At 42.5% G+C, this 288358-nt stretch overlaps 1 protein-coding gene and 1 long non-coding RNA gene across 6 annotated transcripts; one reads left to right on the plus strand and one right to left on the minus strand.

Moving 5' to 3' along the window:
• Positions 1 to 73635: 73635 nt before the first annotated feature.
• On the minus strand, positions 73636 to 188923 carry LOC142749093 (uncharacterized). Its single transcript, XR_012882371.1, has 4 exons — positions 188751 to 188923; positions 172220 to 172409; positions 112303 to 112414; positions 73636 to 73901 (listed from the first exon to the last, which is right to left on the minus strand). It is a non-coding gene; the product is annotated as an uncharacterized LOC142749093 (long non-coding RNA).
• Positions 172386 to 192207, plus strand: LOC142749092 (deoxyguanosine kinase, mitochondrial-like). Of its 5 annotated transcripts, XM_075856674.1 has the most exons (3): positions 172386 to 172417; positions 172617 to 172701; positions 190362 to 192207. In XM_075856674.1, the coding sequence occupies exon 3, from the start codon at positions 190362 to 190364 to the stop codon at positions 191241 to 191243; it is 882 nt and encodes a 293-aa protein (XP_075712789.1). In that variant the 5' UTR covers positions 172386 to 172417; positions 172617 to 172701; the 3' UTR covers positions 191244 to 192207. The 5 variants fall into 5 exon arrangements, with proteins under 5 accessions (XP_075712789.1, XP_075712791.1, XP_075712787.1 ...); XM_075856676.1 differs by lacking the exons at positions 172386 to 172417; positions 172617 to 172701 and adding an exon at positions 188786 to 188842; XM_075856672.1 differs by lacking the exons at positions 172386 to 172417; positions 172617 to 172701 and adding an exon at positions 188813 to 189021.
• The last annotated feature ends 96151 nt before the right edge of the window (positions 192208 to 288358 follow it).

Raw genomic sequence — 288358 nt, forward strand, 5'->3', positions numbered from 1 at the left:
TATTACTGGTTATATTGGTGTATGTATAGTGGTAGCATACACTTTCCTTGGCTCAAAAAAAGCTAGTGTAGGTCTGACCTTGACTGAATTATTAGGTGTTTCTATGCTCCACTTTAATTTTCCTATTTGTGTTGATGGTGTGGTTTACATATTTGAGCAGGGCTGGCTCCAGGTTTACGTGGGCCCTTGGGCGACACAGAATTAGTAGGCCCCTTTACGGGGGACCGAACGGCGGCAGTAAAATGGCAGGAAACTTTACTTTGTGCCCCTATATAGGCGTTAGGCCCTGTTTATGCCCCCATATAGAAGTTAGACCCCCGTTTGTACCCCCATAAAATTAGTGCCCTCTGTAGATAGTGCCACACAGTCCCCTTCACAGGCAGTGCCACAGAGCACCTGTCCCAGGTAATGCCCCATAGCCCCCTCCCTGTAGATAGCGCCTTTAGGGTTCCCTCCAGAAGTGGAATACCCAGCCAGAGCATTGCCGATGCTTTGGCTGGGGATTCCGCTTCAGGAGAAGACCCTGACGTCACTGTCCATATATGGACAGCATTGTCAGGAGCAACCCCAGAGCCATAGTCCTGGGCAGAGCACTACTAGCACTCTGCCTGGGACCAGGGGCAAGACTACAGCTTGGGCCCCCTACCCCTCCCCCTCCCCAACACCACCAGACCCCTGCGCATGCCTATGCCCAGCTGCCTTGCCCGACAGACCCCATGAATGCCCCACAATATAATGCCCCCATAGCTGCAGCCCACAGTATAATGCGCCCAATAGCTGACCACCACAGTATAAAGCCCCCTATAGCTGCCTACCACACAGTATAATGCCCACTATAACTGCCCCCACACAGTATAATGCTCCCCATAGTTACCCCCACACAGGATAATGCCCCCATAGCTGACCACGATAGTATAATGCCCCCATAGCTGCCCTCACAGTATAATGCCCCCCATAGCTGCCCCCACAGTATAATGCCCCCCATAGCTGCCCCCACAGTATAATGCCCCCCATAGCTGCCTCCCACAAAGTATAATGCCCCCTATAACTGCCCCCACACAGTATAATGCCCCCCATAGCTGCCTCCCACAAAGTATAATGCCCCCTATAACTGCCCCCACACAGTATAATGCCCCCTTAGCTGCCCACCACAGTATAATTCCCCCATAGCTGCCCCCACAGTATAATGCCCCTCATAGTTGCCCCCACAGTATAATGCCCCCATAGCTGCCCCATACAGTATAATGCCCCCATAGCTGCCCCATACTGTATAATGCTCCCCATAGCTGCCCCATACACTATAATGGCCTCTCAGCAGCTACAACATGAACCGTCCCATACCCAGTATAATGCCCCATATGTATTTACCTAATAGAAAAATAATAACATAATTACTTACCTATCCCCAGTCCCACAACGGGTGGAGGAGATCCTTTTCCTTCTCTGCACTGTGCTGTGAGTGACTCGGCGTAGACAGGCGCGATGATGTCACTACATCGCGCCTGCCTGCACTGAGCCACTCGTGGCACAGTGAATGCTGGAGCATTGAACCCAACTGAACATGCGTCCTGAGGAAGCAGATTCAGTTGGAAACGGGACCAGCGCGGTCAGCGCTGTGTGCCAATGGGGGCCCTGAGGGCCCCCCAGGCTTAGGGGCTCGGTCGCAGTTGCGACCCCTATAGCTATGCCACTGCCTGACAACACTGTCCATATAGTGATGCCAGGGTCTTTCCCGCTTCTAGCGCTCTGCCTGGGACTCCTCTCCTCCTGACATCACTCTCCATATATGGAGAGTGATGTCAGGGGCTTCCCCAGAGAAGGAGTCCCAGAACAGAGCCACTATCACTCTGCCTGGGACTCCTCTCCTCCTTACATCACTGTCCATATTTGCGGACGCCAGCCCTGTATTTGAGAGTGGCCCAAGAGTGACCAAGAGAGCAAAAGTCTGCCCCTTCGCCATGGAATTCAATCCTGGATCAGCCCCTGCTTCTTGCTAAATTATAGTCAATAGGACACAGTGCAAACTGAAGGGACTAACAAAGGGGTGGGATCCAGCCGGTTCTCCCAGGTTCCCATGAACCGGTTGTTAAAATTACAGCCTGTTTGCGGAATTGGGGAGAAGCAGGATCCAGAACTGGTCCCCTGCACCCAATTGTACCCATGTCCTGAGGACACGGGAACAATGGCTAGGTGAGTATGTCACGTTTATTTTTTTTAGTGGACAGTTTAATTGACACTATCTACAGAGGGCAATGTGAGTGGCACTATCTCCAGAAAGATCTGTGGCACTCTCCCGGGAGCACTACCTCCAGAGGGCACTATCTCCTGGGGCCACAGTGTTCAGGGTGCTTTATTTCACAGTGTGTGACATGATTGTATTTAAGGGCACAGTGTATGGTGCTATTATATTTAGGGGCACAGTATATGGTACTATTATATTCAGCAGCACAGTGTGTGGTGGTATATATTCAGGGGCACAGTGTATGGTGCTATTATATTCAGGGGCGTAGTGTTTGGCACCATGAGTTTTTTGTTTTAGTTTGAAGGTGCGGATGTATTGGAAAAAAGCGAGGAGAAGAAGACATCTGAGGGTAAAACTCTGCCGAGATGGGTCATAGTTGGGAGAAGTAGTCATGGAGGTCTGGACCAGATGGAGAAGAAAAGAGAAAAAGAACGGCTTGAATCTAGGAAGACGTCGCCTGTGAGTCACTGGATGTAAATGTTTATTCTCCATCTCACTGTTAAGTACTGTATTCATTGTAGGATGTGCAGTAAGATGATGGGTGGTATTATTCTTTTCTGTGAAACAGCAACTCCCAGCATATCCTTACTATTGTTCAGGCCATACTGGGGGCTTGGTTCTAGTGCTGTAAATATGTACTGAGCTTTGTTCTGGTACTGTATATATGTACTGAGCTTGGTTCTGTGCTATATATATCTAATGAACTTGTTCTGGTATTGCATATATGTACTGAGCTTGGTTCCGATGCTGTATATATGTACTGAGCTTGGTTCCGGTGCTGTACATATGTACTGAGCTTGAATCTGATACTGTATTTGCACACTAAACTTTTGTATTTAGGGGTTGTGGCTAATAGCCGGGAGATTGTTCTCCACTCTTCTCACAGTGCACAGCCTAACTAAATGGTCTGATCACGCTTAGGGTACTGAATGTGCTCATATAGGTTTATATGTAATGGGTTAGTTTAATATAATGAGTGTGGGTAGGTAGGTAGGTATATATACTTACTCTGGACAGGGAGCCATACAATCTTGGAAAGTTTCTAGGATATTACTGATATATACAAAAATATTTCTTTAGATTGTACATTAATATATAGTGTATTTGGAATATTGTAATCGTCTTATTTGATTATTAGAGTCGTAATAATTCTCTGTGGTGCGACACACCTCCCCCGGGCACCTATATCCCTGTCTACAAATTAGAGAACCTGTTAAAAATTTGAACCCCACCTCTGGACTAAACACATGCTTTCTAGGACTGTACGTATCTTGCCCCTATCGAGCTCATAATGCCAAGCCAGCATTAGTAATATGAGAGCAACATATATGGGTAAATGGAGGGATAACCGCAGCATTCCAATTGAAGAAAAAAATGGTGTACTTGTTTATTCACCAAGCATGAACTTGCAATGTTTTAACCCTTATAGGTGTCTTATGCAAGCATAAATACATTGACTCAGTACACAATATACTGTATATAGCAATTATCATGTGACATCATATCCTGTTAGCCAATTATCATACAAAATATCTAATAATTTTTAACAATAAGTTTTATACATATATAGTATTCATTATAAAAGGGATAGTCAGGAATGCAGTGTCAGAAGTGTTATAATAGCACATACCAATCGCTCAGCACCCATCACTCTGTCCGTAAGAAGATGGTAACTATGGAGATGGCGTCCCTAGTTCCTCTACTGCGCATATCCAGATACTGCCTTTACCATAGTATTGGTGTGGTATACACTACGTTGGACATTCTATTGCGCAGCTAGAGTTGCCTTAGGGCCAGTTCACACAGAGTTTTTTGACACGTTTTTTTGACACGGAAACTGCATCACAAAACACGCCAAAAAACGGAAGAAAATGCCTCCCATTGATTTCAATGGGAGGCGGAGGTTTTTTTTCCACGAGCGGAAAAACCGTCTCACGGGAAAAAGAAGGGACATGCCCTATCTTCAGGCATTTTCGCCACTGGCCTCCCATTGACATCAATGGGAGGGAGAGAAAGCGTATTTCGCAGCGTTTTATTCCCGCGGTGCTCAATGGCCGTGGGCGAAAAATGCAGCGAAAATCGGCGTGCAGGCAGAGGAAAATCAGCCTCAAAATTCCAAACGCAGATTTTCCTCCTGCAAAAAACTCAGTGTAAACCCAGCCTTAGCAACCTCGGATGCCAAGAGGGAATTGACTACTCATGAACCGAATCCTCTGCGCACGCATCAGTATTGAAATCGGGAGTCATCCGTGATTATACATTATTCCACTATCTTGATATCCTAGCTTGTTAAATAGTGTCTATTATAATCAGGGTCAACTAGCAAATACATCCACAATATAATACGAACAAAACAAAGGCGTTTTTACATTGCATTCAGAGTCAATCAGCAGCTCCATCTGCAATATAGCGTGGGGGAAACAGACATTTTTATATTACTCTCCACATAATGGGGTCTAGTTATGTGGACTTTTAATCTAATTTCTATAATGGGGTTATACCCAAGATTTCTTTCAGAGGGAAAGGAATTACAGATTGCATTCAACCTTAGTTGTATCATAAAAGATATCGCTATTAGGCTTAGTCTTTAGTGATAGTATAATTTTGCAATGTGTCCAATACACCATGCATAGACTTTCGAGCCATTTAGAAGTACAAAGATCCGTACCAAGCAACCACTTATCAATTTAGAATTGACTAATTCACCTATCCAAATCGATCCCACATATAATGGAGCCATTTGTCAGGAGTAAGTCACGTTTACCACTACACAAACATCCAATCACACACACACACACACACACACACGACCATTGACTGTGCAAACACCATTTTCACATTAACCAACCTGATCGTCTCTAGGTCAACACTGTACCGCAGACATAACCAAAACATCATGAATGTTTTTTTTTTAAAAAAGTATAATAAAGGTGAAACTTCAATTCGTCTTCCAGTGATCAAATGTGCTGTCATTTTCTACTGCATTCATGGTTCTCCTTTAGTGAAATTATAAACATCTGCAAAAATATATCAAATAACAAAACATTAGTTAAAATCACAACCATATTTGGGGCTAGGTCATATGTACGAGACACAAATTATTTCATCAATAAGCTGGGAGAAATTGAGGCCATGGATGATTGCCTTCTGGTTTAGTTTGAAAGTCATTGTACACCAGCATTGGACATGAAAAAGAATTTACAAGCAGTGGCATAATTGGTGCGGCATTGGACCCTTGGCATTGAATAAAGGGAACTTATTGTTGCGCACTTGAAGATTGTATTACAATGTAATTACTTTCTTTTCAGGATGATTTTTATATTCAGAGTAGGGGTACCGCTATGGGGTCCAATGTTGCACCAACTTATGCTAATATCTTTATGGCATGATGTCACATAATGGCCATATATATTGTTAACTGAGTCAATGTATTTATGCATGAGAAAGACCCTATAAGTGTTGAAATGTTTCAAGTTCATGCTTGGTGAATAAACAAGTACACAATTTTCTTCTTTAATTTGTGTGCTGCATTTATATTTTTTCTTTGCTTTGGATAAGTTCCCTTGGATCTGGGATCATTTTTGCTGCGTGCACCACTGTTTGCTGGTAGTGCTATAACTTAAAGGGAGGGATATCCGCAGTGTATTCTTGGAAAGCTGCCTGCATGGCATAATGGGGCAGCCCGCTCAAGTTCATGTGAGCTTTTTTCTAATCTATAAAATGGCAGCTGGCCCTCACTAACAGTTGCTATTTTACCACGATTTATGCGCCACAAACTCTAAAAGCTTTGGAATTTTGCAAACTCTTAACTTTTGGGAAACCTGAACCAAATTCGATTCATGTAAAATTGATTCCCTCATCTCTATCCATAATCTTTAAGCAGATAGACAAAGCAAAAATAGTAGTGTGCCCAAGGAGTCTTGGGGGTTAGGTTCTTTCTCACTGCGACAAAGCGACGTTCCAGGATTGAGAATTTGCTACCAAAATAGGAGGTCCGATCCTGAGCAGAAATTGACCAAATATGCACCAATATTATTAAAATCACCTGCCTTGTATTATGTAAGTTCCCCTCATGCCACCAAGACAGATCTAACCCATTGAGGCAGATATCCACAAAACCTTTGAAGGTGGACTGCAGTATTTGGCACAAAGACGTTAGCAGCAGTTCTTTTGGGTCCTGTAAGTTGAGAAGCGGGACCTCCATTGATCAAACTTATTTTTCCAGCACAATCCACTGATGCTCAATCGGATTGAGATTTAGCAAATTTGTAGTCCAAGTCAATACCGTGAACTCTGTCATTTTACGTAAATTATTCCTGAAAAATATTTGCAGTGCGGCGGGGTGCATTATCCTGCTGAAAGCGACCACTGCCATTAGGGAATACCATTGCCATGAAGGGATGTATTTAGGCTACAACAAGTTTTATGTAAGAAGTATATATCAAAGTAACATCCACATGAATGCCCGGACCCATGTTTTAACTCCGAGAACATTGCCCAGAGCATCACACAGTCTCCTACAGCTTGCCTTTCCCTCTATAATGCATCCTTATGCGATCTCCACCTAAGGTACGGATCACATACGCACCCGGCCGCATGATGTAATAGTAAATGTAAATCATCAGACCACCTGTTTTCATTGCTTTACAATTCAATTCTGATGCTCATGTGCTTATTGTAGTCGCTTTCGGTGGGGGACGAGGATCAGCATGGGCACTCTGACCAGTTTGTGGCTACGCTTCAATCTGCAATGTATTCTGCTCTGACACCTTTTTATCATATTCACGTTTAATATGGCTCCTCCCCTTTGTGCAGCCCTATTTTTCTTCCTCTATATGTGTATGATGGATATGGCGTAGGATCCTCGACATCTGACATTTTTGTCACCATTCTTCATGGGACTATTCTCATTTTAAATACTGGTTTAGGATTGGTATAATGGATCTTAATTTTATGCTGATACTTCGGTTTGGATGACTCTCACTATGATCACTGTATTTTATGTTTTTTTCTACTATTGTGATTATTTATGTGTTTTTGTCACTGTGTGTTCACTTATCACTGCATGTTCTCTTATTTGTGTTTCAGTCCATATTGGTAAACATATTTGTTCATTATTATTATGCACTATTATTTGATTGTACTGTTTAGTACCATATTATGCATTATTGTAAATATATGTTTTTACATACTTTTGTACACATTACATATGAATTGGACATGATGTATAATATTATGCTGTATTACATGTCCCTGTTCACACACTAATTGTTCTTCCTTTTTTTTTATTTTTTTATTTTGGATTGAATTTTAATATTTTATTCTACCAGCATGGGGACTTTTATTTTACTTATTGTCATCAGATCTGTATTAGTATATCCTGAATGTATAATAATGACCGTATATAATGTTATACGCTGTGTATTCGGATATCGGTGGATGAAAACAATTTTTTCATTAGCGGTCACATGAATTCTGACATGTTCGGATCTTATATTGATCGTGACATTCATTCTATGTTTTCCTCTCTTTTTTTTTGTACTTTATGTGCATGTGCTGCATCCTTACCGCCCTCCCATTCACCCCTCCCTCCACCCTTGTGGTGGGACGGGCATCTAGTGATGGCAGCCATCTTGCCTGCGTTCCAATGCATTCATGGGCTAATATGCACATTTTGACAATGTGCTTATGATCAGTATTTCCCAGGTGGCTGACTGTGCTCCCACTCGCCCGCCCCTCCCTTTGTGAGGGACGGGCCAGTGTGGTTGCAGTTAGATGCACCTGGGTTTTGTTCTGTGAACAAACTCACAGGTCTACACCCTCTTGTTTCAATGCGATGATACTTGGGAGGTATCTACCAATGGGATTATATCATGTAGGACTTTAAAGGTAAATTGCTGTTTGTTACCAGCTGTATGTTTTAGCCGTTCATTGGTAGGTTGTGCTTATATATCCACATATCTGTGCTCTTTGGTATAGCTCCCGGAAGAAGCTACGTGCGAAACACATGTTGGGGTTGTTCCCCCCCAAAGTTCTGGTCTGTATGCCTCTTTAATTGTACCTTCCTGCTGTCTGTTTTTTTTTTATATTACTTTGGATGGTTTCTATCCATATTCATCGTATTACTTATGTACCAGTCTTTTCATGCACTATTTGCACTTTACTATAGAGGCTGTGGGACCCGACATATGTGGGGATCCTTTATCTATGGGTAATGCTGCTGCCAATGTACTTATTTTTACCGATTTTGTAAATAAAGTATTGTCTATTTTTCACTAATAATGGTTCATGTGTGATTTCTTATATAGGTGTTCATATTCGTATATCACACAGTTCATTTGAGTTGCTATATGCATGTATTAGCCCAACTATCTTAGTAGGTGTTACACCTTTTTATCATAGCCAGCATTAACTTTTTCAGCAATTTGTGCTACAGTAGCTCTGTGGTGGAACCGGAACACACGGGCTAGCTTTCGCTCCTCACGTTCATCAATGAGCCTTGAGCACCCATGACTCTGTCGCCAGTTCACCTGTTGTCCTTCCTTGGACCACCTTTGCTGGTACTAACCATTGTATACCGAGAACACGCCACAAGACCTGCAGTATTGTAGGTGCTCTGACCAAGTCACATAGCCATCACATTTTGACCCTTGGGTGTATGTGTATGCTCATTTATGTGTGCTCGCATGCTACGCTGCTTCCGTAATTGCCATTCACTAGTATAGGAGTTACGAAAACGGTGTAGCTCAGCTTGCATAACACAGTGCACCAACACTGTTGCTCAGTGGTCCAAAGTCCTGTTTTCAGATGAAAGCTAATTTTGCATTTCATTTGGAAATCAAGGTCCCAGAGTCTGGAGGAAGAGTGGAGAGGCATCAATGCACATTGCTTGTGGTCCAGTGTGAAGTTCCCACAGTCAGTGATGGTTTGGGGAGCCATGTCAGCTGCTGGTGTTGGTCCACTGTGTTATATCAAGTCCAGAGTCAGTGCAGCCATCTAACAGGAAATTTTAGAGCACTTCATGCTTCCATCTGCTGACAAGCTTCATGGAGATGCTGATTTTATTTTCCAGCCGGACTTGCCATCTGCCCACACTGCCAAAAGTACCAACACCTTGTTTAATAACCACATATCACTGTGCTTGATTGGCCAGCAAACTCGCCTGACCTAAACCCCACAGAGAATCTATAGGGTATTGTCAAGAGGAAGATATGAGACACCAGACCCAACAATGCAGACGAGCTGAAGGCCGCTATCAAGGCAACCTGGGCTTCCATAACACCTCAGCAGTGCCGCAAGCTGATCCGCCTCCATGCCACGCCACATTGATGCAGTAATTCATGCAAAAGGAGCCCCGACCAAGTACTGAGTGCATATACTGTACATACTTTTCAGTAGGCCTATATTTCGGTATTACAATTCATATTTGAAATTGCTCTTATATAATATTCTAGTTTTCTGAGACACTAAATTTTGGGTTTTCATTAACTGTTAGCCATACTCATCAACATTAGAAGAAAAATGCTGGAAATCCCTCTGTGTAATAAATCTATATAATATATGAGTTTTCACTTTTTGAATTCAATTACTGAAATAGAATATCATTAAAAAGTTAATTTAATTCATTGAGAAGGACTAACACACACAACACGCACACACACGCGCACACGCACGCACACGCACGCCAGGATCATGCTCAGTACATAAATACAGCACCAGCACAAATACAGCTCAGTACAGAGATCATTTGCAAATTCAGTGTAGCTCCGCCGTATAGGTTTGTAAAGCGAAAAACTACAGCTCCCAGCATGGGCCGAACAATGGTAAGTATATGCTGGGAGTTGCTGTTTCACACAAAAAAAAAAATCATACCACCCATCATCTCGCTGCAGATCATACATGGACTACAGTACTGATAAGAGGCAGAATAAACATTTACATTGAGTGACTCACAGGTGATGTCTTCTCAGACTGGAGTCGTTCTTTTTCTTTTCCATCCGGTCCAGACCTCATGATGACTTCTCCTGACCATGGCCCATTGCTGCAGTTTACCACCCAGATGTCTTCAGCTTTTCACTTTTCAAACATTTCCGCACCTATAATGAAGACAAAATTCTCATGGTGCCACACACTACGCCCCTAAATATAAAAGCACCATACACTGTGGCACACACACACACACACACACTCACAGCCCCCTGTAGACCGAGCCACTTACACTGGTAACTAAAAAATAAAAAAAAATAAAAAATAAAAAAGAATACTTTACATACTCATCTGATCCTGTTCCCATGCCGTCCTCTAGCAACGCAGGCCTGGTCTCTTATGGCCAAGTCTGCTGGAGCTGAACGATGCAGGCGGTGCGATGACGTCATTGCACTGCTTGCGTCGTTGAAAGGCGCTGAAGGGTAGGGCAAGGAACATCCGTGCCCTGTCATTCAGTGCCTTTCAATAACGCAAGCATGTCATTACGCCGTTTGCGTCATTGAAAGGCGCTGAACAGCAGGTCCTGTCAATGACGAAAGCGACACGATGATGTATTTGTGCCACTTGCGTCATTGAAAGGCGCTGAATGGCAGGGCAAGGAATAAAACAATTATAGTAAAGAAGGGGCTGGTGGCAGTTGGTTTCAGTGGTGCAGCCGCCCCTTTAGAGAGTCAGCCGGCCGCTGCCTGAGGCGAGACGCTCACCTCAACTCATTTTATTGAAAAACTGTAAAAAAAATAAAATAATATATTATCTCAAAAGTGCTAAGTTTAGCATTATCACGTTTTTTTTGTCTGAGTAAGACAATCACATTCTAAAAGGACAAAACATTTTCTATAAAATGAAAAATTCATCTTAATTTTCCCACAAATTCTGCTCTGTGATTTAGGAATGACTCTGCAGAAAGAAACAAAAAAAAAAAAAGGAATGTCACATCACATTACATACACAGTCGAGTGGGTGCAGAGTACTGTCTCGACTGAGTGGCTAGATTCCTTACCTGCTCAAAAAAAAAAAAAAAAGGAAATGGACATTGTAATATAATAGCTACTTAATAAATGCTTTCACTGAAAAAAAACAATAGTGTCTCCCAATTATTTGAACTGGGGTTACCATATACTAAAACATAACCTTTAATATTTCTTTTAAAAATAAGGAATCCAGCCGAAACATATAATAAAGTACATATAAATATACGCAAAGCATGCATGTGATTAGGTATAGGTAGCAAAAAACATGGGTGATTGAACTGACATTTGTCAGTAAAACTGCTAGACGCCTTGGTTCCCAAATTTATTGATTTTAATCGCAAATTTACAAGATATAATCTCCTGTTGGAGAGCACTTAATAAGTGGTTTTGATTATTCCCTAACAAAGCCCTACTCGTTTCTTCACTATTTTTAATGTATACTGCAGTAAGTCTTCAGGGGTTTAGCATTATTTTGTTAGATAGTGACAATGCAAAAACACAGTCAGATGCATGTTGTGCATGAGGATAATCGCAAGCCGCTGTATGAAGCATTCCCGCTATAACAGGAATAAGCCCCCACCCCTCACGAAGTCACAGTTCGAAACCAGCCAATCAGCAATAGGGACGGCTGAAAATCTGTACACCCAGCCCAGCTGACTGGGGGCTCAGCGGTCAGCAGCCAATCGGTTGTCTGACCTCACATGAATGTCATCACCCTCCCTAAATCAGGGAAGTACCAGACGCCATAACAAGCCTCCCTTCCTTTTAAAATAAATTTCAAAGGTTATGTTTTAGTATATTGTAAGCTGGTTGGAGAGGAGAATCAAGGAGCGCACATCCACAATATTAATCAATGAACATGAACAGGAGGTGCTTAGTTAACATTTTAATCAAATTGTAGAAGCCCACTTGCCACTTCACGGCGACCTCCGATAAGTAGGTCCCTACTCTATTGGTTGCAGCACCGCACGGAGGCGCCCGCCACTACAAGACCGCACCCGCAGGGGGAGCAACCCAGAGGCCCAGCAGCACCCATGCTACTGTAACAGCTGCCGCGCCATTCCCCGCCGTCCCCACGGCCTCTGCTCCGGTTCCGGCATCCTCCATTACCAGCTGCTCATTCCGAGCTCCACTTACCCGATCCGGACGCTCTGTTGGCCCTGGACGGCGTCAGGTAAGTGCATCCCTTACCTCCCTCCGCGGCCGTCATCCTCGATGTGTGGCTGCAGTCACTAGAGGGCGCGCGCACTGACTCGTCCTGTCTTAAAGGGCCAGCGCGCGCCTTAATTCCTAAGACTTCCTATTTAAGGTTCCTCTTACCTTGCATTCATACTTGTTCAACCAAGTTCCCCGTGAGTTTCCCTGTGACCTGGTTCCCTGTTTCCGTCCCTTCTGCCTTTTGTCTGGATTTCCCATTACTGACCTCTGCCTGAACTTGACTATCCTTGTCTGCCGCCTGCCTTGACCTATTGCTATCCATACCCGTTACGACGCCGGCCGCCTCCCTTGACCTATTACTGCCATACCCATTACGACGTCTGCTGCCTGTCCTGACATCTGCCTATCCATCCGACTGCCTCTACCCGCTGTGCCTAGCGTTGCCTGGGTTCCAAGCACCATCTCCCAGACGACACCAAGGATCCACGAACAAACCGGTGAGGACTGTTATAGCTACCAGGCCAAGCCTATATTGTAACCCCATTAAATGGCATTTTTATAAAAATTTAAGCTATAAAATCATCTGTCTTGTAAAACACATTTTATAAAACACATTATATAATGCTGACTTATATTTATATAAAAAGGATAAACATTAAAAAAAATAACATTTATTCAAAAATATGGTAAAGTGTGTGAGATCTCAAAAAACTTAAAGGGAAGAATCTGATGCTAAAGAATATTAAATATGAAAGTATACCAATCAAATGTTTTCTTTCCTCTGACCTGAAAGGGGTATTCAAATCATAAGAACTCTTTTTAGAAATTAAGCCAGTCTAGTATTCAGTTGTTATCAATGCGGGAAGCTGCTCCCTGCCATTACAGGGGAAATATAGTATTAAATTCTGGCCTTTCACATGAATGCCATCCGTATAATGCATGGACAGGCTGGTTACACCAGAGCGGGAGTGGTTGATACTTAGCGGCTCTCAACTCTGGCTCATAGGGCAGGGGGCCACTACCTCTATTTTGTTAATATACCTTAATATGGCATATGTAAAGGAGTTGTCTTAGGCCTCATGCACGCGACCGTAGTTTTCATCCGCAATTACAGGTCTGTAATTACGGATGAAATTGCGGATCCATTCATTTCTATTGGCCACAAACACCTTTCTGTATATTTACGGATATGTGTCCATGCCATAGAAATTATTTTCGCTCACAGAAGTCTACGGGCGCTTTCACAATTGCGGACAGCTATGAATGTGTAGCCGTCGGATCCGTATTTGCAGACAGTAAAAACCTTACGGTCATGTACATGAGGCTTTAGTAAGACAACCCGTTTGAAGAGGCTCTGTCACCGCATTATAAGTGCCCTATCTCCTACATAAGGAGATCGGCACTATAATGTAGGTGACAGATCGTTTTTTTAAATAAAAAGAACTGCTATTTTCACCACTCTATTAGCGATTTTAGATTTATGCTAATGAGTTGCTTAATATCCAAGTGGGCATATTTTTACTTTAGACCAAGTGGGCGTTGTACAGGGGAGTGTATGACGCTGACCAATCAGCGTCATGCACTCCTCTCCATTCATTTACTCAGCGCATAGGGATCCTGTTAGATCCTTATGTGCTGTCTTATACTAACACATTAACAATACCACGGAATGTCTAGTCACAATCTCTGCACTTCGTTACTCTGTCTGTGGTAGTTACAGCAGAGGAAGCGTGATCTCGTTGTAACCTGTCATTTACAGCGAGATCTCGCAAGATCACGCTTCCTCTGCTGTAACTACCACAGACAGAGTAACGAAGTGCAGACATTGTGAATAGACATCCCGTGGAATGTCTATTCACTGTCTAAACACTTCAGTATTGTTAATGTCCACTTGATCTAAAGTAAAAATACGCCCACTTGGGAATTAGCAACTCATTAGCATAAATCTAAAATCGCTAATAAAGTGGTAAAAATAGATCGTTTTTTTTAAATAAAATGCACTGCTGTCACCTACATTATAGCGCCCATCTCCTTATGTAGGAGATAGGGCACTTATAATGTGGTGACAGAGCCTCTTTAATTAGTTACTGTACATCTTTTCCTGGCTGGGTGTAGACGGGTACTCAACCTTCCCAAAGTTCCTAAATTGTAAATCAGCCTAATTCTGTACATCACTGCTCCATTATTACTGCATAATATAGGCACATTTGCTATTGTGGACTGTATGATAAATTGTGGACAGCCCGTTTGAGAGCTGTAATATTAATTGCCAACCCGCTTTATTTGATTTAAGGAGCACATGCTTTTTCAGTAGCGATCTTCCATCCTTTTCCTTTTTTATAATAGCTTTTGTTGACATATAATTTAAACCCATGGAAAAAACGAAACAAAAGGAACTAAACTATAAAAAAGTAAAAAAAATAAAATTTGAACAGAAAACCATGAGCACGAATCCTACATAATCTAAATCAAGTTATTTGAAGAGCATTGATTCTGGCACAGATGACCTTCACATGAAAGAGTGAATTATTGCAGTAAAACAAACAGGATCTGCAGGAAACATTGCTCCCTGTTCTGTTCTACACATACATACACTTGCATATGTAAAAGGAAACAAGCCAAAAGATAATAGGAAATCTAGTTAAGCTTTCATCAGGAAGCAACTTGTTTTACTTCCTTTTCCCTGTTATTCTGAAAGTCATCATTAATATTTGGCCATTTAGCACTTGCAAGAGGATTTGTTTTCACAGCATATATTGTTACATTTTTACAAGTTTGCAGTTCCATATGTTCAAATCTTAAAAATAATTTTACAGTTTATGTACAGATTATAATCTATATTAACACTCAATATACAAATAAAGGGAAAAAAATCAGATATAGAAAATAAACAATTTATCCTTATTTATGACTTGGTGATAGATTTCGTCAATGTAATACGACAATCTCCAAAATTTGCTGCTGATAGCAAGTTGTCTCAACATGCAGTTACAGAAATATCACATGCAACTCTATGTGACATTTGTTGTGTCACTGTTTAGCCTCACTCTTTGATAAAGTTCTGGAAGCCAGAACTGCTACTTCATGCATTTGGTGAACAGCGGCCACCAGGGGAGGAAATAAGTGAGACCTGTTCACCAGAAAACCACTGGAGGATAAAGCAGGAACAGAAAGTCCTATGTATGTCTGTGCAGGGTCGGCCTTAGGATAGATGGCGCCCTGTGCGAAATGATCTTTGACCCCCATCATAAAAAAAAAAAATGCCCCATAAAAAAATTATAATGCCCCTTTAGTGCCCCCATAGAGTATAATAATAATATTTCATATTATAATATATTACAACCCCTTCAAGGACACAGTATTTTGTCCTCTAATTGTGCCCATAGTATTATGCCCCCTGTAGTACCCCTACACATTATGTCCGCTTACTGGCCCCCACACAGTATAGTGACCCCTGTAGATTTTGCCATACAGCCTCCTTGTAGACAGCGCCATAATCCCCCACCTCCTCCTTGTAGATCGTGCCATACAGTTCCCCACCTCCCCCTTGTAGACAGAGCCATACAGTCCCCCACCTCCCCCTTGTAGACAGTGCCCCCAAACAAAAACAAACATTTTACTCACCTATTCCCATGACGAACTGAGCTGCTCCACGATGGGATCTTGTAGCCTGGTACAGAGTTTTCCAACCTTTTCGGACTCGAGGCAGCACTGGAAAAATAAAATGTCCTCACGGCACCCCTACCAAAAATTATTTTGAGAAAGACAGAAAACAGCTAAAAAAAAAAAGGACTACACTCGTAGGGTATGTTTACACAACGTTTTTTGTAAGGCAAAAAAAATCTGCCTCAAAATTCCTTCAGGAAGTGACAGCGTTGTTTGACCTTTTTTTTGTGTTTTTTTCTTAAGCCGTTGAAATGATTGCAAAAGACGCAGGCAAAAAAGCACCAAACTAGCTCCGCAGGTATTTTCTGCCTCCTATGAATTTCAATTGTAGGTCAGAGGCGAAAACCAGTTGAAGACCATCAGCCCCCCACTCACAGTAAAATGACGATCAGCCCGCCACACAGTAAAATGACCATCAGCCCCAACTCACAGTAAAATGACCATTAGCCCACCACTCACAGATTCCCCCTGTAGGTAGCACCACACAGCCCCTTGTCGGTAGCGCCACACAGCCCCCTTGTAGGTAGTGCCAGACAGCCCCCTTGTAGGTAGCGCCAGACAGCCCCGTTGTAGGTAGCGTCACACAGCCCCCTTGTAGATAGCGCCACACAGCCCCCTGGTTTGGAGCGCCACACAGCCCCCTGGTAGGGAGTGCCACATAGACCCCTGGTAGGGAGCGCCACACAGACCCCTGGTAGGGAGCGACACACAGACCCCTGGTTGGTAGTGCCACACAGTCCGCTGGTTGGTAGTGTCACACAGCCCCAGGTTGGTAGTGCCACACAGCCCCCTGGTTGGTAGTGCCACACAGCCCACAGCCCCCTGGTTGGTAGTGCCACACAGCCCTCAGATCACAGCCGCCTGGTAGGTAGTGCCACACAGCCCACAGCCCCCTGGTAGGTAGTGCCACACAGCCCACAGCCCCCTGGTAGGTAGTGCCACACAGCCTGTCAGCCCACAGCCCCCTTGTAGATAGCAACCCCCCTTCCTGTAGATAGCACCACTGTAGCTCCCCGTATGAGCGTAATCCCCGTGTGGCCGGGGATTCCACTCCTGGAGCGCTCCTTGATGTCTCTGTCAATATATGGACAGTGACATCAGGGGAAACTCCTGCAGCTGCAGCGGAATCTCCATCCACAGCGTTGCCGACACTGTGACCCGGGATTCCACTCCAGGAGAAGCTCCTGTCGTCTGTGTCCATTTATGGACAATTCATAGAGCTAGAAGAACGACCCCAACAGTTGGCGGGAATGGAAACATACTATATACAAAAATTGCCTACGGCAAATAAACCCTTTTTCCCAACTGTTAATGATGGTAGAAATAAAAACACTTTATTGTGCTTCATAGAGCAAAGGACTAACCACATAGATATTGTTAAAATCAGTATATATCTCCTCCGATGGAAATAGTGAAGGACTGTGCCACTTGATAAATTGAGTATAGGATGTCAATGGGCCGGCGGCTGCAGAACGCCAAGGCCAACTAACAATACATATAGGAACTACCAATGGAGGTACACATAAGTTTAAAATTGGAAGTGTCAGAGGCAGCGTCCTCAGGGGTTCAGGGGCTAATGATAGTGCGCAGAAAAAATTCCCGTATAGATATCATATCCGGTATACACTGCAGTTGCAAGATCAGCCAATCAGCAGCCTGTCTGATAGAACAGGCCTCCCAGTCATCGGAGTGGCACTTGAGTAGGCCAATCCGATTGCTGTACCTGGGGCCAATCGAAAAGTACCGCTGCCGGCCAATAGTATCTCGAGAGGAGGAACAAGCCTCTCTCTGTCTGTGACAGACATGACAATGAACCAATAGGGTAACAGATAGCCTCCCGTGGAAAGGGAAGTATCTGTAACTGTATCAAATAGGACATATCTGGACCGTAGTAACATGCCCAACATTATGAAAGACCCATCAAAAGGAAATATTCAATATTAGAGTAAACACTACGACCAACCCCAATGGCTCAAATAATTGAACCGATTGCTGATGTGCCAACCACAAAAAAGATACCAAACGGCATCTCTGCAGTGCCAGATCTCAGTATGTAAATGTATGCTAAGAAAAAAGGGAAACATCGTGCCATAAAAATGACACATGAAAACCAGATGGTTAGAATATTTAAGGTGAACTGTATTAATAAGCATAAACATAAAGGAAATATCTCAGTGGGGCAATCCAGCACCTATCAAGACACTGATAGGTGCGCGCTATCTTTAGTCCCTGAATAGAGATGAGCGAACCGGGACAACCGAAACCGGTTTCGGTCCGAACATCGGGAAAAGTTCAGTTCGCAGCGAATCCGAACTTCACCGGGTTCGGCCGAACACGTTTTGACCGAACCCGGTCAAAAATATTATACAAATCGGCAGCCACTTGTCTATCAATCACTGATACAGAAAAGAGGCTGCTGATTAAAAATAAAATAAAAAGCATTTCATACATACCCGGTCATTGTCTTGGTGACGAGTCCCTCTTCTTCCTCCAGTCCGACCTTCTATCCTGACGCGGCAGCCTGTGATTGGCTGCAGAGGCCGCTGCAGCCTGTGATTGGCTGTAGAGGCCGCGGCAGCCTGTGGTTGGCTGCAGCGGTCACATGGGCTGTAACGTCATCCAGGAATGTCGGGCCGGATGTCGAGAGGGACGCGTCACCAAGGCAACGGCCGGGAGACCGGACTGGAGGAAGCAGAAAGTTCTTGGTAAGTATGAACGTCTTTTTTTTTTACAGGTTACTCTATATTCTGATCGGAATTCACTGTCCAGGGTGCTGAAACAGTTACTGCCGATCAGTTTAATTTTTCAGCACCCTGGACAGTGACTATTTACTGACGTCGCCTAGCAACGACACCAAGCTATGTAATATAGTTCAGTCTATGGAAGATGTTCATGAATTGCAGGCAGATTTAAACAAACTAAGTGTTTGGGCGTCCACTTGGCAGATGAAGTTTAATGTAGATAAATGTAAAGTTATGCATCTGGGTACCAACAACCTGCATGCATCATATGTCCTAGGGGGAGCTACACTGGCGGATTCACTTGTTGAGAAGGATCTGGGTGTTCTTGTAAATCATAAACTCAATAACAGCATGCAGTGTCAATCAGCTGCTTCAAAGGCCAGCAGGATATTGTCGTGTATTAAAAGAGGCATGGACTCACGGGACACGGATGTAATATTGCCACTTTACAAAGCATTAGTGAGGCCTCATCTAGAATATGCAGTTCAGTTCTGGGCTCCAGTTCATAGAAAGGATGCCCTGGAGTTGGAAAAAATACAAATAAGAGCAACAAAGCTAATTAGGGGCATGGAGAATTTAAGTTATGAGGAAAGATTGAAAGAATTAAACCTATTTAGCCTTGAAAAAAGACAACTAAGAGGGGACATGATTAACTTATATAAATATATTAATGGCACATACAAAAAATATGGTGAAATCCTGTTCCTTGTAAAACCCCCTCAAAAAACAAGGGGGCACTCCCTCCGTCTGGAGAAAAAAAGGTTCAAGCTGCAGAGGCGACAAGGCTTCTTTACCGTGAGAACTGTGAATCTATGGAATAGCCTACCGCAGGAGCTGGTCACAGCAGGGACAGTAGATGGCTTTAAAAAAGGGTTAGATAATTTCCTAGAACAAAAAAATATTAGCTCTTATGTGTAGAAAGTTTTCCTTCCCTTTTCCCGTCCCTTGGTTGTGTGTGTGTGTGTGTGTGTGTGTGTGTGTGTGTGTATGTGTGTATATGTGTACACGCCTCCTGTGTGTGTGTGTGTATACATGCCTTTTGTGTGTGTATACATGTCTCGTGTGTGTATATGTGTGTGTGTGTGTGTGTGTGTGTGTGTGTATATATATATATATATATATATATATATATATATATATATATATATATATATTTATATATATATACAGTGAAGGAAATAAGTATTTGATCCCTTGCTGACTTTGTAAGTTTGCCCACTGTCAAAGACATGAACAGTCTAGGATTTTTAGGCTAGGTTAATTTTACCAGTGAGAGATAGATTATATAAAAGAAAAACAGAAAATCACATTGGCAAAACTATATATATTTATTTGCATTGTGCACAGAGAAATAAGTATTTGATCCCTTTGGTAAACAAGACTTAATACTTGGTGGCAAAACCCTTGTTGGCAAGCAGAGCAGTCAGACGTTTTTTGTAGTTGATGATGAGGTTTGCACACATGTTAGATGGAATTTTGGCCCACTCCTCTTTGCAGATCATCTGTAAATTATTAAGATTTTGAGGCTGTCGCTTGGCAACTCGGATCTTCAGCTCCCTCCATAAGTTTTCGATGGGATTATGGTCTGGAGACTGGCTAGGCCACGCCATGACCTTAATGTGCTTCTTTTTGAGCCACTCCTTTGTTGCCTTGGCTGTATGTTTCGGGTCATTGTCATGCTGGAAGACCCAGCCACGAGCCAATTTTAATGGGGAGGGAAGGAGGTTGTCACTCAGGATTTGACGGTACATGGCTCCATCCATTCTCCCATTGATGCGGTGAAGTAGTCATGTGCCCTTAGCAGAGAAACACCCCCAAATCATAATGTTTCCACCTCCATGCTTGACAGTGGGGACGGTGTTCTTTGGGTCATAGGCAGCATTTCTCTTCCTCCAAACACGGCGAGTTGAGTTAATGCCAAAGAGCTCAATTTTAGTCTCATCTGACCACAGCACCTTCTCCCAATCACTCTCAGAATCATCCAGATGTTCATTTGCAAACTTCAGACGGGCCTGTACATGTGCCTTCTTGAGCAGGGGGACCTTGCGGGCACTGCAGGATTTTAATCCATTACGGCGTAATGTGTTACCAATGGTTTTCTTGGTGACTGTGGTCCCAGCTGCATTAAGATCATTAACAAGTTCCCCCCGTGTAGTTTTCGGCTGAGCTCTCACCTTCCTCAGGATCAAGGATACCCCACGTGGTGAGATTTTGCATGGAGCCCCAGTTGTCTCCTTCTCACCCAGCGTCTTACTTATGGTTTTGTAGCCCATTCCAGCCTTGTGCAGGTCTATGATCTTGTCCCTGACATCTTTAGAAAGCTCTTTGGTCTTGCCCATGTTGTAGAGGTTAGAGTCAGACTGATTAATTGAGTCTGTGGACAGGAGTCTTTTATACAGGTGACCATTTAAGACAACTGTCTTTAATGCAGGCACCAAGTTGATTTGGAGCGTGTAACTGGTCTGGAGGAGGCAGAACTCTTAATGGTTGGTAGGGGATCAAATACTTATTTCTCTGTGCACAATGCAAATAAATATATATAATTTTGACTATGTGATTTTCTGTTTTTTTTTTTTTTTATATAATCTATCTTTCACTGGTAAAATTAACCTAGCCTAAAAATTCTAGACTGTTCATGTCTTTGACAGTGGGCAAACTTACAAAATCAGCAAGGGATCAAATACTTATTTCCTTCACTGTATATATATATAAATATATATATATATATATATATATATATATATATATATATATATATATACACACACACACACACACACACACATATACACACACGAGACATGTATACACACACAAAAGGCATGTATACACACACACACACAGGAGGCGTGTACACATACACACACACACACACACACACACACACACACACACACACACACACACACACACACACACACACACACACACACACACACACACACAGGAGGCATGTATACATATACACTACAGTTCAAAAGTTTGGGGTCACCCAGACAATTTTGTGTTTTCCATGAAGACTCACACTTATATTTATCAAATGAGTTGCAAAATGACTAGAAAATATAGTCAAGACATTGACAAGAGTAGAAATAATGATTTTTATTTGAAATAATAATTTTCTCCTTCAAACTTTGCTTTCGTCAAAGAATGCTCCATTTGCAGCAATTACAGCATTGCAGACCTTTGGCATCCTAGCTGTTAATTTGCTGAGGTAATCGGGAGAAATTTCACCCCATGCTTCCAGAAGGCCCTCCCACAAGTTGGATTGGCTTTATGGGCACTTCTTGCGTATCATACGGTCAAGCTGCTCCCACAACAGCTCTATGGGGTTGAGATCTGGTGACTGCACTGGCCACTCCATTACAGATAGAATACCAGCTGCCTGCTTCTTCCCTAAATAGTTCTTGCATCATTTGGAGGTGTGCTTTGGGTCATTGTCCTGTTGTAGGATGAAATTGGCTCCAATCAAGCGCTGTCCACAGGGTATGGCATGGCGTTGCAAAATGGAGTGATAGCCTTCCTTATTCAAAATCCCTTTTACCTTGTACAAATCTCCCACTTTACCAGCACCAAAGCTACCCCAGACCATCACATTACCTCCACCATGCTTGACACGCTTTTTTCCAATCTTCCTTTGTCCAATGTCTGTGTGCTTTTGCCCATATTAATCTTTTCCTTTTAGTAGCCAGTCTCAGATATGGCTTTTTCTTTGCCACTCTGCCCTTAAGGCCAGCATCCCGGAGTCGCCTTTGCACTGTAAACATTGACACTGGCATTTTGCGGGTACTATTTAATGAAGCTGCCAGTTGAGGACCTGTGAGGTGTCTATTTCTCAAACTAGAGACTCTAATGTACTTGTCTTGTTGCTCAGTTGTGCAGCGGGGCCTCCCACTTCTCTTTCTACTCTGGTTAGAACCTGTGTGTGCTGTCCTATGAAGGGAGTAGTACACACCGTTGTAGGAAATCTTCAGTTTCTTGGCAATTTATCGCATGGAATAGCCTTCATTTCTAAGAACAAGAATAGACTGTCGAGTTTCACATTAAAGCTCTCTTTTTCTAGCCATTCTAACAGTTTAATCGAACTCACAAATGTAATGCTCCGGATTCTCAACTAGCTCAAAGGAAGGTCAGTTTTATAGCTCCTCTAAACAGCAAAACTGTTTACAGCGGTGCTAACATAATTGCACAAGGGTTTTCAAGTGTTTTCTAATCATCCATTAGCCTTCTAACACAGTTAGCAAACACAATGTATCATTAAAACACTGGAGTGATGGTTGCTGGAAATGGGCCTCTATACACCTATGTAGATATTGCATTAAAAACCAGACATTTGCAGCTAGAATAGTAATTTAGCACATTAACAATGTATAGAGTGTATTTCTGATTAATTTAATGTTATCTTCATTGAAAAAAACGGTGCTTTTCTTTAAAAAATAAGGACATTTCTAAGTGACCCTAAACTTTTGAACGGTAGTGTATACACACACACCCACACACAGGAGGCATGTATACATATATACACACACACACACACACACACACACACACACATACACACACACACACACACACACACACACACACACACACATACACATACATATACATATATATACACAGTATAGATAATGTAGTAGATGTTACCTGCAGTCCTATGTAACACCACAGATAACACACCGGGATAGCTCTCTGAGTACAGATAATGTTATAGTGTTACCTGTAGTTGTAATGATGGGGGTAGGGAAACGGACAAGTGAGCCCTAATCTACCCGCCACTCTGTCCCTGCCTACTTGCAACGACCCGCCCTAGGCGACGGGGTACAACTGGGCGGCGGTCCCTACGCTCAGTAAGTGCACGAGACAAACAGACAAGGGTACACAAAGCTAAGGGAAATGGGGCAGTTGCCCACAGCAACACCGTGAGCAACAAGAGTGGTTAACGAGCCGAGTCAAACTAGGAGTGCACGAGGTACCAAACGCAGAGCAGGAGAGTAGTCAGTAAGCCAGGGTCAGTATGGAGCAGGATCAAATAGTTAGAAGCTGTAGCTGGGCCAGGAAACCACACGAGAAGAATCACAAGCAAAGGAGGAACAGGAAAGGCAGGTATAAATAGACAGAGGGCGGGAGCTAGCTCCGTCTGGCCAGGCTGCGATAGACTCTCCCACTCCTAAGCCTGCCATCCTGAGTGGTGGAAGATGGAGTCAGTCTCAGAGACATAGACTCAGGTGCAGAATGATTACCTATGGGCGTATACACAGAAGTTGTGCCTGGCAGATACTTTACAGTACCCCCCCTTTTATGAGGGGCCACCGGCCCAATAAACCGGGGAGCAAACTTCTTGGACGGGACCTTAAGGCGCAAGTTCCTAGACGATAACCACACCAGATCCCCGACCATAAACAAGGGGTTAGCAGAACGTCTTCTATCAGCCTGAGTTTTTTGTACGCTCTGGGACGCCTCTAGGTTCTTCTGAACCTGGGCCCAGACTGTGCACAGTTCCCGATGAACGACCTCTACCTCGGGATTGTTGGAACTACCAGGTGAAACGGGGGAGAACCGTGGATTAAACCCAAAATTACAGAAAAAGCGGGAGACCCCTGACGAGTTACTGACCCGGTTATTAAGGGAAAATTCGGCCAGGGGAATGAATGAGACCCAATCATATTGACAGTCAGAGATAAAACACCTTAAATATTTTTCTAGAGATTGATTAGTCCTCTCAGTTTGGCCATTAGTTTCAGGATGGAAGGCAGAGGAGAAGGACAGATCAATCTCCATCTTTTTACAGAAGGCTCTCCTAAGCAATGAAACAAATTGTACCCCTCTGTCCGAAACAATATTGACAGGGACCCCATGGAGATGCAGGATGTGTTTGACAAACAAGGTAGCTAACGTCTTGGCATTGGCTAGTTTCTTGAGGGGCACAAAGTGGCACATCTTACTGAAGCGGTCTACTACAACCCACACCACCGACTTGCCTTGAGATGGAGGCAAATCGGTGATAAAATCCATGGAGATATGGGTCCAAGGTCTCTGGGGAATGGGCAAAGAACGTAGTAAGCCCGCTGGTCGGGACCTGGGAGTCTTGGACCTAGCAAAAACCTCACAAGCGGCGACGTAGGCCTTAACGTCTTTAGGCAACCCAGGCCACCAATAGTTTCTGGCAATGAGGTGTTTGGTACCCAGGACGCCTGGATGACCAGATAGTGCGGAGTCATGATTTTCCCTAAGTACCCTTAGCCGGAATTGCAGGGGAACAAACAGCTTGTCCTCAGGAAGGTTCCCGGGAGCTGAACCTTGATCAGCCGCAATTTCAAAGACTAAATCAGAATCAATAGAAGAAATGATTATATCAGGAGGCAAAATACAAGCAGGATCTTCCTCCGACGGAGGGCTGGCCATGAAGCTACGTGACAGTGCATCGGCCTTAATATTTTTAGACCCAGCCCGATAGGTAACCAAAAAGTTGAATCTGGTAAAAAATAACGCCCATCGAGCTTGTCTCGGGTTTAGCCTCCGGGCAGATTCTAGGAAAACCAGATTCTTGTGGTCGGTAAGGACCGTTACCTGGTGCCTAGCCCCCTCCAGGAAGTGGCGCCACTCTTCAAATGCCCATTTAATGGCTAAGAGTTCGTGGTTGCCAATATCATAGTTACTCTCAGTGGGCGAAAACTTCCTGGAGAAGTAGGCACAGGGACGGAGATGGGTGAGGGACCTGGTACCCTGGGACAAGACAGCCCCCACTCCCACCTCGGATGCGTCAACTTCCACAATAAATGGCTCCATTTGGTTGGGCTAAACCAGCACCGGGGCTGAGATAAAGCACTTCTTAAGGACCTCAAAAGCCTGGACAGCCTCAGGAGGCCAGTGGAGGAGATCAGCACCTTTGCGAGTGAGGTCCGTAAGAGGCTTAGCGATGACAGAGAAGTTAGCAATAAATCTCCTGTAATAATTAGCGAACCCCAAGAAACACTGTAACGCCTTCAGGGAGGCAGGTGGGACCCATTCCGCCACAGCCTTGACCTTGGCGAGGTCCATGCGGAATTCATGAGGAGTGAGGATTTGACCCAAGAATGGTATCTCCTTTACCCCAAACACACATTTTTCGGTTTTCGCAAACAGTTTTTTCTCCCGAAGGACCTGGAGCACCTTCCTGACATGTTCAATGTGGGAGGACAAGTCCTTGGAAAACACAAGTATGTCATCAAGGTACACTACAAGAAATACCCCCAGGTAATCTCTTAAAATCTCATTTATGAAATTCTGGAAGACCGCAGGAGCATTACACAACCCAAAGGGGATGACGAGGTATTCGAAATGACCTTCGGGCGTGTTAAACGCAGTCTTCCACTCATCCCCCTCTTTGATGCGGATAAGGTTATACGCCCCTCGTAGATCAAACTTAGAGAACCATTGGGCCCCCTGAACCTGATTAAAGAGATCAGGAATCAAAGGAAGGGGATACTGGTTCCTTACAGTGACCTTATTCAGGTTACGGTAGTCAATGCATGGCCTAAGACCACCATCCTTCTTCCCTACGAAGAAGAAGCCAGCACCTACCGGAGAAGTAGAGGGACGAATGTAACCCTTGGCCAGGCATTCCTGGATATACTCTCTCATGGCTTCACGTTCGGGACAAGAAAGATTAAATATCCTACTCTTAGGGAGCTTAGCTCCTGGTACCAATTCGATAGCGCAATCGTATTCTCTATGAGGAGGTAACACTTCGGAGGCCTCCCTAGAGAAAACATCAGCGAAGTCCTGAACAAACTCAGGTAGCGTGTTCACCTCCTCAGGGGGAGAAATATAATTAACAGAAAAACATGACGTCAAGCATTCATTACCCCATTTGGTAAGCTCCCCAGTATTCCAGTCAAACGTGGGATTATGCAACTGCAACCAGGGAAGGCCTAAAACCAAATCGGACGATAATCCCTGCATCAACAGTACAGAGCATTGCTCCAAATGCATGGAGCCAACAAGGAGTTCAAAAACAGGGGTATGCTGTGTAAAATAACCATTAGCAAGAGGAGTGGAGTCGATACCCACTACTGGGACAGGTTTAGGCAAATCAATCAAAGGCATAGCTAGAGACATAGCAAATTCCACAGACATGATATTAGCAGAAGACCCTGAATCCACGAAGGCACTGCCGGTAGCAGACCTACCACCAAAAGAGACCTGAAAGGGAAGCAATATTTTATTACGTTTCATATTTACGGGAAATACCTGTGCGCCCAAGTGACCTCCCCGATGATCACTTAGGCGCAGACGTTTTCCGGCTGCTTATTCTTACGCCTAGGACAGGTGTTCACTTGATGCTTGTCATCCCCACAATAGAAGCAGAGACTATTCTTCCTGCGGAACTCTCTACGTTGTCGGGGGGACACGGAGGCCCCGAGTTGCATAGGTACCTCCGAGTCTTCCGTGGAAGAGGGAAGCAACGGGACCTCGGGAGGCATCATGGGGGAGTCAGAGGGGAAAACACAAAAACGTTCAAGTTGTCGTTCCCTGAGACGTCGGTCAAGTCGTACCGCTAAAGCCATAACCTGGTCTAGGGAGTCAGAAGAGGGATAGCTAACTAGCAGGTCTTTCAGGGCGTTCAACAGACCCAACCTAAACTGGCACCTTAAGGCAGGGTCATTCCACCGAGAAGCTACGCACCACTTCCTAAAGTCAGAACAATACTCCTCAACAGGTCTCTTACCCTGACGTAAGGTCACCAGCTGACTCTCGGCAAAGGCAGTCCTGTCCGTCTCGTCATAAATGAGTCCGAGAGCAGAAAAGAAATGATCAACGGAGGAAAGTTCAGGGGCGTCAGGAGCCAAGGAGAAGGCCCACTCTTGGGGCCCTTCCTGGAGCCGGGACATAATTATACCCACCCGCTGGCTCTCAGAACCTGAGGAGTGAGGCTTTAAGCGAAAGTAGAGCCTACAACTCTCCCAAAAGGAGAGAAAAGTCCTCCGGTCCCCTGAGAACCGGTCAGGCAACTTGAGGTGGGGTTCAAGAGGTGAGGTGAGGGGCACTACCTTGGTAGCGTCAGGCTGGTTGACCCTCTGAGCCAGGGCCTGGACCTGTAGGGAAAGACCCTGCATTTGCTGGGCCAGGGTCTCAAGGGGGTCCATAGTAGTGTCAGGGACCAGGGTAGACTAGGTATATGGGCTTGTGATTATGTAATGATGGGGGTAGGGAAACGGACAAGTGAGCCCTAATCTACCCGCCACTCTGTCCCTGCCTACTTGCAACGACCCGCCCTAGGCGACGGGGTACAACTGGGCGGCGGTCCCTACGCTCAGTAAGTGCACGAGACAAACAGACAAGGGTACACAAAGCTAAGGGAAATGGGGCAGTTGCCCACTGCAACACCGTGAGCAACAAGAGTGGTGAACGAGCCGAGTCAAACTAGGTGTGCACGAGGTACCAAACGCAGAGCAGGAGAGTAGTCAGTAAGCCACGGTCAGTATAGAGCAGGATCAAATAGTTAGACGCTGTAGCTGAGCCAGGAAACCACACGAGAAGATTCACAAGCAAAGGAGGAAGAGGAAAGGCAGGTATAAATAGACAGAGGGCGGGAGCTAGCTCCGTCTTGCCAGGTTGCGATAGGCTCTCCCACTCCTAAGCCTGCCATCCTGAGTGGTGGAAGATGGAGTCAGTCTCAGAGACATAGACTCAGGTGCAGACTGATTACCTATGGGCGTATACACAGAAGTTGTGCCTGGCAGATCCTTTACAGTAGTCCTATGTAACTCCACAAATAACACACAGTGATAACCACACACACATACATACAAACAGACAGACAGACACACACATAGAAATATATACACATACACAGAGACATATATACACGTATAGACACACACATACTGGAACATATACACACAGACATGTGTACAGAGAAAGGAACTTACCATCTCTCCTTGCTGCACAGGTTTCTTGCAGGACGGGCTGTGGGTGGAGCTTCCTCCTCTGCTCTGCCACTGCTTCCTAAGTGTGTAAAATATGGAGCAGAGAATATAGAGTTCAAACGGCCTGCACAGTGGCGCCCCCTACATGCAGGAAGGCTGCAGCGCCCTGTGCACTCGCACATCTCGCATACCCCTAAGGACGGCCCTGGGTACATCCTTATTATTCATGATCCTGACATTAAATCTGATGCTGATCCTGACCTCAGCTCCATTATTGGATTTGCTTATGTCTTCCTCCTTGGCTTTGTCGCCTGGTACCTGTTATCTTTCCCCTGGTTCTGACACTCAGTCTGTTCTCTGATAATGTTTTCTGTTTCATTCACTTGTCATATCCTGATTACTTTGCTGGTGATAACTATTGGCTCGGTTCCTGACTACACTACAGTTCCTTCAGTACACTTGCTGCCAATCGGTGACTATTCTGGAGATCGTGACCTGTGAATCCGAAGTTTAAATCAGATGAAACGTAGGGGGTTCCATGGCTCGATGTATAGATCTCAGTTGGTCCCAGTTTTCCAATAAATAGTGCATACAGCATCCAGATACATACTACCTTCAGTGCCGCACCTGCCATAAGGCGAGGTGAGCCGACAGCCTCAGGTGGCGCCACCTAGCCAAAAATGACGAGCAGCATTTTCAGCCAGGGACGGACTGGACCGGGGGGAGGGGGCATGCAGACTTAGAAGACGTGCCACATGATGGGAACTTGTGTAACACTCCTCCTCCTCCTCCTCTCTGATGCTATACGCAGCACGCACCACCAAAGAGGAGCAGGTCTGCAGGAGAAGCAGTCGAGTGAAGAGGAGAATTGACGAGATGCACAAGGTACGTTCCTGCCTTAACTTGGTCGGCCAAAGCTGCTGGGCCCGGGACACGGGAGTATACTGCAAGCGGGGGTCTGGGCATTTTACTGACAGCAAAGGGCTCTATAGGGCTGGAATAATCCAGCCCATAGAGCCCTCACATCACTATAATGGAAGGATAGGGGGGGGGGGGGGGTCTGAGCATCTGACTTACTGCAGAGGGCTCTATAGGGGGGGGATTCTGCTCCCACCTTTAGAGCAGTCAGTCAGATGCTCAGATCCCCCTAACCTTGCAGTATAGTAACTAGTCAGGGCTCTATGGGGGGATAATTCCCCCCTATAGAGCCCTCTGCTGTCAGTAAAATGCTCAAAACCCCCCTTGCAGTATACTCGGGCCCCCCTTTTAAATTAGTGGGGGCAGGAAGCGGAGTGCAGTACAGCTCCCCCACAGCACTCCCCCACAGCAGTCAGAGACAGTACCCACCTTGCAGTATAATCCCTCCATAGCACTCTCAGTAGTTATTACACTTTTTAACTTTTTGAGATACATCTGCTTTGTATCCTGCATACAGAGCAGCTGTATATAGCGCTGAATCCTGTATGCGTCAGGTCAGCTGGTCCTGCAGGATCGAGCTGTTACCGATCACATCTAAGTTCATAACTTAGATGTTATCGATAATAGGCGACCTAATGGATTCAGGTATCAGCGCTATAAACAGCTGCTTTGTATACAGGATACAAAGCAGCTGTATCTCAAAAAGTAACAATAATTTTCAATAAAAAGTCATTAAAACTTGCACCAATCACATTGATAGATATGTGTGTGTGTGTGTGTGTGTGTATATATATATATATATATATATATATATATATATATATAACACGTCTTTAAAGGTGTACATAGCCTTTAAACTGTAGCTAAACCTTTATCATGTCATACTAACATGTCAGAAGTTTTCATCGGTGGGGGACCGAGCACTGAGACCCCCACCGATCTCTAAAACAAAGCAGCAGAAGTGTTCGGGTGAGTGCTGTGCCACTTCATTTATGATCGACTTTCAGCTGAGTGGGTGGTGTATGGACTCATAGACTTTCTATTGAGCCTGTACATTGCTCCAAGGAAAGCCAAACAGAATCGAAGCGGCACACCGCTCACCCGAGCATTTCTGCTGCTTCGTTTCAGCGACTAGTGGGGGGGTCTCAGTGTTCGGACCCCACTGATCAAAACTTCTGACATGTCAAAAGTTTTTTAAAAAGTTGTTACACTTTAAAGAGAACCTTTCACCTCCCCATACAGGTGCAGCATGTAATAGGCAGGGCTGCACAAACTCTGGGGCACTTTACATTTTTTTTCTAGCCTCCTTCCTTATTTAGATATCGGTGCCGTAATATTTGGCGTCCCATAAGTAAATAACCCCCTGAACATTCAATGGGGCGGTAATTGGCAAGGGGGCGTGTAACATCGCCGTGATACTGTCCAATCAGCTACTGACAGCGTCACAGCAAGATCTAGAGAGAGGAGAGTGTGTGCGCGCAGCTCCGCCACCACTACGGAACAGAAGAGGAGAAGAAGAGTGTGAACTCTTCTGTTCCATGTTATCGGAGCTGTGTGCGCGCACACTCTCACTCTTCAGCTCTCGGCAGTTAAAGAGGCTCTGTCACCAGATTATAAAATCCTATTGAATGTGATCGGCGCTGCAATGTAGATAACAGCAAAGTTGTTGTTTTTTTTTTTTTAAAACGATCATTTTTGCCCAAGTTATGAGCAATTTTAGATTTATGCAAATTAGCTTTTCAATGGACAACTGGGCGTGTTTTCTCGTTTTACCAACTGGGCGTGGATTAATTAGCCTTAAAATTTCTTTTTTTCCAGTGCTTTCTTTGTGGTGTTTTTTGCCCACATTTTTTTAAAGCCGTTGAAGCTAATTAAAACACTGCAGGCAAAAAAGCACTCCAAACGAGCGCTGCAGGTTTTTTCTGCCTCCTATTAATTTCAATGGGAGGTCAGAGGCGGAAACCACTCAAAGACCAAAGAGCCCCACTCACAGTAAAATGACCATCAGCCCCCTCACAATAAAATGACCATCAGCCCCCCCTCCCAGTAAAATGACCTTCAGCCTCTCTCACAGTAAAATGACCATCACCACCCCCAGTAAGGTGACCATCAGCTCCCTACTCACAGTAAAATGACCATCAGCCCCCCCAGTAAAGAGACCATAAGCCCCCCCAGTAAAGTGACCATCAGCCTCAGTCCCCCCCCCAGTAAAATGACCATCAGCCCTTCACTCACAGTAAAATTACCATCAGGGCCCCCCCCCCCACTAGTAAGGTGACCATCACAGACAGAAAGTGTGCTTACTCCTGGAGAAGGAATAAATAAGGAGGTGTAAAAGGAGAGAACTACAACACATGTCCACATAAAAACTACCATTCAAACAACAACCCAATAAATGAAAACAGTCAGGATGTACCGGGAGCAAACGAAAGGCAGCCTCAGTATCTGTTTTCGCAAGCAACACACCCTGGCCTGCAACTCGCACCAATTGAACTGTCACGTCAAAAGAAGTGTAGGAAACCATCGTATCCTCCCTGGGAATCCCATCATTGACTGATGCCCCATGAGGAAAAGATAAATGATGAATGACACGAAAACACTCTAGCTCATTTTTAGGCACCAAGCCAAGGGGAGAGACCCTAAGATTGCTATACGGGGGCACCTCAAATGGACCCGCCATTTGTCCCAAATCAAGTTCTTTTTGTATCTTTCGTCGCGCCACGTCCACATTCTCCCTGACCAACTTAAAAATGTCGGACAACAAGAATGTGGACTAGTATTCAATAAGTATAGGAAAACCATAACTAAAACCGTCAGTGATTAACCCTGCTTCCTGCCTCCTGGGGTATTGGTCTAGCCACGACCCCATCTCATGGACGCGCTCACCGGTGTTCTCTGCTGAGCCGGAAGGAGGTGCCTTGAAGGGCTGCTTGCCTCTCCGGAAGCATCTAACCGCCGAGTGAGTGCCCCCGCATATGGAGCATTCATGTCTAAATTTGCAGGTAGCAAGGAACCTGCAATGACCCTCGTTATACAGCCAACAGGCTCCAGTGGCCCGTGCTCCCGCAGCTCCAGGAGCGACTCCCGAGGCAGTGGCCGCTTGTGGAAAGGGCCAACTGGGCTTCCCCGTCTGAGCTAAAATCAGTTGTAGCCATACATCCATTGCCTTTGACACCCAACTAAAATCAGGCGTCAAAGCCAACCTACGACAAAATTCTTAGTCATAGCGCCTCCAGGCTGCACCACCGCGCAGCCTGTGCTCACTAAATATTGTGTCAAAATACACAAATAGTTCCGCACCCTTCTCTGGGAAGAGTTGACATATAACGTGCGCCAGGGTAGAATAACCCTGAAGCCAGCTATTAAAAGTTTTTGCTAGCTTGACTTTCTTATCTGAACCTTTTTCAAATGTGCGCTCCTTATCGACCGTCACTTGTTCGACAGACACCAAGGACCAAATATCCACAAAATCGTTCTTCCATATTTTCTCTTTGGTATCCGACGACAAGTGAGTCCCAAGGGGAGCCACACCACAAACGGAGGCTTAGCCCCCCCTGGCGGAACAGAGGCAGCAGACGCTCCCTCATTCGCGTTCAAACCAGCCACCACGGCTTTCAATACAGAAATTAAATCATTACTGGACAAAATATTTTTGTTGAGCCATGCGGTATGGCTTGTCGACTCACCCGGAGCAGAGGTTGTCGTGTCCACAGGGGCCATTCCCTCAGCTGACATCGTTGCTGGAACCGGAACTTGGCTTGAACCTGGGATACAGGCCGTAGAAACCGTCCGGGACAGCACAACCTGATCAGTGGACGGATGCTGTGCCACTGGCCGCCGACTGTGTTTCTGCCTCCTTCCAACATTCTTGGATGACTTCCGCGGGGATCGTGAAGAAGATGACGACAAGGAAGGAGAGGAGGGTACATCATTGGATGATGAGGATGAGGGCGCCCAATGTCTGCATCTGCCATGATGGCGATGCTTCTTTCCACGACGCTTCCTCCCTCTCTTCGCTGGCGCCTGCACTGGACCTGTGGAAGAAAAAAGGGACAGGGCAGAGGACATGCAACCATCATCAGCATCCTCCCTGGAGCCAATATTCGGCGACAGATCTCCGCTCGGACCGACACCCTGGGGAAGGGACCAGAGGGCGATAGCAGATGACCGCTCAGCTCCGCGGGACCGTGGGCGAGCACCTACACAATTATCTCCTTGATCCTGGCATACCACCGGCCTCTGTACCTGCTCACCTCTCACATGGGCTTTAGGACCCAGCGGTGTAGTGCGGCACCTACCCCGTCTATTTTTTCGCTCCCCAGCCACTCCGGCGCTGGGCATTGAAGAGGAAGGAGCTGCCTCCGACGTCCCTGCCAGCTCCAATTCCCTGATGCAGGCCGCATAGTAAGCGACCATCGCCTCCAGATAAGGAGCCACTACAGCCCCTGTCTGCTCCCGTCCATTCGTACCCGTCCATTCATGCTTCTAATTGTACCTGTGTCCTATAGACACAGGTACAATTATAGTGCAGGAGGAGGTGTCGCTGGTTCCCCCCTCTAAGTTGCGCCCGGGGCACATGCCCCACCTGCACCCCCCTAGCTACGCCCCTGTGGGTACGAACAACCTGCATGCATCCTATGTCCTAGGGGGAGCTACACTGGGGGAGTCACTTGTTGAGAAGGATCTGGGTGTACTTGTAAATCATAAACTAAATAACAGCATGCAATGTCAATCAGCTGCTTCAAAGGCCAGCAAGATATTGTTGTGTATTAAAAGAGGCATGGACTCATGGGACAAGGATGTAATATTACCACTTTACAAAGCATTAGTGAGGCCTCATCTAGAATATGCAGTTCAGTTCTGGGCTCCAGTTCATAGAAAGGATGCCCTGGAGTTAGAAAAAATACAAAGAAGAGCAACGAAGCTAATAAGGGGCATGGAGAATCTAAGTTATGAGGAAAGATTAAAAGAACTAAACCTATTTAGTCTTGAATAAAGACGACTAAGGGGAGACATGATTAACTTATATAAATATATGAATGGTACATACAAAAAATATGGTGAAATCCTGTTCCATGTAAAACCCCCTCAAAAAACAAGGGGCAGTCTCTCCGTCTGGAAAAAGAAAGGTTCAACCTGCAGATGCGACAAGCCTACTTTACTGTGAGAATGGTGAATTTATGGAATAGTCTACCGCAAGAGCTGGTCACAGCAGGGACAGTAGATGGCTTTAAAAAAGGCTTAGATAATTTCCTAGTACAAAAAAATATTAGCTCCTATGTGTAGAAATGTTTTACTTCTCCTTTCCCATCCCTTGGTTGAACTTGATGGACATGTGTCTTTTTTCAACCGTACAAACTATGTAACATACCAATTGATGTTTGTATTATGGGCAATTTGTTAGATTTATACATATAAATAGATATGAACAGACATTTTTGCAACTTGAGTTTGAATTGTAGAAACGCTTTTTGCAAAGAGGCTATCCAAAATGGAATTGGATAATGCACTGTATATAAAGCCTATCAATTAGGCCGCACGGACTTACTGCGCAAAAATTGATCGTCACACACAAAAAAGATAGGTTTACTTTTTTTTTCCAGTTTAGTCAACTAGAATCGGTGATCAATAAAAATTGGCACATTATCAATAGAGACCCAGACAGGGCCGGTTTTAGACAAAGTGTGGCCCTAGACAAAGTTAAAAGTGGGGCCCCAATGCTGAATTACTGTATCAATAATGCAATCAATTCAGAAGGAGGTGTGCAGAAAACTGTATCGCTGTTTTCTAGCGCGTCCAGGAGTGTTGCAAGCCCCAAAGCATTTGTCCTCCCTCTCACAACCACATAGTGACTGAATAATACCCCCATACTGTTAATGAATAATACCACCACACCATAACCACATAGTGACTGAATAATACCTCCATACTGTATCTTAAAAATACCTCGACACGATAACCACATAGTGACTGAATAATACCCCCATGCTGTTACTGAATAATATCGCCGCACTATAACCACATAGTGACTTAATAATACCCCCATACTGTTACTGAATAATACCGCCACACCATAACCACATAGTGACTGAATAATACCCACATACTGTTACTGAATTATACCGCCACACCATAACCACATAGTGACTGAATAATACCCCCATACTGTTACTGAATAAAAACCACTATGCAAAGACCAATATTACCACCATGTAGTGACCATATAGTGTTAGATGCCAGTTATATCCAAGAGCTCTGCAGACCATATAATATTACCACCATATAGTGACCATATAGTGGTAGATGCCAGTTCTACACAGGAGCTCTGCAGACTATATAAGTGATTACAGCATATTTATATCCAGTCACTCACAGGTGATGTTTTTTCTGATAAATGTCATCCCTTTTTTCTCCATCCGGCCCAGACCACTGTGACGACTTATTCCAGACACAACTCGTCTCTGCAGAATATGACATACAGACATGTTGGTTTCTTGCTTCTTCAGCACCCTCCACACCTATCCTCTAAACAAACTCGTAATCCACAGTGCCTCAGATGGTAATAATGATCCCTCAGTGTTCGACACACTGAAAGTGCCCCATCAGTAACCGTGCCTCTTTGTGCCCCCACATTAATAATGCCCCCTCTGTAGCTCCTATAGATAGTGCCACAGCATTCGCTGTAGATAGAAGCACATACAGCCCCCAAGTAGATAGCGCCACACACAGCCTACCCTTGTAGATAGTGCCACACACAGCTTTCCCCTTGTAGAAAGCACCACACACACAGCTCCTCCCTTGTAGATAGAGCCACAAACTGCCCCCCTTGTAGATAGCGCCACACACACACAGTCCCCCATTGTAGATTGCGCCACACAGCCCCCCTTGTAGATAGTGCCACACATCCCCCCTTGTAGATAGCGCCCCACACATCCCCCCTTGTAGATAGTGCCCTCTTGTAGATGAAAGACGCAGATACAATTGAATGTGGCAGTCGCTAGCACCAGGGCAACCCTTCCGGGGCTAGCAACACCACCGGGCATGAGGGGATCCGTGCCGCCCGGCCCATAAATGTTATGGGCCGGGGTGGCGCAAGCACCCTCATGCCTCGGGCCACATAACAGCCGCTATGGCTGCAATAGTGGGCAGGGGGCCCTGAGTGGATGGGGCACTGGGCAATTGCCCAGTTTACCCTCTAATGCCGGCCCTGGACCCAGACTTGAAAGAAGTAGCAGTTCAAAAGAAACTGGTGTGTTTCAGGCATAGTACCACTGTGACGACTTATTCCAGACAGAATTGCAGAATTTGACATACAGACATGTTGGCCCAAACAATCAGTGTCGGACAGAGCCGCACCGTCCATGAGGCGAGAGGAGCTTCTTGCCTCAGGCGGTGGCCTGCTGCCTCTCTAAGGAGGTGGCGGCGCCACTGAAACCAGCCGCCGCCACCTCCTCCTGCACTAATTGTAACTGCGTTTAGTATGGTGCTATTATAATCGGGGACACAATGTATGGTGCTATTATAATCAGGGACACAGTATATGGTGCTATTATAATCAGGGACACAGTGTATGGTTCCATTATAATTAGAGGCGCAGTGTATGGAACTATTATATTTAGGTGCAGAAATGTTTGAATAGTGAGTAGCTGAAGACATCTAAGCGGCGAACTGCAGAAATGGTCTGTGGCCGGGAGAAGTCATCATAGAGGCCTGTACCAGATGGAGAAGAAAAGAGAAAAAGAATAACTAGAATCTGAGATCGTCACCGGTGAGTCACTTAATATAAAAGTTTATTCTGACTCTAATCAGTGCTGTAGTCACTGTATGATCTGCAGCAAATTGATGGGTGGTATGATTTTTTTTTTTTTTTGTGAAACAGCAACTTCCAGCATATCCTTACCATTGTTCAGTCTATACTGGGAGCTGTAGTTTTACGCCGTACAAACCTATACGACATAGGTTGCTGTAAGTTGAGCTGTATTTGTGCTGGTGCTGTATTTATGTACTGAGCTTGGGTCTGGAGCTGCATATATGTACTGAGCTTGGTTCTGGTACTGTATATACGCACTGATTTTGGTTCTGGTGTTGTATTTATGTGCTAAGCTTGGTTCTGGCATTGTATTTATATGCTAAGCTTGGTTCTGGTGCTGTATATACATACTGAGCTTGGTTTTGGTGTTGTAAATACGTTCTGAGCTTGTTTCAGGTTGTAACGTCTATGGCCGGGGTCCGTCATTCAGACTTACCCTCTGACGGCCCCGGCCACGGACATCTGTCTTCGCGGCGTCAGCTCCCTCCAGGGAGATGCCGGCACTCACTTCCGGGTCCTCTGACTGTTTCCCGCAGAGCGCGCGCGCCCGAGCGTGCACGGCCTTAAAGGGCGAGTACGCGTCCAGCTGTCACCCATCAATAATTAGCACAAATGACTGCTGGAGTATAAAAAGGGGCTCTGCCCACTTGTTCATAGCCTGAGCGTTGTTGTATACCTAAGTTTGTCGTGCAAATGGTCTCCCAGTGAGAAAGTCAAGTCGTGCCTCCGCTACTGTCTACATTGCCTCAGGTACCCGTTCTGAACTATAGACATTGTTTTGTACCTTGTTGGCCAGCTGCTACCCCGCTATGCAGTACGGCCCAGTGGGTCCACACCCCGCGCCGTGACACTGGTGTTGTATTTATGTGCTGAGCTTGGTTCTGTGCTGTATTTGTGTACTGAGCTTGGTTCTGGTGTTGTATATATGTACATATGTACTGAGCTTGGTTCTGGTATTGTATTTATGTTCTGAGCTTTGTTTTGGTGCTGTATATATGTACTGAGCTTGGTTCTGGTGCTGTATATTATCACGGTTCTCACCGGTTTGTTTGTGGATCCTCTGTGTCATCTGGGAGATGGGGCTTGTAACCCATGGCAACGCTTGGCACAGCAGGTTTAGAGGCAGTCAGATGAATAGGCCAGAAGTCAGGACAGGCAGCAGACGTCGTTACAGGTATGGATAGCAATAGGTCAAGGCAGGCGGCAGGCAAGGATAGTACAAGTTCAGGCAGAGGTCACAACGGGAAATCCAGACAAAGGCATAAGGCAATGTAAAAGGGAAAACTGCGGTACAGGGAAGCTCACAGCGATATCTTGGATGAATAAGCAAAGATGCGAGGGAGGCGGGTCTCTAAATAGGAAGTCTTAGGATTTTGACACACGCCGGTCGTATTAGAAGGGAAGAGTCAGCGCGTGCGCCCTCTAGTGGCTGCAGCCGCACATAGTGGATGATGGCCGTGGAGGGAGGTAAGAAATGCAGTTACCTGACGATGCCTAGAGCCTGCAGAGCGTCCAGATCAGGTGAGTGGAGCTCGGGACGAGCATCAGGGAATGGAGGGTGCAGGAACCGGAGCAGAGGCCATGGAAGCAGCGGGGAACGGTGCAACAGCTGCTACAGTACCCCCCTTTACGCCCCCTCTTTTTTGGCTTGCTTGGGAACCTTTGTTCAAAGTCCTTGATGAGAGCTGGGGTGTTGACATTCTCCACGGGCTCCCATGATCTCTCCTCAGGACCATAATCCTTCCAGTCCACCAGGTACCACAATTTCTCCCGTGTTCTTTTGACATCAAGGATCTCTTTAATCTCAAACTCAGCATCAGCCGCAGGAGCAAGATGGACAGGAACTTTTTGGGAAAATCGGTTGAATATTGTAGGTTTCAGCAGAGAAATGTGGAAGGAATTCGAGATTTTCAGAGACTGGGGAAGGCGAATTCTGAAAGTTACTGGATTAATCTGTTCTGTTATCTCATAAGGACCCAGAAAATGAGGAGCGAGTTTATAACAAGGGGTCTTCAGTCGTATGTACCGGATGGACAGCCAGACTTTATCCCCAGGAAAGAGCTGCGGCGGTATCCTGCGTTTTTTATCCGCGTTTCTCTTGAACCTGGCTACGGCTTTGTGGATGGAGTCCTTGGCCTCCTGCCATATATGTACAAAGTCACAGTGGACCATGTTAGCAGCTGGAACCTCAGAAGGTATAGAAACTGGTAGAGGTATTCCTGGGTGCTGGCCATACACCAAGTAGAAAGGAGAAGAGCGGGTAGATTCCCCCGTATGGTTGTTGTAGGCAAATTCGGCCCATGGAAGTAGACTTGCCCAGTCGTCTTGTCGTGGAGACACAAAATTCCTGAGGAAACTTTCAAGTATTTGATTTATCCGCTCTACTTGACCATTGGATTGAGGATGGTAAGCGGAAGAGAAGTCAAGTTGGACCTCCAGCAGTTTGCACAAGGCTCTCCAGAACTTGGATGTGAACTGTACTCCTCTGTCAGAAACAACATGTTTAGGAAGACCATGAAGGCGAAAGATGTGCTTGATAAACAGCGTTGCCAGTCGGGAAGATGACGGAAAGCCTGAAAGGGGTACAAAATGCGCCATTTTGGAAAAGCGATCCACGACTACCCAGATCACGGTACACCCAACAGAACTTTGCAGAACCATAATAAAGTCCATGGCAATGTGTGACCAGGGAGAGTCAGGCACGGGTAGAGGATGCAAAAGACCTGCAGGTCTTAAATGGGAGGCTTTATTCTGAAAGCAGGTGGAGCAGGCTGAAACAAAGTCTTTAGTAGCTTGGAACATGGAAGGCCACCAGTACTGACGGCTAATCAAATTGAGAGTCTTTTTGATGCCAGGGTGCCCAGAAACCAGGGAGGCATGACCCCAGCGAAGAACACAATCCCTTTGTTTAGGGGGTACGTAGGTCTTCCTTTGGGGAATATGTACCACTTCAGCCGGGGCAGCGATCATAATGCGTTCTGGATCTATAATGAACTGGGGACTGGGCTCTTGATCTGTGGGGTCAAAAGAGCGAGATAAGGTGTCAGCCTTGGTATTCTTTCCAGCGGGTCTGTAGTGAAGATGGAAATCAAATCTGGAGAAGAATAATGCCCACCGTGCTTGGCGAGGATTTAGGCATTGAGAAGATTGCAGGTAAAGGAGGTTTTTATGATCTATGTAGATGATGATTGGATGCCGTGCACACTCTAGCAAACGTCTCCACTCCTCCAGGGCCAATTTAATAGCCAAAAGTTCTTTATCTCCAATACCATAATTTTTCTCCGCAGGTGTAAATGATTTGGAGAAAAATCCACAAGCCACATGTTTCCCTCTACAACTCTTTTGTGAAAGAATAGCTCCGACTCCCACAGATGAAGCATCGACCTCCAGAACAAAGGGTTGGGTTGAATCCGGTCTATGTAGGACTGAAGCAGAAGAGAAGGCAATTTTAAGAGCTTGGAATGCGACTACGGCCTCCGTGGTCCAGTCTTTGGGGTTAACCCCCTTTTTGGTCAGTGCAGAAATAGGAGCTGTCATAGAGGAGAAGTGAGGAATAAACTGGCGGTAATAATTTGCGAATCCCAGCAGGCGTTGGACAGCTTTGAGTCTTTGCGGACGAGGCCAGTTGAGAATTGAGGACAGCTTGGCTGGATCCATTTGAAGTCCCTGGTCAGAAATGACATACCCCAGGAAAGGCAGGTTGTTTTTCTCGAAGAGGCATTTCTCCAGTTTAGCAAACAGAGAGTTCTGTCGCAGATGCAGTTGCACAGTAAGCCGCGACAACTCTCCCGGCTAATGCACAGATACGATGCCAGGAGCAAGCTCAGTACATATATACAGCACCTGAACCAAGCTCAGTACATATATACAGCACCAGAACAAAGCTCAGTACATATATACAGCACCAGTACAAATACAGCTCAGTACATAAGAGATCATTTTCAAATTTAGTTTAACCCCTGCCATATAAGTTTGTACGGCATAAAACTACAACTCCGAGTATAGCCAGAACAATTGTAAGGATAAGCTGGGAGTTGCTGTTTCACAAAAAAGAACGATACACACATCATCTCACTGCAGATCATACAGTGACTACAGTACTGAGCAGTCACAGGGAGAATAAACATTTACATTTAGTGACTCACCGGTGACGACTTCTCAGATTCTAGTCATTCTCATTACTTTTCCATCTGGTCCAGAACTCTATGATGCCTCCTGGCCATGACCATTTCTGCGGAAATGGGTAAATTTGCTGCTTAGATGTCTTCGGAAGCTCAGTTTTCAACATTTCTGCGAGTATAAACGAAGAGCAAATTCTTAAGGTACCAAACTCTATGCCCCCAAATATAATAGTATCATACACTGTGTCCCCGAATATAATAGCGCTACACACTGTGCCCCTGAATATAATAGTAACATACACTGTGCCCCTGAATAAAATTGTGTCAAGCACTGTAAAGTAATACACCACACACAGTGCCCCCTGTAGATAGTGCCCCTCATAGAGCCCTCTGTAGATAGTGCTCTGAGTATAGCCTTCTTTAGATAGTGCTCCCAGTAGAGCCCTCTGTAGGTAGTAGCGTTCCCTGTAGATAGTGCCCCCTGTAGCGTTCCCTGCAGACAGGGCCCCCTGTAGCGTTCCCTGTAGATAGTGCCACCTGTGTTGGGCTCTATCTCCAGGGAACGCCACAGGGGGCTCTATCTCCAGGGAACGCCACAGGGGGCTCTATATCCAGGGAACGCCACAGGGGGCTCTATCTCCAGGAAACGCCACAGGGGACCCTATCTACAGGGGAGCCCTATGTGGCGTTACCCTGTAGATAGGGCCTCCTGTGGTGTTCCCAGTAGATAAGGGCCCCCTGAGGTGTTCCCTGTAGATAAGGGCCCCTATATAGTCCCCTGTAGTTAGTTCCCTATATAGTCTTCTGTTGTTCTCTTTCCCTGCATAGTCCCCTATGTAGTGCCCTATAGTGCCCACAGTAGAAGGGAAAAAAAACACATTTTCTTACCTGTCACGTTGCCGCACCATCCTCCAGCGACATCAATCCTCCTCCATCCGAACGATGCAGCGGCGCGATGACGTCATCGCCATCGCACCAACTGCATCATCACTAAAGCGCCGAATGGCAAGGCATCATGTGCCTCGCCAGGGCAGCGCTAGTCAACTCAATTGTATCCACGTACTAGGGACATGGATACAATTGAGTGCAGGGGACATGACCGGTTCCGGCTTCCCGCTTCACCCAGTTCTGCGAACTAGCTGTCATTTTAACAACCGGTTCGGGAGAACCGGGGCAAACCGGCCGGATCCCACCCCCGTGTGTAAGTGTTATGTGAGGTATGTGTTTAGCATTTGTTTTATGTGTGCGGTATGTGTCTAGTGTAAGTAGTGTGTGCGGTATGTGTCAAGTATGTGGTACGTGTCTAACGTGTGAATGGTATGTGTCTAGTATGTGAGCGGTGTGTGCAGCATCTGTGCTAGGTGTGAGTAGTGCGTGTTCAACATGTGTCCTTGGTGTGGGAAGACAACGTGCGGCATATGTCTTGGGTTTGAGTGGCAAGAGTGGAGGATATATCCTAGGTGTGAGTGGTGTGCGTGCGAATGTGTCCTAGGTCTGAGTGGTGCATGTGCGGCATATGTCCTAGGTTTGAGTGGGGGATGTGTTCTAGGCATAAGTAGTGTGCGTGCACACGTGTCATTAGGTGTGCGTGCACATGAGTCATAAGTGTAAGTGGAGTGCGTGTACATGAGTCATAAGTATGAGTGGGGGTGGATACGCATGTGTCCTAGGTGTGAGTGGTGTGCGTGCGCATGTGTCCTAGGTGTGATTGGTGTTCGTGTGCATGTGTCATAAGTGTGAGTGGCATGAATGCAGCATGTGTCCAGCTTGGGGGTTGCATCTGTGCATCATTTGTCCAGCATGTGACTTAGATACAGGGCCCCAGCAGACAGTAGTCTTATACAGTATAAAATGACTCTCTGCTGGGGTCCTTTATCTAAGCCTGCCTTGTGGTAAGCTTAGATACATGGTCCAACAGTCAGTATCACACACGGGCCCTGTATCTAAGCCCATGTGTGATGCTGTCCTTTGGACCCTGTATCTAAGCCTATTCCAAGGCAGGCTTAGATACAGGACCCCAGCAGGCAGTAATGATGTTACACTTACCCAGCTCTTCAGTGCAGCGGATGTCCTTACACTATCCAGCGTCGTGACACCATGCATGGCGCACAGCCTTGTGACGTCATGATGCGAGAAGACGTCAGGACTTCCGCTGTGCTCGGGAAGTAGGGTAAGTATAGTGGTATCTCTATAGTAACAGGGGCCCCAGTTACTATAGTAAATTCCTATAGACGCAGTGCGGCGGCCGCGCCCCGGTCAGGATTGCAAACCGATGCCCGGTCAAAGTTGCGACCGCTGCCCGGTCAAAATTGCGACCTCTGTAGCGGCAGTCGCCCAAGGATCTGGGTCACCGGGCCAAAGATCCGGGGCTTGGTCCCCGGAGGTCCAGTACTGACGACGTCCCTGTGTGAAAGGTATGCAGTCTTTCTGCTTTTATATCTAGTGCTCAATGTCAATTCCCTTTATTTTGTGGAAATTGCACCCATTGTACTGTGAGGGGATGTATCTGAAGTAAAATAAACAAGGGGAATGAAATGAAAGCATACCTCACAACTTTCAAGTATTGCAAAGACAACTCCTGTAGCAGAATTTTTTTTATAATGCCGCCACAGAGTATAATATCTCATTTGGTACGCTACACAGTATAATGCCCGTATAGTATCTCCCCACAAACAGTATAATGCCCCTATAATATCGCCCCACACACAGAATAATGCCCCTATAGTATCTCCCCACACACAGTATAATGCCCCCACAGTGCCTCCCCAAACAATATAATTCCTCCATAGTGCCTGCCCACAGTATAATGCCCCTATAGTGCCCCCATACACAGTATATTGCCCCATAATATCATATATCCCCCCCACATACATTTTAATGCCCCCACAGTGCCTCCCCGAACAGTATAATGCCCCGATAGTGCCTGCCACAGTATAATGCCAGATAGTGCCCCCTACACAGTATGTCGCATATTGCCCTTCACCCAGTATAATGCTCCCATAGTGGCCCAGCACACAGTAGCATGCCCCCCATTGTTCCTCCCTACACACAGAAAAATGCCCCCAAAATGTCTCCCCACAGTATACTGCCCACATGTGGCCATTATTTTATTGCAGCTTGATCTATCTGCCATGAATATGCATGAAGTGTTTCAACTGCAATAAATCACATGTATAATAAGGGTTGAGGAATTATCTTGTCAAACAATATAACATAATTGCACAAAAAGATACTAATATGCCATATAGCTTTAGTGGTATATAAAGTCACTTTTTCTGTACTCTTGTATATGATGTACATTTCTAATCTAATCTAAATATTGGCATTTTAAAACATCCTTAGAAGAAATGTGCTCCAAAAGGCTAAAAGCGAGATGGGTGCCTCTTTCTAGCATACACCCCGTGCTGTGCTTCTTCAAATGATAGAAAACCGATTCAAGACTGAGTCTTTAAGCTCAATAAAAATACATACTTTATTTCATACTCTTTAAAATAACAATACATAAAAAATGAATCCCACTGATGACAATAGGACCACCACAACAGGGATATCATATGCAAATGTTATGCAGATCTATTAGATGTAATGCACATGACATAGAAAATGCTAAAGTGCAGGATATACAGGCAGTATGATTTAGAGAAGAAAGGCTAAATTGCCAGTGACCAGCAAGTTGGTATACATTCAATAATTGTATTCTAAGTAATACAAGTACCCATGCATTAGTACTGAAATACCTAAAATATTGCCACATAAAAAGTGACAACTGCACCAGACCCAACAATGCAGACGAGCTGAAGACAGCTATCAAAGCAACCTGGGCTTCCATAACACCTCAGCAGTGCCACAGGCTGATCGCCTCCATGCCACGCCGCATTGATGTTGATGCAGTAATTCATGCAAAAGGAGCCCCGACCAAGTATTGAGGGCATATACTGTATATAGTTTTCAGTAGGCCAACATTTGGGTATTAAAAATCATTTTTGAAATTGGGCTTATATAATATTCTAATTTTCTGACACTAAATTTGGGGTTTTCGTTAACTGTTAGCCATAATAAACAACATTAAAAGAAAATAATGCTGGAAATAGATCACTCTGTGTGTAATGAATCTATATAATATATGAGTTTCACTTTTTGAATTGAATTACTGAAATAAATAAACTTTTTGATGATATTCTAATCCATTGAGAAGGACTAGTATAGTTATTCTGTGTGTGTGTGTGTGTGTGTGTGTGTGTGTGTGTGTGTGTATATATATATATATATATATATATAGGGTTATACAACGACATGTAGTATGTCCTCCACCTATGTAAGGTTGCACAGTTCCTGTATAGGCAGCACAACAGAAATAGATAGTGGGTGGATCTGTCTTTATAGGCCAGATAGCCAATTGCACATAACAAGTCCCAGTTTTATGTAAATTAAGTTTAGTCATTGTATAATGAAAAATATGCAATTCTCTCATTTACATTTTTTTCAGTAACAGACAATTTTTAAGATGTCTGCTTGCTGTCAGTGTATGAAGAAGGAGTTCGGGACTCCATGCAGCACGTGCAATAGCACTGGCTGGAGAACATTATTATAGATGCTCTTTAAATCTGGGTAGCAGAATCACTTGAAGATTTATTTGTTAAAACAATACTATGCATAACAAAATCTTTTATTTGTATTTCTTAGCTCATACCCGCAAACAGTGGCAGGTATGCACATAGGGCACGAGGTATCTAGACCAAATATTTTCACCATCATTATAATTTTAATCATCATGTAAAGATTGATGAAAGAAGTTGCACTAGTCATGTAAGTGCAAGGGGTGATCCTGTCTTCATTTTTAAAGGACCCCCCACTGGTATTCTATATTTAGTCACACTGGGGATAAATCATAGTGATTTATTTTGGTGATTGTGTTTCCCGCAAGTACCAAGTGGCCCTTCTCTGACCTTTACTGCTAACTCAGCACAAAGCAGCAGCCCATTTGTCTCCATATTAATCGATCTTCCTAATTTCTCTGCCTCAGTGACCTCAATCCCAACACGTGCATTATTTCAAGTTGATATTTTTAGTGCAAAAATAATGTCAGGAAATATTATTGTAGGGGGTCATTATTGGAGCTATGTCATTTTTCATCCTAGTGAAAAATGCCGCAATGTAAAATATTAAATATATTACATAGTGATACATTTATATTATTGATAATAAATGGAAAAATATTTCTAAAATATAAGAGCTTTTTATTTTCATTATATATTTGTGTTTAGTCCAGTGAATACTTGTCATAGGTTATGTAGTTGCTTCAATACAATTTTGGCTATTTTATTTTATAATTGATATACACTATGTGTAAGGCTCTGCCACAATGCAGATGTGAACATTCACTCATAACAGAAGCTACAACGCAGTGCCAGATGCAAAATATCATGCCACATGACAGATACCAGCGGTGCCCGAGGGATCCCATTGACTTTACAATGGGGTGCGTCGGTTTTCGCTGAGGGGTATTTTTCACTTTGACCGTAAAAATAGAACTGCATGCAGCGCTATTTATCCTGTCACATTTGACAGGATCTCTCGACAGAGGATCCAAACACCTAATTATGTAACATAACAATTGACTGCTACCAGAGATCTTGAAGATCATAAATAATTGTTACACAAGGTATATTACAAAGTTGTAGAACATTATTATACAATAAAACTTCTATGAGACGACCACCCAAAATTGCATTAAAAAATGGTCTTGTAGAAGAGTGATCCTCTGAAGGAAGTTGGTCAGTATTCATAGTATATGATGGAAGTGAAAATATGGTCTAGACCAGGGGTCTCAAGCACGCGGCCCGCGGGCCGCATGCGGCCCCTGGGGCTGTCATCTGCAGCCCGCGGGACACAGAGCCGCTAGTATCGGCTCTGCTCCGAGACTCTGGAATTCCCTGACATCGCTGTCCACATATGATCAGCGATGTCTGGGGCTTCCCCAGAGCCGGAGTCCCGAGCAGAGCGCTAGTATCGGCTCTGCTCCTGGACTCTGTGGAATTCCCTGACATCGCTGTCCACATATGAACAGCGATGTCTGGGGCTTCCCCAGAGTCGGAGTCCCGAGCAGAGCGCTGGTGTCGGCTCTGCTCCGGGACTCTGTGGAATTCCCTGACATCGCATGCTCATATATGGACAGTGTGTCAGGGTCTTGCCCAGAGCGGAGCAGAGCGCTGGTGTCGGCTCTGCTCCTGGACTCTGTGGAATTCCCTGACATCGCTGTCCACATATGAACAGCGATGTCTGGGGCTTCCCCAGAGCCGGAGTCCCGAGCAGAGCGCTGGTGTCGGCTCTGCTCCGGGACCCTGTGGAATTCCCTGACATCGCTGCCCATATATGGACAGTGTGTCAGGGTCTTCCCCAGAGCGGAGTCCCGGGCAGAGCGCTATTATCGGCTCTGCTCCGGGACTCTGGGGAAGCCTCTGACATCGCTGTCCATACATCGACAATGATGTCAGGGGCTTCCCCAGAGCAGGAGTCCCAGTGATGTCAGGAGCACAGCTGGAGTCCCAGGAAGAGCCTACTAGCGCTCTGCCTGGGACTCCAGCTCTGGGCAAGCCCCTGACATCACTGGGGCAGCCTCTACAGAGGGCACTGGGGCAGCCTCTACAGAGGGCACTGGGGCAGCCTCTACAGAGGGCACTGGGGCAGCCTGTACAGAGGGCACTTTGGCAGCCTCTACAGAGGGCACTTTGGCAGCCTCTACAGAGCGCACTTTGGCAGCCTCTACAGAGGGCATTGTGGCAGCCTCTACAGAGGGCACTGTGGCAGCCTCTACAGAGGGCACTGTGGCGTTATCTACAAGTGGGTGTGTCACAGTATCTGAAGAGGACACTGGCATTATCTAGGGGTGTGTTGCATTATCTACAGAGGGCACTGTGGCCTTATCTACAGAGGGCACTGTGGCCTTATCTACAGAGGGCACTGTGGCCTTATCTACAGAGGGCACTGTGGCCTTATCTACAGAGGGCACTGTGGCCTTATCTACAGAGGGCACTGTGGCCTTATTTACAGAGGGCACTGTGGCCTTATCTACAGAGGGCACTGTGGCCTTATCTACAGAGGGCACTGTGGCCTTATCTAGGGGTGTGTTGCATTATCCACAGAGGGCACTGCGGCAGCATCCACAGAGGGCACTGCGGCACTATCTAAAAAGGGGCTGCCCAATCTTGACATGTGTGCTAACTGAGCCGCCGGACTGCATTTAGCGACACTTAAACTGGAAAGCTGGATTGTTGAAATAAGCACGTGGAGAAATATCTCAAATTTTAAACCTAGAGCTATTATTATAGTAATGTAGTATTATTATTCTAGTAATATAGTGTTATAGTAGTTCAAATAACTAATTGATTAACAATAATTTGGTATTGTATCAAATTTTTAAGTAATGCGGCCCGTCAACTTGCCATTTTTTCTATATGCGGCCCACTTACCCGGCCGAGTTTGAGACCCCTGGTCTAGACTAAGGGGTGGTCTTCTCACTGCTGTGGTCTTTTGGAGAGGATTTTCTGTACATTATATAATAATTAAAGGGGTTTTCCAACACTACTGCACACATTTTTAAATGGTCTGGCCGCATTACAAATGTTCCAAGTAAACCCTCCAAATACCTTTTACGTTTTTTTTTTGTTTTTTTACTTATGATCCCAGGTCTCCAAGAGCGCTTCCAGCATTTGTTTACATGCATTATTTCTGGTCTGTGGCTGCTTTAATAGGATTTGACCAACCCTTGTAACTGACATCACTCATGACGTGCTATACAATTCGGAGGCCAGAAGAAGGCCTTTTTAGAGTACATAGCGTAGCAGGAAGCTGCAGCACGTCTCTGTGTCTCTTACTTACTTTGCTCCCTCGTTCTACTCCCCTCCCCACACCATAGAATTCTATTGACAGTGTTCGTATCAATCTCACTCTGCTCCTGTTTCCTCATCCTGCTTCCCCTCCCCAAAGAGTTCTATCGGCAGCCGTGTCTGTGTCTCTCTTTCTGCTCCTACTCCCCCTCCCTCTTCAATAGACTTCTATGGGCTGCAGTATCTGTGTCTCTCTCTTCCTTCTCCTCTTCACCTTTCCATAGTCTACTATGGACAGCGTCTGTGCCTTTGCTCCCTCTTCCCCTCCCCAGACTTCTTTTGGTGGTGTCTGTGTCTCTCTAATCTTGCTCCCTCCTCCTGCTCTCCCCTCTAATTCCCATAGACTTCTATGGGCAGCTTATCTGTGACTTTCTCTGCTCCTGTTCTCTCCACCTCTCTCTATAAACTTCTATGGGCAGCGTGTCTGTGTCTCCTCTTTCTGCTCCTGCCTCCTTCCTTCTTCTCCCCCCTCCCCTCTCCATAGACTTCTAGTTGCAGACAGTGAACAGACAGCCCCACACTTTCTGTAGTCTGTCTCCTCTGCTCTGTAACAATGGTCGGATTTCGCTTGACAACAGGGAGTGAACAGCAGATTATAGGAAGGGAGACATCTAGTGGCAGTAAATTCACACAAAATTTGTATGGATTATATAACATCAAATTTTAACAATAAGTAAATTACGAAGTTGTTTTGTATCAGGTAAACTATTAGATTAGCATGAGCTGTTTGAAACTTAGTGTCCATTTATAAAGCAATTCATTTGAGTACCTATATGCTGAAATACTGTATATGGCAGATCAATGGAGTGGACCAGTTTATTTGCCAGTGTACATATTAAATTATGTTTTCCTGTGCTATGTTTTATGTAAGCAAATAATGTATATTACACAAAAATATTACCAGGTTTATTCAGTACACTAGTAAAAGCACCTTAAAACACTGACATGCAGCATATTACCTGGCAATTGTCCAATTTACAAGCAGCTGTATATGCTTCCTACAGTGAAACAATTCTAGGAAGTGTGAATTCTGCAACAGTACAAGTTCTATGCTAGAGAAAATAAACAGGACTGTCCTACACATTATGCAACTTTCTTGAACTTGACAAACTTATTTTTATTACGTTCATTATATCTATTTCATACCAACCTTTCTTAGCCCTTAGTATAGTGCATTTGCCACTCACTTGTAACTTTATAAACCGGTAGTGTATATATAATACACGTGGACTGATCCCTAACAACGCTGACTCGACTACACATGTAGAACAACTTAAATATATACAGATGTAGCAGAGTCTTTTCCCACAATTCGTCATACCTGTAATATAATCCTAATTGTCAACATTCTAAAAGCATTTTCAGGGACAACTCTCAACATACAGTAATAACTAAGCAACAACTTCACTATCACATACTGTACTTACCAACATTTGAATCCTAAATCGCAGGACACGTAAGCCCTGTTCCGTTCTGGTTTGTAATGGATATGTGGGATATCATATGTATTATATATACATAATGAAGCAGCACTCGTGTAATAAAGTGGTGGGTGCAAAGAAAATAGAGCTTGTATATATGATGCTTATCTCGAATTTCTGCAACTGATGTGAGTTTGATGAGCAGCTAATCCGCGTGTGGATATCTGATGGATTTCCCACGTGAAATCTGTGTCAATAAATGACGTCATGTTTTTCATGACAGATTTTAAATCCGGCAGGAAAATTTCCGACTTTTCTGCACAGTATATTTACGGGAAGGTGTCCGGGCCATAGAAACCTTCCGTAAAAATAGGACATGTCCTATTTTTTTTATTTTACGGACCATGCTCCCAAACTTTATAATGGGAGCACGGCCCGCAAATACAGTCAAGTGCATGGGTCCTAACAATGTAACATTTGCAATTACTCTTAACGTCAACCACAAAGCATGAATTTATTGTACATGTTTACAGGACATGTATAAATGAAGAATAAAAGACGAACACCTGTGCCCACCAGCCTGTACTGAAGGTATATATTGTTGGGTGGTTAAATCCCCTGACACTGACAGTGGCATCATCCCAACCCTGTAAACAATGGGTAGGGGACAATGCACTTGCAAAGAGACTAACTAGTCCTGCTTTCTGTCCTCATAAATAAACATCTTGGTATGCTTCCTATAGCTTTAGTAAACTGTCTCATCGCTCACTGGTCTCTATGCATAGAATGTAGATCATGTCATGCGTGTCTCCAGTTTTTAACGTGTTAATGAGATGTCATTATTTAATCTCACTGGGGACATAGCTGCAGGGTACGGCAGGTGTCGCTTCAGGAATGCTTCATAGATGTTGCCCTTTTCAGAATAATTCAGAGTTAGTGACGGTGGAAAGCAACACGTGCTGAGGGTGCATACAGCTGAAGACAACTTAGGCAGTCAAGGGGTGGTCGTCTTCATAGACTGGGTATATAAAGCAGCCTCTATAGATTTCCTTCTTTATCTTTTTGTTTAGTAACTAAAGCTTCTCAGCTGGTGAGATTGAATAGAATGTGGAGCTCTATTTAAACTGGTCCCGCCAGGGAGGCGTTCGAAGAGAAATCAGCCTAAATGCATGACACCAAAATCTATAGCTACTGGTACAAAGACATAAATGACTTAAAAGTTTTGTTGGACGTGTTCCCTTCATTGTTAAGCAAAGGTCTTGGGTCTTCATTTCTGTAACTACATTGTTTGTTACGCTTGATACTGAGTGTCTGAGAATCCCTTTAAAATGTAGAAAATCTTTTAATCACGTCTTAAATAATCTTACTTGCAACGTCTTTATTATTGTCACTGGAGAATATAATTGTATGACAACTGTCTAGGAAACAGAGGCCTTATTCTTATGCTATGATGTGAGGTTTATATATAAGTAAATGAATAAAAGCAGGGTATGATATTTTAGTAAAATTTCCCTTGTTAAAATCTTCTTGTTGATCTTGCATTTATACTATAAGCAATGTCAGTATGATATTGCTGCATTTCTAGGTGTTTTATCAAGGAATGCATATTGGTATCAGTGACTACTCATGCATATACTGCTTATATCTACAGTATAAGGGCATGATAGTAGAAATCAAGGCAGCACCCCCATTCTGGTGCATACTCCACATCCCATACATTTTAATAACGGAATATCACTTGTTTGCCTATTATTTCCCATGCCTTGTAGGAGAGTAGGGCAGCATGATGTTTTGGCTAGTTTCCTTCTACCTTTTTTGTAAGGCTTCGTTCATACCTGGATTTCTACACAATTACAATGTTTTTTTCACCATGGTCATATTTCTAAGCTGCATCAAAATGTATTCAACTACAAAAAGAGCCAAAGCCAAAATAATAAAGTGCCTTTGACGCTATACTCTACCTGCAAGGGCATATGAATGACAGATAGCGCAGCCCCTATGAAGACAAAGGGTACCAATCACAGATGTGTAAACCAGCATAGGGATCCCGTCGCCACATGCATTGCATCATTTAGGCTTTGTTCACATCTGCGTCGGGACTCCGTTCATGGGTTCCGTCGTTTGACCTTTCCGTCAGGGAAACCCATGGACGGAATCCAAACTGAAACAAACGGAAACCATAGGTTTCCGTTTGCATCACCATTCATTTCAATGGTGACGGATCCGGGGCAAATGGTTTCCGTTTGTCTCCGTTGTGCAAGGTTTCCATCGTTTTGACGGAATCAATACCGTAGTCGACTGAGCTATTCATTCCGTCAAAATGACTAAACCCTTACACAACGGTGACAAACGGAAATCATTTGCATCGGATCCGTCACCATTGAAATAAATATGGTTTCCGTTTGTTTCAGTTTGGATTCCGTCCATGGGTTCCCCTGACGGAAAGGTCCGACAACGGAGCCCATGAACGGAGTCCCGACGCAGATGTGAACGCAGCCTAAATGGTGCAATGCATGTGGCGAGGGGAGCCCTATGCAGGTTTACACATATGTGATGGGTACCCTTTGTCTTCATAGGGGCTGCGCTATCTGTCATACATATGCCCTTGCAGGTAGAGTATAGCATCAGGGGCGTTTTATTATTTTGGCTTTGGCTCTTTTGTAGTTGCTTACATTTTCATGCAGCTTAGAAATATGCCCATGGTGAAAAGACCAATGTAATGGTGTAGAAATCCTCTGATTTTCTAAAGAAAAAAAGAGAGAGAAATGAAATGATTGCAAGATGGATCATTCGCAGTGTATGTCTTAATTTTGTTCTAAAGCACCAGGATTGACTTTTACGCCCATAAGCCATGAGAATCACTGACACGCTCTGACATTGTCTCGACTAAACACATTATACAGTATAAGTGCTCCTGTTGATCTCTAAAACAATAAAGCAATTGACTGTTAAATGACCAATTACCACATCATAACTGTCAAGTACGGAAATATGTTGGTGACCAGAACGTTTATATATTGTTCTTAAAAATAAAACTTGCAAAATTGAGGAAAAACGCATGCTGTATATACCTTTAAGAAATATACAAAGATCATTTAAGCAATAGGGTCATGCTTTGTTACAAATATAAGGCCGATACCCAATCTAAAATCCTATTCAGCAGCACTTAGTACCATCAGCTTCGGGTGGTTAATAATTTTCTAGCAATAAAAAGAATTGCAAGCAATTAAGTAAAACTATCAACCTTGGGTTAGCCAGAAAAGATCTGATAACATTGTTTAGGCAAGGAATTTATTATGTATCTCTACTTGCGGCCTTTGTCGGCACAAATCAAACTAATACAAAGAAGATTTTTTTTATTCATTGACCTGTTAGTGTGCAGTTCTTTGGCGCATGACACTTGGCACATGTCTGTGCTGTCACATTTACTATATTAAGAGAGTATTTAGACTTCAGACTCCAGCGATCATTCTACAATATCAAGGAAAAGCAGTTACAACTAGTAACCCCTTCACAGTAAAACACGGCACAATGACACAGAGTTACTAAGGGTATGTGCACACGAAAAGTGGCTTTTACGTCTGAAAAGACAGACTGTTTTCAGGAGAAAACAGCTGCGTCGTTTTAGACGTAAAAGCTCCTCCTCGCATTTTGCGAGGCGTCTTTGACGCTCGTAAATCTTGAGCTGCTCTTCATTGACTTCAATGAAGAACGGCTCAAATTACGTTGCAAAGAAGTGTCCTGCACTTCTTTGCCGAGGCAGTCATTTTACGCGTCGTCGTTTGACAGCTGTCAAACGACGACGCTTAAATGACAGGTCGTCTGCACAGTACGTCGGCAAACCCATTCAAATGAATGGGCAGATGTTTGCCGACGTATTGTAGCCCTATTTTCAGACGTAAAACGAGGCATAATACGCCTCGTTTACGTCTGAAATTAGGTCGTGTGAACCCAGCCTAAGGATTAAAAGAGCATTTTCATTTAATTACTATGTTGCATTTACCCTTATAAACTCTGTAATATAAAAGTGCGAGCCCAGTACAATGTTTTGTTAGGTGTCCTCCTTCATTATACGCCATCCGATGGAGCATGCCATGATCTATTTTCTATTCAATTCCTTCAGGATCAGACTAAAAAAAAAACCCGACATATGCCTCTGTTTAAAATCAGGTACAATAGGGCTCGTAAACCGCTATGGGTGACGTTTTATGACTCCGTACCACTCAGATTGCACCGGGCCGTAAGAGAGTCATTTGCATGACCACTTAAGGTTTACAGTAAATATACATAAACGTTGAGTCGCTTTGCATACACTTTGTTTACTAGCTTTGTACACATTTTATGAATTCTGTTTTTATTGCGGTAACATCAGGTTACAGCATGTGACAAGACTTTTGTTAAATATCTTTACAAGGCAAGAAGAGCAAAAAAGCAAGTTTCAGGTGACAAGAGAAATGTGGCAATTAGTTACCCAACTAGTGTTATACCATTATAGAAAGAGTGAAAGTCGCATAACATACATTTTCATATGAAGCCCTGGAGTGGATTGTATCACCAAATGGTGGTAAAGGCATGGTAAGAAATAGTCCATGGGAAAGGGAACACAGCAGGAAATAAAGATAATGGGGCATCAACTCTGCCAAGTGGGTCACAGAGGTGTGAAGTATTGTAACAAGAGGTTGGGGCCACAAAGTGGTAGGGAATATGATAGTGTACGACGTCCCAAAGTCATGTTCTAGGAATGTATGAGGATTACCTGGTGTAACGCTTTGCACAAATATTCAATGTTTGGGGGAAAAGTCAGGTCCACTTTTTTATATAGAGGGAGTTTGATTTGGCCACAATCAGGAAATGGGCAGAGGACCCTATATGTTGTTGCTTCCAGCATCTTCAAGAAGTCCAGGAGTTGCTCTGGAGTTTGTAAAATGAATTCCCAGCTATCAGAGATGTAAAAAAAGAGAAATCCCATCTATATGGGCAGATTGCTCAGCTGCTGTGGAACATTTGCAAATCATAGAGTGAGAAATAAGGAAAGACTGAGCTCTCACCAGGTGCACCATTACATGTAGGAAGTATCTGAGTCATTGCAAGTTTACATTGAGTTGGTAGAAGGTCGGATTTTGCAATGGTCCCAGGGAGGCTGTAAGCCTTCAACTTGAGTACTCTAGTTTTATTATTATTATCAACAAGCTAATGGACCAGGAATAGTATGTGCAAGTTAGTGAGCTATAGTCTGTATGATATCTCGCTCTATGGTCCATTGGTTCCTCTTTTCCCTTATTCTATTTTTAAATTTTCATTCTACTCGGCTCTTAGCTTCCTTATCTTGCCTTTAAAGTCAAGGTCTAATCAAGTAGCTTTACTTTCTAAGTCTGCTTCGAACATGCCCAGCAGCCTAGACATCAGGCAGTCCTCTACTACTGACATTGTTTACAAGCCCATATCATTGTCTGAATCCAGGGAGGTTGTTAGGGGTTTAACATCAGGTATCTTTCTAGAATTTCAGGGTTATTGGTTCCAGAGTCACAGGCAGCAGGGAAAGATGACAGAGTGGACTCAGAGCTGGATGGTGAAGAAGGATAATAGGTCCTCCATTGATCAGCAGGTCCAGCAGTTGGAGGGCTTGGTGAACAAGCGCAACCAACTCATTTTCCCATCCTTCAATGCAACGCCATCCCTCTGCAACATTTGGGGACTCAAAAACTGGCTTTTTCTTTGATGTATATGCAGAGACAATGGTGGTTGTGGAAGGCTGAATATTGGAGGAGGCAGTGAGAGCTTGGTTCATTGATCAGGAGGCTGAAGAGAGAAGTGGCGATAACTGAAGGAAGCAGGCCTTGCCACCATCATCGCAGTCGCAGATTTGCCACTTGTATTTGTACAATAGTTTTGGTGCTGGGAATGGCAGAGCCAACCTGTAAACATGTAAATGTATATCTTTAGGATTGTACAGCCATGCTACCCTCTTTATACAGAATTCTAACTGTTTAACTGTCATTTACAATGTACTGTTTAATGGAATCAGGAAATGGGCATATTTCTGAAATCAGCTTTAAAAATAAATTGAGAAGAAAACATTATGTAAGTCAAAAGTAGCGGAGCACCTTACACGTTATGATTATTACATTGGCTTCAATGAGAACGCCAGTTGTAGTATTGCAATAACAAGGAAAGCCACAGGTTGGAGACCACTGATCTAATGTATACATGAGAAATTCATTTGCTTGACATTGTAATACATTCAAAAAGTGCATTTCTCCTAAATTAAAAATACTTGGAAATGTTAGTCTCAGAGTTATCCTCTTGAGTTATCTTGGTCTTGTACATGGTTAACATAAGCTTGGTGATGACGACGATTGGAAACCCTTAGGGTATGTTCACATGCAGTGTTTTCAGGCGTATTTCGGGGCGTTTCGAAAAACGCCTGAAAAAACTAAAGCTGAACGCCTACAAACATCTACCTATTGAAATCAATGGGAAAAACAACATTTAGATCATATGGGGCGTCTTTTTACGCCTCTGTTTTAAAAAATGGAGCGTAAAACGACGCTCCGTAAAAAGAAGTGCATGTCACTTCTTGAGGCGTTTTTTGGAGCTGATTTTCCATTGAACACTATGAAAAATGCCTCAAAAAACGCCTCAAAAGAAGCCTGAAAAGAAGCCTGAAAAGAAGCTCCAAATTTAAAGAAGCTTTGTTCTCAGGGTATGTTCACACGGCCTATTTTCGGCCGTTTTTCAGGCCGTAAACGCCCAAAGAACGGCCGAAAAATCGGAAGCAGAGCGCCTCCAAACATCTGCCCATTGATTTCAATGGGAAAAACGGCGTTCTGTTCCAACGGGCCGTTTATTTACGCGGACGTTTTGGAAAACGGCTGCATAAAAAAACGCCTACGAAAAAGAAGTGCATGTCACTTCTTGAGCTATTTTTGGGGCCATTTTTCATTGACTCTATATAAAAACAGCTCCAAAAACGGTCGTGAAAAACATGAGTGGCTTAAAAAAACAACTGAAAATCAGGAGCTGTCTTCCCTTCAAAACAGCTCCGTATTTTCAGACGTTTTTGAGTTTGTGTGTGAACATACCCTCAGCTTTAAAAACGCTTAAAAATCAGAGGCTGTTTTCTGTGAAAACAGCTCCGTATTTTCAGCCGTTTTTGACTCAGCATGTGAACATACCCTGGGGGTATGTTCACACGCTTAGCAAAAAACATCTGAAGATACGGAGCTGTTTTCAAGGGAAAACAGCTCCTGATTTTCAGATGTATTTTAAGCCACTCGCGATTTTCGCAGCGTTTTTTACGGCCGTTTTTGGAGCTGTTTTCAATAGAGTCTATGAAAAACAGCTCCAAAAACGTCCCAAGACGTGTCCTGCACTTCTTTTTCGCACACGTCGGAAAAGAACGCCGTTTTTCCCATTGAAATCAAATTGAAAGCAGATGTTTGGAGGTGTTCTGCTTCAGACTTTTTGGCCGTTTTTCGGCCATTTACGGCCCGAAAAACGGCTGAAAACACTCCCTGTGAACATACCCTTACACTGTTTATTGGCTAACTCAAAAAAAGATACAGTACTGTGGTTGGGAACACACACAAGAGACTAGTGAGGTATAGGTAATGGTGACAGCCCTGGATCTACATTTTTCATTATCCATACATATTTAAATGGTTCTCATAAAAATGGTTCATAGGAATGTCATATATTTTATTCTAAAAATGTGTTCAGATGCCATCAATGTAAAGTAGAGAAACCTTTCTATATTTGGAAAATGCTTTCCTCTAACTAGATCCGATCCTGTTTTTGGCAAATATATGGGCTATACACACAGATTAATGGCCAGGGGAATGAAGCCTTAGAAACTTTCAGAGGTTCCAGTCTGACAGGTTTACAAGCCTTGCCTACAATATGCCCACATCGCAATGCCTGTATCATTCAGTAATAAATCAATAACACGTTTACTCAAAATAAGATCTACAGGGCAGTGTTGGCTCTTGACCCAAATACGGTATACATTGGTTTATTTATTAGATCATGTATTTCATGTACATGGCACAAGTGTACAAGTAGCCAATTCAATTGCAGTTTATGTGCTTAAATAACTACATTATATAACTAAGTATCAAAAACGAAAATGATATGTTCTTCTGCCCTAAAGGATGCTGAGGTCTAAGCAGCATCTATGTATTGTATACTCTTAAATGTTTTTGAGTCTTAGAATGTGTTTTAGATTTTTTTTGTGACTTAAATAACAACCCTTACTATACACCACACCAGGTAATTTTTTTATTTTTGGTATTATGGCAAACTAACCGCTATTTCAAAGCCTTAACACTTGGGGGCAGCAAAGTACATTATTTACTTGAAAACATTCCCAACTAGAAATTATAAAGCATTGTGGAAGATTTACTAGTGGAGTCTTAAATTCAGACCGCTCAGAATTAGACTAGATGTGCCAATTTTTTTTTACAGTGGCTTATACTGAATGATAAATGTGGTCCATGTCAAGTCGAAGTCTTGAGTGAAGTATACAGATATCATTGTCTACTCTGAGTGCCTCCGATTTCACACAGAGGCATATTGAGGATTTTTCTCAGAGTTTTGAATCTGGCATGTGTTACATAATGTGCGGTCTATGAGAAATAGACCGCACTTGAATGGCGTCTGTGTGCTATCCGATTTTTTTACAGACCTATTGACTTGAATGGGGTTTGTCTTGTGCGAGAACCTAGGAACAGTTTAATTTTTTGCCCACAATGTACTTACTGGACCAGATTTATTATTTCTGTCTCAGGGCCTACTCAGACAGGCATTTATTGCGTTCCTGTTCCGTCCGAGTGTAGAACAGACAGCACACGGACTGAATACTGACCCATTAAATTCAATGGGCCGAACTAAATGTCTGATTTTCCGTAGGTCCATACAGAGTAAATCGCAGCATGCACTACATTAGTTAAATGCTCGCGCAAGACAAACCCCATTCAAGTCAATAGGTCTATAAAAAAAATCGGATAGTACACAGACGCCATCCAAGTGCGGTCTATTTCTCAAGAATGTGTTCCTAGGAGACACTGAAAAGAAAGCAGGAATGAGTGTGAAAAACGGATGAAAACTGGTGCCATACAGATGCAAAAAAAGGGAAACACTAGTTCACAATACTGATTACACTGGATGGAAAATCAGGTTTTCCAACTCTCGTCTGCATAAGGCCTTAAAGTTAGCCAACCTAAAACTAGACCAGGCAGGATATGCGCCAAATTTATCGCGGTGATGCATGCTGTATGATAAATTTGACGCATCTTGCTAGACATGTTAGCCACTCTTCACTTCCTTACACCACCTCTTGGTTGGCTTACTTTAGACCAATATTTTGCAGAATTTTTGGTGCACTTTGGCGCATTTTAAGTAACGTCCCATATTTCTAAGCCATGCCCCCTCTTCTAGAAACTTTTCAAAACTGCCTAGTGAGATGTAAAAGCGTCTGACACATAATAAATCTGGTGCAAGTTTAGCCAGAATTCTGGTGCATTTATCTTTCCCGCTACGTTGCCCTTAAAGGGTAACTAAATGTTCAACAAACTTCTGATATGTCATAGTGACATATCAGAAGTTTTGATAGATGGGGTCTGAGTACTGAGACCCCCACCAATCGCTAAAACATAGCAGCAGAAGCGCTCGTGTGGGCACTGAGCCACTTCATTTCTGTTCGGCTTTTTCCGGAAATCAATGTAGCGGCGTACGGACTCAATAGAAAGTCTATGAGCCCGTACACCGCTACATCGGCTTTCCAGAAAAAGCCGAACAGAAACAAAGCGGCTGAGCGCTCACACAAGCATTTCTGCCACTTCGTTTTAGCGATTGGTGGGGGTCTCTGTGCTCGGACCCCCATCAATCAAAACTTCTGATATGTCACTATGGCATGTCAGAAGTTTGTTGAACGTTTAGTTACCCTTTAATTCTCTATCATGTCCCTCCGCCTCTCCTCGCCCAGGCATTCCAATTCTTTGTTTCCCAATTTGATTAAAGTCAAATCACCTGCACCGCTGTATTTAGTAAATAAGGACGTCTGTTACAATAAATTGATCTATTTGTGTAAATAAACAGCAATTGTTAAAAAAGGAAACAACAATTTCCATTGCAGATTAGATAGTAGTCCACCTTGAGAGCTTAGGTGCACTGAAGACTGTCACCAGACCTGCCCCAAAGGCTTGAAGACCTCCTGCCTCTCATCTTGAGCCTGTATTGCACCTTCAGCGGACACACCTGATGCCAGTAATTGCTGACCTCACGTCAGCTCTTATCTTCTATTGTGATCCTCTCCATTGCTACTCTTATCTTCTATTGTGATCCTCTCCATTGCTCTTCATATATTTGACAACATTGGGAGTGTGGTGGTGGCTCTGCATGAAATAGTGATCTAGCATTGATCAATCAGAATGCATAACCCAACCAATCTTGGGGTCTTGCATATACCAAATGCAATAATTGCATCCAGGTTGTCTAATATTAGAACAATATGTCTGCTTTCTCTCCAGAAACAGCAGCACTTCCTTCCGTGGGTTGTGTCTAGTATTATAGTCTGGAGCTGCAATACCAGGCATAGCCTGTGGGGGAAAAAGCAGACCCTTTATTTCAATTGAGTTTATGTTCTCAATAGACATAATCACAAATACTAGCCTCATGCCTTCAAAACCTTATCATGTATCTTCTAATCATTAGGCCTTATTCACACGGCGTATTTCACGTCCGTGTTACGCGTGTTACAACAACGGACGTCACATTGACCTATGCAATTCAATGGGGCCATTCAGACATTCAGTGTTTTTCAAGCAACGTGTATCCGCTGTGTGAAACTCACTGCAAGTCCTATACTTGTGCGTTTTTTGCGCATCACGCACCCATTGAAGTCAATGGGTGCGTGACAATTATGGACTGCACACGGACGCAAATCCGTGTGCCATGCATTTTTCACGCAACCGTTGTTAAATAAATGATGGGGGAAAAAAAACACCTCTTTCAGTTTATTTTGCTGACGTAAAAAACGCATGACATACGAATGATATACACGCGTAAAAAACGCAGACACGCACTGTACACGGATGTCACATGGAACTGCAACGCAAGAAAAAGAGTGCAAAACGGAAACGTTTGTGTAAATAATGCCTAAGGGTCTATTCCCATGTTGCGGTCATATCATGGCAAAAAACGCAACATGTGACTAAGCACAAGAATTTAAAGGCTTTCTGATTAAAACCAAAATACTTTTATAAAAATGCAATACCCTTTAACCCCTTAAGGACGCGGCCAATTTCGGCCTTGAGAACAGATACATTTTTTTATATTTCCCTCTTTGCATCCCGACACTCATAACTTTTATTTTTTGTACGACGTAGTTGTATGAGACATTGTTTTTTTGCGGGACGAGTTGTACTTTATGTATGTACCATTTTTTGGTACAAATACATAATAGCTTCATTTATATACGTTTTTATTTTGCCGAAAATGCAGAAAAAAAGCAGTTTTATTAGTTGTTTTCTTTTTTTTTTTAAACCATATACCGATCATCAGAAATAATGATATACATTTGTTGTACAGGTTGATACGGTCATGGCGATACCAAATATGTCTATATTATTTCATGTTTTGGGACTTATATTTTAAAAAGTTTTTTATTAATTTAACTTTTTTTTTTTTAATACCATGGAGGGATTTTTCATTTTAAGTTTTGCATTTTTAACTGTAATGTAACTATATGCCAGTACATTAGCTTGTGTACTGATTGTACTGTACACAGGCAGTTGTTAGGGCATACCTAAGTATGCCCTAACAACAGGAAATATGGTCAGTCAGCCCTGGGGTCCTTCAATGGACCCTAGGCTGTCTGGTCATACAAGTTATGGGCTTTGATCGTGTCACAGGGATTTTCTGTGACGCGATCAAAGGGCAGTCCCCCCTCCTCTTTTTTACTTTGAATACCGCTATCAGCTTTGATCGCGGCATTCAAGGGGTTAACGGCTGAGCGAAGAAGTTCTCTTCTCTCCGCCGTTAGAGCGTGGCTGTGTATTACAGTTGTTAACCCGCTCCTGATCGCGCGCGGACACGGCTGTCACACAGGATGAGAACGCTCGTCCTAATGCGCAAAGTACCTGATGCTCAGGAAGACTATTCTCGTCCTGTCACCAGCATTTCACCTATTGAACTCTCCTCACCCCTCGCTGGCCGCTGCTGTCAAAAGTTCATTGCTGTTATCCCCTCTCCTAAACTCCTCATCTGACCATATATAACGGTCTGCAAACGTTTTGTGCCTTTTATGCTAATAATCCATCAGTCTCGTTAGTTCCTCTTCTTTTGTCAGCCCACTGCCGAAAACTGTCCCGCGCTGAATGCCAAAATCTTGTCTGAGATAGCGCGCCTGCGCCCATCATGTATGGTCCGACATACTTCCCTGCTTCGTCCGGACCCCAAATCTAGTTACTGCGCATGTGCTGCTATGGTGTCCCGTTGTGCGCATGTACCAGAACAGGACATCGATGCGCAAGCGCAAGATTTCGTGAGTGCTAGGGGGAGGCGAGGAGCTGTAAAGAGGCGGATAAAACTCCTAAAGGCTTGAGGAATGAAGATATGACTCTTTTCAAACCAAGATATGACTCTTATGCTCATTATCATACAGCACGGGAACACAAAAAAACTGAATATTAAGGGTACAGAGCCTACTTAGAAGATAATTATAGGTTACATTGAAATTATTTTTCACCCACTACCACCAGGTATTGCTGGTTTAGTAGGTGAAATACTGGTGACAGTTTCCCTTTAAGCTACGGTCTATTAACCCCTTCGCGCTCAGGTCAGTACTATTACGTCGCGCTAAGTACATCGTTCGCGCTCAGGTCAGTAATAGTACTGACCTGAGTAAACACGGCGCCATTTAATCCCGGCGCGTGTTTGAGCTGTGATACCTGCTGTTTCCGACAGCAGGCTATCACAGCTTAGTGTGCAGGGACCGATCGCGGTGGTCCCCGCCGATTAACCCCTTAGAAGCCGCGTTCAATAGCGATCGCGGCTTCTTAGGGGTTAAGCTGCCATCGCCGGCCTGCTACACGATAGCGGGCCGCGATGGCTACTATGGCAACCAGAATCCTAACAATGGACTCTGGCTACGCCATCGACGGAAGCCTAGTGGGTCCCGACAAAATCAGGACCCACTATGCTTGCTGTCAGCGAACAGCTGACAGCTCTAATACACTGCACTACGTATGTAGTGCAGTGTATTAGAAAAGCGATCAGAGCCTCCTGCCCTCATGTCCCCTAGTGGGACAAAGTAAAAAAAAGTGTGAAAAAGTAAAAAAAAGTTGTGTAAAAATAAGAAAATAAAAGATTTAAAAGTAATAAAAGTAAAAGTCCCCCTTTTTCCCTTATCAGTTCTTTATTATTAATAAAAATATATAAATAAACAAATAAACTATACATAATTGGTATCGCCGTGTCCGTAACGGCCTGAACTACAAAACAATGTCATTATTTATCCCGCGCGGTGAACGCCGTAAGAGAAAATAATAATAAACCGTACCACAATCACAATTGTTTGGTCACTTCACCTCCCAAAAAATGGAATAAAAAGAGATCAAAAAGTCGCATGTACCTAAAAATGGTACTGATGGAAACTACAGTTCGTTACGCAAAAAATAAGTCCTCACACGACTTTTCCTGATGGAAAAATAAAACAGTTCTGGCTCTTAGAATAAGGTAACACAAAAAATAAATTATATTTTACAAAATGTATTTTATTGTGCAAACGCCATAAGACATAAAATAAAACTATAAACATCTGGTATCGCCGTAATCGTATCGCCCCGCAGAATAAAGTGAATATGTCATTTGTAGCGCACGGTGAACGCTGTAAAAAAAATTGAATAAATTTTTTTTTAAAATTGCTGTTTTTTAGTCACCACGCCACCTAAAATTAGAATAAAAACTGATCAAAAAGTCGCATGCACCCCAAGAAAACTGCAATGGATTCCTCAAGGGGTCTAGTTTCCAAAAAGGGGTTACTTTTGGGGGGTTTCCACTGATTTAGCACCACAAGACCTCTTCAAACCGGACATGGTGCCTAATAAATTAAATTAAATTAATTAAATGTCACCTCTACTTTGCTCTAAATTCCTGTGAAACACCTAAAGGGTTAATAAACTTTTTAAATGCTGTTGTGAATACTTTGAGGGGTCTAGTTTCTGAAATGGGGTGTTTGATAAGGGTGCCTAATATATGGGCCCCTCAAAGCAACTTCAGAACTGAGCTGGAAACTAAAAAATAAAATAAAAATGAGGCAATACTTCGCTTCTTACATTATACTCATAATGAGCCATGCCCACCCCGAGATGACCCCAGTTTTGACCGTTTGTATAAACGGAGACCCCTATTAGACCGTTTCAGTGCCCGGTTTTCCCAGCATTCACCCCCGAGAAGTGTATTTCTATAGATGAATCCCTGGTACATTTGAAAGGGAGGCTTCAATTCCGCGAGTACCTGCCGGGTAAGAGGGCAAGGTATGGCGTGAAGATGTATAAGCTGTGCGAGAGTGCATCACGGTATACCTACAAATTTAGGATATATAAAGGGAAGGACACCAGTACTCAGCCCCCAGAATGCCCCCCCCCCTTACTGGGAGTTAATACAAAAATTGTGTGGGATTTGGTGCACCCACTGCTGGACCAGGGTCACCACCTCTACCTGGATAATTTTTATACCAGCGTCCCACTCTTCAACTGCCTCGCTTCCAGAAGTCCTGCGGCATGCGGCACTGCTAGAAGAAATCTGAGAGGCCTCCCTAAGACTCTGCTTGGGCAAACACTCAGAAGGGGGGAGAGCAGGGCACATTCTAGCAGCAACATATTGTGTGTCAAGTACAAGACCAGGGAGATGCCACACCAGTACCCATGTACCTGTACGAGGTACCAGTACAGGGACCCCCAAACTAGACTGCATCCTGGACTACAATAGGTACATGGGAGGGGTGGACTTGTCAGATCAAGTCCTGAAGCCTTACAGTACTTCTGGAAGCGGGGCCACAGGCATCGTACCAGGGCAACACTTTTTAGGAGAAGTTCCCCAAACTGGCAAGAAGGGAAAAAGTCAAAAGTGGTGCAGAGTCTGCTATAAGAGGGGGATAAGGAAGGACACAATATATCAATGTGACGCGTGTCCCGAAAAACCAGAGCTCTGTATGAAAGAGTGTTTTAAAATTTATCATCCATCCCTTTATTTTTAATTTACCCCAGTTTTACTCGCTCTGATCCACTTCGCACAGCTTACCCCTCCTCATCTTTCCCCTCTGAGCCCTGCTGTGTGCCCAGGCAGCTGATAACAGCCACATGTAGGGTATTGCCGTACCCGGGAGAGCCAACATTACAGTTTATGAGGTGTATATCTCCGGTGGCGCATGCTGGGCACAATATATCGGACACTGAATTGGCATATATGTATAGAAAATTGCAAATTTCACTCTGCACCAACTGCTGCACATTATCTTTTACACAATACCTGTGCGGTCAAAATGCTCACTACACCTCTAGATGAATGCCTTAAGGGGTGTAGATTTTAAAACAGGGTCACTTCTTTGGGGTTTCAACTGTACTGGTACCTTAGGGGCTTCTGCGTACAAGACTTAGCACCAGAAAAGCTCCAGTAGGCCAAATGGTGGTCCTTTCCTTCTGAGCCCTGCCGTGTGCCCAGACAGCTAATAACAGCCACATGTAGGGTATTGCCGTACCCGGGAGAACCCACATTACAATTTATGGGGTGTATGTCTCCGGTGGCACATGCTGGGCACAATATATCGGACACTGACATGGCATATATATAGAAAATTGCAAATCTCACTCTGCACCATCTGCTGTGCATTATCTTTTACACAATACCTGTGGGGTCAAAATGCTCACTACACCTCTAGATGAATTCCTTAAGGGGTGTCGTTTTTAAAACGGGGTCACTTCTCGGGGGTTTCAACTGTACTGATACCTCAGGGGCTTCTGCACACACGACTTAGCACCAGAAAATTCCCAGTAGGCCACATGGTGGTCCTTTCCTTCTGAGCCCTCCCATGGGCCCAAACGGCAGTTTATCACCACAAATAGGGTATTGCCACACTCAGGACAAATTGGGCAACAAAATGCGGTATTTTATTCCTTGTGAAAATAAGAAATTTTGAGCCAAAACTACCTCTTATTGGAAAAAATATATTTTTTTTTAATTCACAGCCCAATTCAAATAAATTCTGTGAAAAAACTGTGGGGTCTAAATGGTCACAACACCCATAAATAAATTCTTTGAGGGGTGTAGTTTCCAAAATGGGGTGACTTCTGGTGGGTTTCCATTGCTTTGATACCTTTGGGGCTCTGCAAATGCGACATGGCACCCGAAAACCAATCCAGCAAAATCTGGGCTCCAAAGAACACATAGCGCTCCTTTCCTTCTGAGGCCTCCCATGGGCCCAAACGGCAGTTTATCACCACAAATGGGGTATTGCCGCACTCAGGACAAATTGGGCAACAAATTGGGGTATTTTATTCCTTGTGAAAATAAGAAATTTTGAGCCAAAACTACCTCTTATTGGAAAAAATTAAATTTTTTTGAATTCACAGCCCAATTCAAATAAATTCTGTGAAAAAACTGTGGAGTCTAAATGGTCGCAACACCCATAAATTAATTCCTTGAGGGGTGTAGTTTCCAAAATGGGGTCACTTCTGGTGGGTTTCCATTGCTTTGATACCTTTGGGGCTCTGCAAATGCGACATGGCACCCGAAAACCAATCCAGCAAAATCTGGGCTCCAAAGAACACATAGCGCTCCTTTCCTTCTAATACCTCCCATGGGCCCAAACGGCAGTTTATGGCCACAAATAGGGTACTGCCGCACTCAGGACAAATTTGGCAACAAAATGGGGTATTTTATTCGTTGTGAAAATAAGACATTTTGAGCCAAAACTACATCTTATTGGAAAAAATTTTTTTTTTTTAAATTCACAGCCCAATTCAAATAAGTTCTGTGAAAAAACTGTGGGGTCTAAATGGTCACAACACCCATAAATAAATTCCTTGAGGGGTTTTGTTTCCAAAATGGGGTCACTTTTGGTGGGTTTCCATTGCTTTGATACCTCTGAGGCTCTGCAAATGCGACATGGCACCCGAAAACCAATCCAGCAAAATCTGGACTCCTAAGAACACATAGCGCTCCTTTCCTTCTGAGGCCTCCCATGGGCCCAAACAGCAGTTTATCACCACAAATGGGGTATTGCCGCACTCAGGACAAATTGGGCAACAAAATGGGGCATTTTGTTCCCTGTGAAAATAAGAAATTCTGATAAAAAATGACATCTTATTGGAAAAATTGTCATTCTTTTAATTTCACAGCCCAATTCAAATACGCGCTGTGAAAAAACTACGGGGTCAAAATGGTAACAATAACCATAAATTAATTCCTTGAGGGGTGCAGTTTCCAAAATGGGGTCAGTTTTGGGGGATTCCTACTGTTTTGGCACCTCAACACCTCTTCAAACGTGGCATGCCGCCTAAAATATATGCTAATAAAAAAGCACCACCAAAATGCACTAGGTGCTTCTTTGCTTCTGGGGCTTGTGTTTTAGTCCACGAGCGCACTAGAGCCACATGTGGGACATTTCTAAAAACTGAAGAATCTGGACAATACATATTTAGTAGTGTTTCTCTGGTAAAACCTTCTTTGTTACAGAAAAAAATAGAATAAAATTGAAATTCAGAAAGAAAAACAAAATTTGCAAATTTCACCTCCACTTTGCTTTAATTACTGTGAAATGCCTGAAGGGTTAAAAAACTTTCTAAATGCTGTTTTGAATACTTTGAGGGGTCTAGTTTTTTAAATGGGGTGCTTTATGGGGGTTTCTAATACATAAGCCCCTGAAAGCCACTTCAGAACTGAACAGGTACCTTAAAAAAAAGGCTTTTGAAATTTTCTTAAAAATATGAGAAATTGCTGTTTATGTTCTAAGCCTTGTAACGTCCAAGAAAAATAAAAAAATGTTCAAAAAACGATGCCAATCTAAAGTAGACATATGGGAAATGTGAACTAGTGACTATTTTGGGTGGTATAACCGTCTGTTTTTCAAGCAGATGCATTTAAATTCTGAAAAATGCAATTTTTTCTACATTTTCTCTAAATTTTGCAATTTTTCTCAAATAAAGACTGAATATATCGACCAAATTTTACCACGAACATGAAGCCCAAAGTGTCACGAGAAAACAATCTCGGAATCGCTTGGATAGGTTTAAGCATTCCAACGTTATTACCACATAAATTGAAATATGTCAGATTTGAAAAATGGGCTCTGAGCCTTAAGGCCCAAACTAGGCTGCGTCCTTAAGGGGTTAAATAAAGTAATTGTCAACAGAACAAGGTTAGGAAAAAAGGTAGGTAAAAATAAATTAATTAATAAAACAAAATCACTTTAGTGTTGTGAAAGGCTCTATTCACACAGACGTCATGGCTTCTGTTTATAACTGTTTATAACTGGCCTTAATGACAAGCTATTTTTTATGTTTTTCATCATCGCATTCCAAGAGCTATAACTTTTTATTTTTGCGTCGACATAGCTGTATAAGGTCTTGTTTTTTGCGAGACAAGTTGTGTTTTTTAATAGCACCATTTTGGGGTACATATAATTTATTGATTATCTTTTATTAACTTCTTTTTGGGGGGTAATAGAAAAAAGCAGCAATTTCGCCACTTTTTTTGAGTTCTTAATTTACGCCATAGCGGGTTGTTATGATTAGAACGATACCAAATTTATTTAGATTTTGTATGTTTTACTGCTTTTACACAGTAAAATCTTATTTGGTTTTGTGTCTCCATATTTGAAAAGCCATAACTTTTTCTGCCGATGCGGTTGTATGAGGGCTTTCTTTTTGCAGGATGACTTGTAGTTTTTATTGGTACCATTTTGGAGTAGATGTGATTTTTTTTATCACTTTTTATGACATTTTTTTTAAGGCAGGATTCACAGAAAAAAGCAATTTTTGCATTGTTTTTTATTTGATTTTTTACGGCGTTAATCCGAGCGGGATAAATAATGTAAGAACTTTATAGTTGGAGTCGTTATGGACACGGTGATATCAAATATGTGTAACTTATTTACTTTTTTTTTGTTTTATAATAATAAAGCTGTTTGTAATGGGAAAAAGTGGGTTTTACATTTTTTATTCACTTTTTTATTTATTAACTTTCTGAAACTTTTTTTTATTCATTTTTACCGGTCCCACTTGGGGATTTCACTATGGGATTGTCCGATTGCTATTATAATACACTGCAATACTTCTGTTTTGCAGTGTATTACTGCATGGCCTAGCAGACATTAACTGGGGCAGACCTGGGGCCCTTTATTAGGCCCCCCAGCTGCCATAGAAGACACCGACACCCTGCGATCACATGCAGGGTGTCGGTGGAGTGAGAGAGGGAGCTCCCTCCCTCTCTCCAAAACCACTCAGATGCGGTGGTCACTATTGAGCGCCGCATTTGAAGGGTTAAACGAGCTAAATCGATACGGATATTGATCTCGCCCATTCGAGCAGGGATGCTCCCAGCCCTCAGTTACCGAAGGTAGCTGAGAGCAGGGAGATTTAATGGCTCCCTATTTATTTATTCTGATGCAGCGCCGTAAAAAGGCTACTGCATCAAAATACAGTCCGTTAGTGGCCGCTGTAAAAACACTATGGGGAGGTCACTAACGGGTTAAGATCAAAGTTATTAATTAAATAACAAAATAATTAAATAAAATCTATAATTGATGCGGCTACGCGTTTCAACACTGGTCTAGTGTCTTCATTAGGCCATTACAAACAGGGAAATAAGCACACTCATATATACACTTTGCTTCCTTGTTGGAGTATATTCTTATGTGGAGCCACTGACTAGATGGGGCTATTTAAATACTTTTGGATTTTATTAAATTATTTTTTTATTCAATTAATAATAAATAACTTTGATCTTAAACCCTCTGGATATCAGCAGTGCTTTTCTGGAAACCCCCATTTTTCTTTGCTTCCTTGTTGGAGTATATTCTTGATTTTAAGCGGAGGTGATCCATCACCCACCGGTTGGGGATAGCAGCAGCTGACAACTTACTGTCCGAACGCACACACTTGTGTTGTACCCAGTATGTACAACCAGACAAGATGAGCGCTTATAATCTTTAAACGATCACGTATAAACCTGTTGGATTTATTGCACGATGTGGTGCCCTATGTTCCTCTTTTTTCTCCATTAGATGCTCCACATAAGAGACATCGCATCATAATGTTAATTTAAATCTATAACAATTGCTGCAGCAGTCAATGTATCTTCGTAGAATGCCAACCTACCATTCCACATACTCAGTCTGTAGATTGCCCTTCAGATACGTTTCCAACGGAGAGTTTTGATATGTCCAGGGTGGTCACAGTTTTACTGATACACATTCTCAGTGCAATGCTTTCCAATTTTATGAAGCAAAGAAACAACCTAACTGATGCATTTTAAATTCGATAGTCAAGTTTTGAAGGTCAGAGGTATACCAGTGTGCAAGACAGAAATAATTTTATTGTGTGCCCTATTTCATGGATCTGATGATGTCACCAAACAGTGTTTTGCTTAGCCTGATCAATTTAAAATTCAACCACAGTTGCGATATTCACATTATTTTGTAAAATTAGTCAACATCTTCTAAGGCCCCATGCACACGTCCGTAATTTTGAGCCGCAATTACAGACCGTAATTGCGGATCAAAATACTGACCCATTCATTTCTATGGCCAACGGACACCTTCCCGTATATTTACGGGAAGGTGTCCGGGCCGCAGAAAGCATCCGTAAAAAATAGGACATATCCTATTTTTTTATTTTACGGACCATGCTCCCATGCTTTATAATGGGAGCACAGCCTGCAAATGTGGATGACTGTCTGCGGCCGGCCGTGCCTGTAATTACGGACAGTGCAGTAAATAAAAAAAGCGGCACCGTTTCAGTTTTAGAGGGTGCAGAATCCTCGTCCGGACATATGACCAATGCCCCAAAGTACATAGCAAACTCCAAAATACAAGGCAGCACTCCAAATTTAGTGAAAAAATAGGATCACTTTAATCACCACAAGCGACGTCTCAGTCCTACTCCATGGGGCCTTTCTCATATATACTTTGATCCCATTGAGTTGTATTGAACTGTTGCTTGGGTGAATAAAACACACCACTTTATTTATTCACTACTTGGAGTGCTGCCTCTAATTTTTGTTTTTTATATCTATGGACTCGTAGCCTGAGTCTGGGAGGATTCTCTTTTGCAGCCGCTATCTGGAGCAGAGCTGCTTTCTTTTTGTATATATATATACAGGGTGGGCCATTTATATGGATACACCTAAATAAAATGGGAATGGTTGGTGATATTAACTTCCTGTTTGTGGCACATTAGTATATGGGAGGGGGGAAACTTTTCAAGCTGGGTGTTGACCATGGCGGCCATTTTGAAGTCGGCCATTTTGTATCCAACTTTAGTTTTTTCAATGGGAAGAGGGTCATGTGACACATCAAACTTATCGAGAATGTCACAAGAAAAACAATGGTGTGCTTGGTTTTAACGTTACTTTATTATTTCATGAGTTATTTACACGTTTCTGACCACTTATAAAATGTGTTCAAAGTGCTGCCCATTGTGTTGGATTGTCAATGCAACCCTCTTCTCCCACTCTTCACACACTGATAGCAACACCGCAGAAGAAATGCCTCCCGATCTGACCTCCTTAGACTTTTATCTTTGGGGTCATCTGAAGGCAATTGTCTATGCTGTGAAGATACGAGATGTGCAGCAACTGAAACTACGGATACTGGAAGCCTGTGCTAGCATTTCTTCTGTGGTGTTGCTATCAGTGTGTGAAGAGTGGGAGAAGAGGGTTGCATTGACAATCCAACACAATGGGCAGCACTTTGAACACATTTTATAAGTGGTCAGAAACTTGTAAATAACTCATGAAAGAATAAAGTAACGTTAAAACCAAGCACACCATTGTTTTTCTTGTGAAATTCTCGATAAGTTTGATGTGTCACATGACCCTCTTCCCATTGAAAAAACTAAAGTTGGATACAAAATGGCTGACTTCAAAATGGCCGCCATGGTCAACACCCAGCTTGAAAAGTTTCCCCCCTCCCATATAGTAATGTGCCACAAACAGGAAGTTAATATCACCAACCATTCCCATTTTATTTAGGTGTATCCATATAAATGGCCCACCCTGTATATATATATATATATATATATATATATATATATATATATATATATATACATATATAAAAAACATAGGATCAAGTAACGGCACCAGGACTTGAGCTTAAGAAAGGTTCTTTGACGGACCGAAACGTCGCTGCTCACTTGAGGTGAATAAATCCACCCTTTGAAGTCCTGCTGCCGTTACTTGATCCTATGGTTTTTGTATATTTCAAGTCGGGGAAGTGATTCATCCTCTGGGTAACGTGCACATGGCCTAATTTATAGCCACATGGAGTGCTGTGTTAATTTGCAATTGGACTATATATATATATATATATATATATATATATATATATATATATATATATATAAGCCCGTGCAACTTTTACGGTTTGTTATGATTCCAATCACAACTTTGTTTTGATTCCAAAATATCTTTTTTTTAATAATAAATAAATACTTGCTATTTTTTTATTTTTGAAGTCCCCTAAAAAATAAACAATAATGTGTTCATAAATATTTCCAGTTAAGAAATCTTTATTGTAGCCTCTGGCGTTTAGTCATAGCTTATAGCACACAAGTCAAAAGAAATAAAAAGTGGGCCAATATCTGTCTGCAGCACATGAACTGACACAACGTCCTGACAATTTATCATTATAATGTAATGCACTTCCAGTGATTTATAGAAAACACACTATCAGCAAGGGAAGGAAGATACAAATCCTCTTTGTTGTGGTTTGAAGGATTCAGGTCCCTTACATTGAATTTGATGAATATTCTTGGCATTTCATTTCATCATTGTATTTATCACAGGAAGAGCCTGGAAAAAATAAAAAATAAAAATAGAGCAAAACCACTAGTAGAAAGTGCATTAGTAAAATATAAAGGCTTCAAGTCACTTTGTATCAAGGAATCCTAGCACTAACCGTGACTATCACACAATCTGCATGGCTGCAGAAATGAAATGAGCATTACATTTTCTATGTAATAAACAGATTTAGGAGTATTTGAAAGGATACATAGACTAACATAAAAACATTCTTTCTTTTTTTTGTTGCTTATTGTCTGATGTATTCAGCAAGTAATGCAATATAGCCCGTCAGTCCACAGTTGTATAGAAGGCCAACTGCCGTCACTCAAATCAATATCAAGAATCAGCATGAGTGACTAAAATATAACACAACCATTACTAATATCTTCTAAAATAAATAGGCACATATGACAAACAACATATAAACAAATAATGTATAATCCTCGAGAATAACTACTCATGGAGGAGTCAAAGATCATTTCCAAAGCTCCCAGTCATATTAGTCAATACAATATGTAACTGGTACAATTAATGTTGCCCCAGCCGCAAAGCAATGTGTACAACTAATGAAAATTTGGAATGACTTTACCAGATGAGTTCCTACAATGTAAGCATCAGAGTAGAGGATGAGGCTCAGGTAGCTCCTACCGGTAATCCATAAACAGGGAAGGCTCGTATATGGTCCGTATTCAACCCTGTTTGATAGGAAGATACAGTCCCTAGTACCTATATCGTGCACACATGCGAAAAAGGTCGACCCTATCCAGAACCAGCCACTACACTAGTTACACCCTAAAGATATCCATACAGCGTATATTAAATCATAATTGATTATATCATGTTGCTTTATGTCTGACTAAGTTATTAACCAATTAAGCATATTTTTTCATGTTACTGAATTGTGTATGTTTTCTATGATACAAGGAAACAATATAATAACATATTCTCAACAAGAGAAAATAATAACCAGCAGAATATCATCTAGGCCTACAGACTGGGGATTTGGGACTATATGATTGTTCGTTCTTTACAGAAAATTGTATTGATTATGGATACCACTGATCATAATAGGGCTGTATCATAATAAAAACCTCTAAATATGTGTGCATCATTTGACAGATGATACAGTACGTTTTTGGTCCTGACCAAATGCCTGCTATAATTCCAGCAACATGCACTTAAGTGAGAGTATTTCGTTTTTATCTGGAGGATCCCATTAACGCACGTATTTATGGAGCTGTGCCCAGGCCATCAGCCATGGCAGTCGTCTGTAACTTACAGGTGACATACAGCAATAAATATAGAAACATCGAATTTCACGTCAGAAAAAAACCTACAGGTCCATCCAGTCTGCTCTTTTTGTGTGTATATTATTATACATACTGTATATATATCAATATATACATTTTTGGGGGAGATTATGTATTTTTATATATGCTAGTCCTTCTCAATGAATTAGAATATCATCAAAAAGTAAATTTCAGTAATTCAATTAAAAAATGTGTCAAGTAAATGCAACTACTGTCAACATAACAGAGATAAGGATATCTATAAGAAAAATGCCATAGGTGCGCGGCACTGGTAAAGCAGAACGGGCACCTTTTGCATAAGTCATTCCTGGGATTCCCAGCCCATGGATCCCCATGGTTGCTTTCTTTTGACGTGTCCTAATGACGTGATAAGATATATGAAAGTGGAGAGCTAATATAAGTGTGTATTTTCTTATGCATAGAGCAGGGATGCAGGTGGTGTAGTTATGCCACCAAGACTCAGTATTATAATTAGGACTGACCTCCAGTTGGAGGGGTTTGAAAGGTCTATGCAGTTCGTGGCTGAATCCGATCATTAGTCCCCACTGCATTTCAATAATTTCAGCTTTTATTTTCTTGTTAAAAGCAGGGAATAGACAAACGCAGAGGACAAATTGAGACTTAAAATCAGAACCCAGTCTAAGGCCTCATGCACACGACCGTGCTTTTGCAGCCGCAATTTATCTGCATTTTTGCTTATAAATTGCGGACCGCAAAACCAATGCGGTCGTGTGCATGAGGCCTTAGACTGTTATTTAGCCTGATACGCCAATGTTTGGCAATTTTAAAACTTTGAGAGCAAATTCTTCCTACTTTTCTGTCTGTGCCTCATTTAGGGCACGTTAAGACGTGGCGGGATTGCTGTGGAATTCCGCTGTGGACAGTCTGCAGTGGAGTTCTCCAGCGGCCATATTTTTAATTTCTTTCTATACATTTTTAGGAAAGTTAGTTCAGACGTTGCAGAAAATTACTTTGCGAAAATCAGGCTGCGGTGCAGAATTTTCCCTCCGCAGCGTGCTCATTCCATTGCAGAGAAGAAGCGGAATTTCACTGCAGATTTCAGCCTTTGCAATGCAAAAACTGAAACCTGTGGCAAGTCCACTGTGATATCTGCAACGTCTGAATTACCTGTCAAATATGCAAATGTTGGTGCAGTTTCATCGCGTAATTGCCCCAAATTTGCACCAACATTTTCAGCGGAAAAATTCTGCCACGTCTGACCGTGCCCTTACACTTGTATAACTACTTGTCTTGTAGTAAGCTATATAAATGGTTAATGAAAGCGTGATGATAAAGCCTTAGTACTGTATTCCTCTAGGGTAGATCAGTTACGTTGAACATAGTGAGTGTAGATAATAAAAGTATCCATTTGTTTTGCTTATTGTGTAATAAACTCTAGCTGGTGATCGGTGGCTTTTTCTTCCAAGATTTATGACAGGAAAAGGTCTGAAAGATAAGGTTCTTGTTAATTTTGAGTTATACATTGCTAGCTAAAGAATAAATTAACCCATTTGTGTGTATTACATTATGCAATTATTAGAAACAGAAATTAAAATGCAATGTAGAAAAATGACCGCTATATGATATAGTAAATGAATTGACAAATAATAGTAAAATATTACGTTTTTTTGTCAGGATTCACATGTATCCAGTCAGTGGTTTACAGATGCAGCGCTTTTACTAAAGCTTTTCATTCCCAAATCTCAAGTGACATCAGTTAGATTGTGGACACTTTTTAGGACTGTTTTTGAGAATGACCTTTTATCATGTATACAGCAAAAAACAATAAGGATACAAAACGGATGTGCACTTATAATTATACAGAGAACTAAGGACATTCGTAATTGTTTTATGAGCTTTAGTTTCAGTCATTGATTTAGTCCTAGATTTCAGTTATTGCTGGGCAGACTGTTATTTTATTACAGTGTTTTTCCTAAAGATTATTTCCAGAAAAATATTGAATTTATTATCAAAGACGATCTTTCTAGTTAATGTGTGTTACTTAAAGAGGCTCTGTCACCAGATTTTCCAACCCCTATCTGCTATTGCAGCAGATAGGCGCTGCAATGTAGATTACAGTAACGTTTTTATTTTTAAAAAACTAGCATTTTTGGCCACTCACAGGTCCTGCATCGTGTCGGACACATCGGCACCAGAGGCTTCAGTTGATTCTGCAGCAGCATCGGCGTTAGCAGGTAAGTCGATGTAGCTACTTACCTGCAAACGCTGATGCTGCTGCAGAATCAACTGTAGCCTCTGGTGCCGATGTGTCCTCGCTCGTCTGACACGATGCAGGACCTGTGAGTGACGTCACAGCGTGATCTGGCAGAAGCTGGGCGTTCTGAAGAGAAGTGGATGATACTTCTCATCAGAACGCCCAGCTAGTAAAAGTATTAAAAACGCCCCGATGTACGCACATAATACACGCCCACTTGGACTTTTACTTTTAAACACACCCACTTGGACTTTTGCAAGCCTCATTTGCATAACTACAAAAATGGTCATAACTTGGCCAAAAATGCTAGTTTTTTAAAAATAAATACGTTACTGTAATCTACATTGCAGCGCCTATCTGCTGCAATAGCAGATATGGGTTGCAAAATCTGGTGACAGAGCCTCTTTAAACTCATGCCGCAGCAGCAGCAGCCATGTTTCGGTTTTTAATTTTCTTTTCTTTTCCTCCCCACCTTCTAAAAGCCATAACTTGTTTATTTCTCCATGTATAAAGCCTTATGAGTGCTTGTTTGTTGCAGGACAAGTTGTAGTTTTTCATAATTTGTTGTACTATATTATGTACTATTAACCCCTTTAGGTGTCGCTTTATGTGGTACTAACTTTGGAATGCATTTACCTATCCAAGAGATTCTGAGATTGTTTTCTTGTGACATATTGTACTTTATGTTAGTGAAAAGATTTGGTCGATAAATTCAATATTTTTTTTGTGACAATACCAAAATTTTGAGAAAATTAGCAAAAATTAGCGCTTTTCTAAATTTAAAGAGGCTCTGTCACCAGATTTTGCAACCCCTATCTCCTATTGCAGCAGATCGGCGCTGCAATGTATATAAGAGTAACGTGTTTTTTTTTCAAAAACAAGCATTTTTGGCCGTAGTTATGACCATTTTTAGATTTATGCAAATGAGGCTTTCTTAAGTACAACTGGGCGTGTTTAAAGTTATGTACAAGTGGGCGTGTATTGTGTATGTACATCTGGGCGTTTTTACTTCTTTTACTAGCTGGGCGTTGTGAATAGAAGTGTATGATGCTGACGAATCAGCATCATCCACTTCTCTTCGTTAACACCCAGCTTCTGGCAGTGCACAGACACACAGCGTGTTCTCGAGAGATCACGCTGTGACGTCACTTCGTGCCCCAGGTCCTGCATCGTGTCGGACGAGCGAGGACACATCGGCACCAGGCGACAGAGGCTACAGTTGATTCTGCAGCAGCATCGGCGTTTGCAGGTAAGTCGATGTAGCCTTTGTCGCCTGGTGCCGATGTGCCCTCGCTCGTCCGACATGATGCAGGACCTGGGGCAGGAAGTGACGTCACAGCGTGATCTCTCGAGAACACGCTGTGTGTCTGTGCACTGCCAGAAGCTGGGTGTTAACGAAGAGAAGTGGATGATGCTGATTCGTCAGCATCATACACTTCTATTCACAACGCCCAGCTAGTAAAAGAAGTAAAAACGACCAGATGTACATACACAATAAACGCCCACTTGTACATAACTTTAAACACGCCCAGTTGTACTTAAGAAAGCCTCATTTGCATAAATATAAAAATGGTCATAACTTGGCCAAAAATGCTCGCTTTTGAAAAAAAACACGTTACTCTTATCTACATTGGAGCGCCGATCTGCTGCAATAGGAGATAGGGGTTTCAAAATCTGGTGACAGAGCCTCTTTAAATGTATCTGCTTGTAAAACAGATAGTAATACCACACAAAATTGTTATATTTAGTTTAGTTTAAATCTTTTAACATTTCCCATATGTCTACTTTATGTTTCCATCGTTTTTTGAACATCCTTTTATTTTTCTAGGATGTTACAAGGCTTAGGACTTTCCCAGCAATTTCTGTCATTTTTAAGAAAATTTCAAAAGGCTATTTTTTCATGGACCACTTCAGTTCTGAAGTGGCTATGAGGGCCTTATATAATAGAAAGTCCCCATAAATCACCCCATCTTAAAAACTGCACCCCTCAAAGTATTCAAAACAGCAATAAGAAAGTGTGTTAACCCTTTACACATTTCACAGGAATTAAAGCAACGTAGAGGTTTTTTTTTACAAAATTCATTTGCAAAAACGTTGTTTTCTGTAACACAGAAGGTTTTACCAGAGAAACGCAACTCATTATTTATGCCCAGATTCTGAAGTTTTTAGAAATATCCCACATGTGGCCCTAGGGTGCTAATGGACTCTAGCCTTAGAAGCAAAGTAGCACCACGTGGATTTTGGGGCCTCCTTTTTTTTGGAATTTATTTTAGGCACCATGTCAGGTTCGAAGAGGTCGTGTGGTGCCGAAACAGTGGAAACCCCCAAAAGTGACCCCATTTTGGAAACTACACCCCTCAAGGAATTTATCAAGGGGTATAGTTAGCATTTTTTGCAACATTTATTTGAAATAGTCTATGAAAATGAAAATCTAATCTTTACATTTTTGCAAGGAATAAAGGAGAAAAAGCACCCCAACATTTGTAAAGCAATTTCTCCTGATTACGGCAATACCCCATATGTGGTAATAAACTGCTGTTTGGACCAACGGCAGGGATCAGAATGGAAGGAGCGCCATTTGGATTTTGGAGTGCTGATTTTGCTGGAATAGTCTTTGGTGGCATGTCAGTTTTGCATGTCCTGGAGGGACCAAAACAGTGGAAACCCCCAAAAGTGACCTAATTTTGGAAACTACACCCCTCCAGAAAATGTTTCTAGAGGTATAGTTAGCATTTTGACCCCACAGGTTTTTTGCTGAATTTATTGGAATGAGTCTGTGAAGATGAAAATCTACATTTTTACTGAAAAATATAGAATTTTTAAATTTTTACAAGGAATAAAGGAGAAAAAGACCCCCAACATTTGTAAAGCAATTTCTCCCGATTATGCCAATACCCCATATGTGGTAATAAACTGCTGTTTGGACCCACGGCAGGGCTCAGAAGAGAAGGTGCACCATTTCGGCACAGATTTTTCTGGAATGGTTTCGGGTGCCATGTCGCATTTGCGTAGCTACTGAGGTACCAGTACAATGGAAACCCCCAAGAAGTGACCCTATTTGGAAACTGCACCCCTCAAAGAATTTATCTAGTGGTGTGATCACTTTTATGACCCCATAGTTTTTTTTGCTGAATTTAGTGGATGTTTGGCATGAAAAATAAAATGTTAAATTTTTCACAAATGCGTCATTTATTGGACAGATTTTTTTCAGGCACCGAGAATTTAAGTGAAGGAAAGCACCTCAATATTTATTGGGCTATTTCTTCTGAGTTCAGAAATACCAAAGTGGTCTAAATATGTTGTCCTGACACAAAGCAGTGTCTGGAAGTGAAGGAGCACCACAATGATATTGAGGCCTTATTTTTACTTGCGTGATTTTTGGCCACAAGCATAGGCCTAACAAAATTGTGCAGATCATACACATTTGTTAGAGTATTAGGTATTCATCTAGGAGTATAATGAGGGTTTTTAGTTTTTTATACTTTTTTTTAGCATGTCCAATTTAAAAAATGGGTAAAAGACCAGATTGATAAAGGGAGGGGTGGAGTTTTTAAAAGTATAACATTTTTAATCCAGGGGTGGAAGATGTGGAAGCAGTCCTTCATGCATAGTCCGACAAGTGGACAAGTGTCTCACTGACATGTCGTAACCTTTCGGATATACCTTTTTGTGCAGACACGGCACCTTTTTTGTGCGCTGACTTTTTTTTTGGTGTGGCAGGCACTTCGCTTGGAAAGTGCTGCCCAGAACAATTCAGCAAACACTACTTGAAGCAGCAGAAGTTTCCCCTATCTCGTCTCCAAGTATAAGGCTGGGTTCACACACACTATTTACGGACGTAATTCGGGCGTTTTAGCCCCGAATTACGTCCGAAAATGCGGCTCAAAAGCGTCGGCAAATATCTGCCCATTCACTTGAATGGGTCTTACGATGTTCTGTTCCGACGGTCATTTTTTTACGCGCCGCTGTCAAAAGGCGGCGCGTAAAAAAGACGCCCGCGTCAAAGAAGTGCCTGTCACTTCTTCAGACGTAAATGGAGCCGTTTTACATTGACACCATGGAAAACCAGCTCCAATTACGTCCGTAATGGACGCAGCAAAAGACGCCTGCATATGCCATTACGGCTGAAATTACGCTGCTGTTTTCTCCTGAAAACAGCACCGTAATTTAAGCCGTAACGGACGCTGACTTGTGAACATTCCCTAAGAATTTTAATAATTGTTTCTTTGTACTCCAAGTGGGTACCTTGGTGGCCAGCTTTCCTGTAAATTAAAAATAAATTGTATATTGCCATCTGGACAAGGTACACTGCCAATTTCTTGTACCAGATTTTACTTTTTCGCATGGCACTATACTGTTTTAACACCTCATCATTCAGGTCAAACCCCCCCCCCCCCCATGAATTTATTATATGCCTGAATGCACACAGGCTTCATTGTGGACACTTTGAATCCACGTGAGGGGACAGGGGTGCAACTGGCATCATGCATAGTTGACAGCATGCATACATATTTTTTGTCCCTGCATTTTATACACAGGACCCCATCCTGCAGCAATCCCCTGCTATCGCCAAATTGTAGCAATTGGCCGATGAGGGTCTTGGGAAGGTGCCGCTGTTTTTTTCGCACCGTCCCTCATGCCACTGTTTTTTTGTCTAGAAGACATTTGAACAGGGATACACTTGCTTACCAGTTGTCCAAGTACAAGTTGTACCCCTGATCAAACAGTGGGTGCAGGAGGTCCCACACTATCTTCCCAGTTGTGGTCAGGACAGGGGGACAGTTTGAGGGCTGTATTGTCCTGTCCTTACCCTCATAGATCCGGAAAGCGTGTGCGTATCCGGCCTCAGATTCACACAGCTTGTAGACCTTGATCCCATACCTGGCATGCTTATTGGGCAAATATTGGCGAAACTTCAGCCTGCCCTTGAAGTGCACTAGGGATTCGTCAATTGAAATTTGCTTTTCAGGGGTGTCGATTTCCGAAAAATTTTGGGAAAAAATATTAATGAGGAGCCTAGTTTTAAAAAGTCTATCGAAATTGGGGTCATCCTGAAGGAGCATTAGGAGTTGTCACTAAAAAGGGCTTCAATGCGGGCTCTGGTCATTGTGTTTCCATACAACGAACAATGATATAAAATATCTGTGGACCAGTAGAATCTCACTTCTGGCTTTAGTGAGACCCATGTTGAGGACTAACCCCCAATATTTCAGAATTTCTGCACAATAAGTCGGTAAGCCATGGATAGGGCTGGGCATTAAAGGAGTTGGGGTGTTCGGCAATAAATTGGTGGGCATAAATGTTGGTTTGGTCCACCATAAGCTGTATCAAATTGTCGGTAAAGAACAATTTGAAAAATCAAGTTACAGGCAACCCTTCCGTCTGCACATGAATTCCTGCCGCAGCAGTAAATTCTGGCATTTGGGGCGTGTAATTGGTTGGGAGTGACCAATCACTGCTGGCAGTACCAGGGTCAGGCAGAACGGCAGTTTCAGGGTCAGGTAGAACCTGGTCACTAACTCTCCTGCGACTACTAGGAGGTTCCTCACTGTCCCTGGAGGTGGACGAGAGAATGAACTCTGGTTCCTCACTGCTCGCTGAGTCTGTATCAGATACGATCATGGCATACGCCTATTCAGCTGTGTAACGTCTCACTGCCATTTTTTTAAATGCTTGTGTGTATATATATATATATATATATACACACACACATATATATATATATATATATATATATATATATATATCTATACACACATATATATATATATATATATATATATATATATATATATATAGCAGTGTGGCTACTAAAGGGCAGGATTTGGGTCCAGAATTATATATTTAAAAGGAATGTTACAACAGAAAGTGACCTTTCTCCTTATTTATTGGGCAAGAAACCTGGAATATGGTCTGTGTTGCTGGAGTGGAAGAGAATAGTAAATGTTCCACTCTGTCTGCAGGACAGTCCTGGGTTTGGGCTGCCTTAGGAGTCTCATTAACTGCCAGCTGTGAGGACTCCTTTAAAGGGAAGGTGTCATGAATTTTTTTTTTTTTTATCATATTGCTTTTAATATGATATTAACATAAATTTTATTTATTTGTGTTTTTGTGTTGTACTTTTTTCTCTTTCTTTTACTACTCTATGGGGGCTGCCATTTTTTTTCACCTCTGTATGTGTCGATTAACGACACATACAGAGATGGAATACGGTGCATACATCCCCATAGAGAATGCGAACGGGTACCGTTCCATTCACTATAGCGTACGCCGTCTGCCACACAGACCAAACGGAAGGTCTTCGGCAGAGCGACATCCGGCGCCATTTTCATGTGGACCGGAAGCCGCGGCCGGACAGTAAGACGAGTACTTCCGGTTTGCGGCTTCCGGCCATATGTTCAGACGCAAGGACTAGGAGCGGAGGCAGCAGGGGCGGCGACAGCGACAGTGGCGGAGGCGGCAGGAGCAGGTAAGTTATGTTTGTGTATGTGATGTGTGTGTATGTTCGTGTTATACTGTGTGATTACCACTGTATCTAATCCTCCTACACTGTGCATTCGCTCAAAAAATGGCGGCACACAGTGTAGGAGGTTTGAACATTCAACCCCCTCCTTTCTCCTGGCACTAGCCAGGATAAAAGAGGGGGGATTGTTTGAGGACACTAGAGCAAGTGTGTCTTCTCCAATTTTGCAGCATAAAGCAATGAGGTTGCTTTACCACATGCCAATGCTGCAATTTTGGGAATTGCTCCCTCTAGTGACCAGCACATGGAAATGTTATAAATTAGAATCGAATTTATAATATTTCCTGACTTGTGAAAAAATGAGAACAATGTGTAATCATTTATACACTAACTGTATAACTAAAAAAAATAAAAAAATTCTAGCGATACATTCCCTTTAAGAAAGGTGTGATCTAATCACACAATGCTCCCAGTCTGAGGCAGACAGGTATTGCCAGCCTGTGGGAGTCAACAGTTCTGGTAAGACACGTGTTTGTTGTGAGGTACTGGGTAGAAGACCTTTCACCCTGATAGATAGGGAAGCTGTATGTTTAGTTAGAGGCTGGTCGGCCTAGGGTTTATTTTTAACTGTTTGGTAAAACCGCTGTTCATGTATGAAGACAATAAAGCTGGTTGCAGCCAGTTTCAAACCGAATCCAACATGATAGAGGGAAAATTCTTAAGTGTGCCAACCATCTTACCCTGGAGATGGCGATCCTGTGAGCTAACCTACCCCAAGTTGTCACATGATAGATAGATAGATAGATAGATAGATAGATAGATAGATAGATAGATAGATAGATAGATAGATAGATAGATAGATAGATAGATAGATAGAGAGGAGAAGGCAGCAGCACTCACACAGTAATCATAGGTCGGGTGCCAAGCAAAAACGTCCCGATCCTTGGACGTAATGTCAGATATAGCAAAAGAACTTCGCAGCACTCCAAGTTGAAAAGATGGTGGTTTATTCAATCCAAATATAACAGCAACGTTTCAATCCTACAATAGGATCTTTCTCAAGCTTGCAACGTTTCAATCCTACAATAGGATCTTTCTCAAGCTTGGCTTGAGAAAGATCCTATTGTAGGATTGAAACGTTGCTGTTATATTTGGATTGAATAAACCACCATCTTTTCAACTTGGAGTGCTGCGAAGTTCTTTTGCTATATATATACATATATATAAAAAAATAGAGTATATACACACGTAGCTCAGTGAACTTAAAGAGGCTCTGTCACCAGATTTTGCAACCCCTATCTGCTATTGCAGCAGATCGGCGCTGCAATGTAGATTACAGTAACGTTTTTATTTTTAAAAAACTAGCATTTTTGGCCAAGTTATGACCATTTTTGTAGTTATGCAAATGAGGCTTGCAAAAGTCCAAGTGGGTGTGTTTAAAAGTAAAAGTCCAAGAGGGCGTGTATTATGTGTGTACATCGGGGCGTTTTTAATACTTTTACTAGCTGGGCGTTCTGATGAGAAGTTTCATCCACTTCTCTTCAGAACGCCCAGCTTCTGCCAGATCACACTGTGACGTCACTCACAGGTCCTGCATCGTGTCGGACACATCGGCACCAGAGGCTTCAGTTGATTCTGCAGCAGCATCGGCGTTAGCAGGTAAGTCGATGTAGCTACTTACCTGCAAACGCTGATGCTGCTGCAGAATCAACTGTAGCCTCTGGTGCCGATGTGTCCTCGCTCGTCTGACACGATGCAGGACCTGTGAGTGACGTCACAGCGTGATCTGGCAGAAGCTGGGCGTTCTGAAGAGAAGTGGATGATACTTCTCATCAGAACGCCCAGCTAGTAAAAGTATTAAAAACGCCCGGATGTACGCACATAATACACGCCCACTTGTACTTTTACTTTAAACATGCCCACTTGGACTTTTGCAAGCCTCATTTGCATAACTACAAAAATGGTCATAACTTGGCCAAAAATGCTCGTTTTTTAAAAATAAAAACGTTACTGTAATCTACATTGCAGCGCCTATCTGCTGCAATAGCAGATAGGGGTTGCAAAATATGGTGACAGAGCCTCTTTAACAAACAGTTGTAAAATGAAGATTTTTTTCACATAAAACACTAAATTACTAACGCTAACACTGACACACTATGTTTTTTTTATTTGTAAAACGTTTTCACGTAAAACACTAAACACTAACACTGACAAACACAAATGTTGTTTTTTTTTGTAACACAACACTTACTGACGCTGACTGACACGAATTGACACTTACTAACTGACAAGTGACGCGACTGGCAGTGACAGATTGATGCTGACTAACTGACAAGTGACACATCTGACAGTGATGGATTGACACCAACTGACAAGTGACGCGACTGACAGTGATGTATTGACGTTGACTGACAAGTGACATGACGAATTGACGTTGACTAACTGACAAGTGACGCGACTGACAGTGACGGATGGACGCTGACTAACTGACAAGTGACGTGACTGACCGTGATGGATTGACGTTGACTGACAAGTGACATGACGAATTGACGCTGACTAACTGACAAGTGACGCGACTGACAGTGACGGATGGACGCTGACTAACTGACAAGTGACGTGACTGACCGTGATGGATTGACATTGACGGATTGACGCTGACTAACTGACGCGACAAGTTGACGTAAACCAGCTAGACAACTACCTAACGACTAAATTAAATTATTATTTTTTGTGAATTATGACCAAAAATGTTTTATTTATTTTTAAATCTCCCTTATACACTGGAAGGTGGTGTGGTTAGGGGAACTGAAAATAGGGGTTTATTCTCTTTTTTTTAATCTGAGGGGCACACAACTCGACACAGGCTCTGATCTCTTAAACTTCTCTTTACCAACAAGGAGATCAGAGCCTGTGTGAGGTATTTTTCACCTGCCCTGGGTGAAAACGCACTGTGATTGGTGGGTCTGAACAGATCCACCAATCACAGCAATCGCCGGCAATGGACCGCTGCTATTGGTCCATTGCCGGTCACATGGGGCAGGGTAGGGGGGCCATAGTTACCATTCCCGGACTTAACTACCAGTCCCGGGAACGTTTTTTAAAACTTTTAATGCAGATTCAATGTAATCGGTGGATCTGTACAGACCCACTGATCACATTGATCACCGGCATTGGACCGCTATACTGGGTACATTGCTGGTGACTCAGGAGTATTAGCTGTCGGGGACAGCTGCTCTCCTGGTTCACACAGTCGCTCACAGTGTGCACCGGGAACGTCTCAGTAACTGTACATCCTCGTGCGGTAACTCACCTCCCGTGACGACGTACAGTTACTGAGTGGTGTGGCTAGGGGTTAAACTGGAAAAAAAAATCTTTGTGGAATGGGAAAAAACAACAGTGATTTTCAGAGGTTCTAAATGCATATTGTTTTCTTCATGTTTTACTACTTTAACAAGGGAAAAAACAAACAGTTTTGTGTCCCCATATTCTGAGAGCCATAACTTTTTTATTTTTCCATTGATGGAGCTTCATGAGGGTTGTTTTTGCAGGGCGAGATGCAGTTTTTTTTGTTACCATATTGGGGTTCATACGACTTTTTAATCGCTTTTTATTCCATTTTTTGTGGGAGATGAGGTGACAAAAAAATAACTATTTTTTAAAAATGATTATTGTGTTCACATTTTGGGTTAAATAATGTTATATTGTAATAGTTCTGCCTTTTACGATGTCGCAATACTAGTTATGGGGTTTTAAGAACTTTTAATATTAATTAAGTTTTTTTATATACATATTTTGTGATATACATGCTATGATTCACTCACTGAGCTAAAATCTTGAGGATGCCACTTATACACATCTATACAGCCTTCTCTATGGATGTTCAGCATATAATAGTAATATATGCATAAGTTCCATAAAAGCCATTGAATAGATGTGAGCGAGTGGAAACATCCTGCAACCATGTCATCGAGATCTCAGATTCATAGCGGCGTGTATTACAAAGTATCAGTACTTTCAGAGTGCAATAAAACACAGGATCCTTATACTGCTTCATTTTGTGCACTTGGCACTCCAGCATCACTGTTGTGGGGAGACTGGGGCATCACTATTAATGGGTCACGGGGGCAGCGCAATTATGGGGACACTGGGGCTATTATTGGAGCACTATTAATGGCTGGGGCAACTAAATTTTGAAGACACTGGGTCACTTTGTCTATTATATAGGCACTCTGGTATCACTATTAATGGGGCATTCTGGCTAAACATGGTAGCACTCTGGCTCTTTTGTAGATTTACTGTATCTAATAATAGCCCTCCGTCAGTATGAAAGACTTACGCCAGGGGAAGAAACCAGAAATGGATGCCAAACAAACAAGGATATAGCTTTCTCCTTTTCAAATCAAAAGAAGGTTAGGGTCTGAGTAGTTAAAGTAAACCCTGATATTTTATTTGGTAACTATGACTAAGGTGACTTTCGACATCCCCTTTCCCCCACGTTGGGGTTAAGTGGTAGTATAAAATCTTTACACTAGACTCTGCTAGATCCTAATTCGTCAGAAGAGCCTTTTAGAGGTATGTGAATAGATTAGGCTGGTAGACGCATTTACTTTCACCTACTTTAGCCTGTCAACCATTGCATGACCCTTTCATATTGGTTGTGTTCTCCTTTAAAATTGCATGACAAATAGTATCTCCTTAGCAGTGGAGACTGTAACTGAACTACACTGTGTGAACCTGGCCTTAAAGAGGCTCTGTCACCAGATTATAAGTGCCTCCAGCCAGGATGCGATGTCTATACACACTCCCGACACTTCGGTAAAGTTTCTGTGGGACTTACTCACACAGCACAGCGTGATCTCGCTAGTGTGAATAGACATCGCATCCTGGCTGGAGGTGATGTCTATTCACTCTGAAGACACTTCAGTAAAGTTAATGTGGGTATATGTGACAGCATAGCATGATCTCGCGAGATCACGCTGTGCAGTGAATATAGATGGACATGAATGGAGAGAAGCGTATGACACTGATTGGTGAGTGTCATAAACTTCTCTTAACAACGCCCACTTGGTCAAAAGTTAAAAAACACCTAGTTGGTCTTTAAGAAACTAATTAACATAAATCTAAAATTGTTCATAACTTGCTCAAAAATGATTGTTTTTCAAAATAAAAAACACTGCTGTGATCTACATTACAGTGCCAATCACATTATGTAGGATATAGGGCACTTATAATGTGGTGACAGAGCCTCTTTAAGTAGAGGAGTAACAACATGACCAATTAACTGCCACCTAAAACATAAAGAATGCACATAAAAAGTATAGTGGATTAGTCATGCATGATCTTTGTACATGTAAACTCATGTTTGGCCTACCGTATATGTCGGCGTATAAGACGACTGGGCGTATAAGACGACCCCCAACTTTTACCCTTAAAATATAGAATTTAAGATATACTCACCATTTCGTGCAGGAGCGCTTCACTATGGCCATCGGCGGCAGGACCCAGGACTCTCTGTCTCTTTGAACTCGCGCATGCGCAGATAGGCTGCTTCATCGCGCGAGATCTGAGAGGCAGGGAATGAGAGGAAAGGGCGGGCCCTTTTTACAGCGTACACATCATAAATGATGCAAAAACATTGTTGTCCGCACCATTACTGAATGTGTGTATTTTATGTATTGAGACTTATTTTAATGTTTATTGTAAAAAAGGTGAAGGTGTATTTTTTTTTACATTTAACAATACTTTGTTTTTACTTTATTTTTAAACTTTAATGTACTGACATATATCAGATATATGCCAGTACATTAACCTGTGGACGGATAATACACAGGCAGTTGTTAGGACATACTTGGGTATGTCCTAACAACATGAAATATGGTAAGACAGCCCTGGGGTCCGTCAATAGACCCTGGGCTGTCTGCCCATATATGGTATGGCCCTCGGTCGCGTCACAGGAATTCCCTGTGACGCGATCCAGGGGCATCCCCCCTTCTCACTTTCCCCTGAATGCTGCAGTCAGCTGTGATCGCAGCATTCAGGGGAAGAACGGCGGAGATGAGCGGTTTCTCTGATCTCCGCCGTTATAGAGCGGGGCTGCGGCTGTGTAATACAGCCATTGCCCCGCTCCTGACAGGAAGTGCGCGCGCGGTCAGCATGAGGAGGTGCGGCCGGCGCTGCACTAATGAGCGGCAGTTCAGGCACTGAAGACAGAACATGGGGGTGTTTTGAAGCGCGCCCGCCATGTTCTGTCTCCAGTGCCGCCGCTCATTAGTGCAGCGCTGGCTGCATTGCATCATCCTGACCCCGCGAACTTATGACTCAGGAGCGGGGCTGTGGCTGAATTACACAGCCGCAGCCGCGCTCCCATACATTCATGTGTATTATACTGAGCTGTGCGGCTGCAATGTGCATCCCTAATGTAGACAATATCCGACATATAAGACGACCCCACACTTTTGAATTTTTTTTAAGGGTGTAAAAAGTCGTCTTGTACGCCGATATATACGGTATGTTGTTCCTTCCACAGATACAATAATTGTTTTATTTCAATTTTCTATTTCGTAGTCCAAAATTATTAATGCTTTTTCTTATAATAACTTGCCATGCCTTTAAGCAAAAGGCTGCTGTGAAGTTTATTTAAAACGTAATATAAGACAATGGGGGTTAAAGTGACCATAGATACATCTCATTTCTCCCCCAGTGCATTGTGTGCGTTTGTGCAGCACAGGCCAAGCGATGTGATTATAATTGCTTACGGGAACAATATAAAGGGATGAGAATCCAGATCCATGCAATTGTTCATATAGGCATGCTGTTCACTTTGATTTACGTGATGGCTGGCATTTCCTTTCCACGTTTATGCAAGTTGCCACATTACATTTGTATACTGTTGATGTGAGTTCATTTGCGCAGCCATTAGCCGATCACCTATTGTATTCTTTTTCTTTTGTCTTAACACAAATGAAATGTTTAAACAATACTATAGTTTAATTGTTTAAAACTGCCTCAATAAATTATTTAGAAGCCCGAAAGGCTGTATACATGAACTCAGAATAATTATTTTTACCTTCTGTAACATTTTTTTTATCTTTTTTAGTTTTATCTTGTAGTTGTCAAGATAATTTGCAATGTCAACATATGGAAGCCTATGCCCATGTGTACTTCCCGAATGAAAAGATTAGATTTATAATAACCATAGTATTCATTTACAATGAGGCATATTCTGTCCATTCACTAGTTTGCTGGGCAGTGGTTGGACAGCAGATGCAAAACTCTTTCGAGGGGCAAACTGCAAGCCAGGCTTGGTAGCTGCCCGGCCAACCTGTAACAGAAAGGATGATAATGGATGACAGTGCAGCACATGGAGCATTCCCACTCATCACAAATGATGTCTGTTGTGCTAGTTAACCTTTTCCGAGGCTGTGTCAGCTCACATGGTGCACTAGTAAAGATCTAAATGAAGAGACTGACCCACAGAGCACACACAGCATCTTTGAACACCACATGATGTGGTTTTGATATAGCGAGTAGCGTATATTATAGGATAAACAGTAATGTGCATTGCTATTAACGGCTTTTTAAGTAAAGAAAATGGATCTCATGTCTGAAGGTATTGCTAGAGATTAATTGTGGGATGTTAGAACAATGGGGCAGTGATCTCAACCAAATTTGTAATAATAATGGCACTATTTAAAATACTAAGTAATAAATAATACATTTTAAACCCTTAATATGGAACCACCATATTCCACAGCACTTTAGAAACAGAAGAAGTTGGGTACCAAAAAAATTATGGTAATTGGAAAACAATTAAAAATCTAGTAACAATGAAATAAAAGGTGGAAGGGCCGTACATTTTTTAGGTTAAATTCTAAATTCTCATGCACACTGCAAAGCCATGTGCAGTAGGCTGTACTGCAACCACAGGCACTCCATGAGCCACCATATTGTACTCTGTGCAGAGCCAAATCTTGGGAGCAATGCTTCTAAGAGAGGATACCTCCGTAAGGGTGGATTCCCACGTGGCAGATTTTGTTGCAAACATTTTTTGTAGAAATCTATGCACCTACTGTAGAAACAACTCATTTTCAGAGGAAAAAAATTCTGCAACAAAATCTGCTGCATGTAAATCCACACTAAGGGTATGTTCACACGCAGTGTTTTCGCGTAATTTGGGCGTTCAATGGGAATTACGATGTTCTGTTCCCACGAGCCTTTATTTTACGCGTCGCTGTCAAAATACGGCGGGTAAAATGACGGCTTGTCTCAAGAAGTGCAGGACACTTCTTGGGACATTTTTGGAGGCGTTTTTCATTGACTCCATTGAAAAAAAGCTCCAAAAACGGCCGTGAAAAACGTGAGTTGCTACAAAAACGTCTGAAAATCAGGAGCTGTGTTCGCCTGAAAACAGCTCCGTATTTTCAGAAGTTTTTGCTCACTGCGTGTGAACATACCCTAATACGTCATCTGATGGAGCAGGTCTCGAAACTATTGCCTACAATTACTAAGACATGTACACCAAGTTTTGCAATGCTAAAATGTCACAAGTGATATCGTGCAACACTAAGGCTGGGTTCACACGACCTATTTTCAGGCGTAATGGAGGCGTTTTACGCCACGAATTACGCCTGAAAACATGGCTCCAATACGTCGGCAAACATCTGCCCATTCATTTCAATGGGTTTGCAGATGTACTGTGCCGACGACCTGTAATTTTACGCGTCGCTGTCAAAAGACGGCGTGTAAAATAATAGCCTCGTCAAAGAAGTGCAGGACACTTCTTGGGACGTAATTGGAGCCGTTTTTCATGTAATCCAATGAAGAACAGCTCCAAATTACGTCCGTAAAAGACGCCTCGCAAAACGCCAGTACATGCAATTACCTCTGAAATTACAGAGCTGTTTTCTGCTGAAAACAGCTCCGGAATTTCAGACGTAATTGCAGTTATCGTGTGCACATACCCTAACACTTACATTTGCAACTTCTTGTGTTTCTTAATAAATTGTTGTTTTGTTTATTTCGTTGTCCTATTTGAGTGGTGGTTGGATACGGTGATCATGTCAAATGATGTGACATAAATGGACAATGGACAACTGGGCGTGTTTTACTTTTTGACCAGGTGGACATTGTGGAGTGAAGTGCATGACGCTGACCAATCAGCGTCATACACTTCTCTCTATTCATTTACACAGCACATAGTGATCTAGCTAGATCACTATGTGCAGTCACTTACTCACATATTAATGTTAGTGAAGTGTCCTGACAGTGAATAGACATCACTACCAGCCAGGACGTGATGTCCATTAAGAATCCTGACACTTCGGTAGCGTTTGTGTGAGACTTAAAGTGGTTGTCCCAAGTTGTCTCAAATTTTTTTTTTTTAAACATTCTAAGCAGGAAATTAATTTTAAAACATTTGATGTTAAAAAAAAATTACAAATTAATTTCCTAAGTGCCTTTTTTTTACACTTGATAACTCAGCAAGTGCTGGTTATTTTTTCTAAAAAGGGGCGTGAGCGGCTTGATGTCAATCAAGCCGCTCTGCTCTGCTCTGCAGTGTGCGCGCTCCCGACGTTGCTAGATACTGTAGTTCTAGCAACATCGGGAGAATGTTCGTCTCAAGCGGGCATGGTAAGCCCGATTGAAACGAACTTACCGTGAATGTCATCAACCCTACACTACACTACACTACATTCACCCCGTTTCGGCAAACAACTTCTCCCCCCCCCAACCCTGTCACTACATGTAATGTTTGTATCCGCCGTACCGGTGCTGCATCAGCACCCGGCGAACAACTAAAAATATATAGAAAAAATAAACTCACCTAAGACGTTCTAACGGCGCTCTGAACGGTCCCGTCACTTGTCATCTTCCTTCTTCTTGGACCGCTCGCATTCATAGTAACAATGCGTTGTGGCGCTGATGACGTAATCATATCAGGCCCACGTGATTACGTCATCTGCGCCCACCGCTATGTTATTGTGAATGGGAGAAGAAAAGTGACGCGACCGTTCAGCTCTTCGTGGGAACGTCTTAGGTGAGTTTATTTTTGTATGTATGTTATCATGTATGTGTATATGTGCATGTATGTATGTATGTATGTATATATGTTTTCTTGTATGTATGTTGTCATGTTTGTATGTGTATATGTGCATGTATGTGTATATGTGCATGTATGTTTGTTTGTATGTTTGCATGTATGTATATATGTATGTATGTTTGCTTGTATGTATGTTTGCTTGTATTTATGTATGTTTGCTTGTATGTATGTATGTTTGCTTGTATGTATGTTGTCATGTTTGTATGTGTATATGTGCATGTATGTGTATATGTGCATGTATGTTTGCATGTATGTATGTTTTCATGTATGTATGCATGTATGTTTGCATTTATGTATGTTTGCATGTATGTATGTTTGCATGTATGTATGTTTGCATGTATGTATGTATGTTTGTATGTATGTATGTTTGCTTGTATGTATGTTTTCTTGTATGTATGTTGTCATGTTTGTATGTGTATATGTGCATGTGTGTATATGTGCATGTATGTTTGCATGTATGTATGTTTGCATGTATGTATGTATGTATGTTTGCTTGTATGTATGTTTGCTTGTATGTATGTATGTATGTATGTTTGCTTGTATGTATGTATGTTTGCTTGTATGTATGTTGTCATGTTTGTATGTGTATATGTGCATGTATGTGTATATGTGCATGTATGTTTGCATGTATGTATGTTTGCATGTTTTCATGTATGTATGTTTGCATGTATGTATGTTTGCTTGTATGTATGTTTGCTTGTATGTATGTTTGCTTGTATGTATGTTTGCATGTATGTATGTTTGCATGTATGTATGTTTTCATGTATGTATGTTTGCATGTATGTATGCATGTATGTTTGCATGTATGTATGTTTGCTTGTATGTATGTTTGCTTGTATGTATGTTTGCATGTATGTATGTTTGCATGTATGTTTGCATGTATGTATGTTTGCTTGTATGTATGTATGTATGTTTGCATGTATGTATGTTTGCATGCATGTTTGCTTGTATGTATGTTTGCTTGTATGTATGTATGTATGTATGTATGTTTGCTTGTATGTATGTATGTATGTTTGCTTGTATGTATGTATGTATGTTTGCTTGTATGTATGTTGTCATGTTTGTATGTGTATATGTGCATGTATGTTTGCATGTATGTATGTATGTTTGTATAAATGTCTGTATGGCCATGTATGATACGGTCTGCTGGCGCCCTGTATCTAAGCCAACTTTGCCGCAGGCTTCTATACATGGTATAACAGTCAGTATCACACATGAAAGTGAAACTAAGCCTACGACATGTTTTATTTCATTTTTTTAAAAATATTTTTGATTTTTTACAGGTTTGGTGTTTGGACTACGTCGGTTTCGAGGACTACTTAGATGACGCTTTTTTTTTCATCAATAAAATTGTTAATGAGGGTTGTGTTGGGGGTGCTTTATTTCAATAAAATATTTTATCTATATCTTTGTGTTTTATTTTCAAGTTTTATTACTATCACTTTAGTAATGGCCGCTGTCTGAGTGACCACATCCATTACTAAGGGGAGGCTTAGTGTTAGCCGGTACAGAGGCTAACACTAAACACCATTATTACCCCGGTACCCACCACCACCAGGGGTACCGGGAAGAGCTGGGTACGATCCAGTACCCGACCATCTGTTGTGATGGTCGGGCTCTGGGGCGGCCGCAGGCTGGTATTATGAGGCTGGGAAGGGCCAAAAACAGTGGACCTTCCCACCCTTGTAATGCTAGGCTGTTGCTGCTGCTGTGTTGTATCTGGCTGGTTATAAAAATGGGGGGACCCCACGTCATTTTTTTTTTTATTATTTATTTATTATTTTTATTAAAAAGACATGGGGTTCCACCCAATTTATCATAACCAGCCACAAACAACACAGTGTTATTAGCCTGGGAATGTACTAAACCAGTGGCCCCTCCCACCCGTGTAATGCCAGGCTGCTGCGGCCTTGTATATGGCTGGTTATTAAAAATGTGGGGGACCCAACGTCTATTGTTAAATGTAAAAAAAAAAAACGACGTGGGGGTCCCCCACATTTTTATAACCAGCCCGATACAACACAGCAGCAGCAGCCTAGCATTACAAGGGTGGGAAGGTCCACTGTTTTTGGCCCTTCCCAGCCTCATAATACCAGCCTACGGCCGCCCCAGTACCCGACCATCACAACAGATGGTCGGGTACTGGATCGTACCAAGCTCTTCCCGGCACCCCTGGTGGTGGTGGGTATCGGGGTAATAATGGGTGGTTAGTGCTAGCCTCTGCACCGGCTAACACTAAGTACCGCCTTTATAATGGACGCTGTCAATCAGCCAACTGCCATTATCTAGGCACTAATAAAGTTTGAAAAAAAACACAAAGACAATTTTTTTTTATTGAAATAAGAAATCCCCAACAAAACCCTCGTTAACCATTTTATTAAAATTTTCAAAAATCGTAGATCTACGCAGTAGTCCAACGAATCGAAGACGTAGTCCAATTGGTACATCAAAATCTGCAACAACATAAAAAAAAGTTATCAATGTGAACAATACCGATACTTATACTCACCTACACACACAAACAACCACACACAAACATATACACAAACACATATAAACACACACCCATATATTACACAAACACACACATAAACACATACACACAAACATATACACAAACATATACACAAACACACACATATACACACAAACACATGTACACAAACACCCATATATACACAAACACATATACACAAACACACACACATATACACAAACACAAACACATATACACAAACACACACATATACACAAACACACACATATACAAAAACACACAAACATACACACAAATATATACACAAACACACACACATAAACTCCAAAAAACACACATATACACACAAACCTATACACAAACACATGTACACAAACACACAAATATACATATACAAAAATACACAAACATATACACACAAACATATACACATATGCACAAACACACCCATATATACACACACACACACACACATAAACACAAACACATATACACACACACACACACACACACATACACACAAACATATACACAAACACACGTACACAAACACACCCAAATATACACAAACACACACAAACACATACACAAACACACCCATATATACACAAACACGCCCATATATACACAAACACACCCATATATACACAAACACACCCATATATACACAAACACACACATATACACACACAAACATATACACACAAACATATGTACACAAACACACCCATATATACACAAACACACCCATATATACACAAACACACACATATATACACAAACACACACTTATACAAAAACACACACAAACATACACACAAACCTATACACATATGCACAAACACACCCATATATACACAAACACACCCATATATACACAAACACACACATATACACACACAAACATATACACATATACACACAAACATATGTACACAAACACACCCATATATACACAAACACAAACCCACACATACAAAAACACACACTAACATATACACACAAACATATACACAAACACACCCATATATACACACACACACACACAAACACACACACATATACACAAAAATATACACAAACATATACACATACACACAAATACACCCATATATACACTCACACATAAACACACACACAAACACATATACACAAACACACCCATATATACACAGACACACACACACACACACACACAAACATATACACACTTACCTTTAGCGGAGCGCAGACTTCTCCTTGCGACGGGTGCCTTCCACTGCATCTTCTGCGCATGCGCCGAGATGCGCGTCCACGAGCAAATGACATCCTCTGCTCAGGGCGCAGAGGATGTTATTACGCATGCGCGGCCACCGCTAAAGGTAAATACCGGTGGCCGGGAACCTAGGCAACGAGCAAGATACAAAGAGGGACTGACCGCAACTTCAATCAACGATATCAAGAAAACGACATCGCTGGACGACGGACAGGTAATTAGAATTCTTCTTATTTTTACATGGGGGAGCTTTATAGCTCCATTTATCAACTTGGGACAACCCCTTTAATGACAGCAAGCGTAATCTCATTTTAAATGATAGTTTACAGCGTAATCTCGCGAGATTACACTTGCTGTGCTGTAAATCTCACACAAACGTTACCGAAGTGTCAGGATTCTGAATAGACATCACGTCCCGGCTGGTAGTGATGTCTATTCACTGTCAGGACACTTCAGTAACGTTGTCCTGTGGATATGACATAAATGTGTCAGATGGGAATACCCCTTTAAACAAGAGAAAAATATTTTGTTGAAATGCCAAGAAATAAAATAATGACTTTAACATATGATTTGCTAACTACAGTTAGGCCAGGATCACACACACAGGTTTGTGCAGTTTTTGTCAGGAGTGGAGACAGAAGAAATTAGATGAACTGGTCTTTTCTTTATACCTGTCTTTCCCTTTGGCTCAACTTTTGAATTTGGATAAAAAAAACTGCACCAAAAACTGCGAATTTGGCATTCTCCAGCTAAGCTACTGTATCATTCTCAACACTAGGCGGAGCAATGCCAATAGTAAAATTGTATTAAACTTTGTATTATAACAGTCATAATATTTTCTGTCAGGTGTAGTCATTGTTAAAGGGAATCTGTGATCAATATTGAACCCTTAAAACGGCTGACAGAGCAATATAGGAGAGGGGAAGGGCAATGTAAACATACATGTTGCATGACCATGAAATTGCTGCTTAATTCCCTGAATGCCGCAGTCGCAAGTGCCACTAAGGCGGGTATGCTACCAGCCCCACAGCCTCTGCCCTAAGTGACGACTCTAGCGGTCTCCTGAATGGCAGCTAGAGCCGTCAATCAAAGCAGAGAGTGGCATTTGTGACTGCGGCCAGGGGGGAATCAAACCTCAATTTCTCGGTCGTGCAATTTACATGACTGAGACAAAACGTATGTTAATAATGCCCTTTCCCTCCCCTATATCACATTTTAAGGCCTCAAAACTGCTGACAGGCTTACATAGTTACATAGTTGATAGGGTTGAAAAAAGACACAGGTTCATCAAAATCAGGGGTAGACAAAAAACCCTAGGACGCAGATGCCAATTGCCCCAAATTAGGGGGAAACTTCCTCCCCGACTCCAAATATGGCAATCAGAATAAATCCCAGGATTAATGACCCATATCTAGAACCTAGTACTCATGACTTGTAATATTATATATAATATATATATTTTCAAGAAAGGTGTCCAATAAATCAACCATCACAATATCCTGTGGCAGAGAGTTGCATAGTCTCGCTGCTCTCACAGTAAAGCATCTCAGTCTGTGATGGTGGTGAAACCTTTATTCCTCTAGATATAGAGGATGCCCCCTTGTTCTTGTTACAGGCCTAGGTGTAAAAATATCATTAGAAACATATCTGTACTGTCCAATTATATATATATTTTTTAATGAATTCTACTTTTATTAAATTCTTGACACATAGAAAAATGACATAAGAATAGAAGACCTTACAGCCAATGTGAGAACAAACTCACAATACAGTGAACATACAATAATCAACAACAAAAAAAGAAAACAAAAAGAAAGCAGAGAGTAAGCAAAATCAAGATCCCATATTGAAAATTTAAGTAACCTGTCATAAAATCAATATAAAAGAAAGTAAACACATCTTCTTAAATCTTATGGGAGAAATCCCCAACACATCAGCATAAGAACATGGAAATAATCTAACACAGAGACGTGCGAAGTATGGAACGGGACTTCGGTACAAGGTCCCCTTCCAAGTTACCTTAAAGGGAAGGTGTCACGCAAAAAATGTTTTTTTATATGTTATTGCTTTTAGTATGTCATTAAAATTAATTTTATTTATTTGTGTTTTTGTGTTGTACTTTTTTCTTTTTTCTTTCTGTTACTTCCATTTACATTTTATTTCCATTTACTGCAATTTTTTTTTTCATCTCTGTATGTGTCGATTAACGACACATACAGAGATGGAATACGGCACATACATCCCCATAAAGAATGCGAATGGGAGCCGTTCCATTCATTATAGCGTACGCCGTCTGTGTGGGAACGGCGCATGCGCCGCTCCCACACAGACCAAAAGGAAGGTCTTCGGCAGAGCGACATCCGGCCCCATTTTCATGTGGACCGGAAGCGGCGGCTGGACAGTAAGATGACTACTTCCGGTTGCGGCTTCCGGCCATATGTTCATACGCAAGGACTAGGAGCGGAGGGAGCGGAGGCCGCGGAGGCCGCGGCAGGAGCAGGTAAGTTATGTTTGTGTATGTATGTTCTTGTTATACTGTCTGATTACCACTGTATCTTATCCTGCTACACTGTGCATTCGCTCAAAAAATGGCGGCACACAGTGTAGGAGGTTTGAACATTCAACCCCCTCCTTTCTCCTGGCACTAGCCAGGATAAAGGAGGGGGGATTGTGTGAGGACACTAGAGCGAGTGTGTCTTCTCCAATTTTGCAGCATAAAGCAATGAGGTTGCTTTACCACATGCCAATGCTGCAATTTTGGGAATTGCTCCCTCTAGTGACCAGCACATGGAAATGCTATCAATTAGAATCTAATTTATAATATTTCGTGACTTGTGAAAAAAATAAAAAAAATTAGAACAATGTGTCATCATTTATATTCTAACTGTTTAACTAAAAAAAAAATAAAAAAAAAATTCTAGCGACACATTCCCTTTAACTAAACAAGGTTGTCCAATTATTATAATACAATGAAATTAGATCAAATAATAATAACAAAATTAAATGAAATGAAAATAAAATTATAAACAAATAATAAAGTACACATCTCAGGTGGTGAGGCGATATTCAGCAGAAGAAGTGTGCAGCGTCCCATAACTTATCCAAGAACTAAAAAATAGCTATTTATCCCTTGAATACTAGAAAATAGATACGGAGGTCCTTAGTAAATGATAATACCCTTAATATGAGATAAAAGTATTATTATGAAAAGGGGAAAATCAAGAAAAGAAAGAAAATGAAGAGTGATCCCACTGCACCTATTCATCCAGGTAGTTTATCCAAGGTTGCCATATCCGAAGAAAATTATCCCTTGTGAAGGTGTTCCAACCAACCAACTCCTCCAATCTATGGAGTTGATGCATTTTAGACCACCATAACTCTATCGTAGGTGGGTCCTCCCCCCTCCAATGCAAAGGAATCAGGAGTTTTGCAGTGGATATCATGAAAGTAATTAAATCTTTAGTCGAGGGCCAATTATATATTTGTACATTGTAATTAGATCGCCCCTAAGCCGTCTTTTTTCTAAACAAAATATCCCCAAGTTTGATAACCTTTCTTGGGCCTGTATTCCAACCATTCCCTTAATTACCTTGGTCACCCTTCTTTGCACCAGTTCTAGTTCAGTTATGTCCTTACAAAACTTTGGAGTATATCAAGTATTAAATATGATGATCAGTTGTGATTTGCTCACCGAATACAGCAATACTGGAGCACAACCTAATTGAGATGAGAAGGCCTATGTGATTAATGCACTAAGCAGATAATACAGTCGTTTTCAGGAGAGTGGGTGTACACCATTAGTCAGATCAGTAAGTCCTGATTGAGAACACATGGTTCAGGGAATCCCCTGCTACCAACTCCTGGGTTCTGTAACATGTGCAGGAGACAGTACAATTCATCAATTTCATGCTAATTACAGCTAAGCACTCGGTGGGTCCCTGTTGTTTGCTATACAATATCTTCTCTACCAAATTTATGCAAATCATACACATACTTTTTTGTGTTCTAACAACCATGTGAAGCAGGACCAGGAATATATTATGATTATTGAAACTCCATCAATACATGCTTTGTTTTTCTAGGAGGCTAATGTCTGCATGTTGTTGGCCTGAAGTGGAAATAGAAAGCCAAACGACCCATTTACATGAAGCGACAATAGTTTAGATCCAAACAATTACAAGCATTCCCAACAATAGTGATAGCCCTATGTAAATGTGCAAAACAAAAAATAAAAATATTCTCTCAACATTAATGAAATTGATCAATAAGACATAACATTTTGAACACTCTCCCATAGAAGTTTTTACTTTGTTAGTCATTGTACAGCAAAGTGTTTAGATGCTGGATGCAAATGATTATTTTCTAACACAGAATACAGACGTTCGGACATTACTATACTGAAGAATTTTTCTGTTTACATGTGGTGATCACCAAATTTTTACCCATTTCTGCACCTGATTGGAACCCCTCAGCCAGGGGCATAAGTAGGAAATACTGGGCCCCATAGCAAAATTTTGACTGGGCCCCCCTCCCCCTCAACCAACACCCCCCCACTCCCACGTCCACAGCCCTCCCGACAATGAACATTTATCTGTTCTGTGTGCAATGTAAAAATACAGCTAGGCCACCAGTGTACTCTTATTAAACTTTAGTTATAGGGTTACCAAAATTGTAACAAACAGTTAAGCACTGATATTTTAACATTTGTTATCACTTAATTATGTTATTTCATAGACATAAGGGGGGATTCACACGAACGTGTATTCGGTACGTGCGGGCCGCGTGGTTTTCACGCGCCACGCACAGACCAATACAAATCTATGGGGCAGTACACACAGTCCGTGCTTTTTGCGCAGCGTTTGTCAGCTGCGCAAAAAACGCGACATGTTCAATATCTCCGCGTATTTCGCGCATCACGCACCCATTGAAGTCAATGGGTGCGTGAAAACCACGCAGGTCGCACGGAAGCACTTCCGTGCGAACCGACTGAAACAGCGCACCAGCTGTCAAAAGGATGAATGTAAACAGAAAAGCACCACGTGCTTTTCTGTTTCCAAACATCCAAATGGAGTGTCTTTGAGATGAGCGAACCCGGACAACCGAAACGAACTTCACCGGGCTCGGCCGAACTAGTTTTGGCCGAACCCGGCAAAAACATTTCCGGTACGCGACGTCAGGAGATAGTCACTGTCCAGGGTGCTGAAAGAGTTAAACTGTTTCAGCACCATGGACAGTGACTTCGGATCTCAATATACATGAACCTGTAAAAAAAAAACGAAGTTCTGACTTACCGATAACTCCCGGCTTCTTCCTCCAGTCTGACCTCCCGGGATGACAATTCAGTCCAAGTGACAGCTCCAGCCAATCACAGGTCAAGCACAGGCTGCAGCGGTCACATGGACTGCCACGTCATCCAGGGAGGTGGGGCCCGATGTCAAGAGAGGCGCGTCACCAAGGACGCGTCACCAAGGCAACGGCCGGGAGGGAAGTTCTCGGTAAGTACAAACTTTTTCTTTTTTTTTAACAGGTTGCTGTATATTGTGTTCGGCATTCACTGTCGAGGGTGCTGAAAGAGTTACTGCCGATCAGTTAGCTCTTTCAGCACCCTGGACAGTGACGGGCGTCGACTAGCCTCATCTCTATGATGGCGGCTGCGCGAAAATCACGCAGCCGCGCATCATACACGGATGACACACGCAGCTGTCAAATGTTTTTTGCGCGCGCAAAACGCCACGTGGTTTGCGCACGCAAAAACGCAACGTTCGTCTGAATCTGCACTAATAGTTATAAAAAAAAAACTGACCTGAAATTTAAAGCATCGGGACACACACTTGCATATAGTGCCACACACAACCACCCTTGTACATAGTGCCACACACAACCCCCCTAGTAAATAGTGCGACACACAACCCCCTTGTACTGAGTGCCACATAGCCCTCCTTGTACATAGTGCCACATACCTCCCGTTGTACATAGTGCCCCAGAGCTACCCTTGTACATAGTGCCACACAGTCCTGGGAGCCCTCCCTTGTACATAGTGCCCTCCCAAACAGATAAAAGCAAGAAAAATAGGAGGGTTCCTCCAGCTCACCTTTGCAGATATGCTGAGTCATTCAAGCACGGATCCCCGTGTCGGCACACGTGTAAGCACAGAAAAAAAAAAAAAAAAGAATTGGATCCAGCGAAGAGTCTGTTAGGTTCTGTTAAAATATAGGAATCTTCTTCCAAGTTTTAATGAGGCAAAGGATAAAACATGTGCAATGAAATGTGAAAATTCCCAAACATGCCACCGCTCCATTTGCTGTTTATCCCTCTATTGCATGTTTGGGAATTTTCACATTTCATTGCACATGTTTTATCCTTTGCCTCATTAAAACTTGGAAGAAGATTCCTATATTTTAACAGAACCTAACAGACTCTACGCTGGATCCAATTCTTTTTTTTTTTTTTTCTGTGCAGATAAAAACAACTTATACTCACCTAGCCCCCGTTCCTGCGACGAACAGAGCTGCTCCACAGCAGCCTGACACCCTTGCGTAGGCCGGCGTGATGATCACATCATTATGCTGGCCTGCGCAGGGACCCTGTTCCTGCGCCTTATAGGTTGCATGCCTAAGTGGTCTGTAGCCTAGTAAATGGCAGAGCAGGGAGCTAGCTCCCTGCTCTTCAGTAGAATTCAATCATATCTGTGTCCCAAGGATGCAGATACAATTAAACGTGGCTCCAGATGTCCGGTGCTAGCAAGGTCGCCGGGAATGTGGGGGCCCGTGCTTTAGTCAGCATTTAGTACAAGCAGCCCTGATAACCTTACACTACATTACAATACTCTTGCTTATATAATCTTACCAAAGAGCATTCTGAACTTTAAAAGGATCTGACACTGACAGTAATCAATCATCTGCAGGGAAATAGTCTGGTCAGAGAGGATAGATTCAACACCACCAGATGCGTGTGAATGCTTTTGCCAAACAAAGTCGCATCCCGTTGGTCCTTCTCAGCACTGCTGAGAAGGCCCTCGACAGGGTTTCCTGGCGCTTTATCGAGGCTGTGATGGAGAGATTGGGCTTCCCAAGCATCTTCATTAGAGCGATTTTTACTCTCTACAAAGACCCGCATGCTAGACTCAAGATTAATGGCACACTTTTTCCGGTTTTTGAGAAAAGTCATGGAACCAGGTGGGGTTGCTCTCTCTCTCCTTCGCTCTTCATCAATCCCCTGACGTTAAAGGACTACAAGTCGGCTCCCAGATGCACTCTACTGCGGCGTTCATGGACGACCTCCTAGTTTTTGTCACAAACCCCTCTCAGGCTTTTCCTAAGCTGCTGGATATTTTTTAAGAATACGGGAGATTCTCCAAATTTAGGATAAATTGTGGAAAATCTGAGGTCTCAACGTTAGTGCCCCTTCAAGGATTGTAGCTACGCTGAAATCCTTGATTTCGTTCTCATAGCCCTCTGCTACAATTAAATATTTAGGAGTTCATATACCGTCAAATCCCAACGACCTATATTTCCACAACTACAAACCTTTACTACATAAAATAGCAGCCCAGTTGGCCGAATTACGTATCCCATTTGTATCATGGTTGGGGAGGAAAAATATTGTGAAAACATATATCTTACCTCAGATATTATATACCCTCTTAGCAGTACCCATGAAACTGCCTAGGTACAATTTTACCCAAATTAATTCTTTGCTCTCAAATTTTGTTTGTAATGGTAAGTGACCCCCGAACAGCCTTCCATCAACTTAGACAGCACAGGTCCTCCGGGGGTTGTGGTCTACCAGACATTTTGATTTACAATAAGGCAAATCATCTGGCCAGATGTCTTTCTTTGGTGTGTCGGAGAATCGATTCTCCTCACATACAGATGGAGAGACACCTATTAGATGATGAGGGTCTCATACATCTCTGGTCAGGCGTTAAACCTCGCCAACCACTGTGTAGTTTGACCTCCAGAGGAACTGTAGCAGTTTTCCAAGATTTTATTACATCATCACAAGCCCACAGGAGCACGTCCCCACTTATGCAACTTAGCCTACTTCCGGCCTATGTCAAACAACACCCTACACCTCTGCTGTTTCCCTGGAGCAGACTTTCAGACTTCAGTGACTTCACGCAAATCCTTACATTGGGTTCCTTGCTGTCCATGACTGGGACACATAATATACCTTTCGTACATGAAATGTCCTTCCAGCATATATGTAAGAATTTACAGAGAGGTCTCTGTCTCCCCACCGAAAGGTTAACTGGCTAGATACCTTATTGTTAGCTACTCAGCTTCCTAGGGGTTTGCTCTCCCCAATCTATCATCAACTAATTACAAAGACAAATTTGACTACCCCTTCCTTTATAGCAGCACGGGAGAGGGTACTAGGCACCCAGTTTACACCCACCGAGACTTCCCGAATTCTAGCCAACTCACATGGTTTCTCGAGATGTATTAAAATTCAGGAGAATTCTTATAAAACTTTGACAAGAGGGTATAAAACCCCATGTCAGCTTAAAATAATGGGTTACGCCCAAGATGATAACTGCTGAAGACGCAATACTGCACAGGGCTCGATGTCTCATATATTGTTCAATTGTGCTTTAATTAAACCGTTTAAAAATACGGTGCAACACCATATCAATCAGATATGTTCCACCTCTATCTCTCTGTCTCCCGAACTGATTTTGCTCTGGCTCCCTTCATCGGAATTGCACCCTTCAAAGCACAACCTTCCCACGTTTCTGATAACTGCTGCTAAACTCCTCATCCCTCTAAAATGGAGATCGTCAACTCCCCCATCTTTAGATCAGTGGTTTGAGAAGATACATCAGATTCCGCGTTTGGAGGAATTTTCTAGTTGGGAACAAAGTACACACACTAGGTACTCAAATTTGTGGAAACCGTGGTTTGACTTCAACATTACACAACAACCCTCAGTTGGAAATGCTTCACCCTCCGGACCTGTATGTCCCACCAGATACACCAGATATGGACCTCAATACAACTGAAGCTCCTACCTATTAGCTATATGCTACTTGTTCTCTGACCGGATTACTAGCTTTAAAGTTGGACCCGTGGTTCACAGATAGACTTGTTCCCATGTCGTCATGATTCTACATATTTGAATTAACTTCCCACTGTCACACTCTTGTCTCTTTCATTTTTGGAGATACCATGTCTTAAATATGGTTTCTAAATATTACACTGTATTCAGACACTGTATTCAGACACTCTGATTGTTATGTTATTCCTTTGTTCAACATCATTGTATTACTCTAGAAAATATTGGCCTGTGTGCCTATCAGTTTCTTCTGCATGTTCACATTTCTATGTTTCAATAAACATAAAATATTGAAGAAAAAAACAAAATGTCTGGCCAGACAGGGAGCCGAGCCGGCGGTGATGAGACAACATCTGATGAGACAACCTCTTTCAGTATCTCTCTTTACTGCTCATAGAAAAGAGCTAGTGTTGTCAGTAAAGTTTTAGAAAACGAAGGATTCTTTTTGTAACACAAGACAATTTAAAAAAATGGTCCTGTTAAATAATTGCTTTGATTTGATTGATTTAAGACATACACAGCGTACACATGTTTACCATAGATTTACAGATTTTCATGCAGATTCTGCATTATTTCACTGGATGTAACACAGTATCTGCATTCAAGCATAGAAATGCATTCTCCACGGCTATAAAATCATGAGATGACAAAAAACAATATATCACTGTAACGTAGCTCCAGGATAATAGCTTATCACACCAACATATACATTGGCAATGCACAAACAGTGTAGCAACCCTTTCATGTGGCAAAATGTACAGATTATGTGGAGGCTGCAACAAGCTCTCTAAACTGAGATTTCTCAACTACAGTATATTATTTTTTAAATAAGTTGCTTCTTATCTTGTCTATAACCAACAGTTGCCTTGTGTGGCATTCCTTGCCCATTGGCCTTGTTTTTAGTTCTTGTGTTGAATACGCATATAACAGTTATATGGTGTAGTCTGGGAAGGATTCTCAATCCTTTAAGGATTGGCATCAGCAAAGCATTGCTAGTCATATTTGTACTGGGGGACACACAAAGTGTCTATTGGTCTACTAATGCTGTGTTATCAATAAAAGCATGTTGCCAGAAATCATTGTTCTGTAATTGGATTGTTTTTGACAAAAAGACGATAAAATATACACCCTTCAGCCATAACATTAAAACCCCTAAACCAGCTCTAACCCGTTGAGGCATGGACTCCTTGGACTCCTCTGAAGGTGTCCTGTCCTATCTGGCACCAAGACATTAGCAGCAGATCCTTTAAGTCCTGAATGATTTGAGGTGTGGCCTCTATGGTTCTGACTTTCCAGCATTTCAACAGATGCTCGATCAGATTGAGATCTGGGGCATTTGGAGGTGAAGTCAACACCTTGAGCTTTTTGTTATGTTCCTCAAACCATTGCTAAACAATTTGTGCAGTGTGGCAGGGTGTATTATCCTGCTGTAAGAGGCCACCGCCATTAGGGAATACCGTTGTCTTGAAAGGATGTACTTGGTCTGCAACAATGTTTAGGTAGGTGGTATGTGTAAAAGTAACATCCACATGAATACCAGGACACATTGCCTCTGCCGGCTTCCCTTCTTCCCATAGTGCACCCTGTTGTCCACGTGGTTCATCAGACCAGGCCACCTTCTTCCATTGCTCGATAGTCCAGTTGTGATGCTCAGGTGCCTATTGTAGGCACTTTCGGTAGTGGAAAAGAGTCAGCATGGGCGCTCTGACGGATCTGCAGGTCCAAACGTAGCAAGATGCAATTCATTGTGTGTTCCAACACTTTTCTACTATAGCCAGCATTAACTTTTTCAGCAATATGTACTACAGAATCTCTTCTGTGGGATGGGATCAGACAGGCTAGCCGTCTCTTTGAGTCTTGGGTTCACCAGTTGTCCTTCCTTGGACCACTTTTGGTAGGTACTAACCACTGCATACTGGGAACACCCCACAAGACCTGCCGTTTTGGAAATGCTCTCCAAGTCATCTAGACACCACAATTTGGCTCTTGTCAAAGTTGCTCAGACTTTTATGCTTGTCTATTTTTCCTGCTTCTAACACATCAACTTCCAGAACTAACTATTCACTTGCTGAAAATAAATTTTACCCCTAAACAGGCGCCATTGTAACAGGATAATCAATGTTATTCACATCACCTGTCAGTATTGACAGTCACTGGATCATCAAAGGGAAAACAAAGTTCTAAGGCTTCGTTCACATATGTGTCAGGGCTCCATTCCGACGTTCCGTCGGAGCTTTCCATTGGAACGGAGCTCTACCTGACACAAACGGAAACCATAGGTTTCCGTTTCCATCACCATTGATTTCAATGGTGACGGATCTGGTGCCAATGGTTTCCATTTGTCTCCGTTGTGCAAGGGTTCCCTCGTTTTAATGGAATAAATAGCGCAGTTGACTATGCTATTAATTCCGTCAAAACGATGGAACCCTTGCACAATGGAGACAAACGGAAACCAGTGGCACCAGATCCGTCACCATTGAAATCAATGGTGATGGAAACCTATGGTTTACATTTGTGTCAGTCAGGGTCCCGTTCTGACAGAAAGCTCAGATGTAACGTTGGAACGGGACCCTGGTGCAGATGTGAACGAAACCTTAAATGTACTTAATCCTTCCTTTCATCCACATCCTCTACCCTCCATTGGTTGAACATACATATTTTTTTTACCTATACTATGTAACAGGCCACATCGAGTTTAAGTTTACTTCAGTTACATATTCAGACTTTTAATAGCCCAATGTGTCTATATAACACCATATCCAGGGGGTCTAACCTTGATATATTTAGAGAGTCTCATGATTGCTTGAAATCTCCCTAATCACATAAAACATTTACGCTAATTTCCGTTTATGTGAGTAGTATACGTCTATCATAGTCAGTTACTGTTTTTTCAATATTATTTCCTTAAATTATATGTCAACTTTGCTATTCTGATACAGTTACCCTGGCTCTGCAGTTTCTTGTGTGGTAACCATGCCACCATAGACTAGGGTTTCTGCACATTTCAAGCTTACAAATATTTATCTGTTATACACTCCTCAACACTGAAATTGCAACACTAAGAAGGGCAAGCCATCAGGTTATGCAAATAGAGAAAGCAACAGGTTTCGCTAAGATCTGTAAATTATCACATTTTCAAGCATCTAGCTCCAATCTGTGGCATATGAGGGGGGCATAAAAGCCAGATTAAAAGCAAAGTTTTTTAGCCACATGAAACCTCAAAAATCGGATCAAGTGGTGTGGGATGATTGTGCGATGCCTCCTGTTCGTCGATGTTCCAGTTATCGCCACTTGCCGCAAACTGAGAAGGACAGAATCATTGAACTGAGAGACCTTGGTTTATCATTCCGGCAGATCGCTACGCGCCTAGGCCAAGATGTCAGCACTGTTCAATGTTGCGTGTCCCGGAGGTTGGGAGAACAACAATTAACAGGACTGACAGCAAGAGGTGCGCGGAGGCGAACCTCTGCACGGACAGATTGTCTGATGGGAAGAATGGCGCATAGTGATCCATTCTGCACTGCAAGTGAAATTGGAAGGCACATCCCAAGCCTATAGCGGCAACCGGTGTGGACACAAACCATCAAAAGGCATTTGCATGACATTAGGTTAAGAGCCAGACATTCAGCTACAGGTGCTCAATTGACCACACGCTACTGCTCTCAAAGGTAATCCTGGTGCGCAGCAAGACGGCAATGGAGGCTGGAATGGAGGTCTTTCCTCTTCAGCAATGAGTCCTGCTTTGTTTGAGAAGCAATGAAAGCCGGAAATTAGTCTGGAGACCACATGGGCAACGCCATGAAGAGGCCTTTACAAGAGAACGTCACACCGGTCCTACTCCCAGGATTATAGTGCTGGGTGGCATAATGTACCTTAGCAAAACACCTCCAGTCTTCGTTTCAAGTACACTGATAGCTCGTCGTTACATTGATTTGGTCGTGGAACCAGTGGTACGGCCATTTATTCAGAGTCCCAGAAGCTGTTCTTCAACAGGACAATGTGTGGCTTGTGCTACTGTGAGCAGCCTGCGTGGCCTAAACCTGCTACCATGGCCTGTAGCATCCCCAGACTTGTCCCCATCGAGCACATCTGGGACGTCATTGGTAAGCAATTGCAAAGGGAGCTGCCAGCAGCCAATGTTGATGATTTGCTTGCCCAAGTGCATTCAGCGTGGCATAACATTCTTCAGACAGCCATTAATAACCTCATTGATAGCGTGCCAAGGCGTGTAAGTGTGTGTATTTCTGCTTGTGGCACTCATACTCGATACTGAATAAATCAAGATGTTTAGAATATTTTAATGTACTGACATATGGTTTGCACTAATCAGTATTTAGTGGAGCACCCAATTGTAGTGGATAAAGTCCAGCAATCCACTTAGAAATACATATATAGAGATTATATGCAATGGGGCTAGACACTTTATAAGTATATACAGTGTGTAGCCCCATTGCATATAAACTTTATATATGTTTGGAATATTTTGTTTCCATTTTTTTTTATAATTTACATGTTTATCGATCCTGTGATTTCCACAATTCCAAAACTTTTTCTTCTTGGTGTTGCAATTTCAATGTTGAGGAGCGTATATAGCACCAACATATTTGAAGCAGTACATAGAGAAAACTCATATCTACAACTGTCTGCATTGAGGCATTACATTGGAGTGCGAGAGGAAATGAGAACCAGTTGGAAAACCCACATGACCATGCGGAGGACATGGTGCCTTAACACGGATATTACCTACAATTCTGTACATACTAATAGAGCAGCTCCTATGGCTGTTATGGAGCCCACAGAAGGAGAGGGGGTTGAGGGCACTAGCACTGAACTCTCCTTCTTCACAATATTAGAAAACATTGAAGGTGAAAACAAGACATTGGGGGTTAGATCAACATTCTCTCCTACTTAGCATAAGAAGAAGTTGGTGGAACAGTGGCTTTCTAGAACCCAAATTATATAAACCAGCACATAGAAGCCAACTTATTGTAATCCTTTCTTTCAGGCCCGCTCTTCCATGGGTCCCCTGATAGGATTAAAACCAGTGTTTCTTTACTATATATATTATGTAATCAATATATATTGGGGAAAATATTCTAAAGTCTAATCTAACTTCAAAGTGTTTTGTAATTAATCTATATTAAATATGAAATTGTAGTCTTTAGCTCATTAGTGGCTCATCCACGTAGAGGATGAAAATAGCATCTAATAATTTTGATATAATCCAACTATGCAGACGTCACCTGTCTATCTCATCAGCCGGATGCAGCTGGAGTGAAGGAAGGGCCTGGGGTCAGGCAGTTTTCTGACTGGATCAAACTATGGATCACAATACAGATGCTAGAGTAGAACTTGAATGAGATTTGTCACATTGTTCTTCTAAGTAATTACTCAAATCTGATAAGTGATGCTGTTAATGTACCTGGCAGGCAGCAGACACTTATTAGTCAAGCAAAGCAGGAGTGCTTGTAAGTATTCTGCAAATATCACTATCCCCTGTAGAATCTAGAACATTACCTGGATGTATACCTCCTTGTCAGCAGCCATTTATCATACAGCACCTTGACAGAAATGTGCCTCGGGCCTTGTAGCAGACAGCACACTCCAGCCTGTGTTGAGAGCACTGTACCTGGAAAACATAAAAAGAATATAAAAAACAACAAAAAACAAACAAACAGTTGTTTTAGTGCACAGCATCTGTCATTAGACAATCACTGATAAGTAACAGCACTGTACATAGTAAGGTTAGGTCTTTGAAGTCCATATTGAATAAAAGACCCTCCCTTTTAACTGTATTCATGGTTCTTATCAAGGGGATTCTGTTTCTGGCTAGGTAACAAAGGAAGATACGTCAAAACATGAGACAACTTTCTACTTGACAATCCCTTTCAATCATCTTAACAATTCTGGAGGAAGTGTGCCCCACAGTATGAATGCAAACACTCATTCAAGACAAGCAAGACTAAAACCTAGCACCTATTTTCACTTTTTCCCCCAAGCAGCTCCTCCTGAGCAATATAATCCAAATGTGAGATTCTATGGAGGATATCGTTTTGGTAGAATGACTGGGGGATTAAATTACCCCAAGGTTTAGGACTGCCTGATAAGGAAGCAGCTTTGTGATAAAACCAACATTATCGCCTGGCGACCACCACTAATAAGAGGGGATCCTAACTGGAGTGGATGCAGAATCATAAGATGGCTATGTCCTGTTGTCAGGAAACGTGGGTATACATTTTCTGTAGAAGTCTGACCCTGCAAAAGTATTTTTTCACTAAAGGTCAAATCACTAACCTTGACATTTAAGTCCTTTGCACACAACCATCACACAACCATGTTCTTTACGGACCACAATATGGTGTAGTCCATATTGTTCCGTTTTCTGCTCTGTGTATATACATACAGTGAAGGAAATAAGTATTTGATCCCTTGCTGATTTTGTAAGTTTGCCCACTGTCAAAGACATGAACAGTCTGGAATTTTTAGGCTAGGTTAATTTTACCAGTGAGAGATAGATTATATATATATAAAAAAAATAAAAAGAAAATCACATTGTCAAAATTATATATATTTATTTGCATTGTGCACAGAGAAATAAGTATTTGATCCCCTACCAACCATTAAGAGTTCAGCCTCCTCCAGACCAGTTACACGCTCCAAATCAACTTGGTGCCTGCATTAAAGACAGCTGTCTTACATGGTCACCTGTATAAAAGACTCCTGTCCACAGACTCAATTAATCAGTCTGACTCTAACCTCTACAACATGGGCAAGACCAAAGAGCTTTCTAAGGATGTCAGGGACAAGATCATAGACCTGCACAAGGCTGGAATGGGCTACAAAACCATAAGTAAGACGCTGGGTGAGAAGGAGACAACTGTTGGTGCAATAGTAAGAAAATGGAAGACAAACAAAATGACTGTCAATCGACATCGATCTGGGGCTCCATGCAAAATCTCACCTCGTGGGGTATCCTTGATCCTAAGGAAGGTGAGAGCTCAGCCGAAAACTACACGGGGGGAACTTGTTAATGATCTCAAGGCAGCTGGGACCACAGTCACCAAGAAAACCATTGGTAACACATTACGCCGTAATGGATTAAAATCCTGCAGTGCCCGCAAGGTCCCCCTGCTCAAGAAGGCACATGTACAGGCCCGTCTGAAGTTTGCAAATGAACATCTGGATGATTCTGAGAGTGATTGGGAGAAGGTGCTGTGGTCAGATGAGACTAAAATTGAGCTCTTTGGCATTAACTCAACTCGCCGTGTTTGGAGGAAGAGAAATGCTGCCTATGACCCAAAGAACACCGTCCCCACTGTCAAGCATGGAGGTGGAAACATTATGTTTTGGGGGTGTTTCTCTGCTAAGGGCAAAGGACTACTTCACCGCATCAATGGGAGAATGGATGGAGCCATGTACCGTCAAATCCTGAGTGACAACCTCCTTCCCTCCACCAGGACATTAAAAATGGCTCGTGGCTGGGTCTTCCAGCACGACAATGACCCGAAACATACAGCCAAAGCAACAAAGGAGTGTCTCCAAAAGAAGCACATTAAGGTCATGGAGTGGCCTAGCCAGTCTCCAGACCTTAATCCCATCGAAAACTTATGGAGGGAGCTGAAGATCCGAGTTGCCAAGCGACAGCCTCGAAATCTTAATGATTTACAGATGATCTGCAAAGAGAAGTGTGCCAAAATTCCATCTAACATGTGTGGAAACCTCATCATCAACTACAAAAAACGTCTGACAGCTGTGATTGCCAACAAGGGTTTTGCCACCAAGTATTAAGTCCTGTTTGCCAAAGGGATCAAATACTTATTTCTCTGTGCACAATGCAAATAAATATATATAATTTTGACAATGTGATTTTATGTTTTTTTTTTTTATATAATCTATCTCTCACTGGTAAAATTAACCTAGCCTAAAAATTCTAGACTGTTCATGTCTTTGACAGTGGGCAAACTTATAAAATCAGCAAGGGATCAAATACTTATTTCCTTCACTGTGTATATATATATATATATATATATATACACAGTAAGTATATATATATATATATATATATGTATATAGCAGATATAAAAAGTATATATATATATATATATATATATATATATATACACAGTATATATATATATATATATATATATATAATACACTGTATACATACCTATAGCACCGTATTCCAAAATGTATGCACTGAAGCAATGCATCAACTAAATTTATACGATCCATTATACAGCATCTGATGAAGAATGCTGCCATTTTTTTATGTTAAGCACACAAGTGTGGGCTCTCTGGTGCACAAGTTTAAATACTATTGCATGAACACATCCTGGCACCATGTAAATATGGTAACTAATTTCTCTGAGTTGTATGGAACCGTAATACGCCACTCATAGTACTGTGCCTCAGTATGCCTCTAATAACATTCACCTCTGTACGGAGGCACCATAGGGCTGTGCAGAGAGTACTTATGGTTCTGTAGTACAGTACTGTAGGAACTCTGTGCGCTGTACATAATTTTTTTTGCTGTATGTTAAATAATAACATAATCATAACCAGATTTTTATTTAAAAAAAAGCTTATAAGATTAAGTAAGGCTGTGTTTACACTTGCATTTTGCCATTTCTGTCAGCGATTTTGGTATTTTTGACAGCAAGAATAGTCCAGTCTACAGTGATATTCTTGCTGTCAACAATACCGAAATCTTGATGGAAACCTGACGTACTTCATTGTAAGTCAACTGGATCCTTCAGGATTTGTTGGGATCCATTTGGAAATGGATTCGCCATAGCTGTCATAGCTCTAATATGAGTGAAGTGCCTTTCACACTGGCTGACAATCGGATATTGCCAAGGATATTGTTGATTGGTGCTCGTTTGCTCCTGTCACACGGTGCTACGGATGGGGACGAGTGGTCGTTACTCCGATCGCTCATCCCCATACATTATTATCATGCCGACAGCGATAATTTTACTTTTTTTAAACGATACGATCAGCAGATGGTCGAGCATTTGCTCATTCATCTGCTGATCGTTCCCCTGTTTACACAGGACAATTATCGGCAACGAGCGTTATATGAACGCTCGTCTGCATTACAATCGCCCAGTGTAAAACCCCCTTAAGGGTGGCTTTACACGGCCAGATTTCTTGGCCGGTAACGAGTGCCGATTGACGATATAGCATGTCGTTTAGCTCCATTTACCTGAAGCAATGGTCGGAATGTACGGGGACGAATAATCATTAATAGGATCAGTCGGCATCATAAATTTTGCATCATGTTGGCAGCACACCCCCTGTTTACACGGAGGGATGTATTGCTGACAAGTGATCATTTTTTGGGCCACATAAAAGATCTAATTAGCCGACAAACAAGTGTTTTCTTGTTTATTGGGTGTTTGCTGGCCTGTTTACACAGGGCAATAGTGAAAACAGAGCCTCCGAACAATTGACAAATGTTCAATCTGCATCATGATTTCCGTTTTTTTTGTTTGGTCATAGGAGAAGAAAAACAAATATAACAGAGGTGCCGGATCTGGCAAATGACGGACTCAAAGGAGCCCAAGGGAACATATTGGCTTTAATGGGTTTTTTCAGGTTTCCATCATTTTACCAAACAGAATAGAACAGACTGCTGTGCTATTTCGTTGGGATTTTTGACAGAATCTGCAATGCGGGTGTGAACACAGCTTTTGCTGCAGAGCAAAGAAACCTATTGAAAACAAATTGCAAGAGTGAACTTGGCTTTAACGCTATCACTTTCTTACACTATAATGCAGGTAATACTCTGGTCATAGGTTTACTCTTCTAAGTGTAATAAAGAGGCCTACACGTTGTCTTGTTATTATATTATTCTAAGGGTGCACGTGCCAGAGTACAGTTGTGAGGAATATATTAGGGTAATAAGCGTACAGGCAGTTTCAGCTTTTATTATGGGCTAATAAAGTTTCGATTTCAGTTGACAATTTACAACTTGAATTTCTGTTGTATATTCAGAGCTTTCAATCAGATTATTATGTGATTTTCAGTTTTTCCACAAATCACTGCCACTATCTAGATGAATAGTATTGTAAATTCTGAATATTTTATATCTAAAAAAACCTGTAAAATAATGATTCTGAAAAGGACAAAAATTAATTCACAATTGTCAATCCAGAATGTGGCAATTCAAGGCAAGTAAACACAGCACTTTAGACCATATGTCAAACTTCTGAAAACAGCATGGGCCTATTAATTCTTTTGTGTTGAGTGTAAGATGATGCTTGTTCCTGCTTATAGTTCATTCTCCTAGAAGAATACAAAAAGTGAAAACCAAGTGTGAAAAGCAACCTTGGCCTTAAAGAAATATTTCAGACATAAAATAGTCTAAGTTCACACTGCATTTATATTGTTTTGCTTTTGTTTGTTTTTTTTTACAAATTTACCATTAAAACAGGATGCAACAGTACACAAAAATGATACCGGCTCCTTTTTTCTCTCCTGTTGATAACAGGTTCCCGATGGATGCGGTTAATTTTATAATGGAAGTCAATGGCAAAAGGATATTCATCCTGTTGCATCCTATCTAATCTAATAAAAAATGGTACCTTTCAACAAGATGCAAAAACATGATGTGAACCTAGCCTAAAATGCACTAATAGCAATTGCCACATACAACATTTGTACAGAATAGATGATAATAGCCAGGTACAGCGCTCGGATATCCCCCACAAGCCCATAGAGAATGATTAGAGTGGAAGTGCCCACGTGTGTCATTCAAACGAGGACACGGGACCCTCATTCTCGTTTTATCTTAGAGTCCCAGTGCTCGAACCTCTGTGGCGATCATACATTTGTGACCTATCCTGTGGATCGGTGATAAATTATTTTTGTGGGACAGCTCTTTAATGGCGTTCTCCAAGACTATTAATGGTAAAATGACAGTATTAAATCTGCTCATAAATCCACGGGTGCATGCATCACATCCAGATCTAACGTTGCTCTGGAAATATGAATAGCCTTATGGACAAGACCTATATAAATAAGTAATGTCTTCCACTGAATTCATTGTCAGTGCTGACTGCATTGCATTTTAACTTGTAGAAATGTGAGTTTGAAGCTCTAGGCCCCAGTAAAAAAAGCTATATCTGGCCTGGCACCTATCTGTTGATGACTTTTTTTACAAGTTGTTGTGAGGCTTTTTGGTGTACATAATCTATATACCTAAGTATAAACATCGGTGACGACAACCTTCAGCAATATAGACCCCTGCTACAAGCTGTATTCCCCACAATCTTAGTGTGTGAGGTGTACTGTACCCCACTATACTTCCAGAAAGCATGGAAAGCAGTGGACAGCACCTGCCACTATGATGAAAGATACCTACAGGTCATTAGTTCCAGGCAAGTGACAAGGACAGTTGGCAAGGGCTCTAAGTCACAAGAGGGGAGTCACTTTGCGCCACTAATTTGGGCATTTTGACTTTGTCTTTGATAAATTAATCTAAAAGTACATTTACAGCTAGACCACTCCCAATATTCTCGCTTGATTTTCTTTTTTGGCGTGAGAAATCAAATGCTTCAAACGTTGGAGCAATTTTTGATGTAGCTTTTTAACCTGTAGGGTAAGTTCACACGTAGCATAAATATTGTGGATTTGATCAAATCTTATCCACACACTGCGTAAATGATGAGAGGAAAAGCCGCTGAGAAATTGACATGCGGTGCAGTTTTTTAATCCGTAGCATGTCAATTGCATTTGTGGAATCGCTGCTTTTGTATTGCGGGTTTTTCCCATTGAACTCAATGGGAGATAAAACCTGCCCCTCTCGCTGAAAAAAAAAGCAACTAAAAAAAAATACATCTTATTCTTACCCAGAATTCTGTGCTTCTTCGTCCAGGCTGCAGTGGTCACATGGGATAAAACGTCTCATCCCAGGAGGCCGGTCTGTAGGATGTCAGAGGGTAAGGCCCCATGAACACAACCGTAAAAAACCTCCGTTTTTGCGGACTGCAATTGCGGTCCGCAAAAACGGACCCATTCACTTTCATTGAACGCGGACACCTTTCCGTAGCACTACGCAAGGGTGTCCGTGCCGTGGAAATGTTCCGGGAATTATGGAACATGTCCGTTCTTTTGCATTTTGCGGGCCATGCTCCCATACTTTGTATGGGAGCACGGACCGAAAATGTGGCTGGCAGTCGGCGGCCGACCGTGCCCGCAATCGCGGGCCGTGATTGCGGGCACGGTCGTGTGCATGGGGCCTTAATATATGTTTTTTTGTTAAACGTGCAGCTTTCCGCAGCGGACATTCTGGCCGAAAGACTGAACCACAATTTGGTGAAGTTTTTCGACCATAAGTCCCTGCAGCTGCCAGGGCGGATACTCTGTGTATCTTTTATGCAGCGTATCCGCCCTGTGAGAACGTAGTCGTAAACTGAAGGTGTAATGATAAATCAGGGCCTATTGCCACCAGCACAGAATGAAGAATCAAGTGCTGAAAACTGAAATTCATTAGAATAATTTATACAAAGAAATAGAAGCTACTGTACATGCTGAATATATTGCTCCCCAGGCATAATTCGTTTGTTTGTTTTTCACCCTATGCAACTGCATTATGTCATAAATCTCTCACATCTTGAAAAACTAGGTGAATTACTATTTTTCCATCACAAACTACACTTAAAAGTGTATGAGGTAAGAAAGAAAGATTTTCTATAAACTTTTATCCATAGGCTGTTTCTGGTATTGCAGCTCTGTACACTTAAAGGGAATGTGTTGCCAGAAAAACATGTTTTTTTTTTTAATTAAACATTTAGTGTGTAGGTGATTAAACATTGTTCAAATTTTTTGTCAGGAAATATTATAAATTAGATTCTAATTTATAATATTTCCCATTGCTGGTCACTAGATGGAGCTATTCCCAAAATTGCAGCATTGCAAAATTGGGTAAAAAGCCCTCGCTCTAGTGAGCTCTCAGCATCCCCCCCTCCTTTATCCTGGCTAGTGCCGGGATAAACGAGGGGTTTGAACGGTCTATCCTCCTACACTGTGTGTCGCCATTTTTTGCGCTAACACACAGTGTAGTAGGTTTACATACAGTAGTAAACGCACACAAACACGAACATACATTGAAATCTCTTACCTGCACCTGCCGCCGCGGCTCCCTCCGGCCCGTCCGACACATACAGAAATGGAACAAAAAATGGCAGCCCCCATAGGGAAGAAAAAGTGTAAAAATAAGAAAAAGTAAAACACAAACACACAAATAAATATAAACGTTTTTAATAAAGCACTAACATCTTTAACATATGAAAAAAAAATTTGTGATGACACTGTTCCTTTAAATGAGCCCAAGAACAAGAGTGGCGCTATTGATAATGAAGCAGAGACACCAAAACTCAATCCTACAAGGGTGCAACACATACTCAGACATCCCATTCATCCACATTTCCACAGATGCATGTTATAAAATCAGATTCTCTCTCTCTCTCTCTCTCTATATATATATATATATATATATATATAGTACACAAGAAAATGGCGACAGCACACTGAACACCAATGCCACCTAAGCACTATAAATAAAAAATATGCATCACTGCTGAATCTACTTACAATAGTGAGGTTCTTAGCGCACATTTTGATCAAATTGTATGAGCCCACCTGCCACGACAAGGCATCCTCTATAAGGTGGGGCCCTACGCTGCACATACACCCAGAACTGAGACTTAGCATACATATGGGGATGGTAGGAACCAGCATTAAACTAATTAAAATCACACAGGGCGAAATGGGTGGAGTGCAAGATCAACAAATTTGATCAAAATGTGCACCATGAACCTCACTATTGTAAGTAGATTCAGCAGTAATGCATATTTATTTATTGATAGTGCTTAGGTGCCATTGGTGTTCGCAGAGTGCTGTCGCCATTTTCTTGTGTACTGTATGGTTTTGCAGTTGTATACAAGTTTTGTTTCATTTTGATGGAATATGCTGATCAAACTCTCTTGTCTCTTCTGAATAATACTGTGATTTATCATGTAATCATTTTGTAAACTCTCCACTACTGAAGACGACCACCAGATGGCAGTATTGATGCACATGAAGAAACCGTTTTCTTACTGCTTGTTGTGATGCCTTGACTTTTCGATGCCAAAGCAGCAGCTGATGATATATGTTCGCACAGTAGATTGTTGATGTACAATTTCAATTAGTTCTGTAGCAATGTACTTGAAATTCTGTCAACCGTAACTAGTATATAGATATGTAAATAGACAATTATAACTTTGTTGCCTTTACAGGTTAAATGTACCAAGCTTTTACTTACTAGTAGCTATTCTACAAGTATAAAAATATTTTTCTTTTGGAGAAATATGTATATTTTTGGTGTACCTTATACAATATATGAAACTTTATGAACAATGTCCTTCTCGTGCTCCAAAAATTGCCCAGTTTTGTAGTTAAAAATATAATCATTCTATATTATAAAGTAAAACAATTGATAATATAGTTTGTGTATCAATTCCTTATCATTTTCAAGATCTCTGCTTGTTTGTAGGGAATGGAAATATTCTTGTTTATGTCCAGAGGCTAAAGTCTTGACTTCTAAACATGTCCTTCTGTCACTTGTAAGTGTGGGTTTTCACGTCATGGAAAATGCGTCCCTTTCACGTCCCTGCAAAATGCGTTGTTTTTTTTTGCTGCGAATCATACCATCAGGCTGGATTCACACGTTAAAATCAAAATGGCAAAAAAAAACAAAAAACATTTTGATTATGACATATGATCCCAGCCTGATCACACAGATTGAATTTGCCATGGATAAATCCACAGAAAATCTGACCTAGATTTCTCAGGGAATTCCAGCTGAAATCATCTTTGATGTGGCGCATATTTTCAGATGGCCACTGTGAAAAAGAAGAGAGCAGAGGAAAAAATTATACTCACCTGGCGCTCCCGTAGCAAAGACTTCCTGCTCCTCCGGCTGGTCTGTGTTGAGCCTGCCTCCTGGGATGACGTCTCGTCCCATGTGACACTGCAGCGTGTGACTTCCGAGGGGGCAGGATCAATGTAGACCAGCCTGGGGAGCAGGCAAGCAACGCTATGGGAGTGACAGGGGAGGTGAGAATAGTTTTTTTTATTTTACAGTTGAAAAATTCAACATTTGCCATTTCTTGGTGGATTTTCCCTTCCCCATGGAATTCAATGGGGAAAATTCTCAACAAATGCGCAACCATTCCGCAGCATAAATAAGACGTGCTGCCATTTTCAAAAATCTGCATTGCATATTCATTTATTCATGGAAATTTTTTGCAGCATATTAAGTCTAATTTTCTTTGCTGTTAGGGGGGATTCACACGAGCGTGTATTCGGTCCGTGCGGGCCGCGTGGTTTTCACGCGGCACGCATGGACCAATACAAGTCTATGGGGCAGTACAGACAGTCCGTGCTTTTTGCGCAGCGTTTGTCTGCTGCGCAAAATGCGCGACAGGTTCAATAACTCTGCGTATTTCGCGCATCACGCACCCATTGAAGTCAATGGGTGCGTGAAAATCACGCGCACCACACGGAAGCACTTCCGTGGGACGAGCGTGATTCGCGCAACAGCAGTGAAAAGGATGAATGAAAACCGAAAAGCACCACGTGCTTTTCTGTTTCCGAACATCCAAACGGAGTGTCTTTGCGTACCGAACTTCACCGGGTTCGGCCAAACTCGTTTTGGCCGATCCCGGCAAAAAAATTATCGGTACGCGACGTCAGGAGATAGTCACTGTCCATGGTGCTGAAAGAGTTAAACTGTTTCAGCACCATGGACAGTGACTTGCGATCCCAAAATACATTAACCTGTAAAAAAAACCCGAAGTTCTAACTTACCGATTACTCCTGTCTCCTTCCTGCAGTCCGACCTCCCGGGATGACACTTCAGTTCAAGTGACAGCTCCAGCCAATCACAGGCCAAGCACAGGCTGCAGCCAATCACAGGCTGCAGCGGTCACTTGGACTGCTGCGTCATCCAGGGAGGTGGGGCCCGATGTCAAGAGAGGCGCGTCACCAAGGACGCGTCACCAAGGACGCGTCACCAAGGCAACGGCCGGGAAGTTCTCGGTAAGTAGGAACTTTATCTTTTTTTTGTACAGGTTTTTCGCTGTTGTGTTCGGCATTCACTGTCGAGGGTGCTGAAAGATTTAGCTCTTTCAGCACCTTGGACAGTGACGGGCGTTGACAAGCCTCATCTCTATGATGCCGGCTGCGCGAAAATCACGCAGCCGCGCATCAGACACGCATGACACACGCAGCTGTCAAATGGTTTTTGCGCTCGCAAAACGCTGCGTTGTTTGCGCGCGCAAAAACGCAACGTTCGTGTGAATCTCCCCTTAGGGTCAGTTCACACGTTGCGTAAATACTGCGGTTTTTCTGCAACGGAATTAGTTGCAGAAAATCTGCAGCAAATACAGTAGCAGTAAAGTGGATGAGATAAAACAAACGTCATTCACACGCTGAGTAAATACCGCTCAGAAATTGACCCGTGGTGCAGAATTTGATTCCTCAGCATGTCAATTGTATTTGAGTAAACACTGCTTATTTTTTGTGGGTTTTTCCCATTGAATTCAATGGGGACGTATAACCCACAACAAATAGCAGTTGTTGCTTTTTTTGCGGCGGGTTTGCAGCAATTCCGCCGCAAAAAACGCAACTCAGAAAAAAAACAATCTCATACTTACCCAGAAGTCTGTGTTGCTCCCACCAGTGCGGCTTCCTGGGATGACGTTTCATCCCATGTGACCACTGCAGCCAATCACAGGCTGTAGCGGCAATCACATGGGATGAAACATCATCCCAGGAGGCCGGCCTCGATGACCTCTGAGGACTGGCCTCCTGGGATGACGCTTCATACCATGTGACCACCACTGCAGCCAATTATAGGCTGCTACGATCTCCTGGGATGAAATGTCATCCCAGGAGGCTGGCCTTCTAGCAGGCCGGCTAAGTGCTGCAGTTTTCTGCAGCGGACATTCTGGGTGAAAAACTGCACCACAGTTTTCGCCCAAAATTCACTGTGGCGCACAGAGTGGATATGTTGCGTGCTTTTACGCAGCGTATCTGCTCCGTGTGAACTAAGCTTTACTGTAATATGCTGCAGATTTTCCATCCAAATTTGCATGTGAACACGTGGCAGAATTTGTTGCAGAAATATCTGCGACAGAAAAACAGTTCCATTCATCTGAATGAGATTGTTTCTGACGCAGGTATATCTATTTATCCAAATTCCATTCAGATGAATGGAACTTCTTTTCGGATGCAGAAATTTCTGCAATATAATCTTCGCGTGTGAATCCAACCAATGACAGCAAGCAGATATTCTGGAAATGGTGAAGAGATGGTACACAAAGGATCAAGTTTGCACAGGTTAAAAAGTTGCATCTAAACATTGCGCCCAAACTGCGCAAAAATTTGCTCCATTTGTCTTCTCACTCCCAAAAAGAAAAAAGGTGAGAAAAGTGTGTGTGGTCTAGCTGTAAATCCAATTTTAGACTGATTTATCAAAGCCTATCCATTTGTTAAAACATAATTTACTTACATTGTACTGTACTTAGTTGCAGAATGTTAGTGCAGATTCTGCAATCAAAAATCCACATCAAATATGCAATGTGTGAACCTGGCCTTAGAGAATCTGTTCTATCCACTATGTTCATTTCATATGGGAAGAGTGTTTTGTTCTTTGTATTGAGATTCATTTTTGTACATAACTGGAGCCAGTAGCAACCTGCTAATGCTATCAAGTACTCAGATGGCATGGTCAGGGTAGTGTGTACTTTACCAGTGGCAAATTAAGTAGACATGGGGCCCTGGGCTGTTCCCAAAACTTGGGTCCGGTGCTCCGCCACAGCCACCCTGCCACGCCGTGTCTAGTCAACACCAGCGTTCTGTGCTAGCATTGATAGCTGGATCTTACCATTCCCCATGTCATACTGACAGTCTCCAATCATTGCTGAAAATATTACACTGTATAGGGACACATTCTCCTGACAAGGTGAATGGTAACACCCAGTTGTTAATTAGTCCTGACCAATTATTGTGGAAAACAAGAATTTCTTACATTTATGTCAGGAAAGGTGCTCCTCTATAAATCCAGTGACTCACAGGTGGCGTTTTCTTTGATTTTAGACATGCTCTTTCCTTTCTTTCACCAAGGCACGGACCACTATGACTTGTCCCCTCACTTCTGCAGCCTATTCTAGGAACTGTAGAAACACAAATAAATACAGACAGCAGACTTCTAAATTCAGTCCCCAGACCAGACCCTAGAATAAATAAAGACCCCAGACCTCCTAAACTATTAGTCTACTGACCAGACCCCCCTAAACAAATACAGACCTCAAACCAGACTGCCTAGATTCCGACCCCCAGACAGACCCCCATAAACTAATGTAGACTACAGTCAAGACCCCCTAAACTAATACAGACCCCAGATCATACCTAGAAATGCAAACCACCAGACTAGACCTCCATAACTAATACTAACCCCAGACCAGCCCCCTAAAGTAATACAGACCCCAGACCAGAACCCTAATAAACTACAGACACAGATCAGACCCCATAAATACAGACCCCCAGACCAGACCTCCTAAACTAGTACAGACGCCAGGCCCCTAAACTAATCCAAACCCCAGCTAAAACGCCTTAATACAGACCCCAGACCTTAAACCCTAAACTAATACAGACCCCATACACTAACATAGCTGCTCTCCTGCTGTGGATCTTTGCTGCTCTGCCCTCTGGCTTCAGAACCTGCACATATTTGATCATGTGACCTTTTGTGTGCACGTCCTTTTGCAGGTCCTCCACAAAGCAGTTTTGGATCACGCCAAAACTGCAATGTGCTTGGGCAGCCATGGGCCCTCCGGGAGCCTCAGGTGGCCGCCCAAACCACCCTTATGTCAGTCCACCCCAATTATTAACGTACTGTAACAAGTCTTAAAAAAAAGAACAAAATTGTTGCCACATGACATATACTGTGTATATATATAATTTTATTTCCCTTGCTTAAATAGCGGCAACATATTGTGCAGCTCTGTACAGAGATTGTCATCATTTACAGCTCCTTTAGAGCTGGACAATATTTTCTATCTTTTCCCAGTTTCTGTTCTTAGTTAAACTTTGATGGGAGTCTCAGAATACACATTCATGTAAAGTAAAAGCAGATTCAGACTCCTCTACTCCTGCACACTAAACATTTAGTAAACGCACATGGCCATATTACAGCTCAGTTTTGTATGGAGCCGGAAAATGTTCGATTCTGTATGAATCTAACAGAAAATAAACGTGGAATGCTACATCGGACCCTATATGTACATTGGTATTCTTCGATGGAATCATGGCATGATACATTGGACTTCACATGTACGGAGGTATTCTACACTAGAAGAACCAGATGGAGCCTGTATTATGCAGACAGACAGCCTCTGTAGGCTGCTGCACAGGCTCCATCGATGTCTGGGCCTCCGTACAGGCTCCTCTGCACATGAGGCCTAAGCCTCATAAAAAATTACATTCTCTAAAACAGAAAATAGTACAAATGTGTATTAAAGAGTGAGAAGAGATGGCAATTGCATAATGAGAAAATAATGATGTCCTGACAATAGGAGTGCAGACAGCTCACACTTGCATCTTTCTGCAGTGCATCTCTGGCGTGTTGACTTTGTGTATCAGGTTTATACTCTTCCAAACACAACTGCGATCTGCTTTGCTGTTTGCAGAGCAATTCAAACTGTGAGTTTCCTGGTAACCGATATAATGTGCATACAACAAGGTACATATTTATTTACAGATGCTGATAGGTTTTATCAGCAGAAATGAACTCTGATGTTCTTTTTCTGTATAGCTTCACTGGTCACTTCCTTTGATGACTACAGGTATATTTCTTGTCAAAGCAACAAGTTTTAGTGACATTTGCATACATTTTATTCAGGAACACATAAAAAAAACGTATGAAATTGTTGTCTGACCACAGTACTGAAACCTAATGCACAATGGCCCATATTTATCAAACATAGTGTCATTTGACGCAATATCTATGTTAAAACCCGGCTATATTATTGACATATGTTGCGAAAAATTTATGACTGCATTTGCCCTCTTTGATAAATCTGTCACAGCATACATCACTGACATTAACCCCTTTAGGACGCAGCCTGTTTTGGCCTTGTGGCAGAGACGATTTTTTCAAATCTGACATGTGTCACTTTATGTGGTAATGGTAATATATAACCCCAGCACACACAGAGGTACGCAAAAGATCCAGATGCAAACAAATTTACGTTTTATTGCAACAAAAGATGGTAGAGTTGAGGTGGAAAGCGACTTGGTAAAGACGTTTCGGCCGAACCTCGGCCTTTGTCACGGTCGCTGACACACAGGGAATATCCGGCGGATATTCAGAGAATCTCTAGTGACTGGTATAGTGCCAAGGGACTGGCGCAGCGCAAATGTGGGGCCTATTTTCAAAAAGGGCTCTAGGTATTCCCCGGGTAATTATAGACCAGTAAGCTTAACATCCATCGTGGGGAAAATGTTTGAGGGGCTATTGAGGGACTATATACAGGATTATGTGACAATAAATAGCATTATAAGTGACAGCCAGCACGGTTTTACTAAGGACAGAAGTTGTCAAACTAACCTGATCTGTTTTTATGAAGAGGTAAGCAGAAGCCTAGACAGAGGGGCCGCTGTGGATTTAGTGTTTTTGGACTTTGCAAAGGCATTTGACACTGTCCCCCATAGGCGCTTAATGGGTAAATTAAGGACTATAGGTTTAGAAAATATAGTTTGTAATTGGATTGAGAATTGGCTCAAGGACCGTATCCAGAGAGTTGTGGTCAATGATTCCTACTCTGAATGGTCCCCGGTAATAAGTGGTGTACCCCAGGGTTCAGTGCTGGGACCACTATTATTCAACTTATTTATTAATGATATAGAAGATGGGATTAATAGCACTATCTCTATTTTTGCAGATGACACCAAGCTATGTAATATAGTTCAGTCTATGGAAGATGTTCATGAATTGCAGGCAGATTTAAACAAACTAAGTGTTTGGGCGTCCACTTGGCAGATGAAGTTTAATGTAGATAAATGTAAAGTTATGCATCTGGGTACCAACAACCTGCATGCATCATATGTCCTAGGGGGAGCTACACTGGCGGATTCACTTGTTGAGAAGGATCTGGGTGTTCTTGTAAATCATAAACTCAATAACAGCATGCAGTGTCAATCAGCTGCTTCAAAGGCCAGCAGGATATTGTCGTGTATTAAAAGAGGCACTGGCGTAGCTATAGGGGTCGCAGCGGCCCCCCCCCGCACCACATCAATAAAAAGTTACTATAGTAACTCGGGCCGCGGGCCCCTGTTACTATAGTAACATACTTTACTTACCTTCCTGGTTCCGGATCGCAGCGGAGGTCCTGACGTCAAGCGCTGTGCGCAGCGCATGACGTCACAGCGCTATGCCGCCGCGCACAGCATCGAGACTACAGAACTCCCGCCGCGGCCGAAGAGGAAGGTAAGGTTAGCCCTGACTGGCGGGGTCTGACTCCCGGGACCCGCCAATCAGCTGTTTTGAAGGGGCCGCAGCACTCGTACGAGAGCTGCTCCCCTTCATTCCGGTCACACTGTGAATCCGTGTCGGCGATTCATAGTGTGGGCGAGTAGTGAAATGAAGGGGAGGCAGCTCTCGTACGAGTGCTGCGGCCCCTTCAAAACAGCTGATTTGCGGGTCCCGGGCGACACATCAGCTATTGATGGCCTATCCTGTGGATAGGCCATCAATGTTTAGGGACTGCACAACCCCTAAGCCTACGATGTAGCAGGCTTAGGGGGCCCATGAGACAGGATCACAGATTGTGTGATCCTGTCTGCTGGGCCCTGTATCTAAGCCAATCACATGGTAGGATTAGATACATGGCCCATGCGTGATCCTGTCTGCTGGGCCCTGTATCTAAGCCTACCACACTGTAGGTTTAGATACAGGGCCCCAGCACACAGTAATCTTATACTGTATAAGATTACTGTCTGCTGGACCCTGTATCTAAGCCTACCTTGTGGTAGGCTTAGATACAGGGTCCCACAGACAGTATCACACATGGGCCCTGTATCTAAGCCTTAGGGTATGTGCACAGACACTAATTACGTCCGTAATTGACGGACGTATTTCGGCCGCAAGTACCGGACCGAACACAGTGCAGGGAGCCGGGCTCCTAGCATCATAGTTACGTACGACGCTAGGAGTCCCTGGCTCGCTGCAGGACAACTGTCCCATACTGTAAACATGTTTTCAGTACGGGACAGTTGTCCGGCAGCGAGGCAGGGACTCCTAGCGTCGTACATAAGTACGACGCTAGGAGCCCGGCTCCCTGCACTGTGTTTGGTCCAGTACTTGCGGCCGAAATACGTCCGTCAATTACGGACGTAATTAGTGTCTGTGCACATACCCTAACACATGTTACTAATCATTTTTTGTGTGTTTTCTTACAGGTTCGGTCGTTGGACTACGGCGGATTCCAGGACTACTTCGATGACAGCTTTTTTTTTTATTAATAAAATGGTTAATGAGGGTTGTGTTTTTTTTTTTATTTCAATAAAATATTTTTTCTATGTCTTTGTGGTTTTTTTTTAAACTATATTACTACCGCCTTAGTAATGGCCGCCGGCTGATTGACAGCATCCATTGCTAAGGCGGGGCTTAGTGTTAGCGGATGCAGAGGCTAACACTAACCCCCTTTATTACCCCGGTACCCACCGCCACCAGGGGTGCTGGGAAGAGCCGGGTACGATCCAGTACCTGACCATCTGTAGTGATGGTCGGCCACTGGGGTGGCCGCAGGCTGGTATTATCAGGAGGGGAAAGGCCAAAAACAGTGGCCCTTCCCATCCTGGTAATGCTGCCTGCTGCTGCTTTATTGTATCTGGCTGGTTATGAAAATGGGAGGGACCCCACGTCATTTAAAAAAAAAAAAAAAAAAAAATAATTGGAAGAACGATGTCGGGTCCCCCCCAATTTTCATAACCAGCCAGATACAACACAGCAGCAGCAGGCAGCATTACAAGGGTGGGAAGGGCCACTGTTTCTGGCCTTCCCCAGCCTAATACTACCAGCCTGCGGCCACCCCGGTACCTGCCCGTCACTACAGATGGTCGGGTACTGGTTTGTACCCGGCTCTTCCCAGTACCCCTGGTGGCGGTGGGTACCGGGGTAATAATGGGGGTTAGTGTAGCCTCTGCACCGGCTAACATTAAGCCTCGCCTTAGTAATGGAGGTTGTCAATCAGCCAGCGGCCATTACTAAGGCGGTGATAATAAAGTTTAAAAAGATACAAGCACATAGAAAAAATATTTTATTGAAATAAAAAAACACAACCCTCATTAACCATTTTATTGAGAATAAAAAAAACGCTGTCATTGAAGTCCTCGAATCCGAAGTCCAACAACCGAACCTGTAAAAAAAACACAAACACAAAAATAATCAGTAACACATAAAGAAGCAAAATTATTATTCTTACCTATCCTGGGTCCAGCGCTGGAGCCACAATGTCAGCGAGCTGGGCCCTGTATCTAATCCTATCATGTGTGATACAGTCTGCTGAGCTGTGTATCTAATCCAATCATGTATGATACTGTCTGCTGGGCCCTATATCTAATCCGATCATGTGTGATACTGTCTGCTGAGCCACTGTATCTAATCCTATCATGTGTGATACTGTCTGCTGAGCCACTGTATCTAATCCTATCATGTGTGGTACTGTCTGCTGAGCCACTGTATCTAATCCTATCATGTGTGATACTGTCTGCTGAGCCACTGTATCTAATCCTATCATGTGTGGTACTGTCTGCTGAGCCACTGTATCTAATCCTATCATGTGTGGTACTGTCTGCTGAGCCACTGTATCTAATCCTATCATGTGTGATACTGTCTGCTGGGCCACTGTATCTAATCCTATCATGTGTGATACTGTCTGCTGAGCTGTGTATCTAATCCTATCATGTGTGATACTGCCTTCTGAGCCACTGTATCTAATCCTATCATGTGTGATACTGTCTGCTCAGCCACTGTATCTAATCCTATCCATAGTTTATAGGGTCGTAGTGCTATAGATATGCTATGCTGTCTCATATACACACTTTTTTTTGGGGCGGACACATATGTATTGGGGCTATTTCCCGGACATTTTAAGCCCTGAGGGTATGTTCACACGGCAGCGTCCGTTACGGCTGAAATTACTGTGCTGTTTTCAGGAGAAAACAGCACCGTAATTTCAGCCGTAATGGCATGTGCAGGCGTCTTTTGCTGCGTCCATTACGGAAGTAACTGAAGCTGGTTTTCCATGGAGTCCATGGAAAACGGCTCCATTTACGTCTGAAGAAGTGACAGGCACTTTTTTACGCGCCGCCTTTTGACAGCGTCACGTAAAAAAAAATGACCGTCGGCACAGAACATCGTAAGACCCATTCAAATGAATGGGCAGATGTTTGCTGACGCTTTTGAGCCGCATTTTCGGACGTAATTCAATGCTAAAACGCCCGAATTACGTCCGTAAATAGTGTGTGTGAACCCAGCCTTAGTGACGCCCCGGCTGCTAGTGCTGCATTGTTGGGTCACTTAGGAGACCCAGCGATGCAGCTGAAAGCTGCGGACCGTCGGCCATGAGAAGTTTGCGGGGGGGGGGGGGCACAGTAAGAATTTTTGCATCGGGGCCCATGAGCCTCTAGCTACGCCCCTGAAAAGAGGCATGGTCTCGCGGTACAGGGATGTAATATTGCCACTTTACAAAGCATTAGTGAGGCCTCATCTAGAATATGCAGTTCAGTTCTGGGCTCCAGTTCATAGAAAGGATGCCCTGGAGTTGGAAAAAATACAAAGAAGAGCAACGAAGCTAATTAGGGGCATGGAGAATTTAAGTTATGAGGAAAGATTGAAAGAATTAAACCTATTTAGCCTTGAAAAAAGACGACTAAGGGGGGACATGATTAACTTATATAAATATATTAATGGCACATACAAAAAATATGGTGAAATCCTGTTCCTTGTAAAACCCCCTCAAAAAACAAGGGGGCACTCCCTCCGTCTGGAGAAAAAAAGGTTCAAGCTGCAGAGGCGACAAGGCTTCTTTACCGTGAGAACTGTGAATCTATGGAATAGCCTACCGCAGGAGCTGGTCACAGCAGGGACAGGAGATGGCTTTAAAAAAGGGTTCGATAATTTCCTAGAACAAAAAAATATTAGCTCCTATGTGTAGAAATTTTTCCTTCCCTTTTCCCGTCCCTTGGTTGAACTTGATGGACATGTGTCTTTTTTCAGCCGTACTAACTATGTAACTATGTAACATCCCATACCAGTGATATCGTCTTACAGTGACCGTGACAAAGGCCGAGGTTCGGCCGAAACGTCTTTACCAAGTCGCTTTGCACCTCAACTCTACCATCTTTTGTTGCAATAAAACGTAAATTTGTTTGCATCTGGATCTTTTGCGTACCTCTGTGTGTGCTGGGGTTATATATTACCAATATTGTGGGATTCTCGTCCCTACCTTACTAGCACCACGCCAATAGATTGAGGAGTGCATCCCAATATCTATTTTTGATTACTTTATGTGGTAATAACTCCAGAATGCTTTTACCTATCCAAGCGATTCTGAGATTGTTTTCTCATGACATATTGTACTTTATGATAGTGGAAAAATTTGGTCGATAAATTCAATATTTATTTGTGAAAAACACCAAAATTTAGAGAAAATTTGCAAAAATTTGCATTTTTCTAAATTTAAATGTATCTGCTTGTAAAACCGATAGTAATACCACACAAAATAGTCACTAGTTACCATTTGCCATATGTGTACTTTATATTTGCATCGTTTTTTGAACATCCTTTTATTTTTCTAGGACGTTACAAGGCTTAGAACTTTAGCAACAATTTCTCACATTTTCAAGAAAATTTCAAAAGGCTATTTTTACAGGGACCAGTTCAGTTCTGAAGTGGTTTTGAGGGCCTTATATATTATAATACCCCAATAAATCACCACATTTTATAAACTGCACCCCTCAAAGTATTCAAAACAGCATTCAGAAAGTATTTTAACCCTTTAGGCGTTTCACAGGAAATAAAGCAAAGTAGAGGGGAAATGTAAAAATGTCTCATTTTTTTTGCCGAAATTCATTTGTAATAAAAAAAATTGTATAACACAGAAGGTTTTACCAGAGAAATACAACTCAATATTTATTGCCCAGGTCCTGCAGTTTTAGATATATCCCACATGTGGCCCTAGTGCGGTTTTGGACCGAAGCACCGGCCTCAGAAGCAAAGGAGCACCTAGTGGATTTTGGGGCCTGCTTATTTTTAGATTATATTTTAGGCACCATGTCGAGTTTGAAGAGGTCTTGTGGTGCCAAAACAGTGGAAACTCCCCAAAGGTGACCCCATTTTGGAAACTAGACCCCTCAAGGAATTTATCTAGGGGTATAGTTAGCACTTTGACCCCACAGGTATTTTGCTATATTTATTGGAGTTAGTCTGTGAAAATTAAAATCTACTTTTTTTCTGAAATAACATAGACATTTTTAATATTTACAAGGAATAAAGAAGAAAATTCACCCCAACAATTGTAAAGCATCTTCTCCCGATTACGGAAATACCCCATATGTGGTAATAAACTGCTGTTTGGACCCACGGCAGTGCTCAGAAGGGAGGGAGCGCCATTTAGATTTTGGAGCACAGATTTTGATGGATTGGTTTTTAGTGCCATGTCGCGATTGCAACCCCCTGGAGGGAACAAAATAGTGGAAACACCCCAAATGTGACCCCATTTTGGAAACTAGACCCCTCAAGGAATTTTTCTAGGGGTTTAGTAAGCATTTATACCATACAGGTCTTTTGCAGAATTTAGTAGAATTAGGCCGTGAAAATGAATATAAACATTTTTGTCCACTAAAATGTTGAATTTTTTCATTTTCACAAGCGATAAAGGAGAAAAAGTCGCCCTAAATTTGTAACGCAATCTCTCCCGAGTACGACAATACCCCACATGTGGTAATAATTAATTTTTTTAATAGAAATGAATTAACCTTTGCAGGACTGATCCTTGTTTGCTTTTCCATTTTAGTTTTTCACTCCCCGCCTTCCAAACTCCATAACTTTTTTATTTTTCCATGAATTGAGCGGTGTGAGGGCTTATTTTTGGCAGGACGAGCTGTAGTTTTTCTTGGTACCATTTTTTGTTAGATGGAAATTTTTGATCACTTTTTATTACATTTTATTTAGAGCTTTGGTGGCCAAAAACAGTGATTTTGGCGGTTTAAATTCTTTATTTCTTACGGCGTTCATAATGCGCTATAAATTACAATTTTGCTTTATTCTGCGGGTCGGTACGATGACGGTGATACCATATGTATATAGTTTTTTTATGTTTTGCAGCGTTTACACATTACTTGGCCTCCGATCGCCATGCTAGCCATCTGCAAACCTCACGATTTCATCGTGAGGTCTGCCGATGAGCTAGAAACCCCTGAATGCGGTGATTGCAATCGATCACCGCAATCAAGGGGTTAATTGCCGGAATCAGCGGAAATAAGCCGCTGATCGGCATACAGTGGAGTGTCAGCTGTCAGGGACAGCTGGCCTCCCGGGTCCCAGTGCACACTGTCGCCGACAGTGTGCACCGGGAACTTCGCAGTAACTGTACGTCCCTGTGCCTTAAAGGGAATGTGACGCTAGGAAAAAATGTACATTTTTTTTTAGTTAAACAATTAGTGTATAGGTGATTAAACATTGTTCTAATTTTTTTTATTTTTTTCACGAGTCAGTAAATATTATAAATTAGATTCTAATTTATAATATTTCCCAGTGCTGGTCACTAGATGGAGCAATTCCCAAAATTGCAACATTGCATGTGGTAAAGCAACCACATTGCTTTATGCTGCAAAATTTGAGAAAACTCACTCGCTCTAGTGAGCTCTCAGAATCCCCCCCTCCTTTATCCTGGCTAGTGCCGGGAGAAACGAGGGGATTGAACAGTCAAACCTCCTACACTGTGTGTCGCCATTTTTTGAGCTAACACACAGTGTAGTAGGTTTACATACACTAGTAAACACACAGTAAAACACTTCCATACACAGAAATAACTTACCTGCTCCAGCCGCCGCCGCTCCCTCCGGTCCGTCCGCTCCGTCTGCTACCTCCCGCTCCAAGTGCACAAGTCCGGAAGCCGCGACCGGAAGTAGTATTCTTACTGTCCGGCCGCGACTTCCACAGGAAAATGGCGCCGGACGTCGCACAGTTCCCACACAGACGGCGTACAGCATAGTGGATGGAACGGGCCCCGTTCGCATTCACTATGGGACTGTATGTGCCGTATTCCATGTCTGTAAGTGTCGTTAATCGACACATACAGAAATGGAAAAAAAAATGGCAGCCCTCATAGGGAAGAAAAAGTTCAAAAATAAAAAAATGTAAAACACAAACACACAAATAAATCTAAAAGTTTTTAATAAAACACTAAAATCAAACTGATGTAAAAATTTTTTTTTTCGTGACACTGTTCCTTTAAGACACTGGCCACATGGACGTACAGTTGCGTCCTGGTGCACGTAGGGGTTAAATTTCACACTGGTTAAAATGTTGTCACTTTTTCTAGGCCGGGTCTGTGTGGAGTAGAGATAGTGGAAAGTATTACGCACACCACTTAGGAGTAGATTTGCAAGTAAAATGTCTTTATTTTCTTAAGCCAGAGTGCAACGTTTCGATCCAAACATAGAATACTGGTGAGTCCGCGTGACGGCTCAAGGAAGAGCGGTTATATAATACCAAAATAGGTTTCGTCTTCATCTGAACCCCTAATAAATTAGGGAAATACGGTTCCTTAATCTGAAGATAGCCATTTGGCAAATTAAACCACATGTCTATAGTGACACGAAGACGGTCTACCAATGTATGCCAAGGATTGGACAGGTTGGATTTTATCCGTACAAATCCATCAGCAAAAAAGTCATGCTCCAATGTCCTGCTCTGTGCATTGGGCCTAAGTCTGGAGTACAAATGGATGTGCTTGCAGTCGAAATACATAATGATCCAGAAGCTCAGTTGTTTTTTCAGTATTAATACACTGTAATTTTTAATTTTCTTCAGTATTCAGCATTCTCATTCTGCACTACAAATCATGCACACGTTATTTGTCTTTGCTAGAAAGCCTATAGCCACAACTTGTCTAATACTAGAAATATCACAATGATAGAAACACAAGTGTGCTGTCCCTGGATATGTGTGTGGGTGGCTTGTAACAGAGCTGTTCCTGTAAAGACAGGTATCAGCCGTACTGTTACATAATAGATAAGGAGCAAAGCAAGGGCTTGGCCTTTATGCGCTTAATCCAGAACTTCCAGTAGGCACTTAGTGGCATCACTCGTATTAGTAACTGCTGCATAGAATTTAGTAGACCATAAAGATCAGAAAATGTAACGCAGCCTGTACACACATACACACGGCCTCAGCGATTAGTGGAACAAAAGATGGCTCCTAAGAAAGTTACTGAATGATGGATGTGTTGTATTTTTTCTTGTCACATAAGTTGTTAATTTATGCTTCTGTGGACTCAACCTTCTTCAGTTCACTAACTCTGTGTCACTTCGCAAACACTGTGGGCGTCGAAAATATAAAAAAAAAGCTAACACGTATTGAAGATGCTAAAGTATCATTTTATGTTGTGACCATCTGGTTTATACTAATGCATGAGAGAGATTATGAATAACAAATAAAGCTTGGCTACCCGATTGTATCTTTCACATTGTACCTCTAAGGCTAAGCCGCGTGCATGGAGCCCGTGCGGCTCCCTAGTACGGAGACGTAAGGCTATGCTGTGCTGCTGTACAGGCTCCGTCTGTTGTCCATAGGTATGGAGCTATATCTTTGTATATATATGGCATACGATGGAGAATGACATGACCCTAGCAGTTCCTGAGACACCTCTTTAGGTCATGTTTACATGTTCAGGATTGTGCCAGGATTGAGGAATGGATTGAGCTCCTAGATCCTAACAGAATTCGCCCACATCCTGCCGGCAATTTGTGTCAATTAATAATTTTATACCCCATTTACACACCCAGCAAAATATCCGCACAGGATAATGAACATGCTCTTATTTAAAATATGCAGCATGTTCATTTATTGCCACGAATTTCACATTGAAAAGACACAGATTAGCTCAATTAAATTACAATGGGGCTAACCCACGCAGGCCAATCCACGGCAGAAATTAGAGTGTCAGCTATGGATTTCTGCTGCAGATTATTGGAAAAATCCATGCTGGATTTGTAGAGTTCAACCATGCCATGTTTTAGCGATGTCTACATGCATAAATCTTCACATGATCGCCAGACTGAATAGAACAAAAATCTCTGCAATCCAGATGCTGGTAAACATCCGAGTCACAGAGTCGACCAATGGTATGATAAGGCACATGGAGTGATTAGCTGTACAACTGCTTATCTTCTCATCCCAGTAGTAGGAAAAAACAAAATGTCACATGTCCTCTCTGATTGGTAAGTGGGGTGATAACATGAAGAAAACTAGTAATTCCTCCCCCCTGGGTTCACTGGAAGGCTGTACAGGGGGAGAGATCACAGTAACAGGCTGTGATCTTTTTTTCCTGCTATCATTTGCAGTTTCCCCTCCCTTAGGATCTGTTCACCTAAAGTTTTAAGCCTTCTGTCGGAGATATACGTCGGTAAACCCTCCCGACGTTTACCCTCAATGAAAAGTTGCAACGTGTCCCACTGTATAGGCTTACAGTGGGATCCGTCGCCAAACAGCCCTCTCCCCTCTCTATAGACATCAGACTACATCCCTCTTCTCAGGCAGCTTCTTGTAGCTAGAACAAGCTAAAGCCTAGTGTGATCACGGTACTGGATGCGGACTTCAGACAGAAAGACTGGCAAATTTTTACTCTCTTCAACCAATTCCGCTCTACTCACTGTTCCTGGGGATCGCTTCATTTTTCAATTGATGTTTTCCTATGTGTAAAGGGAATTATTCTAAGGGTATGTTCACATAGGCTATTTTCGGCCATTTTTCGGGCCGTAAACGGGCAAAAACCATCTGAAATATCGGAAGCAGAGCACCTCCAAACATCTGCCCATTGATTTCAATAGGCAAAACGGCGTTCTGTTCTGACGGGCCGCTTTATTTTTAAGCAGCCATTTTGAAAAAAGGCCGCGTAAAAAGAAATGCCCACGAAGATGAAGTGCATGTCACTTCTTGAGGCGTTTTTGGAGCCGTTTTTCATTGACTCTATAGAAAAACAGCTCCAAAAACGGCCGTAAAAAACACAGCGAAAAACGCAAGTTGCTAAAAAAACGTCTGAACATCAGGAGTGGTTTTCCCTTGAAAACAGCTCTGCATTTTCAGACATCTTTTGCTAAGTGTGTGAACTTACCCTAAGAGAGGGACCCGGGTCGCATCCCAATCTGCCATGAGCGCTCAGAGCCCAGTCCGGAGCTGCAGACGCTACTTTATTATCGAGAGTGCACCCCATTTTATTTAGTGTTTGTTCATTTGTAAGTTTGTCCAGAATAAATAGAAACAATTCATTTCTAACTACGGTCATTGTGCAAGCATCAGCTACGGGAGCGCCCCACACAGGTGCTTTATTTCTTTACCTTTTCCTGCATTCATTGAACACTGGGAGCATCTCCTTTCCTACGAAACAGACACCCAGAGTCAGCTCCGGAGGACAGCAAACCGCAGTCAGAGGTCTGCAACGACCCAATATGCCATAAAGTTGAGTTGCGCCGACCATCCAGCACAACCCCATCAGGTGAGCCTTCTTGTTTCACCAACTGTGACTTGCACCAATTTCTGAAACGATAATACCTTAGGGGAGCGCCGTATTTGTCTCATTTTTGTCTTTACTAAGCATTATTACCGAGAGTAGTATTGGATTCAGAATCCATATACGCACAGATACTTTGTTCGGGGAAGCTCCAGTGATATAACTGTATAGGGACAAGTATCTCTGGAGCTTCCCCAGGCAAAGTGAAAAGCAGCTGGAGTCCCCCAACAGAGCATCAGGATTCAGAGAGGGGAAGATCTCTGAATCTCAATTTTCTTTCCGGGGACTCCAGCTGGTTGTGGAGCACTTACACAACATTCTGGCGGTGAGCTGGGAAAGACACAGCTGGGGGGGGGGGGGTATGAGGCTAAACTGAAGGTGCTCACCAAATCCAAGCTCTGGGTGGGGGCAGCTCCAGAGATAAGTGTCCATATATGGACAATTACGCCACTTGGGCTTCTGCCACATATACGTTTAATGGAGGCTTGTGACACATCACATACTGTGGCATCCGTCCTTCATAGGCTATTAAGGCATCCGTTAAATGTATACGTTTTATTTACTGGATATCATTGTATGTAATAACGTAGTCTTACATACAATTTTTTCGCGGTATACGGAGGTACACTGGCCAGAGGCCAAAAGGAAGCTCTTTTGTCCTCCGTCATGCTAATGGATACCTGAGGATACGCTAAACATAAAAGAAAAACATGATGTGCCTGGAGACCTGAACCAGCAAAACTTTTGATCCTGCTTCTCGATTTCAAATCATTGCTGCTCCCAGATACCTACTTAAAAATAATTGCACTTAGTAGTGATTCACAAGATTATTGTTATTGTAGGGCTCTCACACTATGTGTGGGAATATATAGCATGCAAGCATATACAGGCAGGGATTGATCCACAGATTTGTGTGAGTAAACTCCATTTAAATGGAGCATAAACGATTATGTACCCTATATATGATAAGCTATTTGGCTACAATGCAGAAAGCTTGCTTTTCTACAAAAAGATTTTCCAGATTGTGTATGTTGAATATATTTTTATAGTACGCTCGAAGATTTGCAACATTTTATTCAAGCTGGTAAGAACATAAGAATAGATATATTTTAGTTGTACAACAATGAATTCAATACATGTCATTAATCTTTGTCACACTAAATTTGACGTCTTTTATGCTCTAAAAAAACTCTTCTGTTTGTGGCTTTAACATGAATCTTTAAAAGAGGTTTACCTTTTCTGTATTTTTTTTATACTGACATTGTCATTTAAAGCACTTACAATAAATATATTTTTTATTAGCAGTTATTTTCATCAAACTTTTTTTATAGCAACTTGGAAATACATAAATATATGGTAAGCAGATAGTTTTTATATATATATACAGTGGCGTAACTACCGCGGTAGCAGCAGTAGCGGCTGCTACGGGGCCCGGGGCTTGAGGGGGCCCGGTGGCGCCGCTAGCAGCCGTTATGGCTACTACAGCGGTAGCGTCGCTACTGTGGGGCCCGCGACGCCGAGCCTTACACAGGCCATCTCATGCCTGTAGGTGTCGCTAGCACCGGAGGGGGCCCCAGTGCTAGCGGCAGCCAAATACATGAATGGCCGGGCATGTTCCGTGCCTGACCATCCAGTGCCTTACAATGACACTGATTGGCTAGCGGCGCGATGACATCATCGCGCCGCTTCCATGCTTGGAAGGTGCTGATTGGCGGGGCAAGCAATTCTGCCCCGCCAATCAGCGTCATTGGAGGACGCTCGTTCAACTCCTGCAGACATGCTCAGAAGAGAGCATGTCTGCATCGCCAGTGAACAGCGTGGGAACCGGAGAATGTGAGTATGTCAAGTTTTTGTTTTTTTTCCCCTCATAAAAATGTGAATGGCATTATCTATGGGGGGGGGGGTCATCTTTATGTGGGCCATTATATACAGGGGGCTCTATATGTGGGCCATTATATACAGGGGGGTCTATATGTGGGGGTGTGGGCCACTATATACAGGGGGCTCTATATGTGGGCCATTATATACAGGGGGCTCTATATGTGGGCCATTATATACAGGGGGGTCTATATGTGGGGGTGTGGGCCACTATATACAGGGGGCTCTATATGTGGGCCATTATATACAGGGGGCTCTATATGTGGGCCACTATCTACAGGGGCTTCTATGTAGGTCACTATCTACAGGGGACATGTTGTGTGTTTGTGACAGTTATATTTAGATGTGTTGAGAATTTTAACTTCGTTTTATAGGTGCAGAAATGTTTTAAAAGTGAGAAGCTGAAGACATCTAAACGGAAAACTGCAGAAATGGGCCATGGCCGGGAGAAATCCATCATAGATGTCTGAACCGGAGGGAGAAGAAAAGAACTAGAATCTGAGACGTCACCGGTGAGTCACTTAATGTAAATGTTTATTCTGCCTCTAATCAGTATTGTAGTCACTGTATGATCTGCAGCGAGATGATGGTGATAGGATTTTTTTTGTGAAACCGCATCTCCCAGCATATCCTTACCATTGTTCCGGCCATGCTGGGAGCTGTAGTTATACGCCGTACAAACCTATACGCAGTGGCGTAACTACCGCTATAGCAGCCGTAGCGACTTCTACAGGGCCTGCAGCATGAGGGGGCCCGTGCCACCCGCCGGCACGGCCCCCTCCCATGGCCGCAGGCTCCGCTAGCAGCCGCTATGGCTGCTACAGCGCGACGCCACTGAAGGGGTTGTTCCTACATAAGACATGTATCCCCTATCCACAGGATAGGGGATACATGTGTGATCGCTGGCAGCGATGAGGAGAACGGGGGACCGAAAGTCCCCCCTAAGTTCTCCATGACAAACCTCGGGTCTGTGTCGGCAGCTCCGTAGAAATGAATGGAGCGCCGGTCGCGCTTGTGCGCATGCGTGACCAGCGCTCCTTTCATTTTTATTGAACTGCGCAGACGCCGGAAGTCCGAGGTTAGTCATGGAGAACTTCGGGGGACTTTCGGTCCCCCGTTCTCCTTATCGCTGCCAGTGATCACACATGTATCCCCTATCCTGTGGATAGGGGATGCATGTCTTTTGTAGGACAAACTATAGGACGTTTTTTTTTTTGGGGGGGGGGGCTATATAGCGTTATCTACAGGGGGGGCTGTATGGCGTTATCTACAGAGGGAGTCTGTATGGCGTTATCTGCAGGGGCTGTGTATGGTGCTATCTATAGGGGGGCGCTGTGTGGTGGAATCTATAGGGAGGCACTATCTACAAGGGGGGGGGGGGGGTTGTGTGATACCCAGCAGAGGGGGGGCCCCAGTCAAAAGTTTGCTATGGGGCCCAGTCTTTCCTAGTTACGCCCCTGTATATATATATATATATATATATATATATATATATACACACACATACACACACACACACACACACACACTACCGTTCAAAAGTTTAGGGTCACTTAGAAATTTCCTTATTTTTGAAAGAAAAGCACAGTTTTTTTCAATGAAGATAACATTAAATGAATCAGAAATACACTCTATACATTGTTAATGTGCTAAATGACTATTCTAGCTGCAAACGTCTGGTTTTTAATGCAATATCTACATAGGTGTATAGAGGCCCATTTCCAGCAACCATCACTCCAGTGTCCTAATGGTACATTGTGTTTGCTAACTGTGTTAGAAGGCTAATGGATGATTGGAAAACACTTGAAAACCCTTATGCAATTATGTTAGCACCGCTGTAAACAGTTTTGCTGTTTAGAGGAGCTATAAAACTGACCTTCCTTTGAGCTAGTTGAGAATCTGGAGCATTATATTTGTGGGTTCGATTAAACTCTTAAAATGGCTAGAAAAAGAGGAGTTTTCATGTGAAACTCGACAGTCTATTCTTGTTCTTAGAAATGAAGGCTATTCCATGTGAGAAATTGCCAAGAAACTGAAGATTTCCTACAACGGTGTGTACTACTCCCTTCAGAGGACAGCACACACAGGCTCTAACCAGAGTAGAAAGAGAAGTGGGAGGCCCCGCTGCACAACTGAGCAACAAGACAAGTACATTAGAGTCTCTAGTTTGAGAAATAGACGCGTCACAGGTCCTCAACTGGCAGCTTCATTAAATAGTACCCACAAAACACCAGTGTCAATGTCTACAGTGAAGAGGCGACTCCGGGCTGCTGGCCTTCAGGGCAGAGTGGCAAAGAAAAAGCCATATCTGAGACTGGCTAATAAAAGGAAAAGATTAATATGGGCAAAAGCACACAGACATTGGACAGAGGAAGATTGGAAAAAGTGTTATGGACAGACGAATCGAAGTTTGAGGTGTTTGGATCACACAGAAGAACATTTGTGAGACGCAGAACAACTGAAAAGATGCTGGAAGAGTGCCTGACACCATCTGTCAAGCATGGTGGAGGTAATGTGATGGTCTGGGGTTGCTTTGGTGCTGGTAAAGTGGGAGATTTGTACAAGGTAAAAGGGATTTTGAATAAGGAAGGCTATCACTCCATTTTGCAACGCCATTCCATACCCTGTGGACAGCGCTTGATCGGAGCCAATTTCATCCTACAACAGGACAATGACCCAAAGCACACCTCCAAATTATGCAAGAACTATTTAGGGAAGAAGCAGGCAGCGGGTATTCTATCTGTAATGGAGTGGCCAGCGCAGTCACCAGATCTCAACCCCATAGAGCTGTTGTGGGAGCAGCTTGACCGTATGGTACGCAAGAAGTTCCCATCAAGCCAATCCAACTTGTGGGAGGGCCTTCTGGAAGCATGGGGTGAAATTTGATAAATATAAGTGTGAGTTTTCATGGAAAACACAAAATTGTCTGGATGACCCCAAACTTTTGAACGGTAGTGTATATAGTAAGGGAATTAGGTAGCGGGACAGTCGTCTCCTGGGGTAGACGGGCACCCGGTATCAAACACGCCTCAGCCAGTTTTATTTACAGGTTGTACATGAATAAAAAGAAAACAAATAAAAGAAAACTCTATGCCTGTCCGGCACTAACTATACAGTCAGGTATCCTAACTAACACAGTGCAGACCTAATGCCTGGCACCATAAACCATGCAGACCATACAACCTGTTATGAATGCAGTTGGTTTTGCTCTCACAAGCTCCCCTCCCAAGAGAGTGTGACTGAACTGCAGCCTTTTTAAAGGGCTATCACACCTGACCTCTGATTAATAGCTAGACAGCCCAAGACCAGGACCATGTGGATGGAGTGGGGACCCACCCATCTCTCCCCACTCCAACAACCAGGCGCTTTTCCAGGTTTTAGATAAAACCTATTGCAGAGGGAGAACCACATTCTCTGCTGAATTTAGTCCCTGGTTGTTTTCAGATAGCAGAAGACAGAAATCTTGGGGAACTATAGACCCCATCCACACCCTCCCCACATGGTCTGTCTATATATATATATATATATATATATATATATATATATATATATATATATATATGAAAGGTGTGTATATATATATATATATATATATATATATATATATATATACATATACAGTATATATCTATATAAGGTCGATTTCATGCAGCTACATTTTAGAGGTCGTATTTAGGCCCCCGAGGTTGTACTGGACCAAACTTAGGCACATCATACACACTAAATGTTTCCATTGGAATGCTTTAGGCCTAATGAGTGTCCTTTTGGCCTCCGTCTGGCCAGTATACAGCAAAACAAAAGGTATAGAGTAGCGTAGTAGACTACGCTATTCCATACAATGGTATCCAGGGAAAAAAAACGTATACTGCGCAGAATTTTTTTTTTTACAGTGGGACTCTGTAAGGCATCCATTGGAGGCATGTGTTTAACATATATGTTGTAATGCCTAAAACTTACAGAGGGTCTTAAACTAATGGAAAGCAATTATATGTATCTGCCCATGATAAAGGAATGAGACTTTCCAACATCACATTTGAATATCTTGATGCTGTATAAGGCTTGCTGAACTTTTAAAATGTTTTCACAATTAACCACATGGTCCAATGAAAGTCATCCATATCTATACAGTATAGTACATAGTGAAAGCTAGATGTACTGTAGAATTATGTAGCTTGAGAATTGGTCAAGGCATTCAGAATATTAATACAGAAGAGGATCTTAGAATTTGCGCTTGAAAACAGTAAGGGGCAGATGGAGCATACAGCGATCAACCATAACATTAAAAACATCTGCAATCTATTGTGCAAACAGCTCTGACCCATCAAAGCATAGACTTTACATGGCATGTGAAGGTGTCCTGTGGAATCTGGCACCCATACATTAGCAGCATATCCTTTAAGTCCTGTAAATTGTGAGGTGGGGTCTTTATGGATTGGAGCATATCCTACAAATGTTCAATTGGATTGAGAGCTGGGGAAATCAACCGCTTTATCTCTTAAAAACATGATTCAAAAGACGAGGGTACCTTCTTCCATTGTCCATTTCTGATGCTGATGTGCCCATTGTAAGCGCTTCGGCGGTGGACAGCGGTCAGCTGGGGCACTCTACGATGCACTGAGTGTTCTGACACCTTTCTATGATAGCCAGCAGTAACTTTTGCAGCAATTTGTGCTTTAGTGGCTCTTCTGTAGAATGGGACCAGGCAGACTAGCCGTCACTCCCCACATGCATCAATTAGCCTTAGGTGCCCAAGATCTTGTTGCCGATTCTCCAATGTCGGTCCCTGGAACACTTTTGGTAGGTACTAACCACTACATACAGGGAACACCCCACAAGACCTGATGTCTCAAATATACTCTGACTTGTATAGCAATCCCAATTAGGTCCTTGCCAAAGTCACAAAGAGAATTACACTTTCCCAGTTTAAAAAACTTTGGTATATAAAGAGGCTTGAACTGGTTATCTTCAGGTCGAATATGGAATGGCTTGCAATACAGGGAAAATTATTTCTGAAAATATAAAAATGTGTGTTTTTTTGTCCTCTCTAACTCTATGGATGGCTAGGTAGGGGAATGAATTTGGGGTTGGCGGTTTTTATTTTTTCTTTAGTACATTCTGTTTGGGTATTTATTTTAATTCTGTGTTTTTGTATAATTATCAATAAAATAATAAATAAATAGAATGTGCTCAACTCGAACAACACCGACAAAGTACTCATCACCTCAGAATACACTTCATCATGCCCAGTGGTGCAATGAGGCACTTATACACTCCAAGACAGACTATTGTAGTAAAAATGGCATCATGGAGGTCCCCTGCTTGACCAGCACCAAGATGGAATAGTAAAGTTGCATAAAGGGTTTAAACCATCTAAGACATTTAAGGCATATCTATATTCACACCGGCTATTGCATTATGGCAGAGAATGAATGGAGAAGTGGCCGTGCATGTGCGCGTCTCCCTCCATTCTATGATGATACTGGTCATAGTACATTTGATTGGTCCATGCATGGTTGCATCTTGCAGTACTATTTTGAGGTGCATATAATTTATAAACATTTTGATTTTTTTAGGGGTGTAGTATAAATAATGTTATAGGCATAATGTTATGGGCAATAATTGTAAGTTACTTACAATTTACTGAGATAAGCCCGGACGGCAACGGGCGTCGCTCGTAAAGTAAGGTGTACTGTCCTCAGTGTCATGCGCAAAATGTGCATGCACCCGATGCTGTTGGAATTCTTGCCTGGACTCCTCTCGGTACACTAACCCCATAACGGCATGCTGTGGCTCTAAGCCTCGTGGCAGGTTCCCTTTAAACTACCAATCCATCTGCCTGTTAAGAGGCTTCATACTTTCCCAGAACATCACTAAATAAGTAAAAGCCACACAAAGCCAGACACCACAATAAATACGGATAAATCCCGCCTTCAGTTACTGTAGATGCCTCAAAAGTTCAGATGTGAATGTGGTCCCTTTGCAACGCTTTGCAACACACATGTTACCGTGACACCCTAGTCACAAGGAGTCCAAACCCTCTGGACTTTGGTGTCGTGATCACAGCAACGTGCAACCACAATTACTTTCTTTACCTGAAATGCAGGCGGCGCACTACAGCGATCTTTTGCCGCGCGATATGTATCGCGGCCAAAGTCACTGTGTGGCCCTAGCCTTATACTGCACAGCCGACACTATCTTTGATCATGCAACATGCCACCTCTACACAATGATGACACTGGTCTTAGTACATTTGATTAGTCCATGCATGGTTGCATTTAGTATTTTGATGTGCATAATAAAAACATAACTTATTAACGTTTAGATTTTTTTAGGGGTATAGTATAAATAATGTTATGGTCATCACAATTACGACGATTACAAATATGTATAGATTGTTTTAGCATATTTTATCATTATATGGATAAAATTTGATTGTTACTATGTGAATTAAATGTGGTAGGTGTCATGTGAGTGACTGTCAATTCAATATCTATTACACAAAACAAAGTAAAGAGCATGAGGCAATTTACTGTACCTATGTATGCCTTTTGACATACCCTATTGGATGCTGCATGTACGGATGTATTCTCCCGTAGAAGCACACGTAGGCACATGGAGGCAGGATCAGTTGCATGTGGCCTTACTGATAAACACCAACTGAACTTCAGCACTAAATAGGAGAAGATGAATGCAGATTACTATTTTCTTTTCCTTTCCCTTTTTCTTTTTGCTGCTAGGGGTTTTTGAAAATTTTTCACCTCTAGTAGCATGGACAATTTTCACACTTTTGCCATGCACAAATAATACTTAAGTTAAAAAACAAAAAATCATATTATACCCCCATACCTATATATTTTATGTAAACACCTGGCACATTGTAAAAATCCACTCAGCACTTAATACAACAGGCACTATCATGCAATTGCAAGTGCAACAGTTAAATTTTTTATTAAAAATGCATAAAAATTTATATTTGTGGCTAAAAGTGTGACCCGAGCAGAAAATAAGACGAACCACACATCCTAAAAATAAAAGTTCAATATGTGCAGAGTTCATACATACCACTTATCCCTATGATATGAATACATGCACATAAAATCACTAGAATTGAAGAGACCAAAAATCAGATTTTAAGCTGGAAACTTAAAAAAGTTACAATTTATAAAATGCAGGGATTATACACCTTTTAAAAAGTGAGTTAATCCCCAAACCCTATATATTTTCAGAAATCAGACAGAGAAATGCAACTCAATATTTATTGCCCAGAGTCTGCAGTTTTTAGAAATATCCCACATGTGGCCCTAGCATGTTAATGGACCGAAGCAGTGGCCTCAGAAGCTTAGGGGTACCTAGTGGATTTTGGGGCCTCCTATTTGTTAGAAAATATTTTAGGCACCAATTCAGGTTTGAAGGTCTCTTGAGGTGCCAAAACAGTGGAAATCCCGCAAAAGTGACCCCATTTGGGAAAAAATCCATTACTATTTGTTATGCTGTGAAGCAATCCTTTATGCGCAGGCCAGTGTCGCACTGATAAATGTCCTTTCTTATCCACCTTTTGGTCCACACTCTGCACCTTTGCAGTTTGGGAAATTTATCTGGGAAGTGTTGTACTGGTATAATACAGGCGCCCTCACTTCCAGCAGATATGTTTGGGCCCTCCCTTTCCTGGTTCCCTAATTTTAGGGCCTTGATAAATCGCCACTTGAAACAGAAGAAATGTTCCCCTCGGGCCTGCACAACTGCATATTTTTTATTTCCTGACTTATTGGAGCCTTAACTAATTTAATTTTTTTAATAGATGTAGTGGTATGAGGGCTGTTTTTTTGTGGGACGAGCTGTAGTTATTATTGGTACCATCTTAGGGTTCATGTGACTTTTTGATCACGTGTTATCCTTTTTTTTGGGAGGCAAGATGATCAAAAAACAGAAATTCTGGCATAGTTGTTTTGATACAGCGTTCACCACACATCATAAATTACATGTTAACTTTACTCTGCGGGTCAGCACGATTCCGGCGATACGTAATTTATAGCACTTTTTTATGTTTTACAACTTTTTGCACAATAAAATTACTTTTGTAAAAAGAATGTCTTTTTTCTGTTGCCATGTTGTAAGAGCCATAACGTTTTAATTTTTTTCGTCGACTGAGCTGTACGAGGGCTTGTTTTTTGCGAGACGAGCTATAGTTTTTATAGGTACCATTTTTGGATACATGCGACTTTTTGATCACTTTTTATTTCAATTTTTGGAAGACAAAGTGACCAAATAAAAAGCGATTCTGGCATTATTTTTTGTTTTTATTTTACGGCGCTCACTGCGCGGGACAAATAACATAATATTTTTATAGTTCAGGTCGTTACGGACGCGGCCATACCAAATATGTATGGTTTTATTATTTTTTTTCAATAATAAATGACTTGATAAGGGAAAAAGGGCGATAGTGTTTTATTTTTTACAACTTTTATTTTTACTTTCTTTACACTTTTCTTTAGTCCCAGTAGGGGACTTGAAGGTCCACCTGTTTGATTGATGTTCTAATACATTACACTACCCGTGTAGTGCAATGTATTAGAACTGTCAGTTGTTCACTGACAGCAAGCCGATCAGGCTCCGGTCGGGGCCCAATCTGCTTCCGTAATGGCAGACAGGAGGCCATTGTTAGGCCTCCTGTTGCCATAGTAGCAGTTGGCAGCCTTGCCATCGCATGGCAGGCTGACGATTTGCTACAAACCACTAAGATGCAGCGATAGCGTTGGATCGCTGTATCTAAGGGGTTAATGGCAGGAATCGGAGCTAGTGTGTCCCTGGGAGACCAAACTAGGCAAGACAAGACAGAGGGGAAAAACAGTAGGAGGGGAGGAAGGGTCAAAAGGCTGATTGATGGCAGAATCTTATATGTGGTTGGTCAAGGGTCTATCCCGAGGACAAAGGGAGCCAATATAAGTCCCATGGATCCCAAGTTAATTAAAAATCAGTCCAGGGAGTTTGATAATGATGCAGTCATATATTCCATAGTGCGAATTTCTCTATTTCTAGTCAACAAGTCTGTGTTGTTGGGAGGCGTGGTTTGTTTCCACTGCCAGGCAATCAGGGTTTTAGCTGCCGTGAGGAAGTGTTGAAATAGGCGAGCTAGATGTTTCCCTATTGCCTGAGGAGGAATATTAAGCAAATAATCTAGGGGATCCAAGGGAATATCCTGTTGTAGTACTGCATTTGTCAGGTCTTTAACCTCCAACCAGAATTGTTTCACAAGGCATTCCCCAAAAATATGGAACAGGTAACCCACCTGACTCCGGCATCGCCAACATATAGATGAGATGTTCGGGTTGAAACAATGTAAAAGGGCAGGAGCGTGGTACCAGAACATAAGAATTTTGTATTGATTTTCTTTGTGTCGTACAAAGGGAAGTTTTGGCCGCCTTTGACTAAATGATCTGCCACAGTGTAGGAGGAATAGGTCTGCCTACTATGGTTTCCCACTTAGTCATATATCTATGTGTAGGCAATTTGGAGTTATCCGGAGAGCAGAATGGCATAAATGGCAGATATAAGACCCTTATTTGTGGTATTGTGGCGACATAGTTTTTAAAAGCTGGTAGGTGTAGTGACCCGAGTGGAACCGAAAGTATGTTGCATATAGTGTCTAATTTGCAGTTAGTGGAAAAATGCAGAGGATGGGATATTATGGTGTTGTTGGAAGTAGAAAAAGGGGTGTAGATCTAGTGTGAGGGGATTAACCATATCGGCCAGATGGACAATATCTGCCCCAGTCCAAAGTCGGACCATCTGTGAGGTATTTCCCCCTGGTATAGTAGGGGTGTATAACATGGAAGTTAAGAGGGGGGGGGGCGTTCTGATGCCAAATGAAAGCGTTTCTTGCACACATCCCAGACTTCTCTCTGAAATCGCATGGGACCCAGTAGAGTAGATGAGGGCAAATCTCGGGGGCTCATCCCATAGCAAGGTTTTGGAGCCATCAATAGTTTTTCAATTTCGGTCCACTTAGTGTATGCTCTAAGGGACGCCCATAATGGGATGTGACGGAGATGAGCCGCCCAGTAATACTTCACAATGCCAGGAACAGATAGATGTCCAACAGATTTACTACATAGTAGAACAGATTTAGGGATTCTGTGTCTACCGGAGTGCTATATGAATTACTGCCTTGCTCTCAATTCCCTCATGGGCACCTCCACTGGAGGCATCTCGAAAAAATCTAGCAATTTGGAAAGCAATGTCATTTTGACGATGCGTCCAACAAAGGACATAGGGAGTGAGTTCCACCTGACCATATGTCTACGTGACTCAGCAAAAAGAGGGTGAAAGTTGGCCCTGTATGCCGAGGTGTATGAGTAGGTGAGTTGGACCCCTAGGTAGGTCAGGAATATGTCTCTCCAATTATATTAGTGAGGTTGGGTATGGCGATGTGGGGGTTCGTCATAGTCAGGAGGACGTCATCCCCAAATAGTGAGACCTTAAACGCTCTGTCATGTACCGAAACTCCCCATATGTCTAGGGATAGGTGTATCTGGGCTGCTAGGCGTTCAATACAGAGCACAAATAGGAGTGGTGACAGTGGGCATCCTCGGCGCATTCCATTCCATATAGGGAATGGAGGGGAGGTGGAGTGCGGCAGTTTAATAGCTGCTGTCTGTGCAGAGTAGAGACCATGCAAAAAAAGACCTAAGATTCCATAGGATAATGGTTTCAAACATGGCCACCCTAGATGATCAAACAACTTCTCGGCATTAAGGCTGAGGAGGACCGCTGATTCCTCCTGTTTGTTTAGAGCATCGACGAGGTTGAGGGTCCTGCTTTTGTTATCTCTTCTGTGACTAAGGGGGACAAATCCCACTTGGTCCTTATGGATTAAAGAGGTAAGCCAAACATTAAGTCTATTAGCTAGAAGGTGAGTGAAGATCTTTAGGTCGGAGTTCAAGAGAGCTATTGGTCTATAGTTAGCGTAATATGCGTGGTCTCTACCCGGTTTTGTAATCAAGGTGATGTGTGAGTGTAAGAGGGTTTGAGGGATGGGGGAGCACTATAGGAAGATGTTATACAAAGAGACCATCTTTGGAACAAGGATCTCCTCAAAGGTCTTATAATAAATATATGTGAAGCCATCCGGCCCGGGAGCTTTACCACCCTATAGGTTCTTCAGGCTTCTAAAAGCTTCTCCGGGGAGATCAGGGCATTCAAAGAGGTGAGTTCCTCAGTAGTGAGTTTTGGAAGGTTACAGGAGGATAGATAGGCATTCAAAGTTTCCTGGCGACGGCCTGAAACTATGCGTAGTGTGGAGGGTAAGTCATATAGGGCTTCAGAGTAATCCCGAAAAAGTGTGGCGATAGTATCGGGGTGGTGCTTGAGGAGACCCGTACTGTTCCTAACAGCCTGCGGAGTTCGATCTGTTTTTGATCCCTCAATAGTCATGCTAGGAGGGTGTGGGTCTTATTGCCCTTGTCGTAATAAAATTGTTTGGTGTAGAGGAGTGACTTTTCTACTCCCTTCATGGCTATATCTTTGAGCTGAGCTCGGGCCTCATTTAGTCTGTGTGGACACAGCCGAGTGGTCCCCCATCACCCTTTCTAGTTTGGATATTTTTTTAAAAAGCGCGTCACGTTTTGCCTTAGAGTCTTTTTTTAACCTGGAGCCCATAGCCATGGCCCCTCAGTACCGCCTTTTGGGCTACCCATAGGGTGGAGATAGATGAGACGAGCCTTCATTATGTTCGTAGAAGTCCTGTAGGTGTGTGCGTAGTTCGTCCCTGGAGGTGGAGGATTTAACTAATGATTCGTTCAATCGCCAGTGACATGCTCTTGTTGGGGGTTTACCGCTTGTTAAGTTTACTGAAACTGGTGCGTGGTCCGACCAGGATTTGGGGTCGATGGTTGCTGAGTGGAGTAGGTGGAGGGGAGGGATGTCACTGAAAAAGTAGTCCAGACGAGTATGGGTGCTGTATGTCAAAAGAAGGTGTAGGATTTTTCACCTGGATGGTCCACTCGCCACAAGTCATAAAGGCGATGCTCTCTAATCAAATGCCTAAAGCGAATAGAGAGAGTCTAGTGAGGGTGGGGGAGGGGTCGCTGTGTGAGAGAGAGACCCTGTCCATTGACGTTGAGAACGGAGTATTGAAATCTCCTCCTATTAGCTGTCCCGTAGGGTTCGTGGACCCACTGGGCCGTACCGCCTTGGCGGTATGGCAGCTGGCCAACAGGGCGCAGGTCACAGTCTATAGTTCATATAGGGTACCTGTGGCAGCTCGGACAGTAGTACGACAGGCTCGGCTGGGACTAGGCAGCAGGTAGACGTCAGGCATGGAGTAAAAGGACATGCGTGGAATACAGCACAGCACAACTACAGCACAGCACGGCACTTGACCAGGTAGCACGGGAAACAGGATACAGGAACAGGGAACACTGGAAACTGGAAAACACTAGGAGACCATTTGCTTAGATAAACTAGGATACGACAAACAATGCTCAGGCATGGAAGCAAGGGGCTGGGCCCTTCTTATAGTCCAGGGCACTCATGGGCTAATTTCACATTAAAGTCCGGTGCGCACACTGCTCCTTTAAGGGCGGGCACGAGCACCCTACGGGACCCGGCCGAGGTGAGTGGAAGTGAGCGCTGGCATCTCCTGAGGAGGAGACTGAGGCCAGCGCTCGCAGACCCATGGCTGCAGCCGTCAGGAGGTGAGTGAACCTGAGGGCCCGAGGCCATGGACATGACATTAGCCATGTCCCTCGAGCGAGATTACAGAGTTTGGAGAGGACTTTGTGCAGAAGGGCAATTTGGGATGTGTTAGGTGAGTAAACATTACAGAGCACAATAGGTTGACCAGATAGGGTTCCTTCCAAAATAATATATCTGCCGTGTGAGTCCAAGTGTGAAGCATGAATCTGGAGTGGGCATGTGCGGGATATTAAGATGGCAAACCCTGCCCTTTTATGGCCCGAGGAGGCAGAGTACACAACAAGATATGCAGGGCCGGCCTTAGGGGTGTGCGACCTGTGCCATGTCACAGTGCGCATTACTCCAGCTGGTGGAAGGGGGCGCTGCGCTAGCTCGCTTCCCCTGCTTGTTTCAGAAGCTTCTTCACTCAGTGGCCTTGCTACCGCTGTAGCAGCCATAGCAGCTGCTAGCGGCAACACCGGGCATAAAGACAGGGCCCCTCCATGGCCGGCAGTGCCGCTAGCATCTGCTGCGGCTGCTACAGCGGTAGCGACGCCACTATAGCAGTGGCCGGGGATTCTGCTTCTGGACGGAGCGCTTGCTGTCTCTATATATAGACAGTGACATCAGGGACAACTCCTGAAGCGGAATCCCCAGCCACAGCGTTGCCCACTTTGTGATCGAGGATTCCACTCCAGTAAAAGCCTGTCACGTCAGTGTCCATAAATAGTGGGCTGTGTGGCACAATCTACAAGGGGCTGTGTAGCACTACCTACAAGGGCGCTGTGTGGCATTACCTACAAGGGGGCTGTGTGAGGCAGACAGGGGAGGGGGGCATTATACTGTGTGGGGGCCATTAAGCGGACATTATAATTTTGCACGGGGCTCCATTCATCCTAAGGCCGGCCCTGAGGATATGTCCCTTGTGCGAAACGTAAAGAGGCCGTAGAGTCTAGGTGTGTCTCTTGTAAGAAAGCAACATCTGATTAGGGGATTTCAGTTTTCTAAGGACTAAATGGCATTTCACATTTGGATTTAGGCCTTTTACATTAAGTGTGATAAATGTAACCATGGTTACACATGTAGGGAGAGCGAGTAGTTAATGATGAAAGTATGGCTGGATTCACACGAGCGTGTGCGTTTTGCACGCGCAAAAAACGCTGTTTTGCGCGCTCAAAAGTTCCGTGTGGCATGAGTATTTGGTGCGTGTCTGCGTAATTTCCGCGCATATGGCAGCCTGATGACACTCATTGATCAGCGCTCGTTTGCTCCTGTCATATGGAGCTATGGATGGGGACGAGCGGTCGTTACTCCGATCGCTCGTCCCCATACATTATGATCATGTCGGCAGCGCATCTCCCTGTTTACACAGGGAGATGCGCTGCCGACAACGATAATAGTTCTCTTTTTTAAAACGATACTATCAGAAGTTTGCTCGTTCATCTGCTGATTGCTGCCTTGTTTACACAGGGCAATTATCGTCAACAAGCATTATACGAATGCTCGTCTGCATGATAATCGGCCAGTAAGTCAGCCTAAAAATTTAAGTGTGATTAGAAGGTGCCAATCAGTAGGTGTCCAGGTTGCTTCGTGGAAGATGTGCAAATGTCAGTGGGTGTTCCAGTGTGGTGATCCTCTGGGGGGAGAGTGCCTCTTTTTGTTGCGGACCGACTGCCAGGCTGGAGGTGGAGGAGAAGGTGGGAGAAGGATCTCCCAGTCTTGTAGTTTGGGAGCAGTAATTCCCAACGAGTCACAGAAGTGAGGTATATCTCCCTGGGTTCTTAACAGCTTCCCGACCGCCCACTGTATATTCACGTCGGCGCTTGCTGGGCTCTGTGCAACGCCGACGTGAATTCACAGTGGGTGTTAAAAGCGTGATCCGGATCTCTCAGAGTAGCGCTGACACCCGGATCGCGCTGTTAACCCCTGCCTCTGGTCCCGGAGACATGACCGGGACCTAATTGGTTCAGGTCCCGGTCATGTGATCGCTGGGAAAGTTTGTTGTAGCAACGAACTGCAAAGTTTGTTACTACAACAAACTGGAAAGTTTGTTGCTACAACAAACTTTCCCGGGGACCGATTACGGGTGCTGCAGACGGTTATAAGGCAGAACCTGAGGCCATACAACGGCCCCTGGGTCTACCATGCACAGCAGCCTATGAGAATCAGCCGGAGGCCGGTCCTCATAACCTTCCTGTCAGTGTGACTCTCAGCGTCACACTGACAGTTTATAATACGTTACACTACCTAGGTAGTGTAATGTATTATAGCAGCGATCAGTGCTGCTAGTCTTCAAGTAAAACAAGTAAAAAATAAAGTAATAAAAAGGTTTTATAAAAGTGTAAAAACAAGTTATAAAAGTTAAAAAAAAAATATGCTTTTTTTCCTATAATAAGTCTTTGATTATAGGAAACAAATGAAAATGTTAAAAAAAAGTACACATATTTGGTATCACCGCGTTCACAACGACCCAAACTATAAATCTATAATATTAATTTTTCCGCACGGTGAACAGCGCAAAAAAAATAATTTAAAAACAATGTCAGAATCACTATTTTTTTGGTCATCAACCCTCCAAAAATATAGAATAAAAAGTGATCAAAAAGTCGCATGTACCTTAATATAGTACCAATAAAAACTACAATCCGTCCCGCAACAAACAAGCCCTTACACAGCTTTTTTGACTGAAAAATAAAAAAGTTATCGCTCTCAGAATATGGTGACACAAAAAATAAATAAATTTTATCGAAAAGTGATTTTATTGCGCAAATGCCACAAAACATAAAAAAACTATATACATCTGGTATCGCCGTAATCGTATCGACCCGCAGAATAAAGTAAAATGTCATTTATAGCGCACGGTGAAAAGTGTAAAAAAAAAAAAAAAAGACAAAAAACATTGTCAGAATTAGTTTTTTTGTCACTTTGCTTGCCAAAAAAAATCTAATAAAAAGTGATACAAAAAAATCACATGTACCCTAAAATGGTACCAATGAAAACTACAGATTGTCCCGCAACAAATAAGTCCTCGCACGGCTCCGGTGAAGAAAAAATAAAAAGTTCTGGCTCTCAGAATATAGCGACAGAAATTGTGCAGTGTCCAAAAGCGGATAAGATCGGGCGCCATTTATCAGTGCGACATTGGCCATATATCTGCGGATTATTATTTATTTACCTAATTATTATACCCTCTTATTATGTCCTGATGTACTCTGCCCAATTTACACATACCCCCACATCATAAACTGAAATACCAGCAAAACCCCAAACAGAACAGTTACCAAGCAAACTCTGCTCTCCAAAAGCCAAACGGCGCTCTCTCCCTTCTGAGCCCCACAGCGTGCCCAAACACCAGCTTACGTCCACATATATGATATTTTATATCCGGGAGAACCCGCTCAACATTGTATGAGATATTTGTCTTCAGTGGCACAAACTGGGCACAACATATTGTGCATTAAAATGGCATATCAGTGGAAAATGTTAATTTTCACTTTGCACCATCCGCTGCGCATTAACGCCTTCGCGCACCACGACTTAATAGCATGTGGTGGTGCGGGGGGTTATATATGGAGCGGGCTCATGCGCTGCGCCCGCTCCATATTCTGCAGGTGTCCGCTGTGTATTACAGCTGACACCCGGGACTAATGGACAGGAACAGCGATCGCGCTGTTACAGGAGACTGTAAAAATGATATTATACTGCAATACATTAGTACTGCAGTGTATTGTACCAGCGACCTAATGATCGCTCGTTCCAGTCCCCTAAAGGGACTTTTGGGAGGTTTCCACTGTTTTGGTACCTCAGGGGCTTTGCAAATGCGACATGACACCCCGAAAACCATTCCAGCTAAATTTGAGCTCCAAAAGCCAAATATTGTTCCTTCCCTTCTGAGTCTTGCCGTGGGTCCAAACAGCAGTTTATTACCACATATGGCGTATTGCTGTAATCAGGACAAATTGCTTTACAAATTTTGGGGTGATTTTTCTCCTTTATTCATTGTAAAAATTAATCATTTCTATGTTTTTTCAGAAAAAAGTAGATTTTCATTTTCACGGCCTAATTCCACTAAATTCAGCAAAAAAACTGTGGGGTCAAAATGCTAACTATACCCCTAGAAAAATTCCTTGAGGGGTGTAGTCTACAAAATGGGGTCACTTTTGGGGGGTTTCCACCGCTTTGCTCCCTCCAGGGCGTTGCAAACGCGACATGGCACTGAAAACCAATCCAGCACAATCTGCGCTTCAAAATCCAAATGGCGCTCCTTCCCTTCTAAGCTCTGCCGTGGGTCCAAACAGCAGAGTAGTACCACATATGGGGTATTGCTGTAATCGGGAGAAGTAGCTTTACAAGTTTTGGGGTGCTTTTTATTCTTTATTCCTTGCAAATATTATTTTTTTTTATATTTTTTCAGAAAAAAAGTAGATTTTCACTTTCACAGGCAAATTCCAATAAATATAGCAGAAGACCTGTGGGGTCAAGATGCTAACTATACCCCTAGATAAATTCCTTGCGGTGTGCAGTTTCCAAAACCGTGTCACTTTTGGGGGATTTCCACTGTTTTGGCACTACAAGACCTCTTCAAACCCGACATGGTGCCTAAAATATATTCTAAAAAAAGGAGGCCACAAAATCCACTAGGTGCTCCTTTACTTCTGAGGCCAGTATTTCAGTCCATTAGCACACTAGGGCCACATGTGGGATATTTCTAAAAACTTCAGAATCTGGGCAATAAATATTGAGTTGCATTTCTCTGGTAAATAACATTTGTCAATTTCCCCTCTACATTGCTTTAATTCCTGTGAAACGCCTAAAGGGTTAAGAAACTTTCTGCATGCTGTTTTGAATACTTTGAGGGGTGCAGTTTTTAATATGGGGTGATTTATTGGGTCTATCTAGTACATAAAACGAAAAGATTCCACAGCACTGGACTGCAAGTGGGTGCACGCCTCAATGAGACCTGGTCCGCGGTCCTGTATATCAAGCAGACAAAGAATGGACAGAGGCAGCACTTCCAAAAAGAGCAAGAGCTATTTATTCACCTATAGCTCTTGCTCTTTTTGGAAGTGCTGCCTCTGTCCATTCTTTGTCTGCTTGATATCTAGTACATAAGGCCCTCAAACCGCTTTAGAACTGAACTGGTCCCTGTAAAAATCGCCTTTTGACATTTTATTGAAAATGTGAGAAATTGCTGGTAAAGTACTAAGCCTTGTAACGTCCTAGAAAAATAAAATAATGTTCAAAAAATGATGTAAATATAAAGTAGCCATATGGAATATGTGAAATAGTAACTATTTTGTATGGTATTACTATCTGTTTTAAAAGCAGATACATTTAAAATTAGAAAAATCATAATTTTTGCAAATTTTCTCAACATTTTGGTGTTTTTCACAAATAAGCAATGAATTTATTGACCAAATTTTCCCACTAATATAAAGTACAATATGTCACGAGAAAACAGTCTCAGAATCGCTTGGATAGGCAAAAGCATTCCAGAGTTATTACCACATAAAGTGACACATGTCAGATTTGAAAAAATGGGGCTGGTCCTGAAGGCCAAAATGAGCTCGGTCTTGAAAGGGTTAAAGTTGTCAAGGAGCCATCTCTTCGGGCAGTGGGGGAGAATGGAAAGCCCAATCTATAGTTGCTGATGTGTTCTTGCAAAGCGAGAAGAGGGCAGAGTAGCCTCCATTTTTGGAGGATAATCCATGAGAGGTCTGGAAACATCTGGATCAGGGTACCCTCAAAAGCCAGGTTTTTATGTTGTCTGGCATTGGACATGATGTCCTCCTTAGTGCCAAAGTCCTGTACACAACAGATAACATCCCGCGGCTGAGAGGTAATCGACTTCGGCTTCAATGCTTGGTGCGCTCTATCAAACAGTATTTTGTGGGTGGATGTTATTAAAGATAGTCTCCAGCGTGAGATGGAGGTCCTCCGGGATACCCCTGATTCTTATATTGTGTCGGTGTCCTGTTATCTAGGTCCTCTAGATAAAGTTGCATGTCCCGACTGGAGGTGGCCTGAGTGGACATCATAGTCCGGAGGACAGAGACATGGCTTCAAGTGGTATCGTGATCGTCCTCCAGTGTCTCCACTCTCAAGGCAATTTGATGTAGGTCTTGTCGGACCATAGCAAGTTCCAAACTTAAGGTTTCTTTTACCTCCTGGATCATGTTTTTTAAGTGCCCTTTTGTAGGGAGCTTGGAAAAATATTCCGGCCACATTCGCGGGATGTCGGTTTGTGACGTGTCCTGGTCTTCGTGACCTGAGTCTGATGTGGACACTGGCGGAGCCTGAGCATAGGGGGACAGAGATGGGGTATCCCCAAGATCATCTCCCGTAATGGACTGTCAGGAGGGGTTGTAGGAGGAATGATGGAGGTTCTCCTTCTTTTTCTGTGGAGGTCTTTGGGGTTTAGGAAATTAAGACAGGTGAGGTATAGCAGAGTCACAAGTCTGCGGCAATGCAGAAGCAGGCAGCAAATGGGTACGGTCCCCCTGGATGGCCGCCGTCACGTCAGTCATGGCGGCCATAGATTCTTCTGTATGCTGCCGCTCCATCTCCAATGTGTGGGGTGAGGTGTTAGCCGGCATGGCAGAGTCCGGGGATTCAGCAGGAGCTAGCAGGCTCTGAGGCTTACCTCTGCACTGAGGAGCCATGTCTTGTGGTGGCTGTAGCAGCGTCGCCAGCTGCCGGAGTGAGTGAGGAGGCTAAAGATGGCTGCGAGGAGAGCGGCGTATGAATCCGCCTAAGAGTCTGGTGCCATGAGCTGTGGGCCACGCCCCCAACTCATATTTGCATGCAAATTAAATTAAGGATTATATAGGTGCATCATTTTCTATCCCACTACACAAACACTAATTCTGTGTTCACACATCGCAGTCAAACCAAGTTTTTTTGCAGCAATAGTTAAAAAATTTGCAGCAAAACTGATTTATTTAGCCGTGATTCTACGAAATTCACTGCAAAAACAACAAATTGACCGCAACATGTAAACACAGCCCAACCCTAATCAATAATCGCAATTCCCCAAACTTAATCTAATGCATTTTATTTGTGGACAATGTTTGAAACAATAATTTATGATGAAATTGTCTTTTCCGACTGACGGAAATCCTTTTCATCCATCAGAAATGTATCAGACATTCGAATTTAGTGATAATCGTTATCGCTATGACTGTTGTGCTTAATGGGTATCGCTAAGGAAGTGGCCAGCAGATCTTATGCTAAAGATCGGGACACTGTGAAATGTAAAACCTTCATTGATGTTTGTAAGAAAGTAGCGAGAAGAAATTCAAGCGCGGCACTTAACAGTTGTGGGGATCTTCACTCCTAACTGTATTCCAAGTGTATAAGATAAAACACATGGGCAGTTGGAGCAAACACAGTACTCCAGTTCCAAGTGATGCTTGTGTATGGCGCATATTGTTTGGTGTGACTTGACGCAGCGGTCTGGACGCTGGTAAACATCCAGGTCGTGGAGTGAATAACCTGCCTAATTAGGCGCAGAGGGCTGATTGGAATAGCTTCTGTTATGACTGTGGTCACGGACTGCTGCCGCTCACCTTTGGCGAACGGCCGCGACCGCAACTTCCTGGCCGTCTGCCAGTGTCTCCCTTCCCGGAGACGCCAGCTGTCGCGGCCTTCCCGTTCTGGACTGTGAGATAGGGTGCCTTTAAGGGCCAGCGTGCGCACTCTCTAAAAGTTCCCTAACCTAACCCCAGAGCACCCTGGACTATAAAAAGGGCTCCACCCTTCCACCTCTTGCCTGAGCGTTGTTGTAGTTTTCCTATGTTCATATTGAAAATGGTTCCTTAGTGTTATCCTGCTCCCAGTGTTCCCGTATCCTGTATCCCGTGCTGTGTTTTGTTCCTGAGCCTGTTTAGTACTGGAGTCGTGTTCTGCCACCATGTCTGTTGTAATCTGCCACTCCTGGTACCATCCGACACGCCTGGCGCAACCTGCCACATCTAGCCCCATCCGTTCCAGAGTCCCTGCCACCATCTGGACTATCTCAGGTACCCTTGTGCTACTAACTTGTATAGACTTTGCATAGACTGTGACTTGGCCAGCTGCCTCTCCGCTACGGCGGAGCGGCCTAGTGGGTCCACATACTCTCAGATGGTGACAGCTACTTCTTATCATCTCACTCGTTTTCCGAATAAATAAGCCCCCCCTTTATGTGACAATCAGAGAGCAAGTATGTTCTCTGATTTATAAGGGGGGTGATAACATAAAGAGAAGTTAATGTTACACCTCTCCCTGGGGTCATCTGCAGCAATACAGGGACCGGAGAAAGATCATAGCTTCTCCTTCTCTCCCGGCAAGCTGCCAACACATACTTCTCCTCTTTACACAGGCTAAAGTGAAAGTTGCAAATAAATGCAGCTCATACTTCAAATTGCTGTAACTCAGGCTGTGTCGCTGCCTCAGCTGTGATCCAGATTTACAATTCCTTGCTTTCATACAAGACCTGGATCGCAGCTCTAGCTGAGATATAACTTGATTTAGAGGCGTTAGTAGCAAGGACGTATTAGATACGTCCGTGGCTACTGAAGTGCCTTACAGGACATATGAAATAGAAAGGGCAAATGTAGTGGGGACAAGTAGTTTTATCGTTACTCAGGTTGAAAAAAAGACACTTGTCTATAAAATTCAAGCTTTCCCAGACCTAGCAAGCAATCAGAATGCTCCTTTCATTTTACACACCGCTTTAGCAGATTTAGAATCTGATTGGTAGCTTTGAGCAACTCCTACACTTTTTTTTCCACTAGTTTAAATAAATCTCTACCCTTCTCTGTTTTTAAAGTTTTCTTTAACCGGTTAAGGACTAGGCTGTTTTACAGCTAAATGACCAGAGCAAATTTCACAATTTTGCTATGCGCTTCTTTAGATGACTATAACTCTGCAGGTGAATAAAGTTCATCTTTGAATTTTACACTCTTTTTAAAGGACAGATAGGGCTTTGTTTTAGTGGCATTTGTCAGTATATATAATTATTATTTTTTTCTCTAAAGTGGGCAAAATCTGAAAAAAATGCAAGAATTTAACAATTGCGTCTGTTTATGCTAGCATTTTTCACACACGGTATGAACCACGGCCAAAATTAATCTCCTTTCACATTCTTCCACTTCTCCCGTGCATGGGGATACCAAATATGTGAGCCTTATTCACTGTGCGGGCATGTGCCAGGGCTTGGCATAAAAGGAGGCTTTTTGGCCTTTTCGGTCCAGGAATTTTGCATTTGATTTTATAGCCGCATACTGTTTTCTTGGGGGCCTAATGCTGCTGAAACATTAGAAACACCCCATAAATGACTTCATTCACACAAGTAGACCCCACAAGGTTTCCTTCAAGGGGTTTATCATATTTTTAGCAAGTCCAGTTTTCTTCTGAAAGTTTCTTGAATAAGATGGAACAAAATAAAATCAGCACTTTTTTAGCAAATGCGTCAGTTTAGGCTAGTATTTTTCACACACGGTATAGACCACGGTCAAAATTAATCTCCTTTCACATTCTTCCACTTCTCCCGTGCATTGGGATACCAAATATGTGTGCCTTATTCACTGTGCGGGCATGTGCCAGGGCTTGGCATAAAAGGAGGCTTTTTGGCCTTTTCGGTCCAGGAATTTTGCATTTGATTTTAGAGCCGCATACTGTTTTCTGGGGGGCCTAATGCTGCTGAAACATTAGAATCACCCCATAAATGACTTCATTCACACAAGTAGACCCCACAAGGTTTCCTTCAAGGGGTTTATCATATTTTTAGCAAGTCCAGTTTTCTTCTGAAAGTTTCTTGAATAAGATGGAACAAAATAAAATCAGCACTTTTTTAGCAAATGCGTCAGTTTAGGCTAGTATTTTTCACACACGGTATAGACCACGGCCAAAATTCATCTCCTTTCACGTTCTTCCACTTCTCCCGTGCATGGGGATACCAAATATGTGTGCCTTATTCACTGTGCGGGCATGTGCCAGGGCTTGGCATAAAAGGAGGCTTTTTGGCCTTTTCGGTCCAGGAATTCTGCATTTGATTTTATAGCCGCATACTGTTTTCTGGGGGGCCTAATGCTGCTGAAAGATTAGAATCACCGCATAAATGACTTCATTCACACAAGTAGACCCCACAAGGTTTCCTTCAAGGGGTTTATCATATTTTTAGCAAGTCCAGTTTTCTTCTGAAAGTTTCTTGAATAAGATGGAACAAAATAAAATCAGGACTTTTTTAGCAAATGCGTCAGTTTAGGCTAGTATTTTTCACACACGGTATAGACCACGGTCAAAATTCATCTCCTTTCACATTCTTCCACTTCTCCCGTGCATGGGGATACCAAATATGTGTGCCTTATTCGCTGTGCGGGCATGTGCCAGGGCTTGGCATAAAAGGAGGCTTTTTGGTCCAGGAATTCTGCATTTGATTTTATAGCAGTGTACTGTTTTCTGGGGGGCCTAATGCTGCTGAAACATTAGAAACACCCCATAAATGACTTCATTCACACAAGTAGACCCCACAAGGTTTCCTTCAAGGGGTTTATCATATTTTTAGACAGTCCAGTTTTCTTCTGAAAGTTTCTTGAATAAGATGGAACAAAATAAAATTAGCTTTTTTTTTTAACAAATGCGTCAGTTTATGCTAGCTTTTTCACACACAAAATGGACCACGGACAAAATTCATCGCATTTCACATTCTTCCTCTTCTCCCGTGCATGGGGATACCAAATATGTGTGCTTTATTCATGGGCATGTGCCAGGGCTTGGCATAAAAAGAGGCTTTTTGGCCTTTTCGGTCCAGGAATTCTGCACTTGATTTTATAGCCGCATACTGTTTTCTGGGGGGCCTAATGCTGCTGAAACATTGGAAACACCCCATAAATGACTTCGTTCACACAAGTAGACCCCACAAGGTTTCCTTCAAGGGGTTTATCATATTTTTAGCAAGTCCAGTTTTCTTCTGAAAGTTTCTTGAATAAGATGGAACAAAATAAAATCAGCACTTTTTTAGCAAATGCGTCAGTTTAGGCTAGTATTTTTCACACACGGTATGGACCACGGCCAAAATTCATCTCCTTTCACGTTCTTCCACTTCTCCCGTGCATGGGGATACCAAATATGTGTGCCTTATTCACTGTGCGGGCATGTGCCAGGGCTTGGCATAAAAGGAGGCTTTTTGGCCTTTTCGGTCCAGGAATTCTGCACTTGACTTTATAGCCGCATACTGTTTTCTGGGGGGCCTAATGCTGCTGAAAGATTAGAATCACCCCATAAATGACTTCATTCACGCAAGCAGACCCCACAAGGTTTTCTTCAAGGGGTTTATCATATTTTTAGACAGTCCAGTTTTCTTCTGAAAGTTTCTTGAATAAGATGGAACAAAATAAAATTAGCAATTTTTTAGCAAATGCGTCAGTTTATACCAGCATTTTTCACACACGGTATAGACCACGGTCAAAATTAATCTCCGTTCACATTCTGCCACTTCTCCAGTGCACGGGGATACCAAATATGTGGCCTTATTTATCACATAGAGATGTAGGAGGGCGGACGATAGAAGATTATTTCACATATCGCTTTTTTTCAAAGCTGGTTTTACAAAACTCAACAGAGTTTCTATAACACTTCCAAAATATCTGCTCGTCCACACTTACATTCTGCTCAGGGGTGTAGAGTTGCAGAAATAAATTATTCAGGGAATTTATTAGCGGTCTTATTTTGAACAACCGATCCCGGTTTGCATCGGTACTTGGGGGGGCCTGTGCGTTGTCATTGAAGTGGAGGAACCTCATTATTGTCTCATAACGAGACCTGGGCATTACTGCAGAATATACTGGGTTGGCTTGGGCGGGTCTTGTTGACCAGTAAGACCTAATGGAGGGCTTTTTGACAATACCCATATTTAGGGTGAGCCCCAAATTTTTTTTTAATTCCTGCAAATTGGTGGGCGTCCAATCTCTGGCATGGGTGGATGAAGGTTTCTGCCTTATATATTGCGTGGCATATAAATTTGTTTCGTGGACAATCTGATTTAGGATGTCGTCCGTTATAAATAAATGGAAGTAATCCATTTGGACAAAATTTGTATTGTCCACGGTTATGCCAGGAGTGGTCGTAAATCCGTGGATTCTAGGCCCAAAAGATGGGGCAGGTGCCCATACAAGAGCCTGGACTGGAGGGACCAGGCTGTCCCGTGCTACAGCGCTACTTGGCCCTGCGCTTTCATGTTCTGCAGTTTCGACTGCATCAGGGACAACGTCCCCTGAAGATGAACCTGAAGTGACGCTGTCATCGTCACTGCCCAAAACAGGTTCCATCTCGGACGCCATCTCTGATGCGGTCTCCGACTCAGACCACAGCATGGCGTATGCCTCCTCGGCGCTAAACAACTTCCTCGCCATAACGTAACTAACACTAACACTAACTAAACAAATTTTATTTTTTTATTTTTTTTATAAAACACACAAACTAAGGCCCCATGCACACGACCGTGCCCGCAATTGCTGTCCGCGATCGCGGGCACGGCCGGCCGCTGACTGACAGCCGCATTTTCGGGCCGTGCTCCCATACAAAGTATGGGAGCACGGCCCGCAAAATGCGAAAGAACGGACATGTTCCATAATTCCCGGAACATTTCCACGGCACTGACACCCTTCCGTAGTGCTACTGAAAGGTGTCAGCGTTCAATGAAAGTGAATGGCTCAGTTTTTGCGGACCGCAGTTGCGGTCCGCAAAAACTGAGGTTTTTTGCTGTCGTGTGCATGGGGCCTAACTGCTATATATATCTACACTACCGCTAACAAAAAAATAAACCGCTATTGCTATATATATTATATATATGTGGATATATATATAATTATATACTCCCTACCTGCCTATTCTAATAGAATAAAAGAAAGAAAGGTAGATAGATAGAAAAAAAAGATAGATGGATAGATAGATAGATTGTATAGATAGATAGAAATCTATCTATACAGAGAATGTTTTATAGTGTAACTGTTTTTTTTTTTTTCACTGTAATCTTCTGGCAGCAATTCTCCCGAGTCTCTTTTTCTCCTCAAACTGAAACAATATTTGAGGAGAAGAAAAGAGGCAGGAGATTTACTGCCAGAAAAGTCAAAATAAAACAAATGTGGTCGCTGTGATTTTCACAGCGACCACATGTTCAGGGACCATCAGATTGGTCCCTGATACTCTGCCCAGTGCCCAGAGCTGTTGGTAACAGCGAGGGCACAGGGCTGTGTGCACGCGATCGCGGGCACAGGGCTGTGTGCACGCGATCGCGTGCACACTGTTTTATAAGCAGAAATGCATGTGATCGCTGTGATTGGTTGTCACAGCGACCACATGTTCAGGGACCATCAGATTGGTCCCTGATACTCTGCCCAGTGCCCAGAGCTGTTGGTAACAGCGAGGGCACAGGGCTGTGTGCACGCGATCGCGTGCACACTGTTTTCTATGCAGAAATGCATGTGATCGCTGTGATTGGTTGTCACAGCGATCACATGTTCAGGGGCCAAAAGATTGACCCCTGACATTCTGCCCAGTGCCCATGGCTGTTAGCAACAGCCAGGGCATAGAGCTGTGTGCACGCGATCGCGCGTGCACAGTCTCTGAAGTGCGGCCGTATATATACTATACGCCGGACTTTAGAGACCCTGACCGCTGGCCGTATATTTACGGCCAGCGGTCGGGAACCTGTTAAAGGGGTTTTAAAATTTTATGTAAATATAATTTAGATATGATATGATATGAACTTTAGATATGATGACAGGGCAGATTAGTTATTTTCAGCCCTAACTTCCTTTCTTTAATAGGATCACAATTAACGCAATCCTTGCAAGTCATGGCAACATAGGGGGAAGCAGTAGTTTGAGACTGTGCTGATGAGTTTAACCCCTAGGCGCACCACGATGCAACTGTACATCCTGGTGGCCAGTGTCTTAGCGCACGAGGACGTACAGTTACTGCACGGTTCCCGGTGCACACTGTCGGCGACAGTTTGCACCGGGAAGCCAGCTGTCCCCGACAGCTGACACTCCACTGTTGCTGATCAGCGGCTCATTTCCGCTGATTTAGGCAATTAACCCCTTAATTGCGGCGATCGATTGCAATTACCACATTTTAGGGGTTTCTAGCACATCGGCAGGCCTCACAATGAAATCGTGAGGTTTGCCGATGGGTAGCATGGCGACTGGAGGCCAAACAATGGCCTCCGTGTCTGCCATGTACGGAAGCCTATCAGGACCAGTCTCCTGATAGGCTTCCTGTCAAAGTCACTGTGTTTTTCCCGATGCACACTGTCGGTGACAGTGTGCATCGGGAACCGGGAGGTCAGCTGTCCACGACAGCTGACATTTAACTGTTGCCGATCAGTGGCTCATTGCCACTGATTTCAGCAATTAACCCCTTAAATTCGGTGCTCGATTGCTTCGCCGCATTTAGGGGGTTTGTCAATTGTGGGGGTTGCTGATGCTTGTGATGGCTTCCGGAGGCCAGATAACGGCCTCCGGGTCTGCCATGTATGGAAGCCTATGAGGACCAGCCTCTAACTGGTCCTCGTAGACTAACTAACTGTCAGAGTGACACTGACAGTTGGAATACATTACACTACCTAGGTAGTGTAATGTATTCTAGCAGCGATCAGAGCTGCAGGTAAAAAACGAAAGTGTAAAAAGTAAAAAAAGATTTTTAAAAAAAGTTAATAAAAATGTTTTAGAAAAGTGTAAAAATAAAAGATTTTTTTTTCCTATAATAAGTATCTTATTATAGGGAAAAAATTAAAACGTTAAAAAACAGTACACATATTTGGTATCACCGCGTTCGTAACAACCCAAACTATATAACTATAATGTTATTTTTCCCGCACGGTGAACACCAACAAAAAAATAAACAAAAACCAATGCCAGAATCACTATTTTTTGGTACCCATCCCACCCAAAGTATAGAATAAAAAGTGATCATAAAGTCGCATGTACCCCAAAATAGTACCAATAAAAACTACAACCCGCCCCACAAAAAACAAGCCCTAACACCGCTTTTTTTTACTGAAAAATAAAAAAGTTATGGCTCTCAGAATATGGTGACACAGAAAATTTATTATTTTATAAACAAGTGATTTTATTGTGCAAACGCTGCAAAAACCTAAAAAAAACTATATACATATGGTATCGCCGTAATCATACCGTCCCGCAAAATAAAGTAAAACTGTAACTTTTAGTGCATAATGAACGCCATAAGAAATAAAGAATTTAAAACACCAAAATCACAGTTTTTTGGTCACCTTAGCTCTAAATAAAATGTAATAAAAAGTGATCAAAAATTTGTATGTACTAAAAAGTGGTACCAATAAAAAATACAGCTCGTCCCGCCAAAAATAGGCCCTCACACCTCTCAATTAACCAAAAAATAAAAAAGTTATGGCTCTCAGAATGTGTTGATACAAAACAATTAATTTTTTTTAACAAATAGTTTTTTCTTTGTAAAAGTAGTAAAATATAAAAAAAACGATATACATTTGGTATCACCGTAGTCGTATTGACCCGCAGAACAGAGTTAAGTTGTCGTTTTTACCACACAGTGAAAGCGGTAAAAACGAAACCCAAAAAACAATGGAGGAATCACAGTTTTTTCCAATTTCACCCCGCAAAGAATTTTATTTTCAGTTTCCTAGTACATTATATGGTACTTTAAATGGTGTCATTAGAAAATAAAACTCTTCCCGCAAAAAATAAGCCCTCACAGCGCTCTATTGATTGAAAAATAAATACGTTATGGAGTTTGGAAGGCGGGGAGTGAAAAACTAAAATGGAAAAGCAAAAAAGGATCAGTCCTGCAAAGGTTAATATTATTATTACCACATGTGGGATATTGTTATACTCGGGAGAGATTGCGTTACAAATTTTGGGTGGCTTTTTTTCCTTTATCCCTTGTGAAAATGAAAATATGCTACATTTTATTGGACAAAAATGTTGATATTAATTTTCACTGCCTAATTCCACTAAATTCTGCAAAAAACCTGTGGGGTCAAAATGCTAACTATACCCTAGAAAAATTCCCTGAGGGGTGTAGTTTCCCAAATGGGGTCACTTTTGGGGTGTTTCCACTGTTTTGGTCCCTCCAGGGCGTTGCAAACTTGACATGGCACTGAAAACCAATCCAGCAAAATCTGCACTCCAAAATCCAAATGGCGCTCCTTCACTTCTGAGCCCTGCTGTGGGTCCAAATATCAGTTTATTACCCCGTATGGGGTATTTCCGTAATCAAGAGAAGATGCTTTACAAATGTTGGGGTGCATTTTCTTCTTTATTCCTTGTAAATATTCCAAATTTCTATGTATTTTTTTCAGAAAAAAAAGTAGATTTTCATTTTCACAGACTAACTCCAATAAATATAGCAAAATACCTGTGGGGTCAAAATGCTAACTATACCCCTAGATAAATTCCTTGAGGGGTGTAGTTTCCAAAATGGGGTCACTTTTGGGGAGTTTCCACTGTTTTGGCACCACAAGACCTCTTCAAACCTGACATGGTGCCTAAAATATAATCTAAAAAAAAAAAAGGCCACAAAATCCTGTAGGTGCTCCCTTGCTTCTGAGGCCGGTGTTTCGGTCCATTAGGACACCAGGGTCACATGTGGGATATTTCTAAAAACTGCAGAATCTGGGCAATAAATATTGATTGCGTTTCTCTCGTAAAACCTTCTGTTACAGAAAATAATGTATTACAAATGAATTTCGGCAAACGAAAATGAAATTAGTAAATGTCCCCTCTACTTTGCTTTATTTCCTGTGAAACGCCTAAAGGTTTAAGAAACTTTCTGAATGCTGTTTTGAATACATTGAGGGGTGCAGTTTTTAAAATGGGGTGATTTATTGGGGGATTCTAATATATAAGGCCCTCAAAACCACTTCAGAGCTAAACTGGTACCTGTAAAAATAGCTTTTTGACATTTTCTTGAAAATGTGAGAAATTGCTGCCAAAGTTCTAAGCCTTGTAACATTCTAGAAAAATAAAAGGATGTTCAAAAAATTATGCAAACATAAAGTAGACATATGGGAAATGTTAACTAGTGACTATTTTGTGTAGTATTACTATCTGTTTTACAAGCAGATCCATTTATATTTAGAAAAATGCACATTTTTGCACATTTTTTTAAAAATTTTGGTGTTTCACTAATAAATATTGAATTTATCGACCACATTTTTCTACCATCATAAAGTACAATATGTCACGAGAAAACAATCTCAGAATCGCTTGGATAGGTAAAAGCATTCCCAAGTTATTACCACATAAAGTGACACATCTCAGATTTAAAAAATCGGCTATGCCAGAAGGCCAAAACAGTTCTAAAGGGGTTAGTAGACATTAACATAATCTAAGTGAATGGACCTGGTGGGCACAATTGGGAACGTCACTCACAGTACTTTCCAAGAGATGCATGGGGGCATGGAGACTCAGTGTGTATTAATTTTGATTAATTTTTTAACCCCTAATTTTTTATCATTTTTCTAATGTTTTGTCCAGTCAGGGGACTAAGATATTTCTGAAATAACTGTATAGACTATTAAAAGGCTGACTACAGGAGAACAATTCAAAGACTTATGTCTTCATGTGTTTGTTCTTTATTTTTGGGAGAAATGTTCTTCAAAACGAGTTGCTGACAGCCCATAGACTATAAGGACATGGACAGCCCACACTTATTTCTGCAAGAACATTTTAAAACATCCTGCAGAGGTCCTCCCTCCACGCTCCATCAGAGCTCCGTGACCCCGCTGTCTTTAGACAGCAGAAATCACAGAGTTTAACCCGAAGACCAATTGGCATGGTCTCCAGGCATGTGATCGCTGTGGGATCTAGTCACGGTGATCACAAAAAGTTTGTTAGTAAATAACAAACTTTTAGGGGTCATTTCACATGTGGCAAAATAGTGGGGTTATTTTTGTGGCAAGCACATGGATTTCTACAAGCTCAATTCAGATGAATGGGACAGTCACAGATATTTCTACACCAAATCTGCCGCATCTATACCCTTATAGTATTTGTACCTAGTCCCTCTCCTCACAACCTGTCAGAGAGGGAGATCAGTATGCATTGTCCCAACACAGTGCAAAACATTACACTTTCCCTTTCTTTCTTTTTCCAACAAATATATTATTCTATCTATCCAGAAAAATGCAGATTTTTTGTGTGCTATATAATGATTATTTCATGGACTGTCTATCTACCTATCGATCTATGAATCTATCAATACATTACACAGTTATAGGTTAAGGTCACATGTAGCTGCTAAAGTGCTGCAGGGATGTGGGTGGAAAATTACGTTTTTACTGCAAATCCCAGTAGTTTTGGAATGTTTGATTATGGGTAAAACAGTAGATTTACCTGCAAAAGCCACGCAATCATAAACAAATATTGCAACATTGTGCGAATTTGTGGTAAAACCACTTGCCGGATCAGTTTATCCTGCATCGTGGAAGGTATCTAAAGTAAAAAAGTTTTTTTTTTTCCCTTTTTCTTCTATATTATAAAAAAAAAGTACGATATATTGCTTATTTTATTGCATAATATTAAAGCCCTATATATAATATCAAAGCCAGGCAGTGTCAGGTCTTTGTGTGCTCCATCGCATATAATGTTCTGGCAGTGTCAGAACCTTGTATGCGGTGTGGCCATATGTAAGAGACTGAGGGGATCCTGCGCTATTGACTTCAGGAATCCCTGCAGGATCTGCGACAGAGGCCCCTGACAGAGCCTCCAACGCAGATGTGAACGAAGCCTTACACTGATACTTTGCAACACACTATCTGATCTCTTTAGATCACAGAGGATTGCTTGATACAATTGTAGCAAATTCAGTTCTGCACAGATTGTTATCCCCTGGGTGTGAACATGAATGATCCCATTCACTCACAGTCAAAGAGATGTTGAAAATAGTTTTTGAAGGCTAAAATATATCAGAAAGTTGGAGAACTTTTCATTATACAATGATAAAACTTTATTCACGTAAAACTTCTTTAACCACTTTCACGGGTACATTACCATGCAGTAGAGTAAACGGCTTCATCCTAGCAAAAAGATGACTTTTCCGCCCCTTTCTCAAACATCTCTGCCTCCTGATGGAAGCAGCCCCATATAAGCAGACGCAAGCTTCTTAATCCCTCCGCCCATCGGTTGTCATAACAACGTCCGAGACAAGCAGGTGATCCATTGACAGGGAGCAGATGGTCTCCTGCAGAGGTAAGCAAGGCCAAACAATGAAACCATATTGATCATATTGCTCCTTCCACCCCCACCCCCCTCGTACTTCAGTCTTGAGTTTTTTCACTAGTTGAATCCTCCCCTAACTCTTTCCCTGTGTCTCTATACAATGTATCTTGACATGCTCCTGTCTTCTCCTCCTACATTGTCCCCGCTGCTCAATTATTCATGGATGAAGCTGGTGAGTTGCAAAAGACCTCCCTCTCTTTTCTCATCACACACAGGAACGAAAGGGCCGAAAACCCAAAGGCCTGAACAAAATAGTAAGTAGAGAGGTCGTATTAGTCTGCTCGCTATTCATTACGGTGTGGCAAATTGAGTATTGCAAAGCAGTCCCAAACCTCGAAATTGCAGGAGTCTATTCAATGCAGTTAGAGTAACTTCATAGCTGTCGCATAAATTCATGGAGAAATTTAGTGCTAGAAGGGCCATAGAATAAGATATGTATAAATCTTTGTGACACATAACTGGGGCTCTTTCCTGCAGGTGTCTTCTGTACAGTATCTACATACACATTTCTCTTTCTAATGAGTCTCCAAATGATTTACTCTTTCAATTCTTCTACAGCCCGGCCTGATCAAATGCCAATAAAGTTTGGCATTTACAATTATTCCATCACTGGATGAAAGCAAAGCCCATGAAAGACCCAAATAGCATGGGGGCACTCAGCTGTTTCCAAAATTGCCGCAACAGACGTCATAATGGATCTTCCCTAGAGGCCTACAGACACCATCTTGATTCCTAATTTTTATGGAGATGACCCTAAAGCAAGCAGTTTAAGATCATGTGTACAAATGACAAAGAGAGAATTATTTTCAGATCAATCCTTTCTTATTCAAAAACTTACCAAACACCTTGGATTCCCAAGAAAACATTGCCTGTGCCCAAGTTCAGAATTTTTTTTAGAAGTTACAGTGCATGATTTTAATAGATACAATAGTTGTTTTTCATGAGGCTCAAGTAGGCTAAGAAGTTCATGGAGAAAAGTGAGGACAAGAGAAATCCAAAGTGCTCAGGAAAAGTGGTCTGTTTGTGCCAGCCTGACAGTCTGCGGGCACTGTATATATAGTCATACAATTGTAGAACGTAGGGAGTCAAGGAAACAATAATGTAATTGTAAAACCATGCAAACTGCCACAAAATAGTTAATAACCTGCTACAGTTTTTTTTTTAATTGTATTTAGATTTGGCCTCTTGTTGCTTATAGAGGGCAGGCATGTAATACTCTGTGCAAACCAAGTTTTTGCACTACGTTAAGCGTGTACGTCAGGAATGCGCCCAACATACACGCTAAACGTGTCCACCCCTCATCCAAAGCCTGACGACATGACAGACAGCACCTCCATATATGATATATAATAGATGGGGGAACAAGGAGGAGTAGGGAAGAGGAGGAGGGGTAATCACTCGGCACCTCTGTAACACTGACTACTTCTTCCTGGGGATGCTCCGGTGATAACTGTCAATATAAGGACAGTGACGTCACTGGAGTGTGCCCAGGCGGATGTGTCTGTGCCTTCTCCTCACTCCTAGCAGTCCATTGTACAGGAGACCGATTCACAGAGCATGGTGCCTTTTACTACTCCCTTCCTTGTTCCCTTATACTTAGTATTGCTCAGAGAAGCGCTGCCTTCGAGATGGAAGGGGCTGTATAGGCGACGTATCCCAGTGTATGTCTATGCAGTGGGATACGTTGCAGCCTTCCATCGAAGCTATATGTCTGGAGTCCTACCGACGTATACCTACAATGGAAGGCTCAAAATGTGGTGTGCACAGTGCCATACCGAGCTTTTTAAAAATTTGAAAGCCTCACTTCGACAAAATATTGACACAAAAATATGGCATTTAAAATTTGTGATACTGTTCGACCCCCAGTTTGCACATTTAAACTTTTGCAATACTGTGCATATGCACAGTGCCTTGAAAAAATATTCACGCCCTTGGTGTTTTTCTTGTTTTGTATATTCTGTTGCATGAGGTCAGTATAAATACACCTGTTCTGAAAGGCCCCTGAGTCTGTAACATCACCAAACAAGCAACATGAAGACCAAGGAGCTCTCCTAACAGGTCAGAGACAAAGTTGTGGAGAAATATAGATCAGGGTAGGTTTATACAAGGTATATCCAAAACTTTGAACATTCCACGGCGCACCATTAAATTCATTATAACAAAATGGAAAGAATATGGCACAACTACAAACCTGACAAGAGACGGCCGCCCACCAAAACTCACAGACCAGGCAAGGAGGGCATTAACCCCTTAGAACTGCAGCCATTTTTCAGATTTTCATTTTAGTTTTTCCTCCCCGCCTTCCAAAAGCCATAACCTTTTTATTTTTTCATTGACATAGCCATATGTGGGCTTGTTTTTTTGCGGGGTGAGTTGTAGTTTTTACTGCATTATTTAATGAGCCATATAATGTACTGGGAAACTGAAAACATAATATTTGCGGGGTGAAATGGGTAAAAAACAGCAATTGAACCTTTGTTTTTTGGGTTTTGTATTTACATCGTGTGGTACCGACATGTTAACGGGTCAATGCGGTTACGGAGATACCAAATTTATATCGTTTTTTTTCATGTTTTACCACTTTACATAGAGTAATTTGGCACTTTTTTGACGTGGAAACCCCATGGGAAACAGTGCCAAAACATGCCCGAAATCACCTCCCATTGATTTCAATGGGAGGCGGAGGCGTTTTTTCCCGCGAGTTGTAAAAAATGCTTGTAGGGCTTTTTTGACTCTGACCTACAATTGACATCAATGGGAGAAAGAGAAAGCGTTTTTCACTGAGTTTTTTGCCCTTGAGGAAACAAGGCCTTCTAAAGAAAAATCTGTTAAAAAAAATTGTTTTGTGTCGCTACATTCTGAGAGCCATAACGTTATAGGCCAGAAGCCTATAGTATTCATTTGTATCTGCGTCCTGAGGATGCAGATACAATTGAACGTGGCAGCGATGGCACTGGGCTAGCGACGCCACCGGGCATGAGGGGGCCAGTGCCGCCCGGCCCATAAATGTTATGGGTCGGACGGCGTGAGCCCCCTCATGCCACGGAGCAGCTGCTATGGCTATTACAGAGAAGGAAATAAGTATTTGATCCCTTGCTGATTTTGTAAGTTTGCCCACTGTCAAAGACATGAACAGTCTAGAATTTTTAGGCTAGGTTAATTTTACCAGTGAGAGATAGATTATATAAAAAAAAAAAAAACAGAAAATCACATTGTCAAAATTATATATATTTATTTGCATTGTGCACAGAGAAATAAGTATTTGATCCCTTTGGCAAACAAGACTTAATACTTGGTGGCAAAACCCTTGTTGGCAAGCACATCAGTCAGACGTTTTTTGTAGTTGATGATGAGGTTTGCACACGTTAGATGGAATTTTGGCCCACTCTTCTTTGCAGATCATCTGTAAATCATTAAGATTTCGAGGCTGTCGTTTGGCAACTCGGATCTTCAGCTCCCTCCATAAGTTTTCGATGGGATTAAGGTCTGGAGGCTGGCTAGGCCACTCCATAACCTTAATGTGTTTCTTTTTGAGCCACTCCTTTGTTGCCTTGGCTGTATGTTTCGGGTCATTGTCGTGCTGGAAGACCCAGCCACGAGCCATTTTTAATGTCCTGGTGGAGGGAAGGAGGTTGTCACTCAGGATTTGGTGGTATATGGCTCCATCCATTCTCCCATTGATGCGGTGAAGTAGTCCTGTGCCCTTAGCAGAGAAACACCCCCAAAACATAATGTTTCCACCTCCATGCTTGACAGTGGGGACGGTGTTCTTTGGATCATAGGCAGCATTTCTCTTCCTCCAAACACGGCGAGTTGAGTTAATGCCAAAGAGCTCAATTTTAGTCTCATCTGACCACAGCACCTTCTCCCAATCACTCTCAGAATCATCCAGATATTCATTTGCAAACTTCAGACGGGCCTGTACATGTGCCTTCTTGAGCAGGGGGACCTTGCGGGCACTGCAGGATTTTAATCCATTACGGCGTAATGTGTTACCAATGGTTTTCTTGGTGACTGTGGTCCCAGCTGCCTTGAGATCATTAACAAGTTCCCCCCGTGTAGTTTTCGGCTGAGCTCTCACCTTCCTCAGGATCAAGGATACCCCACGAGGTGAGATTTTGCATGGAGCCCCAGATCGATTAACCTAGCCTCAAAATTCTAGACTGTTCTTGTCTTTGACAGTGGGCAAACTTACAAAATCAGCAAGGGATCAAATACTTATTTCCTTCACTATATAGTGGACAGGGGGCTCTAAAAGAATGGGGTCCCTGGGCAATTGCCAAGTTTGCCCCCCCTAATTCCAACCCTGATGCAAATTACTGGTAAAGAGGATTATTGGTCATGGAGGTGGTCATGCTCTCCTGAAGAGTCACGCTGGCTGGTCCCTGAACACGCCCTTTCTGGCTTGCTTGATGTCCGACAGTCCAGCATATGTCATTACAAGCAAGCCCTGTCGACATGTGCAGTGAGGTGTACTGGCCTCGGGCGATGCAAATTAACTTTCGCCGTATGCCAGACATTGGGTGAAACGAGGATTGGATTTAAAAATGTCAGAATAATTGCTCTTCCTTATTAAAGGTGTTCTCCAGGGACATTTTTTTTCTCAGGCCGTGCAGCGCACAAGCACTGAGGAGTTTTACTAATAAGAGGAAAATGGGGTGGGCATTGAGGCGTAATCAAAGAGGTGGGTATTGAGGAGACTGTGGACCAATAGGATGACTCAAACCCGGGTATACGTCAGAAGTCCTGGGTTTTGAGGCATTCTATTGGTCCACAGCCTCCTCAAAGTCTGTTCCGTTCATTCTTTGCTTGTACTTGAATAGCAGAACGATTTCCTTTGTGGGCATGCTATTCCTCAGTGAAAATTGGGGAATATCATGCACGCAAAGAAAATGGTGCTGCTATTCAAGTACAAGCAAAGAATGAATGGAGCGGACATTGAGGAGGCCGTGGACCAATAGGATTTCTCAAACCCGGATGTACATCAGAAGTCCCAGGTTTTGAGGCATCCTATTGGTCCACGGCCTCCTCCATATCCGCTCCGTTCATTCTTTGCTTATTCTTCAATATATATATATATATATATACTACCATTCAAAAGTTTGGGGTCACCCAAACAATTTTGTGTTTTCCATGAAAACTCACACTTATATTTATCAAATGAGTTGCAAAATGACTAGAAAACATAGTCAAGACATTGACAAGGTTAGAAATAATTATTTTTATTTGAAATAATTATCTTGTCCTTCAAACTTTGCTTTTGTCAAAGAATGCTCCATTTGCAGCAATTACAGCATTGCAGACCTTTGGCATTCTAGCTGTTAATTTGCTGAGGTAATCGGGAGAAATTTCACCCCATGCTTCCAGAAGGCCCTCCCACAAGTTGGATTGGCTTTATGGGCACTTCTTGCGTACCATACGGTCAAGCTGCTCCCACAACAGCTCTATGGGGTTGAGATCTGGTGACTGCGCTGGCCACTCCATTACAGATAGAATACCAGCTGCCTGCTTCTTCCCTAAATAGTTCTTGCATAATTTGAAGGTGTGCTTTGGGTCATTGTCCTGTTGTAGGATGAAATTGGCTCCAATCAAGCACTGTCCACAGGGTATGGCATGGCGTTGCAAAATGGAGTGATAGCCTTCCTTATTCAAAATCCCTTTTACCTTGTACAAATCTCCCACTTTACCAGCACCAAAGCAACCCCAGACCATCACATTACCTCCACCATGCTTGACAGATGGCGTCAGGCACTCTTCCAGCATCTTTTCAGTTGTTCTGCGTCTCACAAATGTTCTTCTGTGTGATCCAAACACATCAAACTTCGATTCGTCTGTCCATAACACTTTTTTCCTATCTTCCTCTGTCCAATGTCTGTGTGCTTTTGCCCATATTAATCTTTTTATTAGCCAGTCTCAGATATGGCTTTTTCTTTGCCACTCTGCCCTGAAGGCCAGCATCCCAGAGTCGCCTCTTCACTGTAGACGTTGACACTGGCGTTTTGCGGGTACTATTTAATTAAGCTGCCAGTTGAGGACCTGTGAGGCGTCTATTTCTCAAACTAGAGACTCTAATGTACTTGTCTTGTTGCTCAGTTGTGCAGCGGGGCCTCCCACTTCTCTTTCTACTCTGGTTAGAGCCTGTTTGTGCTGTCCTATGAAGGGAGTAGTACACACCGTTGTAGGTAATCTTCAGTTTCTTGGCAATTTCTCACATGGAATAGACTTAATTTCTAAGAACAAGAATAGACTGTCGAGTTTCACATGAAAGCTCTCTTTTTCTAGCCATTTTGAGAGTTTAATCGAACCCACAAATATAATGCTCCAAATTCTTAACTAGCTCAAAGGAAGGTCAGTTTTATAGCTCCTCTAAACAGCAAAACTGTTTACAGCGGTCCTAACATAATTGCACAAGGGTTTTCAAGTGTTTTCCAATCATCCATTAGCCTTCTAACACAGTTAGCAAACACAATGTACCATTAGAACACTGAAGTGATGGTTGCTGGAAATGGGCCTCTATACACCTATGTAGATATTGCATTAACAACCAGACGTTTGCAGCTAGAATAGTCATTTAGCACATTAACAATGTATAGAGTGTATTTCTGATTCATTTAATGTTATCTTCATTGAAAAAAACTGTGCTTTTCTTTCAAAAATAAGGAAATTTCTAAGTGACCCTAAACTTTTGAACGGTAGTGTATATATATATATATATATATATATATATATATATATATATATATATATATATATGGGGTATATGTATATAGGGTACATATATTTAGGGATGATGGGGATCACATTGGATATCTGAGGTGCGGTCACAGGACTCTGTGACTGCACCTCAGATAAAGCAGGTGGCTGCAAAAGCTAAAGGGGAAGGGAGAATTAGTGGGGGCCAATAGACACAGAGGGGGCGGAATAATTAGCAATGAACAGCCCTGTGCCGTTACGTAGGTCAGTGAGGTATCGACACAGGGCTGTGTGTATTCTGACTCTCGTGCACGAGCCTGTGTCGAGAGAAAAAAAAAAAGAGACAGACGAAAATCAGAAAGTCCCACAGATTTAATACAGACTATATATTTGCAACTTTATTAAATAGTTACACAGAATATTAGGTCAAAATTGTTGTGTCCCTGGAAAATCCCTTTAAATAACCATCATACTCAAATGAAATTAATGTGCATCTTCATGGGGATGAGGGAGAGTGCCCTATTTGTGTCTGTGAAAAATGAATGACTTCCTAAACTGCTTCTTTAACCTCTTCATGCTGAAATGAAAAAAAAACAAGAGCTCACACAGCAACATCAGCGACAAAATAAAAAATTTGTGCTCTACAAAAGCAAAATGGAAAAATATGCTGCGTCCTTAAAGAGGCTCTGTCACCACATTATAAGTGCCCTATCTCCTACATAATGTGATCGGCGCTATAATGTAGATGACAGCAGAGCTTTTTATTTAGAAAAACGATCTGTTTTTAGCGATTTTAGCTTTATGCTAATTCGTTTCTTAATGCCCAACTGGGCGTGTTTTTACTTTAGACCAAGTGGGCGTTGTACAGGAGTGTATGACGCTGACCAATCAGTGACCAATCAGCGTCATACACTTCTCTCCATTCATTTACTCCGCGCATAGTGACACTTCGTTATTCACTATGTGCTGTCTTATACTGACATATTAACGTTACTGAAGTTTTTAGACAGTGAGTAGACATTCCTTCCAGCCAGGACAGGATGTCTATTCACAATCCCTGCACTTCGTTAACGTTTGTTTGGTACTTACAGCAGAGCAAAACGTAATCTCGCTGTAACCTGTCATTTACAGCGAGATCTCGCGAGATTACGCTTTGCTCTGCTGTAAGTGCCACAGAAACGTTATCGAAGTGCATTGATTGTGAATAGACATCCCGTCCTGACTGGAAGGAATGTCTACACACTGTCTAAACACTTCAGTAACGTTAATATGTCAGTATAAGACAGCACATAGTGAATAACGCAGTGTCACTATGCGCTGACTAAATGAATGGGGAGAAGTGCACGATGCTGATTGGTCAGCATCATACACTTCTTGGTACAACGCCCACTTGGTCTAAAGTAAAAACACGCCCAGTTGGGCAATAAGAAACGAATTAGCATAAAGCTAAAATCGCTCTTAATGTGGTAAAAACAGATAGTTTTTCTAAATAAAAAGCAATGCTGTCTCCTACATTACAGCGCCAATCCCCTTATGTAGGAGATAGTGCACTTATAATGTGGTGACAGAGCCTCTTTAAGGCCAAAATAAGCCACGTCTTTAAAGTAGCTATCTCATGACATTCCCTGTCCATACAAATGTAGCCATCTTTAACTTGACTCTGATAACTTGCTGCACACAACAAAAGCCATTGAAAAGTCATTGAAAAAGTCAAAATAACAGATCTAGCCATTGTTTATTTAAAGAGGCTCTGTCACCAGATTCTCAAAATCCTATCTCCTATTGCATGTGATCGGCGCTGCAATGTAGATAACAGTAACGTTTTTAGTTTTTTTAAAAACGTTCATTTTTGGCCAAGTTATGAGCTATTTTATATATATATGCAAATGAGGTTTTAAATGGACAACTGGGTGTGTTTTTTTTTTCGTATGTCCAACTGGGCGTGTATTGTGTTTGTAACTGGGCGTGTTTACTTGTTTTACTAGCTGGGCGTTGTGAATAGAAGTGTATGATGCTGACGAATCAGTGACCAGTCAGCATCATGCACTCCTCTCTATTCATTTACACAGCACATAGTGTTCTTACTAGAACGATGTGCAGCCACATGCACAAGTGTCCTGATAATGAATACACATGACCTCAAGCCTGGACGTCATGTGTATTCAGAATCCTGACACTTCTGAATCTTTTCTGTGAGATTTCCAGCAAGGGAAACAAAATCTCGTTTACCTCGTAATCTCGCGAGATTCCGCGCGGCTTGCTGGAATCTCACAGAAAAGATTCAGAAGTGTCAGGATTCTGAATACACATGACGTCCAGGTTGGAGTAAATGCTGTGTAAATGAATGAAGAGGAGTGCATGATGCTGATTGGTCACTGATTCGTCAGCATCATACACTTCTATTCACAACGCCCAGTTAGTAAAACAAGTAAACACGCCCAGTTAAAAACACAATACACGCCCAGTTGGACACACGAAAAAAAAACACGCACAGTTGTCCATTTAAAACCTCATTTGCATATATATATATATATATATATATATAAAATAGCTCATAACTTGGCCAAAAATGAACGTTTTTAACAAAAACTTTACTGTTCTCTACATTGCAGCGCCGATCACATGCAATAGGAGATAGGGATTTGAGAATCTGGTGACAGAGCCTCTTTAACCCCTTAAGGACGCAGCCTATGTTTGGCCTTAAGGCTCAGAGGCCATTTTTCAAATCTGACATATTTCACTTTATGTGGTAATAACGTCGGGATGCTTAAACCTACCCAAGCGATTCTGAGATTGTTTTCTCGTGACACATTGGGCTTCATGTTCGTGGTAAAATTTGGTCGATATATTCAGTGTTTATTGGTGAAAAATTGCAAAATTTAGAGAAAATTTTGAAAGAATAGCATTTTTCAGAATTTAAATGCATCTGCTTGTAAAACAGACGGTTATACCACCCAAAATAGTTACTAGTTCACATTTCCCATAGGTCTACTTTGGATTGGCATCGTTTTTTGAACATTCTTTCATTTTTCTTGGACGTTACAAGGCTTAGAACATAAACAGCAATTTCTCATATTTTTAAGAAAATTTCAAAAGCCTTTTTTTTTAAGGTACCTCTTGAGTTCTGAAGTGGCTTTGAGGGGCCTATGTATTAGAAACCCTGATAAAACACCCCATTTTAAAAACTAGACCCCTCAAAGTATTCAAAACAGCATTTAGAAAGTTTTTTAACCCTTCAGGCATTTCACAGGAATGAAAGCAAAGTGGAGGTGAAATTTGCAAATTTCATTTTTCTTGCTGAATTTCAATTTTATTCATTTTTTTTTCTGTAACAAAGAAGGTTTTACCAGAGAAACACAACTAAATAGGTATTGTCCAGATTCTGCCGTTTTTAGAAATGTCCCACATGTGGCTCTACTGCGCTCGTGGAATAAAATACAAGCCCTAGAAGCAAAGAAGCACCTAGTGCATTTTGAGGCCTCTTTTTTATTAGAATATATTTTAGGCAGCATGCCAGGTTTGAAGAGGTGTTGAGGTGCCAAAACAGTAGGAATACCCCAATAGTGACCCCATTTTGGAAACTACACTCCTCAAGGAATTCATTTATTGTTGTTGTTACCATTTTGACCGCACAGTTTTTTCACAGCACGTATTTGAATTGGGCTGTGAAATGAAAAAAATTTAATTTTTTCCAAAAAAATGTCATTTGTGATAAATTTCTTATTTTCACAGGGAACAAAATACCCCATTTTGTTGCCCAATTTGTCCTTAGTGCGGCAATATCCCATTTGTGGTGATAAACTGCCGTTTAGGCTCATGGGAGGGCTCAGAAGGAAAGGAGCGCTATGTGTTTGTTGGAGTACAGATTTTGCTGGATTGGTTTTCGAGTGCCATGTCACATTTGCAGAGCCCCAGAGGTATCAAAGCAATGGAAACCCACCAGAAGTGACCCCATTTTGGAAACTACACCCCTCAAGGAATTCATTTATGGGTAATGTGACCATTTAGACCCCATAGTTTCTTCACAGAACTTATTTGAATTGGGCTGGGAATGAAAAAAAAATATATTTTTTCCAATAATATGTCATTTTAGCTCAAAAATTATTTTTTTCACAAGAAATAAAATACTCCATTTTGTTGCCCAATTTGTCCTGAGTGCGGCAATACCCCATTTGTGGTGATAAACTGCTGTTTGGGCCCATGTGAGGGCTCAGAAACAAAGGAGCGCTATTTGTTCTTTGGAGTCCAGATTTTGCTGGATTGGTTTTCGGGTGCCATGTCGCATTTGCAGAGCCCCAGAGGTATCAAAGCACTGGAAACCCACCAGAAGTGACCCCATTTTGGAAACAACACCCCTCAAGGAATTCATTTATGGGTGTTGTAACCATTTTGACCCCATAGTTTTTTCACAGAACTTATTTGAATTGGGCTGGGAATGAAAACAAAATTATTTTTTTCAAATAATATGTAGTTCTGGCTGAAAATTTCTTATTTTCACAAGAAACAAAATACCCCATTCTGTTGCGCAATTTGTCCTGAGTGCCGCAATACCCCATTTGTGGTGATAAACTGCCGTTTGGGCCCATGGGAGGGCTCAGAAGGAAAGGACCACCATTTGGCCTACTGGGGATTTTCTAGTGCGAAGTCATGTATGCAGAAGCCCCTGAGGTACCAGTACAGTTGAAACCCGCAAGAAGTGACCCCGTTTTAAAAACTACACCCTTAAGGCATTCATCTAGAGGTGTAGTGAGCATTTTGACCGGAGACCTACACCCCATAAACTGTAATGTGGGTTCTCCCGGGTATGGCAATACCCTACATGTGGCTGTTATCAGCTGCCTGGGCACACAGCAGGGCTCAGAGGGGAAAGACGAGGGGGGATAAGCTATGCGGAGTACATCAGGGTAAGTAAAATTGGTGTAAATTATAAACCAAGGGATGTATAATAAATTTTAAAACACTCTTTCATACAGAGCTCTGGTTATTCGGGACACGTGTCACATTGATATATTGTGTCATCCATTATCGCCCTCTTATAGCAGACTTTGCACCTCTTTTGACTTTTTCCCTTCTTGCCAGTTTGGGGAACTTCTCCTGGAAAGTGTTGCCGCCCTGGTACGATGCGTGTGGCCCCGCTTCCAGAAGTACTGGGTGCCCCCCCTTCTTGGTCCCTAAAGATTAGGTTCTTGATAATCACCTCTTGAAATTCCAGGAAAGTTCCCGTCTGGCCTGCACATCGACGTAGCACGTACGCATTGTACAATGCCATCTGTATGATGTGCCTGGCCAGCTTCTTATACCACACCGTATGGCGCTGTAGGGCTTTAGGACTTGATCTGACAAGTCCACTCCTCCCATGTACCTATTGTAGTCCAGGATGCAGTCTGGTTTTGGGGTGGCCTTTCCTTCATATAGCCTAAACCTGTAGGTATACCCTGATGCACTCTCACACACCTTATACATCTTCACGCCATACTTTGCCCTCTTACTCGGCAGGTACTCGCGGAATTGAACCCTCCCTTTAAAATGTACCAGGGACTCATCAATAGAAATACACTTCTTGGGGGTGAATGCTTGGGAAAACCGGGCACTGGAACGGTCTAATAGGGGTCTACATTTATACAAACGGTCAAAACTGGGGTCATCTCAGGGTGGGCACGGCTCATTATCAGTATAATGTAAGAAGCGAAGTATTGCCTCATTTATTTATTTTTTTAGGTTACAGTTCAGTTCTGAAGTTGCTTTGAGGGGCCCATATATTAGAAACCCCTATCAAATACCCCATTTTAGAAACTAGACCCCTCAAAGTATTCACAACAGCATGTAGAAAGTTTATGAACCCTTTAGGTGTTTCACAGAAATTTAGAGCAAAGTAGAGGTGAAGTTTACATTTTTTTTTTGTCAGAAAATCCTCTTTATACCATTTTTTTTACAACACAAAAGGTTTTACCAAAGAAACGCAACTTAGTACTTATTGCCCAGATTCTGCAGTTTAGAGAAATATCCCACATGTGGCCCTAGTGCGGTAATGGACTGAAGCACCGGCCTCCGAAGCAAAGGAGCACCTAGTGGATTTTGAAGCCTCTTTTTTATTAGGCACCATGTCCGGTTTGAAGAGGTCTTGTGGTGCCAAAACATTGGGAACCCCCCAAAAGTGACCCCAATTTGGAAACTAGACCCCTTGAGGAATCCATTGTAGTATTCTTGGGGTGCATGCGGCTTTTTGATCAGTTTTTATTCTATTTTTAGGTGGCGTGGTGACTAAAAAACAGCAATTATACTATTGTTTTTTTATTCTATTTTTTTTACTGCTTGCACCGTGCGCTATAAATGACATATTCACTTTATTCTGCGGGGCGATACGATTACGGCGATACCAGATGTTTATCGTTTTTTCTATGTCTTATGGCGTTTGCACAATAAAATACGTTTGGTAAAAAATCATTCACTTTTTATGTTGCCTTATTCTAAGAGCCATAACTTTTTTATTTTTCAATCAATAAAGGCGTGCGAGGACTTATTTTTTGCGTAACGAACTGTAGTTTCCATCAGTACCATTTTTAGGTACATGTGACTTTTTGATCTCTTTTTATTCCATTTTTTGGGAGGTGAAGTGACCAAACAATTGTGATTGTGGTACGGTTTATTATTATTTTCTTTTACGGCGTTCACCATGCGGGATAAATAACGAAATAATTTTGTAGTTCAGGCCGTTACGGACGCGGCGATACCAATTATGTATAGTTTATTTGTTTGTTTATATATTTTTATTAATAATAAAGGACTGATAAGGTAAAAAGGGGGATTTTTACTTTTAAAACTTGTATTTTCTTATTTTTACACATCTTTTTTTAACTTTTTTTTTTACTGTATTACTTTGTCCCACTAGGGGACTTGAGGGCAGGAGGCCCTGATCGCTATTCTAATACACTGCACTACATGCGTAGTGCAGTGTATTAGAACTGTCAGCTACTCACTGACAGCAAGCATAGTGGGTCCTGACGTTGTCAGGACCCACTAGGCTTCCGTCTATGGCATAGCCGGATGCCATTGTTTGGTGTCCGGTTGCCATAGTCACCATCACCGGCCGCTATCGTGTAGCAGGCCGGCGATGGCAGCTTAACCCCTAAAAAGCCGCGATCTCTATAGAACGCGGCTTTTAAGGGGTTAATCAGCGGGGACACAGCGATCGGTCCCCGCTGTAGGAGCTGAGACAGCTGCTTAACAAGACAGCAGCTGTCACAGGTCCTGTATGTGTCGGGAGGACGGACGAAATAGCCGTTACTCCCGAGACGTACTATTAGGTCATGGAGCGCGAACACTATAGTTACCATGACCTAATAGTACATCCAGGAGCGGGAAGGGGTTAATGCGTTAAAAGTCAAGATAAAGACGGCTACATCTGTATGCCCTACTAGAGAATATGGACGTTATAGAGGGGGGTCTCCCACTTGGGACCCCTCTATGAGCTAGAATAGAGCTCCTGCAAGGGAAATGCATGGCGGTAGCACTATTTGCTAAGAGACTCAGGATTCAGACACGTGGTGATCGGTGGCTTCAAACTGATAAAGACAACCGCTTTAAGGGGTTAAAAAAAACAAATATGTATGCAGCAACATAAGGGGGGTAGTTGTTAGGCTTTGTGTTGCGCTACTACCGCCACATATGAATACACTGCTATGTGTCAAGGACAGCTTCTTACCACCTAACATGTGCCTCAATAGTGAGATCCTCGGGAGGTGGGCTTGCTGAGTCCGCCATTCCCCTGCAGAAATGCTCCAAAAAAATTAAAGCAGTACATGCAGTTTATTGAAACCATTAGACCCATGAACAAGCCGGATGGACAGCTGCTCATTGGCCTCTCATTGATTTGCATCCACTATACACTGCCTCTTCCGTCCATCTACTGCACACTTAATTTCTATGAATCCCCTGACTTCTAAATATCACTTATCTCCCCTAACTACTCTAAGGGTACGAACAGACACAGCGTAAACACGGCAGATTTTCCGCAACGGATTAATTGCGGAAAATCTGCAGCGTTTTACAGTAGCAGCAGATCTCGTCCCCACAATATCGTCCCCACACTGCGGAAAAATGCAGCCGAAAACAATTCACATAAATTGACTTGCGGAGCGGTTTCTTCAACCGCAGCATGTCCATTAATGATGCGTATTTGCAGCTCTTCTGTTGCGGGTTTTCCCATTGAATTCAATGGGATGCTTAAACCTGCAACAAAGCAGTGTGTGTTGCGATATTTGCGACGGCATCACAGCGATTACGCCGCAAAAATCACACGTAAGAAGTTATACTTACCCAGAGTTCCCTGCTTCTCCAGTCCGGCCTCCCTGGATGACGTTGCAGGCCATGTGACCGCTGCAGCCAATCCCAGGAGGCCGGACTACGCACCGAGACTACGCGTTTAGACAGGGAGATGTGCTGCCGGCTTGCGACCGTTTTATTGGCCGTGTAAACAAGCAGATCAGTTGATGAATAAGCTCCTTCATCGGCTGATCGTTGCCCTGTTTACATAGGGCAATGATTGTGAATAAGCGTTCATATGAGCACTCATTTGCACTAGTTTTGTGTAAAAGGATCTAGATTTAAAAAAAAAATTGTTAAAAAATTGTAGTCCTAGCATTTAAATTGGGTAACACAGTTTACCGAAATTAGAAAAAAAATAATATGTTCAAGTATACCTCCACTTGTGATCTGACATAAGGCGTGGAAAGACACTACTGCAGTTGCTGTGGTAACCGTACGATGCCCGGAGACAGGTTCTATTAATTCGATTTGGACCTGAGCAAGATACTCTCCAGGTGTCGTACGGTTGCCACAGCAACTGTACCGCCCAGCGTGCAGGAACAAGTTTCCACGCTTGACATCAGGTTGGCGGGAGATCACAAGTAAAGGTACACTTTAAATATCTACAGACCTCGAATCACGAGCCCTCGCTGCTCATACTAGGGGAAATATATCAAAACTGGTGCGAAGTAAATGTGAAGTAGCTGCCCAAGACCAATCATGTTGCTGCTTTCATTTTCCAAAGGGCCTTTGAAATATGAGAAGTGGAATCTGATTGGTTGACATGGGCACGCACTCCACTTTTCCTTTGCATCAGTTTTGATATATTTGCTTCATTGAGATTGGGATTTTCCACATCAGAGGAATGGGGTTTACTGTCTTGTATAAAATTTTATATATTAACATCGCTCGCACATAGCCCTGCTATATATATAGTTCCACTTCATGAACATCACCAGGGGGAATAGTTATAGGGGGTGCTGAGGTAGTCGCACCTGGGCGCTGGGGGGCCCAAACACCCCTCTGCCCCATAAGATATCAGTATTGTTAACGGTGGGGGACCTATTATAGATTTTGCTTTGGGGCCCAGGAGCTTCAAGGCACACCTCTGAACATTACACACACTTCTCTATGCAAGTACAGACAAGGCTCTGCTGTATACATATTGTATACTCATCTGTTTCATGTAACAAACACACAACTCTGCCACATAAACAGTACACACACATAGCACTACAGGCAGCCTATTATGCAGCATCACTTCTCAGTCTAGTCCTAAACCTTTGCTTCCTAACTTTCAACTCACATACTGGATACTGAGACTGACTCCTCCCTCCCATCACGTGACTGATCACATGGCCATGACATCATCAAGGTCCTTTAGCTGACTAGTGAAAGGTAACAACATCCGGAGCTCAGACTTCTCCCGTCATTGCTCCGCTACACGGTGTTGTGCGGTCACATGACACGTTTCTATCCCATGCTGGACCATGTGACGTCACGGAGCGTGCATGTCGTGTAGGTCACAGGCGGGGACGAGGTCTCAGGGTGGTAGTATTGACATCTGTCTTATTCACGTGCGTTGCTGTAGTGGAAGGAGTGGCTGTATTTTTGTAGTTGCTGATGTGTATGTGACGTAGGCTTCCCCTGTAGTACACACGTTGTCACCAAATACAAATGACTGTCTTTTTTTCTTCTCAATATACTTGATTTGGGTCGTTCCTTCAGTACAGGACACTAATATCCGATTCTTAAAGGGAAGGTTCACGTTTAAACATCTTTTGATGTGCCACGAAGACCATGTTACGTCGTGTTTAATGTTTTACATTCAGCACATATACTTTGGGAAAACCTCCCAAGGCATGCACTGACCGTAAACTAAGGCCTAATTCAGACTAGCGTGTTTGGTCCGTGATATACGGTCCGTGTGTCAGCCGCATTTCCCAGACCAAATACACTGCGGGGAGCCGGGCTCCTAGCATCATAGTTATGTACGATGCTAGGAGTCCCTGCCTCTCTGCAGGACAACTGTCCCGTACTGTAATCATGTTTTCAGTACGGGACAGTAGTTCCACGGAGAGGCAGGGACTCCTAGCATCGTACATAACTATGATGCTAGGAGCCCGGCTCCCCGCAGTGTGTTTGGTCCGGGAAATGCGGCTGACACACGGACCGTATATCACGGACCAAACACGCTGGTCTGAATTAGGCCTAAATGTATGCAGCTGTATACCCCAGGTTGCCATTATACAAATGTCACAAAATCTTTAAACGCGACCCTTCTCTTTAACAAATCTTGGTGGTCCGCTTCCACCATTGAGGTCAAAATCAGTTTACACTTTTAAACCGCCTAATGCATAAAGACTAATGCAAACAACCAATTAAATTGCTTCTTTCCTTGTATAGTGGTCTGGAATATGAGAGATGGAATCCGATTGGACTCTATGGGCAACATTGTTTTTTTTTAAAGCTTGAGGTCTCCTTTGCTTCAGGTCATTGGGAGTCGTATACAGATTGGGTACCTGATACTCTTCAATCATAACGGGTCCAGGACAGAATACCTAAGTTTATTTGAAGTTCTTTTTTTAGTTTGCTGGCAGCATTATGAGGCTTTGAATCTCATAAAACCCCTTCAATTTAGAGCATCTGTAAGATGATGTCAGCGGGTACTAAATATAAATTCTGGGAGCCTCTTGGCCTGATTGGCTGTGGAACACCATGATGCTGCCGTGAATCTAAAGATCATGGAAGCTGTCAAATATGCTCAGTCCATGAACTCTGACCCGGTCCCCCGCTGCTTTTGATTAAAGAGCAATGATGTGATGTCATGTGACTGTGATGGCCAATCTTGGAAATTTTAAGAAGAAGAAAAATGTATTCTAATATCTAATAATTTAGAACTGTTTTTCCTCAACAGATGCTTTATCATAGAGCAAGAACACTTGTATATAACTCATGGAGAGCAAAGTTCAGACTCTGCCATACATCCGTTTGTAGAGAAGGAAGTGCGCAGATGGCTGGCATGTCGCAGAAGTCCTCGCAGTCACCGCACAAACCAGTATCTACAGACCGCACCACCAAGCCTGGGAAGACTGTCAAGAAGTTCTCTGTGGAAGGGAATATTGCAGCAGGCAAATCTACTTTGCTGAGACTGGTCTGCGCAGCACAGCCGGAATGGAGTTTGATGGCTGAGCCTCTCCAGAAGTGGCAGCATGTCCATTCTTCTTCTCATCAGGAAGTGGACAATCTGCTACAGCTCTTGTACGATGATCCTGCCCGTTGGTCCTACACATTCCAGACTCTGTCCTGTATGGGCCGTTTCAAAGCTCAGATTGAGACCCCTCCAGAGCATTTGCTAAAGCAGAGAGAACCTGTACAGATATTTGAGAGATCGGTGTACAGTGACAGGTTTGTATTTGCCAAGGCTCTATTTGAACTTAACCATTTAAATGAAATTGAGTGGAGTCTGTACCAGGAATGGCATTCATTTCTAATAGAGGAGTTTGGCAAGAGAGCTGCCTTGGATGGCATTATCTATCTGAGAGCAACGCCAGAAAAGTGCTTTGAAAGACTTCAGAAGAGGGCACGGAAGGAAGAAAAGACGGTCACTCAAGGCTACCTCCAGAAGTTACATGATCAGCATGAGTGTTGGCTAATCGAAAAGGCAACGGATGTCCATTTTCAGCACATTCGGGACATTCCAGTCCTCGTGTTAGACGCTGATGAGGAATTTGAAGACGATACTTCAGTTAGTGAGCGTTTAAATAAAAAAGTGAAGGAGTTTGTTGCCAGTTTATAATGATCCTTGTCTATAGAAGTTTCTTAAAATATAGTGCAAGATGTGACAAGTTTCTGAAGATATAGGCACTATATTCTATTTATATTTCTAGTGAGCCTGTTAGGCCACGTTCAGATGTGGAAAAATTTCCTGCCGATTTGCAGGCTCAGATTCCACACCGGAAATCTGCGGCAATGTACAGAACAATACATGTGGATGGGGTTTTGAAAACCCCATCCACACATAGTGGAAAAATTCAGCACAGCTTCCATGGGGCATGCGTGATTTTCACGCACCCATTGACCTCAATAAGTGCGTGATGCGCGAAAGTATAGAACATGTCGTGAGTTTTACGCAGCAGACTCACGCTGCGCAAAACTCACGGACTGTCTGCACTGCCCCATAGACTTGTATAGGTCCGTGCGACCCGCGTGAAAACCACGCAGGCTGCACGGACGAAAATCACGTTCGTGTGAATCCGCCCTTATTGTGTGAACATTGCTATAGAAGAATATCTAGTTGCAAACCTGTATATGTTTTAAACAGATGATGTTCAAGGATAACTAAACTTTTACAAAACTTTTGAAAATGTCATAGTGACACGTCAGAAGATTTGATCGGTGGGGGTCCGAGCACTGAGATACCCGCTAAATCACTAGAATAATTGGCTTTCCTCGGAGTGGTGCACGGGCTCAATAGAAAGTCTGAGTCTGTACACCGCTCGCTCCGCTTTGGAAAGCCAATCCGAAATGAAACCGCACAGCGATTGGTGGGATTCTCAGTGCTCGGACCCCCACCGATCAAAACGTCTGACATGTCACTATGACATTTTCAAAAGTTTTGTAAAAGTTTAGTTATCCTTTAAAAGTCTGACTAATAAGTGGACCACAAAATTAATATATTCACCTTCATCATTTTAAAATGCTGTTTCAAATATTCTTATATGTAATGGTTACTGAATAAAGGTTGTATATACACAGACAAATGATGTAAGAACTGATTTGTTATATGTTCATTTTGGATTGGATATTGCTGCAGAGTTTACTCTTTGCATTGCGATAGGTGAAATTCACGGCAGACCCAGCAAAAATCTGCAGCATTCCCTCAACTCCATGTTGATTTGTCCTCATCTGTGAATTGGATTTAAAAAAAAGTTATCTAACTAAAATCCCTATTAAAATAAATAAGGTTTTATGTGTTTCCTTAATAATAGGGTAGATAAAATATCCTGCTAGATCAGTTGTATTTACTGTTTGATCAGTCTGACAAGTTCATGTGAAATATAAATGGCTGGCTTCTGACATACTCCACCTTATTTACACATAGTAAAATCCTGCTGGGAGAGGTGACTTAGGTCATGGGCATTTGCTCTTCTTCATCTCAATACAAGACAATCCCCCTCGCGGTGGCTGGCTGTTTAGTGTTCAATTCTAAGAAAATATACATATAGATAATACAGCAAAGAATAGGGTGCCATGTTCAACCAGTATTAAGATGACTCCAGAGGGTAGAGAAATAGCTGTACACTTTTTAGGGTATGTTCACACGGCCTATTTACGGACGTAATTCGGGCGTTTTTGCCCCGAATTACGTCTGAAAATAGCGCCTCAATAGCGCTGACAAACATCTGCCCATTGAAAGCAATGGGCAGACGTTTGTCTGTTCACACGAGGCGTATATTTACGCGCCGCTGTCAAATGACGGCGCGTAAATTGACGCCCGCGTAGAAGAAGTGACCTGTCACTTCTTTGGCCGTAATTGGAGCCGCTATTCATTGACTCCAATGAATAGCAGCGCTAATTACGGCCGTAATTGACGCGGCGTTCAAGCGCCTGCACATGCCGTTACGGCTGAAATTACGGGGATGTTTTCAGGCTGAAACATCCCCGTAATTTCAGCCGTTACGGACCCCCGCCGTGTGAACATACCCTTACATATAAGCCAAAATACTTCATATATAATATTATAGCGAATTAATTTAAAATAACATGAGAAAGAAGGTAATGAGGCGAACACGCAGGTCCCCGATGTGTGACGCGTCTTGATCTTATCCGTGTAGCGACCTCTGGCCTGAAACTGACCTTGTTGTCTGATACTAATTACTGGACCTGATGCTGCCCACCTGTTACCGATCTGGATCTGTTTGACCAAAAAGTGGTTCACAACTGCAAATTGTCTATTGGGGACTATCCTAGGGACCAGGACCTGGGAATATTACTGGCAAAGTCTATACCTTTTTGAGAAGCTAATGGGGGATAAGTGAGTGATTTCTTACACTCTGCATTCCAGGTTAGCCTGTGCCAACTCAATACCGGACTCAGTCATTCATTGTCCCTGCCTGCTGCCAAACCTCTGCGTTGCCTCCTGTACTTGCTGCGCTATACTATGAGTCACTGTCCCTGAGACATCACCCAAGTTCTGAATACGTTAGCTGGGGACCAGTATCCAGGTACGCTCTTGGGCTTATAGTCTATTACCGAGTGTTACAAAATGGCTAAAATCGCTTAATCACAATGAGATTTACCAAACCGTTTTTTCATAAATCTCCATATACTATGCTGAGGGCTATAAAGTGTAACTCCGATTACATGATGAAAATAACATTTATACACAGTTGAATAGACCTTTTTAAAACAACAAAAACTATGCAAAGATTATGACCTACCCCTGTCAGGAGTTTTACCCCACGTTCCCCTTGCATACGTAAATGTTCAATCTACTCTGTCTGCTTATTCATATTGGCGGGCACTTCGGGTTTCTGACGTGAACTAATTAAGCTGTGCCTACTGCAGAATACATCCGTGTGACGGCCATTAAAACAACGGCCGTCACATGGACGCATGTATTTCAACGGACCGTGTGAAGGGTCCTTTGAAAAATAGAACATGTCCTATTTTGTTCCGTTTTCACAGATCCCTCCATAGACTCAAGTCTATGGGGATCCGTAAAAACGGAACCCGCACGGGGGCACCTCGGACGTGAAAAACGGCACGTTTTCCACGTCTGTGTTTCCCCACGTTCCTGTGAATTTGGCCTTCGTTTCATTTGCGGCCGAGTGTTTTTGTGTACGCGCTCAGCAGCTGAGCCAATCGGCTTAGAGAAGCCCTGGCTCGTCTTCCAAGACGCAACTTTTCTACTTAGAATCCATAGCCAGTGTCTGTAAGCACCTGCGAGCGCACAAGTGCACAGCAAATACACAAGGAGATACGGAAAGAACCAGAGAATAAAGCATGTAAACAATGTGATTAAGGTAATAAAGATATATTGTGAACAAACGATGTCTAGAAAGTTTTCTAACTTTACAGGTACGCTTTCAGTTTTAAGGCCCCCTGCTAGCTTGCCATACTAAGTAACAAAATATTCTTTAACTGATGGTCAGTTAAACTCAACACTGTTTAATCAATATTACAGCGGTTTTCCAGGACTTAAATATTGATGGTAGTCCTTAGGATAGTCGATTTAGTATTTAATCAGAGGGGGCCTGACCCTTGGACCCCCACAGATCACCTACTTGAAGGGGCCACGGCGCTTGAGTTTGGCTCTGCCTAGTACTGCAGCTGAGTCCTATTCTCTTGAGGCTGTCTTCACACTCCGCTATCCTGTACATATATTTTTTTCATAAAAATTGGAAACCGATCCTAGGGAAACCACTGTCAGGAAGCAAAGATCTAAAAATAGTGAGGAAAGAACTTTTCAACAATGGTTACAGTAGTTGTGTGGTTGAGAAAAGCCATTGTCAAATACCCTGTTAGGACACGCTGCATTAACAGCGCGGAATCTAAGATCTAGGACCTCTCTCAATACGCCGAAGCGGATAGTGGTCAGAAGGAATGTGTCTCTCTCAAGAGAACCCGACACTATGCAATGCTTTATTTAGGCCTCATTCACACGACAGGCTTTCCCGGCCTGGTGCCGGCCGTTCATAAATCGGCCGGCACCCGGCTGCATTAGGAGTAATAGAACCCTAATGGGGCTATTCACACGACCGATTTTTTTGACGGCCGAGAAAACCGGCCGTCAAAATATAAGACATGCTCTATTTTCGGCCGGGTACCCGGCCGCCCGGCTCCCATAGAAGTCTATGGGGCCAGGTAATACACGGCCATCACCGGAATGCGTCCCAAGTGATGGCCGGGTTTTCCGTGTCTTGCGCTCTATCTCCTCCTCACAGCGCAGAGTGCATGTGAGGAGGAGTTGATGCCATTCGGACGAATGGCTGTACGCTACACTGTGTGGCAGGGCCGGGGTGTACAGCAGGTGGAAGGGAGCACTGCGCTGGCTCCCTTTCCCTGCTTGTTTTAAAAGCGCCCTGGCCCGGCGACACCTTCCATGGCGCCGCCAGCAGCTGCTGCTGCGGCTGCTACTACTGTAGCGACGCCATTATAGCAGAGCAGGGAGGTATCTCCCCGCTCTGCTATGTGCTAGCTCCATTTTAGCTCCCTGAAGGAGCGGAGTCCCCGTGTGTTCGGGGATTCCGCTCCTGGACAGAGCGCTTGATGTCTCTGTCTATATCTGGGCAGTGACATCAGGGGAAACTCCTGAAGTGGAAACCCCGAACACATGTGGATTCCCCTTCAGGAGTTGCCGCTGATGTCACTGTCCAGATCTGCCCGGCCCGGAACGGATGCAAAAATAATGCAAACCGGCCGGGCAAAATGGCCGATTTTACCGGCCGACACTCGGGCTCGGGCGGGACCCGGTCGTGTGAATCCCGCCTTAACCTGTAGTGGTGCTGCAGGGGATTTTAAGGCGGAATTCACACGACCGGGTCCCGCCCGAGCCCGAGTATCGGCCGGTAAAATCGGCCATTTTGTCCGGCCGGTTTGCATAAAGTTTTGCATCCGGGCCGGGCAGATCTGGACAATGACATCAGCGGCAAATCCTGAAGGGGAATCCGCTTCAGGAGTTTCCCCTGATGTCACTGCCCAGATATGGACAGAGACATCAAGCGCTCTGTCCAGGAGCGGAATCCCCTGCTCTGCTATAGTGGCGTCGCTACAGTAGTAGCAGCAGCTGCTAGCGGCGCCATGGAAGGTGTCGCCGGGCCAGGGCGCTTTTAAAACAAGCAGGGGAAGGGAGCCAGCGCAGTGCTCCCTCCACCTGTTGTACACCCCGGCCCTGCCACACAGTGTACAGCGTAACCATTCGTCCGAATGGCATCAACTCCTCCTCACATGCACTCTGCGCTGTGAGGAGGAGGAGATAGAGCGCAAGCCACGGAAAACCCGGCCATCACTCGGGACACACTCCGGTGATGGCCGTGTATTACCCGGTCCCATAGACTTCTATGGGAGCCGGGCGGCCGGATACCCGGCCGAAAATAGAGCATGTCCTATTTTTTGACGGCCGGTTTTTCCGGGTGCCAGCCGATTTATGAACGGCCGGCACCCGGCCGGGAAAACCTTTCATGCCCGTTACCCCAGCAGATTTCAGCTGATTGCTGTGAGTAGTCCTAACATCAGCTGACTTTCTGGGGCTTCTTTTAACACATGGGATTGCCCAAAGTGGATAAACCATTTAAATTTTACATAAAACCTTTTAGATATATTTTATTTATGTTAGATTATTTTCTGTCCTGATCAATTAACTTAAAGGGAATGTGTCGCTAGATTTTTTTTTTTAGTTAAACAGTTAGTGTATAAGTGCTTAAACATTGTTCTAATTTTTTCACAAGTCAGGAAATATTATAAATTAGATTCTAATTTATAACATTTCCCAGTGCTGGTCACTAGATGGAGCAATTCCCAAAATTGCAGCATTGGCATGTGGTAAACCAACCACATTGCTTTATGCTGCAAAATTTGAGAATACACACTCGCTCTAGTGAGCTCACACAATCCCCCCTCCTTTATCCTGGCTAGTGTCAGGAGAAAGGAGGGGATTGAACGGTCAAACCTCCTACACTGTGTGTCGCCATTTTTTGAGCTAACACACAGTCTAGTAGGTTTACATACAGTAGTAAACACACAGTAAAACACGTACATACGCAGACCTAACTTACCTGCTCCTGCCGCCACCGCTCCCTCCGGTCCGTCCGCTCCGTCTGCTACCTCCCGCTCCAAGTGCACAAGTCCGGAAGCCGAGACCGGAAGTAGTAATCTTACTGTCCGGCCGCGGCTTCCGGTCCACAAGAAAATGGCGCCGGACGTCGCTCGGCCGAAGACCTTCAATTTGGATTGTGTGGGAGCGGCGCATGCGCCGTTCCCACACAGACGGCGTACAGCATAGTGGATGGAACGGGCCCCGTTCGCGTTCACTATGGGGCTGTATGTGCCGTATTCCATGTCTGTATGTGTCGTTAATCGACACATACAGAGATGGCAAAAAAAATGGCAGCCCCCATAGACAAGAAAAAGTTAAAAAAAAGTAAAACACAAACACACAAATAAATAAAAAATGTTTTAATAAAACACTAAAAGCAAATTGATATAAAAAAACATTTTTCCGCGACACTCGTCCTTTAAGCCATAGAGCCTTACCCTTCACTATATATTACAATGATTTCCTCATCCAAATGTATCAGCATGTATCTCTTTGTATTGGCCAGGCAGCAGCAAAAAATACTTTGGCTGCCCACCTGCTCAATATTTAGATTTTAATGTGGATGGTCTGCTGGCAGCTTCCAGTTTGTGCAAGCGGGCATGTTTAAGAATTTTGAATTTCTGCAGTTGCCCATTTAGTATAGGCAGATAGATTTGTTACTGAAAATTTGTTTATCTTTGCATACTTGTAAATGTTACTCACCTGTCCCTGTTTCAGCCACTGTTCCCCTTTGCGGGCACGGCTCCAACCATCAGACACGTCTGCCTCCTGTCCAGCGTTCCCGCCTCTCTGCCATCCCCATCAACTTGCCATGGCCTGGTTGGCTTTTTAAAGGGGACTCTAGCTTCACCACCTTGCCTGCTGATTGAGGTATTTCCTATCATTTGCTCTTGTGTCTGTATTGTACCTGAACGTGACTTTGACCCTCGCCTTGCTCCTCTATTTCACTATTATCTTGCCCTTTGCATTGTTCGTCTAGTACCTGTTGTTGCACTCCTAGTTCTATCCACTGACTACGCTTCTGTCTCATCCCCTGATCTTATGCATCCCTGGTGACAATTTTTCGCTCCATTCCCGACTACACTACAGCTCCTTCATCGCTCTTTCCACTTGGGTGCAGGAAAGTCCATACCTCCTTGTGAGTGTTAAGGGGGAAGAAGGGGAGATTCCTTAGACTTCTCACCCCAGTCTAACGGGATCCAAAACCATTGTGGCTTAAAAGATCCATATTTCTGGTGAGAAAAGTAACAGTACATGAGTACATTTCATAAAATGTAATAAAAAGTACATGTCCACCATTGTATACCATTTTAATCTAAATAGGTACAACATTTAGTGCTTATTAATTTCCTCATTTATGTAATTTATCTTTATAGCGGTCAGCACTGTTTTTTTTTTTATACAGACCTACAAATCTGCTGCTAGAAAGATATATTAAAAATACGATCAGCACAACATTTTTAAGCTACTAAAAATATATTTATAAAGTATTCGAGGTTGGATATTTACTTTAAAAACTTACTGCATACTGAAAGTGGCGTAGCTATAGTGGCCGCAACTAAGCCTGGGGGGGGCCGCGCTGGACCCGCTTCCAACTGAATCTGCATCCGCAGGACGCACATTCAGTTGCTTTTAATGCTGGAGCCTTGTTCGGGCCGAGTCACTCGCAGCACAGTGCAGAGGAGGAGAAGGATCTCCTCCACCCGTCGTGGGTACAGGGATACGTAAGTAATTATCTTATTATTTTCTATAGGTACATATGGGGGCATTATACTTTGTATGGGAGGGGAGGGGCTCATATGGTAGCTGCTGAGGGGGCATTATACTGTATGGGGGCATTATACTCTATGGGGCAGCTATGGGGGAATTATACAGCATGGGGCATTATACTGTATGTGGCAGCTATGTAGGGCATTATACTGTAAGGGGGCATTATACTGTATGGGGGGAATTATACTGTGTGTGGCAGCTATGGAGGGCATTATACTGTATGGGGGGCATTATACTGTATGTGGCAGCTATGGGGGTGTAAGTGGCAGCTATGGAGGGCACTGTACTGTAAGGGGGCATTATACTGTAGGGGGGCATTTTACTGTATGGGGCAGCTATGGGGGGCATTATACTGTATGGGGCATTATGGTGTATGGGGCAGCTATGGGGGCATTATACTATATGGGGACTATTTACTGTGTGGGGCCTTATAGTGTATGGGGCAGCCACGGGGGGGGGGGGGGCATTATACTGTATGGGGGGCATTATTCTGTTTGGGCATTATACTGTATGGGGCAGCTATGGGGGGAATTATACTGTATGGGACATTATAGTGTATGGGGCATTATACTGTGTGTGGCAGCTATGGGTGGCAATATACTGTGGGGACAGCTATGGGGGCATTAGACTGTGAGGGGGTGCAGCTATGGGGGGCATTATACTGTGTAGGGGCAGCTATGGGGGGCATTATACTGTGTAGGGGGCAGCCATGCGGGGCATTATACTGTGTAGGGGGGCAGCTATGGGGGCCTTATACCGTGGGGGCATTCATGGGGTCTGTCAGGAAAGGCACCTGGGCATAGGCGTGCGCAGTGGTGTTGGGGAGGGGTAGTGGGGCCCAATTTGAATTCTTGCACCAGGGCCCATGAGCCTTTACCTACGTCCCTGCATACTGTCTTACATTGAACTCAACGTAGCTCTGTATCAGAGAAACACAACTCAACCTTCTATAAAGATATATTGGAAAAATGATTAACATAGAATTTAGGGCCTTAAAATTACATAGGGTAAAACAGTGGACATTCACTTTAACTTAGATTATACTAGTTACCGTACATACATTATTAATACATTTAGAATTACGTTTCAACAAGCTTATTCTATGTATAATAAAATGTTATACAATTTTGTACTACTTTGTGTATCAATTCCACATGGTCTACAATGTATTTTTTTTTGTAGTTATTGAATGGAAACCTAAAGAATGACAATCTGTACTGGTCATGTAATGATCACATAGATGCATGGCTCTTTTCAGTACAGTTATCAGAGCTCTTATAATAAATCAGGCACCTGTATGATCATCACATGACCAGGACAGATTTTTATACACTTGGGATTAAGCAATGAAGGTTCCTATTAAATGACTGCAAGAAGACATCTTGAAACCCATGAAAAAATCATACAGTGTGTATTAGAATAATGTATAACTTTTTAATATTCAATAAAGAAGCTTTATTTGCTAAAATAAATAAATACATACATAATTATATGATGTCTTACTATGATGTGTATTACTTTAGTATGTCATGTTTTTGATGGCAAGAATAGCACAGTCTACAGCGCTATTCTTATTATAAAACAATACCAGAAACTTGATGAAATCCATTAAAGTCAATGCGGTGTTAGAAAATGGATCGGTCACAGCATTTTGGCTTCCATTATAAACAAAAGTCATGACGATAGTGTCAAAATAGTCTTACTTGTAGAACATGTTTTTATCCTTTACATATGGAATTATATATTAATAAAACTCCACAAAATATGTTGTTTCTATGAACGCACCTTCGTTACACAATAAGTAATTGTTCATGAAATTGTTCCTTAGATTTACTATATTTCCCCTTACTTTGGTGAAATATAGTAAATTGGATATATTTGGATATAAATTATCGGTTATATATGGATGTAAATTATGATCATTATTATATTGGGGATTTTTTCATTTGGTATTGTAATTTCAGCTTTAGAATGAATTCTATATTTTTTTCATAGTGTCCTAATCTTTTTTTGTTGTGCTCACTAGTGCCTATCCTATGGAAATGTGAGCTGGGTTAAAGGTTTAGCTACGTTTTTGATCCAGACAGAGGTGTGAATAAATGTGAAAGTTGTGTGAAAGAGTGCATGTAAGGCTAACATGAAGCAAGACTAATTTGTGCAAAGAGCTTTTAGACAGGATTTGGCCAGAATTATCTTGCAATTCAAGTGCAAACTGTCATTTCCATAAGAATACCCCCATCACGTGACCCACATATCTACCATGAAAGGCCCAATTCATCATATTTTTTGGCCAGTTTCAATATTATTCACACATTATGCATGCTAAAAAAAAGGCAGAATGCAGTTGTATGTAATTTACACTGGCTTGGAATACGTGGTCCTTCTTGTTTTTGTATAGAAGTAGTTACCTTCTAGATAAGTGATATGTGCATTCACTACTAAGTAACAGTAGCAAAAGTAAGTGAATAGGCTGCGCGTATGGGAACAAATGAATGCATTAGTAGCTTTATAAATATAAGTGCAGAAATAATAGTAGCCAAAGCAACAGTAGTACATTTACCAATACTGTCCTAGCGGTAAAATCTGTCATAACTGTCATCTATTTGTGCGATACCTGAGACTTATTTATTAAAATGTTGCAAGGCTCTTGATAAAAGTCTCTAATAATGAAGGCAGGCACAATCCTGCCAGGCCTAACACACACACTTCTTCTGTGTTTTAAAAAGCACGAGAAAAAAAAGCTATGCCTCTTTGAAGAATTTTTTTTATTGCGTTTTTTACATTTGTTTTTGGTGGCGTTATTTATTTACTATCATTTTGTACATATTTTTATTAAGTCTTTTAGTGAAACGTGGCAAAAAATACCACGCAAATCAGCATACATAGAGTATGCTGCATTTGGGTAAAAACACCACAAACCCCAAAAACACTACAAAAAAGCAAAATGCTGTACATGCAGATTTACTCACATTTTTCTATAGACATCAAAATCAGGCTGCATCATTTTGGAAAAAAATATATATAAACGCCATGAAAAACACATCAAAATTCTGTATGTGAGACCGGCCTAACTATGCTCCCCTTTCTTTAGACGTCCGTAAATATGTCTGCATTCACCACTCATATGCAGTATAAATCTGAATGGGTTTGTTTAAATGTCTTTCCAGCTATTTGGACTATGTCTCATCTGCTCTTTTTTATTTCAGTGTGGCGAAAGGAATTAGGGTATGTTCACACGCACTGTTTTCAGACGTAATTCGGGCGTTTTACGCCTACAAACATCTGCCCATTGCTTTCAATGGGAATTACGATGTTCTGTTCCCACGAGCCTTTATTTTACGCGTCACTGTCAAAATACGGCGTGTGAAATGACGGCTCATCAAAAGAAGTGCAGGACACTTCTTGGGACGTTTTTGGAGCCGTTTTTCATAGACTGTATTGAAAACAGCTCCAAAAACGGCCGTAAAAAACGCCACGAAAAACGTGAGTTGCTCAAAAAACGTCTGAAAATCAGGAGCTGTCTTCCCTTGAAAACAGCTCCGTATTTTCAGAAGTTTTTTTGTTAAGCGTGTGAACATACCCTAAGACTGGCGAAAGGAATAAGACTGGCAAAACTCATCTTCTTGGGAAACAAAGAATTAGGCATGTTGAAATCCAGGCCAGCTTAAAGAACCAGTTCTGTTAAAAAAAAAAATTCTTTAATTTTGCACATGTGTGTGAAAATACATTGCTGTTAACTCATTTCAGGTATTTTTCTGCTGCAGTGCCCTGTTTCATGACTAGCTTCTGGCCACCGACTTGGAACATACTGTAGTTGCCTATGTAAACCAGAGGTCAGTACCTTCTGATGTGCCGAACTTCTATTGGACTACACAATTGTAATGACGGGGTAGGGAGACAGAAAGGTGAGCCCTAATCTACCCGCCACTCAGTCCCTGCCTACTTGCACGGCCCATCCTAGGCGACGGCGTACAACTGGGCGACGGTCCCTACGCTCAATAAGTGCACGACAGACCAACAGACAAGGGTACACAGAAGCTAAGGGAAATGGGGCAGTTGCCCACGGCAACACCGTGAGCAACAAGAGTAGTGAACGAGCCGAGTCAAACCAGGAGTGTACGAGGTACCAAATACAGAGCAGGAGAGTAGTCCGTAAAGCCAGGGTCAATTTGAAGCAGAGGTCAATAATATTAGCAGGAGCAGCAGAGCCAGGAAACCAGACAGAATCACAGGCAAAGGATGAGCAGGAAATGAAGGTATAAATAGACAGAGGGCGGGAACTAGCTCCGTCTGGCCAGGCTGTGATAGGTTTTCCCACTCCTCAGCCTCCCAGCCTAAGTCTTAGCAGATCGAGTCACTCTAACAGACCTAGGCACACAAAAATGTAGGTTTTAAATTCTTTGAATTTATTGTATTAGATGCCAGGGGTTTGGTGCGTGCAATGTTTCGGTCAAGGGACCTTCGTCAGGCATATAGGTGTACAGAACAATACATTTAAGTATATTAGCATCATATAAATAGGTAAACAATAAGTGTAGCATATAACATGACATAAACGAGAAATAAAAAATGAAATTAAAATTAAAAGACGTAAATAAAGTTAAAACAAGAACAGGGTCTAAGGCAAAACACATGTAAGGTTCCTACATTGTAAAGATGTACATGATATACATATCATTAGGTAGTAAACTTCATAAATGCGCGTATGTGGATGGATGGCATCCTAATCCTGGGCACAATATCACAATATCGTCAAACGTATGGTATAGGATAGAATGTCTCACAGAGATCTAGCAAATAAACGGTACAATTTAATAATCAAGAGTGTCCATCTTAATATTCCATGCTGCATATATCCAAAAGGAAGGAGAATACACATTGGTGAAAGGTTTTGTAGATGCTTTTTATATCTGGACCCAGTATTTAAGGAAATAAAATATAATAGCAGTGAAAACATTGTGCAATGGATGTTCTGTGGGTATAATAACTGTACAACACATTGATGTTCTAGAGTCAATAAGGCAGAGAACGCATAGCAACTTGGGGAACCTAATAAGTCTGTTAGAGATCAAATATCCCATGCACTTATATATTAAAAGCTGTTGGTGTGCTATCAATGAAAGTAACACTCGTTTTACCCTGGCTAAATTAACAAGTCAGGCAATATATAGTGTGTATGCTGCTTTCTAACAGATCCCAGATGTGGCTGGGTGAGAGAACTGCAGTAAGTACAAGACTATTACAGTCTTACCTTGTTCCCACTGGTCGCTGGTGTATCCAGATGTTAGGCGCTGTCATCAGTATGGCGGATTTCCGCTTATTTTTGGCGCTAACTGCAGTGTTTTGGTCTGTAGTTGAAATATCAATGGTGTGGGGCGGGCAGTGGGCGTTCCTCAGCGTGCGTTGTGCTATCAAAGTCACACTGAGGGCGTTCTGGTGTGTGGCCGGAGAGGGGCTCGGGGTGTGTCCCATGACGTAACTCAGCCCTGCCAGCAGCAGCCGGATGATTGGCCCGCGCTTTACACCTCCCACACCCACTCTCGGGGGCGTGTCTCTACTGTGAGACATTCTATCCTATACCATACGTTTGACCATATCGTGATATTGTGCCCAGGATTAGGATGCCATCCATCTACATACGAACATTTATGAAGTTTACTACCTAATGATATGTATATCATGTACACTACCGTTCAAAAGTTTGGTGTCACCCAGACAATTTTGTGTTTTCCATGAAAACTCACACTTATATTTATCAAATGAGTTGCAAAATGACTAGAAAATATAGTCAAGACATTGACAAGGTTAGAAATAATGATTTTTATTTGAAATAATAATTTTCTCCTTCAAACTTTGCTTTCGTCAAAGAATGCTCCATTTGCAGCAATTACAGCATTGCAGACCTTTGGCATTCTAGCTGTTAATTTTCTGAGGTAATCGGGAGAAATTTCACCCCATGCTTCCAGAAGCCCCTTCCACAAGTTGGATTGACTTGATGGGCACTTCTTGCGTACCATACGGTCAATCTGCTCCCACAACAGCTCTATGGGGTTGAGATCTGGTGACTGCGCTGGCCACTCCATTACAGATAGAATACCAGCTTCCTGCTTCTTCCCTAAATAGTTCTTGCATAATTTGGAGGTGTGCTTTGGGTCATTGTCCTGTTGTAGGATGAAATTGGCTCCAATCAAGCGCTGTCCACAGGGTATGGCATGGCGTTGCAAAATGGAGTGATAGCCTTCCTTATTCAAAATCCCTTTTACCTTGTACAAATCTCCCACTTTACCAGCACCTAAGCAACCCCAGACCATCACATTACCTGCACCATGCTTGACAGATGGCATCAGGCACTCTTCCAGCATCTTTTCAGTTGTTCTGCGTCTCACAAATGTTCTTCTGTGTGATCCAAACACCTCAAACTTCGATTCGTCTGTCCATAACACTTTTTTCCAATCTTCCTCTGTCCAATGTCTGTGTGCTTTTGCCCATATTAATCTTTTCCTTTTATTAGCCAGTCTCAGATATGGCTTTTTCTTTGCCACTCTGCCCTGAAGGCCAGCATCCCGGAGTCGCCTCTTCACTGTAGACGTTGACACTGGCGTTTTGCGGGTACTATTTAATGAAGCTGCCAGTTGAGGACCTGTGAGGTGTCTATTTCTCAAACTAGAGACTCTAATGTACTTGTCTTGTTGCTCAGTTGTGCAGAGGGGCCTCCCACTTCTCTTTCTACTCTGGTTAGAGCCTGTGTGTGCTGTCCTCTCAAGGGAGTAGTACACACCATTGTAGGAAATCTTCCGTTTCTTGGCAATTTCTCGCATGGAATAGCCTTCATTTCTAAGAACAAGAATAGACTGTCGAGTTTCACATGAAAGCTCTCTTTTTCTAGCCATTTGGAGAGTTTAATCGAACCCACAAATGTAATGCTCCAGATTCTCAACTAGCTCAAAGGAAGGTCAGTTTTATAGCTCCTCTAAACAGCAAAACATAATTGCACAAGGGTTTTCAAGTGTTTTCTAATCATCCATTAGCCTTCTAACACAGTTAGCAAACACAATCTACCATTAGAACACTGGAGTGATGGTTGCTGGAAATGGGCCTCTATACACCTATGTAGATATTGCATTAAAAAACAGACGTTTGCAGCTAGAATAGTCATTTACCACATTAGCAATGTATAGAGTGTATTTCTGATTAATTTAATCTTCATTGAAAAAAACTGTGCTTTTCTTTAAAAAATAAGGACATTTCTAAGTGACCCTAAACTTTTGATCGGTAGTGTACATCTTTACAATGTAGGAACCTTACATGTGTTTTGCCTTAGACCCTGTTCTTGTTTTAACTTTATTTGCGTCTTTTAATTTTAATTTCATTTTTTATTTCTCGTTTATGTCATGTTATATGCTACACTTTTTGTTTACGTATTTATATGATGCTAATATACTTACGTGTATTGTTCTGTACACCTATAGTGCCTGACGAAGGTCCCTTGACCGAAACGTTGCACGCACCAAACCCCTGGCATCTAATGCAATAAATTCAAAGAATTTAAAACCTACATTTTTGTGTGCCGAATACTTCTTCAAATACGATTGGGTTGTGACCCTATTCGTGCACCTCCTCTGGTCTAGTGCACTCTAAACCAATTTCTAGACCTAGGCACAGATGCAGGCTGATTAACCACGGGCGTCGACAAAGAAGCTGTGTCAGGCAAATCCATTACAACAATGATATCACAGTACTGACCTCTCCCCCTTCCTTCATCACCACTTTGCTCCAGCGCCTGCTAACTTCACTCTGTGTAACCGCAAGGAGAGCGGCATATATAAGGAACTATACCCATTTTGGCCGTAACAACGAGCGGTGATCAACAAGACTGGGGCTCATTTGCTACTTTCACAAGGAGCTATGTATGGGGACAAGCGATCGTTACTCCGATCGCTCCTCCCCATGTATTTCTATTATGTCGGCAACTCCTCTCCCTGTTTACACGGGGAGATGTGCTGCCGTTAACGATAATATTTTATGCTGCAGAAAGGATACGCTCAGCCAGTTTACACAGGGCATTGATCGGGAACGAGCATTCTGTGAACGCTCATTTGCCCAATAATTTTCCAGTGTAACTGGACCCTTAGAACAACCACTCAGACAATGATATTGATCGAAAATCCGTGTGTGATAACCCAGACTATCTATTGTACACTTTGTTGCAAATCGACAGCATTTCTTTCCTCTGGGGCTGGTTCAGAAGATTTAAACACATTGGGTCAGATTTACTAGTGATGTCTATGGCCCTTTTACACGGTACAATGATAGGGTAAACGGGCGCTCATACGAACGCTCGTTCGCAATCATTTCACTATACAAACAGGGCAAAGATCAGCCGATGAATGGGGAAACCCTCTTTTATCGGCTGATTGCATCGTTTATATGGCCAAAAATATAGTCGCTAGTTGGCAGCACATCTCCCTGTGTAAACAGGGAGATGTGCTGCTGACATAATGCAAATGCAAACCTCTAGACATGGCAATCAGAAGATGCGCCAAATTTATCATAATGGTGCATGATGTATGATAAATTTGGTGCATCTTGCTAGAAATAATAGATGTTTTCTCTTTCTTATACCACCTCTTGGTCAGCTTAGTTTACGCCAGCTTTTTACGACAAAATTTTAGCAAGTCAGTGCATTTAAGCCACGCTTCATTTTTGCCCAGCCACACCAACTTTAATCCAAACTGCACAAAAAAGTGTCTACACCAGTTAATAAATACGGCGTACGGCATGTGCACTAGCATTTTGGCTCAATTTGAGCCAGAATTATTGCGCATTGTGAATAGTTAATCTGCCCCCTTGCTGTTTTCTGGTATTCATGGGAGATGCCAGCCTTTTTGCCATCTAAAAAGTGGACACTACCAAAAACACACCATCACCCCTGTAACTCATGGTCGTGGAAGCATGATGCTGTTAAGATCTTTCCCTGCAGCATATCCTGAAAGGTTTGAGACGTTAGAGAGTACAACAAATGCAACACGGTATATTGAAATCCTGGAGGAAACCTGCTACCGTGTGCAAGAGAACTGCAACTTGACAGAATATTCTTTTTTTTTTTTGCATGACAACAACTTCAAACATAAATCTACTAATGAGTCCAGACCTTATTTCAATAGAGAATTTGGCTAGACTTTAAAATAACTGTCCCCATGCAACTTACCAGAGCTTTAATGGTTTTGTAAAGAACGGGGAAAGTTGCAGTGTGCACATGTCAAAGCTGAAAAAGTTCTATCCACACAGCATCAGACTCATATAGTTTTTAATGGGAGTGAATAGTTATTTTGTGTCCAATAATTGTAATGAATGTAGATCATACTGTAGAAATTTATTTTCACATTTCCAGTTCTAAGTAATAGGCCGTCAAGATAGGCCATCAATATCTCAAGTGTTTTCTACCTTTCACAGTGTGAGCAGTAAAGGGAATGTAGGGGAAACAGTGTATGTACAAGAGCTGTGGCTCCTTCAAAACAGCTGATCGGCAGGGGAGTCGGACCCCGACCGATGCAATATTGATGGCCTATTTTGAGGATAGGCCATCAATCTCAAAGGACTGGAAAACCCCTTTAATGAAAATGCCATTGAGAAAGTTGTTGCCACCTGAACTGGGGAACATTTGTACTACAGCTGTACATGTACACTTTTGTTTAACTTTTTTAAAGATAACTTTTATACTTTTTGAGTAGTGCCTCATTAGATTTTTAGTCAGGTTATACCTGGTGACTCTATGAAAAAGGTGGTAGAGCCTAATCTACAGACGTTAGTGACTTGGGAGATTCTTCCCCTAGGGCAATTAGTGGAATGTCGGGGGGGGGGGGGGGGCGACATTGGCACTGTAAATAGGCACCAGGCACCAGGAAAGCAGTATTTTATAGGAAGACCAACATAATAATGGAACTCATGGTTATGCTTTCTCGTATGTGCAACGTTTGAGATTCATAGAGCTGGGTGTCTATGTCCACTTTCCATCTACTTGCGTTTTCTTCTTTTTGGGTACTAAGCAAATCATACGAGAGCTTGGAAAAATCAGGCGCAGGAGAAGCTTACTGCCTTTAGGCAGGGAACACTAAAAACTTTTCAGAAAATTCCAGATCCCTGGTAATTCTATATCTCCCCCTTTATGTGACTCACCACTAATGGCTCTAAACCTGATATGCTTTAATGTTCTCGCTGTCCTTTGGCCACTTTATCGTTACACCCTTTCCCCGCTATGGGCATATGAGCCTCCCCTCACTTCCCATTTCTTGTTCTTTTTGTTGATTGATCCTCCACCACTACTTACTGTTACAAATATAAGTTATAGGTCTTTATATTGATTGTTTGACCTTTACTCTATTGTTACGTATTTTTTAATTGTATTATTGTAATTGTAATGTTCTGATGTTTCTTTGAGCCGTGACAATGTTATGGTCAGAAATACCGAAAATCTCAATAATGAAGCATCAGATAAATTATAGTAATATTCACAATTAAGACCTAAAAAATGCACAATATAAAATATGACCTGTCTAAATTACAAAAATATATTTTATATGGCAGTTCATTATCAGGATTTACATCAAATAACTATATGGTCCACATTAAAAGTAAACCTATGTGGTGGTCATTGTAATCAGCATACCACAAAGCTGTGTATGTACAAAATGCTCTGTATCTATGGTCTATTTCTTTTTCAAGTGTGCATTATGTTCTATACTAATACATCTTTAACCATTATTACAGATCTAGAAGATGAATTTAAGGGCTTCTCTTGAAGATTCATGATCACAACATTGGTTAGAGTCTGCCGTTTCCATAGAGCCAAGTCCAAGATTTTGCTTTAATGTAATTAAGCCTCAAGATTTATGAATACAACACGCCAGAACTTGATCCATGCTCATTTTCAATTACTGCGCTGAAAAGCCTCCATCCAGATGTCTCTATTTACTGCATTGAAAAACTGGCAGGACTAGAGGTCTTTGTGGGAGGGACCACAAATTGTCACACTTGTTAATTTTGTAGTGAGGACACTCAGCAGAGGTCTTGGCATTGACCTTGCTTGAAAAGACCCAGGTCTGACAGAGCAAGCGTATCAATGATTAGAAGTATGACCCCACAACCTGCCCGCTTTGCCCCCTGAGCTTTGTGGGTATTTGTGTAATGGGTTCATTCCTTATTTTTATTTCAGTTACACTTTTACACCATGCAAAGAAAGGGATTTTCTCATGTGAAATACAAACATATGATGAGTAGATCAAATCTGCATTGAAAACAGAGACAATATGAAATTTAATAGGAGAAGTGAATGATATTTTAACAAATAGAAAAAGATTTAAGGCAGAGATTATTATTGCTTATGACATTGAAGACATAACTATATAGTCAGTATGGCTTAGGGGCCCGAATCTTCAGGAATAATGTTTATTATAGTAACACATTTATCCTTTTAATTGCTAAGTCATATAAAGCTTGCTTCATAAAACATCTATGTAAAGCTATGTGAGCCCTTTCAATCTGAATCAATATTCATTATGCATTGAGCAGAATATTAAAAGCTTCAGTGTTCTAATTGGGGCAAATTGGCGTAATTAAGAATATTATGTGATTATTTTTAATCAGTGAATGGAACAAAATTATGTCTATTGTTTGTGGATCTGTCACAAAAATAATACACCACAGGGGCTCTTCTTTTTACGCCTTGCACATACATACCACTTTATTGCTTCAGTTACTTTTCATGGTAATATAATCATACTATACCTTGTCATTATTTGTGGTCTAGTAAAATTTTTTTGTTTCTTTTACATACTGTATACCAGGTGTCTCAAACTCGGCCGGGTAAGTGGGCCACATATAGAAAAAATGGGAAGTTGACGGGCCGCATTACTTTCAAATTTGATACCATACAAAATTATTGTTAATCAATTAGTTATTTGAACTACTATAACACTATATTACTATAATATTACATTACTATAATAATACCGCTAGGTTTAAAATTTGAGAGATTTCTCCTTGTGCTTATTTCAACAATCCAGTTTTCCAGTTTAAGTATCGCTAAATGCAGTCCGGCGGCTCAGTTAGCAGCGTTTGGCACACACACATGTCAAGATTGGGCAGCCCCTTTTTAGATAGTGCCACAGTGCCCTCTGTGGATGCTGCCACAGTGCCCTCTGTGGATGCTGCCACAGTGCCCTCTGTAGATGCTGTAACAGAGTCCTCTGTAGATTCTGCCACAGTGCCCTCTGCAGATAATGCCACAGTGCCCTCTGCAGATAATGCCACAGGGCCCTCTGTAGATAATGCAACACACCCCTAGATAATGCCACAGTGTCCTCTGTAGATGCTGCCACAGTGCCCTCTGTAGATGCTGCCACAGTGCCCTCTGTAGATGCTGCCACAGTGCCCTCTGTAGATGCTGCCACAGTGCCTTCCCTAGATGCTGCCACAGTGCCCTCCATAGATGCTGCCACAGTGCCCTCTGTAGATAATGCCACACACACCCCAAGTAGCTCCATTGGGGCTCCCTCTAGGAGTGGAATCCCCAGCCAGAGCGTTGCCGACGCTTTGGATGGGGATTCCTCTACTGTTGGAGCCCCTGACCTCACTGTCCATACACAGTGATGTCAGGGGATTCTCCTGGACCGAAATGTGATATCAGGGGCTTTCCCAGAGCTGGAGTCCCGGAGCACAGCTGCTTCTAGCACTCTGCCTGGGATTCCAGCTCTGCTCCTGACATCACTGTCACTGACATATATGGACATGGATGTCAGGGGCAACCCCAGAGCTGGAGTCCCGGGCAGAGTGCTAGTAGGTTCTTCCTGGGACTCCAGCTGTGCTCCTGACATCACTGGGACTCCTGCTCTGGGGAAGCCCCTGACATCACTGTCGATGTATGGACAGCGATGTCAGAGGCTTCCCCAGAGTCCTAGGAGACTATACTAGCGCTCTGCCCGGGACTCCAGCTATGGGGAAGCCCCAGACATCGCTGTCCATATGTAGTCAGCGATGTCAGAAGATTCCACAGAGTCCCGGAACAGAGGCCATAATAGCGCTCTACCCGCGACTCTGCTCTGGGGAAGACCCTGACACACTGTCCATATATGGACAGTAATGTCAGGGAATTCCACAGAGTCCCGGGGCAGAGCCTGTACTAGCGCTCTGCCCGGGACTCCGCTCGAGGGAAGCCCCAGACATCGTGTGTCCAAACATGGACACCGATGTCAGTGAATTCCACAGAGTCCCGGAGCAGAGCCTATACTAGCGCTCTGCACGGGACCCTGGCTCTGGGGAAACCCCAGACATCGCTGTCCATATGTGGATGTCCGGGAATTCCAGAGTCACGGAGCAGAGTTTGTACTAGCGGCTCTGTGTCTCGCTGGCCGCAGATGACAGCCCCAGGGGCCGCATGCGGCCCGCGTGCTTGAGACCCCTGCCGTATACACACATTGTTTAAAGACGTGTCATAGATAGATAAACAGATATAAAATTGTATATATTTGTAAAGGATCTGCCAGGCACAGCTTCGGGGTTAACTCCCAGAACTAATCAGTCAGCACCTGAGAATACTTCCCTGAGACTGACTCCTGCTTCCACCATTCAGGCTGGCAGGCTTAGGAGTGGGAGAGCCTATCGTAACCTGGCCAGACTCAGCTAGCTCCCGCCCTCGGTCTATTTAAGCCTGCACTTCCTGTCCCTCGGTCCTTGTTATTGCTTGTGTTTCTTTCCTTGTGGTTTCCTGGCCCAGCTACAGCTCCTGCTATTTTTTGATCCTGCTCCATACAGACCCTGGCTTACCGACTACTCTTCTGCTTTTCGTTTTGTACCTCGCACACTCCTGGCTTGACTCGGCTCGTTCACCACTCTGGTTGCTCACGGTGTTGCCGTGGGCAACGGCCCCTTTTCCTTGCTTGTGTTCCTTGTATGTTTGTCGTGTTTGTCGTGCACTTACTGAGCGCAGGGACCGCCGCCCAGTTGTACCCCGTCGCCTAGGGCGGGTCGTTGCAAGTAGGCAGGGACAGAGTGGCGGGTAGATTAGGGCTCACTTGTCCGTCTCCCTACCCCCTGCCATTACAATATTATTTTTATTTATGCAGCCCGATGTCAGAGGTAAATACATTTTTAAGTAATGATATGAACCACAAATCAAAGTCAGACCAATTGTAGTAAATGATCAATTGCAGTAATCCTCTAAAAAATGGCCCAGGACTTTTAAGATGTTTCACAATTGCACAATGTATCATTTTGGCATTCAAGGTTATCTCCACCCAAGGCCAAATTTTGGTTTTAATAAAAACTAAGGGGCTATAATAGAGGCCTTGTTGTGACTGTTGCAAAGAAGCTTGAAAACAGTTTGCAACAGTCACAACAAGAGGTTGCATGAAGATACCCTTAGATATGGTAATGCACATGATCTTATGTCATATAATGCACATGCTCAATATCATAAACCTGAGCTGCAGTACCAGACACAGCCCATGGACAAGGGTGGAGCTGTTTCTGGGAGAAAGCAGGCATGTTTTGTAATCTCATACAACCCCTTTAATTTATCCCTCAGATTTCAGAAGCAGCATACAACTCTAGACTAGCAGCAAGTGAGCTTATTCCATCAAGCAGGAAGCATTTGTATGCTGCAAACTACTGCTTACAGTTTACAACAAAAAGATATATCTTCTACAACCAACAAGGTACATTTAGTTGGCCATAATACTAGTACTGTTGTAAATATGATGTTGATTGGGTGGCTCAGTGACTCAGCCTTGTAACACTGGGGCTATGGTTTTGAATCAAACCAGTTGAAATTTACATTAAGTTTTTGTGTTCTCTGGTTATTAAAGAAGATCTCCAGTGGAAACGTAACTTTCCATGTCTGCATTCCCCACCTGACTGTATACCACTCTCTACACTTATTTTATGTATACTGTACTTACTTTCTGAACTGCTGCCTTATCTGTGCTTTAAAAAAGTCTCCATCGTGATTCTAGATTTCCCCAGCTTTCTCTTCCTCTCTGCTTTGCTATCAATCCCATGATGCTTCAGCACAGCATCACATGACAAGCTAAAGACCATAGCATTTCTGCATGCTGGGGGGGGGAGGGGGCACTGTGATTATCATTCTCTCTATATCCTCCTAAATAATCTGAGAAACCATTAGTATACAGACAGGGAGGCTGCACTATATTCTTCTACATTATACCTGTGTGACCGGAACCTGTCTAAGTATCAGTGGTAGCTGATGATAGACGTTTCTGTCGCCCCATCTGCAAAACTGGTGTTGTAAGGGAACTGCCGAAGCCTGTGATGGGTGACACATAGACCTTCATAGAAGCAAGTAGAGAAAGCAAGTCACCGAGACGGATTCCCACTGCTGCTGAGTAACCATCCCAGTCTGATTTATAGAGATAGAAGTAGCAAGAAAAATAACAGGTGAGAGACTAACACATGGAACACCATAATGGTACACATGAGAAAGTTTTGTTTTGGCCGGAGTGTCCCTTGGTGTTTTTTTTTTTTTGGTACTTCAGTTTAAAGTTTAAAAACAAACCTCAGTTAATTGTCATCCATTGAAATTGGCAATAGTAAATGTGTGCATCAGACCCTGGGGACAGGGACTAATGTGAATAGGAGAATTTTGTGTACATGGTCGTGGAATATATTGACGCTTTATAACTCAAAGTTAGCAAATAATAATGTCCAGATTTAAAAAATAAATATTTGTTGTAGCCATAGTGATCAAGGAAAGCAATGGACCTCACACAGTGTGAAATACATCCATGTGAACTAATCCTTCGCATGCTATCTGTGCTCGGCTCGTGATTAGTGGTAGTCGAGGTTGATAGTCCACTCACCCTCTTTTTTAATCTTTTATTTCTAATGCATCAAACATACTAACTGAGGCAGCAAAGCCTTAACTACAGTGTTCAATGAGGCATGAATTTCAAGATTTATGACAGACTGACATCTGATAGCATGCTGACCTAGGTATAGGGGGCAAGTGGGACATAAATCAGCCTGTCCTCATTTCTTCTTCTCTTCCTCCTCTTAGCTCAGTCACTGAATTGAACACATGGCTCTTTCCCCTGCTGTGGTCCTCAAAATATGTAGGCTAAAGCAAAAATGTAAAACGCAATATAAATGAGAAGTATTCGACTGTAGACCATGCCTGCACACCCTGCAAACTTGGCCTTCCTATATCAAGGCCACATCTGCCTCATTGTTATCTACATATCATGCTTTTCCTTGCAGTTTCGCGTGTGTTGGGTGGAGTGCAACAGTCTATGTTTTTGAAAAAATCTCATTAAATCTCTGTCCTCTTCCTAAACTTGCACCATGGCAGACTTTTTAATAATGAAGCATTTGTTTTCCCTTGGTTTTTATACAAAACATATTGGGTTAAATTACAATAATGGTCATAATCAGCTAGATCTCAAGACTCGGTATAAGCGTAAAGCTGGCCATACACATACAACAGATGTCGACAGCTATTTTACCGGGTTTAGCCAAATGTGCATGTTTATTTCAATACCCGCTGACAGTGACTTATCCTTCGTGGGAAAAATGGATCGGGCATGTTGAAATACAACATACCCAATACTTTTTTTCCCTCTGGAAACGGTTAGGAGGCCTCCATACACATAACATTTTTGGCTGATGCCATCCAAATCAGCCGGTTTGGTCTGCTATTATCTAATATGTAAGGCTAGCTTTAGAAAGGATCTGGTAGTTTGGTTATTGTACGAGGATTTCCACCTCAATCTAAAAAATGGCCATATATTAGTCAGAAGTTGATAATTATATATTTTATTACTTATACAGATACGGACATACAGTTTCGTTGTTAACATTTTTGCAAAAGTGACAACAGGAAGCACTGTCTTATTAGTTGTCACCTTTAAACAAGCGTCTCAGAAACTGATGGTAAAACTGTCAGATTGTTATTGACAGAACATGATAAATGACAGTCAGTTTCTGAAAAAATGTAATTAAAAATGACAACCCGTATAGCTGTACTTGCCTGCCAAAACGAATAAAAAGAATATCACTGTAAGTAATGATAATACAATTACCAAACTTTATTAATTTCCAATTTGCATTTTTTACCTACCGGCTGAAAGTTTTTTGGAGGCCTTGTGCACGCAGTTGTATTATGGCCCTGTTTTGTACAGAGCAGTAATTGCACATCCTTATGGTTGCACAGGGCCTTACTGTACTGTACATCAGTATGCCTCCAATTTTTATACAAAGGCATACAGAGCTCGTATGGAATCTGAAAGAAAAGGCATTGTGGCATGTTTGTATGCTTGTAGTATGGAGCTGCAGGGGTTTATGTGTGGCGCTATACAGTCGCCTGCGCATTGCTCTGCCATGTGCATGAGGCCTTTATGTATAGTCAAATCAATTAAAATTGGCCCCTTTGTCTCACATTGCAGCCCACTTGCATGGTTGAAAGATGAATCTAGGCTCTGCTTGATATGGGTTGTTGGCTTCATCTTCAGGTGGAATTTCTCAACATTTTTATACATTGATCCATACTGTCATTTGGCGCTTTATTTATACTATTTCATATTAGGTTGTTAAAGTGCATTGCAAAACAATGTTCATTAAAAGCACTGCCAGAAGGGGCCTAACTCCAATGAAGGCAGATCAAGCCACTGGTATGGGGCCCATGGACAGGTGGAGCCCAGGGGACAAATGTCCCCACCCTGCCTCCTGTCCCGCCACGTTAAGAAAGATTGGGCCCATGAATTCAATTATATGCGCATCCTTAAGACACGGATACAATTGAAAATGCTTGCGACGCTGCAATGTGCAAGGGAGTTGCTCTCGGCTCCCTGCACTGCAGAATAAAACCTACTTTGTGACATAGGTGGCTAAATGACTTAATCGCACTGCCTGCGTGTTTCTCAGCAACCTGACTGGTAGAGGCCTGGTGTAACGACGGGGGTAGGGAAACGAACAAGTGAGCCCTAATCTACCCGCCACTCTGTCCCTGCCTACTTGCAACGACCCGCCCTAGGCGACGGGGTACAACTGGGCGGCGGTCCCTACGCTCAGTAAGTGCACGAGACAAACATACAAGGGAATACAAAGCAAAGGGAAAGGGGCAGTTGCCCACGGCAACACCGTGAGCAACCAGAGTGGTGAACGAGCCAAGTCAAACTAGGAGAGCACGAGGTACCAAACGCAGAGCAGGAGAGTAGTCAGTAAGCCAGGGTCAGTATGGAACAGGATCAAATAGTAGGAGCTGTAGCTGGGCCAGGAAACCACACGGAAAGAATCACAAGCAAGGAGGAACAGGAAAGGCAGGTATAAATAGACAGAGGGCGGGAGCTAGCTGAGTCTGGCCAGGCTGCGATAGGCTCTCCCACTCCTAAGCCTGCCAGCCTGAGTGGTGGAAGCTGGAGTCAGTCTCAGAGACATAGACTCAGGTGAAGACTGATTACCTATGGGCGTTTACCCCGAAGCTGTGCCTGGCAGATCCTTTACACCTGGTCTTACATGTGTGGCAGCAGTAAGTGGGAACAGCAGGAGCGGCGTTGGCAGGTGCATATTCCATCCCTTATTGGGGGGGCTTTAAATTCATTGGGCACAGTGTGGAGCACCTTTATTTCAGGGGGCACAGTGTGGGGCACTTATTTCAGGGGCACATTGAGCTGCAATTTTTTTATGCAAGGGTGTATTGTTGGGCATATTTAATTAATTTTTAATTCAGGGGCACAGTGTGAAGATTTGCGCCAAAAGTGAGTAGCAGATGACTTGTGGGCGGTAAACTCTGCACAGAAGTCGTGGTCTGGAGAAGTCACCACGGCTGTCTGGGACAGGTGAAGAAAAAAAAGGAAAGTGAGCGAATCCAGTCAGAGATGACACCACCTGTGAATTACTGAATGTAAATTGCTATGGGCCCCTATGATTTCTATATTCGCCCATTCGCTCAAAATTAAACATATTGCATTTAAATCATATCTTAACAAGTGGACTAGACCATTAGAATGCACCTATATAATATAACACTAGCATGATGTTAAGGTGTATTCACATGGTGCGGCTAAGACCACTATATGATATCACCGTATTAAGTATTATAGCGCTGTTAGCTGAAACAATAAAAGCAGCTGTTACTTTAAAAAGACCCGTCACTAGGTCCTAGAATCTAATTTACATATGTAACCTTTAGCTCACTTCCTCTCTCTTTCTATCGCCGTTTTTCTTTTCTTCCTGCTTCTAACGTTCCTGAGTAATTGTCCCCCATTCTTTTGGCGTCCGATATGTAAATTCACCTTAGTTAGCCGACGGGGAGTGAAATACAGTGAATTACAGTGAACTGCAGTGAATCTCTCCTGATAGAGCCATCTTCACAGCCTCTGACGCTGTACAATTAGCACAAGGCAGCTCGCGAGACCACGCTGGGAGAAGACTTCTTATCAAACACATTTTTCATAAGCTGCCTCGCGCTAATTAGACAGCGTCAGAGGCAGTGAAGATGGCTCCATTGGCTAACTACAGTGAATTTACATATCAAGCGCCATAAGAACAGGGAAAAATAACTAAAAAACGGGGGGGCAGGAAGAAAAGAAAAATGGCGGTGGAAGCAGGGACAATTCAGGCTAAAGGTAACATATGTAAATTACATTTTTGGACCTAGTGACAGGTCCTTTTTAACATGTATCTGAAACAAACAAATTCAATTTAACGATTTGAAAACCCTTCCTTTCCTTCAATTTCGGTCTAGGAAACTTTTTCTTTTTATATCATATATTACGTCTTGCAAAAAGCACTCAGTTTTTTTTTCACATGTAAAGAAATTGCTATGCTTATTGAATATATGTTTTAATAATGGCTTACTGCACCAAGATTATCAGTGGATGATGGACACACAAAAGAGTAGGAGCCATTATGACACTTCGCTCCTGGTAATTTATGTTAATCCTCTAACAATTCCTCTCAAAGGCTCTCCTTAGAGGCTAGTTAAGACAATATATATTTATAAATCCCATAAATGCTACATAGAACAACGCTACTTTTATGCCCCAATGGGTTGTTTATTTAACGGATAGTTTTATGTAAAATTACATTAAGTTGCTTTTCACATTAACATACCAGTATGGTGGTACCAGACAATTGCATATATGCCTTCTGTAGTATACATACGTGCATATCCAGAACTTAGGTCTAGTCGAACCTAGACAACGTGATTTCTTTTCACATGCAATGCCACACTTGGAGTATGAGCTTTGTCGTAAATATACTGCCACAGTGAAAGATTGCCTCAAATCATTTCATCTATAAATATCAGTTCTAAAGAAGAGTAGTGCATTACAATGCTCACGTAACAAAGTTAACTTAGCAGGCCCTAAACAATGTAGACAATAGGGCTGATCTAACCATTAATAGTGACTGGAAATAATTGTTGTGACTAAGTGAACAAAATGATCTGTTCAGAACAATAGACATCTGTTTCATTGGTTGGAAAATGCATCAGATTGTGGCAACTACCAGGTTAATGAGATGACTCTGGTGACCCATGTACTAGTCTACACAGCAAAGCTGAAAAGTGAACTTCAGAAAACATAAAAAGTCATCCTATTATGTAATATATAACTCTAAATGTATTTTTAAAACATTGGTTTATAATTAAAACCTGATTTAAATAATATGTAATTTTCTGATGAATAGTTATATATATTTTTTGTCTATTATTCACTTTTAATAGTGTCTTTCGTTAATTTAGGTATAGTAAACATTCTGGTCCTAAAATAATTATGTATATGCCTTAGTGAATTATTTACCAAGTCTTTATTCCAGTTGTATATTCAGTACATCTTTGAAGATTGTTGCTTCTACAACCCCTACTGTTTCCAAACCAGTGAGTTAAAACCAAGATTCTGAAGCATAACTAACTACCCGGTTGGTATTTCATGTTTCACATAACGTTCTTTACTGACTCATCAGTTGTTGCCTTGGCTGCTGCTGCTAAGGTTGGGAGTCACAAATAAAAAGAGCATACTATAACAAATTAGAAAATGAGGACAACACCAACATGTTGAACTCTCAGATCTGTAACCCTTCTTCACTATATAATCCCTTGCTAGGGAGTGCACAAGACAGGAATCAAAGACTGTTTTTCATTTGTGGACGAAATAGGCATCCCAAATATACATCTTGGACACCCTACAGGACATCACTTGGTTCCCCAAAGGTAAGTTAGCAGATGGATATGTTCTTTAAGTAGTGAAACATTCTTCTGTAATATATTCTTTATACAGTGTTCAGTTGTGTCTGTCCTGGAAAGCTGAATGACATTCAGTATAGCCACTGATATAGCCTACTTAGGTTCTGTTCACATAGGTGTTTGGAGTCTCTGTTGGGATTCCGTCACTTTTGACGGCAAGAATAGGACAGCTATTCCTTCCGTCAAAATGACAGAATCCTCAACAGAACCCCGATAGACCCCATTATAAATTGTTGATGTTTGGATGATATATCCCTAGGTCCATCTTATTGCATAAATAGGAAGATTTGTAATTCCGAAATGTCAGTGATGTCATCTATTCGAGGGAAATGGCATATAGCAGAGTGAACATTGTCAGGGAGTGAGCTAATTTTACACTGGACATGCCACTTACTACAAATGCACATATTTTTTCTTAAACATATTTTTGCCATATAAAAATATTTCATTATTTGTAATCGCAGACCAAATATACTTGAAAATGTGTTCAAAAGTGGATAGAAAATTACTTAAGATACTGAAACGATGTCTTATATCTCAACCTGCGAGATTTGCTATTGTATTAAGACATTGGGACATCAACAAAGTATAGAATAGGCATAATTTGTGCTTGAGACAAGCTTATTGTCACCTTGGTAACAAATCCAGATGTGATACTTTTTGTATGGTGAAGCAAAGGACAAAGCACATCATGGTTCCCCTTGTCTGTGAGATTTGGCTGCAAGTGAAACCAGAAGCTTTTTGGATATATCTGAATTCTATATGTTATGTCTTAAGTCGCAGTTGGTTCACTTCTATTATTTCTGATAGATGATTTTTAAAATGAAATAGGGTCTTTGCCCCTTGTTTATTCGTAGTAATGTTGTTAACCAGGCTAACTTGGCTACTGTCACCATGTGGTGTCCTTCAAAAACTATGTTTCCACATGGTTGTAAGAAAAGATATGTGCGCATCGCGTTGTGCTAACTCGCTAGTTAAGAAATGTACACAGTGCATCTATAACATATGGAAGCATATTCAAAGTCATTTTGTATATTCAAAAAATACTCTCACATGTGCAAAGGGGTGAGGTATCATATACAAGTTATTAACCTATACTTTATATTCCTAAAGAAGTTAAAAGGGTTGTCCAGTCATAAAAAATTGTTGGCCTATCCTCAGGATAGGCCATCAATATCTGATTGGCAGGGGTCCGAATCCCGGCACCCTCGCCAATCAGCTGTTTTGAAGGGGCCGCGGCTCTTGTACCTCTTCATTACTGTCACTACTCGTACTGTGAATGACCACCAGCCGTTCACGGTACTACAGCCTTCTCCTATTCCATACAGTGAATCGCCGTTACAAGTGTGTCAGTGATTCACAGTACGAGAAGATAAGGAATGAAAGGGAAGCAGCGCTCGTACGCGCTTATTGGTGTGCCTGGAGTCGGACCCCTACCGAACAGATATTGATGGTCTATCCTGAGGATAGGCCATCAATTTTTTATGACTGGACAACCCCTTCAACAATGTCATATATGTATAGTTGATACAATGTAGCTAACATGTAGATACAATGCACAACCTTTTGGGTTTAAGGGCCACACCATGACCTTGTACCACAGGAAGTAGCCACAATAAAATGTGGGCAAATATATATAAAAAATGTAGAACACAGTTCTAGTTAATTATGCAAACGAGTGAGATACAATGTGGCTGTGACGTGATGGGACATGGTAGCCCTCAATAAGTGCTCCCTGGTACCATAGATACTAAATGCCAGATGTCCCACTGCTGTGGTGTCACGATCTGTGGGTATGTGGACCCACTGGACCGTACCACCATAGCAGGATAGCAGCTGGCCAAACAGTGTACCAAGTATCGTCTATAGTCCGAGCAAGGCTACCTGTGGTAGTACAGACAGTAGCGATGACTAGGCTCAGGTGGGACCTTGGCAGCAGACACCAGGCGTGGTGTAACACAACACGACTCCAACTCTTTTAAGGCACAGGAACAAGATAGCACGGGATACAGGTAACAGGAATGGGAACACTGGGAACAGGAAAACACTAAGGGACCATTTGCTAGACTGACACAGGAAAACCCAACAACGCTCAGGCAATGAGTTAAGGGGCAGGGCCCTTCTTATAGTCCAGGGTGATCATGGGTTGATAAGACAATTCTTAACATGTGTGCGCGCTGGCCCTTTAAGGCCAGGACTGAGCTTGCGCGCGCACCCTAGTGGTCACTGCAGACCAGGATGGCCGCATGTGCTGGCATCTCCGGGGAGGAAGGCGTCGGTAGGATGAGAGGAGTCTGCGGTTTGCGACCGAGGACGTTACATGTGGCAACATCAAATACTTCCTATGCTGCAGCAGTGATGCTGTCTGCATGGTTAAGGGTGACAGATTTAGTATGAGGCCCTAACCAAACTGACACTGGTGTTACTATATCAAGCTTTTGCCTCTTTTGCTGGATCCAAAGGCGGGCACAGTTAACTGAAGGCCCGTGTGCAAAACTAACATGTGGCCCCCCTCCACCAGCATGCCTGCAACTTACAACTTTTCATATTTAAAATAAATAATGACTGTAAAAAAAGAATGTTTGCTTTTTATCTCTCCAGAAAATGGCCAAATTGTTGTAATTTTCCCTGCAGCGATGGGTAACATGCCTGCTAGTTTAGGGTAGTGAAGGGGTTATTGGTTACATCCCTGGTGGTCTAGAGCAATGAAGACATTAATGGTAACATCTCTGGTGGTCTAGGCTAGTGATAGGCTAACTGCGGGACGCCTTCCTTGCACTACTACATCTCTGGCTGTGCATTGCTCAGGCACACATACACTGTATCATCAGCCAATCACAGAGCAGCTCAATCATAGAGTCTCTCTGATTGGCTGACTATGATAATGTAGCGTCTTTCTACCAGATACCCATGGAGAGTCGAGGGAGGGGGTCAGAAGCCGGATACTTGTAAAACTTTCTATGGCCAGAGTGGGCATTCTCCCTCGGGCCACTGTGCAACACTAAAAAGGTTACACAGGCTATATGTTCGCCCCTGGCTGGATGTCACCCCATTTGTTTGGAGATACTAGGCATGCAAAGATTCACTCTAAATCTACATCAGTATGATTTGCTAGCAGTATCTTATTAAACTATCAAGGAGATTTCCACAATGTGACATCTATGTTGGCAGCATGACTACATAATGATAAGCAACAATTAGCTGCCTTGGTCATGTGACGTGGTGTCACTATGGATCACATCACTACGTAGAATTAGTAAAAACTGATTGGCAATGGCACAGGGAAGTGGCACCAGGAAGGGACAGGGGGAGTATCGATACAACAGGTACATATGAGAGTTGCATAGTTTCATTATGTGGGCACAATGCAAGGAAACCTCTACATTTTTTCCTGGAGCAGGCAGGACAGATATGTTATATATATATATATATATATATATATATATATATATATATATATATATATATATATGCATATCTCTATATGGTTACTGGACTGGGTGTATGTGTATACTATAGCCCTAAAGGGATTAATTTATAGACATTATTGTTACTTATAATCATATCTACTAAATGAGACATACCTGCAGCAATTGTGATGGAACAAATTTACACCCACTGTTTGCACTCACATGATGAATGAATTATATTGCTTCCTTATTGATCTTGCATATATATTGATTCATATGTCAGATTCCGAAAAGTTATGGAATTTATGGCATGCTAGAAGGTAATATTAAAGAAAATGCACATCTGTCCACGTTTGGCAACGAGTAGATTTGCATGCCACTGTGCAGTATCAAAGTGTAACAGCTCTATTGTCGTTGTAACACTATAGTAGGCTGTAAATGTCGCTTCTGCCCAATCCTTTGTTCACACAAACACAGCCATATTGTGCTGATTGCTATTAAATTAAAGTAGAAAAGAGGAAAAACAAATGTGACAGGCAGTCGTACCAGCAGGGAGACTGGCTACCTATTCTTTAGCATTTGAAGAGTCAGAAAGTCAGTGCAACTATCTGACCCCCGATGACCTCAATGTCCAAATTCCTTTTAAGGACTCAATTAAATACAATTGAATTTAACTTTTCGCCTTAGTAAATAAAAGCGCTTTATTTTCATCGCTCAGTGTTTAGAGGTTGTAGAAAGACAAAACCCTGAGTGCAGAGAAGTTAACTTATGGATTTGTCTCTCAGACATCTTGCTTTGCTTTATGTATATGAAGAAGCCTGAAAGGACCTACAATTACATTCAAGTCATATGACTAGATGCGATATGTGTGATGTGAATGATTGCTGCAAAATAAAGACGATCTAGTGAGTGTATTTGTTAAAGAAATTGCTAGTGTTGTATGTTTATTACTGCTCTTGAGTATTCTTGGTGAATCAAAAACACCAAAAAGATCTTGTATGTTGACTCCTTCATCTGCGTAGATCGGAGACGCCAACATGTGAAAACTTTTTGATCATTTTTATTGGCTGACAGGGTCCAGGAGCAATATTAAACATACAGTACATGTAATCTTACATTCCCTCAATCGGAAGTTTAACCACTTAAAGAGGCTCTGTCACCAGATTATAAATGCCCTATCTCCTACATAATCTGATTGGCGCTGTAATGTAGATAGCAGCAGTGGTTTTTATTTTGAAAAACGATCATTTTTTAGCAAGTTATGAGCTAGTTTAGATTTATGCTAATGAGTTTCTCAATGGACAACTGGGCGTGTTTTTACTTTTTACCAACTGGGTGTTGTACAGAGTAGTGTATGAGGCTGACCAATCAGTGACTAATCAGCGTCCTGCACTTCTCATTGTTCCAGCCCAGCATGATCCACAGCACAGTGTGATTGTGCAGTGAAAGAAGCTGGGCTGGAACAATGAGAAGTGTAGGACACTGAAGGTCGGACTGGAGGAAGAAGAGGGACTCATCACCAAGACAACGACCGGGTACGTATGAACTGCTTTTTATTTTATTTTTAATCAGCAGCCTCTTTTCTCTATCAGTGATTGATAGAGACAAGTGGCTGCCGATTAGTGTAATATATCTGTAATGTATTTCTGCCCGCGCGGCCGTTTCTAGGCAACGGCTCCGTCACACACGGACGGCACACGGATGCCTTCCGTGTGCCTTCAGTTTTTTTGACAGCCCCATTGGCTTGCATGGGCCTCACAGTCACGGAATCTTGGACCAAAGTAGGACATGCTCTACTTTGGATCGGAACGGAGCAACGGGACCGTCAAAAAAAGAGTGCATGGCCCCATTGAAATGAATGGGTTAGGGTGCTAGCCGTCAACAAAACGGCTAGCACCCTGAAGAAAAACACTGAAGTGGACATGAGGCCTCACACACAGAATTCTGTCAAATCTGACTGTTCAGTGAGCAAATAACCCAGACATTTATACACACAGTACAGTAAATCTATGCAGGTGCTGATCTGCAAGGACCTTCTAGCCACGCCCCCTCCTATGTACAGAGCAGCAAGAAGAGCAGATTCATCACTATTAACCCCTGCCTCTCCACAACTCTGATGTCTGGTGAGTTCAGCGGAGGGTGAAAACACTAAAGCTGCCAATATCTTGTATTTCTGTGTCTGACATTGTATTGAGGCACTGTGGCTGGCATTGTTATGGGGCACTGTGGCTGGCATTGTATTGAGGCACTGTGGCTGGCATTGCTATGTGGCACTGTGGCTGGCATTGTATTGAGGCACTGTGGCTGGCATTGTATTGGGGCACTGTGGTACTGTATGTATACCCTATTATCTGAATATTAACCAGGAAATGTACTGTTAAAGACAAAAGCCTTTTTTCCTCTTTAACTGGTTGCCGACACAGGACGAGTATGCTCGTCCTGAGCGGCGAGCACTTCGCGCATTAGGACGAGCATACTCGTCCTGTGTGACAGCCGTCCCTGCGCGCGTCTGTGCGCGCGATCGAGAGCGGGGCAACGGCTGTAATACACAGCCACGTCCCCGCTCTGACAGCGGAGAGAAGAGAAACATCTTCTCTCCACTGTTAACCCTTTGAACGCCGCGATGAAAGCTGATCACAGCGTTCAAAGAGAGGGGACTGCACATTGATCGCGTCACAGAAAATAACTGTGACGTGATCAAAGCCCTCAACTCGTATGGCCAGACAGCCCAGGGTCCATTGAAGGACCCCAGGGCTGTCTGAACATATTTCCTGTTGTTAGGGCATACTGAGGTATGCCCTAACAACTGCCTGTGTACAATCAGTAACAGGCTAATGTACTGGCATATAGATCTATGCCAGTACATTGCAGTTACAAAATAAAAATCAAATTGATGAATCCCTTTATGGGATTAAAAAAAAAAGTTAAATGAATGTAAAAAAAATAATAATGGTAAATAAATAAATAAAAAGTAAATAAAATACACAGAAACACACATTTTTTATAATAAATCAACTTTTTAAAATATAAGTCCCAAAACATGAAATAATATAGACATATTTGGTATCGCCACGACCGTAACAACCTGTACAACAAATGTATAACATTATTTATTATGATCGGTGTATGGTGTAAAAAAAAAAATATTAAAACTGCTGCGCAACTGCTTTTTTTCTGCATTTTAATCTAATTAAAAATTTCTAGAAATTAAACGATAATGTATTTGTACCAAAAAATGGTACGTACATAAAGTACAACTCGTCCCGCAAAAAACAAAGTCTCATACAACTACGTCGTACACAAAATAAAAGCGTTATGAGCGTCGGGATGCAAAGAGGGAAATGTAAAAAAAATTGCTCTGTCCTCAAGGCCAAAATTGGCCGTGTCCTTAAGGGGTTAATGCTACAAATTATGAATGCATTACATCCTATAGTCCAAAAAAATATGGTAATATGATGAACGCCATAAAAATGAAACCCAAAAAACAATGGTGGAATCACTGTTTTTTGCCCATTTCAACCCACAAATATTTTTTTTTGCAGTTTGGCAGTAAACTAGCTTGTACATTAAATGGTGCCATTAAAAACTACAACTCGTCTAGCAAAAAACAAGCCCACGGTTTAGTCGACGGTAAAATAAAAAAGTTATGGCTTTCGGAAGGCGGGAAGGAACATAAAAAAACTAATATTGGCTGCAGAGTGAAAGGTTTAATAGGCAGTCAATGTAGGTCAATGTAGGTGCAAGATTAAAAAAAAGACTAAACTATTTTATTTCAGACCTAATAAAACATCTACAGAATAGATTTTGTCCAGGTAACTGGAAATATGCTTTATGAAAGATTTTATTTGATGAATGTTGCTCTCATGGAGTAAAAGGGTATAATGGAAAAGGTGATCAGCTATCAATAAAGAAAAATATCTCTTAGTTATGAGACGGCACCGCTATTTTTACAATGGGAAAAATAATCTAGTCCCTTTACATGGCATGTGATCCTGTCCTTAGAGAACCCAAAGCAATTTTAGCCTTGAAGAGTAAAACATTTTGCGGATAGGTTGGAGATTTGAGATACAGAAGTCCATATTGCATTATGATCTAGTTCTATAATAAGCATCAAACAATATTTTCATGTTCTGTGCCTCCTGTCTCTACAAACCCAAGTAGTACATTGGTTGCTGATAAAATCTTACACAGTAGCGGAGCACACATCATTGATAGGGATTCCACATGGTCAATTCAATTACAGGCAGCATCCTATTTCCCTGTTTACATTAAAAATAAGACCACAGATACGGTACATGTCCTTATGTAATTTATTTCTAATCTTGCAGGCAGTGGAAGCAGGGATATAAGATCTGATCCTGACCTTTTTAGCTTGGGGTATTCAGTTTCAAACTCATTAGAGGGAACAGAAGTAGATGGAAGATATTAGGAGCAGGAACATATTTTCTTCATACACCTGACTCAGTAGGTGGCTCCATTCATTTATCGGAATACACTCAAAAGCGTGCATTTGTGTATAAGAAACAAAAAGCATTAACCCTGTACTGCATCACCTGTCTGCACTTACATGTTAACCAAGACATCCGTAACTAAATAGCATTGTGCCCCAATTCATTAAAGCCATTCTTGTTTTTTTAGCGTGCAGGCTGCCTTGTTTTGTCTCTAGTCAAGCTGAGCTGTATTTGTCATTAACACCACACTTAGCACTGCCTCTTCTTTCTCATGAAAAGAGGTCAGCGCGTCTGCTTTTTCATATAACTGTGTACCTTTAGACCACATGTAACCCCTTGTGAATTTCCAGGAGTACTCGATTAAGCTTTCAATATGTAATTACTGCCAAACAAGTTAATTGCATTTAGAAGCTTCCAAAATTCTCTCGTTCAATTTGCTCCCATTGATCAACTTACATTATTCCCCTACTGTTCAGCTTAAGTACAAACAGTTGTTAATGAAAGCCTAATGCCGGATTCATTGGAAAATCAAGTTAATGGCTTGCTTGCAATGAATATCTAGGCTCCTTCTTACTTTGAAGTATGTTTTCTCTTGTTGGTTACAATAGCTTTTCAGAAATTAAGTGATCCCACCTGTATTCTGGTCAATTTTTAAGGCCTTGGTTTTCTTAATTTGTTTTGTCCATTTTAGAGGAGGGCCTAAGACGGAGTTGGACGAGGTCATTCTACATGCTTTTCAGAAATGATCTGGTAGGGATAAACAATGTAATCTATTATTGTCGAATGTTCGAATGATGGCCTCCTCTTGGATCGACACAGAACATATTGCTGCTCAGTTTCATAGTCAATAGAGGAGATATATCAAAACTGGTGCAAAGGAAAAGTGGAGCAAACAATCAGATTCCAACTCTCATTTTTCCCGTAGGCCTTTGGAAAATTATAGCAGCAACCTAATTGGTTGCCATGTGCAAAGTCTCTGATTTTCCTTTGCACCTGTTTTGATATATCTCCCCCATTGACTTAGAATTGTTGACCAGTATGAGTGTTGTTGTGCGTACATTCTGAATGATTATGGAACAGTGTTGATACCCCTTCTTAGCAGCCATATGAGATAGTTGCAGATCTGATTTCTGAGATCTGACTTACAGTTTGTATCATGTCGTAAGAATGGGGTTGAGAGAAGATTTTATTATAGCCTTTTTGTTGCCTGGGGAGAATACTGAAATGGAGATGGGAAAGATCAAAGAATGATAGCATAATTGCCCAGCAGTCAAGAAAGGATTCTCCTCTGAACTTATGGATGGTGCACCCCTGGTTTAGAGAGCACCCTGACAGGTCATTTATACGTCTATAATGGTGTTGGTCGAGACTGTGAACATAAAGTAGATGATATTAATACTACATGATCCGGTGTGTGTACCTCTAATACTGGAGAAATTCCTGAGTAGATAGGAACCTCTAGGGTTTCAATTGAGTCCATGTTTCTGGTGTTTTTGAAGTCCAGAGCAGCCCACACATGTTTTAGTCAACCAATGTGCAAAATGGTATGTTGCTGTCCCAGAATTTTTTGAAAGGTAGGACAAGACTAAGCTTTGTGCGAATCAGGCCTAAAAAGAAATTGTGGCGGTGGTAATACTCACTTTTCTTCTATTTCTACTTTGTTTCCTCATTGAATTCTAAGATGATTTACTTTCAAAAAGTATAACGGACCTTGCTGCAGTATAGTTCCTGTCATGTAAGGTTTGAAAATCTTGTGTAGTCACCCATTTTGAAGTGAGTGTATGACATGATCATCATCAGTTGCTTGGTGCTTGATAGAATCTTCATGACTGAATTTCCCAATCTCCCAGGTATTCTCCAGTCTCCACAGGGATAAAATATAATAGGACCTCCAGTCAAGTGGTAGTATGTGGAAAAATTTACAATTTGTTGACTGTATAGAGTATGATATTTTGTCTGGTGGTAGTGCCCCCCCTCCCTGCAACACGATCCTTTATGATGTCCTCATCACCCCTATTCTGTCTTAGTTTAAACAAATATACTAGTATAAAGTGCAGGGAGCTGTCAGTGACATTTAGCAGGTAACACTAAAATACTGTTTTTTTTGTGAAGTAAAACGTAATGTCTTGATAATTCTCTTACATAATTCCTCCAGTTTTTCACTCTTACGCTTATAGATCAGACACTATATCTAATTTATTGTAAAAACTGTCAGAAGGAACCATGAAGAGTAGAGGAAGTAAGAGAAGGGATTATGGATTTCGATGATGCCTGGGTCACCTCGGGACTAAATGATAGCTTCATGGATGCTAGAAATGGCTGCGTTAAATTAGCTGCTTCCTTGATCTAGTTACAAGTGTCGCAGAAGAGGTCATGAGAATAACTGGACGGCAGAGAAAAACAAAGCACGTCATGACAGAACAGCCACATTTTAATGTTTGAGCTAAGATGTGCTTTTATTGTTCAGTTAATGTGGACCTGTCATCACAATATAGTCAGCTGAGCTATTATAACAAACATCACAAAAAAATAATACGGAATACAGCACTCATAGTTATGAGCCCAGGGTATTCACGAAGAGAAGGCACCGCCACCTCCTCCTGCCCCCCTCACCATTGATTGAAGGCCGCTGTGTATACAGGCAGATACACAGTGCCTGTCAATCATTGGTGAGAGGGGCTTAAATAGGGCAGCATACTGTGATGACAGATCCACTTTAATGGTAATAGGTGATCATAAAAAAGGCTTTTTCTCAAATCCAGGATTCCAAAGAAACAAATTTGTATTGTTATTATTATTATTATCATCAATATTATTATTATTATTATTATTTTTATGGTATGTTTACACGCTAAACTAAAAACGGCTGTAAAATATGGAGCTGATTTTCAGCCGTTTTGAAAGCATCAAGCATTTTTTGATGCGTTTTTTTACGGCCGTTTTTGGAGCTGTTTTTCTATTGAGACAACGAAAAACGGCTCCAAAAAAGTCTCAAGAAGTGACATGTACTTCTTTTTACGGGGTGTTTTTTTACACGCTGTTTTTACAAATGGCTGTGTAAAAAAAACGCCCCATGGGAACAAAATGCAGTTTTTCAAATTGAAATCAATGGGCAGATGTTTGGTGGCTTTCAGCCTCCGTATTTTTAGCCATTTTTCAGGGCGTTTACGGCCCAAAAACGGCTGAAAATAAACTGTGTGAACATACCCTAATTAATATTATCAAGATCATTTAAAAAATTCCAATATTATGAAAGACAAAATAATTTATTTGGTTGATTCTGTCACTGAATTTAACTAGATGATTGTTACATGCATAATCTCTCACATTACTTCTTTCATGGATTCTGCAATTTCCTGTATTGACTAATATCAGTTTTTGTACCCATTTAATGAATAAAAGTAAATTCAATAAAAAATCTAAACCTCCAAGTGGTTTTTGTTTGTAAAGATTTGTACACAGCCAGAATCACATATGTCTCCTTGCTAAGCACTTAAGTTACAATACGTACTGGTAATTTGTTTTCATATCCTGCCATTTTTCAGTTAGGCCTTATTCACACAAACGGGTGTCAAATCGGTCGTGAAAAACTGCCGTTTTCACAGATCCCTCATAGATTTAAGTCATGTCCTATTTTTCATGGGCCGTTCACACGGTTCGCTAAAAAAACGACTGTGTGAATAGCCCTATAGAAGTACATACGGGGGCGGTAATGCTGAGGTTTAACGGGGTGGGGGCAGTGTCTGTGTTGGCTGTGTGGTTCTGTCCTATTCGCGTCATACAGCTTCTCCCCTTCACTTCATAGTGTGATATGAGCTTCTATAGCGAGATCACGCTGTGCAGGGAGGGGGAGAAGCTGTATGACGCTGATAGGACAGCGTCATACAGCAAACACAGACACCGCCCCAGTGAAACCTCAGCGTTACCACCCTTTTGGCTAGTTTAGCCTAATTAGCATAATAAGAAAAAAACAGATTGGGATAGAAATTACACTGACATCATCAGCGTGACAGCACCTATGAAATTGGGCTTTACTGAACTGGTGACAGGTCCTCTTTAAAGGTAATGTGTTGCTAGAAATTTTTTTTTTAGTTTTTTTTTAGTTAAACAGTTAGTGTATAAATGATTAAACATTTTTCAAATTTTTTTAATTTTTTCACAATTCAGGAAATATTATAAATTAGATTCTAATTTATAACATTTCCCAGTGCTGGACACTAGATGGAGCAATTCCCAAAATTGCTGCATTGGCATGTGGTAAAGCAACCACATTGCTTTATGCTGCAAAGTTTGAGAAAACTCACTCGCTCTAGTGAGCTCTCAGAATCCCCCCTCCTTTATCCTGGCTAGTGCCGGGAGAAACGAGGGGATTGAACGGTCAAACCTCCTACACTGTGTGTCAAAATTTTTTGAGCTAACACACAGTGTAGTAGGCTTACATACAGTAGTAATCACACACTAAAAGACGTCCATACACAGAAATAACTTACCTGCTCCAGCCGCCACCTCTCCCTCCGGTTCGTCCGCTCCGTCTGCTCCCTCCGCTCCAAGTGCTTGCTTCAGAACACAATTCCGGAAGCCGCGACCAGAAGTAGTAATCTTACTGTCCGGCCGCGGCTTCCTGTCCACAAGAAAATGGCGCCGGACGTCGCTCGGCCGAAGACGTTCAATTTGGACTGTGTGGGAGCGGCGCATGCGCCGTTCCCACACAGACGGCGTACAGCATAGTGGATGGCACGGGTCCCGTTTGCATTCACTATGGGGCTGTATGTGCCGTATTCCATGTCTGTATTTGTCGTTAATCGACACATACAGAGATGGAAAAAAAAATGGCAGCCCCCATAGACAAGAAAAAGTTAAAAAATAAAAAAAAGTAAAACACAAACACACAAATAAATAAAACATTTTTTAATAAAACACTAAAAGCAAATTGATATAAAAAACTTTTTTTTCGCGACACTCGTCCTTTAAGGTAATATTTACCTTTTCTCATGGGAGAAAAGCATTTGATAACTGATAATTCTGAAACTGTGTTATATGTTTACCCAAGTTCCATTTATCTAATATTACATTTTGTTTAAAAATCTTTAACTAAATGTGATAATTCTGCAATAATAAGGAATATCTAAAGGGGCAAATACTCTCTCTCAGCGCTACGCATGTTGATAGTTTTAAAGGCAGCAGATTCCCTAAATAAATTTATAAAAAGTAAAGTTTAATAATGCCATTTATATGATTGCTTTATTTGCAGAAGCCACCTTCCTTGTATTTTAAGTTTGTGAGCAGTGCAACTTTGTGGGACAGAGGAGTTTACCATTATACCGTAAGTCCTTAATAGAGACCTATTGTAAAGATGCAATTTTATATACTGAAGAAAATTAAAAAATGTTTTTGTTGTTATTTATTCTTTGCCAGATGTAGCAGATTTTTCAACTGCGGATTTAGCAGTAAATCTGCATAAAATCTTCATTAAAATCCACATGAGTTACATGCATATTTTGCTGTGGATTCTGCTGCAGATTTGACCCTTTGTACCTAAATCATGCAACAAAATAACATTAACCAAAATTCCCCTGTATAGACATTGTTTTACATGATAAGCTCCTGTCCTCTTGCTACCATCACTTGTGGCTATGGGGTGCTTAGCAGCTTACTGAAAATGCTTTTATTAGTAAATTCAATGTAAGAGTTGTATGCAGTTAGCGCCCTCTAGTGGTCGCTATAGACAGACAGAATTTCATCATGTAACTCTATGGGGAAGATTTTTTTCACAAGCCAGTCTTAGTATGAAGCCCACAGGAGTAAGATATGACTAATTTATTAAAAATCACATGGCTCCTAATAAATTTGTTGCATCTTCTGCTGTACGTTCTCCAGAAAGGGAAATCGTAGTAGATTTTCACTATAATTTACATCAGTTTCTTGCGTAAATTATTGTGAATTTGTCGAGCATTGGGTAGCCCCACCCCTTATGCTAAACCCCACCCAATTTTTGGTTTAAATAGTGAGGGCAGTGTGAAACAGCAAAAAGTCATAAAGTATTGCGCAAATATGGCGTGCACCATTTTTTGTGACTTGTCAATGCCATAATACAGGTGTACAGCTTTTATTAAATCCCCCCTATTGCCTATACAGGAGGTTTTGAGCTCTATATCAGAAAATGGAGCTCAATCCCCTATAAAGACATATTATGAAATATTACAGGTTTAACACTGACCACTGAACACTTACAATAGGCTAACACTTCCTGTCACTTCAGCTTGTGCCGTTTACATTGGAGGCATGCTCGGCAGTCATCTCTTTATCATCAGAGGGCAGGAATATAAAGTAAGATGACACCTTCAGCGCCTCCTCCCTTTCCTGCCAAGTGACCTCTTCACATGACACAGAGCATGCTCACAACACTCTCATAAGTCACAACACATTTTCTTATCTATTGTAATGCAACTCTCTAGAAATGATATTGCAGCAGCTCAGGCAAAATGACTACCCAATAATCATGTACAGAAAAAAAAATCTACAAATCAGAAAATAAAAAAAATTACAAAAAAATAATTAAATATCTGCTTAAATTATTGTATATATTAAAGGTGATTCATTCCATTTAATAATGGGGTAAATCAATGTTTCTGTAAGGTTCTAGAGGCTTAAATGTGGTGCTCGAGGTAACTTTCTATATACTGCATGTATCATGTCCATAGAACAGCCTATATGGATGAGTCTGTGTAACCAAACTCTGCTCCCCTGACAGCGACAATTTTCAAGTTCTGGCACTGAAAGTTAATATTGGAAAGTTAGAGTTTGTTTGCTGAATCTATACAACCAGATTAGTTCTAAATTGGTAAGACAGTGTTAAGTATGCACTTTATGGAATAATTATCATTGTGGTCTTCTGATGGGCTTGACAAGATGTACCACAGAAGAAACATTCCTGTGGCTTGACCTAAATGTCCACCTCACAGGTGTTTAGTGCAGCTTCACTGCCACCAATGGGGCTAGACATCATTAACATAGTATGCTGATGACAGTGATGCATGTGTTTGCACTTAGACTAATCTGTCTTTGTATGCTCAACCCAGTGTATCTGTTATAATAGGGCCAAATAGATGATAAAACTGGACATTATTTTGTTTGTGCTATCCATCAAAAAGTCCAAACAATGCTATTTATGTTTCAATGCATGACTGATATCAGTACTTAATCTATAGGGAAGAGGATGGAAGAGAACTGGAAATTAAATGTTTATGCTGATTAAGGTCCCTTAAACACGGTCAGTGCTTACGGGCACGGCCAACCGTGGACAGCCACCCGCATTTGCATTACGTTCTCCTATATATAGTATGGGAGCACGGTCCGTAAAAAGCAAAAAATAGGACATGTCCTGTCTTTTGCGGAGCCTTTCTACGGCCCGGACACCTTCCCGTAAATATACAGGAAGGTGTCACTGGCAATAGAAATGAATGGATCCGTATTTACGGATTGTAATTACGGATGAATTCTACGGTCATGTGCATGGGGCCTTAGCCCTCATTCACAGGACCGTAATGGTTTTTACTGTCCACTAATTCAGATCTATAGTCATACGCATATATGGCACGCTGTCCACAATTACGGTTCGTAGTGCATCCTTATTTATGAATCCGCAAAAAAAACAAAAAACAGGAAGGAATCTTGGGTAATCCCCTGGCGTTGTATTACAATGCTTCTGCAATTACGGACGGCTACGGATCCACCTCCGTAGCCGTCTGCAATTGCGGAAGCGCCCATAAACTTCTATGGGGAGTCCATGCCGCAAATAAAACCTATTCTGTGGATCATTTCTACGGCAGGGACACACATCCGTAAATATACTGAAAGGTGTCCGTGATCAATAGAAATGAATGGATCCTCAATTTCATCTGGAATTACGGATGAAAATTATGGTCCTGTGCATGCGATCAATATATATTTGAATCTGTTTATATGAATCACTTTATAAAATTGCAAGTAAAATATTAAGTTATACAAGTAGTATCTATTTAATATTTACTTCAGGGTTCTGGGATAATTTTGGATAATAGATACACCTAATCCAGGCTCTACTTGTAAAATGTAGTATTTTCTCTTATATTTTGTTCATCTCACCTTATAGACCTTATAGTAAGGACGATATCAGGTGGCAAGTACCACCCCCCCCTTATGTTCTACCAAACATATATATATATCCCACCTTCAAAGGCACAAATTATTTTCCTATTTTGTCTGGAATCAGACTTGTAGGTATTATCTCTTTATCAGGTCGTTTTTATGTATTACACACCCTTGCTTCTTCTCTTATCTGGACCCTGTATCTTACGCAATGGAGAGTAACATTATAGTATATGTACACTTTTGCAACCAATCTTTTGTTATTGTCATATTGCTTTAAAAATGAAACAACTTTGCAAATAGTATTCTTTAGAACAGTCTTGTGTATACAGCTCTATTGGGCAGATTTACTAAGGATAGCGTTTCATACACCAGTCTTAGCTTTCTGCTCCGCTGGAGTAAGATGCGACAGACTTATTAAGAGGCAAATGCCTCTTAATAATTCTTTTGCATCTTTCTGCTGGCCGTGCGTCATGCTCCATCTGCTGGCCGTGTGCCATCCACTCCGCCCCCAATCGGACATTTATACTCCACTTAGTGCTCCTTTGCTTCTCTCCATCGGGTCACTTCAGGCTCCCTCAGCATGTTGCGGCTCACACAAAGTCCTGATACCGAGCAGCTTCAGGGCTGTATTTGCGACGTAGCACTAAACGTCTTGAGTTCTGCGTCACATGCGGATTTAGCCATCTTTATCTTGATTCTGATAACTTGCTGCAGCCTAATATCACACAACAAAATTGAAAATCCATTAAAAATGTCAAATTAAAGTTTCTTGATACTGTGTATTTAATGCGTTAAAAGTCAAATACGGCTCCATCTGTACATCATCCTAAAGTTTTCCTCCCTCGAATTTCAGTGAGTACCCCCTTGTTCTAGAAACCATCTTACTCTTAGAAATACTGCCTTACTGAACTTTTTTATACCTTTAATTTATACCTTTTAATATACTTAAAGCGGTATCCCCATCTTGGATATTTATAGCATATCACAGTTTATGCCATCAATGTCCGATCGATCCACCCCCGGGACCTGCACCTATCTTCCTACCTTAAGAACCTCCTTCCTACTTTTCTTTGCTCTCGCAGTTCTCGGACCACTGACTGACGAGGTGAATGGGAATTACAGAAGTGAGTGGGAGTTACGGAAACAGCGCTGCACATTAAGCTTCGCTGTTTTCATACTCCTGACCCCCTCATCAGTCAGTTCTGGAGAGCAGCTAGAGCTAAAGAAGGTAGAACAGGGGTGAGGGGTTCCATTCCAGAGAAAGTTGTGGGTTCTAGAAGTGGGACCTGCATCTTTTGGACATTTATGGCACAATCTGTGTATTTTCTGTAAGTGTGCAATATCAGAAAACCCCTTTAAATGTTACTATGATATTTCTTCTGTCCCTTTTCTGCTCCAAGCTGTACATGTTTCATTCTTTAAGTCTCTCCTGAAATGTTTTGTTATGCAGTCCATTATTTTTTTTAGTTGCCCTCATTTTAATTTTTTCTATTTTATTTATGTCTGTATGGAGAAACGGTCTCCAGAACTGTACATAGTAGTCAAGGTGAGGTATTACTAGTGATCTAGAACATGGCAATGTAACCTCCTTCTCACTGCTACTAAGGCTTTATTGGTTTACATTCATATGAGAGTCCATGTTGCATCTGTGTTGTTTCCATGTGTTGTCCGTTTTTCTCCTCTGCAAGTACTTTCTAGTTTCACTTTTCTTTTTTTCTCTGCATTTCTCAGCAACTGATCAGTGCAAAGTGGACAGCACACAGGTGTTGTCCGTGTGCGGTTTGTTTTTTTTTCCGCACCCATAGACTTCAACATGGTGAGTCTGATATGCAAATATGGACCAGAATAGGACATGCAGTGAGTTTCTCGCAACGGACAACCGCTTCGTGAAAAAAACGGATGTGTGAATAGGAATACGAAATACTTTGTTTAAATACGACCTAATACATCTGTCTGTACTACCAAGTAACTTACTGGATTTCTCCATAGCTTGACTACAGTTCTTGAATACCTTCATACCATCTGACAGGTTTTTTTCAGAGTTTCGAAATGATCATTGGGGTTTAAGCAGTTGGCACCCTGTTATTAATTAGGGGATTCTTCTAACAAAAATAGCTTGTCCAAAGCAAATCACCCCTTTAGACACAGCCTTTGTAGATGCAGTTCTTTGTATACCATTACTCATCTTTAACATTTTAGACTAATATGAAATTAAGCACCGATAGTCCCGAATGGCAATCATTGGGTTTACTATGTCATATTCCAATATGTTATCAACATTTCTCAGGATTGTTTTCTCCTTTTTTTAAGTTTATTGGTATTTGTTGACAGTATTTTTTACATAAATGTTTTTTCTGTATGTAATATCTTTAAAAGAACATTATTCTGGTCTAAACAATACTACAACAAAGACCTGCCAATCCCATCAGTGAATAGGGATAGTAAGATATTAGACAGATACAGATTATAATATGGGGTCTTAATTGGAAGAGATTTTCTGTGTTGCTTAGTATATTGTTTCCATTCTTTCTGTTGTTAAAAAAAAAAAAAAAAAATTCTGATAGATAATCCCTTAAGGCTACTAATAATACTGCACTTGATCTGAGCCCACAGGCAAGAATATAGTTTTTGTTCTGTCCTCTTATCTTATTATTTTCATCCATCTTTGCCATTGTTTAAAATTGCATAGAAGTGTTAATGACACATCAATAGCATGAGTCCCAGTGTTCTTTCTGATATACTATGTTACTTCCTAATTCAACTTATTTTTTCATCACAATTTTTCTGATTCATTTCTGTGCATCCAATATAAAATTATACTAAACTGAATCTGTATTTTCTCTCCCTTTATTATACCTCTATGGTAATATTTTTTGGTTTAAATTGGATTGAAAAAAAAGAATAAAAAAAATAAAATAAAAAATTAAATATATACACACACACACACACACACACACACACACACACACACACACACACACACACACACACACACACACACACACACACACACACACGTTCTTCTCAATGAATTAGAACATCACTAAAAAGTAAATTTACTTCAGTAATTCAATTCAAAAAGTGAAACTCATATTATATAGATTCATATTATATAGATTCATTACACACAGAGTGATCTATTTCCAGCATTTTTTTGGGTTTGTTTTTAATGTTGATGATTATTGTAACAGTTAATGAAAACTCAAAATTTAGTCTATCAGAAAATTAGAATATTATATAAGCCCAATTTCAAAAATGAATTTTAATACCAAAATGTTGGTCTACAGAAAAGTATGTACTCAATACTTGGTCGGGGCTCCTTTTGCATGAATTACTGCATGAATGCGGCATGGCATGGAGGCGATCAGCATGTGGCACTGCTGAGGTGTTATGGAAGCCCAGGTTGCTTTGATAGCGGTCTTCAGCTCGTCTGCAGTGTTGGGTCTGGTGTCTCGTCTTCCTCTTGACAATACCCTATACATTCTCTATGGGGTTTAGGTCAGGCAAGTTTGCTGGCCAATCAAGCGCAGTGATACTGTGGTTATTAAACCAGTTATTGGTACTTTTGGCAGTGTGGGTAGGTGCCAAGTCCTGCTGGAGAATGAAATCAGCATCTCCATAAAACTTGTCAGCAGAGGGAAGCATGAAGTGCTCTAAAATTTCCTGGTAGACGGCTGCGCTGACTCTGGACTTGATATAACACAGTGGACCAACACCAGCAGATGACATGACTCCCCAAACCATCATTGACTGTGGAAACTTCACACTGGACCGCAAGCAACTTGGATTGAGTGCCTCTCCACTCTTCCTACAGACACTGGGACCGAGATTTCCAAATGAAATACAAAATTTACTTCCATCTGAAAACAGGACTTTGAACCACTGAGCTACAAACCAGTTCTTTTTCTCCTTAGCCCAGGTAAAACGCTTCTGACGTTGTCTCTGGGTTATACGTGTAACATCCACGGCTGCGGACTGTCGAAACTACTCCCCCCCCTGACGGCCGCAGCCATGAACTTGTGAGCGCTGGTCCGCATCTCCTCCCCAGGAGACGCCAGCGCTCACTTCCGCCCCACTCTGCTTTGTCCCGTAGGATGCGAGCTCGCGCCCGGGCCATAAAGGGCCGGTGGTTAACATCACTAATTATCCCATGATCACCCTGGACTTAAGTACGGCCCTGCCCTTTTTTGCTCTGAGAGTTGTTCGTATTTCTCTGTTAGTCTTGCAAATGGTCCCTTAGTGTTATCCTGTTCCCGTTGTTCCCATGCCCTTCTATCTGTGTCCTGAATTAAGTTGTAGTTGTACCGGTGCCCGCTATAGTGTTTGAGTCGAGTTCTGCCGTCTGCCACGTCTGCTGGTTTACACCACGTCTGGTGTCATCTGTCTCGTCTGCATCACCTGCCGTCAAGATCCCATCTGTGCCTAGCCGTTGCTGCTATCTGGACTATCACAGGTACCCTTGTGCTTGGACTATATATATTATCTTGGTACACTGTAGTTTGGCCAGCTGCCATCCCGCTACAGCAGTGCGGCCGAATTGGTTCACACACCCACAGATCATGACAATATGCTCTGGCCATGGACCCCGCTGGTCAACCCAAGAGCATGACGACGTCACAAGCCATGCAGGCAGACATACGAGACCTTCGGTCACAACAGGACCAACTCCTCCTGGCGGTGAATTCCATTGCACATCGGCGGGATGCGCAAGCTGCAACCACCACAGCACCTGCTGCTGTTCCTCCTGCTACACCTCCTGTCAGTGCCAGTGCCGACTTCCAATTCTTGCTGCCACTACCTCCTCGTTACGACGGAGACGCGAGGTCCTGCAGGGGATTTCTAAATCAGTGCCAGATCCACTTCAGCCTACATGCCAGAGGATTTCCTTCTGATGGTGCTAGGATCGCATTCATAGTCTCTCCCCTGGCATGGGCGAATCCTATCTGGGAACGTCCGGGACCAGAGACCCATGACTTACAGTGCTTCCTACAAACTTTGCGCACAGTATTTGAGAAACCTGGACGAGTATCCCTGCTGACCCGGGGCCAAGGAGACACCTCTGTGGGCGAGTACTCCATTCAGTTCCGTACCCTGGCGGCCGAGATGACCAGGAACAATGACGCATTAGTGGCCACATTCTGGCAGGGTCTATTCTCTGAAATCAAAGATGAGCTTGCAGCTCGAGACCTGCCCTCTACCCTAGATTACCTCATTCTTCTAGCGGATTCAGGAACAGTCTCAAGAGGTATGCCGGTCCAGAAGACTTCCTAGGCTTGCTCCTACATTTCAGCAACCCCTGTTGCCCTCATTAGCTACTCCACCTGAGGAGCCTATGCAAGTAGACCGCCTCAAATTGTCTGTCCAAGAAAAACAATGCAGACGCACTTCGGCACTATGTCTGTATTGTGGCCTCGGAGGCCATTTTGAGCACCTGTGTCCCCAAAAACAAAAAAATGCCAGTGCCTAAATTTGGTTGGAGAGACAACCCTAGGCGGAAAGGCGTTAAATAAAAGACTCTCAAATTGTCCATCCCCGTGACCATAGTGTCTGGCGAAAAGATGCATCGGGTCTTTGCCTATCTGGACTCAGGATCCGCGGCAAACTTCATCCAGCAAGATTTAGTGGATCATCTCCAGTTGCCCACTGTTCCTCTGGAGATGTCTTTGGCTATGGCCTCACTGAATGGCCTTCCTCTGCCCGATCCGATCATGTCTGAGACCAAGCCACTGAAACTCCAAGTTGGAGCTCTTCACACAGAACTGATTAGAAAAAAAATGATCCAGCGCTGAGTCGTGCTTTGGTTTAAAAAGGAAGAAGTATTCCCACTTTTATTGGGGAAATGAGATTAAAATTGGAAGGAGACGCAGTCCCAAGATGTATAGTAGTTCTGGGTAATTACCCTGGCCTACGCGTTTCAAGCACGTACCGTGCTCTTAATCATGGCAAATTTCTTTGCCATGATTAAGAGCACGGTACGTGCTTGAAACGCATAGGCCAGGGTATCTCCTTCCAATTTTAATCTCATTTCCCCAATAAAAGTGGGAATACTTCTTCCTTTTTAAACCAAAGCACGACTCATCGCTGGATCCATTTTTTTTTCTCTTTCTCCATTACGTACCGCCAGCCGTAGCGGTGATCCGAGCGGAGAGTCCGGAGACGCATCAGACCGGTGAGCTGGAGGTTTCCTCCCTTTCTATACTATACAGAACTGATTACTTGTCTTGCCTAAAACCATCAATACGGTTTTGCTGGGTCTGCCTTGGCTCCAGTTGCATGCTCCAGTCCTTGATTGGAATTCAGGAGAAGTTCTCCAATGGGGTCCCAAATGTCCCAACCACTGCCTGGCACAGATCCATCCCGTCCAGCCTCCGCTGCTTCAGTCATTAGCGGGATTACCCACTAATTTTTCCCAGTTTGCAGACGTCTTCAGCAAAAAGGAGGCTGAGATGCTTCCTCCACACCGGTCTTACGACTGTCCGATTGGACTGGTTCCTAACGCTTCTCCTCCCTATGGACGGGTGTATCCTCTCTCCTTGCCAGAGACTCTGTCCATGTCGGCCTATTAAGGGGAATCTGGAGAGGGGTTTCATACGAAAGTCTTCCTCCCCTGCCGGGGCCGAGTTCTTCCTCCTGTGTCGGCTACATCTCAGGTACCCACAGCTAACTCTGCATTTGGGGACTTTCTGCAAATCTGACAACAGACCCGGTCCTCTATTCTGCTGGCAGTTGATCGCATGAAGTGAAAGGCGGATAGAAGAAGAAGAAGAGGGCCGCCCCAGTATCTTCCAGGTACCAAAGTCTGGCTGTCCTCCAGGAATATTCATCTGAAGGTGCCTTCATACAAATTTACTCCCAGGTTCCTCTGATCTTTTGAGATCCTGCAACAGATTAACCCTGTCTCCTACAAGCTTCGGCTGCCTCCTACCCTCAGAATCCCCAACTCCTTTCATGTATCCCTCCTAAAACCTGTGGTCCTGAACCGCTACCCTAGCCCTGCAGTTTCTCCCAGCAGTTCGTCCGATGTGTTTGAGTTAAAGGAGATCCTGGACTTCAAAAAAGTAGGAGGAAGAACTTTTTATTTTGGTGGATTGGATGGGGTTTGGTCCAGAGGAGAGGTCCTGGGAGCCAGAAGAGAACCTCAATGCCCCTACCCTCATGAAGAAGTTATTCTCTCGCTCTGGCTCAAAGAAGGGTCATAAGAGGGGGGATACTGAAACATCCACGGCCGTGGACCATCGGGACTACTCACCCCCTGACGTCCACAGCCATGGACTTGTGAGCGCTGGTCCACATCTCCACCCCAGGAGACGCCAGAGCTCACTTCCGCTCCACTCTGCTGTGTCTCGTAGGGTGTGCACACATGCTCGCTTCCGGCCTTAAAGGGCCAGTGTGTGCACATGGTTAACATCACTAATTAGCCCATGATCATTCTAGACATAAGTACGGCCCTGCCCTTTTGCTCATTGCCTGAGAGTTGTTCGTATTTCTCTGTTCGTCTTGCAAATGGTCCCTTAGTGTTATCCTGTTCCCGTTGTTTCCGTGCCCTGCTACCTGTATCCTGTATCCCGTGTTGTAGTTGTTCCTGTACCCACTGTAGTGTTGGAGTCGAGTTCTGCTGTCTGCTGTGTTACACCACGTCTGGTGTCATCTGTCTCGTCTGCATCACCTGCCGTCAAGATCCCATCTGTGCCTAGCCGTTGATACTGTCTGGACTATCACAGGTACCCTTCTGCTTGGACTATATATATTATCTTGGTACACTTTAGTTTGGCCAGCTGCCATCCCACTACGGCGGTGCGGCCCAGTGGGTTCACACACCCACAGATCGTGGCAATAAGTGGCTTGACACAAGTAAATCGACAGTTATAGCCCATGTCTTGGATGCGTCAGTGTGTGGTGGCTCTTGAAGCACTGACTCCAGCCGCAGTCCACTCCTTGTGAATCTCCCCCAGATTCTTGAATAAAGGAGGAGAAAGAAAAAAAGAGAACAAAGCGCACATAGTGCATGAAACAATATAAAAGGGGTGATGTGAGGATGGTCAATTATGCTGACCTGGTGAGGGCATGCTGGGAGCATAACATCCAAAGTAGCATATTTCAGTCGTCCACCTAGGTAGAATGGTTGAGGTAGGGTTGCAGCCTAAGTTCCGATCCGAGGGCCGTTCAAGCCTTGATGTATATACTGAAGAAAATGAAAAAGCGGAAAAAGGGGAAAATCCTGGTATAAAAGGCACTCGGCTCAATTGGCTATGAAAATACAAATTTATTGATATATAGCTAAAATTTATGATCTTGCAAAAATAACATTTAAACAAACAAGACAGACAAACATCACAAACCCGGTCGGATAAGTGTAAATATGGTTCACCAATTAAGGAAGAACAATCCTGCTCACAAGCCATATACAGAGGAAAAAATTAGCCTCATACGGCTATGTAGTAAATTGGTGAGCACTATGGTACAAATCAAGTATAAGTCAAGAATAACAATCACACAGTAGTTTTAGATAACTAACATAGTACCATAGACATGTTTTAGATTGCAATATAGGGACCGGAGAGTCAAGTATTGGTTCAAATGAACATAGTGGACTTGAACATTTGTAGCACATATATAGCACAATTATTCTGGTTCATAGAGGCTACACAGGCAGAAATGGATCTTGCAGTAAACAGAAGAAATTCAGCACATCAAGTAAGTGTAAAATATGGTGTACTAATCCCGCCGGTAATGCACGGCAACCAGGTAGAGATGGCTTTAATATATTCCTCCCCACGGTTCAGCAAAGTTCCTTTCAAATGCAGGAAATCAGTAACAGGGATCGATGGACCAACTGATAAAGTTGGTAAATTTGTTGATTTGAAACTAAAAAACTTTGTGAAGCTTTTGCCGTCATTTGTCCTGGATACTGGGGACGTATTTACAAAACTACATAACTTTAATATTCCACCTGACAGTATACATTTGGGACTGGATGTGGAGTCTCTCTACACCTCAATCCCACATGCTGTTGGTTTAAAAGCAGTTGAACATTATCTTGATCGATATAGATCTGAATTTTCTCACCAAAATGAATTCATCATAGATATGTTAGAATTTGTTCTAACTCACAACTGTTTTTGTTTCGACACCAAATATTATCTACAAGTGACTGCAACAGCCATGGGATCGTCATGTGCTCCATCATATGCATGTCTCCACCTGGGATACTGGGAGATGATGAGTGTCTATCCCTGTGAGCTTTTTAATAAACACGTTTCCCTGTGGCTCCGTTATATCGATGACGTTTTTATGGTGTAGACTGGCACGGAGGGGGACTTACAGGTGTTTGTTGACTCATTAAATGTTAATAATTATAACATACATCTTACATACACAATGAGCCATCAGGAGATCAGCTTTTTAGATCTTATGATACGGAAGAACAAAGATGGGTTGGATACAAATACATTTAGAAAGCCCACAGCCGGGAACACTCTATAATTAGCACAAAGCCATCACCTTAAATCTCTCATACGGGGCATACCAGTGGGTCAGTTCTTGCAATTGCACAGGAACTGCTCAAATCTGGGTACCTTTAAGCAGGAGGCTAGGGAACTAATGATACGCTTTAAACAACGGGGATATTCATCCAAGTGCATTAAACGTGGGTACAACAGAGCTTTACATACCAACAGAGAATACATTTTGTATCCTACTAAACAAAGGGAAATGACTAAGAGAATAGTAAAATCATCAGTTTTACCTGAGATTTGTCTCCAGATTCGGACAACACTGGGATGATATAAAAAAAAGTAATGATAAAAAAATTGCCCACATTTAACATTATGCAAAGAGATTAAGGAAATGGTTGGTGACTACCCCAGTATGACAACTAGAAGAGCCCCAAACCTACGTGATTTACTTGTAAGGTCTGAATTCAAAAGAGCCACAAGATGGAATTGGCCTACACATAATTTGAAAGGGATGTTCAAATGTGGAACATGCTCACAGTGCAAATGTGTTAAGAAGAGTGACGTGTTCTATGATTCATCGAACCGTCATAAGTTTAACATAAGATTCTTCCTTTATTGCCGCTCATCGATGGTGGTCTATTTGATATTCTGCCCTGTAATAAATTTTATGTAGAAAAAACCATTAGGGAAGTGCAGCTTTGAATTTCCGAACATATAAGGGACATAAAAAATGGAGAAGAAAGGAGCCCCTTGGCAATGCACTTTAAGGAATATCATGAACAGTCCCCCGATGGCCTTAAGTTCATGGCAATATACCAACTTCCTAAGAACAACAGGGGTGGTAACCAGGATCGCACCCTACTTCAAAAAGAGAGCATGTGGATCTACAACCTGAAATCCCTAGCACCCTCTGGGTTAAATAACGAACTTAAACTCCATATGTTTCTCTGATGCAGCTCGGATCTCTGGGACTCGACCCGCGTGACTGTGCCCAGTGCGCGGTCCGACTCCTAGGACCCGACCCGCATCCCTGGGCTCATACGCCATTAGAGAGAAAAAATATGTGGCGATTTTGGATTGGAACATGCACGTATTGAGTCGAGCATTACCGGCCCCCATTGAACCTTTGGAGATGAGCCTAGATATCTATGCCCCGATGTGACCCGGGCCCCGAGACCCTGCCCACATCGCTGGTATAAATGTGTGGCCTGGCTCTCGGGACCGGGCTGGCATCTTCTCTTTTTTATTATTCATTTATTTATTACTTATTATTCATTATTATTTTTTATCTATATATTTTTTATCTATATATCTTATTTTATTTGATTTTGTTTTCTTCTTTCTTTATATTTATTTTTATTTATTTATTATTATTTTTTATCTTTATATTTATATTCATATATATATTTATGTTTTCTTATTTCTTATTTATTATTTTATTTGGTGAGGATAGTCAGTCTTAGGGGAGGGAAAGAGTCATTTAAACTCTTTAAACTATGAAATAAACCTGATTGAGTTAATTTCTGTGTATTGAACAGTATACCATATATAACTGCAATTACTTACCTCAATCTGTCTCAGAATCATTGGGGTTAACAAGCGGCTTGATTGTTCGACCAACATCATTGGCTCAGATTCCTCTGATATAGAGGACCTGTGTCGATGTTTTCTCATACGCTCTGAGGAAGTCACGCAAGTGACGAAACGCGTCAGCGTGCTGTGTGACGTCACATACCGGAAACTGCTGTTCCGGTCCGGAGATTGAATTCATGCTTGTCATGTAACTTGGACACAACTCTGATACAGCTGGAGAACGGAACCCATCGGCTACAATAGCATATACCTACCTGTGAATGTATGCAGACGAGCTCTCAGTATTAACCCCTTCCCGACATTTGCCGTACATGTACGTCATGGAAAGCATTGACTTCCCGCGAAATGCCGTACATGTACGTCAAATGTTTGGCACCGGCTCAGAAGCTGAGTCGGTGCCATCATCACCGGATCTCAGCTGTATCTTACAGCTGACATCTGACTGTAACGGCGGGGACCGAAATTAGCTTCGATCCCCGCCATTAACCCCTTAAGTGCAGCGCTCAAACGCGATCGCTACACTTAAGGTGTTTGCAGCTCATCGGAGCCCCAGCAATGAAATTGCCGGGGTTGCGGTGGCTGCAATGGCAACCGGAGGCCTAATACTGGCCTCCCGGTCTGCTTAGCACCGAAGCCGGTCAAGATCCGCCCAGCGGCGGAGCCTGATCGGCTTCCGTAGCCTGATCGGCTTCCGTAGCTGCCGGCAAGATGGCGCTGGGTCAGGAGCTGATCCGGCGTCATCAGCGGTGGAAGTCAGCTGTACTGTACAGCTGACATCCACCTGTAATGGCAGGAACCGGAGCTAGCTCCGATCCCTGCCATTAACCCCTTCGATGCAGCAATCGAAAGCGATTGCTGCATCGTAGCGGTTACTAGCAGATCGCCAGCCCTGACAGGCAATCGGGACTGGCGACTGCTGTTATGGCAACAGGAGACACAATGGTCTCCTGCTCTGCCATTACGGAAGCCGATTTAGGCCGCGCCGGGAGGCGAAGCCTAATCGGCTTGCTGTCAGTGAATGACTGACAGATCTAATACATTGCACTACATAGGTAGTGCAATGTATTCGAAAAAAAAAAATCTGACTGTTGGACCTTCAAGTCCCCTAGTGGGACTTGAAGAAAAGTGTAAAAAAAGTATAATAAAGTGTAAAAAAAACACAATCCCCCTTTTACTCTTATCAAGTCCTTTATTATTGAAAAAAAATAATAAACCATATTTATTTGGTATCGCCACGACCGTAACGACCTGAGGTATCAAAATATTGTATTATTTATTGCACGCTGTGAACAGTGTAAAAAAAACCGTAAAAAACTTTACCAGAGTTTCTGTTTTTTAGTCACTTTGCCCTACAAATATTAGAATAAAAAGTGATCAAAAAGTCGCACGTATCCAAAAATGGTACCGATAAAAACTATAGCTCGTCCCGCAAAAAACAAGCCCTCATACACCTCCGTCGACAAAAAAATTAAAACGTTATGGTTCTCACAACTTGGCGACAGAAAAAAAATACATTCTTTTTACAAAAGTTGTAAAACATAAAAAAGTGCTATAAATTAGGTATCGCCGGAATCGTACTGACCCACAGAATAAAGTTAACATGTAATTTATAACGCATGGTGAACGCTGTATAAAAAAAATGAAAAAAGCTGTGCCAGAATTGCATTTTTTTGTTTACCTGGCATCCCAAAAAATAGGATAAAAGGTGATCAAAAAGTCACATGTACCCCAAAATTGTACCAATAATAACTACAGCTCATCCCGCAACAAACCAGCCCTCATACCGCTACGTCTATGAAAAATAAAATTAGTTATGGCTCCAATAAGTCAGGAAATAAAAAAATATGCAGTTGTGCCCGAGGGGAACATTTCTTCAGTTTGAAGAGGTGATTTATCAAGGACCTAAAATTAGGGAACCAGGAAGGGGGGGGCCCAAACATATCCGCTGGAAGTGATGGTGCCCGTATTATACCAGGACAACACTTCCCAGCAAAATTCCTCAAACTACAAAGGTGCAGAGTGTGGACCAAAAGGGGGATAAGAAATTACACCATTTATCAGTGCGACACTGGCCTGTGCGGAAAGGATTGCTTCACAGCGTAACACACATCTATGGATTATTTTATTTTTTTCATACCACCTGACTATGCCCCTTATATACTCCGCCCCGCTTACATGTACCCCCACATTATAAAACACCAGCAATACTAAAACAAATTTAGTACCAAGCAAAATCCGCTCTCCAAAAGCCAAATGGTGCTCCCTCGGCTCTGAACCCTACAGCGTGCCCAAACAGCAGTTTCCTTCAACATATATGGCATCGTCATACCCGGGAGAACCCTTTTAACAATTTTTGGGGTGTGTGTCTCCAGTGTCATAAGCTTGGCATGACATATTTGCCACTGAATGGCATATCTAGGGAAAAATATAAATTTTTAATTTGCACCATCCGCAGTGCATTCATTTATGGAAAAGACCCGTGGGGTGAAAATGCTCACTACACCTCTTAATAAATGCCTTGAGGGGTGCAGTTTCCATAATGGGGTCACTTCCCAGGGGTTTATTTTTATTATTTCACATCTGAGCCTCTGCAGTTGTGAACCAATACTTTGTAAATCGCCAAATTAGGCCTCCACTCCGCATGGTACTCTTCACTCCTGAGCCCTGTCATATGTCCAGGCAAAAGATTAGGGCCACATGTAGGGTGTTTCTAAAACCGGGAAACACCGCATAATAATTAGAGGGCTGTCTTGTTATGGTGGCACAAGCCGGGCACCACATATTGGCATATCTATGGAAGAAAATCCCATTTTCACTCTGCAACATCGAGTGAACACTAATTTCTACAAAACACCTGCAGGGTTAAAATGCTTACTACACCCCTTTGGTAAATGCATTGAGGGGTATCGTTTCCAAAATGGGGTCACTTCTGGGGGGTTTCCACTGTTTTGGGCCCACAGGCGCCCAGAAACCAATCCAGCAACATCTGCACTCCAAATGGCGGTCCTTTCCTTCTGAGCCCTGCCGTTTGCCCAAACAGCAGTTTATGACCACATATGGGGTATTGCCGTACTCGGGAGAAATTGCTTTACAAATTTTGGGTTCTTTTTTTCCTTTATTTGTTGAGAAAATTAAAAAATTTGCGCTAAAGCTACGTCTTATTGAAGAAAAAGGACTGTTTTTATTTTCACTGCCTAATTCTAATAAATTCTATGAAACATCTGTGGGGTCAAAATGCTTACTACACCCCTAGATGAATTCCTCAAGAGGTGTAGTTTCCTAAATGGAGTCCCTTTTTGGGCGTTTTCATTGTTTTGTCCCCTCAGGGGCTTTGCAAATGTGACCTGGCCTCCGCAAACCATTCCTGCTAAATGTGATCTCAAAAAGCCAAATAGTGCTCTTTCCCTTCTAAGCCCTGCCGTGTGTCCAAACAGCCGTTTATTACCACATGTGGGGTATTGTTTTACTCGGAAGAAATTGCTTTACAAATTTTGTGGTGCTTTTTCTCCTTCAGTCTTTCTGGAAATGAGAAAAAATTAGCTAAACCTAGATTTTTTTTGAAAAAATGTAGATTATTATTTTCAGGGCCTACTTCCAATATTTTCTGCAAAAAAACTGTGGGGTCAAATCGCTCACTATACCCCTAGATAATTTCCTCAATGGGTGTAGTCTCCAAAATGGGGTCACTTGTCGGGGGTTTCCACTGTTTTGTCCCCTCAGGGGCTTCGTAAATGTGACATGGCCTCCGCAAACCATTCCTGCTAAATGTGGACTCCAAAAGCCAAATGGCGCTCTTTCCCTTCTAAGCCCTGCCGTGTGTCCAAACAGCCGTTTATTACCACATGTGGGGTATTGTTTTACTCGGGAGAAATTGCTTTACAAATTTTATGGTGCTTTTTCTCCTTCAGTCCTTGTGGAAATGAGAATAAATTAGCTAAACCTACACTTTCTTTGAAAAAATTTAGATTATCATTTTCACAGCCTACTTCCAATAATTTATGCAAAAAACCTGTGGGGTCAAAACACTCACTATACCCCTAGATAATTTCCTCAATGGGTGTAGTTTCCGAAATGGGGTCACTTGTGGGGGGTTTCCACTGTTTTGTCCCCTCAGGGGCTTTGTAAATGTGACATGGCCTCTCAAACCATTCCTGCTAAATTTGAGATCCAAAAGCCAAACGGCGCTCTTTCCCTGCTAAGCCCTGCCGTGTGTCCAAATATCCATTTATTACCACATGTGGGGTAGTATTTTACTCGGGAGAAATTGCTTTACAAATTTTGCTTTTTCTCCTTTAGTCCTTGTGGAAATGAGAAAAAAAATCCCTAAACCTACATTTTCTTTGAAGAAATGTTGATTTTAATTTTCACGGCCTACTTCCAATAATTTCTGTAAAAAACCTGTGCGGTCAAAATGCTCACTACACCCCTAGATAATTTCCTTGAGGTGTCTAGTTTCCCAGATGGGGTCACTTTTGTGGGATTTTCACTGTTTTGGCACCGCAAGAGCCCTTCAAACCTGACATGGTGCCTAAAATATATACTAACAAAAATAAGGCCCCAAAATCCACTAGGTGCTCCTTTGCTTCTGAGGCCGGTGCTTCAGTCCAGTAGTACGCTGCGGCCACATGTGGGATATTTCCTAAAACTGCAGAAACTGGGCAACAAATATTGAGTTGCATTTCTCTGGTAAAACCTTCTGTGTTATAAAAAAAATTGTATTAAAAATTTATTTCTGCAAAAAAATATGAAATTTGTAAATTTCACCTCTACTTTGCTTTAATTCCTGTGAAATGTGTAAAGGGTTAAGACATTTTCTAAATTCTGTTTTGAATACTTTGAGGGGTGAAGTTTTTAAAATGGGGTGACTTTTTGGGGGTTTCTAATATATAAGGCCCTCAAAACCACTTCACAACTGAACTGGCCCCTGTAAAAATAGCCTTTTGAAATTTTCTTGCAAATGTGAGAAATTGCTGCTAAAGTTCTAAGCCTTGTGAGGTCATAGAAAAATAAAAGGATGTTCAAAAAACGATGCCAATCTAAAGTAGACATATGGGGGATGTTAATTAGCAACAATTTTGTGTGTTATAACTGCCTGTCTTACAAGCAGATACATTTAAATTGAGAAAAATGCTAATTTTTGCAATTTTTCACTATATTTTCGTGTTTTTCACAATTAAATACTGAATGTATCGACCAAATTTTACCACTATCTTAAAGTCCAATGTGTCACGAGAAAACAGTCTCAGAATCGCCCGGATAGGTGAAAGCATTTCGACGTTATTACCACATAAAGTGAAACATGTCAGATTTGAAAAATGAGGCTCTGTCAGGAAGGTCAAAAGTGGCTAAAGAGGGAAGGGGTTAAGCACTTCCATCAAGTGCACATCTAGCTGCCATTTGAACAGGATTTCCTGTCACTGCCTGACAGTGGATGGGCGGGCGCTCAGCTGTTACTGATTTCCGGCATTTGAAAGGACCTTTGCTGAATCGTTGTTTCCAACCACGAGAGGAATATATTAAAGCCATTTCTACCTGGTTGCCGTGCATTACCGGCAGGATAAATACACCATATTTTACACTTACTTGATGTGCTGAATTTCTTCTGTTTACTGCAAGATCCATTTCTGCTTGTGTAGCCTTGTACAGAATTACAAAAACATGAGTGCTTTCTTCCAAAAAAAGGTGTCACACCTGTCCACAGGTCGTGTGTATTATTGCAGTGCAGCCCCATTCACTTAAAGAGGCTCTGTCATCACATTATAAGTGCCCTATCTCCTACATAATGTGATCGGCACTGTAATGTAGATAACAACACTGTTTTTTATTTTGAAAAACTATCATTTTTGAGCAAGTTATGAGCAATTTTAGGTTTATGCTAATTACTTTCTTAATGACCAACTGGGCGTTTTTTAACTTTTGACCAAATGGGCATTGTAAAGAGGAGTGTATGACACTGACCAATCAGCGTCATACACTTCTCCCCATTCATACTCAGCACAGCGTGATCTAGTGAGATCATGCTGTGCTGTCACATACACCCACATTAAGTTTACTGAAGTGTCTTGACAGTGAATAGACATCACCTCCAGCCAGGACGCGATGTCTATTCACAATCCCGACATTCGGTAAAGTTTGTGTGGGACTTAATCGCTGCACAGTTGCTTAATCGCTAAAAAACAGTGTTGTTATCTACATTACAGCGCTGATCACATTATGTAGGAGATAGGGCACTTATAATGAGGTGACAGAGCCTCTTTAAATGGAACCGAGCAGCAATACTAGACACAATCAATGGACAGGTCTGGTGCTGTTTCTGGAAGAATGCAGCTATGTTTTTTTTAATCCAGGACAACCTTTTTAATCTTGGACAAATGCAACTTACTACTGTTCTACCAAAATGTTATAACAACTATAGTGATATGTGAGTATTGAGCAACCAAAGTTAAGCCCTAATTTAAAGGTTAACTAAACATGAAATAACTTCTGACATGTCATAGTGACATGTCAGAAATTTTGATCGGTGAGGGTATGAGCACGGAGAACCCCACAGATTGCTAAATTGAAGTTGCAGAAGTGCTCGGGTGACCGCAGAGGCGCTTTGTTTCTGATCAGCTTTTCTCGGAAATTGGTGTACGGGCTCAATAGAAAGTCTATGAGCCTGTATACCTCTACATCGGCTTTCTTGAAAAAAGCCCAACAGAAAAGAAGCGGCTCAGCGTTCACGCTTCTAACGCATTGATTCTGATTTTTAAACATATGTTATTTATTCTGTTTTCCACCATATAAAATGTATTAATATGGAGAAGAAATAGCTATAATAACTGAGAACATTTGTTTGTGGAAGACAATAAAAGAGCTTTTGTTGGCTTCACAAATATCCAATAAGATTAACTACTATATTTAAAGGTAAACCGGACAGCTTATGTTTACATGATTGTCTATTGAAGTATTTATGTTTTCTGTCAACAGATTCTGCTTAACTTTCTGTATCAATAATGGATTAGTCATAAAGTAAATGCTAGCACTTTTCATTTATTATGTAACAGTACATGTAACTGGTGTCTAGAAAACTAATGAAGAATTGATGATAACATGTAGGCAGGTGTTTAAACATTTCTTAAAAGTCCTACACGCCATGAAGCTTTGTACAATGCTGCAAAGATTCAAGATGAAGAAAATAGGACGGACACCTTGCTGTGACTAATGTTATGTATTTCCTTCAAAGGGGTTGTCCGAAGATTAACTCTTATTACCTATCCATAGGATAGGTGATAAAAGTCTGATCGATGGGAGCCCCACCCTTTGGCACCTCCACTGATCACTAGAAATGGGGGCCCGAGCTCCCCAACTTGACAAGCACAGCACTCAAGCATGCGCAGTGCCGCTCCTTTCAAAGTCTATGGGATTGTTTCCATCAGTTTCAAAGACATTGAAGGGAGATTCAGGGCGCATGCTCGAACCTTGCTCCATTCAAGATTCCCCTTACTGTGGATGATGCAGTGAGCAGGAATGGGGGGATCGGAACCCTCATGTAGAATAACCCCAGCGATCAGACATTTGTCACCTATACGGTGGATAGGTGATAAATATTGATATTGGGACAACCCCTTTAAGGTAATAGATAGTAGGGGCGAAGTCCTTTTTGTTTATCCTATTGTCATGCAGTGTTGATCCAGAAAAATACAAGAACAAAGTCTTTGTGATGTAATTGACAATTGTTCTCATAAAAGGGTAATGATATTCCAGTCTAACTCCAACTATGCCGACCAAAATATATACTTGGGTCACTTAACATATGTCAAGTCAAGCAGATTACTTGATTTATTATGTACTATATTTCACGGAAGACATCCATACTTTTGGTAGATGTTGTAACGGCTCATTCAGCTGGGCATGTATCACGTCCGTGTGACGGCTGTTGAAACAACGGCCGTCACATGGATTCATGTATTTCAATAGGGCTGTTCACACGACTGTTGTTTCAACGGGGCGTGTGAAGGATCCGTGAAAAAATAGAACATGTCCTATTTTTTTGCGCTTAACACATCCCTTCATAGACTCTAGTCTATGGGGGATGCGAGATAACGCGTCCCTCACAGGTGCACCTCGGGCGTGAGAAACTGTAGTTTTTCACGTCCAAGGTTGGCCATGTCCGTGTGAATGTAGCCTTATTCTTTTTTGACAAATCTCTTTTTATTAAGTTTTTCAGAGAAAGAGTTGAACAGGTGCAAATTATAGTGTACACGCAGATCCAAAGGCAATTGCATAACATACAAATCCATGTACATGAAAGTGCTTGGCACAAAACAATTCCAAACAGCAATAATTTAGACAATGATTTCACTAGACATGCAATTTAAAGATCACAGTTAATGGGATAGAGTACACACAGTAAGCTGTCATGTACGTAGGCAATAAGAGGAGGGGGCTCTAATTATCCAGACGATCGTCTCCTCTATATACTGACCTTTTACTCCAGGTCAGGACCGCCATCAGTGCAGTAGTAGTGGTATCCCCGACAGGGAACCGGCCACATGGCTGAAGAAAAGGGGCCCGCCGGGCTGTCGTCGCCACCCTCAGACTGTTGCCCCCTCTCGCGGGCCCCCCCTCACGCCCCCCCCCCGCAACTCTCGCGGGCCCTTCCTCGCAATGGAACTGGACGAATAAGAAACCAACTTCATCATCATAGAGGGATAACAGAAGGGGAATATGCAGCATGAGAAGAGGAAGCTCTGTGTGGAGACCCCAACCCCCAGCCAGCTCCTTCTCTACATAGCCGACTGGACCTGCAGGCTAGTGAGTGTCATCCCCTCTCCATCCTGCTTCCCATTCCTCCTGACCCCACTTGTAGAATATATAAAGTATGTTAAAATGTTGCTGTTTTCTTCGTTTCCCTAGCGCTGTTTTACCGCGATTTTGCAATCGCGGCAAAAGTGGCCCAATTTTGCTGTGATTATATAAAAATTAAGGCAAAACCGCATGATTTCTGCTGCGATTACGAAAATTGCAGAAAAAATAGGATACAAAACTTGAAAAAATAGTGCTGTTAGGCTATATTCTCACAGTGCGGTCAAATCATGTTTTTGCCACGATTTTGCAAAAATTGTGGCAAAAAAATGGGATTTGAGTGCACTATGTAACTAGACTAAGGCCTTATTCAGACGGCCGTGTTTGGTCCGTGATATACGGAGCGTGCATTGGACGTATTTCCCAGGCCGACCACAATTCATGGAGCTGGACTCCTAGCATCATCGTTATCAATGCTGCTAGGAGTCCCTGCCTCTCCGCGGGAATACTGTCCCGTACTGTAATGATGTTTTCAGTACGGGATCGGGGACAGTGTTCCCATGGGAAAGGAGGGACTCCTATGATCATAGATAACTGTGATGCTAGAAACCCGGCTCCCTGAACTGTGGTCAGTCCGGGAAATATGGGCGATACACGGTCGATATATCACAGACCGAACATGGACGTCTGAATAAGGCCACTTGTCTTCTATTTTTGGTGCGGATTGTGCACTGAAAATTCACTGCAAATTACAATATAAGGCTATATTCAGACCGATATGTGTGAAATCAGCCGTGAAGAACGGCTGTTTTTCACGGCCGATTTGCACCCATGCAGGACACGTTTTCACAGATCCCTCGTAGACTTGAGTCTATTGAGGGATCCGTGAAAATGAACAAAAATAGGACATGTCCTACTTTTTTACAGGCCCTTCACATGGTCCGTTAAAGCAACGACCATAACCCCATAGAAATACATGTAGCCGTGTGACGGCCATTAAAAAAAACGTGCTTCACACGGACGATTAACACGTTAGACTGAATAAGCCCTAACTCATGTGAATGGGGTTTGTCAAAACGTCATGCACATGCAGCAGAAAAAAATCTGCATGGAATTTAGGACGTGCTGCTGATTTATAACCCCTTAATGCAATATCACGGAACTACGTGATAAGGGTTAGGTATGTATGGGATGTATAGAGTGAGCTCACGGGCTGAGCTCGCTCCATACACAGCGGGTGACACCTGTGTTACGCAGCCGACACCTCACTGCAACAGGCGGAATCAAAGATCACTTTGATTCCGCCCGTTTAACACCTTAAATGCCGCGGTTGATCACGAACGCGGCATTTAAAGTGTTAGAATCAGGGGGGCACCCCCTGAAACAAGCCATCATGCCCCCCTGGACAGTCACCAGCCTGCAGGTCCAGTCGGCTGTGTAGAGAAGGAGCTCTCTGTTTTTTGCCTATTTCACCCCACAAATAAAAAAAATTCAGCTTCAGTACATTATGCGGTACAATAAATGGTGGCATGAAAAACTACAACTTGTCCTGCAAAAAACAAGCCCTCATATGGCTATATAGACAGAAAAAGAAAAAAATTATAGCTTTTGGAAGGTGGGGAGGAAAAAACAAAAGTGAAAATCCGAAAAATGGAGGGAAGGGGTTACATCAGCTGCATGCCTATTATGTTGCAGAATTGTAACGTATTTCATCCTTTACAATGTAAATTCCTAACAAATTCTGTAACGCACACATTGAGGAATTTGGTGCACATAATGCGCATCAAAACCGCAGGTAATTACGCAGTTAAAATCTGCACCTGAGGGTATGTTCACACGCACTGTTTTCAGACGTAATTCGGGCGTGTTACGCCTCGAATTACACCTGAAAAAACTACTCCATTACGCCTACCAACATCTGCTCATTGCTTTCAATGGGTTTTACGGTGTTCTGTTCCAACGAGGTGTTATTTTACGTTTCGCTGTCAAAAGACGGCGCATTAAAAAGACGCCTGCAAAAAAGAAGTGCATGTCACTTCTTGGTACGTTTTTGGAGCCATTTTTCATTGACTCCATTGAAAAACAGCTCCATTAGCGTCTGTAAAATACGCCACGAAAAACGCGAGTTGCTACAAAAACGTCTGAAAATCAGCGGCTGTTTTCGCCTGGAAACAGCTCCGTATTTTCAGGCATATTTTGCTAAGCCGTGGACGTCACAGCGTGATCTCTCGAGAACACGCTGTGTCTGTGCACTGCCAGAAGCTGGGCGTTGTGAAGAGAAGTGGATGATACTTCTCATCAGAGCGCCCAGCTAGTAAAAGAAGTAAAAACGCCCCGATGTAACGAACACAATACACGCCCAGTTGTACTTTTACTTTAAACACGCCCAGTTGTACTTTAGAAAGCCTCATTTACATAAATATAAAAATGGTCATAACTTGGCCAAAAATGCTCGTTTTTAAAAATAAAAAAAACGTTACTCTTATCTCCATTGCAGCGCCGATCTGCTGTAATAGGAGATAGGAGTTGCAAAATCTGGTGACAGAGCTTCTTTAAGACTGAAATAATCTTACGCAACAAATATTTTTACTTGTTTGTTATCTGTTATATTCCGCATATTGCAAGCACTCCGATTGCTCCCTTTCCCCAGTTGGTACCACAATCTAATTTATACCAGCTGTTCCAGAATGTCCCGAAAAAAATGAGACCACTCAGACTCCAGGAGAAGCAGGCAAATCTCTCAAGTGCCCTATGTTCTGGAACAAATACCCTCCCTGCTCCTCGTTCCCGGAGTCCCCTTCACTCCCTAGTACTGCAGCAGACAACGCCCTGATGCCGGGGATGAGATAGAAAATGTACAAGGCCCAGTGAAATATTAGTAATTTACACATAAATGCCACAAAACTCATATGGGGTTTAAATTAGATTATTTTCTTTTTCTTGTGTTACAAACAGTATTTACAGAAAAAAATGGTTAACAAATTCTTCTGCTACAAAAGTATATCAATAGGAAATCTCTATAATAATTTTGTGTTTCTTTTTTAAAAATTATATTTTTAATTCTACTTCCGCAAGTAAAAGTATTTATTGTGCAATATACCAATGCTTTATAAGTAAAAAGTAATGCAAGAACCAGTAGTGATCATCAGTGGAGTGCTATCTCTATGGGACGTACGCCCCTAGTGGTTAGACCAGACTACCAGGTTATCATATTAGAATAGCCACATTATTTGTCATTGTCTCAGCTTGGGAAGACACCTGAAAGTAAATTATACTAGATTATTACTTTCTTTTTCTTTATGAAAACCTTAGTCATTTGGTTTATTTGCTGTAGCATGGAACAATATGTCCATTAATAGATGTCAAAATCGTACAAATTGTGCTAATTTACCTGTTTGTTCCCCCATTTATTCTTTATGAGTCAGAATGACGTAAAGCTGCATTTTGTTTGCTTGGAAAAGACACCTGTGGGGTTAATGCGACTGGAAAAACTTGAGCAAACTGCTCTCAGAAAATAACATTTGCATGTGTTTGGAAAGGTTCATGTGTGTCTGCTTCAGTGACATTGTAAGGAATTGGAAAAGGGGACATTTCAACCTGCTGTCTATGAAAGCACTGTCTCCATGGATCCAAACACTACACATTGTTGTTGTCCTATTTGGTAGTGGAGGCAAGAATGAAGATAGGAATATGTCCTGACCTGCTCCGTAGTGTCCCCATCGATACGGCATACAAAAAATATCATATGTACTGTCCCCAACTTGGTTAATTGGAAAGTAGTAACAACCGGAGTTTTCCATTATAATTATACATTTGGGTTGATAGCAGAGCCGGCCTTAGGACAGATGGCGCCCCATGCAAAATGATCTTTTGGCGCCCCACCCCATCATTAAAAAAAAGCCCCATAAAAAAATTATAATGCCCCTTTAGTGCCCCCATACAGTATAATAATAATATTTAATAATATATTACAACCCCTTCAAGAACACAGTATTTTGCCTCTAATTGTGCCCACAGTATTATGACTCCTGTAGTACCCCTACACAGTATAAAGTCCGCTTAGTGGCCCCCACACAGTATAGTGCCCCCCTGTAGATTTTTCCATACAGCCTCCCTGTACAGTGCCATAATCCCCCACCTCCCTCTTTTAGACAGTGCCACACAGCCCCCACCACCCCCTTGTAGACAGTGCCCCTAAACAAAAACAAAAATTGTACTCACCTAGGCCCTGTTCCCACAACGAACTGAGCTGCTCCACGACAGGATCCTTTCATAGGCCGGCGTGATCCTGTAGCCTAGTACAGAGTTTCCTAACCTTTTCGGATTCGAGGCAGAACTGGAAAAAATAAAATTTCCTCAGGGCACCCCCTACCAAATATTGTTTCGAGAAAGACAGAAAATGGCTAAAAACAAGCACCAAACTCTTAGGGCATGTTCACACATCTGCCTCAAATTCCTTGAGGAACTGACAGCGTTGTTTGACCTTTCTTTTTTTGCGTTTTTTCTTTAGCTGTTGAAGCAAATGCAAAAGACGCAGACAAAAAAGCTCCAAACGAGCGATGCAGGTATTTTCTGCCTCCTATTAATTTGAATTGGAGGTCAAAGGCGGAAACCACTTGAAGACTATCAGCCCCCCACTCACAGTAAAATAACCATCAGCCCCCCACTCACAGTAAAATCACCATCAGCCCCCCACTCACAGTAAAATGACCATCAGCCCCCACTCACAGTAAAATGACCATCAGCCCCCCACTCACAGTAAAATAACCATCAGCCTCTCACTCACAGTAAAATGACCATTAGCCCCCCCACTATCAGTAAAATGACCATCAGCCCCCCCCACTAACAGTAAAATGACCATCAACCCCCCCACTCACAGTAAAATGGCCATCAGCCCCAACTCACAGTAAAATGACCATCAGCCCCCCACTCACAGTAAAATGACCATCAGCCCACCACTCACAAATTCCCACTGTAGGTAGTGCCACACAGCCCCTTGTAGGTAGGGCCACACAGCCCCTTGTAGGTAGCGCCACACAGCCCCTTGTAGGTAGCGCCACACAGCCCCCTTATAGATAGCGCCACAAAGCCCCTTGTAGGTAGCGCCACACATCCCCCTTGTAGGTAGCGCCACACATCCCCCTTGTAGAGAGCGGCACACAGCCCCCTTGTAGAGAGCGGCACACAGCCCCAGTAGAGCGTGCCACACAGCCCCCTTGTAGAGTGCCCCACACAGCCTCCTGGTAGGGAGCGCCACACCGCCCCCTGGTAGAGAGTGCCACACAGCCCCCTGGTAGGGAGCGCCACACAGCCCTCTGGTAGGGAGCGCCACACAGCCCTCTGGTAGGGAGCGCCACACAGCCACTTGGTAGGTAGTGCCACACAGCCGACTTGTAGGTAGTGCCACACAGTCCCCTTGTAGGTAGTGTCACACAGCCCACAGCCCCCTTGTAGGTAGTGCCACACAGCCCCCTTTTAGGTAGTGCCACACAGCCCCCTTGTAGATAGCACCCCCCCTTCCTGTAGATAGCACCACTGTAGCTCCCTGAAGGAGCGGAATCCCTGTGTGGCCGGGGATTCCACTCCTGGAGTGCTCCTTGATGTCTCTGTCCATATATGGACAGTGACATCAGGGGAAACTCGGGAAGCGGAATCCCCGGCCACAGTGGCGTCATTGGCTTCTCCTGGAGTGGAATCCCCGGTCACAGCATCTGCAACGCTGTGGACGGGGATTTGGCTTCAGGAGTTTCCCCTGATGTCACTGTCCATATATGGACAGAGACATCAAGGAGCGCTCTAGGAGCGGAATCCCCGGCCACACAGGGATTCTGCTCCTTCAGAGAGCTACAGTGGTACTAGTAGATAGCAGAGCAGGGAGATACCTCCTTGCTTTGCTATAATCTCCCTGCTCTCCTATAGTTCCGTCGGTACCGCTGTAGCAGCCGCAGCGGCTGCTAGCGGCGCCACCGCCCTCATGCCTGGTGTTGCCACTAGCAGACACTATGGCTGCTACAGCGGTAGTGACGGCACTGAGAGAAGAAGCGCCCGGGCGGAAAGGTGACTGCTGAGTTGCCGGGCCCGGGTGCTTCTGAAACAAGCAGGGGAAGGGAGCTAGCGCAGCGCCCCCTTCCACCTGCTGGAGTGATGCGCCCTGTGTGAAGGCACAGGTCGCACACCCCTAAGGCCGGCCCTGGTTGGTAGCATGCATTCATAACCCAGTACCAGGCAAAAAAAAGAGGGCACCATGACCCAGCACTGGATAGTGAGTATCTCTTTATTTAACCCTATGGTTGTGAAGAGGGCTGGAGAAGAACTAAAAGGGAACTTTTAGTCTCCTTGCCTGGGTATTTCTTTAAATAAATATTTCAAGAGGTCCCCATAGAAAGCAGCTAGAGTTTTGCTTACTGATGATAATGTAAATGAAAATATTTATCTTGCTATTCAAATCCTAAGCCCTTATTCACACGACAGGGTTTCCCGGCCGGGTGACGGCCGTTCATAAATCGGCCATCACCCGGCTGCATTAGGAACAATAGACCCCTAATGGGGCTATTCACTCGACCGATTTTTTGACGGCCGTCAAAAAATGGGACATGCCCTATTTTCAGCCGTTTACCCGGCCGTCCGGCTCCCATAGAAGTGTATGGGGCCGGGTAATACACTGCCATCACCGGAATGTGTCCCGAGTGATGGGCATGTATTCCGTCGCTCGCGCTCTCTCTCCTCCTCCTCCTCCTCACAGTGCAGAGTGCATGTGAGGAGGAGGAGGGTCTTTTTTGCTCCCTGTAGAAGTCAGAATCTCCAATCCCCGGCCGAGGATTGGGGATTCCGCTACAGGAAAAGTGAGTGACTACACTGTCCATATATGGACACAGCGACGTCGCTCACTTCTGAAGCGGAATCCCCGACCCCGTGGCTGGGGATTCCTCTCCAGGAGAAGTGAGTGACTACACTGTCCATATATGGACACAGCGACGTCACTCACTTCTGAAGTGGAATCCCCGACCACGTGGCCGGGGATTCCGCTACAAGAGAAGTGAGTGACTAAACTGTCCATATATGGACATTGAAGTCAGTGACTTCTCCTGGAAGGAGGGGGGGGGGCTGTGTGGCATTACCTACAGGGGGCTGTGTGGCATTACCTACAGGGGACTTGGTGGCATCACCTACAGGGGACTTGGTGGCATTACATACAGGGAGCTGGGTGGAATTACCTACAAGGGGCAGGGTGGCATTACCTACAGGGGACTTGGTGGCATTTCATACAGGGAGCTGGGTGGCATTACCTACAGGGGGCTGGTTGGCATTACCTACAGGGGGCAGGGTGGCATTACCTGCAGGGGGCTGGGTGGCATTACCTGCAGGGGGCTGGGTGGCATTACCTACAGGGGACTTGGTGGCATTACATACAGGGAGCTGCATGACATTACCTACAGGGGGCAGGGTGGCATTGCCTGCAGGGGGCTGGGTGGAATTACCTACAGGGGGCTGTGTGGTATTACCTACAGGAGACTTGGTGGCATTACCTACAGGCGACTTGGTAGCATTACATACAGGGAGCTGGGTGGCATTACCTACAAGGGGCAGGGTGGCATTACCTACAGGGGGCTGGGTGGCATTACCTGCAGGGGCCTGGATGGCATTACTTGCAGGGGGCTGGTTGGCATTACCTGCAGGGGGCTGGGTGGCATTACAAACAGGGGGCTGGGAGGCATTACCTACAGGGGGCTGTGTGGTATTACCTACAGGGGACTTGGTGGCATTACCTACAGGCGACTTGGTAGCATTACATACAGGGAGCTGGGTGGCATTACCTACAAGGGGCAGGGTGGCATTACCTACAGGGGGCTGGGTGGCATTACCTGCAGGGGCCTGGATGGCATTACCTGCAGGGGGCTGGTTGGCATTACCTGCAGGGGGCTGGGTGGCATTACAAACAGGGGGCTGGGTGGCATTACCTACAGAGGGCTGTGTGTGGCAACAAATTGAAATGAAATTCATCCGATTTTAAAATGGACAGGGAAAAAAACGGATGCAAAACGGGTAAAAATCGGCCGTTAAAAACGGCAACATGGCCCGCAACCGAATCGGAACGGATGCAAAACGGATGCAAACCGGCCGGGAAAAACGGCCCAAAACGACCGATTTAATCGGCCGACACTCGGACCCTGTCGTGTGAATGAGGCGTAAATGTTATTTATCTTTTCTCAATTTCATATGATGTGGCACAGTTTCAAAAGCTATTACTCTCAGTGGTTTATTCCGTTTGTCCCAGTTCATTTTTAAAATGATAGAGCTGCAGTAAAGACTGACACACAGGCATAGAAAGACTGACACATTGTGGCATAGTAAAACATATTCCGTATTCCATTCTGTAGAAAGCTTGTTGACAATCCAGAGAGAAGGAAAGCTAAAATCTTTATCTTTAATCTACGCACTTCTTCAATCCTGAAGTTAGCTCATAGAACAGTCTATAGTTCGGATTTCTATTTTTAAACAGAACCTGCTAACATTTTGCAATGTATACAGAGGTTTACATCACTATGCAATTAGTCTATTAAGTCATTCTACATCCACACTACCTGCAAATCGAGATGCTGTTCTCTTATGTAGCAGTCAGGATCCAATATGAATAGGAGTCTTTTTGCCAACGCTTGGTGCTTCCTATAGCTACACCACTGATTTTATTTGACAAGCACCCTGGGTATTACTAGAGCCAGGGTAATACATATGTATTCACACCACGTTTGGATTCTTTGTTAGGTGTATACCCCAAAAAATTCTCCCCATATATGTACATCTAACGTGTCTCAGACGATCATTAGCCAAGCCTATACCAAACAAGTGCCCTTTTAGCATACATCTGGGAAGTTTATGTTGAAATATCTTGTTTCTACTGTATTGAAAAGCGTGATTGACTCCGTTTATCAATAGAACTGAAAAAAGTATGCTATATGGTATAGATTTTGTTCATGTAAGTCAATGGCAAATAGATATACCGTAGGTATACAGTTGCATATATCTGGAACCTCAAACATTCGTGCCATAAGCAGGGTGAACCTAGCCTCAGAGAAATGCTGATAATGCAGTTCTCTAATAAGGACTGAATTGGCTCCACCATGGATCTTTACCTCAATGAAAGTTCTGGACCCCTATTGATTTTGATGCACCTCCTGTTTGATTTTCTCTGGAGTGGTGCAGATAACAGATGCTCGGAGAACTGTTGGCAGCAAGACCTGCCCATGACCAGCAGAAGGGTGTGGGGCAGCAATATTGTGAGGTTGGTGCTTCTGTTGTTGGGAACTTACACTAATAATGAGTAGTGGCCTGTAGCTGCACATATACAGTATACACAGTAACTTTTTTTTATGTCTCCAATATTTCTATAGTGCAGCTGTTTATGTAGTGGTATATTTAGAATACGAATTGGTAAAGCAGAATAAGAAATATTGTATTTCATTGTGATCCCCATGGCAGAGGGTGTATTCATTCTATGTGTACATAGTGATCTACACCCACAACTTATCAATATAGTTTATCAGGTGTTTTATATGGGGCCTATTCTTCAGACATTTTCCTATGCACACATGACATTTGTATAATGAGTCAGTTAAGAGGGCACTTATACTGATAAGTAGGAAAATCCACTTTATGTTCCAAATGAAACCTATAAAAAGATGTGGAATCTCTGCAGACTTTTACAAAGAGAAGAATCATCTATAAAATGCTACTACGTGTAACAACATCCTTTTTACAATTTGGAGCCCAAAACTGAATTTGAAAACTTACAAGGGATTTATAGAGGGGTAATATTACATTTGATTCACAGGTTTTTATCTCTCTTTTTACACACTCTAAAATTTTATTTGCTTTTGTAGCAGCTGCTTTACATTGAGTACTGCTGTTTAGCTTATTTGTAACCAGAATCCTCAGTTTTAGTCCATTTAATGTATATACAGTAATACTATTATACTACCTCACTTTATATATGAATACTTTACTATATTATTCACTTATTCTATTTATCGGTCGGTCCAACACAATAATTGTATGTGGTAGTTGGGGGTTACTGGTTCTAATTTCCCTTTTAATCCAGTTTCCAATGTTCTGTTTATAGGTATCAGGGGCGTAGCTAGGGGGGCAGGCGGGGCATGTGCCCCAGGCGCAACTAAGAGAGAAGGTGGGGGGGTGCCAGGGCCACACCGTCCATGTCGACGGCCTGCTGCCTCTCTGAGGGGGCGGCAGTGCCACTGAAACCAGCCGCCGTCACCCGCTCCTGTACTATAGGCGATGAATGGCCGGGTACTTTCCGTGCCCGGCTATTCAGCGCCTTTCAATGACTCAAGCGGCGCGATTACTTATTTGCACCGCTTGAGTCATTGAAAGATGCTGACTGACAGGGCAAGTCATTCTGCCCTGCCAATCAGCGCCTTTCATAGACGCAAGCGGCGCGATGACTTCATCGCACCGCTTGTGTCTATGAAAGGCGCTGATTGGCAAGGCAGAATGACTTGCCCTATCAATCAGCGCCTTTCAACGACGCAAGTGGCGCGATGTCATCGCGCCGCTTGTGTCGTTCAACCTCAGCAGACCTGCTCAGGAGAGAGCAGGTCTGCATTGCCATCGGACAGAGTGGGAACGGGATTAAGGTGAGTATGTAAAGTTTGTTTTTTTAATCCTAATAAAAATGTGAGTGACATTATCTTCAGGGGAGCACACAAGAAAATAGTGACAGCACACTGTGTACACTAATGCCACCTAAGCCACTAAATATAAATAAATATGCATTACTGCTAAATCTACTTAGGGAGGTTCGTAGCGCACATTTTGATCAAATTGTGTGAGCCCACCTGTCACGACACGGCGACGTCTATGAGGTGGGAACCTACGCTGCACATACACCCAGATTGTAGGAACCAGCATTAAACTAATTAAAATCACCCAGGCTTATCTACAGGGGGGGGGGGGGCCTCTATCTACAGGGGTCGGCTCTATCTACAGAGTGGGCTATATGTGGAACACTATGGGGGAGCTATATGTGATTGAGGCACTATATACAGGGGTGGGCTATATACAGGGGTGGGCTATATGTGAGGCACTACATACAGGGATGGGCTATATGTGGAGCACTATAGGAGGAGCTATATGTGAGGCATGCTATACAGGGGTGGGATATATGTGGAGCACTATTTATAGAGGGAGATATATGCAGGGGACTATCTACAGGGGTAGGCTATATGTTGGACAATATATACAGGGGTGGGTTATATCTACAGGGAGCTATAAACAGGGGTGGGCTATACATGGAGCACTATAGGGAGAGATATGTGAGACACGATATACAGGAGTGGGCTATATGTGGACACTATTTACAGGGGGAGATATATGTAGGGCACTATCTACAGTGTGGGCTATATGTTGGACACTATATACAGGGGTGGGCTATTTGTGGGGCACTATCTACAGGTGGCTATTTGTGGGGCACTTTCTACAGGGGGGCTACATGTGGGGCACTATTTTCAGAGGGGGCTATATGTGGAGCACTATATTTTGGGGGCGGCTATATGTAGGGCACCATTTACAGGGGTGGCTATATGTGGGCATTATCTACAGGGATGGCTATATGTGGGCACTATCTACAGAGGTCGCAATATGTGGGACACTATATACATGGGGCTGTATGTGGGGCACTATCTACAGGGGCTCTGTGGGGGTCACTATCTTCAGGGGATCTATGTAGGGCACTATCTACAGGGGGCACTGTGTTTCTGTGGGACACAGTGTATGGTGCTATTATAATTAGAGGTGCAGTGTATGGCGCTATTATAATCAGGGACACAGTGTATGGTGTTATTCTAATCAGGGACAGTATATGGTGCTATTATAATTAGAGGTACAGTGTATGGGGCTATTTTAATTAGAGGTTCAGTGTATGGTGCTATTATAATTAAGGACACAGTGTATGGTTCTATTATAATCAGGGACACAGTGTATGGTGCTATTATAATCAGGGACGCTGTGTATGGTGGTTTTATATTTAGGAGCACATCGTCTGGCACCATGAGAACTTTATATTTGTTAATAGGCCGCAGAAATGTTTGAAAAGTGAGAAGCTGAAGACATCTGAGTTGCAAACTGCAGAAATGGGCTGTGACCGGGAGAAATCATCATAGAGGTCTTGACCGGATGGAGAAAAAAAACTACAATCTGAGACGTCACCAGTGAGTCACTTAATGTAAATGTTTATTCTGCCTCTAATCAGGACTGTAGTCACTGTATGATCTGCAACGAGATAATGGTGGTATGATTTTTTTTTTTTTTGTGAAACAGCATCTTCCAGCATAGCCTTACTATTGTTTGGGCCATGCTGGGAGCTGTATAAAATTTAGTGCAAACCTATACAGCAGGGGTTACACTTAATTGAGCTGTATTTGTGCTGGTGTTGTATTTATGTACTGAGCTTGGTTCTGGTGGTGTATATATATATATGTACTGAGCTTGGCTCTGGTACTGTATATATGTATTGAGTTTTGTTCTGGTGCTGTATTTATGTACTGATCTTGATACTGGCACTGTATATATGAGCTTGGTTATGGTGTTGTATATAGCACTATATCGCTTATAAAATGTACAAATGGCTTTATGCTTGAGTTACATAAAAAATGTAAAAATGTGGAAAAAAAGTGATACCTCATTGATTGGTAGAGGAAAAAAAAACATGGCGAGGGGGAAGGAGTTGTCGGGAAATAGATGGGGGGCGCCAAACTGAATCTTTGCCCTAGGTGCTGGAGAACCTAGCTACGCCTCTGATGGCTATGTATGGCCAGTGTCTTTATTTGTTCTCTTCTTTTCAATGGTTTTTGTCTCTATCTACCTATTGTGGCTGTTAGGTGCAATGTACACAGCAGAGCCATGTACAAGGAGCATGTATGTCTAAATATACCACTACATAAACAGCTGCACTACAGAAATATTTTAGACATTAAAGTTTTACTATATATACTGTATATGTGCAGCTACAGGTCACTACTCATTATTGATGTACGTTCCCAGCAACAGAAGCACCAACCTCTCACAAAATTGCTGCACTTCACCCTACTGCTGGTCATGGGAAGCTCTTGCTGCTGATATAGTTCTCCGATCATCTGTTATCTGCACCACTGCAGTGAAAATTAAACAGGAGGACCTAAAGTGCCTGCATACTACTGCTGAGATATTCTCCCCTACAGGAGAATAGAAGAGAATATCTCCATAATACGTCACCCCATGTAACATGGCACTATAATTTTTTTTCTAACTGCTTCCATAATTTTGCAATGCTAGAAATGAAAGCTCTATGGAGGTACAGTAGGGTCCATAGGTTTCTCTGGGTGCTGTGATACTTCTCATAGAAATAATACAAGCATGAGCTTTTAATGTTTTGCTATAAATTATAAAGGAGTAATGTGAGGAGCGAAAAGTATTAGAAATGTACTCACTGCAGTATGTGAGTACACTCACTAATATATACCTTTTAATAGTAACTTGTTTTAAAAACAGGGGTAACACACCACTGTGACATAAGCCCCACCGTGAAAATTAAAAAATGTATTAAACAAAAAACACTGAGTCATTCTGATACATATATCTCAGTGTTTATAACGATGTTTGTCTAGAATCAGCATATAACCAGGGCACAACAGTAGTACAATCCCCAAAATAAAGCACAGGTGCCCGAGAAAATCGGATCTCCTAGCGCTGGGTGTAACACAATATGACTGTCCCCAATGCAGACATTCCATAAACAATAAACGACCCTACGCGTTTCAGATACTCATCCTCAGGGGTCCGTATCTTGGTAACTCTGGCCTCATCGCCAGCGATAGTAATGTTCAACAGCAGATATTCTGCTGTGCGTCACGGGAAGATGCACGTATCGATGTCAACGGCATACTTCATTGCAGGCGCTAGGTTACTATAAACGCCTAAACTCCACCCCTCGTATTGGCGGCACCACATGAACTGACCAATCACAGCACCCTCTCGATTCGTGACACCTGCCCATGTGACCCCCCGCCGTCAGCTGACAACCAGGGGTCATCATCGGCCGCATCATACCGAACGCGCAGGCGCAGTAGAAGCCAAGGACGTGTCGCCCGGACTGCCAAACACGAGGAAGGTAAGCGCTACACGATAATATGTATTATAAGTATATCTTGCGGGACAGTTAAACACCGCAAGTGGACTACCTCACAAGGCAACTCAGAGTAAATAAACACATGTAAGGTGGACAAGATTACTAAGTCCCTCATATTAAGAATATATCTCATGATTATGAGTCCGGTGTATGCTTTGATCGATCCTATTAGCCAAATGGCATAATATGGCTAATAGGAGAACGAACCTGTCACTGTAAGATGATGCCCATACCTAGGGCAGCATATTGAGGTGACAGATCCACTAGTGTAGAAGAGACAAAGAGTGGACAGTGGAGTTTTTCTTCTTTTTATCCAAACCTCTCTTATGCCAAATCCAAAGTAAAATGTGTTGGCAAAATACATATAATGATACATATCGTGTCTCTGGACTGTTGGTGGTCATTCACAGCACTACGTGTTATGCAAAAAAAAAAAGACCTGTTTGCCTTTACATTGGAATCAACGATAATCAACAATCAGTAATCTAAAACATTATAGCTATAAGATTACAATAACATTTCATTAATCTGTTTTCAATAGGACCCAACTGTTGCTAGATTATCAAATTGTCTGGATTATGGGATGGTTATAGAAAAGTCTATAAGGTCTCCTGACACACTTTTTTTCTGCATTTTAAAACACATGCATGGTAGGGACTTCCGGTCATGCGCCCAGTGTGAGCTGACGCTTGTACATGTAGCCCCGTTTGAGACACGGAGCTACCCTGACGCCGACTCCCCAGCCCGGCTTAATCCTCACTGCATGGATACAGACGCTAGTGCCTGAACTGCTCCTGGATTGCCCAGACCGCTTTTATGTTTGAAACGTCGTGATCACCGGCTCGGGGAAGAAACAGGTATACCAGAAGCTGTGATCTAGCAGTGAATCCAGCCCTGGCATACCACGTGACGGCACACACCCCCTGCACACCTCCGCAGACGCTGTCAGACTCACTCCCAACAAGGCAGGCTCATATTCAAAGTGCATAGGGAGGGAAAGTGCAAGCATGACTTTCTATATACTTACACCCCCTATAAATTAAATAGCTTTGGGGCTCTTGCAATCAAGGAGAAGGGATATTGAATATATGGCCCCCTGAACTAATCTATTTAACTACTATAATACTGGGTTTTGGGAAAATGTATTGGACCTTTTCTCCTCACTCCTGGGACTATTATTGGAAGCCTGTAGCAAGTACAAGCTGAGACCTATACTGGGACCAACATGGAAGTTATGGAAAACTGGATGCTGAAGGGGCCTGGTAAGAAACCTCTATAATTTATTAGATTTTTGAGACTATTATGATCAAATATTAAGCGGTGCTGATAGCATTTAATACAAGCAATCTAAGCGGCTACTGCTAAGTGCGGCTTTCAGACCAAAATGTTATGCCATTATATGCTGGAAATATAAAAGTGTGCCTTCTCAATCCATAGAGGAAAAGTTTTAGTTATAAGAAAATCTCAAAACGAACTGCCTAGACAAGCACTAACTACGTCCGAGAATCTGGGAAACTCCTAGGATTCAGGTCACCAGGAATATGCAATAAATCACTTACTACAGGTGATGCAGCAGAACCACATCAAGCCAAGAAATCCTCAGAAAATGACATTAAAGCAATCGCTAAAGCGGTGTCTGAAGAGCTGTTACCCTCTATCACCTCAATGATAGAACAGCTTTTGCAAACCAAATTAAACCAGATTTTTTATGAAAATTAACAGCATCAAGAAAGAATTAATGAACTAGAAGAAAAGGTAGCCATCATGGAGGATGAATTGGAGGCAGTTCATACCAAACATCAAGAATCAAAGAGGAACTGGCTGACAAATTTACAGAAAGAAGAGACTGGGTGAACCAGGAAAATCTATGCTCAAAATCATAGGTAGAGATTTTAATTCTGTGATTGATACTCGTATTGATAGATCAAGACTAGATATAAAAACAAGAAATATAAGCAAGGATTTCAAACATTTTCTACAAAACATCGACATGCTCGATGCTTGGCGAACATATAAATCTAATGAACGCGAATACACGCATATATGGAGTAGACTCGGGAGTTTCTCCCTATTTGATTATATATTAATTTCTAGTTTAGAACTCTCTCTAAGGTAAAGCAAACTACAATTCATGAAATTATAATTTCGGATCATGCTCCTATCAGTATTGATATTATAAGCCCAACAAAAAAATAGATATTTTAGCTGGAGATTTCCTCAGTATCTCAAATATGATACACAGTTTTGCAAATACTTGGAGCAGGAATATGCAAGGTTTATAGAAGATAACTTGGGTGCAAGCGATAGACCAGTGTTATTCTGGGAGACGGCTAAAGTGGTCATCAAGCGCCACATAATATCCTATATATCAAAATATAAAAAACTTATTAGTTCACAACTGATAAAAACAAGCAAAGAATATAAGGCTAAATATATTTAGTATAAGAACAACCCCCTCATTGTCAATAAATTAGCCTGGCAGGAAGGAAAGCAAATATATGAGAATGCGCTAGAGAAGATAGAACACATACGGTATATAGATCCGTATGAGATAATAAACTCTATAGATTGGGAAACAGATCCGGTAAATTGCTGGCTAACCTAGTAAAAAACAAATATAAAAATAAACATGTCTTTTTAATAACATCGGAAACAGGAGAAGAGCTACGAGACCCTGATGACATATCCAAGGCCTTCACAGGATATTACGCAAATCTATACAAGGGAGAAAAAGTAGATAGGAATATTGCTGAAGGATTTCTTGATATCCTAATATTCTTACGCTACAGAATGTGCAATCAGAAGTCATCCGGACTCCAAAAGTGAAATTATTTAGGTTATTGATAAATTGGCCCCTGGCAAAGCCCCAGGACCTGATGGCTATACAGCTGAATTTTTTAAAATTTCCAAACATTATGTGGCTGATGACCTAGGGAGTCTATTCAATGACATTTATCTAAAAGGAGAATTGTTTCCAACAGCTAAAAGGGCAAATATAGTAATATTCCCCAAAAAAGGATAAAGATCCAACTAAACTAGAAACGTATTTTCCTATCTCCCTTAGGAATCACGATGTCAAATTTCTCTCAAAAATATTGGCCAATAGATTGTCACAATTTCTGCCAGGGCTGATCTCGGAAGATCGGGCGGTTTTTGTTAAGGGTACATCAGGTGTGATTAACATGCGCAAAGCCTTTGCAGTCTTGGACTGGACCATTCTCAGGACACATGAGTACAAGAAGGCAGCAATGATATCCTTTGATAGCATTTGATCATGTGCCCTGGGATTTGTTATTCCTTGTACTGCAGAGAGCAAGATTATCTGGAAATGTTTCTAACTTTCTATTGGGGATGTACTTGGACTCGATGGCCGGTCTAAGTATAGGTAGTAAACTGAGATCTTTTGAACTGACTAGAGGTACTAAAACAGGGATGCCCTTTGTCCCCTCTTTTCTTTGATATAGCTATAGAACCGCTAGTACTAAATCTTAAAAGAAACAAAAACATTAAGGGGATAAAAGTAGGCTCTCAGGAAGTCAAATTGTCATTATTTGCCAATGAACTCTTGATGTACATAGAAGATTTAGAGGAAAATATAGAATAAATATTGAGTACTGCTCCAATTTGATAAAATCTCAGGGTATAAGGTACATAAAACCAAGACGGAGGTATTAATGCTTAATAAAAATGACAATTTAAACTGGAATAAAGATATGCAAATAGCTCTGCATGAAATAAAATACTTTGGGATAAAACTCAATAGAGACCCTCATAAAATATATCATTCAAACAATGACCCAATTATTAGTAAAATCGAGAAAGGTCTAACTAGATGGAAGGATCTCCCTTTAAGTATAAATGGCAGAATTGAAAATTCTTAGCATCACTAGGATCATGTATCCTATGCAAGTTTTACCTCTATTAATCAAATATCGAGATATAATTATTCTTGAGAGCTTGATGTCAAGATTTATATGGAGGAATAGGAAACTTCGCGTTAGATTAAAAATTTTACAGGCATCAAAACAAAGAGGAGGTATGGCACTCCTTAATATAAGTGTCACGTTGGGTACGTGGACCCACTGGGCCGTACCGCCTTGACAGTATGGCAGCTGGCAAATAGGACACAGGTCACAGTCTATAGTTCGTATAGTGTACCTGTGGTAGCTCAGACAGTAGCAAGACAGGCTCGGCTGGGACTAGGCAGCAGGCAGGCTCCAGGCATGGTGTAGCAAAACAGGCGTGGTATACAGCACAGCATGACTTCAGCTCAACACGGTACTTGACCAGGATAGCACGGGATACAGGTTACAGGAATGGGAAACACTGGGAACTGGGAAACACTAGGAGACAAGTTGCTTAGACAGACTAGGGTAAGACAACAACGCTCAGGCATTGCAGGGACGGGCACAACCCTTCTTATAGCCCAGGGTGCTCTGGGAGCAATCAGCTCAATCTCCCACCTGTGTGCACTTTGGCTCCTTAAGTCTGGTCTAAGCTCGCGAGCGCACCCTGGTGGTCACTGTGGAACAGGACGGCTGCATGTGCAGACATCTCTGGAGAGAAGGCCGTCGACTGGATGGAAGGAGTTCATGGTCAGCGACCACGGACTTTACAATAAGATGTTATAACCCAGCATATGTTATTAGATACATCAGGGAGTGGGAAATGCAGAAGCCATATTTTACTAACTTAGATATTGAACGAACCATGACTTATCCAATGCTGTTTGATGGGTTAGTATTAAAAGGGGGGAAAAATTCAAGGAATAACACAGCCCAAAGAAAATGCTACTTTTTAGGGATACAATCGTAATCTAGAAATTAATAAGAAAGAAATATGACCTGCCTATCTATTTTGACCAAGATACCAATATAGGAGCCCATCTAGGTGTTAATCTTATAATTGATAAATCTTCACAAATAATATGGTTAAATAAGGGTATAAAATTCCCAAAGGATATCATGAATAACACAGGTGAATTTTTGTCTTTTGAAGAGACACAGAATAAATTTAACTTACGTACCTACAGCTCAGTACTTACTATACATAAGGGTCCGCAATTCCTTAAATACATTGGCACAACCAGAGGATAGAAAAAAGATAGGGATGGGATTTAAAGATCTGATGACAACAGGGGAGAGTAGAAATTAAATCTCTAATATATATGCAAAATTGAATGAAGCTATGTCTAAATCCAACATAGAAGATTCCATTTCAAGAAAATGGACTAGGAGTCTGGGAATAACATCTACACTGTGTTCCAAATTATTATGCACATTGGATTTAAGTGTCATAAACATTTAATTATTAGTTTTTCAATTAAACTCATGGATGGTATTGTGTCTTATGGCTCTTTGGATCATTGTAATCAATCTCAGACACCTGTGATAATTAGTTTGCCAGGTGTGCCCAATCAAAGGAAAACTACTTGAGAAGGACGTTCCACATTATTAAGCAGGCCACAGGTTTCAAGCAATATGGGAAAGAAAAAGGATCTCTCTGCTGCCGAAAAGCGTGAAATAGTGCAATACCTTGGACAAGGTATGAAAACATTGGATATTTAAAGAAAACTTAAGCGTGATCATCGTACTGTGAAAAGATTTGTGGCTGATTCAGAGCGCAGACAGGTTCGTTCAAATAAAGGCATAATGAGGAAGGTTTCTGCCAGAGAAATTAATAGGATTAGGAGAGCAGCTGCTAAAATGCCATTGCAAAGCAGCAAACAGGTATTTGAAGCCGCTGGTGCCTCTGGAGTCCCGCGATCCTCAAGGTGTAGGATCCTCTAGAGGTTTGCAAGTGTGCATAAAGCTATTATTCGGCCACCCCTAAACAATGCTCACAAGCAGAAACGGTTGCAGTGGGCTCAGAAATACATGAAGACTAATTTTCAAACCGTATTGTTTACTGATGAGTGCCGTGCAACCCTGGATGGTCCAGATGGATGGAGTAGTGGATGGTTGGTGAATGACCACCATGTCCCAACAAGACTGCGACGTCAGCAACGAGGTAGCAGAGTCATGTTTTGGGCTGGAATCATGGGGAGAGAGCTGGTAGGCCTCTTTAGGGTCCCTGACAGTGTGAAAATTACCTCTGCAAAGTATGTAAAGTTTATGACTGACCACTTTCTTCCGTGGTACAAAAAGAAGAATCGTGCCTTCCGTAGCAAAATTATCTTCATGCATGACAATGCACCATCTCCTGCTGCAAAGATTACCTCTGTGTCATTGGCTGCTATGGCCATAAAAGGAGAGGAACTCATGGTGTGGCCCCCATGTTCCCCTGACTAGAGATGAGCGAACTTATGAGACGTTCGGTTCAGCTGGTTCGCCGAATTTCACGAAAAAGTTAGATTCGGACCGAACTATTTCTGACCGAACCTGTAATTTCCGTGCGCCGAGCATGGTACTGTCCAGGGTGCTGAAAGAGTTAATGGGCTGCACTAACTCTTTCAGCAACCTTGAAAGTACCATGCTCGGCGCGCGGAAAATACAATTTTAATGTAATAAAAAAGTAAAATAAATACGTTCATACTTACATTCCTCCTGTCCGGCCTCCAGCGATGACGTTTCATCCATGTCGCCGCTGCAGCCAATCACAGGCTGTAGTGGCGGTCACGCACGTCAGGATGACATCAGAGGGCCGGCCTCTAGGGATGACGCTTCATCCCACGTGACCGCCTCTGCAGCCAATCACAGGCTGCAGCGTCAGGAAAGAAGGTCGGACTGGAGGAAGAAGAGGGACTCGTCACCAAGACAACGACCGGGTACGTATGAAATGCTTTTTATTTTATTTTTAATCAGCAGCCTCTTTTCTCTATCAGTGATTGATAGAAACAAGTGGCTGCCGATTAGTATAATATTTTTGTAATGTTTTTTCTGCCCGCCCGGGTTCGGTCAAAATGTGTTCGGCCGAACCCGGTGAAGTTCGGATTCGCTGCGAACCGAACTTTTCGCGATGTTCGGACTGAAACCGGGTTCGATTGTCCCGGTTCGCTCATCTCTACCCCTGACCTCAACCCTATTGAGAACCTTTGGAGCATCCTCAAGCAAAATATCTATGAGGGTGGGAGGCAGTTCACATCAAAACAGAAGCTCTGGGAGGCTATTCTGACATCCTGCAAAGATATTCAAGCAGAAACTGTCAAATACTCACAAATTCAATGGATGCAAGAATTGTGAAGGTGATATCAAAGAAGGGGTCCTATGTTAACATGTAACTTGGCCTGCTAAGTTTTTTTGGATTGAAAGAGCTTTTGATTTCTGTAAATATGACCTCCTGATGCTGCAAATTCAACAAATTACCATTTTAGTTCTCTTTACAACCTTTAAAATGTTTTGATCTCTGTTGTGCATAATAATTTGAAACAGTGCATTTTGAGTTTTTTCCTTCTAAAAAAAAATCAGTTATCATTAGATTTGTTCAATAAAATTTGCTTTATACTCCAACGGTTGATGGCTTGAAGATTATACTGACTGTCATTTGCATTAACTATTTAGGAAAATCAGTGAAAAATAACATTTGTATAATAATTTGGAACGCGGTGTATAGGCGATATTTACAGAAGTATAATTAAAATAAAAAAACTCACTATACTCACCTTCCCAATCTTTCTGCTGCTCACTTGGTAGAATCAGACTGGTCCCCCCGCCGATCCCTGTGTCTTGCTGATCAGTGACGACGTCATCTAGACATGCTGGAGTGATAACATATGAAGACACGTCATCACTGGAGACCAGGATACAAAGACCAGTGGTGGACCAGGCTAGTGTTACCAAGGGAGCGGCAGAAGATTGTAGAGAATTTTTTTATTTTAGCCGATCCACAGTGGCAAATCCGCAAACAAATCTGCACAAGTTGGAACAGATTTAGGCCGGGTTACTACGGGTTGGATAGGCTGCGTAAAAATCGCACAGTGTGTCCGTCCTGAAACTCGCAGTACATTCCGTTTTTTCGGATGTTTTTCATGCTGCGAAGAGCAGCGGTAAAAAATGCTCATTCTTACACAGGCCGTTATTATGGCGACGCGTCCCTCCTGTGCAGTCCAGTCCGGCCTCCCCGGAAGATGCTGCAGCCAATGTGACCGCTGCAGCCTGTGATTGGCTGCAGCGGCGGTCACATGGGATGTAACGTTATTCCAGTAGGCCAGCCGTCTGACATCATCCAGGCCGGCCACCTGGGATGACGTTTCATCCCATGTGACAGCTGCTACAGCCTGTGATTGGCTGCAGCGGTCACATGGGATGCAACGCCATCCCAGGAGGCCGCACTGGATGAAGAAACACAGACTTCTGGGTAAGTATGTTTTTTTTCCTTTTTCTGTAGTTGCGATTGTTGCAGGGTAATTACACTGCGAATACGCTGCAAAAGTCGCAACTTGGCTTTCTGTTGCGGGATTTGCTTCCCCATTGCATTTAAAGGGGTATTCCCCACGAGAAACATTCATGACACATCCACAGGATTACAAACAAAAAAATATCCACATCCACAGGATATGTCAAATGTCAGATAGAACGGAGCCCCCTAAACCCTGTTCAGCCGCTGTGTGTTGCGGCTGAATGAGGTGTTTTCCGACCATGAAAAATGTTATATGGTCGTGATTTAAGTAAACAGCGTAACTCGCTGAGCTACGCTGTTTCCGTAACTCCAATAGTAATGAATGGCAATTACAGAAGCAGCGTAGCATGCCAGCTCTGCTGTTTCCATAACTACCATTAAGTTCTATGAGACTTACGTAAACAGCGTAGCTCCGCGAGTTACGCTGTTTACGTAACACGACCATATAACGTTTTTCATGGTTTGAAAGCACCTCATTCAGCCGCAACACACAGTGGCTCAACGGGGTTTATGGGGCCCCCGTTCTGGAGATAGGTGCGGGTCCCAGAGCTATTTTTACTGGATGTTTGACCAATAAAAGAACTTATTGATTGAAATTTAGGAGACGTGTGCTGCTGTTCAACCACGCTTTTTCTGAGGATATCCTGTGGATGTATCATAAATGTCTCTCGTGGGAAAACTCCTTCAATGAGAAAAAGCCACAACAGAAAATCAATCAAAACGCAGCATAAATGAACTTGCTGCAGATTTAAATTCCGCACCGCAGGTCAATTTATTAACGTTTATGCTGCTGGTTTTTTCCGCAGCGCTGGCATGAAATTTTCTACATCTCACCCACTTTGCTTCAACTGTAAATGCTGCGGAATTTCCGCACAGAATTCCATTGCAGATATTCTGCAGCGTTTATGCTACGTGGGAACGCGGCCTTACCGTTTCAGATTTTCCTGCAGCTCCCCCTGGATTTGCTGCTGAATATTTCCACAGCAAATCCGGTATGTGTGGACGTCCCATTAAAAACCATGTTAACGATCACTTTAGGAATTAGTAATTTCCTAATTGTTTTTTTTGTTTTATGTGCTCAGTCTTTCCGCTTCTAGTCTCGTGAGATTCCATGTTATATTGCAGTTCTATTCTGGAAAGAAGTACCTGATTATCAGATGTCGGATTAAAGGAATTTTAATGGAAAAAGATCAGTCCATATCCTTAAATGTTTATCAAACACATGACTAATTTGTTTATTTGATGACATTTCATGGTGAGATACACTGATCAACGTTTACAAATTAAAATATTTTTATTAATGGGGCAGTTATTATTATTATTATTAGTAGTAGTAGTAGTAGTAGTAGTAGTAGTTGTAGTTGTAGTAGTAGTATTATTATTAATAAACAATGCAAACAATATTGGATCATTTATCTGTTAGAAATCAAGATTTTTATATAAATATACATCCAGCTTTATCTTCACTTCCTGTAACATGCGACTGTATTAAACAAATATGATGCAACTTTTTATCTGGAAATTTCCTAATAAAATATTTTTTTCCCAGCTGTAGTAGTATGGGCTAAATATTTTGTTATCTTTTTAATCTCAGAGATAAGCTAGACCTCAGCCATAACATCTCTTCTGTGTACTTATTAAGCAGCTTTGTAGGACAACAGGACTACAAAATATCTTCATTTAATCAAATTATATCAGCCTGCAGCCAATTTAGTGCTATTTATATTACTTTTTTGTTAAATTATTGCTTCTTTCTTTTCTTGATGTTTACATATTTTTGTATCTAGTTAGCTATGATTTGCATCGCATGTTTTGTGTCACATTATATACTTAGAAATACATCACAGGCACATCAATTATTACAATTTAACGTAAAATGCAGTGTTCACTTGGCATGACTAAGTTGTCTTACTTGGAAAATGAACTTTTTACCTGGGTAGTTCCATTTACTTGGGTAATGAAATTATCTCATTGGAACAGGCAATGGCCATTGTAAATAAGCAATGCTCATTCAACTATTGTAAGCGCTTACTATTCAGACATTGCAGGACCACAGATACACTTACGTAAGGCCTAACGAACAGTAATTATCTTTTGGCTAAAGAAAAAGCCCAAACAAATGCTAAGCTGCATTATCGCTTGGCTTCTGACATGAGCTGATAATCAGATTTTCGTGTTTAAAACCATGATCCTTAAACAATGCTGCTCACTGTCTGCGCTTTCCGATATTACCCTTAATTAGAAAGAACAGGAACACAAATCTGAATTATTTCAAAATCTGGTTTCTCTGGTCAGCGGTTTGAGAGGTTTAACTTTGTTACAAATGCGCCAGGCTTTGTGCAGTAGTGAAAGCTGCACCACAAAATCTGAATCTTCACTTTTTTAAAAAAAATTGTGAAATACATTTGAATGACATATTGCGAAGAATACAACCAGTGTACACAAGATAAGCAATATTTAGCTCTGTTGCTGCCCTGTAAATTATTTGACCCTACATGTGAAATCTATTTACCAGCACATCAAATAAAATGAATAAAGATGAGTTATCAAATGCACAACATTATTATTTTCTTAAATTCTAAAAATGGCAAAAATGATTAGTATGAACTATATGGGTTATATACTGTAGTTATATGTATGTGCCCACTTGGCATTATATTTGCACAAACAAAAGTATCTGCCACTAAAATACTATTTTCTATGTTTTTGTACAAATTATGTTAGAATGATATATTAAATATACTAGTATAGAAAATCTGTTACACGGGTTTGCTAGCAAAAGGAATGCAGTGGTCTGTTAATATATATAAATGCTCCCCATAGCTGTCCCCACACAGTATAATGCCCCCCATAGCTTCCCCCACACAGTATAATGCCCCCATAGCTTCCCCCACACACAGTGTAATGCCCCCCATAGCTGTCACCACACAGCATAATGCTCCCCATAGCTGCCCCAACACAGCATAATGCTCCCCATAGCTGCCCCACAGTATAATGTCCCCTCCCATACACATTATACTGTGTATGGGAGGGGGGGCATTATAGCTACACCACTAATCACTCACATCTCCTTCCTCAGGCTCTATTCACACGACAGGGTCCGAGTGTCGGCCGATAAAAACCTCCTTTTTGGTCCGTTTTTCTCAGTTGTTTTGCATCTGTTCCGTTTCCGTTCCGGGCCGTGTTTGCATTTTTAACAGCCGATTTTGACCCGTTTTGCATCCGTTTTATTCCCTGTCCGTTTTAATAACGGATGAATTTCATTTGTATATTTTTTGCCATACACTTCCCTCTGTAGATAATGCCATACACTGCCTTCTGTAGATACTTATGGCTCTCAGAATTTGGAGACACAAAACTAATTTTAGTTTTAACAATTAGATTTAAACATTGTAAAAACTAAACCCAAAAAACTGTTTCCCAGTATAATATATAATACAATAAATGGTGCAGTGAAAACTACAACTTGTCCCGCAATAAACAAGCCCTCATACGGCTTTATCAAAGGAAAAATAAAAAAAATTGTGGCTTTTGGAAGGTGGGGAGGAAAAAATTAAAATTAAAAACTGAAAAATGGCTGCGGTGGCTAGGAGTAAAAGACCAATTCATGGTGGATTAACCGGTTCCCGACCGCCGGCTGTGTATATAAAAGTCCTGTGTTCAGGGTCCTTAAAGGGGTTGTCCAGGGAAAAAAAAATTCTAAAAAGTGTCCCCAGCCTTGGTTTGGCTTGCCTAATACCCACTATTAACCCCTATCCGCACCAGGACGTAACTGTACGTCGTTGCAGGAAGTTACTTCCCGCACGAGGACGTACAGTTACTGAGTTAATCCCGGTGCACACTGTCGGCGACAGTGTGCACCGGGAACCAGGAGGTCAGCTGTCGCCGACAGCTGACACTCCCCTCTTGCCGGCCAGCGGTCCTTTGCCGCTGATTTCGGCGCATTAACCCCTTAAATTCGGCGATCGGGTGCAATCGCCGAATTTTAGGGGTTTCTAACATATCGGCAGACCCCCGTCCGAAATCGCGGGGTCTGCCGATAGTTAGTATGGCAAACGGAAGCCAAACAATGGCTTCCGGGTCTGCCATGGACAGAAGCCCATCAGGACCAACCTTCGGCTGGTCCTGATAGGCTTCCTGTCAGAGTGACAGAAAGTCACTGTGCCGTTCCCGATGCACACTGTCGGCGACAGTGTGCATCGGGAACTTGGAGATCAGCTGTCCCCGACAGCTGACACTCTCCAGTGTTGCCGATCAGCGGCTCATCGCCGCTGATTTCGGCAATTAACCCGTTACATGCGGGGCTCGATTGCGATCTCCGCATGTAGCGGGTTTGTAGCGCATCAGCAGCCCCCATGCAATCGTGGGGGCTTCTGATGCTTGTGATGGCACCTGGGGGCCAGACAACGGCCCCCAGGTCTGCCATGTATGTCAGCCTATGAGGATTAGCCTCTGCTGATCCTCGTAGACCAACTGTCAGAGTGACTGTGACGTCACACTGACAGTTGGAATACATTACACTACCTAGGTAGTATAATGTATTCTAGCAGCGATCAGAGCTGCAGGTCAAAAAAAGAAAGTGTAAAAAGTAAAAAAAAAAGTTAATAAACAAAAATATAAAGTGTAAAAAGTAAAAAAAAGTTAATAAAAATGTTTTATAAAAGTGTAAAAATAAAAGGTTTTGTTTTCCTATAATAAGTCATTTATTATAGGGAAAAAATGAAAACGTTAAAAAAAAGTACACATATTTGGTATCGCCGCGTTCGTAACGACCCAATCTATGAAACTATAATGTTAATTTTTCCGCACGGTGAACGCCGCAAACAAAATAAACTGAAAACGGTCAGCATCGCTATTTTTTGGTCACCACCCCTCCCAAGATATAGAATAAAAAGTGATCAAAAAGTTGCATTTACCCCAAAATGGTACCAATGAAAACTACAACCCGTCCCGCAAAAAACAAGACCTCCCACAGCTTTTTTGACGAAAAAATAATAAAGTTACGGCTCAGAATAGCGTGTCCCAGAAAATAAATTATTTTATAGAAACTTCATTTTATTGTGCAAACGCTGCAAAACTTAAAAAAAACTATACACATATGGTATCGGCGTAATCGTACCGACCGGCAGAATAAATTAAAACGTAATTTATTGCGCACGGTGAACGCTGTAATAAATAAAGAATTTAAAGCGCCAAAATCGCTGTTTTTTGGTCACCCTAGCTCTAAAAAAGATCCTGAGGGGCCAAAATGCTCACTATACCCCTAGAAAAATTCCTTGAGGGGTGTAGATTCCAAAATAGGGTGACTTTTGGGGGGTTTCCACTGTTTTGGTCCCTCTGGGGCGTTGCAAACCCGACATGGCACTGAAAACCAATCCAGCAAAATCTGCTTCAAAAAATCCAAAAGGCGCTCCCTCCCTTCTGAGCCCTGCTGTGGGTCCAAACATCAGTTTACGACCACATATGGGGTATTGGCGTAATCGGGAGAAATTGCTTTACAAATGTTGGGCGGCTTTTTCTCCTTTATTCCTTGTAAAAATGAAAAAATTCTATGTTTCCACAGAAAAATAGGTGATTTTCATCTTCACAGACTAATTCCACTAAAGTCTGCAAAAAAACTGTGGGGTCAAAATGCTAACTATACCCCTAGAAAAATGCCTTGAGGGGTGTAGTTTCCAAAATGGGGTCACTTTGGGGGGGTTTCGGCTGTTTAGGTACCACAAGACCTCCTCAAACCTGACATGGTGCCTAAAATATATTCCTAAAAAAAGGAGGCCCCGAAATCCACTAGGTGCTCCTTTGCTTCTGAGGCCTGTGTTTCAGTCCATTACCATACTAGGGCCACATGTTGGATATTTCTAAAATCTGCAGAATCTGGGCAATAAATATTGAGTTGCGTTTCTCTGGTAAAACCTTCTGTGTTACAGATTTTTTTTTATTACAAATGAATTTCGGCAAAAAAAATGAAATTTGTAAATTTCACCTCTACTTTGCCTTAATTCCTGTGAAACGCCTAAAGGGTTAAAATATTTTCTGAATGTGGTTTTGAATACCTTGAGGGGTACAGTTTTCAAAATGGGGTGATTTATGGGGACTTTCTAATATATAAGGCCCTCAAAGCAACTTCAGAACTGAACTGGTCCCTGAAAAAATAGCCTTTTGAAATTTTATTGAAAATATGAGAAATTGCTGCTAAAGTTCTAAGCCTCGTAACGTCCTCGAAAAATAAAAGTACGTGAAAAAAAATGATGCAAACATAAAGTAGACATATGGGAAATGTTAACTAGTAACTATTTTGTGTGGTATTACTATCTGTTTCACAAGCAAATACATTTAAGTTTAGAAAAATGCAAATTTTTGCAAATTTTTGCTAAAATTTGAAGTTTTTCACAAATAAATATTGAATTTATCGACCAAATTTTTTCACTAACATAAAGTACAATATGTCACGAGAAAACAATCTCAGAATCGCTTGGATAGGTAAAAGCATTCCGGAGTTATTACCACATAAAGTGACACATGTCAGATTTGAAAAAATAGGCTGTGTCCTGAAGGCCAAAACAGGCTGTGTCCTAAAGGGGTTAAACTTCTAACCAGTTTCTGTTTGATCTCCATGGTCACTGCTGCTCTTTCTGTTTGTTTACATGCCTTGCTGTCTGTTTCCTGTCTTGTAACCCACCATACCCATGATCCCGTGCTGCATCTGAGGAGACAATTGCACCCCCCCCCTCCTTCCTCCAAAGCATCTCAGCTATTTGCATACTGCCTAGCCCCTCTATGTTCACAGGTCCTTCCCTGCTCTAATTACAAATTACAGGCAGCCAGCTCCCTCCCTGCACACTGTCTTACACACTAATAATCATCATTATCCTTTGTGCCTCCATCTATCCCTGATCTAAGTACAGGCACTTATCTCCCTCCCCCGCCCCTTTCACAGCCTGATAAATGTGAGGGTATGTTCACACACAGTAGCAGTATACGTCTGAAATTATGGAGCTGTTTTCGCCTGAAAACCGCTCCTGATTTTCAGACGTTTTTTAACAACTCACGTTTTTTGCGGCGTATTTTACGGATGTTATTGGAGCTGTTTTTCAATGGAGTCAATGAAAAACATCTCAAAAAAACTTCCAAGAAGTGACATTCACTTCTTTGACGTGGGCGTCTTTTTACGCGCTGTCTTTTGACAGCTACGCATAAAATTACACCTCGTGGGAACAGAACATCGTAAAACACATTGAAAGCAATGGGCAGATGTTTGTAGGCGTAATGGAACCGTTTTTTCCGGTGTAATTCAAGGAGTAAAACGCCTGAATTACATCTGAAAACAGTGCGTGTGAACATACCCTAAGTCTGCCCACTCAACCTATGTCAGACATCTTGGTACACACAATCCAGTCAGTACATTTTCCTCACCCGCTGCTGGATCTGTTCCAAGAGATCCTATATTAGGCCCTGTTCACACTGAGTTTTTTGCTGGCAGAAAATTCTGCCTCAAAATTCTGTCTTGAATTTTGAGGCAGATTTTGACCTGCCTGCACGCCGTTTGCCACATTTTTCGCCGGCGGCCATTGACGGAAAAAGAAGCGACATGACCTATCTTCGGGCGTTTACTCCTCTGACCTCCCACTGACATCATAAATTTTCTGCCACACACTGCCCTCTGTAGATAATGCCGCACACTACCCTCTGTAGATAATGCCACACACTACCTTCTATAGATACTGCCACAGCCCCCCCTGTAGGTAATGTCACACAGCCCCCTGTAGGTAATGCCACACAGCCCCCTGTAAGCAATGCCACACAGCCCCCCTTGTAGGTAGTGCCACACAGCCCCCCTGTAGGTCGTGCCACACACACTCTGTAGGTAGTGCCACACAGCCCCCTGTAGGTAATGCCACACAGCCCCCCTGTAAGCAATGCCACACAGCCCCCTGTAGGTAATGCCACACAGCCCCCCTGTAGGTAGTGCCACATATCGCCCCTGTAGTTAGTGCCACACAGCCCCCCTGAAGGTAGTGCCCACAGCCCACCTGTAGGTAGTGCCACACAGACCCCTATAGGTAAGGCCACATAGCCCCCCTGTAGGTAATGCCACACAGCCCCCCTGTATGCAATGCCGCACAGCCCCCCTTTAGGTACTGCCACACAGCCCCCCTGTAGGTAATGCCACATAGCTCCCCTGTAGGTAGTGCTACACAGCCCCTTGTACATAGTCACCCCCCCCCCATAGATGGCACCCTCTACTTTCCTGTAGGGGTGGCTCTAGGAGAAATCCCTCACTTCACTGTCCATATATGGACAGTGAAGTGATGGACTTCTCCTGGAGCGGAATGCCCGGCCACATCGCCGGGGATTCCGCTTCAGAAGTCCCTGACGTCACTGTGTCCATATATGGACAGTGAAGGCAGGGACTTTTCTGGAGCGGAATCCCCGGCCACATCGCTGGGGATTCCGCTTCAGAAGTCCCTGACGCCACTGCGTCCATATATGGACAGTGAAGGCAGGGACTTCTCCTGGAGCGGAATCCCCAATCCCCGGCCATAGCGTTGCCTAAACTGTGGCCGGGGATTGGAGATTCCGCTCCTATAGGGAGCAAAAAAACACCCTCCTCCTCACATGCAGTTCGCACTGTGAAGAGGAGAAGGAGAGAGCGAGTGACGGCCATCAGACTACACTCCGACACCAAATAGTTAAAATGTGCGCATGCGCAATGGAAAATACACTGCTGCTGAAGACGCAGCCATATCGTTTAACAGAGCATGCGTGGTGGAGTGTGTGTCAACTACGCATACTCTAAGCACATGGGGAAACACGTGGTACAGTTACATAATTTGTGATGTAACCGTACATTGTGAAAGCCGGAAACAGGAAGTTAGCTAGCGGAGCAAATGGACGGGTTTGCACAGGAATTGCAAATTTTGGATTACCAAGCGGTCACGTGACGGAAGATGGAATACGCCGCTATATTCATCTGATCAAACGTAAGTACATTGCAAAGTTATATGTTTTCTATTGTTTAGTTTAAGGCTGGGTTCACACGACCTATTTTCAGACGTAAACGAGGCGTATTATGCCTCATTTTACGTCTGAAAATAGGGCTGCAATACGTCGGCAAACATCTGCCCATTCATTAGAATGGGTTTGCCGACGTACTGTGCAGACGACCTGTCATTTACGCGTCGTCGTTTGACAGCTGTCAAACAACGACGCGTAAATGGACTGCCTCGGCAAAGAAGTGCAGGGCACTTCTTTGCCACGTAATTTGAGCTGTTCTTCATTGAACTCAATGAAGCACAGCTCAAGATTTACGAGCGTCTCAGACGCCTCGTAAATTACGAGGAGGAGCATTTACGTGTGAAACGAGGCAGCTGTAAACAGTCTGTCTTTTCACACGTAAATGCCTCTCATCGTGTGAACATACCCTAACTAAATGTCATTTTTTGCTTCCGGAAAACCTCTTTAAAACCTGTGCCATAGACTATTTATGTCGCAGGTTTTAGCTTGCTGCCAGTGACCCTGAGGAGAAGATAGAAGCAGCTTAAACTTCAACCTGTCATCTGAAAATTGGCCATTGGTCCTAATTCTCTTTTCTCTTTAATGTTTAGTGGCGGCTTAAAGGGGTTGGGCCATTGATCACCTATACACATAAATGTCTAATCATTGGTGACCCCACTGATGGGACCCCTTCCGATCATTACAATGAGGGTCCCGATTGCAGTAATTTGACATTTG

Source organism: Rhinoderma darwinii, chromosome 3 (genome assembly GCF_050947455.1).
Source record: "Rhinoderma darwinii isolate aRhiDar2 chromosome 3, aRhiDar2.hap1, whole genome shotgun sequence".
Classification (NCBI taxonomy): domain Eukaryota; kingdom Metazoa; phylum Chordata; class Amphibia; order Anura; family Rhinodermatidae; genus Rhinoderma; species Rhinoderma darwinii.

Coding starts and splice junctions, on each gene's coding strand:
- LOC142749092 (XM_075856672.1), top strand. CDS start 188,956: ATGTCGTGTAGGTCACAGGCGGGGACGAGGTCTCAGGGTGGTAGTATT. Junction 189,022..190,361: donor TTGACATCTGTCTTATTCAC/GTGCGTTGCTGT, acceptor TTTCCTCAACAG/ATGCTTTATCATAGAGCAAG.